Source organism: Macaca thibetana, chromosome 1 (genome assembly GCF_024542745.1).
Source record: "Macaca thibetana thibetana isolate TM-01 chromosome 1, ASM2454274v1, whole genome shotgun sequence".
Classification (NCBI taxonomy): Eukaryota; Metazoa; Chordata; class Mammalia; order Primates; family Cercopithecidae; genus Macaca; species Macaca thibetana.
In genome coordinates this window covers 204,974,419-205,262,776 of record NC_065578.1, presented here as the reverse complement: position 1 = coordinate 205,262,776, position 288,358 = coordinate 204,974,419, and the positions used below count along the sequence as shown (strand labels likewise).

The window sequence follows — 288,358 nt, the reverse complement described above, 5'->3', positions numbered from 1 at the left end:
ACAGATAAACCGTGGTACGTGGAACAATGGAATATTATTCGATGTTAAAAAAGAAATGAGCTATAATCCATGAAAAGACATGGGTGAAATGTAAAGATACATTACTAAATGAAAGAAGCCAATTACTAAATGAAAGAGGCCATATATTACAAGATTCCAAATATATGACATTCTGGAAAAGGTAAAACTATAGAGACAGTAAAAGGATCAGTGGTTTTGCAAGGATTACAGGGGAGAGAAGGATGACTAGGTAGACTCCAGATGATTTTTAGAGCAGTGAAACTACTCTGTATAATACTACAGTTGTGGATACCTATTGATATGATTCGGATGTTTTTACCCTCCAAATCTCATGTTGAAATTTGATCCCCAGTGTTGGAGGTGGGGTCTGGTGGGAGGTGTTTGGATCATAAGGATTCCTCATGAATGATTTGGTGCCTTCCCCATGGTAATTAGTTCTTGCTCTATTAGTTCACACAAGTGTTGGTTGTTTAAAAGAGCCTGGCACCTCCTCCTCCCTCTTTTATTCCCTTCTCTCTTGCTGTCTCTTGCCATGTGATACACCAGCTCCCACTTTGCCTCCTGCCATGAGTAAAATCTTCTTGAGATCCTGACCAGAAGCAGAGCCCAGTGCCATGCTTCTTGTACAGCCTGAAAACAGCAAACCAAATAAGCCTCTTTTCTTTCTAAATTATCCAGTCTCAGATATTCCTTTACAGCAATGCAAAATGGACTAACAAATCTATCATTATACATTTTGCAAAACCAATAGAATATACACCAAGAGTGAGCCCCAATGTAAACTATAAACTTTGGGTGATGATGCATCAATGTAGATTCAGCAATTGCAACAAATGTACCATTCTGGTGGGGGATGTTGATAATAGGGTAGATTATGCATATGTGGGGCAGGGAGTACATGAAACTTCAACCTTCTGTTCAGTATTGCAGGGAATCTAAAGCTGCTCTAAAAATAACATCTCTTTATAAAAAGATATACAAATAAATTTAAAGTGTAAAAGAACAAAAATAAAGAATGATAACTAAAAAGGCAATTTTTTTTTTAAAAAAAACAAGGAATCATGAGGATGAGAAAAATAGAGAGTGAAGATGGATGAGAACAGGAAAAAAAATGTAAAACATAAATCACCAACACAAAGACAAACCCAAAACTGTAAAAGATTTTTTAACAAAAATTCATAGTAAAATAAATAATTATAAAACTCATAAAAATACAAAAATCCTTGGAAATGAGTCTTCAAAATGTTTTCTGAAGCTAGAACTAGTTTACCACAATGGGGATTGTGATGGTTAATATTAAGTGTCAGCTTGATTGGATTGAAGGATACAAAGTATTGTTCCAGAGTGTGTGTCTGTGAGGGTGTTACCAAAGGAGATTAACATTTGACTCAGTGGACTGGGAGAGGCTGACCCACCCTCAGTCTGGGTGGGTACCATCTATTCAGCTGCCAACATGGATAGGATAAAAGCAGGCAGATGAACATGGAAGGACTAGACTAGCTGAGTCTTCTGGCCTCCATCTTTCTCCTGTGCTGGATGTTTTCTGCCCTCAAACATCAGACTCCAAGTTCTTCAGCTTTTGCACCCTTGGACCTACACCAGATGTTTGCCAGGAGCTTTCCAGCCTTCAGCCACAGACTGAAGGCTGCACTGTCGGCTTCACTACTTTCGAGGTTCTGAGACTCAGACTGGCTTCCTTGCCCCTCAGCTTGCAGACGGCCTATTGTGGGACTTCACCTTGTGATCGTGTGAGCCAATACTCCTTAATAAACTCCCCTTCATACATACATCTATCCTGTTAGTTCTGTCCCTTTAGAGAACCCTGACTATTACAGGGATTCTGGAAGTAGAATAACAGAGGAGAGCCTTCAGGATGAAGTTGTATAGCACAATGTCTATACTCATGCCTATACCACGTGGCTAAAGAACACAGACTTTGGAGATAGACTAGCAAGAATCTAGTCCCTAGTTTTCCAGTTAATAGCTATGCTGCCTTGGGCAAATTAGTTAACTCTCTGTGCTTTACTCAAATATAAAGATGCTGGTGCCTTCTTGTACAACTTCTACAACGGTGAGCCAAATAAACCTCTTATCTTATAAATTACCCAGTCTCAGGTATTCGTTTATAGCAATACAAAGTGGACTAACATAGCTGGCATTATACATTTTTCAAAACCCATAGAACGTACACCAAGAGGGAGCCCTAATGTGAACTAAACTTTGGGTGATGACACATCAATGAAGCTTCATCAATTGTACAATGTAAAATGATTACCCAAATATAAAATAAGGATAATAAGAGTATTTATTTCACTGAAGTTCTAGTAAGAATGAAATAGATAGACTGCTTGCGATAATGTTTGGACATCCCATAAGTGCTTTATAAGTTAGTGGTTATTAGTTATGAGTCTCAAACAAAATAGTTGATATAAGTCTCCAAAATGCTCAGGGCTTATACAGGTGCTTGTACAAAGACCAAGTCTTATTCTATTATTATTCCCTTTAGGCCCTAGCATGTAAAGCACATACTCAACAGCATTTGCTAAACTAAAACTAATTGAATTTTTAAATTTTTATTGTTTAACAATTTTTTGGGATCTCACATTATATAATGAGAGGTAGTTCTGTTCCTTTTAAAGTGAAAAATAACCAAAGCTATTTTTTACTAAATGTCAATATATCCTGAGAGGTATACTTCAAGGGAACATTATCAACAACTATACTTTTTCTCATGATTTATTCTGTATAAGAAAGTTTCACTGATATTACCCATTGAATTCTTGACAATAATGTTTCAGTCTGTTTTGTGCTGCTTTAACAGAGTACCAGAGACTAGATAGTTTATAAAGAAAAGAAATGTATTTCTTACAGTTACAGAGACTGAGAAATCCAAGATCAAGTTACCGGCATCTGGTGTTGAACTTTCTTCCTCACATAGCAGAAGGGGGAAGTGCGAGAGAGCACACCCTGGGAGCACTTTTTATAACAGCCTGAATCCACTCTACCCTCATGACCTAGACACCTCCCTTTAGGTCCCACTTCCCAACACTGTTACCCACATGATTCAGTTTCCAATACATGAATTTTGGAGGGAATAAAAACATTCAAACCATAGAAGATATCAAAATTCATCATATGTCCTGTAAGGGAGTTCTTTCTTTTATTTCCTAGTCAAAGACAAATTTCAGTTTTAGAAATGTTACTGTTAACTATACCATATCCTTAAAAGCAATTATTTAAAAAACCAAAGCCAAAACAAAACCAAGTGCATTGGCCTACACATACACATGCAATACATACACATGCCTTCTGGATGTGTATGTATTCATGCATGTATGTATCTATGAACACACAAATGAGAGCACACTATAGGAACTGATGTGTATTCTTTCCTTCATTTTATTGTAAATATTAATTAACATCAGTAAATAATCACCTATAGATTTTTAAAAACATATTATTACCATGACTTTTGAGCTTCTTTTAGTACCAAAGGAAAGATAAGCCAAGTGAAAAACATTGGAAATTCCAGGATTCTGTTCCAAGATGGCTGAATAGGAACAGCTCCGTTTTGCAGCTCCCAGTGTGATCGATGCAGGAGATGGGTGATTTCTCCATTTCCAACTGAGGTACCTGGTTCATCTCATTGGGACTGGTTGGACAGTGGGTGCAGCCCACAGAGGAGCCAAAACAGGGTGGGCCATCGCCTCACCCGGGAAGCTCAAGGGGTCAGGGGATTTCCCTTTCCTAGCCAAGGGAAGCTGTGACAGACTGTACCTGGAAAATCGGGACACTCTTGCCCAAATACTGCGCTTTTCCAATGGTCTCAGCAAACAGCACACCAGGAGATTATATCCCATGCCTGACTCAGCAGGTCCCACACCCACAGAGTCTTGCTCACTGCTAGCACAGCAGTCTGAGATCGACCTGTGAGGCAGCAGCCTGGCATGGGGAGGGGCATCTGCCACTGCTGAGGCTTGAGTAGGTACACAAAGCAGCTGGAGAAGCTCAAAGTGGGTGGATCCCACTGCAGCTCAGCAAGTCCTGTTCCCTCTGTAGATTCCACCTCTGGGAGCAGGGCATAGCTGAACAAAAGGCAGAAGAAACTTCTGCAGACTTAAATGTCCCTGTCTAACAGCTCTGAAGAGAGCAGCGGTTCTCCCAGCATGGTGTTTGAGCTCTGAGAATGGACAGACTGCCTCCTGAAGTGGGTCCCTGACCCCTATGTAGCCTAACTGGGAGACATCTCCCAGTAGGGGCTAACTGACACCTCATACAAGCAGGTGCCCCTCTGGGACGAAGCTTCCAGAGGAAGGATCAGGCAGCAATATTTGCTGTTCTGCAGCCTCCACTGGTGATACCCAGGCAAACAGGGTCTGGAGTGTACCTCTAGCAAACTCCAACAGACCTACACCTGAGGGACCTGACTGTTAGAAGGAAAACTAACAAACAGAAAGGAATAGCGTCAACATCAACAAAAAGGACATCCACACCAAAACCCCATCCATAGGTCACCAACATCAAAGACCAAAGGTAGATAAAAACCACAAAGATGGGGAGAAACCAGAGCAGGAAAGCTGAAAATTCTAAAAACCAGAGCACTTTTTCTTCTCCAAAGGATCACAGCTCCTCGCCAGCAACGGAACAAAGCTGGACAGAGAATGACTTTGACAAACTGACAGAAGTTGGCTTCAGAAGGTTGGTAATAACAAACTTCTCCAAACTAAAGGAGGATGTACGAACCCATCACAAGGAACCTAAAAACCCTGAAAAAAGATGGGATGAGTGGCTAACTAGAATAAACAGTGTAGAGAAGACCTTAAATGACCTGATGGAGCTGAAAACCATGGCATGAGAACTATGAGATGCATGCACAAGCTTCAATAGCTGATTCGATCAAGTGGAAGAAAGGGTATCAGCGACTGAAGATCAAATTAATGAAATAAAGCAAGAAGAGAAGTTTAGAGAAAAAAAGAGTAAAAAGAAACGAACAAAGCCTCCAAGATATGGGACTATGTGAAAAGACCAAATCTACATTTGATTGGTGTACCTGAAAGTGACACGGAGAATGAAACCAAGTTGGAAAACACTCTTCAAGTTGTTATCCAGGAGAACTTCCACAACCTAGCAAGGCAGGCAAACATTCAAATTCAGGAAATACAGAGAAAGCCACAAAGATACTCCTTGAAAAGAGCAACCCCAAGACACATAACTGTCAGATTCACCAAGGTTGAAATGAAGGAAAAGATGTTAAGGGCAGCCAGAGAGAAATGTTGGGTTACTCACAAAGGGAAGCCCATCAGAATAATAGCAGATCTCTTGACGGAAACTCTACAAGCCAGAAAAGAGTGGGGCCAATATCCAACATTCTTAAAGGAAAGAATTTTCAACCCAGAATTTCATGTCCAGCCAAACTAAGCTTCATAAGCGAAGGAGAAATAAAATCCTTTACAGACAAGCAAATGCTGAGAGATTTTGTTACCACTAGACCTGCCTTACAAGAGCTTCAGAAGGAAGCACTAAACATGGAAAGAAATAATCAGCACCACCACTGCAAAAACATGTCAAATTGTAAAGACGGTGGTTGCTAGGAAGAAACTGCATCAACTATTGAGCAAAATAACCAGCTAACACCATAATGACAGGATCAAATTCACACATAACGATATTAACCTTAAATGTAAATGGGCTAAATGCTCCCAATTAAAAGACACAGACTGGCAAATTGGATAAAGAGTCAAGACTCATCAGTGTGCTGTATTTAGGAGACCCATCTCACCTGCAGAGACACACATAGGCTCAAAATAAAGGGATGGAGGAAGATCTACCAAGCAAATGGAAAGCAATAAAAAAAGCAGGGATTGTGATCCTAGTCTCTGATAGAACAGACTTTAAACCAACAAAGATCAAAAGAGACAAAGAAAACCATTACATGATGGTAAATGGATCAATTAAACAAGAAGAGCTAACTATCCTAAATATATATGCACCCAATACAGGGGCACCCAGATTCATAAAGCAAGTCCTTAGAGACCTAGAAAGAGATTTAGACTCCCACACAATAATAATGGGAGACTTTAAACACCCCACTTGCAATATTAGAGAGATCAGTGAGACAGAAGGTTAACAAGGATATCTAGGTCTTGAACTCAGCTCTGCACCAAGCTGACCTACTAGACATCTACAAAACTCTCCATCCCAAATCAACAGAATATACATTCTTCTCAGCACCACATTGCACTTATTCCGAAATTGACCAGATAGTTGGAAGAAAAGCACTCCTCAGCAAATGTAAAGGAACAGAAATCACAACAAACTGTCTGTCAGACCACAGGGCAATCAAATTAGAACTCAGGATTAAGAAACTCACTCAAAACCGCACAACTACATGGAAACTGAACAACCTACTCCTGAATGACTACTGGGTATATAACGAAATGAAGGCAGAAATAAAGATGTTCTTTGAAACCAATGAGAACACAGACACAATGTACCAGAGTCTCTGGGACACATTTAAAGCAGTGTGTAGAGGGAAATTATAGCACTAAATGCCCACAAGAGAAAGCTGGAAAGATCTAAAATCGACACCCTAACATTACAATTAAAAGAACTAGAGAAGCAAGAGCAAATAAATTCAAAAGCTAGCAGAAGACAAGAAATAACTAAGATCAGAGTAGAACTGAAGGAGATAGAGAAACAAAAAACTCAATGAATCCAGGAGCTGTTTTTTTTTTAAAGATCAACAAAATTGATAGACTGCTAGCAAGACTAATAAAGAAGAAAAGAGAGAAGAATCAAATAGATACAATAAAAAATGATAAAGGGGATATCACCACCGATCCTACAGAAATACAAACTACCATCACAGAATACTATAAACATCTCCACACAAATAAACAACAAAATCTAGAAGAAATGAATAAACTCCTGGACACATACACCCTCCCAAGACCAAAGCAGGAAGAAATTGAATCTCTGAATAGAACAATAACAGGCTCTGAAATTGAGGCAATAATTAATAGCCTACCAACCAAAAAAAGTCCAGGACCAGACGGATTCACAACTGAATTCTACCAGAGGTACAAAGAGGAGCTGATACCATTCCTTCTAAAACTATTCCAATCAATAGAAAAAAAAGGAATCCTTCCTAACTCATTTTGTGAGGCCAGCATCATTCTGATACCAAAGTCTGGCACAGACACAACAAAAAAAGAGAATTTTAAACAAATATCACTGATGAATATCGATGTGAAAATCCTCAATAAAATACTGGCAAATCGAATACAGGAACACATCAAAAAGCTTATCCACCACGATCAAGTTGGCTTCATCCCTGGGATGCAAGTCTGTTTCAAGATACACAAATCAATAAACATAATCCATCACTTAAACAGAACTATCAAAAAAACCACATGATTATCTCAATAGATGCAGAAAAGACCTTCAACAAAATTCAACAGCCCTTCATGCTAAAAACTCTTAATAAACTAGGTATTGATGGAATGTATCTCAAAATAATAAGAGCTATGTATGACAAACCCACAGCCAATAATATACTGAATGGACAAAAACTGGAAGCATTCTTTTTGAAAACTGGCACAAGACAGGAATGGCCTCTCTCACTACTATTCAACATAGAGTTGGAAGTTCTGGCCAGGGCAATCAGGCAAGAGAAAGAAATAAAGGGTATTCAATTAGGAGAAGAGGAAGTCAAATTGTCCCTGTTTGCAGATGACATGATTGTGTATTTAGAAAACCCCATCTTCTCAGCCCAAAATCTCCTTAAGCTAATAAGCAACTTCAGCAAAGTCTCAAGATACAAAGTCAATGTGCAAAAATCACAGGCATTGCTATATACCAATAACAGACAAACAAAGAGCCAAATCATGAGTGAACTCCCATTCACAATTGCTTCAAAGAGAATAAAATACCTAGGAATCCAGGCTTACAAGGGATGTGAAGGACCTCTTTAAGGAGAACTATAAACCACTGCTCAATGAAATCAAAGAGGACACAAACAAATGGAAGAACATTCCATGCTTATGGATAGGAAGAATCAATATCGTGAAAATGGCCATACTGCCCAAGGTAATTTATAGATTCAATGCCATCCCCATCAAGCTACCAATGAGTTTCTTCACAGAATTGGAAAAACTACTTTAAAGTTCATATGGAACCAAAAAAGAGCCTGCATTGCCAAGTTAATCCTAAGCCAGAAGAACAAAGCTGGAGGCATCATGCTACATGACTTCAAACTATACTACAAGGCTACAGTTACCAAAACAGCATGGTACGGGTACCAAAACACAGATATAGACCAATGGAACAGAACAGAGGCCTCAGAAATAACACCACACATCTACAACCATCTGATCTTTGACAAACCTGACAACAACAATAAATGGGGAAAGGATTCCCTATTTAATAAATGGTGCTGGGAAAACTGGCTAGTCATATGTAGAAAACTGAAACTGCATCCCTTCCTTACACCTTATACAAAAATTAATTAAAGATGGATTAAAGATTTAAATGTTAGGCCTAAAACCATAAAAACCCTAGAAGAAAGCCTAGGCAATACCATTCAGGACATAGGCATGGACAAGGACTTCATGACTAAAACACCAAACACAATGGCAACAGAAGCTGAAATAGACAAATGGGATCTAATTAAACCAAGGAGCTTCTGCACAGCAAAATAAACTAACATCAGAGGGAACAGGCAACCTACAGAATGAGAGAAAATTTTTGCAATCTACCCATCTGACAAAGGGCTAACATCCAGCATCTACAAAGAACTTAAACAAATTTACAAGAAAAAAACAAACAACCTCATCAAAAAGTGGGCAAAGGATATGAACAGACACTTCTCAAAGGAAGACATTTATACAGCCAACAGACACATGAAAAAATGCTCATCATCACTGGTCATCAGAGAAATGCAATTAAAACCACAATGAGATATCGTCTCATACCAGTTAGAATGGCGATCATTAAAAAGTCAGGAAACAACAGATGCTGAAGAGGATGTGGAGAAATAGGAACGCTGTTACACTGTTGGTGGGAGTGTAAAGTAGTTCAACCATTGTGGAAGACAGTGTGGTGATTCCTCAAGGATCTAGAGCTAGAAATACCATTTGACCCAATGATCCCATTACTGGGTATATACTCAAAGGATTATAAATCATGCTACTATAAAGACACATGCACATGTATGTTTATTGTGGCACTATTCACAATAGCAAAGACTTGGAACCAACCCAAATGTCCAGCAATGATAGACTGAATAAAGAAAATGTGGCACATGGAATACTATGCAGTCATAAAAATGGATGAGTTCACATCCTTTGCAGTGATGTGGATGAAGCTGGAAACCATTATTCTCAGCAAACTGTCACAAGGACAGAAAACCAAACATCGCATGTTCTCACTTGTAGGTGGGAATTGAACAATGAGAACACTTGGACACAGGGTGGGGAACATCACACACCAGGGCCTGTCATGGGGTTGGGGGTGGGGGGAGGGAGAGCATTGGAAGAAATACCTAAGGTACATGATAGGTTAATGGGTGCAGCGGGCCAGCATGGCACATGTGTACCTATGTAATGAGCCTGCATGTTGTGCACATGTACCCTAGAACTTAAAGCATAATTTAAAAAAAATGAAAATTCCATAGCATCTTTCAGGGTGCAGCCTACAAATGTCAGGCTTTCACTTCTACTTGGCTAAAATAGATTATTACGAGTGACTGACGTTTTGTTAAAGAATGACGGTAGTCTTGTCAGACCCAAATGAAACGATTGTTCAGCTCTTTTGACAACAGCTTGTGTCTTCTAAGCATATACACACGTAAATGTGCCTTCACAGACATCAATAGTTTGTAAACCATCTAGGCTTACATTTTAAAGAACAGATGCCAATAAATTCAAGGCCTTGAGTTACTTTATTTTGTCTTCTTCTACAGCTGAAGGCTTCTCCAAAGTTAAGACTGTCATCTGTTAAGTCACAGCAGAGATGAAGTGGAAGAGAGTGATTGGGCTAAAGCAATTGGAAAAATGAAGAGTATACTTTTATTTTGAGTGTTTAGAGAAGAATAATTTAAGTACCTGCTCCAAAAATAAAAAATAAAAATAAAAAAATAACTGGCCTGGCGCCATGGCTCACGCCTGTAATCCCGGCACTTTGGGAGGCCGGAGCAGGTGGATCACGAAGTCAGGAGATCGAGACCATCCTGGCTAACACGGTGAAACCCCGTCTCTACTAAAAATACAAAAAATTACCCAGGTATGGTGGCGGGTGCCTGTAGTCCCAGCTACTCCGGAGGCTAAGGCAGGAGAATGGTGTGAACCCAGGAGGCGGAGCTTGCAATAAGCCCAGATCGCACCACTGCATTCCAGCCTGGGCGACAGAGCAAGAGTCTGTCTCAAAAAACAACAACAACAACAACAACAACAAAAACCTCAGTGTGGTATTGGACAAATGTGTTTTTTGATTAATTAAACAATGAAGTTGTTTAATAGCTAGAATTTGTCCTATTTGTTAGGAATATATTCTAGGGGTGACATTTTAGGGCAGAGTTTTTTGTTTTTGTTTTTTTTTTTTAAAGAAAACTTTGTGTTTTAAAATAGCATTAGAGCCAAATTTTTACTAAATCTAACTTTTATTTTACATTAACTCTGTCTTTATGATTCTTTACTTACTATTTATAGCATAATTTGAAGAATTAATCTGTTAATGCCTAAAAAGTACTTTTTCTATTCCAAAATACCGTGATAGGCAAAATAATCTAACTTGGATTTTTTTTCTTTTAATTGTAAATTCACTAAAAAGAAATCTACTGCAACAACTTTGTGAAATAAGTGCAGAAACCAAAATCAAAAAGAGATTTTTCAGAATGTTCTCAAGTCATCTGTCCTAGATAATAAATCAGATTATTGGTAAAACGGCATAATTATAGACATACTGAGAACTGAAATTGTTTTGGTTCAATTGTTAAAGGAGTTAAACAGTCTGAGTTTATGAAAGCTCTTTCAGGGTCCTTACATATAATGGGAGGACTTACTTCTATCACTTACATCATGCAAGGCTTTTACCTTGCATTCTGCAATTATCATAATCATCTTCTCACAGGCAACATAATTCAACTGCATTTTGAAATTCTTAAAGATAAATTAGCTTTGGAGAAAAATAAATGAGGATGGCTGTAACTTATGCCAATTATATCAAACTGGAAATGACAGTGTTTGTTATATAATCTGTTCATGCAATTGTTCTTTCTCATAGAAAATAATGTTGGTAAAGAAAATGTAGAATATAAGTAAAAACTAAAATTATCTATAATCTCATCATTTAGAAAAATGTAAAAATGTAATCTCATTATTCAGAAAAATGTAATGTATTTTGGTGCATTTCTTGAAAAATAAAGATAGATCAGCAAAATTGAGATCATACTGTATTTGCAGTTTTGTATCTAATTTTTTGTATTTACATTATATTGGAAAATTTTCTCACCATTGGATTTGTTCTTTAACAGCTTATTTTTTTAATTGCTAGTGACATAACATCATAAATATATACTATAATTTATTTAAAACATCTATTTTTGAATATGCAGGTTATTTCCATTTTTGATTTTACAAATGATAAAATTGATGTTTGTACATTAAAATCAATGACTAAATCTTGTCAATGGTAACTGTTAATTATCTCTCAAATCCATCCATTTTTCTCCATTTTCACTGTTATTTCCATATTTACCTCATTTGTAGTATATGACTCTTAATAGTTTCTTTGCTCTGAGAATTCTTTGCCCTTGAGTTCATTTTCCAAAATTCAGTCAAAGTAATCTTTATCTTTAATATTTCTTTACCTTATAAGGTTTGAGAACACACCATGTGTAGCAAGGATATGGGAAAACTGGTACTCTCATTTATTGTCAGTGGGAGTCTAAATTGGTACATTGTCTGTGGGAGGGAAATTTGTCATATCTATAGAAATTTTAAATTATAAATTATAAATACTATAGCTTTTGCTATAGTATAAGTGAGAGCAATCCCGCTATTAGAAATTTATCCTGAAAATATGCACATATACATATACAGGGATAGAATGAAATTAGTTTGTATAAAGGTTTTTTTGGTAACTTTTTTTTTGTAATACCAAAGATTGGAACCAACCAAAATGCTCATCAAGAAATAAAGTAAATATTGATGCATCCATCCAATGGATTACTATGCCACTAATAAAAAGGATAAGGAAGTGCCGTATATTCAAGTACAAATTTATATGGAAAGAACTCCAAAGTATATTTTTCAATGAAAAAAAGAAAATGCAAAATAATATTCATAATATGCTACAAATTTTGTAAATTATAAAATAAGAAAAAACACAGACCTTTATTGAATATGCATAGAAAAACACAGGAAAGATACATAAGAAACTGGTAAAACTGGTTGCCTTCAGGGAAGGAAATGGCTTCCCAGGGGATAGGGTTGGAAGACAGAATTTTAACCACATAACTTATCATGACCTTATGAGTTTTGTGCCATGTGAATATATTATTAATCAGTAAAATTAAGTGTTTAGAATTTTAAATCAAGAATATTTAAACATGGTGAAAGAGAATATTATAAACAACATTCATGTATTGAATGAACAACACTTATTGTTGACAGATCTGAACATTTTTCTATGGATGTGGTTGAATTGCCCACCTTCCTTCCTTGATCACCCTTCCTAGCTTACCAGAGGTAGTTATGTTCTTGAACTAATATTTATCATTCCTTAGATATATTTTAATTATATATGTATATAGTTTTGTATATATACATAAACAACATTATAATAGTTCTTTACAATTTATCCAAATGTTAGTTTTGTTCTGCAATTTGCTTTCCCCCTCAACTTTATATCTTTAAGATTTATTTTTGTTTTGATAATATAGCTCTTGTTCACTCATTTTAACTGCTAGAGACTATACTAAACCACAATTTACGTAATAATTCTCCTGTCACTTTCAAGTTTTTGCTATCAAGCAAAAGTGCAATAAACATTCATTTACTCATTTGTCCCATTCCATTATTGAGCAACTACTATATGCTAGGCACTGTTTCAAGAGCCAGGGATACAGCTGAGAAGGAAACAGATAAAGAGCTCTGCCCAAAGTAGAGTTGACCTTTGGAAGAGACAATAAACTTTATTTTAAGATATTTCATGTTAAAAAAATGTTAAATCTGTAGAAAACACAGAGAATAGTAAGGATTATTGGAAATTATAGATGTAAGAGCACAATTTAAAATAGTTGGTCAGGGAGGGTACACAACTGACTTATTTCCCTGATAATGCTACATAGAAAATAATCCACAAATCTCAATTGTTTACAATAATCTTTGGTCAGTGGGTCAACTGGACTTGGACTATGCTGTGGGTCGAGTTCAGGTCTGTCTCATGTATGTCCTCATTCCTCTTGAACAAAGATGTATTTTTCTCATGGTCAATGCCAAATCACCTAAACATATTCAAGACCTCTGTTTGTGTCTTGTTTGCTAGCATTCTAATGCACAAGCAAGTCCCATGAAATAAGCCCAGGTAGGAAGAAAGCATGCCACCCCCTACTCTAATGAGATTTGATCACCTAGATGTCAATGTATAATTCTACAGGTGAGAGGTAGTGAAGAGTTGCAAACTATATTCCAATCTGCTTCAAAGAACCTAATTGTGCAGGTAAAATCTGAGCAAGTACTTGAATAAGGCTATGAGGTCAGTCTTGAAAATATCTAGGAGAAGAACATCCAGGGAAAGTAATTAAGACAGTGCAAAGTCCCTGAACCTGGAACACGGCTGCAACATTCAAAGAACAATAAAGAGTCCAGAGTGATTGAAGTGGCATAAGTAATAGGAAGAAAGTAAGAAATTGGCATAGAGGCAAAATGAGGGGCCAGACCTTGGATAACCTTATCTGATATTGTAGAATTTTACATTGAGATGGGAATCATTACAGGATTTTGAGTAGAGGAGTGATATAATCTGGCTTCTGTTTTGAAAGGGCTAAGGAGGATGGATTGTAGCGGGGCAAGGAAAGAAAGAGAGCACCCTGTTCAGAGGCTATTGGAACTAATGCAGAGAAGTGTTGGTGACTTGGACTAGGGTTATAGCATAGAAGTGGCGAGAAGTAATCAGGTTCTGGAGATGTACTGTGGAAAAATTTAAACATATACAAAAGTATGCATAATAGTACACATAGATGTACCTTTCATCCATCTCAACAATTTACCCAGTGAATGACTCACTAAACCTGAACGTATTTGTAGTAGATACTTGAAAGTCCTGGTTGCTAATTCCAACAGATGTGTTATCTCTGTATCTGTTCCTATTGTTTATTTTCCCTGGTTATTAGTCAATTTTTTTTTTTTTTTTTTTTTTTTTTGCTTAACACTAGTAATTTTTTAGTGTATGCTGGACATTGTGAATACTGCTTTGTTGAGAGTTTGAATGTTGTTATTTTCTTGTACAAAGTGTTGAGTTTTTTTGGCAGGAAGTTAATTGGCAAATGGGCTGGATCCTTTAGAGTTTTTTTTTTTTTCCAGATGGAGTCTTGCTCTGTTGCCCAGGCTGGAGTGCAGTAGTGCGAACTCAGTTCACTGAAACCTCCTCCTCCTGGGTTCAAGCAATCCTCCTACTTCAGCCTCCTGAGTAGCTGGGATTACAGGCACCCGCTACCACACCTGGCAAATTTTTGTATTTTTATTAGAGACAGGGTTTTACCATGCTGGTCTCAAATTCCTGACCTCGTGATCTGCCCTCCTCGGCCTCCCAAAGTGCTGGGATTACAGGCATGAGCCACTGTGCCCGGCCTCTTTTTAAGTGGTGGTTTAGCCTGTATTTCTAAGGCATACCCTTTTTTTTTTTTTTTTTTTTTTTTTGAGACGGAGTCTCGTTGTGTCGCCCAGGCTGGAGTGCAGTGGCGCGATCTCGGCTCACTGCAAGCTCCGCCTCCCGGGTTCACGCCATTCTCCCGCCTCAGCCTCCGAGTAGCTGGGACTACAGGCGCCCGCCACCACGCCCGGCTAGTTTTTTGTATTTTTAGTAGAGACGGGGTTTCACCATGTTAGCCAGGATGGTCTCGATCTCCTGACCTCGTGATCCACCCGCCTCGGCCTCCCAAAGTGCTGGGATTACAGGCTTGAGCCACCGCGCCCGGCTTTTTTTTTTTTTTTTTTTTTTTTTTTGAGATGGAGTCTTGCCCTGTTGCCCAGGCTGGAGTACACTGGCAGGGTCTCAGCTCACTGCAACCTCCACTTCCTGGGTTCAAGTGATTCTCTTGCCTCAGCCTCCCAAGTAGCTGGGATTACAGGCGCCTGCTACCATGCCCGGATAATTTTTGTATTTTTAATAGAGATGGGGTTTCACCATGTTGGCCAGGCTGGTCTGGAACTCCTGACCTCAGGTGATCCACCCACCTCAGTCTCCCAAAGTGCTGGGATTACAGGTGTGAGCCACCACGCCCAGCCAGGCATACCCAATGTTTAAATTCAAACATAATTTGGTTGTATATTGCCTTATCTTTTTTCAGACACAATTCATTTAGTCCCTGCCTTCTCTGCAATTTCCAACATGCTCTATAGTGAAAAAACAAAGAGGCAAATTACAGGAGATATTTATAACATGGAAAATGATTAAATTTTTACTCTATAACAATTTGTTCTTTCCTTTAAATTAGGCTTTCTTTTCTTTGACCAGAAAGTACAGTTTGAAAATTCAATGGTGATTTAACTAATTCTCCTCAGAGTTAAACCAACATTACTCTTCCTGAGTTACAAATGGAAAAATTAAGGCACAGCCCACATGCTAAGGACATTTTGTCAATCTTGTGATTATTCAGGCATAGTAACCCTATTACATCAGTATTTTATTCCAGTAAATAAATTATTAGAGGATAAGTTCACATACCCTAGTTAACATTAGTAACATACACAATAAAGAAAAACCCAACTCAATACCAGTAGCATACAATTGGAGTTTAGATGTTTATAAAAAGCTCTGCAAATGCACATTATAAAAAGTCATAACAGGAGAACACAAATGAAGTTCAGACTCTTTGATTGCTAGGACTACACCTGATTACAAGCTGTCATGTATTTCCTGGCCGAACTTTTGCATAATTGCTCTTGATTTCCCTTAATGAAACCTTGGAAGTAGGAGATCATGTTGTGAAATCCAAAAAATAAAACCTTGCAAATGATTACCTTGCAATTCAATCCATTGGGTCATCAGTTTTCCTAGGGACAAGACGTCAGGACTGTTTGACAATTGGGAACCAGAATAAAGGTTTAGCTGGCTACTAGCTAGGCAGGCTGCCATGCTGAGTACATCTTGATCTGGGGCTTCAAAGGAACTCCCAGGGGTCCACATATGATCTTCCGCAATTGTCTTCAAAATGTGACATCTATGAAGGCAAGTTTAACTTTCATCAAACTCTCACCTGATTCATGTACTCCTGGGTGCAGATACCCAACAATAGTACCTGCTAGCAGTGGTCAAGTCAGTAGTGGAGGTGAGGGGCTGGAAGATTGTGAAGACAGAAGACCAGCTTAGACCCTCATCAGAACAGGGGTGCATCGTGCATTTCCTTGCCCTCACTATCACTGCCTGGAGCCTGGAGTGCTTTCCAGTAGTGATACCTGAGGAGCACAGCCATCAAGCCCCATCTGTGCCCTGCCCTTGGCCTTTAGGCTGTGCTGCTTTTGTGCACTCCAGCCAACATTTGGCCCCCAGATTCATGTATCCATGCCCTCTTCTAAAACCATGAGAGGCAGCTCTGTCTCCCTGCATGCCAAGCTCAAAGTACTAAGGAGGGCATCTTGCCCTGGGAGCCTCCCTTAACCAGTGACACTTGGAAGCTGGTGTGTCAGTACTCCAGCCTCCTCACCTCTCAGATGAGGCAATTCTGAAATGTGTGTTTCATACTACCTCTCAGAGTTCCCCCACAAGACTAAGCCCCCACAGCCCACTGTGGTAGCTGACTTACTAATGCACATTGGGAAATACAATCAATTTTTCATCCCTGTATCACTTCCCCACACCTTTGCCTTCCCTGCACCTTCCAGGCAAACTATTTGTACTTGAACCCATGTGTTAGGAGTCCACTTCTGGGGAAAACAGGACTAAGACCAGCCAACCTCTGATCTTGGCCCTTCAGCACTAGCAATTCTTTAACAACCATCATAATTTCTGGACAGTCGTCTTGAATTTACCACAGGAGTTTCCAAAGGTCTCAAGAGGAGCAGAGTGAAAACCAAAGCTCCTACAAGAAGCCAGAGGCAGACTCTTTTTTTCCTAGGGTTTCTCCATTATGAACATCATCGGAGTCCAGCCTTCTCCTATACTCTAAGTTCTGGAAAGTGCACAGTCCCTTTTGGCCTCTTTGCTTCCTGGGAAGGGTCCTTTCCTGAAGCGCCTTGACCCTCTAAGAATCACTTGTTGCTCTCTGGATACTGCAGGATTAGCCTTCTGACTCATGCAAATGAATGCCAAGTTTGAGTTCTCCTTGGGCTAAGAATTGCAAAGCTACACAGTCCTCTAGACCTCACAGGCTTCCTGCAACCACCTGAGCCACAGCCATTTTCACCCACAGGAGGCAACTGTGGGCTTGTGGAAAGAGAACAGTCTTCAGCAACAGAACGCCTGAGTCTGTGCTCTAGTTCTATTCGTGTGACCTTCTGCAAATCATTCAAGCTCTTAAGAGTTTCTCGTCAGGAAAATGGCCAAAATTATGTGTATTTGACAGGGTAATGATGTACATTAAGAGAGATGGATGGCTTTGATGGTATTTTTGTAAATTCAAATTAAGCCAATTGAGATAGCATTTTCCACCTATCAAATTAGCAAAGATAAAAATGTTTGATAGTACGTTGTGCTGGTGACCATGGGGGAAATCAGAACTCTCATAATTTTCCTGTGGGAATGTTAACTGTTATTACTTCCCTGGAGAAATACCTGGCAAAAGCTGTCAAAATTACGAAGGTACATCCCCTTTAACTTAGCAATTCCACATACCAGAACGTGATCTTCACAGATACTCACATGTGCAAAATGACATACACACACACACACATATATATATACACTCATACACAGAAATTTGAATACCAATCGCAGCAAAATTTATGATAGGAAAACCCTTGAGACAACCTAAATAGTTATCAAAAAATGAAGGGGTTATGAGTCATAGTTCAGCAGCCCAGTGCGATTCCATCAACTGTTAGAAAGAGCAAACCAAGTTTATATATTTTGATATAAGATAATCTTTGAGGCCGGGCGCGGTGGCTCACGCCTGTAATCCCAGCACTTTGGGAGGCCGAGACGGGCGGATCACGAGGTCAGGAGATCGAGACCATCCTGGCTAACACGGTGAAACCCCGTCTCTACTAAAAAATACAAAAAAAAAAAAAAAAAAAACTAGCCGGGCGAGGTGGCGGGCGCCTGTAGTCCCAGCTACTCGGGAGGCTGAGGCAGGAGAATGGCGTGAACCCGGGAGGTGGAGCTTGCAGTGAGCTGAGATCCGGCCACCGCACTCCAGCCTGGGTGACAGAGCGAGACTTCGTCTCAAAAAAAAAAAAAAAAAAAAAAAAGATAATCTTTGAAATAATACATTGTTAAGTGAAAAAAGCAATGTGCACAACAGTGTGAATAGTGTACAATGACTTGTGTAAAAGCAATTACACATCCAATACACAAAACGCTATTGGCATGTGTTAGCATCCAAAGGGAAGAATCACTTAGCAGGAGGACAAGAAAGATGAGGGGGGACTTATCTTTCATATACCTTTTGTACCTTTTGCATCTCATACTATATACAATTATTACCTATCCAAAAAATATTAATAAAAACACCTAGAAAATGTCCATGCAATCTACAGTATTGTAAGATCTAATAATCAATGTGAGTAAAAACTGATAATCTTTTTTGAAAAGCAAACTTCTGCACAATTTATGCAAAAGGCTGCCTGGTGCCAGGGGCAACTCAGCCTCCACCCCAGACTGGCATCATAATGCTCCAAGTTCCTGAGATTTGCTTCAGCCTCATCCCACTGGGTTACAGCTTTGAGGTAGGAGCAACCTGGTTTTCTCTCATGATGTGAAACTTGGCAGGTGGCCAGCTGATTGGCATAATCACATCAAAGCTTTTCTGCATTTTCTTATCCTGAAATCCCTCAACACACTTGCCTATGGCTTGGAGGGATCGGCAGCGATATGGTGACAAGCTCCATAACCACATGTGTGTTTATTTGCTCCTGCTCCACATTTGCCTATGCTCGTTTTGCTCACAGTTGGTCTCATTAGGCTGTCTGGGACTCGCATGCATATGCAGAACAAGTATCTTCTTGCCTTTCTTACAGTGGGTCCGAGATCTCTAAGGGATATTGAATGGTGCTGAAATGCACCTGGCTGGGCTTCCTTTTACAGCAAGTGCACTTGTGGAAGTTGCCACAGAGGTGTCACTGGATATTAGCCCAGCCACCAGTCCAGCAAAGAGCCCAAACGAATCCCCAGAGAAAGGTCAGCAGTAAAGTAAGCATTACTTTGGGTATGTTAACTTATGAAGCAATGGCTTCCAGAGCAAGACTGTGTAGTGTGCTTCCACTGCAGGGGCAATGAAGTCTAGGGAAGTTCACACTGGAGTTTCTCAGTCCCATCAGACCAATATTCTCTTCCTATAACAAATAAATTGTAACATCTGCATTACTATTCTGAAATGAGATTTGTAAATAATATTACCACCTATGCAATTTCAATCAAATAAATCACTTAAATTATGGTATAAATTAAACCAAAAGAAAAATCATTTGTAATAAAATGATGTGCATTTCCATACAAATACTCAGGTCTGACTACACTTAAGAGCAGAGTATATTGCTTGCATATTTGTAGCTATATGTTGAGTGACCTGGAATGCAACAGCTACAAGAAGAATGATGGAGGTGTGTTACATGAGTAAGTCACATGCCACCAGGGCAATGACAGAGGCAATGGAATTTTCTGAAACCATAAATTATTCCTGATTTATGTTCTAGGCAAAACAAAGTATATTCTTGTGGTATAAGTATATCGTATCTAAGCGTTGACTTAGATAAATATCAATCATGCTTTCACTGGCATAGAGGTCCAATGGGATACTTGAAAATCAGGCAGAATGGGTGGTACAATTCTTCACTGGGGATGACTGCCTCAAGGGTGGAAGATTATACAGCATTCTCAACCCCTGTTTAAATGCCATATCAACCCTACTCCCAATTATTGTGACAATCAAGAAATGCTTATACACATTTCCAAAATCCACTGATATAGACTGAGAAAGCTTAATCTGGGGTCTGCCTGCCCTAAATGACTCTCCAGCTGGCTCCCAAGATCCCTTAAGTTTCCACCTGTAGAGTCATTGGTTTGGGTTAATACATCTTTTTCAGAGCATTATTACAAAACACATGTTACCTGGAAGAGGACGTAGAGCCAATGCTTGCAACAATTCACATATTGACTACATTAATTGTTATATTAGAGAATTCATCTTTGCACTAATAGAAAGTGGGCAGAAGGCCAGGTGTGGTGGCTCACACCTGTAATCCCAGGGCTTTGGGAGGCTGAGGTGAGCAGATCACCTGAAGTCAGGAGTTCAAGACCAGCCTAACCAACATGGAGAAACCCCATCTCTATTAAAAATACAAAATTAGCCTGGCATGGTGGCACATGTGTGTAATCCCAACTACTCAGGAGGCTGAGGCAGGAGAATCACTTGAACCTGGGAGGAAGAGTTTGCAGTGAGCCGAGATTGCACCATTGCACTCTAGCCTAGACAACAAGAGTGAAATTCCGTCTCAAAAAAAAGAAGTGGGCCAAAATGTTCAGATGTGGGCTGAAATTCGGGAGGGGATGGGAAACGCCCTAACTAAGAAATTCTGTGAGAGGAAGCAAGTCTAGATGTCATGCTCAATGCACATGACTGGCTTCAGGTGAGTATTAGTGCATCTGTCTTCAAACTTCTTTCTCTGTGAAACCTGAAAGATTTGTAAAATCTATCACCGAGAATGTTAGGTTGACACCCCAAATTTTTATCATAGGTTTATATAGTTGCAAGGGATATAACTTCTACAGTATTGTACATAGTGTCAACAAAATAAGAAAACTTTGTAAAATACTTAAAGAGGCTTATTCTGAGCTAGTATAAGTGACCACGGCCAAGAGAACAGTCTCAGGAAGTCCTGAGAAAGTGTCCCTGAGGTGATCAGGTTGGTTTTATACATTTTAGATAGACAGAAGTTACAGGCAGATATAAATTAATACATGTAAGGTATACATTGATCCAGCCCAGAAAAGTGAGACATCTTGAAATGGAGGTTTACAGCTCATAGGTAGATTCAAATACTTTCGGATTGGCAATTGGTTGAAAGAGATGAGCTAAAGATTTGAAGTCAGTAGAAAGAAATGCTTAAGATAAGGGAGGTTGTGGAAACCAAACTTCTTCTTATGTAGATGAAGCCTCCAAGTACCAGGCTTCAGAGGGAATAGATGGTATTCTGTTCTCTTAAGAGGTGTCAGTTTCTTAGTCAATCTCTGTTAGATTGGGGAAAACCCTAGCTGCGTTAGTGGAAACTCTCTACAGATGCAAAATATCAGCCACAAAAGATGGCTTTGCAAGGTAATTTCAAAATATGTCAAAGAAATATATTTTGGATAAAATATTCTGATTTCCTTCATGATCATGTGATGCTATACAAGAGTCAGGTTGGAATTTGTTCTTATTGCCAAAGAGTCTGTTTCGGCAGTCTTCAGGTCTCTATTTTAACATTAATGGTGGTTAGTTTTGTCTAAACTCCAAAAGGGAGGGAAGATCCATTCAGTTGGTTGGAGAGTTTAGGATTTTATTTTTTGTTTACAATATTGTGATTTCAAAACGTAACTTTTACATTTATCTTCTATATCCTATGTAAACTAAATACTAAATGGTTTGATATCATCATTCAATTCCTTCCATTTTATTATGAAACATTTCATACACACAAAAAAGTCAAAATAATTTTACATTAAGCACCTATATACTCTCCACCTTGGTTCAACAATTAAAATTTCTCTACTTGATTTATTATGTATCTATCCATCTCTCCATTCCTCTACCCAGCCATCAAGCCATCTTAGTTTTTATGCATTTCAAAGTAAATAAAACCATCAAGCTCTCTTCCTCAAAAATTTCAGCATATGCATCATTACCAAGAATCAATATTTGCTTATATATTTTTTTATTTTGAGAAAACGCAGAAATCTTTTAAGCATGTTACTTGAACCTCAAACCTTTATCAAGTAGACTATATTGTCTTTATCTTAGAAAGTAACTCTCCATCCCCATTCCCTCAAAGTTCTGATTTTTTTTCTTATACATTAGTTTTACCTATTATAGAACTTCATAAAAATGAAATCAGACAGCACGTACTCTTTCACCAAGCATAACATTTCTGACATTCATCCATAAGGTTTTGTGTTAGTAGTCCATTCTATTTTAGAATGACTGAGTAGTATTTCGTAGCTGAGTAGTATTTCATAGCTTGACTTTACAACAATTCTCTTATTGGTGGATACTGGAGTGTTTCCAGTTGGGGCAATTATAAATAAAGCTGCTATGAACATTCTTGTATAAGACTTTTGGTGGATACATGTTTTTACTTCTTTTGAGTAAATACCTAGAAGTAGAATTTGGACTACGTTGAGTTTTATAAGAACCCAAAGAGTTTGTCCCACTTTACACTCTCAACAATAATATATGAGAGTTCTATGTGATATTGTTAGGTTTCTTTGTTGTTGTTTTATGTTAACCATTCTGGTGGATGCATTGTGTTATCTCATTGTTGTTGTTTTATTTTGCATTTCTCTAATGACAAAGAATGTTGAGCACACTATCTTAATTGCTGAAACTTTGTAGTAAGTTTTGAAATCAGGTGATGCCATTTCTTTGTTTGTTTTCAAAACTGTTTTGCTACTTTAAATCTTTTGCATTTTATATAAATTTTAGAATTCAGTTGGCAAATTTTTCCAAAAAAAATCTATGGGATTTTTATTGGGATTGCACTGAATCTATAGATTATATTGATAATAATTGACATTTATTATGATGTTAACAGCATTAAGTCTTCTAACTCATAAACATGGCATACTTCTTCATTAGTTTAGTTTTTTTTTATTTCTCTCAACAATTCTTTGGAGTCTTCAATGCAATGACTTTTGTTAAATTTATTCCTAAGTAATTTTTTAGTGTTCTTAAAAATAAAGTTTTATCAAATTTTATTTTTCAGCTGTTTTCTGTTAGTATATAAAAATACATTTAACCTTGTATCCTGCAACCTGATTTGCAAAGCACTTACATCATGAAAGATACTGAATTTTGCTAATTATTTTTACTACCACTATTGAAATAATCATATAATTTTCTTTTATTCTATTAATATGACAAATTAAATGACTAATTTTGAATTTTAAACTAAGATCCTATTCCTGAGATACACCTTATATGATCACAATGTATTATTCTTTTAATGCACAACTAGATTTGATTTGCTAATTTTTTTTGTTAGGGAATTTTGTATCTTTGTTCATAGTGATATTGGTCTGTATTTGTTTTTTTTCTATTTATTTCTGTCAAGTTTTGTTACTGGATTATGCTATTCTCATAAAATTAGTTAAAAAGTGTTCCTTGTGTTCTTTCCTTTATTTGCTGAAATTAGTTTCATAAGATTGGTATTATTCTCTCCTTGAATATTTGAAAAAATTTACTATTGAAAGTTTCTTTGCCGAAGTTTTCTTTGTGGTAAGGTTTTTGATAATTCAGTTTCTCCAGTAGACATAATGCAATTTTGACATTCTCTCTCATCTTGTAAATTTTAGTTTTCAAAGAATTTGCCTCTTTCATCTAATTTGGCAAACTGTCAACTTCAAACAGTTATTTCTTAAACATTGTTTTAATGTTTGTGGGGTCTGTAATGATAAGTCTTTTTTCATTTCTGGTATTAGTGATTTGTGTTCACCTTTCTTTTTATTTCTTTTGTTAAATCAATCTTGCTTTGGGTTTATCAGTTTTGTTGATCTTTTTAAAAGACATTCTTTGGCTTTGTTAATTTTTTATTTTCTATTACTTTGATTTGTGTAATCTTTTTTATTGCTTTCCTCCTACATACTTTGGTTTTTAATTGCTTTTATTTTCGTAGCTTCTTAAGATAGAATTTGAAGTCATTGATTTGATGCATGTCTCTATATTAAATAAAAAAGAAATCGTTGTATTTTGAGAATATTTTTACATACAGAATACTTCCTTCTGTATTGTCATCAAATAAAAAAAAAAAATGTTTTCTAACTGAAGAGTAGTCTCCCTTTAACAAACATAGAAATGTATAAAAGGGTTTGGGTGAAAAAATTATTCAGTCTACGCTTAACCTATAATATAAATTGCTATATGAAGAAATAAATTAACATTGGTTCTCTTTAATTTTAAAAAATCAGCTGGACATGATGGTCCACCTGATTTTTTAAATTAGTACTTGTAGTCCCAGCTACTCCAGAAGCTAAAGTGGGAGGATTGCTTGAGCCCAGGAGTTTGAGGCTGTAGTGAGCTAAGAAGTTGGCACTTTACTCCTGCCTGAGTGACAGAGAGAGACCCATTTCTAAAAAAAAAAAATTATTTACATGCACATATGAACAAATAAAATGATAATGAATGAAAAGATATAAATATCTCTCTCATTCACACATTTATCTTTGATGTAATACATGCTCAGTATGAATATATTATGTACAATGTACTCTAGATACTTCAGGATAAGGGCTAAGTAGTGAAGGAAATAGGAATGACTGAAGAGTGAGGGCATTTCACTCACCAAATGTCAGTGCATTTATGAAATGAGTGCAATGGCAAATAAAGATTTAATGAGAACATTGTAGAGGCCCTTGGAGCTTGGACTGAAGAAAAGCTTGAGTAAATTATGGGTTGAACAAAACTTCAAGGCATTACAAAAATGTCCAGTAATCACAAGGCACTACAGCTGTCTTCTAACCCATTGTAAAGATGCAGCATGCACAAAAAGTATTATCTAGCAACCATCAATTTTCTCAGTCACTTTCTGGAGAGTTCACCTTTACATCAACCAAAGATGTCATTCAATTTGCCAACTTTGGTACTTACACTTAGCACGTTTATGGTTTAGTGAGATTAAACTTCGCAATTTCCTAGCTAAAACTAGTTTTACAATATCAATAAATAATACTGTTTGCTGTCTGTGTAGCATATTAGCTTGGATAATTAAGCACTGACTGTATTTTTAAATAAGAATACTTTCGAATTCCAAAAGTAAGGTTCTTGTCTCCATTTTTTTTTTTTAGGCAATTAGAGAACTTCTTCACTTTGATTATCTTATTTTAATTTTAGGCATCACATATATGTTACCCTTTAGTGGGTGTCTTTATGGGTATCATCACTAAATCTCATAATAGGATTATGAAGTAGACATTTTTATTTCTAATTCATAAGTGATAAAACTGACACCCAGAGAGGTTAGCTGACTTCTCTGAGGCTCAACAACTGTGTTAGTAAAAAGTATGCTGCTTAAAGGAGATTTAAATAAATGGAAATGCAATCCATGTTCATGCATGAAAGGACAATATTAAGATGGCAATACTCCTCACACTTATCTACAAATTTTATGTAAGTATTATTTTTAAAAACTCAGCTGCCTTTTTGGAAGAAATTGACAAGCTAATCCTAAAATTCATGTAGAAATTCAAGAAATTCATAAAAATCAAAACTATTTTTAAAGAAGAACAAAGTTGAAGGATTCACACTTATTTCAAAATTTCCTACAAAGCCACAGTAAACAAGATTTTGTAGTGTACCATAAAGACAGACATATATATATCAATGGAATAGAACTGACAGTTCAGGAATGAACCCCTACACTTATGGTTGATTGATTTTTGACAAGAGTGCCAAGAAAATTCAGTGGAGGAAAGAATAAACAAATGTGCTGCGACAAGTGAATATCCACATGTAAAAGAACGAAGGTGGACCCTTTCCTCACACCATAAACAAAAATTGACTCAAAATGCATTACAGACTTAAATGTAAGTGTCTAAAACTATAAAACTCTTAGGAGAAAATGTAAGAGTGAATCTTCATAAACTTCGGTCAGGCAAAAGCACAAGAAACCAAATGCAGAAGTAACAAAAGAAAAGATAGATAAACTGAACTTTATAAAAATTAAAAACGTTTGTGATGCAAATAATTATCAAGAAAGTGAAAGACAACATACAGAATGAGAGAAAATATTTATAAACTATATATCTGGTAAGAGACCTGTAGCCAGAAAATGTAAAAACTTACACAATCCAATAATAAAAAAAGAAACCCAATTTAAAAATGGATAAAGGATCGCAATAGACATTTCTCCAAAGATGATATACAAATTGTCAATGACTACACAAGTCCAACATCATTAATCATTAGAGAAACTAAAAATCAAAAGCACAGTTAGGTATCATTTTACTCTCATTAGGATGGCTATAATAAAAAAGATAGACAATAAAATTGTCAAGGATAGGGAGAAATTGGAATCCTCAAACACTACTGGTGAAACGTAAAATGGTACAGCTGTTGTGGAAAACAATTTGGCAGTTCCTCAGAATGTTAGCCATGGAGGAGCCACATGAACCAACAATTCTACTTTTAGGTATATACCCAAGGGAATTAAAAACAGATGTTCACACAAATATTTGCATGAAAATATTCATGGTGGCATTTATTTATAGTAGCCAAAAAGTGAACACAGCCCAGATGTACATCAACTGATAAATGGACAAATAAAATGTGATAAAGCCATATAATGAAAGATTATTCAGCCATGAAAAGAATAAAGCTCTGATTTATACTATCACCTGTATGAACTTTGAATACATTATGTTAAGTGAAAGAAGCCAGTCACAAATGACCACATGTGGTATAACTGAATTTATATGAAATGTCCCAAATAGGCAAATCTATAAGAGACAGAAAGTAGTAGCTTCCTAGGACTGGGGTAGGGTAACTTGGGAGGGGAATGTAGAGTGACTGTTAATGAGTATGGGATTTCTTTTTGGGGTGACAACAATGTTCTAAAATTAGATTGTAGTAATGGTTACACAACTCTGAATATACTAAACATTATCAAATTGTATATTTTAAAAGGGTGAATTGTATAATATGTGAATTACATTTCAATATAGTTGTTAAAATTTAAGATAGTATTGTCTGATATTATAATCATAATAAATTTAACTTTTATTTATTCCCATTATTAGGAACAAATTATTAGGGGTAGGTAATCTGTGACAAATAATTCATGTGCAAAAACTTCAGAAGCCAGACAACATTAGAATGAGAACATATGTGTAAACACAAGTCTATTCTACAAATGTGAACTTTGACTGGATTTGGCTGTGATGTGCATAGAACTCATCAAAAGAAGTATATTTGAAATAATAACACTGGGTTTCATTTCTTCATATGGCTTTTGATGGTTTTAAATCTATTGTATACCTTCTACATGGACACATTGATCCTCTAGCATGCATAAACACAGTTGAGCTTCACTCTTACATTTTTCTTGAGGCTATTGTCATTTATTATTTTACAGAGTCAACAACATCACAATATTTCTGTTTTAGGAGAATTTGCCCTTCTTACAGAGCTATAATCAGATGGCTGCTGCTATTTCTTCTAATTCCTAAAACTATTACAGAGTGATTTACATTTTATTTTCAGCTCTTCTCCACTTGGACTAGATGCAAAGTTGAAGCAATTTAAAACGCAGTCAATGAAAAACAGATCAGCAGGGTGTCTCAGTTTTGCATCCCGATGCAGGTTCCTTCTTAAAGCACTGTGCCAGGCTTGGGCCTAACTCTCTTTTGGAAACAGCCAATTTCATTTGGCTAAGTGAAGGATGAAGTGAGGTCATAACAAGGATTGCTGCAAAATGGCGACCAGAGGCCAGAAATATGAAGTATCTGATGGAGTTTGATATTTCCTTCCTTAACTGAGTCTATTCTGTGAAGGATCTATTATTTTCCCATATTGCAGGGCTTTGTTGCACATGACATAATACATTGCCAGTCATTCAAGAATCTCCTTTTGTCAGTGTTTCTGAATCTCTTACAGGGACAAATTCCACAGAGGCACAATTTGGGTCACATTTTATGAAACTGTTGAGTCATATTCTTTATTCTAGATTCCAGAGGTGAATCTAAATTTTCTATGGAGACTTAAAGGAAGAACAAATAAGAAGCTTAGAGAGTGATTTCTAGGATGTCATTATAAAAAGAACTAGGCAATTCTTGATATTATAGAAAATTAATTTCTAATGACTTCATCTTAAAGTAAATCCTTATAAGCATAGTTTCTACCAACCCATGCAAGTTCAGTGCAGCACAGAGAATGCCTGGGATCATGGCTTCTGTGTTTCTCCCAGTTTGGATTCCAGTTAAATAACACGTGGCCAGCTCTCTGATGATGCTCCACTACTGCTCATATGTGCCCCTCACCACTCCACAAAGAGTAGGCTAGGGTAGGAGGAAGGAGGTGGTGGGATCTGAAAAATGTCTGAGTATATGGCTTGTCCTTATTGGGGTGTGTGTGTGTGTGTGTGTGTGTGTGTGTGTGTGTGATTTCCTAGCACCCTCAATACTCTCCCTCTAACTTTGAGGTCAGCACAATATTGTTGCTGTCTATTTAATCTCAGTCTCCTTTCACTATAGCATCCCTTCCAGGATTGGCCTCACGATGGTGCACCTTTACATTGCATGTTATGACAACAATCTCATTAAATTCTGTTATTACACTATCATTAAAATATAGCTCTTTTTAAACCTTATGACTCTTGAATTCCTGTCCCTTCTTATTCATTTGTGTTAAGCAGTTCTTGACCTGAGGCTGGGTAATTTATAAGAAAAGAAGTTTAACTGACTCATGGTTCTGTGAGCTATACAAGCATGACACCAACATGGCTCAGCTTCTGGGTGGCCTCAGGGAGCTTTTACTCACGGTGGAAGGCGAAGTGGGAGCAGGCATGTCACATAGTAAAAGCAGGAACAAGAGAGAGAGGTGCCACACTCTTTTAAACAAGAGCCGGTGAGAATTCACTCACTATCACAGGGACAGCACCAAACGGATGGTGCTAAACCATTCATGAGAAATCTGCCCCCATGATTTAATCACCTTCCACCAGGCCCACCTCCAACACTGGAGATTACATTTTCTCTTCTTTTTTTTTTTTTTTTGAGACAGAGTCTCACTCAGGCTGGAGTGCAGAGTCTCGCTCAGGCTGGGTCACAGTTTCATAAAATGTCTCGCCCAGGCTGGAGTGCAGTGGTGTGACCTTGGCTCACAGCAACCTCCGCCTCCTGGGTTCACACCATTCTCCTGCCTCAGCCTCCCGAGTAGCTGGGACCACAGGCGCCCGCCACCACTCCCAGCTAATTTTTTTGTATTTTCAGTAGAGACGAGGTTTCACTGTGTTAGCCAGGATGGTCTCGAGCTCTTGACTTCGTGATCCGCCTGCCTCAGCCTCCCAAAGTGCTGGAATTACAGGCATGAGTCACTGCAGTGATTTCTTTAGTTCACAAGTCTGAGTGGTGATTGGGCCAGGCTTGGCGGGTCTCAGCTGAACTTATTCATGTATCCATGGTCAGCTCCCGGTTCAGCTAAAAGGGGCTTGTCAAATGAAGCCTCAGTTGAAAAAAACTCTTCTGTGATCCATGTGGTCTCATCCTCTAGCACACCAGCCCAGACTTAACAAAGAACAGCTGGACAGACTTATGAAACAGACATGCAGAAGCACCCAAAGCTTTTGAGATCAAACTCTGAATTGGACCTTCAATTCTGCAGCATTTGTATTGGTCAAAGCAAGAGAAAATTCTAGCCCAGAGTTAGGGGGTGGAAAATAGGCTCTTGACAGAATAGGCTGTGAAGTCACATGGCAATGGGATATGGAGACAGAGAAAGAAACAATGGCAACTATTGTAAGGGGTGAGGAGACAGTAAATTATTTCCTGATTTTTCCAGAGACAGAGCTTATTCCAAGGAGATTTTTTGAAATATCTTCCATTTCCAAATATTTGGAATGATAGCAAGTTAATTCCTGACATCTTGGAGTCAGTGGAGCTTAAGGAAAAGCAGAAGCACATCCTCATTAAATTCAGACGGTTGGAGGCTGTGTTCGGTGGCTCACATCTGTAATCACAGCACTTTGGGAAGCTGAGGTGGGTGAATCACCTAAGGTCAGGTGTTCAAGATCAGCCTGGCCAACATGGTGAAACTCTGTCACTACTAAAAATACAAAAAAAATTAGCCAGGTGTGATGGCGCAAGCCTGTAATCCCAGCTATTCAGGAGGCTGAGGCAGGAGAATCACTTGAACCTGGGAGGTGGAGGTTGCAGTGAGCCGAGACGGCAACACTGTACTCCAGCCTGGGCAATAGAGTGAGACTCTGTCTGAAAAAAAAAAAACCAAAGAAACAAAAACAAAAAAAAACAGACGGTTGGAAATGAGAGACTGGAGCCGCAAGCACATGCTCTAGAGAGAACCCAGAGCTCAGTGATTCTGCCCTCAGCTTCCTTGGCCCCTTTCAAAGACCATCTCTTTCAACCTTGTGCAGACATGCGTCATTTCACTATATAAATACAATATTAGTAATTTTCATTTATGAAAAAGAATTTTTCACTAGACTCTAATTACTGGATTGTAGAATAACAATGTCTGTGCCAGATTCTGTCAAGTACATTTTATTTTATGCAAACATTAAACTCTCTATATGTGCAGTCTTCATAATTTGTTATTATCATAGCTTGATTGTCCTTTTCCAACTTAAGATATTATGGTAAATACTGGCTGTAAGACAAAATTCAGCCTGCTCCTGTGCTGGGTCTTGACTGTCTAAGTCCTGGTCCTTCATCTGTTCAGCATCAGCAAAGCTTCTAAATTAGGGTTGCTAGATTAAGAAAGGAAAACACAGGATGAAACTTTGCATGGCATCTACTTACACTAAACACTTATTCATTGCTTATCTGAATTTCAGATTCAACTGAGCTTCCTGTATTGTATCAACGACTCTATTCTACATGACCAGGAAAGACAGAGAGGCAAAATATAGGCGTTGGGACAGTAGCCCCTGATAAAGAGAGTGACACATTTAATGCAGCAATAATAAGGGACTGACCTGAATTTCCATTATAATAATAATATCATTAGAAGGACAGAACATTGTGAAAAAAAGAATTATATTTCCATATGGCCCCTGTAGTCCCAGGTACTGGTGAGGCTGAGGCAGGAAAATCACTTGAACTCAGGAGGCAGAGGTTGTATTGAGCCAAGATCACACCACTGCACTCCAGCTTGGGCAACAGAGTGAGACTTTGTCTCAAAAAATAGATATAGATATATAGATACATGTATATCTAAAAAGCAAACAACCTAATATAAATTGAGCAAAAAACTTAAAATGAACACATTGCAAAAGACAATATGAAATGTTTGTAAGCACAGGACAAGATGCTTAGAGTTATTAGTTATTATGAGGATGCTTGGTAAAACCCCCATGAGATACCACTATCCACCAGTATAATGACAAAACAAAAAGAAACAAAAATCTGACTACCTCAAACGTTAGTAGGATAGAGAGTGCATGGAATTCTCATACATTGCTAGTCAGAGTGTAAATTAACATGACCACTTTGGAAATGTTGACAATTTACCCAAGAAAGTTAAACATATATCTATTCTATGCCTTAGCAATTCCGCTCTTACATATTTCTTCAAAAATTAAAAAGTGAAAAGATATGACTCTGAAAAGCTTTGTAAAAGAAAAGGTTCATAGCAGCTTTATTCATAATAGCCAAAAATTAGAAACTACTAAAAGGGCACGTGAATGGCTTTCATTTGGAATCATACTCAGCAATAAAAAAGCAAAAACCTATCAATACAACATGAATGCATCTTAAAAAGCATTATGTTATGTGAAAGAAACCAGGCCCCCAAAAAAGTGTGTAATGTTTGATTCAATTTTTAGAAAGTTCTAGCTCTGGCAAAACTAAGCAATATTGTTAGGAAACAGAATAGTAATTGACTCTAATGAGAGGATTGACCAAAAGAACAGGTGAGGAAACTTTCCGGGGTAGTGGAAATGTTTTAACATATCTATGGGTGGTGGTTGCATGGGTGTACATGTGTGTCAAAATTCACTAGGTAGTATACTTAAATGGGTGTATTTTATTTTATCCCAATGAAATACTTAAAAGTTACATAATAATTAAATTATGAATGGCTGATGCTTCTGCCATATCCTCTCCCTTGAAGCATAAATGCATTCTTTTTTTTTTTTTTTTTTTTTGAGACAGAGTGTCACCCTTGTTGCCTAGGCTGGAGTACAGTGGCAGGATCTTGGCTCATTGCAACTTCCATCTCTCGAGTTCAAGTGATTCTCCCGCCTCAGCCTCCCACATAGCTGGGATTACAGGCACATGCCACCATGCCTAGCTTTTTTTTTTTTTTTTTGTATTTTTAGTAGAGACAGGGTTTCACCATGTTGGCCAGGCTGGTCTTGAACTCCTGACCTCAGGTGATCCACCTGCCTCGGCCTCCCAAAGTGCTGGGATTACAGGTGTGAGCCACCATGCCTGGCCTGAAGCATAAGTGCATTCTATGGCTTGAGAAAGCAGGTGCCACGCCCCTGAAGAGCACAGATATTCTGGTGTAGTGAAGAGGGCAGTGTCCTCAGGACAACTACATGCGCTGCATCCACCATGGCCACAGCATTTGTCAGTCTGCAGTTCAGCTCCACAATCCCTCAGATTTACCACACTTATCATCCCTTTTCCAAGAGGGGCAGCTCTCTGCTTGGAACGGTTTCCCCAGTGTCCCCAAAATTGAGTTGAAGCCTAAAACGCACATCTGATGATCCCTCTTCCTTCAGCCTTTTTCTTTCCTGTACAAGTTATGAGTTAGGCCTTTCAACTCTGGACTCTGGATAGTGAATGTTGTCATTCTAGGCGACTCTAAGGAAGCTTCAGGTATTTGTCTACTAACTCCGCATTCCGTGACATGTTCATCTTGTAAAGTAATTTTTAAAATAAGCAAATAAACAAATAATAACCTCTCTCAAACCCAAGAACATAGCTTTACAAATCTTTACTACTAGGCATGATCTCTTATTGGTAATGACTTAATTCTAGAATCAAATAATCCCCAAACATCCTTCTTACAACCAAGTATCAATTGCTCAGGAAATGTAGCAGAACTTTCTTCTTAGTTCAGCTAAAACTAAGCTCTTGTCACACGACCAGGAAAGATTAGGCTCACGGACACATAGAAAATGTGAGGAAAATGGAATTACTGTACAAAAAAAAAAAGGAAAAATAATTCTCAGCAAAATGAGAGAGTCCTGTTAGCAGGTTTCCCACCTTACAGATTGAATCCCAGGTCACCAGGCAGGAACACCAGACGCCAGGCTCCTCCCCTGGGCAAAGGTTGCTAACTTCCCGAGGCTCCACCCCATCCTCCCAGCCCGTGGGTGGGCATTATTCGGAAAGAATCAGACGGGAAAGGTCATCCGGACCAGCAGTGCGGCTTTTCTGCCTTCAGGCTGTTTTAGGCTTGGAGGCACGGGTTTCGCCAGGGACTCTTGGCTGCCTTTTGTCTCTATCAGAAACAGTCAAACCATGACGATTTTCCAGTTTTAAGTTTTGATCATTAACATTTGCTGTGAATAACCAAGTTTCTGATACAAACTTCCTGGTTAATTTTCTTATATTTAATTAATTTCTATTCAAAACATTTTTTCCTATGAATTATTATGTCCATTCTTATTTTAAAGGTCATTCGCTCAGCATTTACAGTAAATACGGCCTTAGCAGCTATTCTCACGTGAGTAGTTGGACCTAGGAGAATGCATACAGGGCTGGCAATCTGGAAATCTGGATTCTAGTGTTGACTGTGTCATAAGGTATGGATTTTTGGCGACTTCCAACCTGTTTGGATCTCAGTGTCTACAAATGTAATACAAAGGAATTGGACTAAGCGTCCTCTGAATTTTCCCTTCTGTTGAAACCTTTGGTGACAGCGTAAACCCTAAACGGGAATTATTTTATTTCTATTTTTCCGGCTAGGTTACCATACAAGGATTCGGACGAGATGAGGCGGCTGTAATGTTCAGGGACTTTAGCAGGGAAAGAAATGCTGCCTTTTCCATGAGGCTTTCTTCACTTAAAAGTATCACTCAAGGAGCAGAGGGGTCTATTTTGCTCACAGCTGTGTCCCCAGCACTTAAACCTGTGCCTGGCCCTCTGTAGACACTCAGTACACATTTGAGTGAACTGTAATTAAACATTTGCATAGGTAGTAAGGAAGCTTGTCTGTAGGTGCAAGCATCCTATCTGTCTTGCTCACTGCTGTACCCTGATGCCTGGAATGTGCTTGGTATATAGCATATATGCAATTACTATCCATGGGAAAAATAAATGAAAGAAAAATAGTCATTCTCACAAAAGTGTTACTCACAGAGCAAGTGTTGAAATTCAAAATATCTGTATCTTCCTTGAATGGTTTTAATATCCAGATCAAGTGCAATGCCAACTATAGCCAACTCCCCTGAGGAGGCCTGGAAAGCCATTTGTAACTTCTCCTTTGGTGGAATCCTAGTGGGTATATCTGAGATAAGGAGGGAAGGGGCAGTGAGGAGTACAGCAAAACATAAGCAGCACCAAAAACTCTTTAGAGGTTCTGGACGTGGCTTGATCTTTGCTTTACATATACACTGGGTCTAGAAAATGCAAAAGTTAAGAAATAGAAGTAGAAGCCAGTGGTGAAGATTTCTGTCCTAAACGCTGGAAACAAAAGTGATTGGCAACATTTTTCCTAATGGCAGTAACCTCCTTTGAAATCTTTACCATTGGTTTTTACCTATTAACTTTCGCTTTATAGGGTCCTGGCACCTTATCTTTTGTAACAACTACGTGGTTGGGAAAGACAAAAGAGCAACTGGGGTATTTCCAGCCCCGGGGATCTCGTCTTAGCTTCACTGAGCTACACACAAGTTATTCAGCAAACCCGTTAATTGCCTATGCTTCAGTCTTCTCCTCAAGTAAAGAAGTAAAAGTGCAAGCTCTTATAACAATTTAATGTAAAAGAGCTATTAATCCTCATCATTGTTATCATGTTCCCAAAAAGCAAGACCCAACTCTATGGTGTCTGAGGGATACCCACTTAAATACTAAGGCATATTTAAAAGGAGTACAACTTACAAGTAGTTAAAAGTAAAAGAATGCAAAGTACAAAACTCAAGCAAAAGCAGAAATTTGTGGGGGACCTGACATAGCCCCTGGAAAGTCAGGGGTGAGGCTTGCCTCAGGGAGCAGCTAACCCAGGGATACAGGGTGGTGGGAAGGCATTGCTATCTATTTTTGTCTGTCTCTGGCCTCTTACTTTTTCCACTGTGCTTTTTCTTAGCTCTGATAATCTTCTTCCAATGGGTAGGGAACAGAGATGGGAAATGGCAGCTACCATTTCTCACAAAATGTACTGAACGTTTATTGTGTGCTGAATATTGTTCTAAGTTTTTTAGATGTGTTCACTAAAATTTCACCACTTTATCAGGTTAAGTGCTATTATTATCCCTATTTTACAGAGGGAAACTAAGAGACAGAGAGTCAAAGTAACTTGACCTTGGGCAAGTGGTGAAACTGGGATTCCTAGGTTTAGCCCCAGAGAGACACTGTATTTTTTCTCTGACTTTGGTTAGGAAATCCTTCAAGCAAGACTCTGAGTTGGTGACGGCCACCAGCCCTCTTCCCTCTTCTTCCCTTTGCCCAGGTGTACTCTCTAACGACAAAGCAGCTCCCTCCCACTAAACCCATATGCTTGGAACAGGTGCATTTCCCAGAGGAGAAAGGAGAGCTGGATTCTAAAATCAGTATGCATTCACGCAGAGTCACCGGGAAATGAACCAGTCAGAGGATGCCTTTGAGATGTGCAGGTTCAAAGGGGTAAATGACACCAGTCTCCTTGCAAGTTGCTTCTCTTTCTCCTCAACAGTAACTTCCACTATACTTTGGAGATTTACCTTCTGCATATGTGAGAAAAGAAAGAAGAATGTGTGTGTGTGTACACATGTATGTACATATACACAGATATGTATACCATTATATATATATATGTATACATGGATATATATACATCCATGTGTACTAAACTTTAAAATTCTCATTGCTTCAGTTTTTATACCATGCTAATGTTTCAGTAAAACAGGGCTCTGCTGAGATGGTACCACACACGCAAGCCTGGCGACAGAGCAAGACTCCGTCTCAAAACACAAAAAACAAACAAACAAAAACAGAGCCCTGCTTTTTATAAACTAGCCATCATCAGATAGGCCTGTAGCATTTTATTGTATTTTGTCACCACATATTTGCTTAATATTCATAGCTGACAGAGGCACTTAACTGCTTCCAGTCAGTGTGGTTCAGAAAAGATAAGACATATGTTAATAACCTGTTAGAGAAATTATGCCTGGAGGCTTTGTTATAGAAAGGGAACTGCTCCCGTATCTAACTTAGCAATCTTATTTAGACATTCATTTCTCAACTGAACATATAATTCTCTGTTTCTCAAATATTCTCCTAAGCAGCTCTTTTGTCTTTCTGTTGGTTCAGTCAATTAAACTTGGGTACTTTCTATCAAATCTGTTTGAATGTTGCCTTAACATACGGAAGGCACATGTATTTTCTGGCCTAGATAAAAGCTATGATGTTGGCGCTATAATACCCCTTCCCCTCTTCTGATGGAAGAAATGCTGCTGAGTACTGGACTGGGCATCTTGACACCATCAGCCACCTCCCCCTTTCATGAAGGGTCTTCCTGTGGTGAGGGAGCCTTAGATGAGGAGGCAAGGGTATGGGAACAAAAGGTAGGGGTCAGCCGGCCATGGGTGAGGAACGTCCAGTCTGAGAGCTGCTATTCTGAAGTACAACCTTAGAGCATTTTCTATTCCTGGCATTTTTGCTGTCCTGAGGCTGTCCTGACATTGAGGCGAGTTATGCTCTTTGCTTCAAAGGCAAGATAAAATCTAAACAAGAGCCAGGGAATTAAATGGCCCCCTTTTGGCATTCAAAGCACTCCTGAAGCCCTTTTCAGAGACAATAGTTGCAAAAAGCTAGAGCTAGACTTCTCTTGAGAGAAAGAGATTTTCAAGTCCCAGTGAGCCAAGGCTTCTTGGAGTCTAGGTTTATAAACTAAACAGAGGTAGGAAAGATGAGATGTCACGTTCGAACATTTCTCTGGCTCAAAGTGTTACCGGAAAGGGGTCTCAGTCAGGACCTCAAGAGAGGGTTCTTGGACCCCACACAGGAAAGGATTTGAGGTGAGTCCATAGAGTAAAGTGAAAGCAAGTTTATTTGTTAAGAAAGTAAAGGAATAAGGAATGGCTACTCCACAGGCCCTCAGGACTTCTGGTTGTCTATTTTATGATTATTTCCTGATTATATGCTAAACAACGCGTGGATTTTTCATGAGTTTTCTGGGAAAGGGGTGGGCAATTTCCGGAACTGAGAGTTCTCCCCTTCTTAGACCATATAAGGTAACTTCCTGATGTTGACCAGGCATTGGTAAGCTGTCATGGCTATGCTCGGACTGCTTTTTAGCATGCCAATGCAATATAATTAGCATATAATGAGCAGTGAAGATCACCAGAGGTCACGAAGTGAAGACGACCAGAGCAGTGAAGATGACCAGAGGTCACTTTCATCATCATCTTGGTGGGCTTTCTCTGACTTCTTTACCACATGCTGTTTTACCTACCCCGTTGCTAATTCTAGGTCACTGTCCCAACCTGTCATAAGTGTGGGGAACACACTCTTGTATTGACCTCCTCTCTCATCCTGTGACTTAGAATGCAGCCCAGTAAGTCTCAGCCTTATATTACCCAGACCCTATTCAAGATGGAGTCACTCTGGTTCAAACACCTCTGACAAAAGGAAGGCATGGAAACTTTTTCTGACCTGCACAAGGATGCAGGAGATATTTGAAGCTAAGGAGCAGATGGCGGACTGAGTAGGGATCCAGTGGCCCACACACCCTGGCCCTTGTGTGTATATGTGTAGGTGTATGTATGAGGGATGGGACAGCAGATGATAGATTAAAGAATTGATAGGGCTTGTCTTTTATTTTTGTTTGGAACTCTTGGAAGGAAACCAGCTCAAAATGTTCCCCATATTTATGAAGGGTTGGGACAGTGACTTAGGATTGGCAGTTGGTAGGCTGGAGAGAAAAAAAGCCCAAAATAGTACCTCTCTGGCCTGCCTGAATGAGGAGAGAGGCAGGTGTTTCCGCAAGTCTAGTGAGGGTCGAAGGAATGTAGAGGGGATTGGTGGATTGGAAGAGGCCTGGGGCTGGCAAGAGAATGTTGCAGAGTGTGCAGACTTTGTGGTCCCACACCTGACAGAAAAAAAATGGTATCAGCAATAGGTGCATTGTCCCCTCTGGAAGACTAGGTGGGACCAAGGAGATCTGTAGTAGGTGCAGAAGGACTAGAGACCGCCTTACAAAGATGTAGGGTTTATGCAGATCAAAGCTGGTAGGACCCAGAGGACAGCACCAGGACGTGAACCCTGCTGTCCACAGATGCCATCCTAGGAGACAGGCAAGACACAACAGAACTGATAGAGAATCTGAACTTTAAGTTTAAAGCTTGGATTGAGTGAGTAATTACCCCCAAACGGGATGTACTTCTAAACCAAAGAAACCAAATCTTCCTAGGCAGAATTAAGTGCGAACTTTGGAGCTAAGAAAAGTTCATTTTCCGAAAAAAGTCCCATCTCTATGAGAACTAAACTCTGTCCTTTTCTTCTCTTTTGCCCAACTTTCTATCTAAGTGGCCTGGGAGTCATGCTCTACACACCATAAAATCTTGCCAGATGGGTTTCATTTAACCCTATATAATATTTACTTTTCAACCTGACTCTGGCATAACATCACATGGAAAAAAAGAAGGAAATCAAACTATTTTAACACAAAATATGTTTCTTTGCCATATTTTGAAATGATTCTGTGGAGTGGTCTTTTGTTGGAGGGAGATTTGCATCCTGTAAAGAATCTCTTAACACAATGAAATATTTTCCCTTCCAGACCCTCCCAATCCTCAAGAGATTAACTAAGAGTCTAGCACTTTTTACAGGTGTGAATAGGAAACCATTTGCCACTTATTATCTCTAAGAGTGACCACTTCTGAGACTTGATCTACATAATAAGTACCTTGGTTTCCACAACCCCTTCTCTTAACAGACACTTCTTTCTGTTGATTCCAGGCTTTTAGATCATAACTTAATTCTTTCAACCAATTGACAATCAGAAATTTTGTGTGTGTGTGTTTGATTATTTTTTTGAGACAGTCTTGCTCTGTTGCCCAGGCTCGAGTGCAAAGGTGCCATCTTGGCCCACTGTAACCTCTGCCTCCTGGGTTTCAAGTGATTTTTCATGCCTTAGCCTCCAGAGTAGCTGGAATTACAGGCAAGTGCCTTGCTGAGCTAATTTTTTGTATTTTTAGTAAAGATCAGGTTTCATCAGGTTGGCCAAGCTGGTCTCAAACTCCTGGTCTCAAGGGAGCTGCCCACCTTGGCCTCCCAAAGTATTGGGATTACAGGCATGAGCCACAATGCCTGGTTGCGGATCAGAAAATCTTTGAATCTACCTATGACCTGTAAGTCTCCACTTCAAATTGTTCTGCCATTCTGGACCAAACCATGTATTAATGATTGACGTTTTATGTCTTTCTAAAAGGTATAAAACCAAGCTGTAACCCAACCACCCTGGGCACATGTCCCAGGACCTCTTGAGACTGTGCCTTGGGCCATGGCCACTAATATTTGGCTCAGAATAAATATCTTCAAATGTTTTACAGAGTTTGGCTCTTTTTGTCGACATCTACATGTATCAGCATTCACACAAAATTCTCTCATAGAATCATAAGATAATCATAAGATACAGGAGACTTCAGCCCCAGATCAGTTTTACCAACATCAGATCTAACCTATGACTGTGTACAAATAAACTAAAAGATTTAATTTTTAAGAGAGCTTTTTACCGGCAAACCCTCTTATTAAAAGCCTTTCTTAGGATAAACAAAGCTTGCTTTCTCTTTTCTTTTCTTTCTTTCCCTCCCTCCCTTCCTTCCTTCCTTCTTTCCTTCCATCTCTCCCTCCCTCCCTCCTTTTCTTTTTTTCTTTTCTTTTTCTTTCCTCCTTCCTTCCTTTCTTTCTTTCTCTCTTTCTTTCTTTTTTTCCTCCCTCCCTCCCTCCCTCCCTCCCTCCCTCCCTCCCTTCCCTCTTTCTTCTTTTCTTTTCTTTGACAGGGTCTCACTTTCTCACCCAGGCTGAGTACACTGGCAAAACCTTGGCTCACTGCAACCTCCACCTCCCCAGCTCAAGCGAGTCTCCCACCTCAGCCTCCTGAGTAACTGGGATTAGAGGTGCATGACACCATACCCAGCTAATTTTTGTATTTTTTGCTAGAGATGGGTTTTCACCCTGTTGGCTAGGCTGGTCTCGAATTTCTGGTCTCTGGTGATCCACCCACCTCAACTTCCCAAAGTGCTGGGATTACAGGTGTGAGCCACTGCGCCTGGCCCAAAGCTTATTTTGTACTAGATATCTCAATTCACTTGCACAGCAGTGTCTTGTTGGGTTTTGTCTGTTTGTTTTTGTTTTTGTTTTTGAGACAGAGTCTCACTCTGTTGCCCAGGCTAGAATGCAGAGGCATGATCTCAGTTCACTGGCTCACTGCAACCTCCACCTCCCAGGTTCAAGCAATTCTCATGCCTTAGCACCCTGAGTAGCTGGGATTACAGTCATGTGCCACCATGCCCTACTAATTTTGTATTTTTAGTGATGACAGGATTTCACCATGTTGGCCAGGCTGGTCTCAAACTCCTGGTGATAGATACAGGAGGAAGATAAGGGGGCCTGGAGAATCTTCCACTGGCCTGCCCACTGGGTGGATGGGGTGGAGCCTTGGGAAGTTCCTGCCATTTGCAGGGGCAGGAGCAATTTGTGAGATCTCAATTTGTGAGATGGGGGCCTGTTAACAGGAACCCCTCTCACTTTGCTGAGAGTTTATCTTCCTTTTCACCAAATAAATTCCATTCTCCTTACCCTTAAAAGTGTCTGCGTGTCTAACTTTTCCTGGTCGTGTGACAAGAACGCAGGTTTTTTTTTCTACAATATTTTTGGCATCTAGACAAAGGGTGTGAGGGAGGGGTGAGTATCATGCAAACCAAAAAATCTTTTTTTCTTTTGCTTCTAAGCCTTTTTGTCCTCATACCTCTTCTGAGGACAGAAGAAACTGTACACCACCCCACCCCAACAGCTGTAGGTGCACATGGGATGGATCAGTGAATGGTGCCTCTCCTGCTTCCCTCCTGGCCAGGGCTGGAATGCATGGCCCAAGGGTGCCCAATGGCAGGCTGGCCAGCTCCCCGCCACACAGCCACAGAGCCTTCCCCTCCACCAGCCAAGGGGTCCCACTCCATTGGAGAGCAATTAAGTTACTCTTCTTGGTGGAAGAACCCATTTGCATAAGAATAAAACGTTCTTCCCCAGGCATCTTTTTTCTTTTCCCTACCCTGTCAGCAGTTGACTTTTAAGTGAGGTATTTTTCTCTTTTGAAAGACATTTTGCTGTGCCAAAAATAATAGAGATCACTGTTTATATTCTCTGTAAAGTTTTAATTATGAAAAAGGATTTGTGAGATTGGTCTTGAGTTGTAGCCAATCTGGTGTGCTTTGCATGTCTTTCTGTATAGTCTGTAGCAAACTCTGTGGCCGGCCTCCATCTTGTTTCACATCTTTGGGAGTGCGGCCTGTAACCACGTGACAATGCTTTTGTTGTGGCCTCTGCCATTTTACAATGGTGGCCTGGGGTTCAATCCTGGTGTAGGGAATGAGTCCTTTCTGGTTTGGTATCTATACAACCTTTGCTATCTGTTCTCTTCCCCTCCACAAACAGCCTTGGATTTTCCTTTCTCTGAGCCTTTACTACAGATCGAAAGCCAGAAATATTGGCCCCCTGGCGTGGTTAAACTAAGGTTATAAGAGAGTTAAAAAGATTTTCTTAAAGAGAGTCCAAGTTAATTGTAAGTGGATATAAGTCATAAGTATATTTAAAAGCCCTTTACGTTTTTCTTGTCTTGGATCTTGTTTTGCTGGAAAGAGGTTTTTTTTCTCAGTCGACCGAATTATTTTTCTCTATTTTGCCTTGCCACTCTCAATGCATACATGAGAGAAGAGAGACCTCTGTTTTCCTTATGGAAGCCCAGGAATTAAAAGTGGATAGATACCTCTCAAAATCTGTTTTTTTTTTTTTCCCCATTTATGCCTGTTTATTAGGCCTTAGAAGCTGCATGTTTTCCTAGCCCTGTTTCTTAAAGGGCTCCACCTGGAGGCCAATAATCCAATTAGGAGATTGGCCAATGAAAGATCTTATGGTGACTGGGTTTTCTTCTGCCTGTCTCTGTAGCTATATATGTGTTGTGTGTGTGATGCCTATACAAAGACCTCTAATTAATTGACCTAAAGGAAGATAAGTGGTTGGATCAAATTTCTTTAAAGGGAAGATAAAAACTGTGGTACCTTTCAGTTCATTTGACTTTAATCTTTGAGAAATAAAAACAGTATAAAAGATTACTGGCAAAAAGCAGATGTTGTCAAAATATAAATAGATTGGCTAAATTATGCAGGTCAGGTGCCAGGTGTGCTAAATGTTTTAAGGTTATAAACTGCTTTTGGATTTTGAGAACTGTTTGACTTGCCTTCTCCACATTTGGTAAGGCCTGAGGACATATAGAACTAATCACACAATTAATTATGCTGGAAGGAGTCAAACCTTGGCTGCACCTAGCACATAATCAAAACAACTTGCCAAGTTTTACACTAAAGTTAAAAATTGCTAGGAGTTACCATTATAACATGTAATTGAAACTACTGGAAATAAATTTACATGCTAGGTGTGCAGGAACACTAAAATGTGTTTTTAGTGAAAGATTATAAGAAGGCATGGAAATGTAAATTCTTGCCTAGGGTTAAAGGATTGTTTTGAATTAGATAGAATAAAGTTAAAAGTTTGAACAAGTGGTGGAAATATTGACAAAATTAATCTTGCAAAAATTCTGTGTGTGAACATATTGACGAAATTCAAAAAGGTATTATATGGCTTTTCTGTAAATTGAACACTGAAATAAAGGCACTAATCTGCACTAGCAAAATTTTTAAAGGATTATAAAAAGTTCTTGCTTTTTATAAATTTGAGTCATCATTTTGGCAAAATAAATAATTTGTGATAATCTGGAATTCTATTTCATTACATCAAGTATTTTAAATCTCTAACACTTAACAGGCTTCCCAAAATCAAACCTCAGTTTCAAAACTGTCTTTCCTCACCCCTGGCTTTTGGATGCTTCAGAGGGCCCTGGGAGTATCCAAAAGAGAGGTAAACAGGATTATTTGACATGTTTAGGTACATGGGATTGCCAAAATGGTGTTCAGTTATCTTTAGGTTAAATTTTGGTGAATAATACTAATGTATGCTCCAAAATTTTATGGGATTTCTAAAATTCTAATGTCTAAAATACATGCTATTAATCATGATTAAGGTTATGTTAATTTATTGTAAACTACGGAGATAACCAACCTTCCTTTTCAATTGTGTTTCCAACTGTAACTACCCTGGACATTTTGTTATTCACAGAAAATTGTTGTCTTGTTTTAATGCTTTTCAAAAGGTGGTTTATAGTAAGCTATAGGACTCTGACAGGTGCTCTCAAATACAGGTTTCTGATACCTTAGGAGATTGTGACAATGCAATAAAAGAAAAATGTACAGGACTCATGAAGAGCTAAAATCTTGATGGTATCAAGCAAAACAAGAGTTAACTAAATGATAGACTGAACTCAGAATGCTGAACCAATCTTTTTAACTTTTGTTTGGAATATTGCTGATCCTTATTTTGTTTTTCAGAGTCAAGGAAACTTATTTTGAACTATTTATGACCTTTAATAATTGAGTAAACTATACTCCTGTGGACAAAATTTGGAGTATGTTTATTTCTCTTTGCCTGGTTCCTCTAGAATTTGGAAACTATCGTGAGTATTCTTAATTTATGGCAATATAGTTGTTTGCATCAGTGCAATTAAGAATCCATTTTCTTTTGCAAGACAATGCATTTAGAGAAACTGGTTGTTCTATCAAGGCTTTGACTGGAAGAGTATGCTTCCCTTTAAGGAGTCAAGCTCAACTTGCAGAGCCAATAAAAGGCCCTTGGGAGAAATGGCCTCATACCCTTGTCTACACAGTCCCTGCACAGGGTTCTTGGCCTGTGGTCAGTAAAACATGTCATTTTCTGACAGGCCCAGAAGCTCCAAGTTTATTTTGGGACTTTAGAGGAGAGGATCATCCAACTCACAGGTATTTGAGGATGCAAACCTGTGGCTGGCCTTGGCTTCAAAAGTCATATAAACCCATGGCTGGGCTCAGCTTAAAAGGTCTTATCTGAGAATCCTTATGGAACAGAGTTCCATCAAAGCCAATCTAAAAGGCCTATGTAGAAATAGTCATTCTTGCTGCACTTTATGCAAATAATCAGGCCAAGTATAAGACTAAAATTTATTCTGCAAACAACTCAGTCCTATCACGATTTTTTAAAACAAAAATGAGGACCTGAGAGATAGAAATTATGTTTCAAACCTTATCATATATTTGTCATTAAATTCTAAACTCATTAGTTATTTTTAAGATTTTGCTTGCATTTTAGACTAACCCTACTTGTTTCTGTAAACCAACCAGCAATCTCTGGCTGCAGCTCAGAAAGAAAAAAAGGGATGCGTAATGTAGAAATATGGATCAATATTCTAGTTCTAAACAATTATCTTGCAAATCCTGCCAGGTGATGGGAATAAATAGGATGCCCATCCCTAGAGGTTTTTTTTTTGGGGGGGGTGGGGAGTAAGACCAGGGGCATTAACCAAAGCCAAGCACTATGTACCCAAATCTTAGAAAGCATAACTATAGCCACCAGTTATCTGGGCATGTCACAAGACATCCTTTTTTTCTCCTTGTTGGAGGAGGACTCAATTCCCCAGCTTAACCTTAGCATTTGGCTTATGATAAGGTGTCCATGCAAACCCCCTGAGACTAATTTTTGTCCCAAACTCAATGCCAAGCTTTGAACCAAAGCTCTAGGAAAGAAAACTGGATCTGAAGCATCCAGAGGCAGATAATAACAGAAATTAAAATGCACAGCACAGGTGAATGTGGTTGATTCCTGCCAATTAAGCCAAGCTTCCCATTTCATGGATAAAGGTCACACTCGTATCCATGGCATACATGAAGACTAGGGAATTCAAGGCTATTGACCACAGAGGATATAGGGCATACATGGGAAAGAGCAGATATTCCCACCTACTAGGCCCCACTGTTAATATGGGTGAAAGCTGCTTTAACACTTATGTGTGGCACCCTGTCACAGTCACCAGGACTCAGGGATACAAGGTCAGAACAAAGAAAGAGGAAGGCCTCACTTTCCCTCCCTCACATACCTCAGGTATTTGCTAGAAAGAGAAAGAAACCAGGGTCACCTGCTCTGCTCTTTCTAGATGAGTAGCCATTCATCTTCAGTCTGTACCACTTTCAAATGCATCCTGAACCCCTGGGACTCCTTTGAAAACGAATGTTTTTTTTTTTTTTTTTTTTTTTTCCCTTCCTCCTTTTCTGTCCCCTCTTTTCTGATAGGTAATTGTGTCTGCATACTACAGGACACTCCCCTCAGATGCATCCTCCAAACTGGAAATTGTTAATTTCCCAAACCTTAAACTGGTTGCCTTAGGATTGGGCTCAGGGGAAGAGAACCCAGAAACTTGACATGCTCCCACATGGGCTTCTGGCCTCCCTTTCCCTGTGAAGACTGGTAAAAGGCCTTGGGATTTTTGAGCTGTTCTTACCCACCCCCAGCCCACACCTTGTTTCGTTTTGATACGTGTTTTCTAATAACCCGGTTTGTCTCTTCTCACCTTCAGGCCATCCCACTCCAAATGGTCATGCAACTGAAGCCTCAGATGCTGGCCGCTTCTGCCAGGGACCCTTAGATATGCCTCTGAGGGAGCTCTGACGGCCATTTCCTCAAAACAGCGCCCCCTGTCAGCAGGAAGGAGTTTAGATTGGTCTTCATCCTTATCCTTACTCTAATGGCAGGTAGATGTATTTCTTTAGAGGGAGGAATGATAGATGCAGGAGAAAGATAAGGGCGAACATCCCCAGAGAACCTCCCACCGGCATGCGCAATGGAAGGATGGGGTGGAGTCTCAGGAAATTTGCGCTGTTTTCATGCGGGGAGCCCGGCCCCTTCTGTTCCTGGGAGGAACCTGGGATTCAAACTGTGAAATGGGGGCCTGTTAACAGGAACTTCTCTTACTTTTCTGAGAGGTTATCTTCCTTTTCACACAATAAATTCCATTCCCCCTCACCCTTCAAAGTGTCTGTGTGCCTAACTTTTTCTGGCAGTGTGATAAGAACCTGGCTTTTTTTCCTACAATACTGGCCTCAAGTGACCCACCCCCCTCAGCATCTGAAAGTGCTAGGTGTGAGCCACCACTCCCAGCCTACTGCAGTTATCTGACTTATTGCAACCACCAGACACACCATTCACTCCCAACACTCTTATTCCTTGAGAATGTAAATAATTTTAGAGCAGGGCATGGTGGCTCACACCTGTAATCCCAGCACTTTGGGAGGCTGAAGCAGGTGGATCACCTGAGGTCAGGAGTTCGAGACCAGCCTGGCCAACATAGTGAAACCCTGTCTCTACTAAAAATACAAAACGTTAGCTGGGTATAGTGGCAGGTTCATGTAATCCAACTACTGTGTCTAGAATTGGTGGGTTCTTGGTCTCACTGACTTCAAGGATGAAGCCATGGTGAGTCTTACAGTTCTTAAAGATGGTATGTCCAGAGTTTGTTCCTTCTGATGTTCAGACATGTCTGGAGTTTCTTCCTAATAGTGGGTTCATGGTCTCTCTGACTTCAGGAGTGAAGCTGCAGACCTTCGTGGTGAGTGTTACAGTTCATAAAGCTGGCATGTCCGGAATTGTTCATCCCTCCTGGTGGGTTCGTGCTCGCGCTGGCTTCAGGAGTGAAGCTGCAGACCTTTGCAGTGAGTCTTACACCTCACAAAGGTGGCGCAGACCCAAAAAGTGAGCACCAGCAAGATTTATTTCCAACAGGGAAAGAACAAAGCCTCCACAGCCCAGAAGGGAACCTGTGGCCCCTGCTGGCTCAGGTGGCCTGCTTTTATTCCCTTATTTGGCCCCACCCACATCCTGCTGATTGGTCCATTTTGGAGAGAGCTGATTGGTCCATTTTACAGAGTGCTAATTGGTCCATTTTACAGAGTGCTGATTGGTTCGTTTTGACAGAGTGCTGACTGGTACATTATAAACCTTTAGCTAGACACAGAGTGCTGATTGGTGCATTTACAATCGAAGAAGACCTTGTGAACCCTATAACCACAGGCCAGAGGAGTGAGAATGCCAAAGGTGAAAGGAGGCTAAGGTGGTGAATGAGACAGGAGCTGGATGCAGAGCTCGGCAGGCTGAAGTGCAGCTGACATGGTTTTCTTATTTGCCCTGCAAGCTTAAAAGAGGAGGAATAAGGGGCATGCCCTTCCGGGGGCCAGCTCTTATCTGGTGGGATGAAGAGTAACACAGCTCCATGTTATCCTAACTGGGCAGCCTTCCCTGGCACCTCTCAGGCTAGCTGAATGTCTTTTCTCCTTCTTTGTCATCCTAATATGACACTGTATTATGATGGCCCGTTTGTTTGTCCAGTCCTCTAATAGGTGAGCTCTTTTAAGTCAGTGATTTTTATTAATAATCTTAATAATCCTGATGCCTTGCACACTGCTCAAAATTTAATAACGTAACTGTGGGACCAGTCCAAACTAGGCCTACTCTGATGATAACAACATGTCAAGTTACCTTGTAGGTATAACAGAGTGAAATAACTGCAAGTCATGTAGCCCAGGGATGCTCAAGAGAAAAAGCCTTGACCTCTAATAATGTCTGTAACCAGCCAATTTTCTCAGAACCAACACTAGGATATGACCAGAACCTGAATACTAGAACTCTTTCAGAAGCAAAAGCTTCACTGGCCTGGAAGATCTTGTGCTAAAATCTGTCTCAACACACTTCCAGTCAGATCCTATCAAGTCAACATTCCTAAATTCTATCCCTAGCCCTCTGATCCCTTAAAATTTGTCCCAGATCCCAAATCAGGGAGCCAGATTTGAACCTACTTCCTGTCTTCTTGCTTGATGATTTTGCAATAAAACCTTCCTTTTCTCAAAAGCTAGTGCTGTGGTTCTTGGTTTCTGTCTACATCAGGCAGAGAGCCCATTTGCTCAAAAACAGTAAAAGCTTATTAATTGAGAACTGAGTAGAATAAAACTAGGGAGGAAGAAGAAAGAAAGAAAAGAAGGGAGAAAAAAGGAAGGAAGGAAGGAAAAGGAAGAACAAAAGAGGGGAAAATATATAAAAGGGAAAAAGAGGAGATAGAAAAGTTGGAGTGGGAGCTTCAGGGCATTGTGCCAAACCTCTGATCCCAAGGCATCATCTTGGCCTGACATGAACTTGGAATTCTCTGGACACGGGAAGCCAGGACCTCTGTGCACTAACCTTGCTAAAATTCTCTCCTGCCTCTGCACTTTGCCAAAATTGAATTCAGTAGCATCTATTCTTTTCCGTTTCCACCCTAGAGCAACATTTTCAGTAGTAGAGTTATTCTGGGTTCCACAGGCCACAGAAATCAATGTCGGCCCAGTCTCTTTGACCTTGCATGTGAAGGGGAGCTTTTTTAGGTGATGCAAGTACAAAGGGAGAGTGAAGCCATAGGCAATTTGGAATGCTAAATATAGAGTGGCGATTTTTAAAATGCTGTCTTGGCTGCTCTGAGTGTCTGGAAAGACCTGCCGGTCACTGGCAAGGACAAAGGATCAGCTTTGACTGGACTATCTGAGGATTCAAGGACCTATATGGAATTGAGAAAGATTATTTGTAGCGTATCTTTGGAAATTGCCGTGGCTAATTATGTGCATCTTGCCTCCTGGCATAATTTCCCTGCAGGTGACCAATATAACTGTTTTTATCCCTGTTTCACAGCAGCCCTGAAAGCAGGCTGGAGTGACTAACCTGGTTTTATAAAAAAGTGTTGGGGCTCAGGAAATGACTTCCCAAAATATGGAACTAAACAAAAAGCCAAGGTGCCTCTAACCTTCTCCCGACCCCCATCGCTCACACCTTTGTCTCTCCCAAAGCAGAGGACGAGGCTATTCTCTGAAGTTTCCTTATCTACCCAGAAACCGGACTCCCAAAGAGAAATCCAATTGCCCGCGATCCCTTCCTTGAAATTTCATTAACCAGAAAAGATTAAAACTCATCACAGAGAAAAAGACTAAAAATTAAACACCAAACCTAGAGCTCAAACTCTGAACTGTGTTTGTTCTCCAGTCCCATTCAGTTCCCTAAGAGAATTATTTAGTTATCACCATCTGAATATTGGGTGCATTCATTCTCCCTAAAAGTTATTTAGTCCTGCCCCTTCTCCTATGAAGAAAGGTTTATAAGCACCTGGACCCCATTGGATTATTGAATAATCATTCTGCTGCAATTCTCCCGTGCTATACAAGTTAAAATAGACGTGTATGCCTTTTTCTCCTATTAATCTGCCTTTTTTTAGTTCATTTTCAATGAACCTTCAGACGATGAAGGGGGAAGCTTTCCTTGCTCACCCCTGCGCAGAGAAAACAGCAACTGTGATCTAGTGTCATTGCCCTGGGCATAGCTGCCGTATAATGGTAATAAATTGCCTAGAAGCCAGTAAAGTGCACTCTTCAGCTAAAGCCACTCTAGGCCACACAGTGTCACTCAGCCAGGTCCCTTTTAGGTAATGGCAGAAACTGGAAATTGACAAGGAGTTATTTCTCTATGATACAGCTTTTACCTCCTAGCCTGTCATGTGACTCATACTCCAAAGCCAGGAAAACTGGTTGCTGAATCAAAGACAATGAGCTGAGATTCCTCGGAGGTCTCCACAGGTGAGTTGGGCATATGGATAAAGAGAACAGCCTGATTTGGAATTGCATCAGATCCAAACACCTTTAACAAGATAGACAAAGCTTGCTTTTCATCAAAATAAAACTGCCACATGCTTCTATCCTTGTGTCATTGTACTAAATTATGTACAAAGAAATATGCACAGGCATATTCTTGCTTTCTTTTTTTAATCTTTCTTTTTTTTCTTTTTTTGAGACAGGCTCTCTGTCACCCAGGCTGGAGTTCAGTGGCATGATCTTGGCTCACTGCAACATCTACCTCCCAGGTTCAAGTGATTCTCCTGCCTCAGTCTCCCAAGTAGCTGAGATTACAGGCGTCCACCACCGCGCCCAGCTAATTTTTATATTTTTAGTAGAGACGGGGTTTCACCATATGGGCCAGGCTAGTCTCGAACTCCTGACCTCAGGTGATCTGCCCGCCTCGACCTCCGAAAGTGCTGGGATTACAGGTGTGAGCCACTGCGCCTGGCCCATATTTTTGCTTTCTAAGATAACTGAGATACAAAATATGAGAGGCAAGATTTTATTATGACATGAGTTGTGGTGCCTGAACAGATTCAAATTCATTTCCATTTCTCATTTTCAAGGTGGCATTGGACAAGTTACTTAAGTTCTATGCCTCATCTGAAAAAGGGAGTCAAAAAGAATGCTCGTTCACAGATAGGGTTGCCCTGAAGATTAAGTCAGGTAATAATGTGCAAAGCGTTCAGAAATGTATCTGGCATGTGGTAAATCATGGATAAACAGCTGTTATTCTAAATGCACAGAGCATAGGGCAATTTGAAGACCTTAGTTGTGCAGAGTTGCACAGACAGGGGCAGGCACAGAAAGAATTCACCGATGATCTGCATTCACTCATGAATTCCAGCACTGTCTCATGACCAGAGGCCAGAGCCAGCTGTCCGGGAGAGCCCTGTCATCCCTCAGGCAAGCACCACCAGATTCTGTGGGGTGCAGGTGTACTGGGTGTACGTGGCAAAATGTTGCTCTTATTTGTGTGAACAGAACAGGCTGTCTCATACACTGAACCATAACTTGCTATTGCCTTGTTCATCTGTCCTAGAGAACTTCAAGGAGATTGTGGTGGGCAAACCAGATGATGCCAAAGCTCAGATGTCTAGGGCCTAATGAATGAACAGAAGGAATAGGGGTTGGCGCTTGCCAGGTTTCTGTCTTTGAACCAAGTGCCAAATGTTTGAACAGTTTTCATGTCCCAAGTGCTTCCCTGGATGTGTTAGACAGTTTGGTGACAGCAGTGTTGAGAGTCAGAAGAGCCCTCAGGAGGTGCAGTGAGGTTGTGCAGATGAGTCCTTGGATTGAGCACAGTGTGGCTGGCATGTGACTGTAGGCACTTCGGGGCAGACAGAATTAAAGGTATCCAAGTCTTATGCAGAGGGAGCTGTAGGTTTTGTCCTTAGCTCTGGGCCTTCCAGAACAAAGATCAGATCAAGTAAGGTAGTTAATGATCCTTCCTGGCAGGGGGTTCCTTTAACTCATTGAAACAGTGTCTGGAAAGGTAGGATAAGGAACCTAGATACAGCATCCTGAATAGGATTACGATTGCATGAACCCATGGGACATCCATTCATTCCGCCAACAAATACTTATTCGGTGCTAACTATTCAAAAGGCACTGAGGTAGATACTCAGGTGGTTCAAATTTTCTTTGGCAAGATATTGAGCCTCTAAAAACAGTCACCAATAAAGGCGCAGCCAGCAGCCAAGCAGTCCTGAAGTAGTGACTCCTATCCCCTAATGGAAGGGACCACCCACATTCTATGGTGATTGGTATCTCTGGGGAAAGGTTGCTTGAAAGTGATTCTTAGGGACACAAAATCTCCATTTAATAGTCTTATTTACTTGGAAATAAATACATACACTGAAGCACAGCAGGCATCCCAGCCAGTATTGAGAGATTCACAGAAAGAACTCCAAAGTTTAAGCTGTTGATACTGTTGATTAGATGATTTCTCTTACCATATCTCTAAAGTTAGCTGAGATTCTCTTTGGAAGAGGATCATAAATAAGAGGGAGGGATTGTTAACATTGTTTAGGAGCTGAATTATCATCAATTTTCATCAAGAATCTTGACTCTTCAGAGGACTCAATGATTAAGGCAAATTGAAATGCTTTCTTCTTCATCCCTCCAAGAAGCTGAGTGTTCTTTCTTTATTCTTTTAGTTGGTAAAAGAGTTTTATTTTCATTTAACCTCTAAAAAGATGGAAATGCCATTTTAAAGCCTCGACATCAAAAGGGGACAGAGTCTCAGTGATGGGATGTGAGAAATATACTCTACCTGAGATCTATACAGAACTTTGCTCAAATCTTTATGCATGTAAATCCTCAAGTGCTCCATACTTCATATATTTTTTTAAAAGCACTAGAGGTAGAAATTTGTAAATTTAGTTACTTGGAAATTGAAAAAAATTGTCTCTAAAAATTGATAATCAAGTTGTTAGTCCTCAAAAGTATATTTAAAGGAAACAGAATCATTCTAAGAAAACCTAATCCCTATTTATGAGATAATAATAGGGGAAGAGGTGGGGCGCAGTGACTCACGCCTGTAATCCCAGAACTTTGGGAGGCCGAGGTGGGCGGATCACCTGAGGTCGGGAGTTTGAGACCAGCCTGACCAACATGGGGAAACCCCTCTACCAAAAATGCAAAATTACCCGGGCATGGTGGCATACGTCTGTAATCCCAGCTATTCAGGAGTATGAGTCAGGAGAATAGGTTGAACCTGGGAAGCAGAGGTTGCAGTGAGCCAAGATTGCGCCATTGCTGTCTAGCCTGGACAACAAGAGCGAAACTCCATCTCCAAAAAAAAAACAAAGAAAGAAAGTAGGGGAAGAGATCAATGGTTATCATGATAGAGAGCCTTTAAAAGGACTCCCAGTGATCCCTGGCTCTGGACATTTATGCCTTTAAGCAAGACCCTCTCCTTGAGTGTGGGCAGGAAGCTAGGGACTCTCTTGTAATAAACAGAATATGACAAAAGTGCTGAGTATTCAAAAGGCTTATGGGATGTCCTTTCTTAATTAGGTTACAAAAAGACTGTGGCTTCCATATTGTCACCTCCCTGCTTGCCTCATGTATCTCTTTGATCCTCACTCTATGGAAACCAAGGTGCTATGTTGGGAGTAGTTCCACTGAGAGACCTGCATATCAAGGAATCGATGTCGCCAGCCAATCGCCAGTGAGGAACTGAAGCCTACCTGCTGGCTATTGGCTGGCGACATCAATTCTTTGATATGCAGGTCTCTCAACAGAACTACTCACAATATAATGCGTGAGTTAGAAGCACATCCTCACAATACATGTGTGAGTTAGAAGCACATCTTTCCCCAGGCAAGCTTTCAGATGAGACCACAGCTTCAGCCCACAGCCTTGTGAGAAACCTGGAGCAGAGGACCCAGCTAAGCTGCACTCAGATATCCAACCCACAAAAACTGTAGATAATAAATGTTTTTGTTGTTTTAAGCCACTAAGTTTTTGGGTAATTTGTGACAGAGCAATAGATAATTAATACAATTATCAAGTCCCTAGAAATGTTTTTAGCATCATACTCATGCTTTCTTGATAGAGTAGTTTGGTTAAGAATATAGTTTCTGAAACCTGTTTGTCTGGAATTAATTTTCACCCCTAAATCTTGTCATTTGTACAACCCAGGAAACTTTACTTAGCTTTTGAGTGCCTCAATTTTTAAATCTGTAAAATGAAGATAATAACTGATAGGGTTATTGTGAGAATGAAATGAGTCACTATATGTGAAATATTTACTGCCCAGCATATTCTAATAACTCAAACTCAGTAACTATGAGCTACAATTATTTTGATCTTCACAATAATTTTGTAAAGTAGATAATGTTATTCTTCTTTAGTAGACAAGAAAATTGAGACCTAACCAGAAAATTGTATGCAAAATAGAGCCTCATCACTTACCTGAATATACAAAAATCAACTTGAAATTGATCACAGACCAAAATGCAAGAGCTAAGACAATAAATCTTATAGAAAAAATTTAGGAGAAAATCTTTGTGACCTTGTATTAGGCAAAGATATCTAGGTTTTTTTCTCCCTATTGGCTATTCTGAATAATGCTGCTATGAGGATGGATGTACAAATATCTCTTTGAGATCCTGCTTTTAGTTCTATGGGGTATATATCCAGACATCAGATTGCTGGAACATGAGGTAGTTCTATGTTTAGTTTTTTGAGGAACCTCCATACTGTTTTCCAATATTTTACGTTCCCCAAGAGCTATTTACATTCCCCACTATTTACATTTCACTATTTTACAAGGGTTCCGATTCCCCAGCAGTGCACAAGGGTTCCAATTTCTCTCCAACCTTGCCAACAAGGCAACATAGCAAGACCTTGTCCCTACAAAAACATTTTTTTAGTTAGCTGGGTGGAGTGGTGTGCACCTGTAGTCCCAGTTGCTCAGGAAGCTTGAGCCCAGCAGATCAAGGCTGTAGTGAGCTATGATCATGCCGCTGTATTCCAACCCGAGCAATAAACTCTGTCTCCAAAAAAAAAAAAAAAGTACAGCAAAAATATGGTATTGTAATCTAATGAGACCATCATTGTATATGCTATCTGTCATTACCCAAAAATCATTACATCATTCATGACTGTAGTTGATAAAAAATATTTGTCCTATAAATGAGTGAAAGCAATGATCACCTATTAATATTCATTATTGCCAGTACATTTCTAACACATTTACTAATGAGGGGGGCTTCTGGCTGAAGAGACGGGGAGATATGGGGTTTGGGACAGAAGATCCAGACAGTCTGGGACTCACATAGACCCAGAGCCTAGTGGTTATTGCTAAGTCTTTGCATAGAGGAACCCATCATTTTACTTGTAGTGGATGTTACTATTCTTTTGGGGGCCTTCTCCTGAGCTAAACTTTGGTTAAGCTTCAGTTCATTTTCATGTGACTTTGTTGCTGCTCAGTTTGTATGTGTCCTGTTAAAATATAATAAAATAAGTGGCTCTGGAACATTGGAGTAGTGAGACTAGCTTTTCAGCTGCAAGTGGAGAGATGGAGCACTTGGTAGAGAAACGTTCTTTGATAAATACCCAGAGTAATTGCCAGCAGCAGAAGGTGGAGAAAAGCAAATATGTATGATAAGCATACCCCACCCCCTTTATTTTCCCCAGGTGACTTTGAAGAGTTTTTTGCCCAAGTATAGGATATAAGGACTAAAGTGCATTTGTATTTAAAATAGGTGCAGAATCAAACTTTCTAGCAACTAACAATGGTGAAAGCGATAGTTATCGGCCATCTGCTGAATGTGAGCACACATGGATAATGGAGAGCTGAAGTGATTAATTGGGGTGGGCAGAGGTATTCTTAGAATCTGAAGAGTACTTAAAGGAACTGTGTACAGTTATTAAAAGAAGTATTATTAAAGTGTATCCATTTAGTTGTTAAACTATTAAAATGTATCCATATAGAGTTGGTGAATGATATCAGCATTCAATACATAAATAAAATTATAATACCTGTGCAAATTCACAAAGCTTTTTCTCTCACCTCCAGTATCATTTCCCTACCCAATTATGTTGTGACCATTCCCCAACAGTGCTCCTATTACATTGTCAGTGTGGTAACTTACTTTAAAAATTCTTTAGAATAAACATGTGATGTGTGTGCTAATTAGTTTTAATCTAAACACGAAAGGTGCTTAGTTAGCAGGCAAAGTTTCTTAACCATCCATTGACATGTACTTATTCATTCATTCAACTGTCAAATATGTACCAACAGCATAAAGTTGTTGAGGCACTATTCTAGGAGTCAGAACAGGTTAAAGCACCCGCCTCAGTTAAGTTCATGGTCTGGTCACAACTGATCATGACTTGAAGTGCTTACTTAGGACTTCCCAATATGGCTATAGAAATCATATCCAGGGATTTGATAATTAGAAGGGATTTTAGAAATAATTATTATATTGATAAATAGGTGGTGCTGAAAATATTCAGTGGACTAAAAGGATTCTCCAGCCCCTACTTATACATGAAGACCAAGGTCTAAACAAGGGACAGACCCAGCAGCCTTGTGTGTTCAAAGCAGGGCTGAAGTGTAAGTTCCTGGTGCTCCCATTGGTCAGAGTCCTCCAAGAAGTGGAGGACTGATCTGTCACCTGATCTGATTTTGTGGCTGGCTGACCTTGCCTTCAGAGTATTATTGCCTCGACTTTGGAGCAAACAATTTATTCCAGGTGCCTTTGGAGTGCCTGAAAACAGAGTAGAGCTTTGCTGAGCTTCCAAGAAAGGTTGTCTGAGGTTTCTGCAACTGCTTGCTGAAAGTGTACACTTGGCATAATTTGATAAAATATTTGCTTTCATTGTAATCTACTGTCTGAAAACAACATTATCAGGGAAGGGCTATTTAAACCCTACCTTCCTCTCATTGCTAGAGGATACCCATATTTACCAGAAACACATGCCAACTCAATTAGCCAAATGAACTGGATCAGTTCCTGAAAGCCCAATACTTTCTTCCTCACCAGACCTTTAGTCTTCAAAATGGTCATGCCTGTGATCTCAGTTCCTTCTTTCTGCTGGACTCTAAGGGGTTAGTTAGATTTGTCAATTATTATTAACTATGCAGAACACTCACACTTTAATAGTTTAGGTCAGTTAGAACTGAACTCAATAGGGTAGATTTCAGGCACTGAGAATTGCTTAATCAGAGCTTGAAGTGATTAGGCAGCTGGGTCTTTTGATTTCTCTCAAAATATTCAACTCAGGAAGCTGTTCACTCTCCTAGGGTCATCCCAAAACATCGTCCAATGCCATGGCACTAAATTCATGGAAAATGACTCTTAATTCAGCCATTTTCCACAGAACTGCTTAATTTCCCATTAGGAGCATTTATAGAGTATTTTTATTTCTTGGGCATGGAATACCTTATTAAATGTTGCAATAAATCATCATTAATGATGACAACAAATAATTACTGAGTGTCACCTGTGGTCTCTTGAGAGTAGGGGTGAGAGTGGGCAACAGTGAGGTGCCTGAAGTACTTAGAAATAAACCCTCTGTATCACAGCAGGGATACACAAGCTTCTGTTAAGGAGACACAGAGCTCTGAAATCCATGGCTGATGAACCTATTAAAAGTGAAATGCACATCCTGACATAAGCATTGAGAAGTGGGAATGTGGTCCTGGAAGTAGAAAACTTAACTACCTAGTGCTAAACAGACTCGCGATACACATTAACAAATCTTGTGAATCTACAATATTTACAGCATTTTGTTATATGCAATATAAATGCCATTAAAGGTTTATTGGCTGATTTCTACATCTTCTCTGCATTCTTCAGAATTGTTTTAGTGATTCTCTTAATCTGGGCAGGGTGCTATAACAAAGCACCATAGACTGGGTGGCTCACAAATAAGGGGAATTTATTTCTCACAGTTCTGGAGGCTGGGAAGTCCAAGATCAAGGTAACAGCAGATTCAGTGTCTGGTGATGGCTTTTCCTGGTTCATAGATGACTATCTTCTCACTGTGTCATCACATGGTGGAAGGGATGAGGGAGTCTCCAGGGTCCCTTTTATTAGGGGCACTAATCCCAGGGACCGAGTCAACTACAAGAGGTTCCATCTCCTAATTCCATCTCCTTGAGGGTTAGAATTTCAACATATTAATTTTGAAGGACACAAGCATTCAGTCCATAGCTGTGATGGATCTACTTAATTCTAGAACATGACCCATATCTCCCTAACTGCTTAATGTGACCACAGTGTTGGCAGGGCCGGGCAAGGGGGTCCTTGCCAAGGAGGAAGAGATGGGCATGGAACTAGTACTTGCTTTAGAGTGAGGCTGATGACCTCTATCCTGATCAATGCTGCAGGCAGCCTACTAAACATGGCAGGCCTGAGTTACACACACACACACACACACACACACACACACACACACAAATGCCTGGGTCAGAAGGAGTTGGGCAGCAAGGATGCAGAGAAAAAGGAGAGTCTCACAGTTGGCAGTAGCCATCGGTATTAATCCGTTTTCACATTGCTGATAAAAGACATACCCAAGACTGAGTAAGTTATAAAGAAAAGGAGGCATGGTGGCAGGGAAGACAGAATGAGAGCCAAGTGAAAGGGGAAACCCCAACATCAGATATTGTGAGACTTATGCACTACCACGAGAACAGTATGGAGGAAACTTCCCCATGATTCAGTTGTCTCCCACCGGATCCCTCCCCCAACATGTGGGAATTATGGGAACTACAATTCGTAATGAGATTCGGGTGGGGACACATCCAAACCATATCACCATCCAACTAATGTCTGCTTATTAGTCAGAGAAAGAGAAACCAATAGGATATGTCTAGATACATAAGAGGAGACTATAAGAATTGGCTCACATGATTGTGGAGACTGAAAAGTCCCGTAATATGCTGTCTATAAGCTGGAGAACAAGGAAAGCCAGGAGGTCATTCAGTCTGAGTGCAGGAGAAGATGGATATCCCAGCTAAGAAAAGAGAGAATTTACCCTTTCTTTACCTTTTTGTTTGTATGGGCAATCAATGCATTACGCTCACTGACTCTGGGCAGTGGGGAGGATCTTTATTCAATCTATTGTTTCAAATGCTTATTTTGAAACACCCTTCCAGAAATATCCCTGCAGACACACCCAGAAATAATGTTTCACTAGCTATCTGGGCATCCCTTAATTCCATCAAGTTGACACATAAAATTAACCATCACAGTTACAAAGAAGATTCACTCTACCTTTATACATCCCTGCTGTGGAGGTGAACATAACAGGCTTTCAGAGCCTGATGACATTGAATATTCATATTACATAAATAACATCCCTTGTTTTCCTTCTTTTCTCTGTAAGCCATCTGCTGATTATTCAAGTTCTATTGATGTTAAGACAAATTTTAATATTCTTTAAAATACTATTGTGTTCTGTTGGAAATGAAATACTTTACAGCCTTACATGAGAGTGGAGTCACAAAATGGAATGAGCCTGGATCTTGAATCACTATGTGAAAAGCCACCCACTCAACACACATTGGACTGCTACATCTTAAACTTCCATTGTGTAAACCTCTGAATTTTTAGATTTATTTGCACAGAAGCTTTCATTACCTTAACTAGCAAGGTTAGTTAAGGTTCGAAATTGCCCTAGCAAATCCCTCATCTTCTTAAACTTAATGACTTTTAACTTCTCTTTTCTGCTTCTGATAATTGTGGTGGGAAGATTGGTGGCCCAGAAGAATAGAAAAGGATTATATTATTTCAAATGACACTGCTACAATGCAAATACTGTGAATGTGGATCTACTGAGTGTACCACAGCACCTCTCCCCAGCATATTGTATGCTCAGCCAGCATCTGGAAACTGTAATGCTCTCTCAAAATTGGCCTATTACGTTTGAAAGTGTATTGACATATAGAAGCCAAAAAATGTTTATGATGAACAGTTTCGTCCCATATAATTTCCTTCACAAATCAAGGGTAATTTCTAAGATCACATAGGTATAGGATTTATAGATTTTATTTTGCTGGTAGCATAGGAATTACTAAGTAAATGATAGACTTTCTGTTTAATACAGGGTATTCCATGAAAATAACAGATTAGCCTCTGCAGAGGAATTCAGATATAGTAGGAGATAATGAACTATTATGTAATCTGTGCAATGAATTAAAATGAGTGCAATCAAGTATAATTTTGATGCTTTGAGAAAAAGGTATTTGGTATCCAAAATGGTTAATAATGCCTCTTAAGGAAAAGCTCCTTAGAAATAAGCTTCCAAGTTCTTAAACAAAGCAAAACAACAACATATTATGAATAATAGATTATTGCTAGGACAAATATGAAAATGAAGAACATCAGGAAAGCATGATTGACAACCAGCTTGTTTTTCTCTGTCTTCTTTGAGCATTTACAAGAGCAGAGATCTGGTGTGTTAGAACATCAGCTGAAAGGTGTAGAGGACTGTGTCCAAGTATAAGGGCTCTGGAGGCAGACAACCTTGGTTTCCATCACACCCTGGTTACATATTCTTGAGAAATTGACTTTTCTCTGTGGTAAACTTCATTTTTCTCTTCTGTAAAATGAGAACATTAAGAGTGTCTATTTTTTAGATCAGTTGTGAAATGTAAGACAAAATTACAAAAGAAATCCCACAGCAAATTACCTAGCAAAAACTAATCACTCACTAACACTAGCTAGATGTACATTCAGAAAAAGATTAATACAAATACAAATAATAGAGAGTTGTCATGTCCTGAGATCCATCAAAATGAGCCAACACTAGGTTAATCTGAGTACTGAAGATGATGGAGATGTTTTAATATTTCAAAGCACTCTTCACACTCTTTCATTTTATTCCTCAGTTTTCACTGTACAACCCCACCCTTTATTATGAATGACAAAACTAAGGCATAGGCAAATTACGTAAGTTATATAGATTACACACTTTGTTAATAGCAAAAGACTAGAATCTAGGTCTGCTAGTTCCCATTATACTTTTTAACACTAACAGGAAGCATAATTTTGTGTAGTTAGTCACACAGAGACTGTGTTATTGCAGAAAATTAATAAAGCACCCATATTAAACCCCCCAGAAATAAGAGAGTTTACATACACAGGGTTTTGGGGTCTGTGCTGGAGATGAAATGGGGGTAAAGGGCCCCAATGACCAGAGTTTTTACTGGGGTTTCATTACTGAGACAGGAATGAATAAATCAATCAAGCTGGTCCAAAGAGTCAATCTTCTAATAACGTGGCTGATCTTTCTGGAGACCAGCCCCCATCCTGAAGCAATGTAGGGGGCCCATGAGGAGTTCCTTCAATAGCATAGGAAGAGCACTCCTGTCAATCAGGAAAGCTCAAGGGTTTTTGAAGCTCAAGTTGATAACCAGGCACAAAGACCAGATACATTTTTTGTTATATCACACAGTATTACTTTGAAAAACCCAAGCCACCACCTCAAGTACTGTGGAGGGAATTTATTACTGATTAAACCAAAAGAATACTCAATCCCCTGATATGCCTTTTAATGATTTCTTTTGACATCTGTCACTCATACAGTTTGTACTGATTTCAGAGGTGGAACGGTATTTTAGAGGCCCATCTGAGCCCCTGAGATGAGTTCTTATCAACAACTCTCTCTCGAGGACTGGACAATGGGTCTTCTTAGAGACAGTTTTCCATTGGGCAGCCTTATGAGGTAGTCCTAAAGTGTAATACCATCATGGATGCGTTTTACTCTATAATTCTTGCCTGTGTTTACCAGGTTTTCAATGATGAACATAAGTGACTTGTTAACAGGAATTTTTTTTAAAAAAAGGAGTAGCAGCCTATAATATGGTATATCCATAAAATGGCACTATGCAGCAATTATGAAGAATGGAAAGAAGTCCAAAATATAGCTTTAGATAAAAGCATCAATGCTATATAAAAATCATTATTAAATTTAAAATATATATCTACCCTTACATATACATACACATATACATATATCTAACCATAATATAGCTTTAGATAAAAATGTCAGTGCTATATAATAATCATTAACTTTAAAATATATATCTACCCTTATATGTACACACACATACATAAATGTATCCTTACATACACATATAAACACACAAATATGTATCTCTATCTTTACATTATACATATATGTACATATAAATACATACATATTTAACATACACATATTAAAAGTATGTATATGTATACATATATTTTATATATACATATACATATATGTATGTATATGTAATAGGTATATATACACACATATATGTATAATATGTTAGGATATATATTTTTTAAAGTTAATAATGGTTATCTCTGGTAAGCGATATTGGGAGAGTCAGTAAACATGGAGGAAAATTGGCTTCTTCCCACTGGATACTCTTCTATAGGTTTGGTTTTTAATATATAGGTAAATGCAAATATGCCTTATTGTCAAATTTTCTTCTTTATGTTTTTTTTCTTTTGAGATGTGGTCTTATTCTGTCACCCATGCTAGTGTGCAGTGGCTCGATCTTGGCTCACTGCATGCTTGAACTCCTGGCCTCGAGCAGTCCTCCCACCTCAGCCTCCCAAAGTGCTGGGATTACAGGTGTGAGCCACTGTGAATAGCCTGTGCCAAGTTTTCTCTTTGTCAATGGCAGGGAGTGGCCACAATTATGAAGTGGAAAAAAGGTATCTTCCCTACTTAGAGGAACTTACAAGCACTTAGTAAAGTCATATTTTGTAATAAAAAGTAAGATAGAAAAAAGAATCAAGCAAGGAAGAGAAGATAGGAAAAGGAGAGGAATGGAGGGAGGGAGAAAGAGAAGGGGCTGGCATGAGTTCCATGACTGTGTACCGCATCTTGTGTAGAATTTGACAAATAGCAACTATAACTAGTTCCTTTACAGAAACATAGCAAACTCAGTCATCATCCCTGATGTTATTATGTAGGTATCTAAGATAAGTTTTTGCAACAACTGTTCTTTTCTCTCTCTCTCTCCTTTTTTTTTAAATACAGGATCTTCCCCTATTGCCCAGGCTGGAACGCAGTGACACGAACTCAGTTCATGGAAGTTTCCACCTCCCAGGCTTAAGTGATCCTCCCTCCACAGCCTCCCAAATAGTTGGGACCACAGGCGTATGCCACCATGCCTGGTTAATTTTGTTTTTCTTTTGTAGAGACAGGGTCTCCACATCTTGTCCAGGCTGATCTGAAACTCCTGGGCTCAAGTGATCCTCCTGACTCAGCCTCCCAAAATGCTGGGATTACAGGCATGAGCCAACATGCCCAGCCAACTACTGTTTTTGTAGTCCGGAAATTATCCCCATAAATTGTGTAGCCAAGGTGACAAAGACGTTATTAATAATTTTATGACACATTTCCCTTTTCTTCTATGCCCCTTCTAAAATGTTTGATTTTATTAGCATAGTAATATGGATTTAATGACAACACAATGGAGAAATCTGGAATTGCAGAATGAGTGGTAATGTTACACTGCTTTCTGGGCAGAGAATTTTATCTTGATTAAAAGTTAGTGATTTAGGGGTACTCTTAAGATTATAAGCCTCCTTTTATAGAGCTTTGGAACAAATAAATGTTCTTAATAAACAGCAGGAAGTGAGGAGGGGCTGGACTCAGAGGGGTGACCTGTTAGGAGGCATTGTCTAGTCTTGGCACAGCAGGCAGAGTAATTGCTAACTGAAGGAAGCTTTCAGGGATAACTCTGGGAGTCCTCATCTGGGCTGAAGACAGGACTACTACCAGAGGGGCAGAGGGATCAGTGGGACTCCAAGTGTGTGCATGTCACAGAAGCCCTGGCCCTGGTCTCCCAAGGCAGGGATGCCTCAGTGCTAGTTGTCATGTGTCTCTCTGGCTGACCACAGCTGGCTGTCAGGCCCTGCAAACATCTCTGCAGCTCTTTCTGGGGCAAAACGCCTCCCCTTCCAGACATCCAATGTCTTAATTCTTCTGACCTTAGAGCCCATCTTAAAACAAAATGAAAAACAAACCAGGGGATCAAGTTGCTGGATGACGCGTTGCAGAGTTTCTCCTTCTTTCCCAATTACACGGGGTATCTAAGATGAGATTAGCCAAGGCCAACAGTGCAGACTATTGTGCACCTGGCTAGCAGAGTCTTCCTTAGGCATTAAAGTAAAAACACTTGATCACATAATACCACCTACCAACATTCAGCCTACTCTGCCCATCAGCCTTGCTGACACAGGGAGTGGTGAGTTGTGTAGAGAAATGACTCATTCAGATATGACTTAATCTAAACCATAAGTGTGTGATTTATTAATGCGTCACCAGTCCTTACACCACGAGAGCCATTCCAGAGAAAAGTCCTTTTTCTCCTGAGAACAGTGCCAATGGCTGGCTTTGTGACATTCTGGAAGCCCCATGCAATGCCTTCAGGAGCATAAGGGTTTTACTTTATCTTCCTTGCTTATGTTCCACATAACTGAAATCACTGGAAGCTGCAGCAGTGCTGGCTCCTTGCACAGCAATATGTGACCACTGCAGAACAATCAGCTGGAGAGACAGTATGGACTACATGGAGAATGGAGATAAGGACAAAGTGAAGAATACACAGGAACCAGTGCTTCCTACTGGAACTAAGCAACTCCAAGCTGCTTCCATCAGCAGCTAGGTCCACTAGGGAGGCACCTACTGGGAGGTGATTGGATTAGGGGGGCGGTTTCCCCCATGCTGTTCTCATGATAGTGAGTGAGTTCTCATTTGATCTGATGGCTTCATGAAAGGCTCTTTCCCCTTTGCTTTCTCTTCTCTCTCCTGCTGCCATGTGAAGAAGGCACCTGCTTCCCTTTCCGCCATGATTGTAAGTTTCCTGAGGCCTCCCCAGCCATGTGGAACTGTGAGTCAATGAAACCTGTTTCCTTTATAAATTACTCCGTCTCTGGTATTCCTTTATAGCAGTGTGAAAATGGACTAATATACTTGCCCTTCATCCCAACGATGGGTTTAAGACTAGAGACTTTTCAAATAGTAAGTTTTTTGCCAAATGCCTCTAGCTGTAGAAATTCTATTCATGGTCTTTGTCCATTACACTGGAAGTCCCGCCACTTCTTAGATGGTGGAGATTAAAACAGCGATTGCTTGTGCTGGTGATGGGGCTGGGGGTGGGAACTTTGAGGATAAGGTAGGAGCTGCTCAGCTCAGACACTACTGAGATAGTGGGTATGGGCCACATAAACTTCTGTGGAAGAGGCGCCCTTGCCGTACAATTCCTTCAACAAATAGGCATTGATCACGCACCATATCTGGGGATGTAGCTGAGAACAAAACAAAGCTCCTGTTTTGAGGAGCTTAGTAGAGAAAATAGGAAATAAGCAAACAAATTGATGTTTTTAAGTGGCAAAAGTGCTATAAAGGAAACAAGTAGTGGGATGAGATGAGGGGAGGAGAACTTCAGGTAAGGTGGCATCAGAGCATGAAGCTGAAGTGAGGGTGAGTGAGCTGAGCTCAACAGTAAGGCTAGGACTGAGCCAGCCACACAGAGATCTGGAGAGGGGAGAGGGCACTACCATTTTGTTTTTGTTTTTGTATTGGATTTAAGACACCACTATTGTACCTCTAAAAGAAAAAAAACACCTGTAATTCTAATTGCAAATTGTAAATGACAAAATTGATTGTAAAACACATTTTGATAACAATGATATTAAAATATGTTAAAATACATGCCTTAGCATCAATATATTAGTTCAAAAGCCCAGAAGTGTTAAACAATAAAAAAAAAGGGCTTATCTAAGCAACCAAAACGAATTTGATATGTTTATAGTTGGTGAATGACAGAGAAAAAGGTATAAGGTTTCAGGGGGGCAAAAGGATAAATCTGGAGGTCTTAGTTTAATTAAAAACAGGTGATGATACCATTTACTGAGATAGGAGAGACTTTCAGGTTGCCAAGATGTCAATTTTGGACATATTTTATATATCTTAAGTGACAATTAAGAGAAGGAGGGTTAAAAGGAGACTTAAGATTCAGTGAAAACTCAAGACTTATGAAGACTTTTGCTCCATATCCATCAGGAAACCAGAAATCCCTGAAATTAATAGCTGAATGAATAGAATAAGGTCAACATTTTTAATATATATTTTTATGTCATATGCATACTATGTCACCATAATCTGTAAACTGTTAAAGTGCCAGAAAATGCTTCTACATCATTTTCATTCTGACAGGAAGTAGATAGAAATGGCATGTTATCTACAAAGCCAAGTTCTTTCAAAATTTACAGCTTAATTTCACCAGTTGTTTAGAGTGATAAATTTTTCATTGAGGCCATTGACCAGCACAATAATTGTGTCTACACAGCATGTTTATACAAATACCATTGCATCTGTTATGTCCTGTTCATGCTGTGACCTTCCCAGAAGGCAGTTAGGGATTGAAACTAGTACCCACAATAGTGTAGATCAGAAAACTGATATCAGGCTCTAGTGACATGTATAGGTAGTGGCAGAACTAGAATTAGAACCGGATTTCTACAGTTGCACCCCTGGTTCTTTTCTCCAAATGCTAAAGCCCTTGCTTATTTGATTTTCCTGTTGTCTTTATCCTATCCCCAGGCTCTATTTGTGTTTCTGTAGTGAAATTAAGGATCACCGCATCTGCATGCTGTACTTTCTTAAATAGATTTTTCGAATCTCCCATACTCCCACAATCATAAATGACAAAATACAAGCATGCTCAAGATCATTGTGCCCCACAGTAAAAAAGGCTGTTGCTATGTTGTGGAAACAGATCAGTCTTGGTATTTAAGCGTTGTTTGAACAAAGATTAACTGAGCCTGTTCTCCTCCCCCAGGTACTCAGACCCAGAACATATTGTTTTCACTCCAAGAAAGAGTCTGAATGTCTCTTTTCCGAGAAAGATGAAGAAAAAGTACTTTTTTCATGAATTTAATGCTCATTAAAGTCAATAGTTGGAAAGCCTGGCTAATTAGCAGACTTCTTCAGAGCACCTTTAAATAATATAGTTACTGTATTTTTATTATATTGAAATCTCCAAATACATAAAGTTAGAATCTTCAAGGTGGGAGGAAGAGGAGAAGTTGGATTTCTCTAAGCTCCCTAGTGACTCTGATGATGACTCATTTGGGGAAATGCAGCGTTGAATGGCCCTCCTAAAATGAGGACAGCTATTTTCTTGACTAAGTAGCATTATCCCTCCCGACTCTCCCCATTCCTCATCCTCTCAGAAACTTCTCTCTCTCAGATTGCCCCATCTTTCTCGTGTATTATAATCACTTCCCTTCTACTGGTTTCTTCTCATACATTTAACTTATTCAAGTACCTTTCATCTTTAAAAACAGTCAAGGCACAGCCCTTGATTTAACCATAGGAAGTCCACTCCCCACCACCCTGCCCACAGCTCTCTTCTTCCTGTGTAGCCAGCACTGCTTCTTTGAGCTTCTGAAAGCTGTAGTCACTGCCTCTTGCTGGTAACTGAAAGCACACTTCTTAGCTTGCATATTCCCTGACTTCTTGACAGCACTCATGACTCGCCATCTCCTTTTCTGGAACACTGTTTGCTTGGCATTCACAATATCACCCTTTTCTAGTTCTTTTTCCTTTTCCGGACACCACTTTACAGAGAATTAACATTCCTCCTTTTCCCGCTGACCCTGAATGAAGAAATAATCATGTTTCTTTCTTTATTTTTTATATCTTAACTGTTGAGTGGTGGATTTTCAAGCATATATAAAAATGAAGAAAACAGTATAATGAACTAGGTGTACACATGACTGCATCTTAGCAATTATCAGTGCAATACACACCCATATTACTTTTTCTATACTTCAACCATTTCCTCCCCACTCCCTGACTTGAATCAAATCCCAGACATTATATTATTTAACCTGCAAATATTTCATCCTATATATGTGAGAATATATAGATCTCTCTTACTATATATACTGAGAATTTCTTTCAAAGAAAAGATAATCACAATATCATAATCTCATCAATTGTAGTTGTTATAATTCCTTAATATCAGTCTAATAACAATCCTGTTTTCACAGTTTCTTCTCTCATAGGTTTTTAAAAATTAATTTCATTGAATTGAAATCTAATAAGATAAAAAGATAAAGATTCATTGGCACGTCCCTTAAGAATTTTAATTTATAGGCTCTCCTACTATATTCCCTGCCTCTCCTTGCATTTTATCTTGATTCAGTTGAAAACTCTGGGTCATTTGTCTTATAAAGTTTCATGGGGTCTGCAATTTGGCAAAGGTGTCCTTTTGCCATCATTTAACATGCATCCCTGATTCTTGTATCTTCTAGAAATTATTGGTTATATCTAGAGGTTTGGTCAGATTCAGGTGGAATTATAAAAAGATTCCTTCATAGGTGATTGTATGGAGTTCCATCAGAAGGTATCCATCTGGTTTTCTCTCCTTTCATGATGCTAACAGTCACTGAATATGGTAATCTACTCCAATCATTCAATCAATTTCTTCTCTGGAATTATTCCAAAAGAGAAACTTTTTTCATCATGTATTTGGTTGTCTGAGTTATGATTGTATAGGAAAAATAGGATAACCTACTGATACTTTCTCTTTAAATTAGTATTCAAAATAATAAAATTAGTTCCCTAGTATTATCTAAAGATTTCAAAACACTTTAAAAAAATTATTAATGATTTTATGAGCTCAGGGATTAAACATAGTCAATCTGTTTCAATCCCTTGCAGTTATTCCAATTAATAATCAAATTTTCCTCCCTTTGGCTTGCGGCAGAGTATTCATGTTGATTTCTGGGTCACTTTGACATGGTTCTAGTTGTCTTCGATGGTATCCTTTTTGTGACAAACTGTTCCAGGATTATAATTTCCTGTCCCATACTGGGAAACAGCCAGTTCTCCAAAGAGCTCTGGAACCATTCAGTGAGAAATTTATTTAGAAGCAACATTCTGGGTGCTAAGCATGCCCATTAACCTGATCAGTCTTACGTCTTTCCTTTCTTTCAGCATTGCCAGAAGACTCATTTCTCAGTGACACCATTGCAATTACTCATTTGATTATCCCACAATACACATATAAGAGTCTCAGAAAAACAGTACCATCAGCATTATATGGTAATATCTACAAGCACTTTAATATTTTCTTATTGGGGGTATACTTTTTTCCATAGATAATATTTTACTAGGTAAGAACAATAATATTGATATGTTTTAAATTTTCTTGGAGTGGTTCTTCTTTATGAGGTTATATCACCCAGTAGATACACAGTTATAATGTGATTGTTACGCATTGCTTTTCTTAAAATTTAATTTTGTTTTAAAGCTATTAAAATCAGGTTTGTTAAAGAAAAATTCTCATTCTATCTGGATCAAAATCACTTTCAGGGCTAACTAAAAATGTAGCTTCCTGGATTCACGAAGCCAGAATTGCTGAGGAGATAGCCCGAGAATCTGAATTTTTAGCAGACATTTTTTTTAGGTAAGAATGTCCCAGTTATTTTACCACAAATGAATTAAACAAGATGTAGACACCCTCAGCTTTCTAGTGGCTTGTGGCAAAGAAAGCCACAGGCCCTGGGCTGATTGCCTTCCTGCATGAGCGGCCTCATTCATTTCTCTCAGGCACCTTACCCGCGGGATCATTTCAGTGAATATCATGAGGTGGAAAAAGACAAGGAAACACTGTCCTGGGTAACTTTTTCAAAAAGTTTATTTCATTTATATATATATATATATATATTTTTTTTTTTTTAGAAATGGAGTCTTGCTTTGTCACCCAGGCTGGAGTGCACTGACATGATCACAGCATACTGCAGCCTCAGAGTGCTGGGCCTCAAGCAATCCTTCTGTCTCAGCCTCTTGAGTTGCTGGGACTCTAGGCACGAGCCACTGTGCCAGGCTCTAGGCAGTGCTATGCATACTGAAATTTGAGGACCACCGCCTTGAATATCCGTGTGCTTGGGTTCTTCTGTCTGGGCCAGATTCCTTACTCACTACTCTGCAACCCTGTCTGAGACAATTTCATCACACCCTCGCTTCAATTCCCATAACCACAGATTTGCAGGGTCTCATACCTGGAGTCTACAGCCACACCCCTCATTGTCTTTTGGCCATCAACTTTTACATGTGTCCCAAAGGCTCCACATCAATATGCATCAGCCCCAAGGTGGCAGACAAATCTCCCATGTGTCCTAAATCAACTCACCAGGACTGTATCCCACCTTTCTGCAGGCTAGCAAATCATTTTAATTATAACAGTTGGGATGAAATGTTTCACCCCCACTAGACTATATTGTTATTAATGGCAAGAACTTTATATTCTGCAATTCAAATATTTCTCAGTAGTGTTAATATTACATTTTATATAAAGGATACTCAATAAACAATAACTTCCAACTGAACTCATTTCTGAGCTAGCAGCGGAATTGGAAAGGAGTGAGTTTAAATTCACCTCTGCTGCTTAGTAGCTGTGTGACTTTACACAAGTTATTCTACTATTCTGATAATTAGGTTTTTCACCTGAAAATTGAGAGGAGATAATTCATTTCATAGGGCTGATGTGGAAAAGCTTATAAAACACCTGGGGAAAACTGCTAGGCTACGGTAGGTGCTCAACAATCATCAGTGTCTTCTGACATTTATCTTATGAGGGAGGCATTGGCTGCCAATCACAGATGATAAAGTGAAGACTCAAACAGGCAACAAAAGAGGTTCTCAATGTTATCTGGGGGTGGCACCCACCTTATAGGGTTCATGTAAGGATTTAATCAGAAAACTCATGTACATTATCTAAGCTGAGCCTAGCATGTAGTATGTATCCCCTTAAACGTAAGCTTCCTAAGAAAAAGAATTTTGTCTCTTCTCTTCATTACTGGGTCCCAAGCACCTAAAACTGTGTTTGCTGCATTGTAGAAACTCAATACATATTTGTTGATAACACAAATATTAATTCCCAATCCCCATTTTCAGTATTTCATTCATTGTGAACCTAACATTGAGAAGCTTCTGCTCACCATGTATCCTGCCTGTGTTGGTGTACATTCAGCTCACTTTTGCTGGACACAAGAAATAAGGAGAAAGGGCTCCTGTTTAGTGGCTTGACGGATCATGTAATAGGAAAACATTAAAATCCACCTGGGCAAAGCAAAAAAGAAAGACATAGTGTGAGATGTAGCCAATCCCTGTGGGAGAAGGGGTTAAGAGAGAATATTGGAGTTGAACAGCATGACTCAAGGGAGCAGCTTTGAAACAATGAAATAATCTAGAAATGATTATGATGTGGGTACATAGCAGGTGGTGGGGTAGAAAGGAGGCGGGGGGAAGAGAAAATTAGAAACAGCAGGGACAGGGCTGGCATTAGCACAGGCAGCGAGGTGAAAGCTGGCACTGGAATAGGATTAGGCTATTAGAACAGCAGCTGATTGCAGTCAGGACAAATAGACACTGTGCTGGTGCCAATAATGGCAGAAAATAAAGGAGAAAGCAAATAGAACCTGAAGTGGCAGTAAATTTAAAATTAGACAGATGACCATGTAGTCTAAGACCCATTTATTAATCCCTGCTTTCACTCTTCTGTAGTAATATATAGTCCTTACAGGCCTGCTTCCCTCCCCCTCCAATAACATTTCCCCCAAATATCTTGAAGGAATAAACGAAAGAATAAATTATAAATTATGGCTTTTTTGAGCACTAAGCAATTTCTAAAGGAATGCAAGGATCCCCTAATCAAATAGCTCTGTATCAATAATAGGACTTTTTAAAGGAGCAGATCTGTTGTGTGGGATAAATCAGAGATTAGTGTGCCAATGCTCCAAAGAAACGAGAGGAAGGTAGAAGAAGGTCTGCAGTAAGTAGATTTCAGTTTGTGCATAAATCAAAGAGAACCTGCAACCTGGTAGAGAAGTTTAACAGGCACTCTCAACCTTTGAAATGTTAAAAAATAGGATTGCTGTCAGAAACCAAGACTTGTCTTACAAGATAAGTTTTTATCTCTATCTTTATTCAGAAAGGAAATACGAAGTGTCTGGATCAAAGAACAGACTATTGCTCACAGATCACCTTCATAGCATTGTTCTTCATGCCCCAGTTGCCCCAGGGAATGGCAGGTTGAGGACCAGATGTACTTGCATGTTCAGGGGATGCGGCACAGAAGAGGAACACCAAAATTGTTATTATTATTATTATTATTATTATTATTATTATTATTAGAGACAGTCTCGCTCTGTTGCCCAGGCTGGAGTGTAGGGGTGCGATCTCGGCTCACTGCAAGCTCCGCCTCCTGGGTTCACGCCATTCTCCTGCCTCAGCCTCCCGAGTAGCTGGGACTACAGGCGCCAGCTACCACACTTGGCTAATTTTTTTTTTTGTATTTTTTTTAAGTAGAGACGGGGTTTCACCATGTTAGTCAGGATGGTCTTGATCTTCTGACCTCGTGATCCACCCGCCTCGGCCTCCCAAAGTGCTGGGATTACAGGTGTGAGCCACCGCGCCTGACCGAACTCCAAAATTATTAAACTCTGAACTTCTGTAAGTGACTGACATATCTGCCCTTCCTTTCCTCCAGGGTGTGGGGAAGAGTGAGAAAAAGATTTCTGCTCTGGAAGGTAAACATTTTGAGTCCATGTGTAAGATTTAGATTAAGGTCAAGATTTATCTGTTTTTGTTGTTTTCCCTATAAATGTCAATTTCTCCAACACTATTTGTTTAAAAGCCTATCTTTCCTCTGCTGAGTTCTTCCTATAAGTTTGTCAAAAGTCAATTTGGCATCTTTGTATGAGTTTATTTCTGGATTCTCTATTCTGTTTTATCGATCAGTGTATCTATCCCTCTTGATTAGCTAGATAGTAAATCCTACAGTAAGGTAGAATTCTTCCCACTTCATTCATATTCATAATATTTTAAAGTTATTCTAGTTGCTTTTTATTTCCATATGTGTTTTAGGATAATCTTATCTATATTTACAAAATATGTTACTAGGATTTTGATAGAATTTGTTTTAAATTTGTGTATCAATGTAGGGAAGACCTGACATCTTTACTATTATGTTGATCTTCCAATCAATGAATATGGTATATCTCTCAGTTTATAGCTATTGTATTTTAATTTATTTTATCACGGTTTTTAGTTTTCAGCATAGAAGTCATATACATATTTTGTTAGATTTACACTTACATTTTATATTTTGAAGAATTGTAAATGGTATTGTTTAAAAATTTTGTTGTTTTCTGTGTGTTTACTCTTAGTATATAGAAATAAAATTGATTTTTGTGTATTTATCTTGTAACCTATGAGTTTGCTGAGCTTGCTCATTAGTTTTTTATTGTGATGAAATATACATGAGATAAATTTCCTCATTATCATCATTAAGTTTACAAATCAGTTGCATTAAGTACCTAAATACCTTATGCAATCATCATCTCTATCTATCTCCAGAACTTTCTCATCACCCTAAAATGAAACTCTGTGCTTATTAAACAATAACTCCCAATTCTGCCCTCACCCCAGCCCTTGGTAACTACCATTCTACTTTTTATCTCTATAAATTTGACCATCCCAGGTACCTCATATAAGTGGAACCATACAGTGGTTATCCTTTTGTAACTGGTTTCTTTCACTTAGTGTGATGTTTCCAAGGTTCATCTATGTTGTAGCATGTGTCAGAATTTCATCCATTTTTAAACTTAAATAATATTCCACTGTAGGGATAGACCACATTTTGTTTACTCATTCATCTGTTGATGGACATTTGGGTGGTTTCCACCTTTTGGCTACTGTGAATAATGCTGCTATGATTATGGGTATGCAACTATCTCCTGGAGTCCCTGCTATCAATTCTTGTGGGTATATACCCAGAAGTGGAATTGTTGCAACATATGGTAATTCTATGTTTAATTTTTTGAGGACCTGCCATAATGTTTTCCACAGTAGCTACATTGTCTTACATTCCCATTAAGAGTTTCAATTTCCTCACGTCTTCACCAATACTTATTGTTTTCTGTCTTTTAAATAATAGCCATCATAATAAAAGTAACATAGTATCTCATTGTGGTTTTTTTTTTTTTTTTTTTTTTTTTTTAGACGGAGTCTCGCTCTGTCGCCCAGGCTGGAGTGCAGTGGCTGGATCTCAGCTCACTGCAAGCTCCGCCTCCCGGGTTCACGCCATTCTCCTGCCTCAGCCTCCCGAGTAGCCGGGACTACAGGTGCCCGCCACCTTGCCCAGATAGTGTTTTGTATTTTTTTTTAGTAGAGATGGGGTTTCACCGTGTTCGCCAGGATGGTCTCGATCTCCTGACCTCGTGATCCGCCCGTCTCGGCCTCCCAAAGTGCTGGGATTACAGGCTTGAGCCACCGCGCCCGGCCTTCATTGTGGTTTTAACTGCATTTCCCTTTTTACTGGATTGTTGGTGATATTTTTGTAATTGAGTTATAGGAGTTTTAAAATATATTCTGAATAATTAATTTCTTATCAGATATGTCATTTGCAAATATTTTCTGCCATTCTCTGGGTTGTCTTTTCACTCTCTTGATAGTGTACTTGATGCACAGAAGTTTTGAAATTTTGATAAAGTTTAATTTACCTATGGATTTATTTTGTTGCTTATGCTTTTGGTGTCATATCCAAAAAATTATTGCCAAATACAATGTCATGAAGATTTTCCCCTATGTTTTCCTCTAAGAGTTTTATAGCTTTAACTGTGACACTTAGATTGATCCACTTGGAGTTAATTTTAGTATATGGTATAAGACAAGGGCTCAAATTTGTTCTTTTGTTTGAAGATTCTAGGTCATTTGTGATCTTTAGGATTTTCTATATAGACAATCATGTCATCTTCAAATATGAACAGTTTATTTCTTCCTTTTGTATATGTGTGAATTGACTTTCCTTTTCTTGCCTTATTGCACTGGCTAGAGCTTTCAGCACTATGATAAATAAAAACAGTGAGAGCAGACATCCTTGCTTTGTTTCCAATCTTAGGAGGAAAGCTTTCAGTCTTTCGTCATTAGGTACACTGTTAGTTGTAGGTTTATTATAGATAGATATTATTTATTATCAGGTTGAGGCAGTTTCCTCCTTGGTTAAGACTTTCTATTTTTCATTTTCAGTTATGACCAGGCACGTTCATAACTGCTCATCAAAACTTTGAATTAGTGGCTTCTTTAACATCCTTCTCAGACAATTTTAATATCTGTTTTGTTGGTGTTGGCATCTATTGATTGTCTTTTCCATTCAGTTTGAGATCTTCCTGGCGTTTGGTATGAAAGTTTTTTAATATTATATCATGAAACTGCATCTTATTTAAACCTTCTGTTTTAGTCGGCTGTGTCTGACATCACTTCTTCAGGGGAAGGTGTTGTTACTGCTAGTGGAGGGTGAGAATTATGGCTCCCCACAGACATTGTGGTGGGATTGGTCCCATTACCACTGGGCAGTATTGAAAGTCCTGACTCTCTACTAGGCCTTATCTGACCTCATCTCAGCAGGAGGAAAAGATGCTTCTGGAGTTGAACTCAGGTTGCACCGACACTGTGTGTGTATGGAGGTAGGCTGGGGTGGAAGTGGAGACTCATTACCATATGGTGAGTAGTTTCTAGCTCTCTATTTGGCCTTCTCTGATACCACCCAGACAGGGACATTGGGGCACCTCATTACAGCCTAGTGAGGGTCAAAGTTGAGGCTTTACACTTAGTCTTTGCTATCACGGACAGTGTAGGACCACAGTTTTTTCTGTGGCGTTTTCTTGGTGTGCCTTCCTTGGACCCGGAGTTCCATAGCTGGCCTGCATTCCTCTCTCCACCTCTCAGATGTTTTATTATGTTTATTTCATATTTAACATCCAGGGTAGTAATTAAAGGGAAGAATATGGAAAAGTACAGTTGCTTTTTGAACATTAGTTTTGAACTGCACAGACCCACTTCTCTGAGTTTACCCAGGGATGACTGTACTTCTATAACTTTTATCTCCCTGGATGCAGAATTCTAAATGGACTGTGAAAGTTCATAACAAAGAAAACAGTGGGGAAGACAAATCTGGAAATGAAGAAAATAAAAATTAAATAGCGAGACCACCCATGGAGCTTGTGGCAAAGCCTGGATTGAATCTGCTGTATCTTAAGATTGTGCCTCATTCTAAATTTAAGTCACCCTTCTCATTATGAAAGTGTCAGAACTTCTCAGTAGGTGAGGAGACAGTGTAAATTTGAGAAAAGAAAAGTACGACAAAGGTTTTGAGGAAGCAAGCTGCTAAGTGGATTTATTCATGTTTGAGAAATCAAACATATGGTTAATGCACTCTTTAACTAGAAGCCAACACTAGGGAGGAGTAGACAGAAATCACGGGGAGGGAGCCCCCTGACATTTCAAAAGACTTTGCCCTGCAACATCTCCACATTTAAGCTTTTAGTTAAATGTAGCCACATCACAAGCATGTTCCATACCCAGATATTGTCTGCACATTATTCCCAAAATGTTCCCTGGGTCTTGATAATATTAATGTGATTCTCCCCCACATTAGACCCCTTTGGCTTGAGTCAGGAACAGAGTTAATCAGGGGGACAATCCAGTAGCACCCATCTCTGGGTTGCAGAAATATCTGAGGTGACCAGGCAGTATTTGGAGTCCCCTCAGTTAGCTAGCAAAGTGAGCTGACAGCTTCCAAGACCCCAGACTTTCCAGGCTAGTAAGGAGCTGAGGTTATAGGCTCCCTTATCAAATGCTCTTTGGCAGCTGCCATAGCCAGTCCAAGTGTAGTCCTAGAATAGAAATGACGCAGTTTCAGGAGCTGACAGATGGAACTTGAAGCCTTCCTTCCTGCCACATCCGAAGTTCTGTTTTAAAAAAATAGAAAACCGTGACAATAAACACTCCTTGAATGCCCTGTGGGAAAGTGTACCCCCTCAGAATTCACTAAAGTGGGGTGAAGCAGTGGGTTGTGGTGTTGAGAAAACATCCCTTCCCCTTGGCAGGATGTTGGAATCTCACAGAAGTTTCTGTGGCTGGGAAGCAAACATGCTCTCTGCCCCATTGCTCTTATTCATCTTTAGACCTGATAATACAGTTTGAACTTCAAGTTGCACTTTAAAAGGCATGCATTTTTGGCTGGGTGCGGTGGTTCATGCCTGTAATCCCAGCACTTTGGGAGGCCGAGGCAGGCGGATCACCAGGTCAGGAGATCGATACCATCTTGGCCAACATGGTGACACCTCGTCTCTACTAAAATACAAAAAATTAGCTGGGCGTGGTGGCGCATTCCTGTAATCCTAGCTACTTGGGAGACTGAGGCAGGGGAATTGCTTGAATTCGAGAGGCAGAGGTTGCAGTGAGCTGAGATCACGCCACTGCACTCCAGCCTGGCGACAAAGCAAGACTCCGTCTCAAAAAATAAATCAATCAATAAAAGGCATGCATTTTTAACTTTTACCTAAGGAAAGCATCCATTTAAAGAGTCTGAGAGACCTACTATAGGAGCACTCAGTGATGTTTTAATTGTATTTTATTGCAAAGTATATAGTTGTAAAGAAGTATGAAGGGTAATGAGGTCAGAGAGCTGCTCAGAGAAATAAAATAATGCCTCGCTTGAAGAGAAAAGAAGGCGACAGCTTTTTCATGCAGTTGGTTTGAAGTAGCTGAATGGAGGAGCTAAGAAGTCAGGTTCTGTTTCTTCAGCCTGGAGACGGCCACATGGTCAAGGATGCCGAAGAAAAGCAGCTCTCAAGAAAAATGTTGCTTACTCTAAACACATTGGAATAAGCCAGTACCACACAAACATTTATCTCTATGGATAAAAATAAATATATATTGTGTTTTTTGGAACATTTTTACCTTTACCCCTGAGATAATGACACTGACTTAGCTCATGGAAAGATTGTGGGCATTAATTAATTAATTTTGAGGCAGAGTCTCACTCTGTCACCCAGGCTGGAGTGCAGTGGCACCATCTTGGCTCACTGCAACCTCTGCCTCGCGAGTTCCAGAGATTCTCCTGCCTCAGCCTCCTGAGTGGCTGGGATTATAGGCATGTGCCACTATGCCCAGCTAATCTTTGTATTTTTAGTAGAGACAGGGTTTCACCATGTCGGCCAGGCTGATCTCAAACCCCTGACCTCAGGTGATCCGCCTGTCTGGTCCTCCCAAAGTGCTAGGATTACAGGTGTGAGCCATCGCACCCAGCCTGTGGGCATTAATTTAAATAAAGTGTATGTGAAGCACTTACTTACCATCCACAAGGAGACCTAGATCTGAGGTTGTTTTTCATATTCTCATATAATAAAGGTTGCATTCTGTGATGTAATATGGCTTTAGTTTCAATTGTAATTTTGGCAACAAATAATTCTTCATCTGCACATGATTTTTATCAGCCAGGTGACAAGTCAAGTGCTATATAGAGGATGACCAGATGTCAATCAGAAAACTTGGTTCTGCTTATTGATGTCACTAATTGTATTTCAGACAACATATTTTCTTGCTTTATTGTTTGTTTGTTTTTGTCCTGGTTTCCTAAGTTGCAATTGTTTCATACCTGAAAATCGAATACTTGTGAGTTGCTTTGAGATCCCCTGGTGATGGCTAGAAAAAAATCATAGAAACAAATGCAACATCAGAATGAGAACAGTTAAATACTGACAGGGTTGGGTCCAGAAAAACATTCCTACTTATTTTTTAACCACACCATCCTTTGCTCCTGCATTTCTTTCTACAATTTTGTCTCTCTGACATCTACGTGCCCCAGTCTGACACACCTGTCTTCTCTCAGGAGGACTAAGATCTTTCCAGACCCAAAAGGGTAAAAGTTCCCAGCTCTTTCCCTTCAGAAACAGAAAGTCAAATTCACTGATCTCTGTGGAAAGCACTCTTAATGACAAACGTTCAATGACGTTCAATGACAAACTTACTTTACCTTTCTTCTCACTTAATAGCCCTCTCGACCGGGTGCAGTGGCTCATGACTGTAATCCCAGCACTTTAGGAGACTGAGAGGGGAGGACCACCTGAGGTCAGGAGTTTGAGACCAGCCTGGCCAACACGGTGAAACCCCCTCTCTATTAACAATACAAAAATTAGCCGAGCATGGGGGCGGGAACCTGTAATTCCGGTTACTTGGGAGGCATGAGAATTGCTTGAACCTGGGAGGTGGAGGTTGCAGTGAGCTGATACCGTGCTACTGCTCTCTGGCCTGGGAGACAGAGCAAGACTCTGTCACTCACACACACACACACACACACACACACACACACACACACACACACACGCATGCGCACGCACGCACACACACACACACAGCCCTCTCTTTACAGCAAGGCTCTCTGGTTTCCTGGGTAAGGGATCTCAGCACGGTTTTTTGACACAGGGAGGGTTTGGAGAAGGTCCCAAACATCTATGTGCCCGCAAAGTGATGGGCTCTAGAGGCAATGTCTCAGGGATCACATTATGAGTTTTCAAGCTCAAGATGATTTAACAGACCTTGTACCCACCCTCAGTGCACTCTGCTCCCTTTCCCATTCAAAATTCACTGGAACCGGTAGTGATGTCCACTCGTACTGCAGGTGCCTGAGCACCATCCTGAAGAGGAAGATGTTTTGTGAGGCTCCAAGCCCTGAGGCTGCAGAGAAACCATGGAAGACCTGCTCATGAGCTCTGCAGTGGCCCTACATGGGGTGTCAGGGGAATAGGCAAAGCAGCTTCATGCTACGAAGGGTAGGGCCTCACAGGCTCATCACCCCATAATTGGCATATAACATTCACACAAAAAAATTATTAGTTGAAGAAATGAAGGGTGAGAGGGAATAGCAAAGCAAAAGAGACAGGTGACAAGAGAAGGGCTACTGGAGGTGACAATTTATATCAAAGAATAGAGAATTCCCCTACCCCCATCTGTTTTCTTTACCTTAAAAACAGAACACATTGTTTGGGTATGATGGTATAAAATGTAAAATCCTCTGCTTTCCTGTAATTATCATGCTGGCTCTTTCCTCCCAGGCTCTAATTGATTCAGCTGAAGCTCTTTGACGCCCTGCTTATAGGCTTAGCCATGTTCCAAACTGGGATGATACTGGCCCTAGGTGTGGGGGGAGTCGCTGTGGGGAACTCGTAAGACCTGGGCCAGTGTCCAGCATTCTATCATCCTTGCTTGCTACTGGCTCTAAAGTAACTGTGGCATCTTGCAAATTTCATCCCCTACACTTAGGGATCTGTAGGGTCCTGTTACTCCCCTGCCTAAAAGCCTCCACTGGCTTCTCATTGCTCTTAGGATATAGACAATCCTCCATCCCTTGACCGGGTGGGCTGCCTCTGTGGCCTTAGCTTTTAGCCTGCCTGCTCCTCTTACTGTCAATGCTTGGGTTACATTCGGTCCCTCCTCATCGCCATAATGGTCTTCTCCACTACAGGGCCATTGTTCATGCCATTGGCTGTGGCTAGAACACTTTGTGTGGCATGAACACTTTCCCTTTCTTGTTTGCCTAGTTAATTCCTGTTCACTCTTGATCTGCTCATTAGGTCAGATCTTTCTCTCTTAGCGTCCCACAGTGCTAGTCACCTTTCCCTCTGAGCGCCTGGCACCGTTGCAATGTTAGACATTGGTCATAGCTTGGCTTCCCTGGGGACTGACTCTGGGACTCTGAAGTTTGTTTGTAAGAGGTATGTTGGTGAGGAATCCTGGGAACAATCAATGTGTAAGAGAGAGAGGGAGAGGCATAAGGAGGAGTTGAACTGTGATGCAGTTGAAACAGATATCTCAGATGAGTCAATAGGGTGCACTGGAGCTAGAACAGCCCTTGAAGTTGCCTGGAATGGAACAGAAGGGCTGGACCTTTGCAACTCACATTGGCCATCACTGCATCAAGACTCTCCAGGGAGGAGGTGCAACCTTGAGCAGGAAAGCTTTCTTCAGCAGAGGGTGATTACTAGAACAGACTCAATGGTGAGCCATTAGTAGGCAACACTCCCACCAGCTAGGAAAGGGAGGGCCTGGGTCCTGAAGGGGTCCACTGCAGGGTGCACTACAGCATTTGTATTATTTAATCAGTGCCTTACTCAACCACCATATTGCAAGCTTCTCGAGGAACTTTTTGTTTCATAAAGGCTTAGTGTAGTACTTGGCACAGTGTAGGATCTTGGTAAGTATTCGTCGGAAAAAAAAAAAAAAAAGAATCCAGTCTTGCTGTGACCCCTAATTAGGGCAACCAACTATTCAAGTTTGCCCAGAACTATCCTGATTTTAGCACTGAAAGTCCTACATTTGAGGAAACCTTCAGTTCAGGGAAAACTGGGGCAGTTGGTCACTCTACCTTTAATATTCTTAAGTACTGTTTACTGACCCAGAACAGAACTCACCAAAACTGTTGGCATGTTCTGCTAATAATCTGTTTTCCAGGGATTGGCTGGAATTACTTCACTAGCTTAAATGCTCACCATTAAATGGGCCAGTATCAGCCCAATCTGGAACATGGCTAAGCCTGTAAGAGGCAGTCAGATACTGACTTTAGTTTGGCTTTTCTACTTTCTATAAATAGGTCCTATCATCCCTTTCTTTTTCGACATCAAGCCTCTGGTTTCTGACCTACTTAGCCCTTTATGCTAACCTTGCAAGTCTGTTCAGATTCCTGATCTGAGGACTCTCTACTGAACTTATCCTGTTATCTCTGGCACACCTCTCATGCTCTTCCCACTCTTTTCCCATTCACGTGAAAACATGGAGATGGTGTGATGTGTTGACACCTGTTATGTGTTGGAACGACTGTCTATCTTTTCAAAACTGTAGACTCAGTGGGAATTGCAGGCTTCCTGGATCAGAAGCAAGGTCAACAGTATAGACAGGACAGTGTGATCTGTGTCATCATTGTGAGTCTGAGCCATTCAGAGATAGGAAGATAGAAAACCTGAGGAATTCTGATACTGACAGCAAATCAGTCTTCCTAATTTGCTTTTGACGAAGTGCTGGGTGATCACTTACTCATTCAATAAATATTTCTGATCTCAGTAATCACTCTCAATATAAGATTCTAAGATGAAATATGACATACAAAGAACTTAATTTCCTGGTAACTATGATTTTTTACTTCATTGGCACATTTCATTCTTACACTAAAAATCAAAACAATGAAAATAAAAATACCCCTTTTTTCCCTCCATGTAGCTCATTGCATGCTATAGTTCCATACTTCCTAAATGCAACAGCCCTTCAATAATCTCCTTCATCTCTCTCCTTTACCAAAAACCAGTTTTATTTTTCTATCTCTTCTCAATCTTTATGAATATGTCTAAAATGGCTACTTAATTTTGTTCAATGTTGCCCCGATGAATGCAGAGATTATTGGTATTTGTTCCATTCAAAGGAAGAATAAATTAAACTGATGAAGAAACAGGCAGCCAGTCTGGCATCACTCAGCACACAGACCTAGTATTATTGAGAGAACAGGTGGAAATCTCCTGAGCTCTGGGCATATCTGCAGATGAAAACACACTGCCTTCATTTTAGAGTGGTGCAAGAGAGAAGGGCTATTGGAGGTGTAAATTTATATCAAAGAACAGAGAATCCCCCCCTCTTTTTTTCCTTACCTTAAAAACAAAACAAATTCTTTGGATATGATAGTATAAAAATATAATCCTCTGCTTTCCTGTAATTATAATGCTGGCTCTTTCCTCCCAGGTCCTAATAGCAATGTTCCCACAGATATCCAACAAAAGAAAAAAAAAATCAGAGACATTGCAGTTCTTAAGCACTATTAGGCAACTTTAAGGAATATTCACGAGTACATATGTATACATTATTTTATGTAGACATGGCTAAGGAATAGTGTATGCATTTTGCAGAGTAACCCAAACTATCCATTATCAAAGAATCTGTGTGCATTGAGGTCCCTGCAAGACTATAACTCTACTGGCTTTCTTCCTTTGGTGCTTCAGAAGGTACTGCCATCTTCTGCGTGGTCCCAGGGTCACCTGTGAGCACTAATTATCAGTACGCAGCAAGAACCAGTTAAAATAAATTCCGAGTTGGTGGCTTGTTTGTTATTACCCGGACATACAGCTCATACACTACAGGATTTAAATACTGATGAGGCACAAAGAAATGTTTTAGAATTATGTGGGGAAATCTTTCCATTGAGATAACTGATTTTTTTTTTTTTTTTTTTTTTTTTTTTTTTTTGAGACGGAGTCTCACGCTGTTGCCCAGGCTGGAGTGCAGTGGCGCGATCTCGGCTCACTGCAAGCTCCGCCTCCCGGGTTCCCGCCATTCTCCTGCCTCAGCCTCCTGAGTAGCTGGGACTACAGGCGCCCGCCACCGCGCCCGGCTAATTTTTTGTATTTTTAGTAGAGACGGGGTTTCACTGTGGTCTCGATATCCTGACCTTGTGATCCGCCCGCCTCGGCCTCCCAAAGTGCTGGGATTACAGGCTTGAGCCACCGCGCCCGGCCAGAGATAACTGATTTTTAAAGTGAGCTTCACTCTGATCAGGGACTGAAGAGGTAGCTCTCACTGCAGGCCCTGGGGGTGACTTCTGTAGTGTGAACTCATATTAAGGCCACCTCATGTCAAATGCTCAGTCTGCAGGGCGTCTTGGATAGACAAATAATTTTGGAAATGGATACATTTGACAAATAACCTTCACCGGTTAAATGAGGTGAAATAAAAATAAAATATGTTGCATAATAATTACTATAAAAGTATCTATAGATGCAATTGGTTCTGTAAGTAGCTAAGAACATTTTACCAAATTAGCCTTTTGAAATTAACACCATAACCACATAAGAATGAAATAGAATGGTATTAGATGTTATATTTGTGTGTGTGTGTGGTGTGTGTGGGGGGGGGGGTGCAAAACTGGGATTTTATGCAGGACACAAACACAATGTTTGAATCATTGCTAAAAATTTCAGAAAGTACAAGTAAGCATTAAATTCTACTATTTGAAATGTTTATCAGAACTATTATCTTGTAGGCAATTATTATGGTCGCTATCCCTTCAATTTGGGTATCTACACAGCTTCTCCTAGTCTTTTCATTCAAATTCTGCTGTCAGAAGTCACCAAGCCCACCTTGTAGTTAAATCCAATGTCCTTTTCATCAACTCATTTGGACATTTTTCAGCAGTTGACACTTTGACCATTTTCTGAGTCTTAATATCTTCCTTCCAAATGTCAGACATTGTAGCCAGGCCTAGCGGTGCATGCCTGTGCTTCCACCTACTTGGGAGGCTGAAGCAGGATGATCCCTTGAGCCCAGGTGTTCAAAGCCAGCCTGGGCAACATAGCAAGACTTCATCACTAAAAAAAAGAAAAAAGTCAGGTCAGACATCGTGATAGGTATTTTGCACAGGTAATCTGATTTAATCTGTGCGAACATTTCCATTATACCAAACCCAACATTACCATGAAACAAACTCACTTTCCCTTCCCTACTCTTTTTGTTAAAGCACCATTATCTTAGTTTCAGGTTGGAAACTTCAGTATGTTTCTGCATCATAATCATTACGGGTTAGGAAGACATGTTAATTATGCATTAAAACTGCCCTCAGCATTATTTCCCCCTTCTATCCCCTCTCCTTTGCTTCCCTTTCGGACTTTAATTACCAGAACTGGGCCCCAGCTATACTTGCCAGCTCCAGTTCCCCTCTCAATGATCTAGCCTGTGCATCCCTGGGTGGGCCAGTCTTCCTAACGCCATGCCTTCAGTATTCGTTTTCTCCCGACTAATGACAGTCTCACTTGACTGCACTCTGGACTCAGGTCAGTCCTCAGGTCAAAGTACTCAGGAACTTCCGTCAAGTCTTCAAAAGCCCACATCTCTCACTCTCCTGAACTGATGCAATCTCTCACTACTCCTGAACACACTTTAGTTGCCAATATTATTATTATTTAATAAACAGGCTGAATGAAAAAATTCAGAATGGTCATTCAATAACACTGGCAATTAAATTGTATTATGATACATAATGGACCAGGCACTTCGGTAAGCGCTTTCCAAGAAATCACTATGATCTTTTTATCCCCCAATGGCGTGGCTAGTAGATGAGGAAGCTGAGATTGAGAAGCTTGCCCAGGGTGCCACATCTGGAGACTGGCACAGGTGTGCCTGGTGGCGGCATCTCCGCCTTGAGCCACTATGCTGTATCCCAAGTGACCATCCTACTGCTGGTCCCTGGCTGGGGCCTTCACTTTGGCTTGTACTGGCCTCCTCAAATGCCCTCACCCTCAATCTCCAAGGACCAGGTGTCCCACAAAACCTTTCCTAATGCTGGAATCAGAAAACAATACCCCAAATGAAGGCCTCAGAAGCAAAAGTTATTCTCTGACCTTCTTCTACCCTACTGTCTCTCAGTCCCAATCTCCCCCAAGGCTAGTCATAGAAACTAGAATCCCTCTTCCCCAAGGCAGGTCATAGAAACCAGAACTCCTTTTCCCTACGGCCATCCATAAAACCAAAAAATATGACTAAGTGTCCGCCTCCAATCTTTCTGTGTAAAAATTTATTTAAACATAAATAAATGTCCTGACCTACCTCGTTTGATTGTATATCGTAAGACCCCCATTCCGGGGAGGGTGCTGCCTCACACCTACAGGAGTGTGTGCTCAGAGAGGCTGAGAAGAATCTGGACAGACAGGCCTTGCTGGGTTTCCCCTCTTAGTCTGTTAGCATTCAATCATTCCCTTTTGGTCCAATTATATTTCTATATAGCTATCCATACTTCTTTGAACTAAAGCATAAGAACTGACAATTTCACCTGTATCTTTGGGTCTCCATTCCGAAGGCTCCTTTGTCACATACAACTATGATCAAATAATTGTGTATGCCTTTTCTCCTATTAACCTGCTTTTATCAGCTGATTTTCAACAAACCTTTGGAAGGAGAAGAAGTTTTCCTTTAGCCTTGACCTTATCCACCGGAACCCTCAGGGACCTCTCTTCCCTTGAGTTTATTGTTTCGCTGACTACTTGCAGGACACCAGCTAGCACTGGAATTTCATGACCCTGTGTTGCTAATTGGTGTGTGTTTATACTCCAAATAAAAAATGAGCAATTTCCTTGAAGATCTGTGCCACATTTCACTTCCACAGCAGCAGGTATCATTTTGTGTTTTAGAAAAATGACTAAAATTGGTTTTAATAGTAGCAGCTAACGATTGTGAAAAGTGTTTGCTAAGCACCAGTTAGCAAACTAATTGCTTTGCATTCATTATTACAATCTGCCTCCAGAAAAGCTCTCTTAACACTTGAGCTCTAATACTTCTAGACAACCCTTGGATTTACCTCTTTCCAGAAGAACTAAGCTCCCTTTAGAAACCATTTAATTCCATTGTTGTAGAACAGACAGGGGTATAGCGCTTAACGTGGACCCCTTCACAGCCTCCACCATCTGACTAGGGGCTCCATGTCTGATCTGAGGGGTCTGGAAATATATAGCCACATGCAAAGGAACTGGAAGTGACAGCCCATAACTTAAGTGTGCAAATGGTGTAAAATTACATTGAATTGTTTGCACAGAGATTCTATTTACCCATAAAGATAATGATTCACTGTTACGTTATTTATAGTTGTCTCAGAATACTGATTTTTAGTCATTGCTTAGAATTTAAACAATTTAATAAGCCCAGGCTTTTAAATGAATGTAGTAGCTTAAATTGAATTTTTAAAAGTGTTCCTTAAAAAGTGTTCACTTATTCAGTGAACTCTACATTCTTTCTCTAGCATCATTGATTGCATCTTTTTCTTTTTCCTTGGTTCACAGGTATAATTGTCAGGAAAATCATATTCATATCCATCTCTTCTAAGTGGGTTGTTCATTTTAATTCTTTATTTTCAGAGATGGGGTCTTGCCTTGTTGTCCAAGCTGGAGTACAGTGGCATGATCATAGCTCATTTCCACGTTAAATTCCTGGGCTTATGTGATCTTCCTGCCTCAGCCTCCCGAGTAGCTGGGACTACTGGCACATGTCACTATGCTGGGCCAATTTTTTTTTTTAATTTGTGGGGTTATTTTATTGTTGTTTGAGACAAGGTCTTGCCCTGTTGCTCAGGCTGGAGTTCCAGGGCACCATTACGGCTGACTGTAGACTTGACCTTCTGGGTTCAAGTGGTCCTCTCACCTCAGCCTCCTGAGTGTGCACCACCGCAGCCAGCTATTTTTAAAATTGTTCATAAAGATGGGGTCTTGCCATTCTCAGTGGATTTGGCTGGGTCTGAGTGGGATCTTGCAACTGGACTTTTTACATATTATGTATGAAGGGAAATAAATACACAAGACGTTCTCGTTTTGCAACTTGGGTAAAAAGCTATTTCACAATCACTTGGCCAGATATTCTGCATAACACTCATAAAATACTTCTCCTCTTTTTGTCTTATATATAGCCATGGAACCTTGAAATCTACAGACGTAAGTAACACAGATGATCAGCTGGAAAGAAAACAAATGTGAGTGCAGTGATTAGGCTCTTTCAGACCCTCCACAGTGACCCGAGAAGTGTTCCAGGTGGCACAGCTAGGTTTCCACACTGACCCACTGTGCTTGTCGTCCTTCTCCAGCCAGTGCCCCTCTTAGAGGGAGTCGCCAACGGAAATATGTGGTGTCAATGTCTGGCTCTGCCCATGCCCTGGCTCTGCTTCACTCGCCAAGACAGGGGTCCCTGGGGCAGCCTGATCTCCTTCTCAGCTCCCCAAATTCTGAGGGAAAAATGATAGACTGTGACAAAAAGGCAGTCTATTATTTTACTTTTTAATAGAGTTCTGCCAGCTATAGCACGTGCCATAAATTACAGTGACCTTTAAAACCTAGCTTGGTCACTGCTGAATGGGTGAGAATAGGCTTGGTTCCAGTTTTTAAGGTCACACTGTCCTAAATTGCAATGCATCACACCATGTACTAAGTTGGTAACAACCGCTTAGAGGAAAGCTTTCGTTATGCAAGGGAGAACATAAAAAAGGGCACTTATCCCAAATGAATGCAGCAATTTAAACCAAAGATGTTTACACAGGGAAAGAACAAAGTAAGGCAGGAGTTTGGGGTCAACTAGGCTGTCTTTGAACACCCGTGGACTCATTGGAAGGCCTGAATATCTGGTGACTGATGGACTCGCGGTGTCTCGTCATTGCTTAGAAGTGAAAATTAAATGCTGAGTTATGTGGGTGAAAATATTTATGTTTGCATTTACACGTGGAATTTAAACCAAAGATACAATTCTAAGCCCCCCAACCACTGAAGGGATCCCTCCTCTCAGTCAAGGGCATTCCAAAGTTAACCTGAAACACCAGTTCAGGCTGTGATGGAAATGAGTGGTTGGACATGCCTCCACGGAAGGAATTCAGACACAACTGACCAGCATGAACATTCAATTTAGACCTTAAGTCTAACAAAACAGACTCTTTGTAGCTTTAAATAAAATGCTGACATGACAGCAGGCCCTGACAGCAATAGAAATATTTTACCCCGAAATATATTTCTTTGATATATTTCGAAATGGCCCTGCAAAGCTGTTTCTTGTGGGAAAAATCTACATTCTATAGAGAATCCTCTTCCCTTTCCGGGTATTTTTTTCTGATCTAGGAGAGAATTAACTAAGTCTGGAACCTTTTAAAGTCTGATAGGAAACCATTTATAATCTATTCTCTTGGAAACCTGCTACCTGGAGACTTTATCTGCAAAATAAGAACCCTGGTCTCCTTCACCCCTTATTTTAAACCAAACACACCCTTCTATTGATTCTGAGTCTTTAGATAAACTCTTTCAACTAATTGCCAGTCAGAAAATCTTTGAATCCACCTATGACCTGGGAGCCTGCCCATCTTGAGTTGTCCTGCCTTCCCAGAACAAACCAGTGTATACCTTACACATATTGGTTGATGTCTTATGTCTCCCTAAAACATGTAAAAGCAAGCTGCAGCCCAACCAACTGGGACACATGTTGTCAGGACTTCCTGAGGCTATGTCACAGGCATGTCCTTAACCTTGACAAAATAAACTTCTATATTCATTGAACCTGTGTCAGATACTTTTTGGCTTACAGTCATTTAAGTAAATAATAAAACCAAGAGGATGAGAAAGACTCTCAAAACTTAGCTAATTTCTTCACCTAAAATAAATAATATAGACATTTATTTATGTAAAATTTTAGCAGCAGTGTCATCTTCATATGTAGACAGTAAGTTACTTCATGGTAGAAGATAAGATGCTTAGCCTGAGGGAATTTTCTATACAAAGAGAATAATCACTTAAAAAGGAAACATCTTAAAACAAATTTTAATCATTTTGTCTGGAAATACTATTCACTTACTTTATGTCTGTAAACATAGTTTAATGTCTTGAAAATTGTGTTAATGAAATAACATTTCATGATGAAAATAATGAAACTCTTATGAAAATAATGAAAATCATTACAAAAATAATGAAAATCCATTTTTTCCACAAGTATTCATACTTTGTAATCATATTTACCCGAGTACACTCTGTCATAGGCTTAAAATGTGGCTTTTCCACATTGGTAAAAATTTGCTAGGCCACCTGTATGTGGTTTGTGGCTCTGACTACACTGTGGTGCCCGCTTTAAGAGCAGCATGTGAGCTGCCATGCTACCATTTAAGTGAGGCTCCAGGCTTAGGTAAAAGTTGCTTTCAGTAAGATAGGTTGGCATGTCTCTAGAGGATGTGACCATTTCTCCTTCTCAGTATGAAAAAGAGTGGTCAGACTGTTCTGCTCAGATGCTGAGTGCCACAGGATGCTAAGGGAATGGTGCAAGTACTGTGGATGCTTTTACAGAAATGAAGAGACTGACTACTATTTTAAGGCCGCCTAAGTGATTGCACAGTGATTATTGCCAAGACTTTCATATTTTTTATTGTGTCATCAAAAATTGTAATGTCATCTATGCTGACACAAAATTTGGGTAGCAATTGTTAAAATACTTGAGAGGCCATTAGGCTGAGATGGCCCCAGAGCCCTTTGTTTCCTAGGTAAACAAATCCAACCAAGCCCAATTCAACATAAACAGTAGAATAAAAATTAAAAACACACACACACACAAAAAAACGTTTACCAGTCAGAAACCACCAACTAGCCCAGGGACTTTCCAGTAGATCATACTCAATTAAGACAAATACATAGCTGTAGCCAATCAAGTAATTGTGTTGCTTTGCTTGCATGTTCAGCCTATAAAACCCCGCATCTCTTGCTGCTAGATGGAAATTCTCTGAACCTCTTCAGGCTTTGAATGCTATCCAATTCATGAATCCTTTAATGTTCAAATACATTCTGTTGAATTAATTTTGTCTTAAATTTTCCTTTTTATACAACTCTCTCCTTTATTTTCTGTGGGTTGGAAAAACAGAGTAATAATTTTATTAGAACTGTGTGCAAAGTAAGTCTGTGTATGCCCTGAGTGAAGCAAAGAGAGGGCTTACTTTTTTTTTTTTTTTTTTTTTTTTTTTTTTTGAGACGGAGTATCGCTCTGTCGCCCGGGCTGGAGTGCAGTGGCCGGATCTCAGTTCACTGCAAGCTCCGCCTCCCGGGTTTACGCCATTCTCCTGCCTCAGCCTCCCGAATAGCTGGGACTACAGGCGCCCGCCACCTCGCCCGGCTAGTTTTTTGTATTTTTTTTAGTAGAGACGGGGTTTCACCGTGTTAGCCAGGATGGTCTCGATCTCCTGACCTCGTGATCCGCCCGCCTCGGCCTCCCAGAGTGCTGGGATTAGAGGCTTGAGCCACCGCGCCCGGCCGAGAGGGCTTACTTCTTATTAAAAGTGCTTTCCTACCAAGGCATGAAAAATACTTTAAAAAGCATTTTCATTTACTTCTGGGTCCTTTACTAAACTCCAAAAAGCTGAGTTTGCATGACAGTACATATTAGATAAAAGAGATGTTAGGAAAATTGACTTCAGCAGTTTTACATCTTGCCTCACACAAAAGGCTTGGATGCACCAAATTTCCACAATGTAAAACCCTTGCAGGCCGGGCGCGGTGGCTCAAGCCTGTAATCCCAGCACTTTGGGAGGCCGAGACGGGCGGATCACAAGGTCAGGAGATCGAGACCATCCTGGCTAACACGGTGAAACCCCGTCTCTACTAAAAAATACAAAAAACTAGCCGGGCGAGGTGGCGGGCGCCTGTAGTCCCAGCTACTCCCGAGGCTGAGGCAGGAGAATGGCGTGAACCCGGGAGGCGGAGCTTGCGGTGAGCTGAGATCCGGCCACTGCACTCCAGCCTGGGCGACAGAGCGAGACTCCGTCTCAAAAAAAACAACAACAAAAAAAAACCCTTGCAAAAAAAAAAAAAAAAAAGTCACCATAGGAAAATCTTAAACGTGCTACAGAGACAGATTTAAAACATTACTGGGCATAGTCAAATAAAGTAAATGGTATACTGTCTCATTTCAATTTCAGCTATAAGTTACAGAGAAACTTTTGTTTCTAAATTTGCCATATATACATTTCTGAAATTACATCCTATAGGGACTGCCTTCCTAAGTTGAGGATATCAGTATTTATCACAGCTCTTCCCGGCATGGAGGCTTTGACAACAAAAAATACCAAAATAAATGTATTATGCCACACAATCAGGAGGCTCTGCTCTCACTGAATTCTGAATAAGAGACAGATAATCCTGTTCTAATTCTCCAACATGTGCTTCTGCCAATTTCAAACTTTTCTTCTTTGAGACAAATAGCTGTTTTTAGTAAGAGGTCAGTGTACTAATGATAACTTTAAAGAGTTAAGAAGATTTTGCATTGACTATTTCAGTTATCTTGAGGTCTCCAGATTTGTAGATATCTCCTCATTCATTTTCCAAAAGGCCCATAAAGCTGGTTTGGAGGAAGTATCAGTGTGATTTTTTTCTCAGGTAGAAAAAAAAAAAAAAAAGGTGACCCCATATCAGTAATCTAAATATTACTTGATTTTTTTTTTTGAAGTCATACCAAATTTCTGTCTTCAGAAAATGTTTCTTTTTTCTCCCACTTGTCTTCTTCAACTTTTGAACAAATACTTAAAAAATATCTTGGTGGCATGATTACTGTAGAAAGAAACCAGTGTCATAAATGGAGTGATCTGGGCTAACCTTTATCCGTCCTGGGAACCTCTTTTACATGATTTATTTAGAGACTACTCCCATCCTTTAGTCTCTCCTCCCTCGGATTTCTGAGAGCTTAGGAACTCCCACTCTGAGATACTCTCTGTTCTCTCCTCACATGGAGCATATCTGCTACTTTGAAATCAACATCCCTACCAGACACGTGTCACATTTAAGGTCACACACAGTACCATGTCCTGGAATAATAAGGCTTTCTGCTGCTGTTCTACCCTGAGGGCGTTCCGTAGGCATTTTAGGAACTCAATCTTGAAGGCTCAAGCTAAGCAAGTGAGTTCAGCTTGTACTCATCACCCAGAATCCTCTAGTATTCACTTTCACCTCCAACTTCCCACTCTCTCGCCTCCAACTAAAGGGTTCCCAAGGTCAGTTCTGGCTTAGCTACATCATTCATCTTCTACCTCCTTGTCATGCCTGCAGCAAGCCGTGTTTCTCTTCTCTGAGAGGCTGACCCAGAGCTCCTGGTTGACCAAGCTCGCTTCTCCCTGAGGACCAAAGGGCAGCATCATCGGCCAGAGACAAAAAGAACCCTGGGGAAGACATCCTCCCTTGCTTTCCTGCCTGTTGGAGTGGGGGCCAAGGCAAAACTTGCTCCTACTTTTCTACTTTGCCCTTTACATTAACAACAACAATTTGAAGGGTGTTAAGGTTTAATGTGTTCTCCGCGGATTCAGACAAGTTCCTAAAATTAAGTACTACACTCTATTACTTATTAATGACACCTGATTCAGAAGTTTTTCTTCACGTACTTCCTCATTTTCCGGTCTTTGAACTTCCCTCTCATGTTAGAGCCAAGCAGCTGTAGCAAACTAGCCATTATTTTTTCCTGCATTGCAGAAAATAGAATAACACTCTCCAAGTGTAATCCAGCTTCTGTGATTTATATTCATCAGCACCTCAGGACTCTGCACCACACCAAGCCTTGTGACCATCTGGAATGTTGCAGACCCAGTTATGGCCATGATGCACGCCTCTATTCTCCAAGGATTCTCTATTCTACCCTCAGCCAACGATCTGCCCTCATGACAGCAGTCTTCATTGCAGGGATATGGTCAGCAGGGAGGAAATATGCTTACAGGACAGCACACCTGGATTCCTCTAAAAATCATATACTATCCCTCTAAAATCACCTACCTTTTTCCATCTCCCTGTCCCCTAGTCGGTAAGATATTTAAGTATCAGAACCCCCATTGAGATATTGGACAATCACTCTATAATTCTTTCTGTGTGCACGGTAGTAATAAATGTGTATGCCTTTTCTCATTAATCTGCCTCTTTGTGAGTTGATTTTTCAGCAAACCTTCCGAAGGGAAAAGGGAAGCTTTCCCTTTGCCCTGCAGCTGGTAATAATTTGCTCATGGCAGCACATGGTACAAAAGGTAGAAAGTTACTGAGTGAGCGACCCACTGTCAAGAGACTGGCCCAGGATCAGAGTGCTTACCCGGCTCACCAGGGGGCGCTGATTTTGTACTGATTTTTACCAACCCCTCAACCACCGACTCCTGGGCAGCTACCCATGGGAGGTAAGGCTCCATTGCCGGGGGTGGGGGTCAGTGGGCATTCATTATCACACAGGGGCGTTCTCATTTTCTTTTCTAAAATCCTTAATAGTATCCTGTGTACATCATCTAAATGTGACCTTTATGTTTTCTATGAAGGAGTATATATATATGTGTGTGTATATATACATAGTATACACTATATATGTGTGTGTATATATACTATATGTATACTATATATATAGTGTGTGTATATAGTGTACATATAGTGTATATATCCATATATACTATATATACATGGTATATACACTATATATATACTATATATACACTATATATACACACTATATATATACACACACATATATATATTCTACATAGAGGCACACTTCTGATATATGAAAGCATAGGATTACAACCAGCTGTGATTTGTATTTTATTTTAGCTTCTGAACTTAAAATTCTCTGATTAATGTAACGTAATCTGTTCATTTAGGGATTTGTGTTTAAGCTCTGTGCTTTAGTGCTAGGTGGCTGCAAATCACAATGTACTTTCAAAACAGAGTATCTTAACCTTTTAATAAATCCTATTCATAACTTGTTCAATTCAAAAAAACTGTTTATAAACATGTTAGACATCTGACACCATTCTATTGCAAGAGGGTAGAAACATTTATTGCAGCAGAATACTATGGTTATTCACTCTCGAGTTTATTATTCCCCTTATTTTATTGTAGCAACTCTGGATTCTTTAGTATAAAGAGAAATCAAAAGAAACAAAATATCTGTAGTCTTGGTTTGAGAAGTACACTGGGATCTGGTGGCCTAAACCATATATACAGAATATAAACATATGTATACTTTATATGTACATAGTTAATGGTTACCTATGCATTATAAATAGTAAGTTTAACTTAGATTCTACAAAAATAATCATTTTGGATGGGTACATGCAAACCAGTACACATAAACCTATTTATAAAACACATCTCTAGGATTTTCTTTTTTTGCTTCTAAATATAAATTTTGCTATTTAGCCATCAGCTAAATGATTTAAATGCAAACCCCAAAGTTTCCAGGTAAAAGTATAAAATCTGCTTCTAACCACAGCAGCATACTGCTTCAAGTATTCTCCTCCTATGTAAGGTGTAGATAATTTTGTCACATGTGAATTTTAAGTGCACATCCCATTTCCTCACATATTAGACATCCTGCCAGGGTCACAGCTTCTTTGTTCCATTTTTTTAAAATAAGACATTGCAAACAGTAGCTATTTCTTAAAGTGACATCATTTTTGCTTTTGCATTCTGATAAAAATGAACATACTTAAGCCTCTTCCTTGCACCCCGACCCTGGTGCCCTAGGATAATGCAAACAAATTCTACGCTCAATGGTTTGCAGGGCCATCCGCGCAGGCAGATGACTGAGTGGCCACAAAAGGCTCATTTTGCTTCTGGTCCTCTTTCATGCCAGCTGCCTGGTCTGTGATCGAGGAGAAGGACAGCTGGTCATGCTCTATGATGTGCACTTGATCCTCGTCCTTGTCCTTCTTCACATAGAACATTTTTCTGAATTTTTTCAGCTCATGGAGTTCACAGAAGGTTTCCAGAACTACCAACATGGCAATAAGGCCAAGTAGCAGGTAACCTGTGTGAGAAACAGGACAGTGTCTCAGTGTGATCTCAACATGGATAAATCAAGTAGCAAGTGATTTACCTCCCCACCTCATGCCAACACAGTATTTGTTAAGGAATAAACTCATTGCAAGGTTCTTAATTTTTAGAAGTGTTTTTAAGTTCATGGCTCAAAGAGGAACTACCCATTATTAAAGAGTGAAAGATAATGAAGAATGATTTAACCTCCTATGAACTTGGATTAGTCAGAATCACAGGCTGCAATTTTTGAGAAAAAAAAAAATACTTGGGGCTGACGTGGCATTATTAAAGACACATAACATACTGCACTTACCCAAGTGTGATATTTCATGCAAGGAGGGCTTGTCACCTCTGCTTTATAATCAGTGGCTCACAAAATGCCAGTGATGTTTTAGAAAAGGTTTTGTTTTATCATGGGGTGCTCGGAGGAAAGCTTCATGCCTTTTTAAGCACTCAAAACTCTTACAATTTCTACTACAGAATAAGAGTTTAGTAATAGAAATTGCAGTCTAAATGCTATGGTTTGGCTGTGTCCCCACCCAAATCTCATCTTGAATTCCCACGTGTTGTTGGAGGGACCTGGTGGGAGGTAGTTGAATCATGGGGACAAGTCTTTCCCCTGCTCTTCTCATGATAGTGAATATGTCTCAGGAGATCTGATGGTTTTAAAAAGAGGAGTTCCCCTGCACATGCTCTCTCTCTTTTTGCCTGCTGCCAGCCATGTAAGACGTGACTTGCCCCTCCTTGCCTTCAACCATGATTGTGAGGCTTCCCTAGCCACGTGGAACTGTAAGTCCAATTAAACCTCCTTCTTTTGTAACCTGTCCAGTCTTGGGTATGTATTTATCAGCAGTGTGAAAAAGGACTAATACACTAAACTAAATCAAAATTTAAGAATGGATGTTGATATTAAATAGGTCCTTGTGCATGGCTATCTACACTTGCACCTAAATTCAGCAGCAAAGTCAAGCTCTCCATTATCTCCCAGTTGTTTTTGGACATGTGGACTATTCACTGGCCAACACTACCAGTTTCTTACTGGGAAAATAAAGGATAACTGTTGACTCAAGTAAAATGCGTTGCTTGGAATCTGTGATGGGAAATGGTGATTTACAATTCCTTCCATCATTTTAAAAATGAGTTTTCAGAAAAAAATGTCATCATAAAAAGGAACAGAAATGTGAAGATGAAAACTCCAAGAATAACAAAAATTCTGATTTTATGTCCCAGTGGTAAAACATTTGAGAAGGATTTTCAAAAATGTATGAAGTAGGGAAGCTAAAATTGGCAGCATAACAGGAATAAGAAGGCTGATTAGCCCAAGAATACAAAGTTTTAGTATCTTCAGAATCTGACTATAGGTTTTGAAAACAATATCGTGCATTCAATGTGCTCTCCTGTACTTTAAAAATAGTAACGACATTGTTAGACGAATTGATGGATCAGTGTCTTTTCCTTTATTATTATTATTATTATTACTATTTTGTGAGACACAGCCTCATTCTGTCACCTAAGCTGGAGTACAGTGGCATGATGTCGGCTTACTGCAACCTCCGCCTCCCAGGTTCAAGTGATTTACGGCTGATTTTTGTATTTTTAGTAGAGACAGAATTTCACCATATTGGCCAGGCTGGTCTCGAACTCCTGGCCTCAAGTGATCTGCCTGCCTTAGCCTCCCAAAGTACTATGATTACAGGCATGAGCCACCGTGCCCAGCCTCCTTTATCAAATTTTTGAATGCTGACAAAAATACCCACGGGGTTTCAGACAAAAACTGTGGTATTTTATCCTGCCCACATCTAATATATCTTCGGAACATTCATTTGTTAGATACTCAGGTTCTTGACGCTCAAAACCTAAACTAATTCTATGTACACTGCTTTTTTAAAAAAAGATGCATGTTGTAAGAAGTGATAAAATGTTATGCAAGGATTTAGTATTATATGAAACACTGAGGAAGTAAAGTGGTTGGGCAAAATTTATGAGAAGAATTTATATAAGAGAAAATTATTGCAGCTAGCAAGCATAATTACAGAAACATTCTACTTTCCAAGTCACAGAATAAAATAAAATAAAGTAAAACAATCACCTATTATATGAAAAGAAAGTTAAGATAATGTTTATTTGGCTATCAAACTCACATATACGAAAAACATCTCTAATGCTACTGGCCATCACCACCCCACTGTCACACTCAGATAATGCTGGTGACGTGTCAACTCATAACATTTGGAAAGCACCAGGTCATTATGTTCTATGAGTCACAAAAAGGCGTATTCACTTTGAACCAGCAATCTCATTTCTTGGAAGAATATCAGAGGAAATGTGTACACATACAAAAGTATTCTTGGCCTGGCACAGTGGCTCACGCCTGTAATCCCAGCACTTTGGGAGGCTGAGACAGGCATATCACGAGGTCAGGAGTTCGCGACCAGCCTGGCCAACATGGTGAAACCTCGTCCCTACTAAAAATACAAAAAATTAGCCAGGTGTGGTGGTGGGTGCCTGTAATCCCAGCTACTCGAGAGGCTGAGGCAGGAGAATGGCTTGAACCCAAGAGGCGGAGGTTGCAGTGAGCCAAGATCGTGCCATTGCACTCCAGCCTGGGCAACAAGAATGAAGCTCCATCTCAAAAAAAAAAAAAAAAAAGAAAAAAGAAAAAAAAAAAAAAAAAGAAAAAAGAAAAAAAAAATTATCTGCAGTGTCATTTATAATACCCCTGAATTAGAAGAAAGCTAACTAGTGAGCAATAGAGGCATGACTGGATTATGGTATGGCCACCTGGTGAATATCATATGGGTTCTAAAAATAATACCTATGGTAGCTACAGGAAATACAAAATCATCCTAAGTAATCATTTAGCCAAAAAAAAAAAAAAAAAAAAAAAACTATCGAACTTGTATGGTAGCCAGGTACTGTTCAAAGCGTTCCCCAATGATTTATGAGTGAAGTCTTTGTTTTGGCTGAGCCCACGGTTTAATGGAAATGTCAAAATACACACAATTCAACTAAGCATTTTGTAGGGTTAAGAATCACAAGATAGAGCCAAGACCGAGCATCTGGCTGCTTGAGTATCTACTATGATTTCCTAGAAAACATGACGTGAGCCGAGTCATAAATTGAAAAATTCTTAAGAAGGCAAGACACAAATGAAAACAGCAGGTACATTACACCTGCAATTCTGTGCATCCTGAAAAGGGCAGGAAGGCTCACACAGAAATGAATGGTTTCTCGAAAATAGATGGTTAAGTTTTCTATGATATTATATTTAATTTAAAATGAAAACTGTTAAAAAATTATCAGTCCCTGGCCATCTGAATTTGAATGCCCATTTTATTTTCCACATACAAAATTCTGGAAACAGTTAATAGAGGCTAACTTCTTCTAAAGAGAACCAGATGGACAAATGAGGTAAGCAGCTCTTTTAAGACTTTTCTGGTAAATTAAAGAGCATGACTGATAACACGCTCTATCCGAGGCCTAGTTTTCTTGGCCTTAAAATATTTAATAAAGTAGAGCAATCTTTTTTTTTATATTAACAGTTGGTTATCAAGTACATTCTGTATGAGGTATTTTTACACTGTCATTTATAATGCCTACATTATTAGTAAGAAATTGATTTGCAATTTTAAGGTGCTTGTGAAAAATAACTCAGTAATAAGATTTTTGCATAAAGAGTTTTGAAGGAAATCACGAAATGGTTGAGAAGGTGGTAAATTCGGAAAACTTCTCAGTGAGAAGAAAGCAATCAGTGTTTCTATGAATAACTCCTCATTGGGAGGTGAGGTGGAGCTTGGAGTGGCAAAATAGAGACAGAAGCCTGTAGTCCCAGCTACTTGGAAGGCTGAGGCAGAGAATTGCTTGAACCTGGGAGGCGGAGGTTGCAGTGAGCTGAGCCGAGATTGCACCACTGTACTCCCAGCCTGGGCGACAGAGTGAGACTCGGGCTCAAAAAAAAAAAAAAAAAAAAAAAGAAAAAGAAATAGAGACAGAAGGAGCAGCCAGGGAGCCATAATACTCACATGTGATCCCAATCTTGTAGAGCTCTCTGAATTTTTGATTGTAGCCTTCCCCAGGCACATAATCTCCCAGGCCAATGGTGCTCAGGGAAATAAAACAAAAATAAAAGGATTCCAGGAAGTTCCAGTCATCCTCCAGGACTGAGAAGACAGCAGCCGGGATGAAGAAGAAGCAGGACACAGTGACAAACCCAAGGAGCACGGCATGGACGATGGCCACCACCTGCTTGGAGAAGCCCCAGCGGATGTGGAAGTAGAGGACTGGCCTGCGAGTGACGTGCACGGTGATGCGCTGGACCACAGCCGTCAGGAACAGGAGGGTGAAGGGAATGCCAATGACGGAGTAGATGATGCAGAAGGCCTTACCCCCATCTGACAAGGGCACGGTGTGGCCATAACCTGCAAGGAGAACAAGGTCACTGAGGCGAAGAGGAAGAGACTAAGTGGCAAACACATTTTTAAAAAATATATGCCTACCGTCTGCATTTATTCCCCTCAAACTAAAGAGAAGAGCGAGACTTCAGGTCTGCCACTTTAGAGGCTCTAGCATAATTGTCACGTCCCAGTAAAATTCAACAGTGGTCACCATAAGTTTGGAAGTCCACCATTCTTTGTAAAATCCAACCAGCAATTCCAATACATCAGGGTCTCTGGTCTTGAATTCACCATCAGGCTCAAACACTAGTTCTGTGTGCTAAGGAGCTAAGGCCCACACCATCTTAGACCATCAGGAAAAACTCATCTGAGGCCACCCACGTCACCAGGGCCAGTCTATCCCCTCCACCCCTACACTTTCCCCAAGGATCCTCATTAGTGTCTAAACCTCAGTCTACACTCACCTCCCAAACAAACTACTCAGAATGTTCTAACAGTAACGACTGACAAATAAAGGTGTGTGAACAGAACCAAGATAATATGAGTCCAGTAAGAGGGTGGAGTAGAATCAATGAAGATAGAGGTATCAAAAAGAGGAAGAAAAATGAAGATTAAAGCACGCCATGTCACAGGATGGAGCACTGGTATACAGCACCCTTGACATGAGTAACTCCATCTTAGAAAAAGACTCCATCTTACATTTCATAGGGCTCTTTGCCAACAGGGACAAGATGTTATGCTTAATAAATAAAGTCTGCATCCAACCAGATAAGGGCAAAAACAAGCACATTGTTTCACTATCAGTCCTTGCCAGAGGACTCCGTGGCCATAAAAAGAGCAGGACATCAGTAGCTCAAAATGGCCACCTCAACTGACACTGCCTTGCTGTCAATTGTGATTAGCACTTGGCATTTGCTGGGAAGGCTCTGCCCCCACTGAAGACTCTTCGTTGCAAAACCTGTGGACCACTTGCCTGGCCCGACCAGGGGATCCTTTGTGTCTTTGTTGCTCTCCCAGTCTCCCTGGACTGGTTTGTTAACCCTTCTTCTTGTCCCTTTTCTCTTGATGTTATCTGTTACTTTGTTTGTTGTGAAATGTTTGACCTGTAACACCTATCTATTGATTAAGTATACTATTATGTATGGTTTGCAATACAATTGACTTGTGAGTGGCTTATGTGCCTATGGCTCTGACTACCGAGTAAGCAGGAGGTACTAGGGAAAATTCCCTCCTTGGAATTCCATGCAACTCCCGGCTTTTGTGACTGAAATAGCATCAGTAAAAGTCTGACACTATGGAAAGACACAAACGTGTGTGGACGTGGTTATCTGTGACTCTGTACAGCTCATGAGAATACTTCTTGTCAAATATTTTGCCCAATTATCTGGTTAAATGGCACATTCATAAACTGACACATTTCCCCTACCCCACCCCTTGTCACTTCTGTATTTTCAAAGATATCATAAAGTCCACAAACAAACATTGAAAAAAGTACATTAGGACCAGTGGTTGAAACACGTGTCTGTTTTACTTTCTACCAGGTTGAGGTTATTCCCAAATCAAGCCAATCAGGGGACTCTTCATCCAACCAACGCCAACAGAGAATCCAGCTGGGCATGGGGCCTGGTGGCTATTTTTAAAATCTCATGAGCACTTCATCTTAGAAGGACTAACATGTCTGAACAAGTCAATTCAGGAAAAAGCCAGCTAAATACATTTTTTTATGAAATTGGATTCTGAGAAAAATCTACATAGGTGATTATAATTGAAAAGTAGTTTCAAAATCTGATCTGTAAAATACACTCAGCTTAAAAATAAACAGACTCCTCAGTTGCAAATCCACCAAATTCTCTGCCTTACACCTAAGGCTTATACAAGTGTATGTGGGTATTAAAAAGCTTCCTCGATTATTCCCATGTACAGCCTCACCACAGCAGAGGCAGGGTTCTTGTCCCACTGTCCCAGAAAGTACACAGTTTATGAATGAACTACAGCACAGTCCAGGAATCCTCTGAGATTGTACATCCACTTTCCCATGGAGAGATTCCAGGGCTTCAATTCTCAAAAGGGGTACGCATCCTCAAATGGTTAAGAACCACTCTTGTTCTGAGTGTCGGTTCCTGAATCCATCTGGTCCCTGCACACCCAACTGCTCCTGGAATGCGATGACTAATTTTGGGCATGATATTGAAAGAGGGAAGTGGGCAAGTTGGAGAGTGCCTTGAGAATAACATGAAGGATGGTGCCAAATAATGTTCATGCTACACATGGAAGCAGGAGCCTTTGAATGTTTCATTTTGAGAAAAAAATATGTGAAGGAAGAATGAGACTTGTTCTGAGGAAAGCAGCTGATATCACAGAAGCACCTGAACTAATGGGAGCTTCGACTTCAGTGAGGCACCAAAGAGGGATGTTCCCATGCTTGCAGAGATCCGGAAATAGAATCTGAAAATGCAACTTTATTTAACCATAAAAAAGCAAACTGGAGGCTGGGCGCGGTGGCTCGTCCCTGTGATCCCAGGACTTTGGGAGGCCAAGGTGGTCGGATCACGAGGTCAGGAGTTCAAGAACAGCTTGGCCAACATGGTGAAACCCTGTCTCTACTAAAAATACAAAAATTAGCCGGGCATGGTGGCGGGTGCCCGTAATTCCAGATACTTGGGAGCCTGAGGCAGGAGAATCGTTTGAATCCAAGAGGCGGAGGTTGCAGTGAGCAGAGATGGCACCAATGCACTCCAGCCTGGGTGACAGAGCAAGACTCTGTCTCAAGGAAAAAAAAAAAAAAGCCAACTCAACTGGAAAGCGTTTCACAAATGTAGTCACCAGCTTGTGACTGAAAGTGCTAGATATTAATAATAGTACTCACACGACCAGAGGGTCAAGCAGAAACTGCAAGAGATGAATTTAGCTTTGGCACTGATTTTGTCGAGAAAACATAAGTTCAGCTGAGTCAGTTGGAATCCACGAAGGCCTTTAAGTCTATGATTTTATTACTTTTTTTGGTAGCCTTTTTATAAATTAGCTTTACTAAAAGTGTAACACACAATCCAAATTTTCCATACCATCTGTTCCAATAAATTACATGATTTAGGTTCTAGTAGAGAAAAAAAAGTAAACAAACTTCTAGCTTAAAAATATTTTAGCTTAGGAATTTTCTCTCAAATTGTGATAGCTCTTTTCATTAGAATGTTAACTAAATCTCATTTACTAAAATGTTATCTTCAAGCAATAAAGATAATCATTATAAGACTCTAAGACCTTGCTCTGCAGTGATGGCATTTTTATGCTAGTACTATAAAAATATTATATATTCCCACTAAGAGATTAAAAACCATCACCATGCAGATCCTTACTGAAAGTAATTTTCCTCTCCTGATGTGTACATCAATAATTTTTTGGTAATGGAAAGTAAAATTTAAAATTTACATCTCATTTGCATTCCACACACTTAGCGCAGGCCATATTGAGTAAACCACCCTCTGCACCAACTACAACACAGCGCTTCGTTTGCAGTAGACGGCTTAATGCATCTGACGGAAACTTTCAGTCCTATTGAATTTTAATGAAGTGGTGAATAATTTACTCAAGTCCAGTCAACTGAATCTTCAGCTAAACCATGAAGCAAAACTCATATTTTTAAATGTTATAATCATATTTAACTCCATTACAAACCACAAAGAATTTAGCAAAATGTTAATAGACCTGGATTACTTGGGTTAAATTTTTCTAAGGCCGGTCATCACATAATTTTTGGAACCAAAAGATTGAACATAACAGACTGCTGAAAAAACTGACCTCAAAATTAGTTACAATCCTGAGACAAAGCTCTCACTCACTAATATTCTTGTATTCTAGCCTCCTACTCCACAACTGCTGGGTTTCCTGTTATGAACTTGCACCTGTGAGGCATGTATGAGTATATGTATAATGGGTGGTTGTAATGATGACAGTCTCCTACTAAATTTGCCTTCCCATCTGGCTACTCTAATTACAACAGCCCCGACACTATGCTGGCTAATACCCAATCAGGGGCTATGCGACACTAGATTTTTCTGGTATTTAAATGCTCTCTAATGAAGGCCAAGACAGAGAACCTTTGTGGGCTCCTATTGAGTACATCGGAGCAAGTCAGTGATATGCAGCTTCTTCACATATACCAGATGCTTTTGAGAAAGGTGTACCTTACAACGGCCCCACGTTATGACCCTGAGCCTGTAACAGTATCACTTATTTGCATTATTTAGTATCATATGGAACAATGTATACATTCTCCATTAAGTTAGCTTGATATATGGAAGAAAGAAGAAGCAGGAGGAGGAGGAGGGGGGGAGGAGGAGGGGGGGAGGAGGGGGGGGGAGGAGGAGGAGGGGGGGGAGGAGGAGGAGGAGGGGGAGGAAGGCAGAGGAAGGGGATGAGGAGGAGGGGGAGGAAGGCAGAGGAGGGGGAGGAGGAGGTGGAGGGGGAGAAGAGGCGGGGAAGAGGAGGAAGAGGGGGAGGAGGAGGAGGGGGAGGAGGAGGAGGGGGAGGAGGAGGGGGAGGAGGAGGGGGAGGAGGGAGGGGGGAGGGGGAGGGGAGGAGGAGGGGGGGGGGAGGAGGGGGGGGGGGGAGGGGGGGGGGGGGAGGGGGGGGAGGGGGAGGGGGCAGGGGGGGGGGGAGGAGGAGGGGGAGGAGGGGGAGGGGGAGGGGGAGGGGGAGGAGGAGGGGGAGGAGGGGGGGAGGAGGGGGGGGGGAGGGGGGAGGGAGGGGGGGGGGGGGGAGGAGGAGGGGGAGGAGGAGGAGGGGGAGGAGGACGTGGAGGAGGAGGGGGAGGACGAGGAGGAGGGAGAGGGGGAGGGGGAGGGGGAGGCAGCTACAGAAGAAGAACCTCAGCCTCTCCACCTCAGCAGAGATACTGACATCAGTCACAGTGTTTCCCGTTCTGTAAAACAGAATTTACTTTGCAATCCTGGACTTCAGCTTATTAATTATCTCTTTCCCACTGGACTGTGTGGCCCTGGAGGGTAGACCACATCCTCTCCTACTTTACATTTCTCCAGGATCCCCAAACACAGCGCTGTCCAATCTACAGTGAACCATAATACCGTTGTTGTTAGTGACTTCAGTGTCACGTGGGTCAGAAACTCACTGTATGGTGAAACTCATTGCACAGTGATGAATAAGCTTCAGGTCAGGTTGACTTTTTCTGTGATTTTCATTTTGCACTTTGCTGGAAATAAGTTGTTTCATATTTTTAAAAAAGTTAACTTCAAGATATCTTGCACACAACAGGTCTTCATAATTCCATTTTTTGATGGCAATACTTTTTCATGGATAAACTCTGTTCATCCTTCCTATCCCTGCCATGCACACAACAGGGAATGTACATCTTCCGTTATTTTGCTTATGTTATAAAAGGAAGTTTGCCAGAGAGAGAAGGCTCAAGGGAGCTCTAAATAGACTGAAGAGAAGTGCTGACAGAATGAAAGTGGGCTACAGTCAATACACGTGACCAAGGAGGCACAGATGGTAAGAGGTCACAGAGGTAACAAGTCATGGCAGGTGCGAGTGGTCTAGGATTTTCTTGGATCACTTTTTACTGCCTCATTCATTTAATACTTTTCTAAACACTTATTGTTATTTCTACTCAATCATGAATGGTTTCTTGTTAAGCAAAGATAGAGAGGCAATGGCATTCCTAGTTGGGACATGGCATCAATTTTTTACCTTACAGTGGACATCTGAGAGAGGGACTAAATTAATACACTGCACTTAAAAGCTAGAGGAGCCAGCAAACAGCTCAAGTGCCACAGGCGAGAGCCTTGCACTTTTTGCAATGAAGTTTCCACTATAAATGGCAGCACAGTGAAAGAACAATCAGAAATAATAACTTAGGCAAGGGGAACTCATCATGCATCCATCAATCTGAGGAGATACGTTCGGGAAAGGAGGAAAATGGGCTCAAAACAGCCATACATTGTGGCTTGCCACATGTGTACAAGCTCTAGTGTATGCAGAATTGTGAACCTTCTTAACAATTTCCAAATCCTAGCGTTGCTATTTCTACTTCATAAATACAAAGACTGAGTTTTTGAGAGTTTAACCAACTTGCTCAAAGGCATATGAATAACAAATTGAGCCCATAATCTTTGCACTCTACCACTCCAGATATATTTTTTTTTTTTTTTTTTTTTTTTTTTTGATAGTCTCGCTCTGTCGCCCAGGCTGGAGTGCAGTGGCCGGATCTCAGCTCACTGCAAGCTCCGCCTCCCGGGTTTTGCCATTCTCCTGCCTCAGCCTCCCGAGTAGCTGGGACTACAGGCGCCTGCCACCTCGCCCGGCTATTTTTTTGTATTTTTAGTAGAGAGACGGGGTTTCACCATGTTAGCCAGGATGGTCTCATCTCCTGACCTTGTGATCCGCCCGTCTCGGCCTCCCAAAGTGCTGGGATTACAGGCTTGAGCCACCACTCCAGATATATTATATGACACAAAGGACATGGATGCATCAAAAGTCAACTCAAGTCCTAACATTATTTCTTAGGTGCTCTCAGTGAGAGGGTGGTGTTACTGGCTACCTGCAAAAGAAGAACAATGACGTCTTTCCTGTGGTTCCATGTAGCTGATTGTAAGATAGTGAGACTGAAATGAGAGGACATGAGAGAGTAAAAACAATGTTTAGTAATGAACAAAGGACTGTGTAATTCACACACAGAACTGGCTGGTGGAAGGTGGAGCCTAGGGTAACTCTACAGATATCCGGAGGTGGGTCAGCAAAACATCTATCAAGGGTCAGAGAATGTAGGCATAACCTACATGCCTTTCATATTCTTGAAATAGAGTTTGGAGCCACATAGATGAACTTCTATGGTAAATAGTAGAGTCATCAATGAAGAAGATAGAGAAATGTCCCTAAATTGTGACAAACAAACATGAAACATAACAAATTAGTGGTGACCTTGAAAAGTAGAGTTTCTGTGGCAATAATTAATATCAGTGATATAAGCATAAACTAAATTCTAATAAACTACTTATCTTCCTATTTAACTACTTAATTTAAATAACTCTGAAGGAATCTCTGTCTATAAATAAATATCTAATTGCAGAGATACCAGCTAAGTAAGATAGGATGTCCAATAGCCCAAAGAATGAGTTATATTCTAAAGACATTAATATAAATATCAGGTAAAAGTAGAAATCAAAATTGTACATTATGATTATAAATTACTCAATACATAAGTACATTTTCATTGTAAAAAATTCAAACAACACTGATGCAGCAAATGTCCCCTTGACTACTCATGTCCTCTTCAATTCTAGTTCTCTCCGGAGATTACTGTTAGGAGTTTTCTTTGAATAGCACATCCTGGAGATGGCTCCATTTTGAAACATGAAAAGCTCCCTGTTCTTTAAACACAATATTCTACTCTATACAAGCACTGTAACTTATTTTATCCACCCCTCAACGGAAGGATATTTAGAGTATTTCCAATTCTTCACTATTAGAAGCAAGTCAAAGACAGTGTAGCCAGGTCCTCTGAGTCACTGGTAAGAAGAGTGTAACAGAATGGGCCATACAAGCGCTGATATTCTTTATGAGTAGCCTTATGCACTACACAAATTTTTGGCTCGAAATACAGCTTATTAGCAGAAAGTTAAAAATAACTCCCCTAAAGCTCTAACAACCCTCTAGCTCCTGGCAGACGCCATTCCCAGGGGTAGGTACACACACAGTGCCTGGGTGGTGTGTGTTCAAATGGCAATCATCTGGCTGAAGTGTGCAGTACTGTGTCTTCCAGGTGAGAACTGGCCCCTTGCCCTGATGTAGCTTCCTTTTCCTAAGGAGATTCTCTTATCTTCCTTGGCCTTTCTTCTGGACTTCTCATGTTTGTCTGTGTTTATGATGTTTGTTTACTTAAATAGGAGCTTGCCGGCAGTATAGTGAATGTATCACATAATGACGCTTGAGTCAACAATGGGCCACATATATGACAGTGGTCCCATCAGATTAGACTGGACCTGAAAAACTCCCATCACCTAGCAATGTCGTAGCCATGGTAACTCCATAAGGCAATGCATTACCCAAGTGTCTGTGGTGATGCTGGTGTAAACAAACCTCCTGAGCTGCTATTTGCATAAAAGTATGGCACATACGATTATAGTGTATGTATATATATCGATAATGATAATAAATGACTGTTACTGGTTTAGATAGTGACAATTTTTTACTAATTTTTATCATTATTTTAGATTGTATTCCTTTCCTTCTACAGGACTTGCCTGAAGCTGGTTTACATTTAACATTTTTTAAAACAAAAAATATTTAAAATAACAAAATGTCCAATGTAAACCAGCTTCGGGAAAGTCCTTCAGGAGGAATTCAGAAGAAAACACTGTTATCATAGGAAATGACAGCTCCATGCGTGTTACTGCCCCCTGAAGACCTTCCAGTGGGGCAGATGTGCAGGTGGACGATCCTGATCCTGTGTAGGCCTAGGCTAGTGTGTGTGTGTGTGTGTCTTAGCTTTTAACAAAAAAATTTAAAAAGTAAAAAAACCCTGAAAATTTAAAAAATAAAGCTTACCAAATAAGAATATAAAGGAAGTATTTTTGTACAGCAGTATAACGTGTTCGTGTTTTAAGTTAAACGTTATCACGAAAGAATCAAACTTAAAAACGTTAAAAAGTTTATAAAGTAAACAAGTGACAAACGCTAAGATTAATTTATTACTGAAGAAAGAAAACAATTTTAAATAATTGAACTTAGCCTAAGTGTCCAGTGTCTACGAAGTCTACAGTGGTGAATAGTAACGTCCGAGGCTGTCACATTCACTCACCACTTAACTCACCCAGAGCAACTTCAGTTCCTGCAAGCCCCATTCATGCTAAGTGTCTCATACAGGTGTCCCATTAAAAAAAATCTTTTATACTGTATTTTTACTGTATCATTTCTAGGTTTGGATATATTTAGATACACAAATACGATGTGCTACACTTGCCTACAGTCTTCAGTACGGTAACATGATATACAAGTTTGTAACCTAGAACGATATGCTATAGCATTCAGGTTTGTACACTGTGTGTTGTTCACACAATGACAAAAACACCTAAGGATGCATTTCTCAGAACGTATCTCAGTCATTAGGTGACGCTTGACTGTAGTCTCATTTTCTCTCTTGGCATCTAGGAGTTAGCATATAGTCTTTTATATATAAGGAACTGTTTTTGTTAGATGATTCTTGCTTAATATGCAGTTTTTCTTTTTAATCTACCTGCTTATTAAGTATGTGTCCAAAATTATACAATCAAATATTCGAATTTTCTAATGTTAAAGTAAGCAATTTGGCCAAATTAAAGTTTCCATAATAAATGCTTTCTTTTCTAAGCATTAAACATTTTCAGGTTCATTCTCTATGATTTTAAAACACGTATAATTATTTCTTTTGCCCCTCAAACTAGTAAATGAATGATATCCAACTCTAATGGATCCCTGTTGTCCCATTTCTATATGCTTTCTTTTCCCTAGCACTGTTTACTATTTAACTTTTAAATGTGTTGAACCTTTCTTAGCTTGAGAATTTAAATTATGATTATTTGTCCTTATTTTTTCATATTTTTAGAACTGTTTTTCCATCCATTTTAAAAGTATGGATCTCTGCCATGTCTTTTCACACCACCCTCTGCATACTCTCACAGATGAAGATCATCTCATCAAGCCTTGCTTCCTAAAACTGAAATTTTGAAAGAAACATGTATGTTACATACAATTACTCAAATTCTTTATACTCCTTTTCTCCATTATCTCTAAGCTGGTGAGTACCTGGTTGACAGTCCAACTTTTGACCCATCACCTTCTGCTGTAGGAGCCTAAGTTTGTCAAAGTGCTAAAAAACAAACAAAAAAAAAACTTGACGTTTTTAAGTTATAACTTACTAAAATTTGCAGTAAGATATTAAATGCTATAGTAGGACAGCATAGGAAACAGACCAGGCTCTCTCCTCTATTTCTCTGTCTCTCTCTCTTCTTTCTTTCTTTTCTTTTCTTTCTTTCTTTCTCTTTCTTTCTTTCTTTCCTTCTTTCTTTTCTTTCTTTCTCTTTCTTTCTTCTTTCTTTTTTTCTTTCTTTCTCTCTTTCTTTCTTTCTTCTTTCTTTTGCTAATCATTGTTATCAGGCAGTTCCTTATGAAAATAAATTCTGTAATAATCTCTTTATCACCCAGATTCCTGCAGACAATATGGCTTGCCTTGTTCAACGGTACCATCTACCGTGCACTGTGATTTTATGTCTTGCTAGGTTACTGTGGGCAGGTAAATGTAGCACAGGAACATGACCCACTACTGGATATGGGTAATAACCACATTGCTTCACGATTTTAGTACAGCTTTCCCCCAATTCCAAGCAGTCACATTTCAAAAACATAAGAATCCCACCTACGGCTTTTCCATCCCAAAATGTACTGACACTGCCTTGGTTGCGGGGGTTGCAGAAGAAGGGGGACAAAAAGCGATGAGAAAGCAGCTCTTGTGAAAAGGTGGATTTGTCCCCCTCTCACCAAAGCTAAAATAAACTCATCCTCACTCATCCTCACTGCTCATCCTCCCAGACTCAAACCAAATGGGCTTCTTACTCAGTACTGGACATCTCTCAGGCAAGATTCCCCTTTAACATTTTCTAACTAAATTACATGAACAGGTTAATTAGAAAATATTTAAAAAACAACATGCTATCTAATTCACTAACGGAGTATACTTACAATGTGTTATGACTAGGACCAAAAAAAGGAAATAAAAGAGACTGAAAATGAAGTTTTGGGCTGGGCATGGTGACTCACACATGTAATCCCAGCACTTTGGGAGACTGAGGTGAGAGGGTTTCTTGAGGTCAGGAGTTCAAGACCACCCCAGTCAACACAGTGAGCTCTGTCTATACAAAAACTAAATCAATGAGCTGGGCATAGTGGCATGTGCCAGCAGTCGCAGCTATTTGGGAGGCTGAGGTGGGAGGATCACTTGAGGCTGGGAGGTTGAGGCTGCAGTGAGCCATGATCGTGCACCACTGCACTCCAGCCTAGATGAAAAAAGAGGCTCTGTCTCAAATTAAATAAATAAATAATAAATTTATAAATAAATAAATGAAGCTTTGTCACCCTTGTGTGAAAGCTGATCACATGAACGGGGTCATTTTTGTCATACCCAACGAAGACAGAATCAATAAGCCAAGGGGAAAAGCACTCAGGGTAAAGAATATTGCTCCAAAAAACATAATTCTCTGCAGGCCTAGCAGCTGACACTGCTTGCAGTAACCTGAAACCAGTTTTGTCTAATGACTAGTGAGACGACCTGCTGTAACTCTCAGACTGGGTTTGCGCACCGCCCTCACTTACCAATTGGAGCTTGCCAGCTCCTCAAAACCTCACTGGTGCCAATGAAACTTCTCAAAGAGCAACTTGCAACATTTCTCCTTTTTATAAAACCTCTAACCTTCTCTTTGTTGTTCAGAGATAGCATTTTCAGTTCATACCGGAGACTCTCTCTTCCAGGTTTGTAAACCAGCATTGCCAGTGAAATTCTCTTTTCTGTTATCTAGCCATCCTGGCGGTCCTTTGGATGATACTTGTTTAATCCTGCAACCCAGTTGAAAGCAGAGATGTCAATATTACAATTGCTGATGGTCTCACAAACCTCTTGTTTCCTTCAGCATCCTTTCCTAGGGACTTGGAATCCACAAAAGTAGAATACTTTATGATTAACTAAAAATGACAAGAAGAACTACCAAGCATAAGTTAAAGAACTGTCTAGTATGCCCTTGGCATTGGAGCAGTTTTTTGTTTGTTTGTTTGTTTGTTTTTGTTTTTTCCCCCACGTTATCTCGGTTGCTCCTCATCCAAGGGTGTCTTAGTCTGTTGAGGCTGCTACAAAAGAATGCCACAGGCTGGGTGGCTTGTAAACAACAGAAATGTACTTCTCACAGTTTTAGAGGCTGGGAGGTCTCAGATCAAGGCACCAGCAGATTCAGTGTCTGGTGAGGGCTGCATCCTCATAGCCTTCTCACTCTAATCTCACAAGGCAGAAGGAGGAAGGAGTCCCTCCTATGTCTCTTTTAGAAAGGCATGAGTCTCATTCACGAGGCCTCCACCCTCATAACCTAATCAAATGCTCTACCCAAATGCTCTACCTCCTGATACCATCACCTTGAGAGGGTGGGGGTTAGGATTTCAACGTATTAATTTGGGACAGACACAAACACTCAGACCATAACATTCTACCCCTGGCATCCCAAAATTTCATGTCCTTCTCACATGCAAAATGTGTTCAGTCCATTCCAATGGTTCCAAAAGTCTTAACTCATTCCAGTATCTACTTGAAGGTCTGTAGTCCAAAATCTCATTTAAACAGCACCTATATCATACACGGGTGAGACACAAGGTATGATTCATTCTGAGGCAATTTTCCTCCATCTGTGAGCCTGTGAAATTAAACAAGTTAAGGGGCTTCCAAAATACAATGGTGGGACAGGCATAGAATAGACATTCCCATTTCAAAAGACAGAAAAGAATAGAAGGAAAGAAAAGAAGAAAGGACAGGTCCCAAGTGAAGTCCAAAATTTTGTCTCGAGAATAATCTTTGGCTCAATGCTCTGTCCCCCAGGTCCCCTGGGGTTGTGGTCCTGCCTTCCCAACTCATTGGGTTGGTGGCCCTCCCCAAAGGCTGCTCTGTGCCCTTGTGGCTCCCAGAGCTAGAATCCTGTCTATGGCTCTACAGGTCTAGGGCTGCTGGGGTGGTCCTACCACTCGGCTATCCTGGATGTTGCTCCAGTAAGGGCTCTCTGTGGAAGTCCCATGCTTGCCTGCACAAGCTTCTGCACATTGGAGCTGTGATGGAGGTGGCAGCCCCAATTACTTCTGAGTCACCTTGAGCAATAGGTTCCACTTGGTTGACTAATCTCCTTATCAGACGGTCATTTGGTCGCAACCTTGGTGTCCTTTCCCAATGTGCCTTCTCATTCATTTACTTATTTTTTTAAGAGATGGATTCTCACTATGTTACTCAGACAAGTCTCAAACTCCTGGGTTTAAGGGATCCTCCGGCCTCAGCTTCTCTAATAGTTAGGACTACAGGCATGAACCACTGTGCCCAATATCTCATTCTTTATAATATGGCTGGGGTGAGAATTTTCCAAATCTTTAAATGCTGCTTCCCTTTGATTAACAATTCTGTCCTTAAATCTTTTCTCTCTTTTCACATTTTAATGTAGGCTGTCAAAAGAAGCCAAGCCACAACTTTCACATTTTGCTTAGAAATTTCCTTATCCAAATATATAACTTCAGTGTTCACCACTTTACCTTCTGCAAGACACTAGACTACAGGCACGATTCAGCCAAGTTCTCTGACACTTCTTAAAAAAAATTTTTTTTTCTTTTACTTTAAGTTCTGGGATACATGTGCTGAACGTGTAGGTTTGTTACACAGGTATACATGTGCCATGGTGGTTTGCTGCATCTATCAACCCGTCATCTAGGTTTTAAGCCCTGCATACACTAGGTATTTGTTCTGATGCTCTCCCTTCCCTTGCCCCAACCCCTGATGGCCTTTTCTCCATTGTCCAATAACATGGTCCTCATTTCCCTCTGAGACCTCATCAGACTGGCCTTTATTACCCATATTTCTGTCAACGTTCTGTTCATGATCACTTAGGTATTTTCTAAGAGGATTAAGGCTTTCTTTATAGCTCTCCTCTTTTCTTTCTGAGCCTTCATCAGAATCACCTTTAAAGGTCAATTCACAGCAATGTAGGCTTTTTCTAGTGTGCACCTCCAAACTCTTTCCAGTTTCTACCTATTACCCATTTCCAAGGCCGCTTCCACATTTTTTGGTATTTGTTAGAAGCACTTCCACTTCTTGGTGCCAATCTTTATATTTGTCAGGACTCTCTGGAGAAACAGAAGCAATAGGATATATATATAGATACATAAGAAGAGATTTATTATGGGAATTGGCTTATCCAATTATGGAAGCCAGCAAGTCCCCTGGCATGCCATCTGCAAGCAGAAGAACCAGGAAAGCCAGTGGTGTAATTCTGCCCAAGTTTGAAGACCTGAGAACCATAGAGGCCAAGGTCATAACTCCCAGTTCAAGGTCACGAGAGAGAGATGTCTCAACTCAAAAAAAGACAAATAGCCCTTTCTCTCCCTTTTTGTTCTATTCAGGCCCTTCATGAATTAGATAACGGCTCTCCACATTGGTGAGGATGGATGTTCTCTACTCAGTCTACTGATTCAAATGCTAATCTCTTCCAGAAACACCCTCACAAATGCACCCAGAGGTAATGTTTTACCAGCTATCTGGGCATCCTCTAGCACAGTCAAGTTGACACAACTAACCATCCGTCAGGCAAGGTGTTTTGAAATGTAAGTTTTATTATTATTCAGGTATAGTGAGGCCAACTAGACCAGGGGATATTTGCAATGGAAAAGATAGCTTGTTCAGGTTTCAAAAGTGGTTAATGCCATGCCATGCCATGCTGTGGGGGCACCTAGGGAAACATCAGTTGGTCAGGACACAAAGGAATCGGGGGGAAACTTTACTCTGGTTTCTGCAGGAATAAATCGGTGAAGCAGCGTAAGCAGGTTTAGGGTTGGCTAGTTGGAATCATTTCAGCAAGCTTCGGAATATAGGAGTTGTCCCGTTGTCTGGTACCAGGCTCCGGGGTGACTGAGGCAGAGCACTAGTGGCTCAGAATGTGAAAGCCTTATAAAGAACGTAGCTGGGGATGGGGCTCCAGAGTGTTCAGTTTGCATAGGAAAAGCATGCTCACAGGTGAGTCCTTTACTATCCTTAGAAACTGGCCAGCCCTGGGAAGGGCAGTTCCTTCAGGGTCAGCAAAGCCCAAGATGTCAAAGCATCAGAATAAAAAAGATAATACAGAAGGAGTGTGTGACCAGAGCCAAGATCTGCCAAAGAATGTCCACCAGCATGGCCTAGAAACAGTCCCAACCCAACCCAGAGGAGCTTGTTCTAGTAACCAAACCAGGAAGCATTCAGGGTACTGGATAGTTATAGGGGAGACGTGCTTGAAAGCATTTAAGAAAAAGTCAGGGAATGTGGTCTATGGAGAGTTATGGTACCAACAGCATGAACTCCTGAAACCTTTAAATCACCCCACGTTTGTTACTTGTTAACTCTTGTTCCCCCTCACCCCAGACCTGTGAAGAGCATTCCAGTGAGAAAATGAAAGGAAAGCATTTGGTATGTTATGCTTTAAAGGTACAACCTCCTTTAATCTTCACATCAGCTCTTTCAGATAAGCATGCATATCCCTATTTTACAAATAAAGAGACTAAGGGATTAAATAGTTTTCCAAAGATCTGAAAGCAAGTGCGTGATGGGGGCAGGATTTGAGCCATGGGTTTATCAATCTTTTATGTCTGGCCTCAGGGATAGTGGTAAGGAAGAATGAGGAAAAATCAAAGAGGGGTGATGACCAATGTAGAAAATAAAAGCTGGAGAAAGAAATCCCTGGATATTTCCAGAATAAAGGGTTACTCTGAGATAGAATGGACCTAAGACAACAACCATAGACCTAACCCACCCAAGCAGGAGCTCCCAGGAAAAACAGGTCTCAGCCCCCATGATTCAGTGGCCTTCAGTGAGAGCTAGGCTCCAGCTTCAGAACACTTGTCCAATCCTTCCTGGATCTCAGCCTGATTGTTGCTTGGCCCTCTTCGCTTTTAACTCATGGCAGCCTTTGCCGTGGGGTTACTCTCAGGTAAAGGCTACCTTTGTTGCCTTATCACTTCTGTTCACCTTTGGCCTCATTTAGGTGAAATGTCCAGGTCATCCCTTGTCTTCCTGTTCCCAGTTCCATGAGAATAAGAATAAGAGGGTTTATACATCCTCATGGTGAATGTGATCCACACAAATGTCTTGTAGGAGAGAGCAGCCTGTCAGAAACGAGGCAGTGTCATCAATGTGCCCTGGCGTTCTCATGCCAGCTGCTGCTGCTATACCCTTGACAGCACCTTCTGTGTAGGAGTCAGCACACTGCACACGCCCTGCTTCCATCTGCGTGTCTATCAAACATAGGCCCACCTTTCTACCTGGGACATTTGAAGAGACAGTTAGAAAGCTGACCCTGATTATTTCATAAAACAGAATAGCAAAGGGAGAATCATATAGTATATTCTAGTGTGACTCTTTTTCTTTCTTGTTGATATTTTCCCCTCTCGCTTTCTTTACCATTTCTTAGAAATGTTAACAACAGGACAACACAGTGAAGATAAGATAAAGAAGCTCACAGAGAGGATGCGTCCAGTTTTTCCTAAAGCCGCAATATTTTAAATGAGGTTGCAAATCTATTAACCAAAGCGGTATTTCTTTCACATGCCACCTCCTCTGGGTTTGCCTTCAGGTTTGACATAATTATCCTGCAGCCATCACTACCCTTAGGTTTGAAAGTTATTATACTGTAAAGCCTTTTCAGTAATGCACTTTTAGAATGAGGTTTTTAAATTCGTGCTGTAGGCATTTTTCCCCAGGGCGTAGATGCTGTGCAGGCAACTCAGGATTTAGATTTCTTTTCCTTCAAGAACAGTTGGGCACTTTGCCCAATGGAAGACAGACTGCAAAGGTAACGGGGAAAATGCTGGATGACAAGAAGACACACCATTTACTTGATGCTGAATTCCCACACTCCAAACCTGCAGATAATCAATACAGCTCCCGCTTAGTCCCAAAGCTTAACTGAGACTAGAAAGCAAAGTAGTCCTAAATTCTCATATTATGTAAAGGGATGCAGGAACCCTAGATTCTCTGTAGAATCAAAGCAAACCTCTGCTCCTTCATTCCCTTCATTCACAGGAACTCAGAACAGCCACTTGCTAAGGCTTCTGGTGCCCCTGGGAGGAAAACATTGTGTCCATTTTGCCTTGGAGTGGATCTCCATACCTTTTGGAGGAGGACATTCTTGAAATAAAGTCAACAGTTTTTTTTTTTTTTTTCTATTGTTTGAAAGACTTTATTTAGGGGAACAGGTTGAGGAATCACATTTGCTAAATTTGAATCCTAGTTCTGCTTCTCATTAGCTATGTTTCCCTGAAAAATGTGATGCCTTAGTTTCCTAATCTGCCAAATGTGAAGACTATTTCCTATCTCATGCAGGTGTTATGAGGATTAAATTAAACAATCCATGTGAAACATTTAGTACAGATGCTGCACATATGAAGTACCATGAAGGCAAACTCTTCTATTGCTGTGGAAAGAAAAAACCAATTGAATTATCTCCACAATAGGTACACTCTTTCATATTAGCCACACTCTTCCTAGCTATACTAGTTACAAATAACCTATATGCTCCCCTCTGTTCTCTGCACACATTTTAATATTCCCCAAGTCCTTCAAGAGACCTTCTTCCAACTAACAGTTAGATGTTATTAAAGCGGTCCCTGACAATAACTAAAGACTTAACAATAGTGCTTGGGACTACAGGCGCCCACCACCACACCGGGCTAATTTTTTTGTATTTTTAGTAGAGACAGGGTTTCACCATGTTGGCCAGGATGGTCTTGATCTCCTGACCTCGTGATCCACCTGCCTTGGCCTCCCAAAGTGCTGGGATTACAGACGTGAGCCACCGCACCCAGCCTACTTCTTAAATTAAAATCCTCCAAAGATTTCCCATTGCAAATATTGGAAATAGAATGTAATCTTTGATTTCTTGAAATGGTTTACAGAACTCTACAAGATCTGGCCCCTGGCGACCTCTCTGACCAAATGTCCTACCATTGTTCCTCTTACCACATCCCTCTGGATAGAAGGGCCTTCTGTCTACTCTTCAAAAAGCTTGAGATCCTAGCTCAGGGCCTTTGCACTCACTGTTCCCCTGGTTTGATGCCTTCTGCACTCAGTCTCACAAGACTGGCACCTTCTCTTCACTCAGACCTCAGACCAGTATCACTGTCCCAAGAGAAGGCTTTCTCGTTACCCTTCCTAAAATAGCCTCACTCCCTTCCCAGTCATGCTCAAGCTCAGAATCCTGTTTCAATTTGTTGTAGCACCCACTCCTATCTAATTGAATTATGTACCGATTGCCTTCCCAACTAAAATGGGGACAGGGAACTTGTTTGTCTTGTTTATCATTGTATGCCTAAGTGCTAAGAGCTGCTTAGTCAGAAGTATGTGCTTAAAGAATATTTGTTGAATATATGAATTAGTAGGTACTATGGTTTGACCGTGTCCCCCACAATTCATGTGCTGGAAACGGAATCCCCAGTGCAACAGTGTTGGGAGGTAGGGCCTTCTGGGTGGTGTGTAAGCCATGAGGGCTCTTTCCTCATTAATAGGTTAAAGCTGCTATAAAAAGGGCTTGTGGGAGTGGGTTTATTCTAGCGCTCTTCTCTTCTGCCATGTGAGGATGCAGGAAGAAAGCCGTCATCAGAGGCTGGTGCTTCGATCTTGGACTTCCCAGCCTCCAGAACTTTGAGAAATAAATTTCTGTTCCTTATAAATAACCCAGTGGTATTCTCTTACAGCAACCTCGAATGGACCAGGACAGTAAGTGGTCTGTTTAAAAAGCACCATGAACCCCCCTGAAATAGGTGGCAGTTTTATTGCAAAGAAATGTGAACTGCAACAGTTGTCTCAGAATTGTGGCACCCTAGGTAATTTTTGTCTTGTTATACTGTTTTTGTTTTTGTTTTCATATTCTAAATATTATTTGTTGACTGTGAGGCTGGGTTTGGGGTCAGGTAGAGGGGTGGACAGGAATTAGGTGAATTTAAATGTTGCCCTGTCTGGAGATGCTGCTAGCAGTGGTATAAGTGAATCCAACCCTACCACATTCATGTGCTAAGTAAGGAGAAGTGAAGCAGTTTTGGCTCCTCCTGCCAAGTCCACACCCATTTATGAGGTCCAAGTCTCCATCTCTCTTCTTCTAACTTCTGTAAACAGGTAACAACAGGAAACAGTCTGAGGATAAGATAAAGAGAAGCACTGTCCGGGAGGAGGTACAGTGTTTAAAGAGAACTGACCATAGGGAAAGTGCTGCACTCACAACAGAAGCTCAACACAGAAAATGTTTTATTTTGGAAGAAAATGCAAAACTGTGAGCTCATACATAGACCTGGATTCCAGTGAGTGTGTAGTGAGTGGACCAGCTGCTCACCCGGAACATGCCCACTGGCCATTTTATTTCAGCCAGTACCCACAGCCTCCCCATTCTCTGCTCAAAGTCCCTTACGTATATTCTAAGTCCCTACTTCTCTCACCAAATCCAATCCTCTATTCCTAACCACCTGAGGATGTGCCATAGTCACCTATAACCCCACATATCTACGACTGAACTAGCAAGCTCCCCTCAAACCTGCTGTGGCTCAGAGATCAGCTCTACTTCTCTGACTCCTCCTTCCTTACCACTGACATTAAAATGGCACCAAGAGGCCAGGCATGGCAGCTCACTCCAGTAATACCAGCACTTTGGGAGGCCAAGGCAGGTGGATCACCTGAGGTCAAAAGTTCAAGACCAGCCTGGCCACCATGGTGAAACCCCATGTCTACTAAAAATACAAAAAAAAAAAAAAAAAAAAAAAAAAAAAATTAGCCTGGTGCAGTGGCACATGCCTGTAGTCCCGGCTTCTCAGGAGGCTGAAGTAGAATTGTTCAAACCCAGGAGGCAGTGGGTGTAGTGATTCGAGATCATGCCACTGCACTCCAGCCTGGGTGACAGAGTGAGACTCTGTCTCAAAAGAAAAAAAAATGGCACCAAGAGCCATTGACTTTGGAATGATTTCCCAAATCCATTGTTTTTTCTCTATTACCACTGCTGTGTCTCAGTTTGGGTTGTTCTACACTGTCCATCTCCCACACCATCACTTCCCATGGCCACAGGCTAAAGGGCAGATTTCACAGGTCCTCTCAGTGTCCCTCATAAACAAGCCCTGCCCATCTGTCCAGCCTTACTGCTTGCCTGCGCCTGCATCAGAGAACCAGGACGTGGTCTCAGAACATCCCCTGCCCTTTCACACTTGCATGATTTTGCACATGCTGCTCCCTTTCATCTCTCTGACCTGTCTTCAAGCCCCTCAGGGCCAGTCTCCACTCACGTCTGTCTGTCCTTACCATGGAGCAGAGGAAAGCTACACAGTTCCTTTTCTCACCTCTCCAGAAGCTTGCAGTGACCACATGACAGAGCTCTGGCTAATGAGATCAAAGTGGAAACCTGGAGGGAAGCTGGTTTGGGGGAATCTTTGTTCCTTCTTGCCTTTATCACAAACAACACATCTGCAGCTAAGCAGGCATCTCATGAGGTAGAGTGACTAGCATGAGGTCAAAGCTAGAGTGAGAGACCAGAACATGATGCCCCAAAAGCAGGAAAAATTGCTGAGCTGACGACAATGAAGAAGATGATGCAGGGGAGCTCTCTGCCTCCCTCTGTTTGCCTAAAAGCAGGAGACAGATGACTGGCAAACACACAAGGTATCCTGCCCACCTCTCCACCAAAGGCTAACCACTGAAGACAGCTTTGACCCTCATCAAACATGAGATGACACCAGAAGAACTGATATCGACAAGTTTTATTAACTAATCTTTATCTGCCCTGCCATTTGTTTGTCTTCTGCCCAAGCTGCTCCCCTAGACACTCAAAGTCCTTTTCTTTTGTCTTGTCACTTGCCTTGAATTTATTGTTCTTTGTTGAAGATGCTATCTAAGCCACTGCTTTGAGTTACCATTCATGAGGTTTCTCTCATGGGACATGCACTGCTTGTGTTAATAAACTTGCTTGTTTTTTTTCTTGTTAATCTATCTTTTGTTACAGGGATCTGTCTCAACTACTTATGAACTTAGGAGGGTTGAGGAGAAATTCCATTTCCTCCTTGACACCAGCACAGGAGGAAGGAATGGCAAGCCAGGAAGTGCCAACGGGACCCCGCCGTGTTAAGTGGGGATATAACACCCCATCTGCTTACTTCCAGACCTTACAGTGTGAGAACATTTACATGTCCCTCCTACAAATTTAAGCCACTATAAATTGGGATTTTTGTTTACTGCAGCTGCAAGCAATCTTAATCGGTACATCACTTGTATTACAATCATCAGTTTAGATGTTTCTCTAAGATATGAGCTGCTTGCTTACTGAGTCTATTTGTCTCTCTAACCCTGAAACCCTGACATAGGGCTCCGCGTGGAGCAAGCTTGTAGAAGCCTATGAAACTTGAGAGGACTCAAAACACAGAGGAAAGGAGCATTTTAATCAGGAGGTGGTGTGCTCTGGCTGAAGATTCTTCATCGTGACTCAGCCCTCCGACAGGCAGAAAGTAGAGTGAAAACACCTGGTGAGAGCCATACTCTAAGCAACTACAGAGTGTCCTACATAAAAAGTCTTCCGGCTTGTCTGTGCTTCCATTTATTTGCTGATGAAACTTATCATTTCAGAATAAACTCACTAGATTTTAAAAGAGATGCCAATTTAGACCAACACCCTCAGGCGTCGCCTATGAGAAAAGTAGAGCCAGTTGGCCGGAGATGGTGTGGCTCATTCCTATAATCCCAGCACTCTGGGAGGCCGAGGTAGGTGGATCACCTGAGGTCAGGAGTTCAAGAGCAGCCCGGCCAACATGGCAAAACCCCATCTCTACTAAAAACACAAAAATTAGCCAGGTGTGATGACACAAGGCTTTAATCTTAGCTACATGGGAGGCTGAGGCCTAAGAATCACTTGAACCTGGGAGGTGGAGGTTGCAGTGAGCTGAGACTGAGCCACTGCACTCCAGCCTGGCGACACAATGAGACCCTGTCTCAAAAAAAAAAAAAAAAAAAAAAAAAAAGAGAGAGAGAAAAGCAGAACCATAGCACAAGAGCCAGACCTGACCCTCATTCTCTACACTATCCCAGAAAACCACTTCTTTTGGAGCAATTTACAGTACTCACTTAAGAGATTAAAAATACACATGTAAAATGTTACCAAAGTTCCATCACAGGGAAATCAGTTCACATGAAAATGACTTTTGAAGTCAATTCACTTGATCATTAATATCTAACTATAATTAATTACTTCCAAGTCTGTTTTATCTTTCAGTGGAGATAAAATTAGAATATAATGAGTCTGCTGAATTCAAGCTAATCAGTAGGTCAAAAGCAAGGTTAGATTTCCTGAGAGTCCTTTAGAGTTCAGCAATAAGAATTCCAATTATTTCTTTATTACTTCACCTGCCCACCTGGCAATAAGTCAGTCTCAGCAGTTAAGTCCACACTGACACCAACACTACATAATTGATTATTTCTTATAAGTGTTTCCACGCCTTTTAGAAACTATCTATGGTGCAACAAAAAATAAAAAATTCTCAGAGGAATATGTTTCCAATTTATTCAAATGTTACCAAGAACATTTAACTCTTCAAACCAGGATTATTTGGTTTTCTCCCTGCAGCTTCCCACATGCCTAGTAGGATTCCAGTCTTTCTCAGTTGGAGAAAAGAAATCTTACCTCGGATCTCTCTTCGGATAGAAAGCTTACAGTCCCCTTTGTGAATCCTCATTTGAAAAATGAGAAGATTGAAGTAATAGTAACAACACCTTTCCTACTCAACTTCTTTTCTATTCATCCCAATGCCCCAGACCACCAACTGCCCAGAGCAGGAAACAGGCAGGGGAAGAGTCCCACAGAGGAGTCCCACCAGGTGTGTTCTGAACCTGGCTCATGTGTGAGAAGGAACCAGCATTCAGGCGCTCTGCAGGAGGGAGCTCTCCGGATAAATCCCAGGAGTACAAAAGCAAAAATACGCAAACATGCAAACCACAATGCCACGTTCATGAGATGACCAATTGCCTCACGGTTGTGTGATTTTTGTTGTTGTTGTTGTTGTTGTTTGTAATTGAACAGCTTAAGAAGCATCGTCTCTCTCTCTTATGATATTACCGAGAAAGAGAATCAAGTATTTGATACCAATACAGAAAGAATGTTCAATGCTTTGTCAGACGTTAGGATTCTTCTACTTTAAATACTCTTGCCAAATAAATGAGAAGGACGCTTAGAAGTGAAAAAGAAGGTATTGCTTATGGGAAAAATGGATTCAACTAGGCAACATAAAAGTCAGAAAATTGACCCTTCTCATATCTAATCAAAATACACAGGAATACATTTTGGTTCTGATATTCACATTCTTAAGACATATCTACAATTTATCAAACAATTTGAAATGTTGCAGATTCTTCAAAGAAACACAGGACTAGATCCGTGCTCTTGTCTTATGAAAAATATACTTGTGGAATCAAAAAGCAAAGAATATTTAAAAATGCAAAACAAGATATTAGGGGCCAAAAGAGTGGTTAAAAATATGCTATATAAGAAAAAGGAGAGCAAGCACTGTGTGAGGTCAGTTAGCCCTTTCTTTGGACTTTGTCCTGATTCAGGATCATATGAGCGAAAAACTCAAGCCCTGTATAGCCATCTGTTCTTTGGGTGCATTAGGACTGGAGCCCATCAGCCAGGGCAAACCCTCACATGGGTGCACAAATGTGGAGAGAAGACTTCCAAAGACTTGGATCAGAGGAAACTAATCATCCCTAGGCTTATTTTTTAATTTTCCCAAACAGTGAGTGTTATTTGTTTTGTGGACATTTACCCCGAGGTAGCGGGAAACATGTATCTGCCACTTCCAGACATACACACTACCCCACAGAGCCAAACGTAGGAAGAACAAGCTGCTCAGTAGAATCACATGAGTTCCTCCCTTTCCAAAAATATTACTCTCTGGCATAAAACATTTTCCTGCACATGGATGGCCTCACTTAGTCATTGAGCCAATCCATGGATGCAAAGCTGGAGTGTTCATCACATGCTGTGGGTCCTCGGTTGGCTCCCCACAGCCCTGCACCTGTGCAATATGGCCACTCAGCCCCAAAAGGACAGCCCGGGGAGCTCAAGGGGAGGCCCTGAGGCTGGTGTCACCATGGCCATCACTGCTGTGCAGCCTACAAAAATTGGTCAACGCTTTGCTTCACAAAACTGCTGCAGAGCAGAGTTTACTCTGCAGTGCTCCAGTCCAATCAGGCCTGGGGAAGAAAAGCATTCTCCCTTCTGCAAAACCCTCATTTCTCGAGTTGACAATTGCATTCTTTTTTTTTTTTTTTTTTTTAGGTATTGGTTATCAAACAACAAGAGAAACAAGGAAAAGAGCCATTTTAAAATTTCAATTAATTAAATTATTTTTACATTTAAAATTTTAAAAAAAATTTTTCCTGATAAAACCATCAGACCCTTCTTTGTGGGACCTCCGGAAAGAGCATCAGGTGGGCTCACTGTCCAGGACAGGAATACTGGAGTCGGGAGAAGAAGGAGCTCCCCGGTCCTCCCAGTTTTAAAGATCTCACATCAGACACTTATTTGGCTTTGTTTTTAACCACTTAGGATATATAAGCTAACAAAGGTGAATATCCACACCAGTTTTTTACTAACGTTATAATCAATGCTCCCTTTGGATAAACAACATAACAAAAATAAATATACCAGAAGCAGGAGAGGATAACTCTGCATTTTTTTTTTCATTTTTCCATAGCCCAGGACATTGTCAAGCATTCATTTCTGTAAATTGCATGATAAATATTAAATATTAAATATAATACTAAGTCTTCAAGCTGTCTATCCCTCTCCCTCCACAACCCATTGAGAATCACTGGTCTTAAGGGTTTTAAATACTGAATCTATTCAGCCCAGTGAATAGAACTATTTCAAATGTAAAATGAGTTTCTTGCTCCTCCAATGATTGAATTGGGTTTGCTCTCAACCCTGAGGTTCCCAAAACGACATTACATTCTAACATTCCATTGCACCAGAAAGCAGAATTCCAATTTGTAGGTTTTACACAGATGGCAACCTCATCACTGGTCACGTCCTTGGGAAGACACCAGAGCCATAAAAGGGCTTCCATCAAAAGGCTGGTAATTCTGTCCTTAAGAAAAGATAAACTTGCACTGCTAAATAGAAAGTTTTAATTTGAAGGAGCTGAGAATCTAGCTTGAGAGAAAGGATGGTGAAAACTGAGAGACAGGCAGAAAAATTGGTATGTATATTGGTGAGTTTTTAAAAGTCCTTTGTTTCTAATTTTCCTTAGATTCTCACCTTACTGAGGAAATGGATGCCAACTGACATGAGCTCTTATAGAAACCCACCAGCACATCTCCCATCCATAAAAATGATCTCAGTCTTCTCCTGTTTCTGATGCCAGCTCTCTTCCTGGATATGGGGTCTTAGCCCCATTCACCTGCTCAAAAACACAGCCCAGTGAGCCTGCCTTCTTTCCATAACCTTACCGCTCTTCCATCTCACCATCTTTTTTGTTTGTTTGTTTTTGAGACGGAGTCTTGCTCTGTCACCCAGGCTGGAGTGCAGTGGCGTGACCTCTGCTCACTGCAAGCTCCGCCCCCCAGGTTCAAGCCATTCTCCTGCCTCACTCAGTCTCCTGAGTAGCTGGGACTACAGGTGCCTGGCCCCACGCTGGGCCAATTTTTTGTATTTTTAGTAGAGACGGAGTTTTACCATGTTAGTCAGGATGGTCTCAATCTCCTGACCTCATGATCCTCCCTCCCTCCTTGGCTTCCCAAAGTGCTGGGATTACAGGCATTAGCCACCGCGCCTGGCCCCATCTCACCACCTTAAACACCATCTCTTGATCCTCCACTTCCCTGCCACCTACTGCCCATTCTCCTGTGCCCCTTTGCAGGACAACATGTAGAAACCATGATCCCCCTGTTGCCTTCAGTTCCTCCCACCTCTCTCGTGATCCCTTGACCTCCAGGACACCGCAATCACCTGTTTTTCCTATGACATCACTAACCACCCCCCAGTCCTCTGATTCGATTTCTCCCTATTCAGATATCTAATGTGAGGGAGCCCAATCCCACACACTCAACTACTTCTTCTGTATCTCCACTTGGCCGTCACACAGGCATCTAAACTTAACACGTCCACAGCTGAGTGCCTGGATTTTTTTCACTACCTCCCAACTTGCTTCTACTGGGGTTTAGCTCCTCTCAGTCAGTGGCACCTTCATCTCACTGTTGCTCAAGCCAAAACCCTGCAGCCTCACTTATCTCTTGTTCTCTCTCTTTCCCTCATTTCCAATCCACCAGCAAATCTTACTAGCTCTACCATTAGATGACATGCAGAATCCACCAATTCTCACTCTCCTGCTGTAGCCCAAGCTGCCGAGATCGCTCTGAGGATTACAGTAACAGCTTCCCAGCTGGTCTCCCTGATCGGCCCCCAGCCTCCCATAAACAGCAGCCACAGCAACCCTAAGAAAACAAGGATATCATGTTCACTCGCTTCAACTTCACTCGCTTAAAACAAAACCTAACGTCCTTATCAGGGCCCATAAGGTCCTACATGATCTGACTTCACTACTTCTGTAACCTCATCTGCTACGACTCCCCACTGTTTATTCAGCTCCAGCCACACTGGCCTCTTAGCTCCATACTAGGTATACTCCTGGCTCAGGGCCTTTGCACGTGGCTGCCGCCACGGCCTGAATGGTCTTTCCCCTATTATGCATAGAGCTGGCTTACTCACCAACTACATACAGGTCGCCTACTCAGAGAAGCCTACCCAAGACACTGTGTGTAACATATCAACGTTCTCTTCGATGCAAACCTTATATCACCTTTCACTGCTTTATTTTCTCTTAACACTTATTTTATGTAAAATACCTTATGCTTTATTTATTTATATTATGGTCATTCCTGCCTTCTGGAATAGATATTATATGGCAGGAATTTTAGTCTATGTTGTTCCCTGATGTTCCTCCGCATCTAAAAACCTGCCTGGCACACAGTAGGTGCCCCCAAAATATTTTGCCCAAGTGTGAATAAATGAATCAACAAATGATTGAATAAATTTCATTTGGCAAAAACAAATTCATAGCTTCGTTTTCAACAACAACAACAAAAAACCACATTATTGGCTTATGACTTATTAACATGTTATTAACTAAATCATATGTAAAGAAGTATTACAATTTCAAATAAAAAATATGTATAGCTGTGCTGTCCTACTGGCTTAAAGCTTCCACTTTTATTCAACAATTCAAAAACATGAAAAGCAACAAAAATGTGATGGTCTTGGAGGCAGATTCTAAGTTGCCTTTAGGCAAAGACTATCTGCTGTTGATTATCATATTTCAAGCCTAGCAGAGATAGGCTCAGAGTGGAATTCAAAATATATGTGTGACCTGAATAAACACTAAATATGGCTTTTATTTTCTAGTTAAATATCATTATTTATTGTGCTGTTCTGGGGCGACTATACCCTCAAGGGATATTCTCCATCCAACCGAGTACATACATAAAACATTTCTATGAAAAAGATGATAATTTTTCCATTCACAAATTGCTTTTAACAGAATCTTAACGTAGTTTCTAAAATAAAATTTAAAAAAAAACCACTTGGATATTTACCTGTTTTAGCTATTAGGAGAATTCTATTTTAAAGAATTGGCCTAAGCAGTCCATAGGTGGGACTAGAGAACTATTTACAAGTAAACACTCTTCTTTCTTTTGGAGTTGGGCCAAGGAGTAGAACAAGACTTGAGTACAAGTGAGGGTTATAATATATATCAATTTAGCTTTGAAAAGAAACAATTATTTCTTTGATGAAGTGTTCTGTCTGGACATAATGACCACTTCATACTCATATGCCTCAGCAGGACATACTGGCCAATTGAAAAACTTAATCAGGCTTCTGTCTGCTCCCAAGAGATGATCTTGCTTTTCCTTCAGCTTTTCATTAAGTGATTCTAAGGAAGTGTAAGTGCATGATCATTAGCAACAGAAGTTTCCCTAGCGACCCCTATTACTAAAGAATAACCAGAGCACTTAATAAAGCTACAGTCACTGTTGCGGGGCATGTGGTGGGCATAACAATCCCATGAGCCCTGCTTAGAAAAAAACCTCTGCCCTCAGCCTCGCTGACGTTCTCCAACAGCTGCCCTCCGGGACCGTCTGAGCGCTTGGGTTTGAGTACCTGTACTGCCACTTCCAGCCGCCGCACATTACACAGTCATTTATTAATGCATTATCTGGCCTCAGATTTCACATGTGTAAAGCAGGGATCATTAGTGTCTGCCCTGTTGTCCACACATAAACGTTTTAACTACCAAGAGAAGTGATGTTTGTGAGAGCAGTTTAAGAACCTGAAAAGCTATACCAAAATGTAATTTTTTTTTTTTTTTTTTTTTTTTTTTTTTTTTTTTTGAGACAGAGTAGCTCTGTTGCCCAGGCTGGAGTGCAGTGGTGACACCTTGGCTCACTTCAACCTCCACTTCCTGGGTTCAAGTAATTCTCCTGCCTCAGCCTCCCAAGTAGCTGGGATTACAGGCACCCACCACCACACCCAGTTAATTTTTGTATTCTTAGTAGGCACAGGGTTTCACTGTGTTGGCCAGGCTGGTCTCAAACTCCTGACCTTGTGATCCACCCGCTTCGGCCTCCCAAAGTGCTGGGATTACAACCGTGAGCCACCACGCCCGGCCCCAAATGTAAATATTCTTATTGTGTGTGTCTATTTCTCATAGTCCCCTTCTCATCGTAGCCATTGCGAAGCATATGTCTTCATAATTTTTTGTACCCAGCTATTAATAAATGAATAAATACACTACTGCTATGTTGTGGATGTGTGACTATGTTAATTTCACTCCCTCCTTATACTAAAGGCTAATCTACCATTAGTGAGGCATAATGTTTTCTTCTTAAATCATGTGCTGTTTGTATCTCTTCCTTTAAAATCTTCTCCTCCAACCCCAAACAACCACCAAAAACTATCCCTCCTAAAATGAAACAAAACATGGAATTTTAGACATTGGAAACTGCAATACCAAAGTTTGTGTCCCTAAACACTAAATAAATTTAGTATTTTATAGGGCATTAATCAAGATTTTAGACATATTAGCACCACAACTTTATTTTTCTAGAGAGATAGGCCTATTTGATAACAGGACTTCAAATTTCACCTTACAAAATTGGTGGTTTAGAAATGTGATGAAATCACATATTCTCAGATTCAAGAATATTCCTTGAATCCTTCAGAAAAACAAACATTAAGTTCATCGGGCTATCAACATTTCCCAAGAACATTATGTTAATCTAGCTTATTTTGACATGCTAACCTACATGAAAATGCTCTGCAGAAGAATGCTGTAATACATACTCTAATGGGGCTTTCTTCTAAAAGTGTGGTGTGTTCTTTTTTTGTTTTCTTTACATACTTTGACAATTTCATACCTGTCAGAAGAAGGCAAATGGCAAATCCATCTAGTATGGGATAGATTTCTCAGGGTCACAAAAGAAACCAGTATCACTTGTAACCTCCTCTTCTCCACCCATGTTTCTCCAGGCTCTCGTTGCTATTTTCATATGATTCACTCACTAAAAATCAACACAGTTATCATTGAAATGGCAGGCAGAAGCAAACCCAAGTCAACAAAAATGAACCTCGTCTTTGTAAAGGCCAAAGAGGAAGATGTGGTCTGGAGCTGCAGGCAGACACAAGACACTGAGGAAACAGGTTTCAAAACATTTCTGAGAACAGAAAGGATGCTCTCCTTCCAAATGTCTTTACATGAAAAGACTGCCTAAGAGATGGGATGCCCCAAAAAACTAAGTCCTGAGAGCTGAACTGCTAATGAACCTGATGAGGGAGAACAATGGAAGGACAAAGAAAGCAGAGTTGCCAGTCAGGGCACACTGGGCTCCTTCTGAAAAGAGGCACAAACCCACGATCCTCAGGAAGAACAGCCAGGACCTCTAAGACCAGGGAGTGGACAGCAGAAGCACCAATGAAGGGAAGGACAAAGAAGTCACATCCAGTGTGCGGCACACACTATGTGGTCACCAAGTGGTAGCAATTACTGGAATCACTGAACCAGAGCTCCCTGTGAAGCCCCCACAACAGAGGTCAAACCACTGCCAGCACAGCCAGCAGCAGCACCTACACTGAATCCTGACAAGAACTGTTGGCAGCTTGTGAAAAAAAGAAAGAAAGAAATCCAGTACTGGTAGGGTTGTGAAAAAATGAACCTTGAGGTTCATTAGTTCATTAATTGACCTTACCATCCTATCTGGTCAAAATTACTAACAAAATATTCTCCCTGCTCTATCCAGTAATTTGGTTGCTTGCATGTCAAAACTTATTAGCTTCAAATTAGAGCTCATAGTTTTAGGGAGAAAAAAAGAGTAGAAAACAGGGCAACGATGTTAAAGTGAATTCATGCAGAACCTGTCATCAAAGAAATCATTAACTTAAGCAGCAGCTTGTGGGAATAAAATGAGAGAGCTCCCTGAGCTGAGTGGACAGAGCATATATTAGCCCATGCTAAGAAGCCTTTTAGCCAAATGTCCTATTCCCACTTAGCAGAAGACAACGCAATGTTCTCCTGTTCCAATAAGCACAGCAGCACGCATGTGGAACAGGGGACAGGATGGGTAAATTTTGTCATGGCATCTTGGGCAACTGCTGTCCAACTGACTTTCAGGGCTACAGCCAGGTTGAACTATGAGACCTCTGTCAAGCCTAGCAGTGGTTCCCTCTGATCGAGCCAAAGAGGACCAACCTAGAAGTCAGTCTCAGTCAGGGACATTTCTGGATGAAACACCTCCCCCTACCTCTGCATTTAATGGGAAAAGGAGAATTACTTGCTTAGAAAAAAAGCAGAATCTATCAGCATGTAATGAGATCCAGCATTACATAGGAACAAGGCTAATGTGTGAAAAGAGTGAGCACATTTCTTTAGGAACACACAGCTAAATTCTAGCTCAGCCTCACTGCACAGATGAGCAAATGAGTGGAGAATGGAAACACTTGAAAATAAATGAATGGTCTCACTGTGTACCCTGACACACGCCACCTTTTTAGACTTGCAGAGTAGAGATGATGAGTGAGGGTAACTTTAGTGCACTCTTAGAAGGCTGCTTTCAAAACCATCATGTCTACAAGCAGGGAGAAATTCAGTTAGATTAACGGCGAGCTCACCTACTGCACATTCTTCAAGATACCAGGACACAAACGAGAATGAACATTTTTTGAGCTGATAACCGTTGAGCTTAAAATCCTATCATGAAAGAGAAACATAAAGAAGCAGGCCTAATTAAACTCCGTGTCTCAGGGCAGTGATTCTCATTCTTCCCCAACAGTTAAACAGGAATTAGGGGTTCAGTGAGTGACAACCTTTCATGGGCATATCCTGATGTTGTCAGAACCCTGCACCTGGTGGCAAAGGGAAACACAATAATAATCGGTCACCATCACGCCTACTTGAGTTAGCAATTACCACGTAGGTATAAATAAAATAGACCGTGGATGATGCACACTTTTGAGAGCCAGAGGTGAGGCATGGTCTTTTCCTTGTCAGAACATGTAAGAACAGAAGTAAAGGTGACATTATTATAGGGCTCATACTCAACCTACTATAATTGTTTTAAGTAGCTCTTTTGGAAATGCTAATATCTACCTCTCTCTTTTGCTGCAAATGAGCTATGTATCAAGTTTCTACGGTGCTCTCACTGCTCTGAGAGTGCACTTGACCAACGTGACCTGGAGAGGGAGCATTTCTGACATTGACATTTACCAGAGTGGACCCTCAGAGGTTAGATGACAGGTTATTAAGAGATTGAAAGTCTCATCAACCTGGCTTTGCTTTTCAAACGTTTCCACATACCTGTGTATCTCCAGACTTGGGCGTGAGTGTGGAAGTGCTTTGGCTAAAAGAATCACCTGCACACATGTAGGTTCAATATGGGACCTACTTCTTGAGTTCACAGCTTCTAAATAAAGTAACAAGAAGGAGAAGAAGACTTTGCAAGACTGATTCTGTGTGTAGTTAAAAAAAATCCTATCTGATGAGGAAGAAAACAGAATCAAAGGTCTGCACTTCTGAGCATTTCTGAGTTTTCATACAGTAGTTCTGTCATCCCAACTTCCTTGTCAAGAATGGACCTGTAATATTAGGTGCCCTAGAGCAAAAATGAAAATATTAAGAGATTAAAGAGAAGCCAGACATCCTTAATCTAAGGCCAATGTACTAAGAAGTTACCTTGAACAATTACAAAATGCAAAGAATTGTGCAAAATGTAAAGAACTGTGCAAAATGCAAAGAATTGTACAAAACGCAAAGAATGCCTATTTCTTTTAAAGATTAGAGTAAACTAAAGCTTAGTTAAGTTACAACTCAGTGACTTAGGAACTGAACTGAAGTTGGGGTTTTGCTCTGAACAAAATAATTTATTTAAAGCCAATTAACAGTATAAACACGATTGGCGCGACTACTCAAATGCTTTCAAAACTGTTTAGAAGTACCCATTTGTAACTAACTGACACAGTAATTACAAGCAGCATCCTACAGGTACTCTACCCTTGAGAGCTTACTCATCATTTTATGGCTGAATCCATGAGAATTCAGATGGTGGAACCAGCTCCCATTGCCCACCTCTCAGAAGAACACCCAATGTCTGGGGTCAGGCCGGCCCACACAGGTGTCGGGAGGTGAAGAGGCACAGAACTGGGGTTGTTCCCTTCTATATCCCCTGCCGCATACACACCCAGAAAAAACTTACACTCCTACATACAGCAACAACTTTGCTACTCACCCAGGCTTTCTAGTCGGGTTTGGGTTGTGAAATTCTTGGTGCGGCCATCCAGGGCCATCTCCCTCTTCCCGCCATGCCCCAGGACCAATGAGTTTCCATTTCTGTCCACCTAGGAGCTGTCCATGACAAGCTCTGCCCACGGCTTTCCTTCATCCCTGCGACTACAGAGCAACATACCCTGGGGATCCTCTGGTCAGTGCTATCTCTTCTTCCGTGCTTGTGTTTGAATGATGGAGAAAGCTCGGCACTCTGTTGCCTAACTCCGGCTTTCCCTGTTTTAAGCCAGGCTGCAGGACAGGCTATTTATCACGGTGCAGGACCAGGAGCCTACAGTGGCTCCCCATTTTCTACCGACTCAAGTGCCAGATCTGCTTCCCACGTCTCACCTCCACCTTCAGTGCCTGTCACCCGCTGCTGTGTGCCAGCAGGGAGCTTCGGCTCTGAGAGGCTGGCACCTTCACGGTCTCTCTAAGGCGAGGCTGCGTTCCACTTCTGGATGCGTGTGTTGAGCATATGTCTCTTTCCTTAACAGCCCTCTTCCCCGGCACCACTCTACCTAACCTTACCCATGCTGCCTGTTTATCTCAATGGACCTCCTCCATAAAGCTTCCCCGACCACCTCAGCCATCTCCGTGTAAAAGTCCCACAGATGTTACCAGGGGTCCCATACAATTCAACAGTTAGGTCTCCACACCCTATGCAGTTTTCTGGGACTTTCACATTTCAGTCGAGTCTCCCCAGCTGGCTGTGGGCTTTTTTATTTCAGTGGTTATCCCTTTACAGTATTTTTTAATGCATCCCCGCATGTTGGGATGTACTCAGTAAATACTCCAAAGACCTAGAATCATAAAATGTTAGAGCTAGAAGGGGGTCTTACTTAGCCTTTTCATTGTATAGATGAAGCAACTGAAATCTGCAGAAATTCACAATGAATTTTTGTCTGAAGAGAACCCAGGCCACCAATCCCCAGTTCAATGCTTTCACACTTCCAATCCACACATTCACTTCAGTCTGTGTAAGGTCATTTAGTATCTCTGAACATAAACATTTTCCCTAAAAATAATTCATGATTCTCACTTTTCACTACATTAGTTTGGGCTTTTAAAATTTATTATCATTATTATTATTATTATTTGAGACAGAGTCTTGCTCTGTTGCCCAGGCTGGAGTGCAATGGTGCAATCTCAGCTCATTGCAAACTCCGCCTCCCAAATTCAAGCGATTCTCTGCCTCAGCCTCCCGAGTAGCTAGGATTACAGGCACCCACCATCACGCCTAGCTAATTTTTGAATTTTAGTAGAGATGGGGGTTTCACCATGTTGGCTAGACCGGTCTCTAACTCCTGAGCTCAGGTGACCTGCCCGCCTTGGCCTCCCAAAGTGCTGGGATTATAGGCATGAACCACCATATCTAGCCAACTTTTTAAATTTTTAAAATTCTTTTGTACTTTAGGTTCAGGGGTACGTGTGCAGGTGTGTTACTTGGGTATGTTGCGTTATGGTGAGGTCTGGGCTTCTCATGAACTCACCACTCAAATAGTTAACATAGTACCTGATGGGTAGTTTCTCGACCCTGGCCCTCCTTCCACCCTTCCCTCTTTTGGATTCTCCAATACCTACTGTTCCATCTTCGAGGGTTGGGCTTTTCAATAGTATTAATTCAGTCTGATATCACTGATGACAATTTGATTTGCCAGCTCCATTCCCCAAGCCAGTGATGGTTATGAGGAAATGCTCCTGTGAAATGGCACTGCCCTTAGCTGGGTTTGTGTAGAGACCGGGACACTGAAGACAGACAGAACAAATTCCAAGGACACACACACTCCATCGTCACTGGGTCAATGCAACACAGCCCAGACATCTGAGTATAGATGACTGACACAAGTCAACGCACAAAACATAGTTCTGAGTGAAGCGAAAGAGAAAATCTAGACAGGCAAGTTCAGGTGCCAAACATGTCTTTTTAGCCTCATTCAGATTACAAATAACAGGTGTTCCTCCAGAGTTGCTGAAAGAGCAAATATCGCTTTAGGTCATGTCCCATCAACTACTAACAGAAATTTGCTTTTTTGTGCTCCCCAACTTTCTTAAAATTTTAGGTTTTTTTCTTTCTCCCATCTGGGTTGGTTGGATTTTCAAACATCAGCTGCTCTGCGGCAGAGGGGAGGGTGAGATGGGAGTAGCAGTGGATGACAGATTGTGGATCCACACAGCAGCGCTCTTCCCTGCTGTTTGGGGGTGAGAAACGGCTCCGCTCATCCGCACCCGCCCACCCTCCCACTGTGAGGTGCATCTGCTGGAACTGGCCCGTGGGCGACAGACTGTTTTTCTGAGATGGCTCGTGTCAGAGCACTGGGTGGCAGGTAGGTAGCGACATGGGCGCTTTGCTACTCAGAATTTCTGAGTCAGAATTTCTGAGTCAGTCTGACACGTAGGCAGCTGCGGAACAGGCTCTCCAGGTTCTTTAATTAACTTAATCCATCTAACCATGGTCTTTAAATAATTAAGTGCCTTGGTAACCCGTGTTCAAATATTTGAAGAATGTTAGTTCCCACCATGTTTCAACCTTTCAATTCTAGTTTAAAACACCTTATTTTTCTTCTTGTTATTTATAAGCTGTGACTTCTTAAAAAATACAGTATTTGAGGGAAAAAAAAGAAGATGTTTAGATGACCAATAATGAGCACGGAGCCAGCCCTATTATACTCATGGGATCATTTCAAACAGTAAAGCAACAATGCAGTAAAAATGTAAATCACTCAGGTGTTTTTCTGAGAGTCACACGAAAATCCTCCCATCATTACAAACTGTAAAAATCATCAATGTGTTTATTTGAACCTGACATACTCCTAAAATGTTTAGATTGTTTGTGGGAAAAAAAATCATGTTTTACTTACTTCCTAAAAACAGAAACCACCTAGATTCATTCTTTGGTGCCTTTATTTCATATTAGCTACTCCTTAAAAGTGATATTTATTTATTCTTTGAATTATATAAAATATAATTTTTATTAAACTATTATATCAAATACTAAATATCATACTGTTAATTTTAAGAAAATATGAAGCAAATACTTCTTTTTGGGGCTTTTTTTTTTTTCAGTTTCCCAAACAACCTTTTGTAATATTAAATCAGAAAACAATATTACAGTTTAGGTACTCTTTCTTAGCCTGGAAGTATTTAACACTGTTGTTAAATGTATTCATTAAATGGCAGATCAGCCCGGGGAATTCACATTCTCAATGTGAATGACTTCTTCTTTCTTTTCTACTTACTGACATTCTATTTCTCCTTCAAGGTCAAAATCAGATATCACCCCCAAAAGCCTTCTTCAGCCTCTGCAGTGAGTTAATCGATGTGTGTGATCCAGCATGACACCATGGCATGCTGTACCAACAGAAGGCACTGTCACCTACACTCCAAGTGTGGCCCTCATCACGCCCCATTAGGGTTTACTGTGTGCCTCATGTAGACATATCCTCCTGGACACCCAAAAGGGATCTCAAGTTCAGCAGGTTCCGGACCCTGCTCCAGATTCTTTATCCAGTACCTTCTCCTTCCATGGCCTTCCTTTGGTCTATAAAGAAGAACCACATTGCCAGAGGCTCAGGCCAGAAACCCTGGGGTCATTTTTCACTCTTCTTTTTTTTACCCCTCACATCCAATCTATCAGCAAAGCCAGATGGTTTGGCCAACAATATGAATCCAGAATCTGACCACTTCTCATTACCACTTTTCTCAGCCACCAACAGGCATCGGTGGTCCGATGACCCCCTGGGTCATCGGAAGAGCCTCCTTTTACGTCTCAGCCTCAGCCTTGCCCTCCTACACCAGCCAGAGTGAACACATTGGAAGAGTCAGTCAGATTGTGTCAACCCTTTGCTCAAAATCTCCCGGTGCTTTTCCCCTAGCTCAGATAAAAGCCAGATGCTTTGCAGTGGCCTGGGACATCCTACAACATCTGCCCCCTCCCCTTCTTCCTGACCTCATCACTCCCCTCTTACTCAGCTCCAGCCACAGTCACTTTCTAGCTGCACCTCCAATAGGAGCCTTTGTTCTGGAACACAGCTTCCCAGAAAACTGCATAATGCACTTCCTGCCTCCTCTAACTCTTTATGTAAGTGCCATCTTCTCGGTAAGGCCTTCATGGACAACTTTATGGAAGACTGCAATCCTGGACTCCGCCCCCTTCACCATAGACTAATCACACACTCCCCATCTCCTTTGCTCTGCTGTGTTGCTCCCGAGCACCTATCACCACCTAACACCCTGGGCATTTCCCTTAGTTATCTCCTTGTTCATGCTGGAGCTCAGAAAATGATAACCCAAAATGAAGGTCCCAGAAGCAAAAGTTTTTCTCTGATCTTCCCCCGCCCTCCTATCTCTCACCCCTCATCCTTCCCCAAGGCTAGCCATAAATTCTGGAATACCTCTTCCCCAAGGTGGATCCTAGAAACCAGAACTGTTTTCCCCAAAGCCAGCCATAAAACCAAAAAATACTCCTCTCTAACTTTTCCTCCACCTTTCTATGTAAAACTGGCCAATGAAATTATATGACCCACCTTGTTTGACTGTAGGTCATAAGAATCCTCATTCCAGAGAGGGTGCTGCCCCACACCCAGGAGGAAGGAATGCTGCTCGGAGAGACCGAGAAGATTCTAGTTAGGCCTTGCTGGGCCTCCCCACTCAGTCTTGGAAGAATTAGATCATTCCCTTTCGGTCCAATCACATTTTTTACACACCTGTTTATCCTTTGCTGAACTTAAGCATAAAAGTAAATGGTTTCCCCTGTATTTTTGGGTCTTTATTCTGAAGGCTCCCATGTCACATAAACTATGATCAAGCAACTGTATATGCCTTTTCTCCTATTAATCTGCCTTTTATCAGTTGATTTTCACTGAACTTTCAGAGGGTGAAGGAAAAGTTTTCTCTTGGCCACTACAATTGTATCTCCCACCCCGACCCAGACTGACACATCCAGGAGGACAAAAGTGATTTTTCTTTTTGTTCCCTGCCATATCCCTAAGTGCCTGTAGAAGTACCTGGTCAACCTAAGTGCTCCACAAACACTCACTGAAGAATGAATGCTTCTCTTCTCTTTAGATCACTTAGGGCCTTTTGCGGTGCATTGAGTACACATGAGGCCCCTCAGATATCACTGCTTTTATATGAATAGCTTCAGAACCCATTTGGCAATGCAGGCCTCTGTTTCCTCATCTAAGAATAAAGTTGTATCTAAGGTCTCTTGAATAGAAGTAACATCTTGAGAACCTTCTTCATTTTTGAGAAAAGGACACAGATTCAGACACATGAAGAAATGTGCCTTAAGATGCTCCTTCTGAGCACCTGTTGAGTGCTAGGGATGCCAAGTGAGGCCAAGACAGGTGCCATGGCAACTAGGTGCCAGGTGAGGCCAGGTGAAGACAAATGTTATGGGAACCAGCAGGTAGAAAGCTAAGTGCTGTGGAGAAAGAGCAGGAAGGGGTCTGGGACAACAGAACCTGAAAAGAACTTGCTTCTCAGTAGCCCCAAGTCCTTTGTGTGCCTGGCTCAGCATGTGCTGGGGAGCACACTCTGCTGGGATAAGGCACTTCTGCCACCTCCCTCCTCAGTGCATACTTCCACTAAAGACTCTTCAGACTCTATTCAGATGAAATGATGAAATGATGAAACCGGTGACCGAATAAGCCCCAAGAGGCTTCAGTGAAGCAGAGTGAATAGGGGACTGGGGCATCAACTTGAGTAAATAGCTTAACTCAGGTCACAGAATCCCCCACATAACAAGGGATGACCATAACAACTGGAGCCTCCAACTCCAACTCCAACTCTATTGATCATACTCAGAGATATGAAAACTAACATGTTTTACTCTCTCTAAATCCCTTAGAAACATTCTACCTGCTTTTGTTACGTTTTTTGATTCGAATAGTTTTAGGTTTACTTTCTTTTTTTGAAAGAAAGCTTTTTTGGCAGGGGCGGTGGCTCACACCTGTAATCCCAGCACTTTGGGAGGCTGAGGTGGACCACTTGAGGTCAGGAGTTCAAGACCAGCATGGCCAACATGGCAAAACCCTGTCCCTACTAAAAATACAAAAGTTAGCCGGGCGTGGAGGCGTGCACCTGTGGTCCCAGCTACTCAGGAGGCTGAGGCAGGAGAATCGCTCAAACCCGGGAGGTGGAGGTTGCAGTGAGCTGAGATTGCGCCAGTGCACTCCAGCCTGGGTGACAGAGTGAGACTCCATCTCAATAACAAAAAACAAAAGGTTTCTTTCTTCTTTTTAAAACTGACACATAATTTTACACAGTGATACCTCAATACATATAATATACAGTGATCAGATCAGGGTAATTACTATATCCATCATCTCAAATGTTTATCATTTCTTTGTGTTGGGAACATTTAATATCTTCCTTTTAGCAACTTGAAACTATATATTACTGCTAACTATAGTCATTCTACAGTGGTACAGACAACCAGAACTTATTCTGCCTATCTAGCTGTAGTTTCGTATCCTGTAACAAATCTCTCCCCATCCCCCGTCTCTGTACCCTTCCCAGATGCTAGTATGCTCGGTTTACTTTTTACTTCATAAAGCCAACCTTTTTTTTTTTCTTGCTAAGCATTTCCATTTGTTTTTGTTATCTTCCATTATTTCTTTTTGAAAAGATAATCCCAGAAGTTAGTACATTAGAAAAACTGTTTGAGATTAACTTTTTTTTTAGCTTCCACATGAGTGAGAACATGTTGTATTTAACACTCTGTGCCTGACTTTCTTTCCTCTGAATGCACCAGCCATGATTTCACCAACTCTCTCTGAGTCCCCTGGGGGCTTTCTGTCTAAAAGCCCTTCCATGGGTACTAACACGTGAGTCTCAGAGGCAGCAGCGGGCAGGCTTTTAAGTATGTCAACCCCAGTCAGAGGAGCTAATGTAAAAAGTTAGACTCTGATTTGGGATCAAGCAGATGGTAAGAAATTAAAAACACTATCAATGTCTAACCTAAGCCAATTAATCTCGTCAACATAACAATCAACTGTTTCATAAATTGAAGAAGGCAAACATGACACCAGTAGAAAGTCACAGATAAGCCCTTCTGGTCTGATTCAAGTTCAGGGAGATAATCCCACAGTCCTTTCAGGTGCACAAACTCTACACCTCCAACTCCGCATTCTCTCTCTTCCTCCATTCAGCCTCAGATCAGGGTCATCACCTTGCAGTATGCTGCTGACAGAGAGTGGACCACCAACTTTGAGGATCGGACAAAAAATAAGGGATCTACGCAGAAGAAGCAAAGAAAGTTGGAGTACAAACTGAGTCTAGGAGATAGAAGGATCATGGGAGACAATAAAACACCCCAAAAGCTGCCTGCTTTCCAATAAAGGGACAACCTTTATCTCCTGCCATGAATAAGCCACCTGGGCATGACACAGTCAGTGGAGAACTTCAGCACCTTAGTATTTCACAGATTTGTCAATAGTACAATTGGAAGGTGTCTTTGGAGAATAAAACCCAGCACAGTGCAACTCTGAGTATGTCAGAGTGTTTGAGGCAGATGAGATTTCTGTCCCTGAAACCGACCTTGTAGTAAGCTGAACCATGTGGAATTGCCATTTTTATGGGTCAAAACAATTGAGGGTCGGCAATTCACATGCTCCAAAGACAACAGACACTCACACACAGCAACGGTCCAATGAGCAAGGTCATAAAACAACTTGTTCTGAAAGCATCAGAGTTCCCATTAGGGTACTGGTTCAATCAAAGATTCTGTTTTTGATAGGACTTATGGTTATGTCATAAAAGCAAAGACATCATTTCTTCCAAGTTATTGATAATAGTAGCAGTATCTTTCAGGGGCTATAAAATGACACTCACACACAGCAACAGTCCAATGAGCAATGTCATAAAACAACTTGTTCTGAAAGCACCGGAGTTCCCATTAGGTTACTGGTTCAATCAAAGATTCTCTCCTTGATAGGTCTTACAGTTATGTCATAAAAGATCATTTCTTCCAAGTTAATGATAATAGTAGCAGTATCTTCCAGGGGCTATAAAATAGGCATAGATAACAACAAATTTGTAATTTAAAAAAAAATCCAAACCTTCAAAATACTAAAAACTGATATGTTTTATAGACAGGTATGAGTTCACAGATTTAAACACTAAGTATCTGTTCTCTTTGACCACTATTGGGTGGAAATGTTTCTAGAATTTATTATATACTTCCCTGCCGCCTTAGGTAGAAGCATGCTGAGATATTTTTCTTGATGATATAAGGATGTCGATTACTATATTATGCCCTAAAACCATGATGCCCCATTCGGGTATATAAAATTGTTGCAAGACTAAAGACTTACAGATTCGTCTCTTGTCCTCCACTATTTGCGTCGTCTTTGTGCAACTAAATAAAACCTATTATGTACCTCTATATTAGTTTGGTAGGGCTGCCTTAACAAAATACCACAAGCGGGTGGCTTAAACAACAGAAATTTATTTTCTCAAAGTTACGGAGGCTTCATGTTCAATATCAATGTGTCTATAGGCTTCATTTCTTTTGAGGCCTCTCTCTTGGCTTGCAGATGGCCACCTTCTCACTGTGGCCTCATTTTAACTTAATCACCCCCTTAAAGATGTTGCCTATAAATACAGTCACATTTTGAAATATTGAGGTTAGAACTTCGACATAAGAACTTGAGGGAGATGATCCGGCCCATAACAAGCTCCTATGCCCAGATGTTTTATCAAAGCTCAGGTTCTTAGATATACCTGCGTTCGAATCAAGACCAAGTCACTTCCAGCTTTGGGACCTAGGTACAGAAGTTGTTCAACCTAAATTTCCGTTTCATCCTCTGTAAAGTAAGGCAATGATACCTACATCTCATCAGTTTATTGCAATGCATGGAAAAGAATGTGTATAAACAATTGCCTGGCACATATAAAGGGTTCAATAAATATGTTATTTTAAAATAAAATTTTAGTTTGTAATTTTTAAACTATCTTTTTATAACCTGCCAAGTATACTTCCCCATAGCTGTGCCTTTCCCTCTGTAATCTATTATATTACAGGCTGGAAAACCAGATGATTAAACTTCTAGAATTAAATGTGAAGGCTCAAAATCAAGACCTGTGAATACAGAGCACAAACATCAGAATATGGGATTTTGGATCTCTCTTCTGGTGGATACAGAGTTTGCTTGTTTAATTTTATGTAAATTCTATAGTAGAGATAATATAGTATTTATTGCACATTTTAGATAAGATAATCACAATGTGAAGTGTAGCTTGTCATCATTAAAGGGAAAAAAAAAGCAGTGACATAAATTGGACCATAAGTAAGTGACATCTGAAATAAACATTTGTTTTGAAAGTGGTCGGTGGTGATACATAATTTATTGAATGTTGCATACCACTTAAAACAACAGCATAAAGAAGTCTGAGAAGCTGAACTTTCTTATACAAAGTTTCCCAAAAGGAAGTGAAATACTCAGAACACTCTTAGCATACCTTTCAAGTATCATTCTGAAGCCCATGTCAGCAAACTTTTTTTGTCAGACAGTAAATATTTTAGGTTTTGTGGCCACATTGTTTCTGTTCAACTATTCAACTCTGCCACCTCAGCCGGAAAGCAGTCAAATGATACAGAAACAAACAGGTGTGGCTGCACACCAATAAAACTGTGTTTATGGACAATGAAATTTGATTTTCATAAAACTTGACTGTGTCAGAAAATATTATTTTTCTTTTTTTTTTTTTTGACCCAATCATTTGAAAATATAAAGTCATTCTTAGCTCAGGCAGCACAAAAACACGTGGTGGGTTAGATTAGGTCCAGGGGCCCTAGTTTACCTACTTCGTTCTATTCTTTCTCCTCCCCCGCCCCACCGAGATGGAGTCTCGCTCTGTTGCCCAGGTTGGTGTGCAGTGGTGTGATCTTGGCTCACTGCAACCTCCACCTCCTGGGTTCAAGCAATTCTCCTGCCTCAGCCTCCCGAGTAGCTGGGGTTAAGGCATGCAACACCACACTCAGCTAATTTTGGTATTTTTAGTACAGATGGGGTTTCACTATGTTGGCCAGGCTGGTCTTGAACTCCTGACCTCATGATCCACCTGCCTCAGCTTCCCAAAGTGCTGGAATTACAAGCATAAGCCACCATGTCTGGCCCACTTCATTCTATTCTAAAAACTCAACAAATATTTGTTGATGGTAACACATTTGTACTACTGAAAATAATTTGAAAACTAAGGATCAGTCCAGCATCCCCCATTTCCTCTTCCCATCTTCTTTATTTGAAAACTACCTATTTATTTGAAAACTACCTATGTTGTAGTAGCTCCCTACCCGCCTTAATCAAAAACCACTGTACACCAAGCCCAATTAAGTTCACTTACTGAACACTTTCAATAGAGTTTCAATGCATCTCTTCATAAATAGGAATAAAGAATTGTCCTGACTAAAGGCACCAGGGCTACCAATGACAGGAACAGGGGCCAGGCGTGGTGGCTCACGCCTGTAATACCACACTTTGAGAGGCTGAGGTGGGAGATGGCTTAAGGCAACAAGTTTGAGACCAACCCAGGCAACAAAGCAAGACCACCCTCTCTAAAGAAAAATAAAAAAATTGGCCAGGTGCGGTGGTGCGCGCCTGTAGTCCCAGCTCCTCAGGAGGCTGAAGTGGGAGGATCAACTGAGCCTGGGAGTTAGAGGCTGAAGTGACCCATGATGGTGCCACTGCATTCCAGACTGAGTGAGAGAGCAAGACTATATCTCCAAAAGTAAAAAGGAACAGGCACTGAGCTGTCATGTGGATCCCATATTTACAAAGCAGCAAAAGGTACTAAAAGTTTGTATACTGCATGAATACAAAAATTGTACTTCTTCTTTTTTTTTTTTTTTAAGATGAAGTCTTGCTCTGTTGTCAAGCTGGAGTACAGTGGTGCGATGTCGGCTCACTGCAACCTCCGCCTCCCGGGTTCAAGCCATTATCCTCCTTCAGCCTCCTGAGTAGCTGGAACTACTGGCATGTACCACCACGCCCAGCTAATTTTTGTAATTTCAATAGAGACCATGTTGGCCAGGATGGTCTCCATCTCTTGACCTCGTGATCTGCCCGCCTCAGCCTCCGAAAGTGCTGGGATTACAGGTGTGAGCCACCGCGCCCGGCCAAAAACTGTATTTTTACCAAACAGTTGTCACAACATGGCCTTGCTTTGGGGAATGAATAAAGAAGTAAACTTTAGTAAATCAACATCACAAGTTGTTCTTAAGGATGAATGACACTGTCCAACGTTTTAGACGGTTACCAAAGTTTAATAATTATTTCTTACTCCCCAGATACCACCTGGACAGTATTTTCTCAATCCTTGAAAAAAGAAAAAAAAAAAAAAAAACCCACAGTATAAAAGTTCTGTGGGAAATTGTGCAGTCTATAATACCTCCTTTTTTTTTTTTTTTTTTTTTTTTTTTTTTTGGTATACAACTCTTCTTTCGGAAAAGCTCAAAACTGTATTGCACTCTTTCCCTTGTTCTCATGTGATTCCTATGCAGACGTTGCTGTATCTTTTAGAATGAAGGGTGATGGAGTTCAGGGCATGTGACCCCCAAACAGGGCACCTCAGCATTTGAGAAAACAGCAGAAGCAGGAAGGTTGTTCTCGCCTTCCTCTCAACCTTCTCCCTTAAAGCTCTGCTCTTCCTTTGAAGAAGACCCTCATTACAAGGGTCTATACCTTGAGAAAGGAATACCCTATCCTTGAAGACACAGAGATGCCAAGGAAAATCTGAACAAATAAGCCTTACTAAATTCCTCCAGTTTATTAGCTTTTTAGATCATATCTTCCTTTTTTTTTTTTTTTTCCTCCAAGACAGACTCTTGTTCTGTTCCCCAGGCTGGAGCACAGTGGCTCAATGACAGCTCACTGCAGCCTCAAACTCCTGGGCTCAAGCAATCCTTCTGCCTCGGCCTTCTAAGTAGCTGGGACTACAGGCACACGCCATCATTCTGGGCTAATTTTTTAAACAAGGTATCACTCTTATTGCCCAGGCTAGAGTGCAATGGTGCAATTACAGCTCACTGCAGTCTTGAACTCCTGAGCTCGAGCAATCCTCCTGCCTTGGCCTCTCAAAATGCTGGGAGTACCTGTGTGAGCCACCGTGCTCAGCCAGATCATATCCTTTTGTTCTTCAAGCATTCACCTACACAACTGTCCCTAAAAATACATAAGCTTCCCTGTTTCTTTGGGTCTTCATTTCTAAAGGCGTCTATGTCATCTAAAACTTACATTAACTAAATGTGTGTGCTTTCATCCTGTTAATTTGTATTTTATTATAAGTTCCCCGGCCATGAACCTTATGATGAGTGAGAAATCTTTTCTTCCCTACAAAGGGAAATAAAGAGATGTTAAATTGTTTGCTAGAAATAATTCAGAGTCTTTGGCAAAGCCCAGAATGAGAAGAATATTGCTGAATTACCAACGTAAGCCTTCTTCCAAATAGACCATGAAGACTTTACTCAGTTACTTCCAGAAATGGAAGTCAGTACATTCTGGGGTGAGAAGATTCTGACATAAATGCACTCATGGGCCTGTGTTACAATGATGACTACCAATAACAGCATCTTCATAATGCTCATTGTTAGCATTCTGGATAAGTCAAAGATTGACTGTACTGATTAATTGGGTGACAATTATTTCAGTGAGTTGCCATCAAAAGAACTAGAAGTGTTAAGAAAAGAAAAGAAAAAAAAAGCACAACATGTCTAATACCCACCCAGAAAAAGAAAAGGGATTGCAATTCATTTTATTTCGTTGGCGCTTTTCCAGAAAATATTTTCCTAGTAATGAAGCACACCAGCTTTACTCTAAAAAATTGTCTGTTTCCAGCAAGCAATTTAAAATACTGTTTGTTTCCAGCAAACAATTAAACATCTCTTTATTTCCCCTTATAGGGAAGAAAAGATTTCTCACCCATTATAAGATTCATGGCCAGGGCACCTATGATAATTTGAAGACTTTAAAAAACATCCAATGAATCAAATAATGGGTAATTATAATTTTGAAACCTTAAGAAATATCAAATGTGTCAGATAATGGGACAGTACAAAGCCAACAGAACAGTATTTTTTATTTAGAATAGTTGTATTCATCTAGCAAGAATTCATTGATCTGCTAACTTTACAAACCAAGAGGCACCTTGTTCATTTAGTTTATCCTTAAATGCCCCTTGCACTGATTTCCTAAATGAACACTTGTTTTGCATGAATACAGACTTTCTTAGGAAATACAAAGCAATCTGAACACCAATAATAAGACGTCTATTCCCACCCCACCCCTTTCTTAAACAGAAACTACAACTTTTTCTAATTCTCTCCTGGGTAGAATATCTCATCTATACAAGATTATAAACAATTTTTAGTATTTAGTTAGGCAATACGATGTTAAGACTATGCATGAGTCATGAAAAATCCCACCCAGAAAAAAGCAAAGCTTTTTCCTCGAAACTGTTCTTATTCTTGTTCTATCCTCACAATATCATTAGTAAGAAAACACCACACACTATAATCATCCTTTGAAATGTTTACCCAACATTGTGACCCAGTTGTAAACTCTGTAGCCCCGTGGAAACACTTACTTCTGGGAAGAATGAATGACTCTTAATATAGCACAAATATACTCCAAAGGAAAGGCATGGTGACTTCTAAATGATCTGAAGAACAGAGAGCTAGGTAAAGACAATGGAGGCAGAGTTACGGAAAGAAAAATTAAATTGTATTGGCAAGGGAAAAGGCATTCTTTGGAAAGTGAGATAACAGGTCTGTCTTGTCGAGCGCTACATTTAACACAGTTTTTCAGATCTCACAATACAAGCTAGAATTCCACTTCTGTTTATTTCAGGGTAGATTTACATGGGTTTACTAACTCACCCCAGACCTCTGAATAATTGTTTCATGTGAGCTACATGAATAGTGTATTATTACTCATTACCAAGTCATTACCAAGACAATCAACAAGATATAGCCCAAAGGGAATTATACACAATAATTTGGATGGTGGAGAGGGGGTGGGGAGGAAAGAAGAGTTGGGAGTCACACAAAGGGACGTGATTCACCTGTAAACGTTGAGGGTAGGGGGTTACAAAGTGTTCCTGGCAGAGAAACCACAAGGCCCAGGTTCCAGGACGACACTGGTAAGTAGGAAGTGTGTGACCTTGTGCATGACGAGATGGATTGTTTCAAAGATTGGATCTCATAGATCAAAAGAAGGGACTGTGCTGAACGCTCTTTGAGATTCCTCCCACTGTCCAAATACCAAATGATATCTCCACTCAGGGTATGCGCCTTACTAGGTCCGGCTGGGAAAATTCGGCCTTCATTCATCTAATCTGGCACAGTGACCGAGCCCTGGGGCATGCGCCCGGCCTCATCCTTCTCCAGAGGACGCTCCTCCATGGCCGGGCGCCCCGCGGGTGAGTCGTGCGGGGACGTGGCGCTTTAAAGTTTATGAGAAGCCTCGCACACCTCAAGTTGAAGGAACTGCTGAATCAGGGTGCCCTCATTTAGTCAGATCTTAGGCAATCCTATGGTTCCTTTACTCTCCCTCACCCTTCCTCCTACTCTGAAAAGAAACCGGATCGGCCTGTCCGCCCAGAGGTCACCTGGGAAGAGCAGAGTGATGTCACTCGGCTACCCCCAAAACTGCCTCCAAGGTACAAAAGAGCTGGAATATCTGTGCACGGTGCAAAGGGACGGCAGACTCAGGAAGGTGACCCTTTAGAAGGTATTATTACTAGACTGCACACTCGGCCTCGGGGATGGGGTCAGGAGGAAGGTGGTGAGTTCCATCATCCCGCTGCCTTTGCCCGGCGGCCAGGTGCTGCTACACATTCCAACCCGACCGTTTGGCTTAGGGGACTGCGAAAAAAGAACTCAAGCGGAGGAAGCACCTGCAGCCACCCAGGCCGGAGTTAGGGACCACTTCCCCAGAGTTACGTACTGCACCAACCAAGCCACGTCTGGAGCCACCTCTCTGGCTTCCGGCTCCGCAGGGCTTGCCCTCCCCGAGTCACCGCGGCAGGGGCCGGGGGCGCCGAGATGAAAGGGGAAGGTCGGAGGGTCGGAAGCACAGTGAGGGGAGGCGGGTTGGAGGCGCCGGGATGGCGAAAGGTGGGGGGTGGATTGGGAGGGTCAGAGGGGCCCGGGGCGCCAGGGCCGGGGTGTGTGAGGTGTGGGCGAGGTGGCCAGGGGGCGCGCAGGATACCCTACCTGTGGTGGAGAGCACGGTGCTGGCGAAGAAGAGCGCGGAGGTGAAGTCCCAGTTCCAGTTTCCCGAGGCGTTGCTGAGCACCGACACGCCGTAGTTGCTGGCCTCCAGCACCCGGCCCAGGAACTGCTCGAGCTGCTGCTCGGACAGGCACTCGTGCTCCTCCAAGAAGCGCCGCTTCAGCTTGCGCAGCTCCTGGCGCAGCAGGTCCTCGTAGGGCAGCTCCACTGAGGAGAAGACCACGGCACCGAAGACCAGGTACAGCAGGTAGCCGAGCACCAGGAAGCCGAAGCACCAGGCCGAGCGGTGCCGCTCCACCAGGCGCACGCACGAGCTGCCCGCCAGGGACTGCAGCATCTTCTCCACCGCCGCCGCCGCCGCCGCCGCCAAAGCCAAGGCCAACGCCGCAGACCGGCCGGAGCGCGGCCCACCGCCCCCTCCGGCCCCGCCGCCCCCCCCCCCGCCCCCGCCCGGGCCTGGCTCCCGCCCGCCGCCCGCTCCCCCGCGCGCCTGGCGGCTCCGCTCCTCCGGGCAGCGCCGTCTCCCTGCGATTGGCTTTCTCGGGAGATGTTTTTCTTCCTTCTTTTCCTGTTTCCTTGCAATATAAAAAGCCCAGATGATGTGGCGCTGACGTGGTTGCCGGCTCAGGTAACCCGAGAGTCAGCGGAGACCGCGCGCAAACTTGGCCAGAGCGCCAGGGCTGGGCCGCCGGGGCCCGGGACGCACCGCCCACGGCGCGTTTTCCAGAGGTGGGGCGGGCGCTCGGTGGCGCCCAGACCCCGACCCGACCCCCACCACCTCCTCCCGCTCCCTCCCTCCTTGGGTCCGGGAGCCAACCTCGAGCGGAGAGCGCGCGGCGTGTGTGTGTGTGTGTGTGTGTGTGTGTGTGTGTGTGTGTGTGTGTGATCGCGCGCGTGTAGTGGGGGCCGCTTTTGGGCAATGCGCTGCCAGTCCAAGCCCCCTGTCCGAGCTACTCCTGTTTCCCACTTATTTTCTCCTAATCGAAGCCACTATTACAAAACAGCAAGCGCTGAAATACTTTCCTTCTTTGTCTTATTGGCCTAAGGATTGAGCGATCTGGTGCCAGTAATGATGGTGAAAATACCAGAACCTCGGAGTTGGAAGGCACCTTGAATCAGTCTCCTCTCTCCCACCCATCCCCCTCACAAAGAGGACTTGAGGGAAAAGGAGAGTCTCAGAGAAGTCCTATTTCTGAGTTCAAATTTTCTAAAACGTGACCTTAGGTTTTATGGTGAAAAAACATCCCAAATGTGTCAACTACCAGAAGAAACTGAGCTTTCCCAAGTGTCACTTCTTTTTAAAGTGACAAAAATGTGGACAAGGGTCGGCGAGCTGCCTGATTGTGGATGAACATAAAATTGGTACACCCTTTCTGGAAAGGCAGTTTAGCAATACGTCTCAAGAACCTTGAAAGGGTTTATTTGTTCGGATTCAGTGACACGTCCTAAGAAAAAACAATCAGAGAGACACTTACTTACAAAGACTGCTCATAGACGATATCTATATATACATGCATGTAGTTGTATAACATAGTGCGTACACATGTGAGACACACACACACACACACACTGTAGAGATGAAATAATGAAGACTCAGAACAATCTAAATATTCCAAAATAGAGAATGGTTAAATAAGTTATGTCATCTCTACAACATGGATACCACATAGACATTAAACACATTAAAGATGTGTCTAAAGACTATTGAAGCAAAACTGTGTAGAGTCTCAGATATGTAAAATATTTGTATTTTGTTACAAAATAAAACGACAGCTGCATTATTAATCAACTAATTCCTAGTTAAAAAACTAATTCCTGGCAGTTGTCTTTGGGTAATAGTGGAGTATATAGATGACTTTCCTTTCTTGTAGCTTTTAGTATTTTTCAGATTTTCTACAGTGGATACATATTATTTTGTAATCAGGAAAAACATTTAAAACAAACAAACTGAATTGTACAATTAATCATTCCAACACCTACCTGAACATTTGTCTACTTTACTGAAGTTCTCTAAACAAGTCATATTTTGTATTTTCATAGAAACTCATGCACATGTCTAACATATGTATCAGTGATTTTTCACTTTTAGTCAATAGCCTTACCTCCTACATTACTCAAAAGATTGAAGCCAGCCCTCCACTTTACTTCTCTGTACTTCAGAATTTACTCATCACTAAGCCATTTCTTCCCTTTGCTCTTACCCCCAAGGAAAAATGCACCTCCTTATTTTCAAGGTGAAAGGAAGCACTCACCACTCACAGTCCTTCCGCCTCTGGGAATCCTCCCCCATCAGCAAGGGCCCTACTCTTTCAGGACTTGGATTCCTCCTTCTCCCTCAAGTCTCCATCCTACAACGCCCTTCCCTGTCCTGCTCCGTAACCCTTGCTTGCCCTCTCCTATTCTTGATCTTTGCCTATCTGCCCTGTTCAAAGACCTCTTCATTCCTGAGGCTACCCCCCGATGCAGCAGACCCTCAGAATTCTCCTCCTGCCTCTCATGAGCATTTTTCACCCTATGTCTCTGCTCACCTGATTCCTGCTGCTTGGACAGTTCCTCCTCCATCTTCATCTGTAACATAGTTTATATCCTTCAGGACCTGGCTCACTCATGAAACGTCTGATGCCCCCACAGGATGTGAGTTCCTCTTCCCAAGCCATACAACCCTTTGAATGCCAGATTGTGTGGGGTACTTGTGATGAACTGCAGGTGTAGGTGTGGTTATATCATCACACTCAAATATACATACATGTGTGTGGCCGCTTTGAAATATGGTTGCAAATTCTTTGACAGTCCCTCACCAAAAGGTAGGGTTTGTGTCCCCTATCCTTGAAACTTGTGACTACTTCAACCAACAGAGTATATCAGAGATGATACTAGGCAATTTCCAAGGCTAGATGATAAAAGGCCAGCAGCCTCCAACTTTGTTCACTGGAACACTCCTCTCTTGGAGCCCTGAGCCATCACATAAGATGTCTGATTAACTTGAGGCTGCCATGCTGGAGAGGCCACATGTAGGTGTTTCAACTGACAGCCTAGTGGAGCCCAGCTTCCTTATCATTCTCACCAAGACACCAGATAGATGAGTGCAGCCATCTTCAACTCTCAAACCAGGGCATCCACCTGCTGAATACCACCGGGTGTCTTACCTCTGTCTATCTACCCAGGAACAGAACTCCCAGCTGAGCTCTGCCTGAATCCTGAGGTATCATCAGATGGCTGTCTTAAGCCATTGAGATTTTGGCTAGCTTGTTATACAATAATAGATAACTGGAACAACATGCATCTTGACTACATGGAATTTTAACAATTATTATTAGAAGTTTTCTTCAGAGAAATTTGCCATTTTCTTCATAGTTCACTTCTCTGGCTGAGACTCTGCCCCAGTTCTACATCACAACTAGGCCAAGGATACCAAATATTTTTAAATCATGTGATCCTCAGACTACAAGTAGAAACTGGAAATATCATGGAAGTGGTCTGATGGGGGCATAGATCCGATCCTGCAGGGCGAGATAGGTTGAGTGGAGCCTGGATGTGGGGCTGGGAAATGCAAAGACTTCTGTGGTTCTGGCTCTCTGAGTTGACAGGAATCCCGATAATACAGGTTGGCTGCCTGCCTTCCTCGTCCTGGGCCACTGCCCTAGACAGATGCTCCTGTCTTCAAAGAAGTTAGCAATCTCAGAAATGTTAGATTTTTTTTCTTTTAAAGTTTGAAATCTTTACCCCACATGATTTGTGTGTACCTCACTGCTGACTAGCTACTTCTCTCTGGACCTCCCAACACAGATTAAAGGTACCATACAGGCTGACATTTCTGCTGACTCACCCCCACCTAGCATGCCACACGCTATCTCCAAGCATGTTTTAGAAGAGAATGGGAATATGGAAGAAAACTCAGTGAAGAGTACAGAGATACAAAAGCGGGGAGCAAGGGGAGTAGGAGTAGGGGAGTGAAGAGAGTGGGGGAAGAGGCCATGGCTCCTTTCTGCTTCCTGCATCAGTGTTCCCTCTAACCGACATAATTTGTGGACTGGTGACCACGCTTTCTGAGAAACAAACTTTGAGCTTGGCACAGAGTCTTGCAAGTTAATCGGATGTAGAGCTAATGATGTAAATGATCACTACTGTGTTGTATGATACTTGAGCATCAATGGGCTTCATGAGCTCAACAGGTTGAGATGATGCGAACAATTTGTAGAGACAGTGGTTCTATAGGAACGTGGGATCAAAAAGTGAAATTCACAAATACAGGGTTGGGAAAATCCCGTCAATCAGCAACAAGCACAAAAGGTTAGCATTTGCAATTCCACCTCTGGGTATGTAACCAAAATAATTGGAAGCAGGGACTTGAACAGATATGTGTATACCCATGTTCACAGCAGCATGATTCACCATAAGTAAAAGGTGGAAGCAACCCAAGTGTCCATCCACAGATAAATGGATAAAAATTATGGTACATCCATACAGTTCTACAGTATTCAGTCTTAAGAAGGAAGGAAACTCTGACACCTGCTCTACACTGGATGAACCTTGAGGACATTATGCTAAGTGAAATAAGTCACTCACAAAAAGACGAATATTGTGCGATTCCACTTGTATGAGGTCCCTAGAGTAGTCAAATTCATAGAAACAGAAAGTGAATTGCCAGGTGGTTGCCAGGGACTGGGAGAAAAGCGAAGGGGGAATCGATTGTTTAATGGGTGTGGAATTTCAGTTGTCCAAAATGAAAAAAGTTCTGAAAGTAAATGGTGGCCATGATTGCATAACAATGTGAATGTACTTAATGCCACTGAACTGTACACTTAAAATGGTTAAAATGCTAATTTTTATGTTATGTGTATTTTATGGAAATTCTAAAAAAAGAAAAGTGAACATTCAGATGGACAGAGGCGCCACATGCATTAATAGCGAGCTGAAGCTGTCCCACCAGCCATTGAGCTCCCAGGCTCTATCTGTGACATGGGGCCCTTGAAGAAGCAGACAGCCACCATTTCAAGAGAGTGCTGGATGGTTCAGGTGGGGCACAGCACAAGGAACCTGAAAGACCTGGCACAGACCCAGATGCAGGGCACATGGCTGGTGATGGGTCTGGAAATTCTGCTTAGAGAAGTGGCTGGAGGATTCCAAGTGCTTTCCCTGAGAAGAGAAAACTTAGGAGGATCTGGTAGCTACACAGGGAAAAAAAAATGTGAGTTTATTTTGCATGTCTTCAAAGGGCAGTGCTAAGATTAATGGGTGGAAGATACAGAGTGTAATATTTAAAATTCACCATACGAGAGAACATTCTATTCATCTGAGTTGACTATCGATGGAATGAGCTGCCTTTAGAAACAGTGAGCTCCCTGTCATGAGTGTTCAAGCCAAAGGCAAACAACGACAAATTAAAGAGGTAGAACGAAGAGCATGTAGCCGATGTCATTTAAGATTCGTTCCAAGTCTGAGATTTTACGGTTCCAGCATCTACAAGGTCAAGGGGAGGGAGAGGGAAATAATGAACCAAGTGAAGTAAAAAGTCACCCTGAGATGCCTCTGAAAATTTTTGGATTCACAAGCAGGGATGCCCAGAATGTTCTAGCCCTGAGCCTCTAACTCCCCAATGGTGCTACGTCCAAGTGTCAGGGAACACAGATGGAGCAGGCGCTCAGCTTCTCTGTAACCTTTGGCTAAGGGTGTTGCCAACTCCTCTTATTGTGGTAAGATGGCTATGCTCTGAGGCGTGCAGATCAGGGCTCAGCCTCTAGACAGGGCCTGCCTGGAGGCAGCAGTGACAGATGATGCCCTTCCATGTCCTCTTCCTGCCCACACAGGCCCGGGGTGGCCTGTCCACTGGTGGCCTGAGTGATGGTCCTGCCTTCATCACTGTCTCTTACCCATGCCTTCCAATCACACTTTGCCTGTGAGTATTAAATCATAATTGGTCCCTGCTCCTCTCTCATTCAACACATACTCCATGGGTATGAGAGGTAAGGAGCGGAAGGAAAAGAAGAAAGGGCTCTCCTAGAAGCAAGTGAAGAAAGATGGATGAGAAACAGATCAAATGACGGGGGGAGGAGCTGAGGGTATTCCAATGCCATCCACTGCTCTGTCCTGTCATGCATATTTGGAAGGTGTCCCCAGCCCAGCCATGCACTCCCCCACCCTCCCTGGCCTCAGAGTATTTCCGTGCTGAAGTGAGATGGTCATCTCAGTATTCACTCAGCTGCCTCATTGCTTTCTCGCAAACAGACCATATGTGTCAGCAGCTTGGAATGGGCTCACCCACGCTTGTTTGCTCCCATGATTTCAGACCATGACTATGTCGGGGGTGGTGGCCTTGATGCTGAAAAAGAGAAAGAACACAAAAGGTGGATGATCCTTTTTGCCTACTGGAGCAGTCTAGCCCTGGCTGCTGGTTATTATCCGTGCACTGAGTCTTATGGGCACTGGGCTGACACCTGGATGACAGCACTTGAGCTGTAAGCTCTTTGACAACACTGGACAATACACTTCGTAAACCACTGTGTTTGCATGTGATTTGTGTCAGCAGTAAAAACACAGGGCACTGTGTAGCCTCAGGAAGCTTTCCAGCAGAGAGTAGTTTGATGCTGAAGGTCAGCTTTTTATCTTTTCAAGAACCTGTATACTCAGAACAAAAATTTTCAGATCTGGGGACACTGGAATTGACCACTTCATCCTGCTGAACTCTAGGGCCTGAATGAGATCTGCAAACAGTCACTCCATACGGTTTTGAGTTTGCTACATTAGCACCTCCCTTAGATCCTAAAACAGTTCTGTTCCTTCCCTCTCAGTGCCAGTTTCACTGGAACTTGCCCTTACTTCAAGATCCCATTTGAATTGGCACTTCAGTTACCTTTAACTATGTAAACATGCAAAAACCCATCTCTCCTCCATCTGAATTCAGCTACACATGCTCTCTGTTTGAGTCACTAGGTCCCTAACATGCACCTCCTTATTATTATTGTTATTGTTGTTATTATTATTATTATTATTATTATTTTGAGACAGAGTCTCACTCTGTCACCCAGGCTGGAGTGCAGTGGCATGATCTCGGCTCACTGCAACCTTCCCCTCCTGGGTTCAAGTGATTCTTCTGCCTCAACCTCCCAAATAGCTGGGACTACAGGCACGCGCCACCACTCCTGGCTAATTTTGGTATTTTTAGTAGAGACGGGGTTTCACCATGTTGGCCAGGCTGGTCTCGAACTCCTGACCTCGTGATCTGCCCGCCTCGGCCTCAGCCACCGCGCCTAGCCTATTATTTTTATGAGCACATGTATTGTCTCTCCACTAGATTGTACACTCTTAGGAGGAAACACATTAAAGATGTGTCTAAAGACTATTGAAGCAAAACTGTAGAATCTCAAATATGTAAAATATTTGTATTTGGTTATTACAAAATTAAACGATATCTGCATTATTAATCAACTGCATAGGAATAAAACTAGCTCCTAGCAGTTGTGTTTGGGTAATAGTAGAGTATATAGATGACTTTCCTTTCGTGTACCTTTGAATATTTTTCAAATTTTCTGCAGTGGATATATATTATTTTTGTCATCAGGAAAAACATTAAAAATAAAACTGAATTGTACAATTAATTACTGCATCTCTTAGTTCTTTTTATTTTCTATAATATTCTTTCCTGTGCTATGTATGGAGTAATTATTTTTCATTTTTTAATTAATAATTATTCACAATAATTACACTTCCCTCAGGCAGCAGTACATTGTTCAGTGGGAAATATCTGTAGAACCATGGTCAACCACCCTGTCCTTATGCCTAAATATCTGTTATTGTATTTAATGTGAGGAAATTGCCTCTTAGCACAGGACATGACCAAGGAGTTCTAGACAGGGAATGATTTATTTGCAGAGTAATTCTGCTCTATTGGATTCTAGGATTCTCCATATACAGTTGACCCTTGAGCAACACGAGTTTGAACTGTGCAGGTCCACTTATATATAGATATTTTTCAATAAGTATATTGGAAAAATTATCAGAGAACTACAACAGTTTGAAAATCTCACTGATGAGGTGCATAGTCTAGAAATATTTTTCAGTTAAGAAAAATGTAGGTATGCTATTAATGCATAACATACATGTAGATACTAGTCTATTTTATCACTTACTACCATAAAATATATGCAAACTATTATATTAAAAGTTAAAAATTATTAAAAGTTGCACACACAGACACTTAGACCATATATGGCATCATTTGCAATTGGGAGAAATGTAAACAAATGTAAAGATGCAATATTAAATCATAATTTCATAAAATTCACTGTAGTACTCACTAGAGTGAATTCTATGCAATTAAAAATTTTGTAATTTAAATTTTAAATTTATGCAGTTAAAAATCGTGTAGCCACCTCCTGTTGCTATTGCAGTGAGCTCAAGTGTTGGGAGTATCAAACACTGAAAATGCCATATGATGCTAGTCATCTCTGCGTGAGCAGTTCATCTCTCCAGTAAATGGCATATTGCAGTAAAAAGTGATCTCACAGTCTCACATATTTTTCATCATGTGTAGTGCAATATAATAAACCTTGATTAGCACCATGGGGCCCATAAAAAGTGCCACTAGTGATGCTGGGAGTGCTCACAAGAAGCAGAGAAAACTCATGATATTACCAGAAAAAGCTGAATTGCTTAATACGTATCATAGATTGAGATCTGCAGCTGTGTTTGCCCACCATTTCAAGATAAAAGAATCAAGCATGAGGACCATTGTAAAAAAAGAGAAGGAAATTTATAAAGCCATTTCTGCAGTTAAACTGGCACGTGTGAAAATCTTGCATTTTATGTAAACTATGATTTTATCTTATATTGAAAATGTAGCAGCTGAGTGCAGTGGCTGATGCTTGTAATCCTGGCACTTTGGGAGGCCAAGGCATATGGATCCCTTGAGTCCAGGAGTTCAAGACCAGCCTAGGCAACATGGTGAAACTCAGTCTTCATACAAAAAAACACAAAAATTAGTAGAGCATGGTGCTGAGCCTGTAGTCCCAGCTACTCCAGAGGCTGAGGTGAAAGAATAGCTTGAGCCTGGAAGGCAGAGGTTGCAGTGAGCTGAGATCATGCCACTGCATTCCAGCCTGGGTGACAGAGTAAGACCTTGTTTCAGAAGGAAGGAAGGAAGGAAGGAAGGAAGGAAGGAAGGAAGGAAGGAAGGAAGGAAGGAAGGAAGGAAGGGAAGGAAAAACAAGGAAGGAAGGAAAGAAGGGGAAAGAGAAAGAGAGAGAGAAAGAAGGAAAGACAGAGAGAGGAAGGAAGGGAAGGGGGAGGGAGGGAGGAAGGAAGAAAGGAAGATGCAGCTTTTATGTGGGTGCAGGATTGCAATAAGAAAGGCATTCCTATAGGGTCTAATATGACTTAATAAAAAGTAAAGTTATTATATGACAACTTAAAGAAAAAGGAAGGTGAAGGTCTAAAGCTGGAGAATTTAATGCCAGCAAAGGATGGTTTGATAATTTTGGAAAGAGTTTCTGTTTAAAACAGGTCAGGATAGCAGGAGAAGCAGCTTCTATCAGCCAAGAGACAGCAGACAAGTTCCCAGACATAAGTAAAGAAATCATGGAGGAGAAAGGATATCTGCCTAAACAGGACCTTCATTAAATAAAAGTGTCTTATTCTGGAAAAAAAATGCCACAAAGGATGAACATTTATTAGTAAGGAAGAGAAGCAGGCACCAGGATTTAAGTCAGGAAGGGATAGGATAACCCTACTGTTTTGTGCAAATACAGTTGTATTTATGATCAGGACTGCCCTTATCTATAAAGGCACTAGCCCCTGAGCCTTGAAGGGAAAAGATAAACACCAGCTACTGGTCTTTTCGTTATATAACAAGAAGGCCTGAAAAGTGGGAATGCTTTTTCTGGATTGGTTTTATCAGTTTTGTCCCTGAACCCAGGAAATACCTTGCCAGTAAGGGACTGCATTTTAAAGCTCTTTTGATATTGGACAGTGTTCCTGGGCACCCAGAATCCCCTGAATTCAACATGGTAGACATCAAAATGGTCTAATTGCCCCCAAACACAATGTCTCTAATTCAGTCCCTAGATTAGGGGGTCATAAGGACCCCTAAGGCTCATTATACACAGTACTCTGTGGAAGGATTGTCAATGCTGTGGAAAAGAACCCTGATAGACAGAACATCATCTATTCTGTCTGGAAGGATTATACCATTGGAGATGCCATTGTTATTACAGGAAAACCATGAAAGCCATCAAGTCTGAAACAATACATTTATGCTGGGGAAAACTGTCCAGATGTTGAACATGACTTGCCAGGATTTATGATAGAGCCAATCAAAATAATCATAAAAGAGATTGTGGAGATGGCAAAAAGGTGGGGGGGGGGGGCAGGGGTGAAGGGTTTCCAGATGTGAATCTTGGAGGAATTCAAGAGCTAATAGACACCCCACCAGAGGAATTAACAGACGATGGCTTGATGCAGATGAATGCTTCCAAACCAGTGCCAGATGATGAGAAACAAGGCTTAGAAAAAACAGTGCAGTGCCAGAAAACAAATTGACGTTAGATCATCTGGCAGGCGTATTCTGATTATTCAAGACCATTTTTGGCTTCTGGTATGACATGGACTATCTATGATATAGGCACTGAAACTAAAGCAAATGGCAGAAGAAGGACTGGTACCATACAGTTTTTTTTTTTTTTTTTTTTTTTTTTTTTTTTTTTACATGGACTCTCGCTCTGTCACCCAGGCTGGAGGGCAGTGGCACAATCTTGGCTCACTGCAACCTCACCCTCCCAGGTTCGAGCAAGAGAATCACTTTTTGAGAAATGGAAAAGCAAAAGACAGACAGAAATTATGAGACATGTCCATAAAGTTGCACCAAGTGTGCCCACCTCTCCTGCCTCCCCTTCCACCTCCTTCATCTCTTCCACCTCTGCCACCCCTAAGACAGCAAGACCAACCCTTCCTTGTTCTCCCTCCAAGGAAGGCATTACTTCTCCTGTAGCCTTCTCAGGTCAAAGTTCTTTTCTCAAAGTCCTCACAGCGTTGCCCCTACAGGTGGGAATGTCCTCCTTTCCTCTTCATTTTTGTTTCCAAACCACTCTTCCTTTCTCTTCCCTAAAAGCCTCCCCCACCTCAGCTGTGAAGTGCATGCTTTCAGACTAGATCCTTTTGCTCCTCCACCTGTTGGTCATCTCCAGATCTCTTTCTACCTCATCGACGTTCACCACTCAGACTTTGAAGATTTTAGCTTCTTCCTTCCTGTCATCCAGTGTAGCCACTCATTTGCTGATTCTTCAGTGATCCTAATATTGATCTCGGTGATCCTCCCAATATTCCAGTTTGTCAGTTCATGATTCTCATTCCTCCAATCACCTTGTTTTCATCATTTGCCATCACCCATTGCTTACAATGGTCATATTATACTCCTTGCAATGACAAGTAACTGCAACTCCTCCAAAATTTTAGTTTCAATTATCTGACTCTGCAAGTACTACTTATTACCACCTCGCTTTCTCCAGTCCTGTATGCCACACATTCTTTAGCCCCTGGAGGAACATGAAAATGATCCACTTCCACTTAATAAATAGTAAATACATGTTCTCTGCCTTATGATTTTCTTAATAACATTTTTTCTGTATCTTATTTTGTTGTAAAAATTCAGTGTATAATACATATAAAACACCAAATATGTGCTAATTGACTGTGTCATTGGTAAGGCTTCTGGTCAACAATAGGATATTAATAGTTAAGTTTTGGGGGAGTCAAAAGTTATATATAGATTTTTGACTACATAAAGGGTCAGTGCCCCTAATTCCTACGTTGTTCAAGGGTCAGCTGTATAAAAAAAGATATTTTGGGTTCTATTTAACGCAGTGGAAGGCAAAATTCTTCCATTAGATGTTTAATTCTCAATGCCTGCTGTGTCCTTAACAAATAATAAAGGTCGGAGAATATAAACAGACAATTGATAATGGCAAAACTGAGTAGACAAATAACAGGCTAATACGAAAACTGAGAGCTTGGCATTCTAAGCCGGATCATCTAGGCTCAGCGACCACTTGCAGCCACCTACTCTTAGCGCAGCCTTTGTAGAATGAAACAACCTTTCTTTTTTTTTTTTTTTTTGAGATGGAGTCTCGCTCTGTGGCTCAGGCTGGAGTGCAGTGGCTGGATCTCAGCTCACTGCAAGCTCCGCCTCCCGGGTTCCCGCCATTCTCCTGCCTCAGCCTCCCGAGTAGCTGGGACTACAGGCGCCCACCACCTCGCCCGGCTAGTTTTTTTTTTTTTTTTTTTTTTTTTAGTAGAGACGGGGTTTCACCGTGTTCGCCAGGATGGTCTTGATCTCCTGACCTCGTGATCCGCCCGTCTCGGCCTCCCAAAGTGCCGGGATTACAGGCTTGAGCCATCGCGCCCGGCCTGAAACAACCTTTCTGAGCTTCCGTTTCTCTTTCTGTAAAAACTGCAATGATAATCATACCAACCTCTTAGGATTGTGAAGATAAAGGAGGTATGCTTGTAAAGTACTTAGCACAATGTTGGACACAGAATAAGTACTCTACAAATTTTTCCCTTATAAAGTTACAAAACAGGAAGGGCTGTTTTGTTTTGCCAGTGTGGAATCCCAGCACTGTATGTGGTGCCTGTCACAGAGTAGGCATGAAATAAATATGTGTGGGATGAATACATGGAGGGATTAGGAGGAGGCCAAGAGTAGGAAGAGGCCAAGTGGGCGGTTGTTCAGTGTGAATTCAGTGGGAGCAGCCGGGCGTGGTGGCTCATGCCTGTAATCTCAGCACTTTCGGAGGCTGAAGTGGGCAGATCACTCGAGATGAGGAGTTCAAGAGCAGCCTGGCCAACATGGGGAAACCCTGTCTCTACCAAAAATACAAAAGTTAGCTGGGCGTGGTGGCAGGCACCTGTAGTCCCAGCTACTTGGGCTCAGGAGGCTGAGGCAGGAGAATCGCTTGACCCCAAGAGGCAGAGGTTGCAGTGAGCCAAGATCATGCCATTGCACTCCAGCCTGGGCGACAGTGTCTGGAAAAAAAAAAAAAAAGAATTCAGTGGGAGCAAAGCTGGCTTTGCTTTGTTTTCGCCTCTGCCTTTGCTGTCTTTCATCCTCTGGCCAAGCACTTCTTAGCGATGGCCTCTGTATCTTCAAGAGCTCCATGTACATTCCCACTCTTCCTCGTGCTGAGGCATCTCTCTGCCTGCAATGACTGTCCTTCTCTCCTCTGGTAATCCCCAGTCCGAGTTCCCTGTCTCCTCCAGGAAAGGTTCCCTACATGTCTTTCACTTCTGACCTCAACTCCTGCAATGCTTAGGGTGGTCATTCATTTGGCATCATGACTCTTGCTTGTAAGGCACCTTTTTAATCTCTGCATCTCTTCTCCTTGGCTGAAAATCTCTTGCAGGATGCTCTCATAAAAAGAATAAGAAAGAAATGTAGGCAACATAAGCAAGCCATGTCTACCACAGAGAACAAGTGGGAAGTGGAAACTGGAATTTGCCCAGTAGCTTCCATTTTATCTATGAAACAGGAGGTAGATCATTGCTAACAGTGATTAAAAAGAGGTTAAACAGAGAGCTTGAGGAAAGATAAATGGGAGAGAAAACTGACAAGAAACAAAAGAGAATGCTGAGATGTGTTGAGAACACCGCTGAGTCAGAGACTGCATGTGTGTAGTGGTAATCATCAGTTCTGCCACTTTCTTTTTTGCCTTTTTGTTTGTTTGTTTGTTTGTTTGTGTTTGGTTTGTTTGTTTGTTTGTTTTTTGAGATGGAGTCTCGCTCTGTGGCCCAGGCTGGAGTGCAGTGGCGGGATCTCGGCTCACTGCAAGCTCCGCCTCCCGGGTTCACACCATTCTCCTGCCTCAGCCTCCCGAGTAGCTGGGACTACAGGCGCCCACCACCTCGCCCGGCTAGTTTTTTTTTTTTTTTTTTTTTTTTTTTTTGTATTTTTTAGTAGAGACGGGTTTCACCGTGTTCGCCAGGATGGTCTCGATCTCCTGACCTCGTGATCCGCCCGTCTCGGCCTCCCAAAGTGCTGGGATTACAGGCTTGAGCCACCATGCCCAGCCTGTTTTTGTTTTTTGAGATGAAGTATCACTCTGTCGCCCAGGCTGGAGTGCAGTGGTGCGATCTCCACTCACTGCAACCTCTGCCTCCCGGGTTCAAGCGATTCTCTTGCCTCAGCCTCGCGAGTAGCTGGGACTACAGGCGCCCGCCATCACGCCCGACTAATTTTTGTATTTTTTAGTAGATACGAGGTTTCACCATATTGGCCAGGCTGGTCTGAAACTCCTAACTTTGTGATCTGCCCACCTCAGCCTCCCAAAGTGCTGGGATTACAGGTGTGAGCCACCACGCTCGGCCCAGTTTTGCCATTTTCTGCAGCAGTTGTCAGTTCTTTGAGTGACGTGAAGATAGAGATTTGTTAGGTGAGGGGAAGAGTAAAGGAACTAGTGAATTGATAGGCATCTTTAAAAGGAGATTAGTTAAAATAATGGACTACAATGTCTACACTGCATAGAGAAGGAAATAAAGGCAGTGAAGAGCTACTAAATCAGAAGGAAACGGAAGAATTACACAGCTGCTGGTTTCCATGTGGTGGGAGACTGGTTATAGTTGGCAGATGGGAATGAAAGATGAAAGGTTAGGAAGCTGTAGTCGTAGGGGAGAATACTTAGTTCAGAAGAGTGGAGTGAGTCCTGGGTGATGGCCGTCTCTAGCAGTGAGCTATTGCCAAAGTGGAGGGAAGAAAGTCACCAGAGAGGCTGCAAGTCTAGTGTTCTGTTTACCCACGTTGAAGATGCATGACAATGCCTGGACTGGGAGAGGGGAAGTCAACTTGCCAAGAGCGGAAATCTTCAGGGTCTCAGGAGTGAGTGGGAGGTTAGTGGATGATGGAGAAAGTAGCTGAAAGAAGAAATATTGTGGTCAGGAGTGCCTGGCCAATTGAGGGTCTTTTTACTGAAGAAAGGAAGGGCAATTGTTTGAAAATTGATTCAAGGACTTGAGGAGCGTGCGAATCCCATCTGCAGCCCTAAGGGGTAGTCAAATGAGCATCCTCCTCCACGGGATGCCAGGACTATTCCAGGACAACCAAGCTACAGGAAGGAAAGAGGTAGAAGGTATTCTGTGTAGGCATAGGTGCAGAAGTAGGTGAAATGGATTTGACTAAAGAGTCCCAGAGGGTACATAAAAAACTTTTCACAGGAGGAGAGCCATGGAAACTCTAGTTACAGGAGAGGAAGCCCAGAAGAAACTCCAAGTGGGAGCAGAGGAAAGGAGGGATATACAGAGAGCTTCATTTTGCAAGGTGAGCAAGACAGAAAAATGCTGCCACCCAGAATGAACTGGTCTTGAGGTTTCAAAGTCAACTGTGGTAGCTTGAATGAAGTATAGCTGAGGGTCAAGGTTGAGTGGCCCTGGCCACGGTCCACCTGGCTAGCAGGCTGTGTCTTCTGCTCACTGATCCAGTGTCCTCTACTCCCTCACCTAGTCTTTCCCCAGGCCCTACTGGATGCAAGAACAGGGTCACTTTCAACTTCAGAAATAATGTCACTATAAACCAAACACCAACCTTGGCTGGTCTTTGCTACTATATTCCCTTAATGCGTGGTGCACACTAGAAATTTTCATTCTAGATGTCCCAGTCACTTAATTTCAGAGCACTTATTTTTCTTTTAAATGCTTCACTTTTCTCTTTGCTTTTTTTCTTAAATAACTTCATTTTTATTTCCTGCTTTAAAGCTTGTAGATCATTTCCATGAAATAATTCATTAGATAAATTCATTATTATAATTTCATTACAATAACTAAGCAGGCCAGGCAGCATTATTCAATTTCTACACATGAGTAAACTCAGACTTTGGAAATCATTTTTCAAGGGCACCTTTAGTTCAATGCTCTTTCGTTGTCACGAAGGGCCTGTCCTTTGAACTGCAAAGTCACAGCACATATTGACAGAGTTACTGTGAAACACGTAAAATGATTATGATGCCGTAGGGTGATATATTTAAAAATGAAACCTAAGAGTTTAGTAATAATAGCTTCCTGTCACTATTACTTTGTCATCTTTCAAGGACTTTTAAATCACCGAGAAATATATTTGTTCTTTTCTGAAAACCATGTGAACGCAGATGACAGCGACAGATAATCAATCACGAGAGTGATAAAGGGTGGTGGCTGCACTGGAAACAATGAGCACACTTAAAGTCTGTTTAAGGCGACAGTCGTCTCTGAAAAATAGGAGCTGATGGGCCTCCGTCAGGGCTTCTAAGATTTTTGCCATTCTGAGAGAGTAACTGCCTTTTCAATCCAGATTTTACAAAGTCAGAAACTTCCTGAATGAGCAACTCTTAGAATGAACTTGGCACTTAACGTGTTTGGAGACCCGGGAAGAAGGAAGGTTTTTATAGTTGTTTTCAATCTCATCTAAACATACTTGGCCAGAATTATAAGAAGTAAAACCATCCAAAGTGTTCATCCCTTAAAGCAAAACAGATGTCGATTAGGGACTCAGCATATACATCATGATCAACTTGTAATGACCCCAAATCTTTATTGAGCTTTTTAGTAAGTATTTTGTATTTTACAATATTCACGTGACTCATATGCTATTGTTGTTTTTGTAGGTAGAATGGTGTTCTACCTGCAATTACATGGGTCAAAGTAATGTTCATCTAAAATATGACAATTAAAGCTCATTCTTTGATACACACTCCTCTGTGCTGCCTGAAAAATATCTCCAGTTCTCCTTCTTAATTTTTTATCCTTTTTTCAAAATAGGTAACCTGTAAGGCTCATACAAACACACATCAAAAATCTGGACTTGTACTCTTTTTTTTTTTTTTGAGACAGAGTTTCTCTCTTATCTCCCAGGCCGGAGTGCAATAGTGTGATCTAGGCTCACTGCAACCTCAACCTCCTAGGTTCAAGAGATTCTCCCACCTCAGCCTTCCCAGGAGCTAGGATTATGGGTGCATCACCACATCCGGCTAATTTTTGTATTTTTAGTAGAGACAGGGGTTTGCCATGTTGGCCAGGCTGGTCTCGAACTCCTGACCTCAGGTGATGTGCCTGCCTCGGCCTCCCAAAGTGCTGGGATTACAGGTGTGAGCCAACATGCCCAGCCTGCACCTGGACTCTTGATTCTTTGGCTGACACTCCTCTCCACGTCTAGATCATGCTCCACAGCTCGTTTCCTAGAGGAAACCTGTCATCCAGAGAGAAGGGAGAAAAACAACTAAGAGACCTGAAAACCTGCCCAAGAAATTCTTAAATCCAGCTATAATCAACTAATGCATTATTGCTGTATATTTATTCATCAGCCATAGTCATTTAAGTGTTAAATAAACAATGCAAACTCTGTCCTCTCCTTTAGTTGCTTTTTCTAGAGTTAAAGGTAAACAAGAATAAAGTACTCCTCTCCTCCCACCACCTCCGCCCCAGCGTCATATCATACCCAGTTTGAGGGATTTCTTTCCACAATCTGAAATGCTATAAATATATACTGTGGTCAGCTGGTTCACATAACAACAAAAAAAAAATGATTAAACATGTGTTATGCATCAGGAGACTGATGAAATATCACCATGGAAACTTTGATGCTGAATTTATATGTGTAAAATTTTCACTTGCGAAATTACTGTTGCAAGTATCTTTGTCCAGAAAATTGGGCCTCTTCATCAGAAGCAAGAAATCACCTTCCCATTTTACTAACCATCTATGTTGAACATTAGTCTAAACTATCAGTATAATTTGTCATTTATTTCATTGCTGAAGTGACAATGACGATCGTCCTCACATCTGTATTTCTCTGTAAAGTTAACAGAGATAATTCATACGAAAGCATGAACATTCGGCCAATATGCATCACCTCAATGCGTGCTTATAGTGTTCCTAATCGTGGTTTTATCTATGTATCTATCTATCTATCATCTATCTATCTATCTATCTCCATTTTTCACCTCAAAATAGTGTACATTCAAGATTTCTAGCAGGTTTTGGCATTCCACCTTTCACAATCGATTGATGATTTTCTTTTAAAGAATTTAAGTGATGATATGAGGAAATGAAGAGAGGGGTCCTAAAGTCAAAATCTCATCAGCCCATGATCAACAAACTCATCTAGTACAGACATTTCCATGGGTTGTGCTTTAAAACCAACCGAGATTACAACCTTTCTGTCATGAGAAACTTACAAAGAATGCATTATAAAAGTGATATCATTTTCTCCAAATGTTTTAGAAATATTAACAATAAACAGAAATACAATCAATAGGATTTGTAGCTTTTCATGTAAGATAATAGCATATTTATGTATGTACAAATATCCTGTATTAAGGGTTAATAAAGTCCTTTATATAACTTAGATATGTGTATATATGCACACCTACCTATATCTGTGCTCTTTAATTACAGTAATATTAGCCAGAATTCTTTTACTAGGTATTTAATTCCAACCAACCACAATCTATTGCATAAAAGTGCATTTGTCCTAAACATGATTTTAATTCATTCTGCAATAATAGTCACATCACTCTTATCTATAAACTCCTGTCTGAATTTGTCAAGTCCACAGAAATTTTAAGATAAAGATTATATAGGAACTGGATTTAGACAATCCATGATTATTATGTGTAAACGTCCTGTTGTGGAAATCCGATAGAAATATGAACAGTGAAGAAGAATGAAATGATAGCTACGTCACTACCAAACTGAGTTGATATTCAGCCAGGCATTTTACTAAATTCAGTCTGATTTTTATTATTGTCCTCTTGCTGTCCATTTCAACTTGAATAAATATTTCTTTGAATCCTATACAAATTTTCATTAAAGATATAGTCATAAATTAAAAAGCTTACTAATATCTGCTCAGTTTCCAAGATTCAGCCAGCATTCCACCCTCCCACAAAAGTCTGTTATAGAAAGCTTCTAAAACACAAGACAAGCCAGGCATGGTGGGTTGCACCTGTCACCCCAGCACTTTGGGAGGCTTAGGAGGGAGTATCACTTGAGGCCAGGAGTTCAAGATCAGTCTGGGAAACAAAGCAAGACCTTGTCTCTGAAACAAATAAATTTTGAAAACACAAAATAAAACACAAGACACATAAATATAGAACTGATTAAGGAGTACAAAAATATTTCAATTACATCAAAGAACAGAATGGAGAACCAGGTAAAGATTGTCACTTATATAGTTATTTGCTTTTTGACAAAGGAGCCAAAGCAATTAAATGTAAAAAGAAAGTATTTTAAAACAAATGGTATTGCAATATCCAGATATCTTTTTTTTTTATTTTAATGAGACAGAGTCTTGCTCTGTTGCCCAGGCTGGAGTGCAGTGGCGTGATCTTGGCTCACTGCAACCTCCGCCTCCCAGGTTCAAGCGATTCTCCCGACTTAGCCTCCTGAGTAGCTGAGATTACAGGTGCGTGCCACCACGCCTGGGTAATTTTTTTTTTTATTTTTAGTAGAGACAAGATTTCAACACGTGGGCCAGGCTGGTCTCAAACTCCTGACCTCGTGATCCATCCACCTCGGCCTGCCAAAGTGCTAGGATTAGAGGTGTGAGCCACTATGCCTGGCCAATATCCATATTTTTTAAAATGAAGCTCAGGCCAGGTGCAGTGGCTCACGCTTGTAATCCCAGCACTTTGGGAGGCCAAGGCAGGTAGATCATGAGGTCAGGAGATCGAGACCATCCTGGCTAACACGGGGAAACCCCATCTCTACTAAAAATACAAAAAAATTAGCCAGGCGTGGTGGCGGGCGCCTGTATTTCCAGTTACTCAGGAGACTGAAGCAGGAGAATGGCGTGAACCCAGGAAGCGGAGCTTGCAGTGAGCTGAGATCATGCCACTGCACTCCAACCTGGGCGACAGAGTAAGACTCTGTCTCAAAAAAAAGAAAAAAAAGAAAAGAAGAAACTCAATCTCTATCTCTCACAATATACAAAAATAGATTTGAGGTAGATGATATGCCTAAATATAAAAGCTAAAGTCATAATGCTTTTAAAGGAAAACAGGAGAATCGAGAATCTCTTCATCACTTGGTATGATCTTTAATGGTATGGATCCACTTGACTAGGCCACAGTACCTTACCCAGATATTTGGTCAAACACTAGTCTAGATGTTGTTGTGAAGGTATTTTGAGATAAGGTTAAGACTGAAAGCAGCAGACTTTGAGTAAAGCAGATACCCTCCATAGTGTGGTAGACCTCATTCAATCAGTTAAAGGTCTTAGAATAAAAGATTGAGGTCCACTGAAGAAGAAATAATTCTGCCTCCAGACTATCTCTGCCATTGGACTTGAGCTGTATCAACTCTTCCCTGGTCTCCAGCCTGCTGGTCTACCTTGCAGATTTTGTACTTGTCAACCTCTACAATCATGAAAGCCAATCCCATAAAATCTCTCTCTCTCCCCCATATATATATATATATATATATGAAGAAAGATTTATATATGTATGTAAAATGTATATAATATAATGTGTGTGTGTGTATGTGTGTGTGTGTATATATATATAAAATGTGTCCCACTAGGGCATAGAGAGCTAAGAAGTCGTAACATGTGTTTGTTGCATTTCATGAATGAATGAAAGAGTAAATGAATTCTGAGTAAGAGAGATTTATTTATAAACACAGTACCATTTACATTAGAACCAACAAAAATGAAGTACTTAGAAAAAAATTAAACTATATATATATATATATATGGACACACACACACACACACACACATATGCATATATGCACATACACACCCTATTGGTTCTGTTTCTCTGGAGAATCTAGACAATACACTTGGGGATAGGCAAAAGTTTCCTAGGTCATAGAAAGCAATAACCATAAAATAAAAGTAAAAACTAAAAAATTTTAAAATTATACTTTATAAAAATTAAAACTTTTCTTCATCAAAAGCCACTGTTAAGAAACTAGGAAAGCTACCACTGTTGAGAAGCTAGGCAAGCTACAGATAAGGGTAAAATGTTCACGAAGTGTAATATCTGTCAAAGAACCGACATCTAAAACACATAAAGAAAGCCCACAAATCAATAATAAAACAACCCAATAAAAACATCCAAATGATTGTAGCAGACATTTCACAAAAGAAGATGTACAAATAGCCAATAAGCACAGAAAAAATGCTGATTATCATTAGTTATCAAGAAAATGCAAATTACAATGATAATGAGCTATCACTTGACACCCACCAGAATAGCTAAAATTAAGAAGACCCACATGTTGGCAAGAACCTAAAGCAACCATTGTTGGTGGAACTGTAAAATGTCACAACCACTTTGGAAAAAGGTCTGGAAGTCTTCTATAAAACTAAACTCACACCTAACCTATAGGCATAAGCCATTTCATCCCAGGAGAAATGAAAATATATGTCCCCCCAAAGACTTTGGCAAGAATATTCTTATATAACAGCTAAAATTGGGAACCACACAAGTATCCATTAATAAGAGAATGAATAAATAAACTGAATTGCCCACACACTGGAACACTACTCAGCAATGTAAAGGAAAAGAGAGATGGCTGAGACACACGACAGCATGGGAAGATGAAAGGAAAATTGACAGGGAAGGGGAATGAGAGAATTTTCTGGGGTGATGATAATCTCCTATATCATCACAGGGATTTAGATTACACACATGTATAAGGTTGTCAAAACCCAGCAAAGCAGGCTAGGCAAGGTGGGTCATGAAAAAAGAACAAATAAACTCCCCATTACACTTTATTGGAAAATATTATCTGTTTTTCCTAATTCTCTCTTAATCCTCACTAGCCCATTAATTAAACATTGCTTTTAGTTTTTAAACGTGAATTTGGGAATGTTGAGAATTTTCCTAATTTAGGTTAAATTGGAGAAAATACAGAGTTTTGCTTTAGTGAATACACTATTTTGTGTTTTCTAATGTGTCCCATCAAGGCATAGAAAGAGAGCTAAGAAATCATAACATGTGTTTGTTGCATTTCATGAATGAATGAATGAAAGAGTAAATGAATTCTGACTAAGAAAGATTTATTTATAAACACAGTACCATTTACATTAGAACCAACAAGAATGAAGTACTTAGAAACAAATTAAACACAATATGTATACACTGTGTATAAGGAAAACTATAAAACTGATAAAAGGAATCAAATTTCTAAGAAATTGAATAAATGGTATTCTATGTTCATGGCTAGGAAGACTCAATATTATTAAGGGTAAAATAGTCTCTGACACAGGGGGCAAAGTCATCTTCAGTGGTGAGATCTTGTGTTGGGACGATGTTTTCTAAGGTGATCTCCATCATCTCCAGTGGTGAGATTTTGGGCCAAGAGGATGCTGTCTGAGATGTGGGACTGGGGTTGTGTGCTTACTCAGTTAATTATTTCTTTTGCCCTGCAGAAGATACATAGATCAATGAAATAGAATAGAGAATCCAAAAATAAAATCACACACCTACAACCAACTTATCTTTGACAAAGTCAACAAAAATAAACAATGGAGAAAGCACACCCTATTCAATAAATGGTGCTGAGGATCATTTGAGCCCAGGAGTTCACAGTTAAAGCGACCTATGATTGCACTTCCGCATTCCAGCCTGGGCAGCAGAACAAGACCCCATGTCTATAAAATAATAATAATAGTGAACAAAATTCTGTATTCCAGCACAAGAGATGGGGAAGGAGTGAGAAGGTCCAAGCCTGAAAGCAACATCTTCATTTTCACTCCCCTGCCACTGGTGAACTTATAGTAACAGGTGCACTAACCTAGCTATCAACCTACCACTATGGAGAAAAGAAAGACTGAATGTGGACAAACAACTGGCAGTCTCTACTAAGTAGTGAGACTGAACTGGAAGTTTTAAATGTTTTTGATTTTTTTAAAAGTAAATTGTCTTCATTAAATATTAAGTAAAAAGCATTTACGTGTGTAAGATATAAAGAAAAACAGTAGAATGGAAACTGATATAGTTATCACCTGAGTTTAACAAAAAGGATTACTCCCACTTTCTTTGAAGTGCCTTCTGAAGCCATCTTCACTTCTCTTCACTTTGATTTCTGTTCCTCCTACATGCAAAACACATTCACACTCTCCCAAGATTCCTCAGGGTCTCATCCCATTATAGCATTACCTCAAAGTCCACAAATTCATTCAAACCATCTAACCCAGCTGTGAATGAGTCCCCTGGGTATAATCCATCCACTGACCTGTGAACTAAAGAGACAAGTTATCTGGCTCTAACACACCAAAAATAATATGATGGGATTTGTGTAGGATAATTATAGACATTCTAGCACAAATAGTGAAAAAATGGGAGGTAAAAAGCAGTCACTAGCTTATAAAAGTTCTGAAGTAGAGCAAAACAAATGCCGAATTTTGCCGAATTTTTTTTTCAAGGCTTATGATGTGGTTTGGATGTGTGTCCGCTCCAAATCTCATGTCGAAATACAATCCCCAATGTTGGAGGTGGGACCTGGTGGGAGGTGTTGGATCCTGGGGGTGGTTCCCTTCAGCACCCCTTTGGTGATGAGTGAGTTCTCATTCTATCCGTTCACATGAGAGCTGGCTGTTTAGAAAAGCCTGGCATGGCTCTTCCTCCCTCTTTTGCCATATGATATCCCCTGTTCCCCCTTTGCTCTCCTCCATGATTGTAAGCGTCCTGAGGCCCTCACCAAAAGCAGATGCCAGCACCACATTTCCTGTAAAGCTTGTGGAACTGCCAGCCAAAAAAGCCCCCTTTCTTTATAAATTACCCAGTCTCAGGTGTTATTTTATAGCAACACAAATGGACTAACACAGCCTGAGAACAATCATTTGTCGTGTTTGGCTCCACACCCCAGGTTCTTAGCTCTGCCTTCTTGGTGATTGAGTCCACCCTGTAGGCTCTTAACCCTGCCCTCTAAGTGCTTGGCTCCACCCTTTAGGCTCTGTGCACACCTTCTCACTCTTTCTCCGTCCCTTGTGCTGGAATACTAATTTTTTTTTCATTTTTATTTTATAGAGATGGGGTCTCATTCTGTCACTCAGGCTGGAATGCAGTGGCGCAATCATAGCTCCACCCTCTGAATCATCCTTAATTACTCATAAAATGTAGCTGGTGTTTGCAGTTATTTACCAGCCTGCTTCCTGCTAGTAGAATTTGGGGGGATCCAACATCCCCTTTCATTTTACGTTTTCTCTTTTCCTTTTTGTCTAAGATGGTAGTGTTTCTGCTGAAGCAATTTTCTCAAGAGCATTGTGGATCCTGAATTTATTTCACAGGGATTCGTTTCATTCGACAAAACCTGCACTCCCAATGTTTTTTTTATATGAGCCCTTCTTTACCTTTGGCCTCTGCTGAGATAGCTGAGGGATAGCCCTGTAAGTTTGCTAGAGGCCCTCTGTGTTGATTAAGAGGATCTCAGGGGCACACCCTTCATCTCTTGATGGGGCCTTTTGTGTGATCTCTTGATATTTCTGTGGTTTTAGAAAAAGTTGTGTTGTCAATCACACACCCAGCCTTTTCTCTACACCACACTTTTAGCAGTCTTTTCTGACACTTAGCACCTAATGCCATCTGGAAAGGCTGAACATTTTCAAAATCTCCTAGTCTTGTTTAATTATTGTTGTTGAACTGTTCTCTCCTCAATTTATCTCCCTCCTCTTGCATATTACAAGTGCCAAAAAGAAGCCAGGCAGCACCTTCAAATCTTTGCTTTGAAATTTCCTGAGTTATATATTCAGCATGACACATTCTGTTTCCCACAAAAATTCTGCTAAACTTTCTGCCTTTACAGAATAGGGATTCCTTTTCCTACAGTGGATGGGAAAATGGTGAAGAAAATCACCATCAGAAATACACCAAAGTAATAGCGTGCAACATCCTCCTAAGTATGCTCGAATCAGTGAGTGAAAATCTGAGGAAAAACAGGAAAAACAGGCTATTAAGATGGTTTCAAAGTTTCTTTCTCATATGTTTATCAATTACAAAAGGAAAAAATGGTAACTCTACAGTAACAAAATCTGATGGACACCACTTAACCACGTTATCTAGGACAACACTACAGTAATGAGACATATTGAGATCATGTACACCAAAGAACACAACATCACTTCTGTATTATTTTTGCCCAAAACGCATAATGTCATTATAATCATGAGGAAACTTCAGAAAAATGTGAATTAAGAGATATTCTCCAAAACAGCTGACCAGTGCTTGTCAGAAGTGTTACGGTCGTGAAAGACAAGAACAGACTGAAGAAGGGTCCTAGATTAGAGGGAACGAAGAAGATACAGCCATCAAATGCAGTGGGAGATCCTGGATTAGCTGCTGGAAAAGAAAAAGGACAAAAGGAGAAACTGGTGTCACTCAAATAATGTCTATAGTTTACTTATTAGGGTCATATCAATTGGTAATTTCCTGGTTTTTATCATTGTATGATGGCTAAGTTGTTAACATTAGGGGAAGCCAGGTGAAAGGGTTTACATGAGCTCTCTATACTATTTTTGCAACTTTTCCAATTTAAAAATAAAAGCTGAAAAAAGCAAACAGAACCCGGAAAAATGTAACAATAACAATACATCATGGTCAAATGCAGCCTACTCTAGGCATATAAGCTTGATTTAATATGTGAAAATTAAGTAAAGAAATAGGCAGCAGTTGTGCTATCTATTTGCCCTCTCTAGGGGTATGTCCAAGGAAGAAGGGGTTCACCTACTCACATTCCCCTTATAAACTTGATAATAACAGAACTCCCAGGAAACATGCAAACAGTATTTATTAGCAGGAGAATCCTTATCTGTTTTTAGCAATGCCAGATCTGTACTAATCATTTGTTATGAATAAAACACAGGATTAATGTATACATGGGGCATGATTTTTGGAAAATATTACATAGACTGTGTACCTATCTGATATGGTTTGGCTCTGTGTCCCCACCCAAATCTCATGTGGATTTAATCTCCATGTGTCAGGGGAGGGGTCTAGTGGGAGGGGACAGCAGGAGATTTCCCCATGCTGTTCTTGTGATAAGAGTGAGATCTCTCAATTTCTGGTGGTTTTAAAATGTGGCACTTCCTCCCTCATGCTCTCTGTCTCCTGCTGCCATGAAAGACCTGCCTTAATTCCCTTTTGCCTTCTGCCATGATTGTAAGTTTCCTGAGGCCTCCCCAGCCGTGCAGAACTGTGAGTCAATTAAATCTTTTTTCTTCATAATGTACCCAGTCTCAGGCAGTTCTTTATAGCCATGTGAAGACAAACTGATACAGTATCTAAATATAAAATGGAGATTTTAATTACCAAAATCACTTCTGTTTATGTAGGTGATATTCCAAATGCATTGCTCTCTAAAACTCATGTGTTAAAATTGTGCCCATTGTGTTAAGATTTTTGGGGTGGTCTTGGTGATTGTAGATGTCTCCATGCTTAGCCTGTGCAAAGATTAAGAAAAAAAAATATAATAACATATTTTAGGATACCAGGAATACAATGTGACTTTCTTAAAATATTGAAAACTTTCCCTCTGATAGTCTGAATGAGATAGGGCATTATACTAGAGGTCTTATGAATGCAATAAGACAAGAAAAATAAATAAAAGGTATGACAATTAGAAAGAAAGACGTATAAAAGTAAAAACTGGGCAGTGCCTCTTACTATTAAACAATTACATGACTGTATATAAATTCCAAAATACCTAAAGATAAGACTTTTGATTCTAGGTAAGATGTGTTCAGTCTTGGAAGGCCAACATTTTCTCTATCTCTAAGAACTAACTAAAAATGAATGAATTACAAGAATTAATTGTTAAATACAACAGGCAATGTTGGAAGTAACAAGTACAGATTAACTAACATTCTGGGGAGAGAAGAGCCCATTCTAGGTGAGCTGATGGCCACCAGCTGTTTTCTTCCCTGGTGGCATTTGCCAATTCGGGCCTGGGCTAAGGGTCAGATTTAGCCCATGCAGCAACACAACACACAGGGAAAGAAAAACCAGAAAAGCTCTTGGCAGTTGCTTCTGGATGGTGTGACAGATTGGACACTAGAGGAAATAAAAATGCTTGGCTATTTTTCCTACATGAAGTCTCAAGGTGTACAGGAAGCTAGGAGCCTGATGTGGAAAGGCTGAGTAAAATATCCCCCATTTGGACTTGAGAAACAATGTCCTATTGTGGATAAAAACAAAACCAACCCCTACTCCACCCTTTTAAGACATTTGCCTGATTTCGATTCTGTACTACATGAGGTAAGAGACTAAAGAGTCAGCTCTTAACCTTTGAAATGAAGGATTCTCATGAAATAGAACTACCAGGATTTCAATTAAAATTCTGTAAGGTTCATGCCTGAGAAAGGAGTGAGGGCCAGGCATGAAGGTTCATGCCTGTAATCCCAGTACTTTGGGAGGCCAAAGCAAGAGGATTGCTTGAGAGAAGGAATTCAAGACCAGCCTGGGCAACATAGTGAGACTCTATCTCTATTATTTTTTTTTTAATACCTTTTTAAGGCCAGGCACAGTGGCCTCAGCCACTCAGGAGGCTGAGGTGAAAGGATCGCTTGCAGCTGAGTAGTTGATGAGTAGGTGAAAGGATCAGCTTGCAGTTGAGAAGCTGAACTCCACCATGTGGATGGTGGAGTTCAAGGCTGTAGTAAGCCATGGCGCTGAACTCTAGGCTGGGCAATAGAGTGAGATCCCAACTCTAAAAAAAGAAAGAAAGAAAAGGAATAGAAGTGAAACTAATGTGGATTGAGCCTCACTAAAACTGTGCCCAATCCTGAACCCGCTCAAGCTCTAATTGGAATGAGGTGATATTCGTCAGCCTATCTGTCTCAGGGAGAATTCAGAATGAAGGAACGCTTACCAACTCATGTTATAAAGACTAGTATAACTCTGACACAAAAGTAGAAAAGACAGGACAATAAAGAAAAATTATAATGTCAATATTCCTCGGGAACACAGATGCAAAATAATAGCAAATCAAATACAGCAATGTGTAATGTCTTATGATCAAGATGCATTCATTCCAGGAATTCATAAGAAATATTAAGAAAATCATAATTTCTTATTATCAAGATGCATTCATTCCAGGAATTCATAAGGAAATCAATCTTATTGACTATGTTAATAAGATAAAGAAAAATTTATATGATCATTTAATACACACGGAAAGTATTTCACAAAATCAACACCCTTTCCTGATGAAGATTTAAAGTAAACTAGGAATAGCAGGACATAGCCAGAAAGAACCTCTGGTGGAGATTATAAAATACTCATCACTAATTTTATAAGTAATAGTAAGACATTAAATGCTTTCCTCTTGAGTTAAGCAACAAAGATGTTCATTATTAACCACTTCTATTTAACATTATACTAGAGTTTCTAGCTAGCATAGTAAGCAAAGAAAAATATATATAAATTATAAATGCCATAAACTTTAAAACTGTGATGCATAGATTATATAATTATATACATAGAATATACAAAAGTCCAACATATATTTGAAGTAATAAATGAATTTAGAAAGATCATTAGATACCAGGTTAATATGCAGGCATCAACTGAATTTCTATTTCCTAGAGACAAACAATTGAAAATTAAAATTATAAAAACATTTCCAGTAGCATCAAAGAAAATCAAATGCCTAACAAAAATTTAATGAGAGATGTTATGATAGAAAGAACAATGGCCCCCTAAAGATGTTCATGTCAGAATCCCTGGAACCTGTGAGTTAATGCCTTACATGGGAAAAGGGGCTTTGCAGATGTGATAAAGTTACAGAATTCTGGATGGAAAGACTACTCTTATCCAGAAGGTCCCAGTCTAGTCACAAGAGTCCTTAAAATCAGAGAACCTGGTTACTGAAAGAGATATGAGGATAGAAGTAGGGTCAGGAAGATACTACATTGTTGGCTTTTAAGATGGAAGAAGGAGATCATGAACCAAAGCATTCAGGTGGCTGCTAGAAGCCATAAAAGGCACTGAAATAAACTGTTGCCTAGAACTTCCAAAAAGAATGCAACTCAGCTGCTACCTTGAGTTTAGCTTTGTAAGACCGATTTTGGACTCCTGACCTCTAAACCTGTAAAATAACAAATGTTTGTGGTTCTAAGCCACTATGCTTGTGGTAATTTGTTACAGCAGCAATAGGAAACTAATATAGATCTTGGTACCAATACTGTATACTTTTGGTACCAATACTTTGTACTGTATACTTTTGTTGCTGCTGTAACAACTATTTAAAATTATGGAGAGATCTTTGGACTTGGGCAGTGGGTAGAGGATGAAGGAATTTTAAGGGACATTATAGACAAAGCCTAGAGTACCTTTACCAGGCTGTTAGGAAACTATTCCTAGTTTATTCTGAAACTTCATCATGAAAAGGTGTTGAATTGGTGAAATACCTTTTCTGTATCTATTAAAATGATCACATAATTTTTTTCTTTATCTTACTAACATAATCAATAGCATTGATTGATTCTTTTATGTTATGAATTCCTGGAATAAATGCATCTTGATCATAAGAAATCATCCTCTTATGCATTGCTGGATTTGATTTACTGTTATTTTGCATCTGTGTGTTTGAGGAATATTAGCATTATAATTTTTCTTTATTGTAATGTCCTTTTCTAGTTTTGTGTCAGAGTCACACTAGACTGATAATATACATTCATAAGTATTTCTTCATTCTGAATATTAATGTAATGACGGCTAGTGAGGACTCAAAGAAGTGAGCAGGACGGTGGAGAAAACCTATGATGTCTTATAGAATATATAAATTGTCATAAACAGGCTGTTGGTGGAAATATGGATGCTAAAGCATTGCTAATAAGGGTTCAGGAAGAAGTGAACATATTGAGACTGGAGGAAATGACAACCTTGTCATACAGTGGTAGAATGTTAAGCTGAATTATATTCTACAGTTGTGTGGAAAACAGAATTTGTTACAAATTTGGATATTTAGCTGAGGATATTCCCAAGCAAAGTGTTGAATATGCAGCCTCATTTCTCTCTGCTTTTCATTATAAAATGTGAGAGGAAAAAGAACTGTTAACCAGAAAGAAATCAGCACTTGATGATTTGGAAAATTCCCGGTCATTCTAGGTTACGGAAGATGCTAAACTTCAAAGAGTCACAGGAAAGCTTGCTCTGGAGGGCAAATCAGGGGAGTAGCTCGGCAACATCTCCCTAGTGGTTTGGAAGGAACAAAACATCTTTGAAGGAAGTCGGCATGTGATTCATGGATTTCCTTAGCTATCTCAGCAGAAGCCAAAAATAGATATGGGGTTATCTAGAAAAGACCTGTGGATGAGCCTCTTGTCTAATGAGTAAGTCTCCATGACATATGCCAGTGACTTACATTGTCCTTGAGAATTTTATACCAGCAAAAACACTGCCAACTTAGGCTGAAGGACTGAAGGAGACAACATGAAATGAAAGGTTATTGGATTCCTGAAAGTCTACAGGTAGAAAGAAGGCCATAAAACTACTCAGCTGCAAACGCGTGCTAGCCTTCATTGCAAAGGATAATTCAGAGGGCAGAGTTGACAGTACAGAGGGTAAAACCTTAAGCCCAGAGGGCAGGCTTGTGATCCAAAGAGGTTTATCTGAAGGACTTAAACCTAGTGTTGTTTTCCCAGCTTGATTTTGAAATTTCTTGGGACTGATGATTCCTTTTTTCCTTCCATTTTCCCCCTTTTTGAACAGGAATGCTTGTAACTGGTATTCATACCTGTACCACTTTGTATTTTGGAAAAAAAAAAAAAACATATTTTCTAGTGTCACAGCCCCACAAATGGAGAAAATTTTGCCTTAGGATGGATCATATCCAGAGTCTCACCCATATCTGACTTAAATAATTTAGATGAGATTTGGGGCTTTAAGTTGATGCTGTAATAGGCTGCATTAACACAAATCAGGGATTTTGTGTTAAAGGAAACATATTTTGCACGTGGAACAAATGTAAACATGTAAGGATCAAGAGGTGGAGTATGGTAGGTCATGTGGGGAGTTACTGAAGCCCCTGTCTAACCACCAGCAAGGAACTGAGATCTGGCAACAGCCATGTGAGTGGTCTTCATGATGACTTCTTCAGAGGACTGCAGCTCCAGGTGACAACTTGACCGAACCCACATGAGTGACCCTAAGCCAGAACCACTTAGCTAAGATTTATGACCCTCAGAGAACTATGTGAGATAATTAATATTTGTTGTTTAAAGTTGCTAAGTTTGGGGGCAATTTGCTATGAGCCAACAGATAACTAATATAATTTAGTAATTTCATTTATAAATGAATGCAAGTACAATCCAAATGTCCATCCATTGATGCATGATAAGTAAAATATTCTTATAATAGGACATTATTTAATCATAAAAAGGAACGAGATAGTGATACAAGATGCATGATAGGTTAACTTTGAAAGTATTAGGCTGTTCTCTAGCTTGTAAGTGGGAACTGAACAATGGGAACACATGGACACATAGAGGGAAACAGTGTACACCGGGGCATACTGGAGGGTAGAGGGTAGGAGGAAGGAGAGGATCAGGAAAAAGAACTCATGGGTACTAGGCTTAATGCCTGTGTGATGAAATAATCTAAACAACAAACCCCCATGACATACGTTTACCTATGTAACAAACCTGCACATTCTGCACATGTGAGATGTAAAAGTTAAAAAAAAAGAAAGAAAAGAAAAGAGAACCTTATGCAGAATGAAATAAGACAGGCGTGAACTGTTTTTGATTCAGTTCAATTTATATAAACTGTCCAGAATAGGCATATGCACAGAGACAGAAAGTAGAATCACGGTTGCCAGGGACTAGAGGAGGGAAAATGCAGGGTGACTGCTAATAGGCGCAAGACTACTTTTTGGGGTAATGAAAGTGTCCTGGAATTAGATAATGGTGATAGTTGCACAACTTTGTGAATATACTAAAACCTGCTAAATTGTATACTTTTTAAAAGGGTAGGTTTTATGGTTATGTGAATCTTATTTCAACTTTGAAAAGGAAGGCGAAAAAAGGAAGATAAGAAAAGTCTTCTGACATACGTATGCAAAAGTTAGAATTGAGTTAAAATTAAGAATTGTGTTTGATTGTCTTTTATTTAAGAGACGCAGAAATTGTAGCGATGTGGGATGGCAGGGATGGGAGGGAAAGAAAAGCAACGTTAAAAAAATGGCTGAAGACTGTATTTCCTTCACGGTATTTAATCAATAGAGGCAAAAGACAAGTTAATTGAAAATACTTTCTGTGGCCGGCTCATGCCTCTAATCCCAGCACTTTGGGAGGCTGAGGTGGGCAGATCACTTGAGGTCAGGAGTTTGAGACCAGCCTGGCCAACATGGTGAAACCCTGTCGCCATTCAAAATACAAAATTAGCTGGGTGTGGCGGTGTGCGCTTGTAATCCCAGCTACTTGGGAGGCTGAGGTGTGAGAATCGCTTGAACCCAGGAGGTGGAGATTGCAGTGAACCAAGATGGTGCCATTGCATACTACCCTGGGCAACAGAGTGAGACTCAGTCAAAAGGAAAGGGAAGGGAACACGAAGGGAGGGGACAGGAAGGGAGGGGAGAGGAGAGGAGGGAAAGGAAAGGGAGAAAAGAGAAGACTTTTTGTGTGTATATGGACTTTGCACAACAACCTTCAAGTCTAACACTTTCTGAGACTGAAGCACAAAAGCCATGCTTTTATAAATATTGCAGAAGTATAAGACATGGTCTCTGAAATCAGGGCATTTAAAATTTATTTGGGGAGAACAAATAAGAAACAGGTAATACAATGTGATACAGAACTGAGCGCTAAGTTTCAAATACAAACTAAATCTGTAGGACCTTAGAGAGAAAGATCCAAGAGGGCAATTTGAGTCATTTCATCTTGAGTTGTTATTTGAATAAGTTTTATCTTTTATAAGAATCCAAGGGACAGAGGTCTCAACTGTGCAAAATGGCTGTTCTACCAACCACCTCTAATGCTGATTAAGTTTTCAAATATTAAAATAGTACCAAAAGCAGGTTTAATTTTTTAAGTAATACATGTTTATACAGTGTACACAATTTTAGACAGTACATAAGTTCCTCATATGTGGATATAAGCTCCTTGAAGCCTCTGGGTTTTGTGTCCCTCAATTTCCACCTGTACCTTGCACACAGTAAGTAGCCCATACATCAGTTATCGAGTACTGAAACCCAAGCCTTTCTGGAACTCACCCTCTAACAACCCTTTGCGGGAATTAAGCATTCCAATTCTTTCACTAAATGCATTCCACTGAAACGCCTAAAACAGTGTGTATCTTTAGTGAAGCATTTCACTGAAATGCCTAAAACAGTGTGTATCTTTAGTGAAGCATTTCACTGAAACGCCTAAAACAGTGTGTATCTTTAGTGAAGCATTTCACTGAAATGCCCAAAACAGTGTTTGTCTGGTGTGAAAAAGTATGTCCTGTGAATACCCCAGATTATATTTAGCGGCGCCCTTACACACTAGAATGGTCAAGATATAAAGATCCTAGGGAATCCTAGAGAAATAGGTTTTCCTCCGAGAATATACTCCTGATTGTCCTCTCTGGGTGTTCTCCTCAACTTTCCTCCTAAATATTTATATACACTGCTCATACCTCCACATTTCCTTGACCGGTAAAGAGAGATCACTGTCAGAGCCTCATGCTGTGCAAAGCCAAATCACTGTGGAAATTCTTAAATGAATATAAGTCAAATTTCTCATGATCGATTTTGCTTTTCAGACCTCTTTGAGTTCTCTTATGTTTGTTTATCATACTTGTATTCTGGATCCAATACTACAATAATGGGACCCAAAGCTGGGGGCTGCCTGTCAAACAAACCTTCTTTTATTTATTTATTTTGTTCGTTTGTTTTTTAATTTTAATTTTAATTTTTGGAGACGAGGTCTCACCATGTTGCCCAGGCTGGTCTCAAACTCTTGAGCTCAAGCCGTCCTCCCGCCTCAGCCTCCCAAAGTGCTGGGACAAACCTTGAGAGTGAGTGTAGCACTGTGGTTCAGAGGAAGGATACTGGTGCAGGACCCCCAACTCTGCTACTTACTACTTAACCTTAATTGTTCTGTGCTTTGCTTCCTTATCTATGAAATGGGTATGCTACTGGTACACCTATCTCTCAGGCTTAAGTATTAACAGACACAATACATTGCAAGCTATTAGAAGAGGACTTGGACACAGTAAGAGTTAGACAGGTATTAGCCATTATTATGACTATACCTGGAAACTGCATCATCTAATGGAACAGTTTGAAAAATTTCTACTCCATTTATTATGTAGCTCTATATTGCAAGCCTGGGACAGGGGTTAGGGGAATGTTTGCCACTATATTTATATCATATAACTTATGCTTGATTCCTGATTGTGGAGAAACAATAGAGAAATAAATATTAATCAAGGTACACTATTAATGGGAGGCATTAAGCTGAGTGATGCAACCTATAAATTCCTCATTCGCATTTCTTTATTTTTTTCTCCTCCTTAATTTCTCACCCCATTTCCCCTCTTCTGTTCCTTTTGCATTTCTTTGATTAAAATCTCTTAAATCTACACTAAATTGTTTTTCTATGCTAGAACTGAGAAATGAGGAACCTCTAAAAAGGTAATATTAAAAGCACAGTTAGTCTGATGTTATAACCAGGAAATTAAACTTTTAATTTGTTGTTCTATCTTGAAATTATTTTCCTTATTCTTAACTATAAAAAAAGAATGATTGACTTCAAATATAGCTGCATTTTACTGCAGAGGAAATTGCTTTGCCTTTGAAGTTTGCAAATCTGAATTCATTTATATTAAAACATGTCAACCCATCTTAGTTTCTTACAGGCTGCCATCCAAGAAGGACGCATACTCCATTTGTTCTCTTTTAGGAGAATCCCCTTCAGCACGTACTATCATCCAGGCTTGCCCCTATTTTGGAGTTTTAAAAGGAACATAATGATTGAGGGTGCAAGAGAAGAGTGAGGACATACTGTTGGAAACAAATGGCGCCAATAGACTTGCTCAATGCAGGGTAGCCACAAACCTTCAATTTGAGAAAACACACACACACACACACACACACACACACACACACACACAAAAATGCAGTATCTGTGAAGCACAATAAAAGACGGTATGCCTGTGTGTTAAATTATGGATGAAAACGAACTTTGGGGATTAAAACAGATTATAAAGACATGGCATCACAATTTCAAATGTTATTTCCTAGTTTTAAAATCGTGCTGGGGTTTGAATAGTGGCCTGTTATTGTATTTCCAGCTCTTTTTCCACATATGGAACACAGAAGTAGTTATATTGAAGCTAGAAAACAAAATAACAGGAAGGCAGTGATAAGTTATAATCGCCATGGTAACCCAGCAGAGTGCATATATAAAAAATCTAGTAGTACCATCCCAGAACCCTGTGTGCATAAAGATAGGGTTTAGCAATCTAGCTGTAAGAAAAAAATAACAGAAAAATCCCAGCTCATTCACTCCATCAGTATTTTTGAGAGCTCTCTGGAGTATTAGGCAAGTTTCATGTGAGATGAACAGTTAGAAAAAAAGAAAAAGAAAAATGTGGTATGCCTTTAGGGGCTTTCCCTGTAATTCACTTAATGGCAAATTTATGACAATTTTTGCCTATCAATTAATTATCCCAACTATTCTGTAAGCCCAAAATTATTCTGAGAACTAGTAGAAAAGATGCAAGACATGGACACCACCCTTTATTAGAAAATTAAAATATAGTACGAGGACACTGTAACCATTAAGTCCTAAAGGTGTTCTGTTCCTTCTATTCTTGTTTTCAATGTGTTCAAATTCAACTTCCTCAAGGGAGAAGAAAGTGTCTAGTTTATTGTTTTACTTCCAATATCAAATTCTGTGCTTGGCATGTGGTAAAGATTCAGGAAGTGCATGTTGAAGGAATGAACACATTTCTTGGAAAAGCTAAGGCTACCTCTGAGCAAACAGCTCATTCTCCAGGCACTATGCCAACCTTATGCAGAACTGGAATTTTCTTCTGACTTTTAAAGTAGCTATTCTTAATAATAAGTTGGGAACAACTATTACCCAATATTAGCAAATCTTTGTGATAATCATTGTTTATTATCTGAAAAGTATCATTCACTTAGGAAGAGTTATTGAAGTCTGGAAATCATAGAAATCAGAAGAAATAGGATTACAGCTCTAATTTAATCTCATAGCTGTCCTCGTGTGATAGCTTAATACTATGTTAATCATTTTTGCTTTGGTCACATACTGCCAGGTTCAAGAAAATATACACCATGTCTCTGCACATGAGTAAATCTATACAAAGATTTTTGCTTCTAGGGCCTGTACTGAAATCATATTGATTTTTAAATGTATAAGGTTGCTTTTAATGCAGTTAGCACACTATTCGTTCTATGAATTTAATGGAGCACTGTTAATGAAGCACGCAAGACCTAAAGTAAGTCCCTAGCCATGTGAATACTTAGAAAGGTGCTTTTCCCCCCTTTTTGCAAGTATGGAGCATATCCCAGAAAGCAAGCACAGTTTTGTAGGAATTGCAAACCCACATGACTGCCTGATATGCTGGAGCCCCTTCCACCAGGGCAGGGCCTGGGGACTCAGCGAAAACTGAGAGAGTTGGAGCTGGGCCTGGCGTGCTGTATCATGCCTGTAATTCCAGCATTTTGGGAGGCTGAAACGGGTGGATCGCCTGAGGTCAGGAGTTTGAGACCAGCCTGGCCAACATAGTGAAATCCCATCTGTACTAAAAATACAAAAAATTAGCTAGGCGTGGTGGTGCGTGCCTGTAATCCCAGCTACTCGGGAGGCTGAGGCAGGAGAATTGCTGGAACCTGGGAGGCGGAGGTTGCAGTGAGCTGAGATAGCACCATTGCACTCCAACCTGGGCAACAAGAGTGAAACTCTGTCTCAAAAACAAAAAAAAAAAAAAAAAATTGGAACTGACCATTGGCTCCCAGGGACTAAAACACTCAGGATTTCACAAACTAAGTTTCACTTCTCAACACATTTTGCATTGTCTGATTGGCAAGCAAACTCACTCTGAAGAGTAAAAGACAAAGATGCAGCCAGGGGACATTGATAGCAGATCACATAGTCTAGGGTGGACATGAATCTTCTGGTCAAAGGTCTTACTTTACATTCCCACAGGGTCAATTCCTTCCATGCTGCTTTCTCTAAAATGTGTGCATATACTTCTCTCACTCGCAGCAATGCCTGATTCAACACACTGAAATCAAACACATTCATATGTAATATTCACACCAACTGGAATAAAGATTACAAGTAGCCTCATATTACTTTAAGTCAGTTTTTGCTGCCAAATGAGTTCAGGTGAGGTGAGATTTTGCTGCCCAGTGAATCTCAAAAAAAAAAAAAAAAAAATCTGTCTTCATATCATTTTGGATTCTGGATTTGCAAGCGAGGGATTATAAAGCACTCAACCACTCCCCACCATGTCTTGTTACCCAGCCCTACCTCTGCCTTATGCCTGCTATGACTGAGAAGTTTACCAAAATAATGAAGGAGTCACATTCCCATTTCATGGCGGCTATATCCAGGAAGTGCTCACATGGGATTCAGTTCTCCAGGGTCAGTAGCTTGTTGAAGGGCACCATTTCCCCCTCACACAAAAAAGCAGGATGATTTTCTTGAGCATTCAAGTGTATTCTACAACTGAGGGTCTGTGATGAGATAGTGGTTACTCAGCGAAAGAACAGGAAAGAGCTTCCAGACAGAGGCTCCAGCATGTGCCAGGGCTGAGGGGCCCAAATAGAGGGTAGTTGTGAGGAATTGCAAGTGATGACACTAAGGACAGACATAGGGACAAGACTGGAGCAAAGAATGGAAGTAGTGATGGGACTCGAGTTAGGGATAGACATAGACAATCTAGAGAAGATGGCCTTGGATATCGTATGTCTCTATTCTGAAGGGTGTCAGGGACGCATGGACAGAATTGAAGCAGGAGAGGGACATGCTGAGATTTGTGCTCTTTTGAATATCCTGTGTTACATCATACAGGATTTGCCATCAGATGCATCACAGGGAGGGACTCTATTATTGTTGCCTTTATTTGAATTGTAACAAGGAAAGGCCATGAGGGTGTAGGTATAAAAAACACTAGTGGTTATTTCCCAGGGTTAGTCTTCTCTTTCTTCTTTAGTAATAGAATCTATGGACAGAGGGAATAATGACTATATTTCTTAATAATGCATGGGTCTAGGTATTGTGGTGAAGAAAGATATAAAAATCAGATTTTAAATTAAGATTTGTATTAGTTCCTGAATATATAAAAATGCCAGGCTTTCTTTTATGCAGAAGTTTAATTTAAGAACCATTCTAGGAATTGCTCATGATGACCAAGGGATGGAAGTCCCTGTGTTCAATAGCAGAAAGCAAAAAAGGCTTGGTTCTGCTTACCAGGGAAGGAAAAGGTGGAGGTTGTAGTCACAAGTCTGGAAGCTTCAAAAAGATTTTTGGGAAAAGGTGTTGACAACTTACACACACTGGCCAGGGGTTGTCCAGTAAACTATTAGAGGTTTATCACATCGTTGAACCTTTTCTAACTACTGACATATGTCACTGTTCTATTATGGAGGGTCATGGGGCTAAACTCTGGCCAAGGGGTTGTAAGTAGCCGTGGTGTCTTCAGGGAAGGGACTTGTATTTCTCTTTCTTTCCTCCTTGCTGGGAGGCAGATGGTGAACAGCAAGAAAGAGGAAGCCTGGGCTCTCAGCCCTGTGGAGATGCAACACCGTTCCCAGAATAGCTATTTCTGGACTTCTGTTATATAAGAGAATAGTACATGTTATCATGGTTAAGCCAGTATTTTGTACTATCACATACAGTCAAATTTAATTCTAATCAATGTGAGGTTACTGATAATTTGAGGTTTTAGTGGTAAATATATCATCTCCTTTGTTGCAAACACTATTAGTTTGGAAATTTTGTCTTCTTTTTTTTTTTTTTTAACAGTGCTTTGAGTTGCTATTGTATTGTTCGGAAATTTTCAAAAAAGGCTTTAAAAGTTTTTTTTTAATTCATATGTAATAATTGTACATATTTATGGGGCACAGTGTGATATTTCAATACTTGTATGCAATGTGTAATGATCAAATCAGGGTAATTAGCTTATCTTCCACCTCAAACATTTGTCATTTCTTTGTGTTGAGAACATTTAAAATCTTCTCTTCTAGATATTTAAAAATATACCATAAATTATTCTTAACTATCGTCACCCTACAGTGCTATATAGAACACTACTAGAAATTATTTTCCTCATATCTAGCTGTAATTCTGTATACATTAACCAATGTCTTCCTATCCTCACCTGCCTACAACCCTTTGCAGCCTCTGGTAACCACTATTCTATTCTTTACTTCTATGAGATCAACTTAGATCAACTTTTTTAGTTTTCACATGTGAGCAAGAATATGCAGTATTTATCTTTTTTTGCCTGGCTTATTTCATTTAACATAATGTTCATCAGGCTCATTCATGTCGCTGCAAACAATGGGATTTCATTTTTTGTGGCTGAATAGTATTCCATTGTGCATATATATCACATTTTCTTTATTCATTTATCTTGATGGACAGTTAGATTGATTTCATATCTTGACTATTGTGAAGAGTGCTGCAATAAACATGGGAAAGCAGATGTCACTTTGACATACTGGTTTCCTTTCTTTTGAATATATACCCAGTAGTAGGATTGCTGGATTACATAGTAGTTCTATTTTCAGGTTTTGTGGAACCACCATTACCATTTTTCATAATCATACAAATTTACATTCAGACCAAAAGTGTATAAAAGAGTTCCCTTTTCTCCACATCATTGGCCACATTTATTTTTTGTCTTTTAGATAATAGTCATTCTAACCAGATTGAGAAGATATCTCAATGTGGCTTTGATTTGCATTTCTGAGATGATTAATAATGTTGGGCATTTTTCATATACCCGTTCTTCATTTGTATATGTTCTTTTGAGAAACGTCTATTCAGATCATTTTCCTCTTTCTAAATTAGATTATTTAGGGTGTTTTTCTTTGTTTTTTTTTTTTTTTTGTTGTTGTTGTTGTTTGCTTGTTTTTTTGCTTATGAGTTGTTTGAGTTCCTTGTATATTCTGCATATTAATTCATTGTTAGATGAATAGTTTGGAAATTTTTCGCTCATTCCTCAGGTTGTTTCTTCACTCTGTTGATTGTTTCCTTTGCTGTACAGGAGCTGTTTAATTTGATATAATCCTATTTGTCTGTTTTAACCTTTGTATCTTTTGCCTTTGGGGCTTTGTCCATAAAATCTTTGCCTAGACCAATTCCTGAAGCATTTTCCCTATGTTTTCTTCTAGTACTTCTTATGTTTAATCCATTTTACATTTTTTAAAAAATATGGTGCTAGATCAGGATCTAATTTAATCTTCTGCATATGGATATCTAATTTTCCCAGCAGCGTTATTGAAAGACTGCAGTGTGATGCCTGCCACGTTGTTCTTTTTGCCCAAAATTGCTTAGGCTATTTGAGGTCTTTTGTGGTTTTACACAAATTTTCGCATTGTTTTTCTGTTTCTGTGAAGAATGTTATTGGATTTTGATAGAAATTACATTGAATCTGTAGATTACTTTAGATAGTATGATCATTTTAATGATATTAATTCCTCCAATCCATGAACATGGGATGTCTTTCCATTTGTGTGTGTGTCCTCTTCAAATTATTTTATCAGTATTACATATATATTATACAGATTTTTTTAATCTCCATTGTTAAATTTATTCTTAAGGTTTTTTTGTAGCTGTTGTAAATGGGATTTTTTTTAAAATTTCTTTTTCAGCTCATTTGTTATTGGTATATAGAAACACTACTGATTTTTGTGTGTCGATTAGGTATCCTGCAACTCTACTGAATTTATTTATAAATTCTAAGAGTTTTTAAATGGAGGCTTTAGGTTTTTCTATATATAAGATCATATTATCTACAAACAGAGAAAATTTTACTTTCTCCTACTGAGTTTGGATGCCCTTTCTTTGTTACTCTTGCCTAATTGCTCTTGCTAGGACGTCCAGTACTATGTTGAAAAGCAGTGCTGAAAGTGAACATCCTTGTCTTCTTCTAGCTCCTAGCAAACGCTTTCAACTTTTGCCCATTCATTATAATGTTGACTGTGGGTTTGTCATGTGTGGCCTTTATTGTGTTGAGGTAGATTCCTTCTATACCTAATTTGTTAAGATATTTTATCATAAAGAAATAGTTATCAAATACATTTTCTGCATCTATTAAAATGATTATATGGTTTGTTTCTTTTATCCTATTGATCTGATATGTTTACTGTTTGCAAAGTTTGAACCATCCTTCTATTCTTGAAATAATACTATTTGATCATAGTATAAAATTTTTTTATGTGTTTTAAGATTTGTTTGGCTAGTATTTTTGTTGAGGATTTTTGCATTTCTATTCACCAGGAATATTGGACTTCAGTTTTCCTTCTGTTGTTGTGTTCTTGTCTAATTTTGGTATCAGGGTTATGCTGGCTTTGTAGAATGAGTTTGAAGGATTTTCTCTCATTCAAATTTTTGGAATAGTTTAGAAGAATTTATGTTAGTTTTTCTTTAAATGTTTGGTAGAATTCAGCAGTGAAGCCATGTGGTTCTGGGCTTCACTTTATTGGGAAACTTTCTGTTACTGATTCAATCTTGTTACTCACTGTTGGTCTACTTAGGTTTTCTATTTATTTTTGGTTTAATATTGATAGGTTCTATGTGTCCAGGAATGCATCCATTTCCTCTAAGTTTTTGAAATTGTTAATATATAGCTCTTCATAACCATATCTAATGATTTTTTAAAATATTTCTGTGGTACTAGTTGTAATGTCTCCTTTTTATTTCTGATTTTATTTCAGCCTTCTAATTTTTTTGTTTAGTTAATAGTTTTTGGATATTGCTTATCTTTTCAAGAAAGCAACTTTTTCTTTTATTGATCTTTTGTACTTTTCGTTGATACTTTGTTTACTTTTGCTCTGATCTTTATTATTTCATTCCTTCTACTAATTTTGGATTTGACTTGTTCTTGGTTTTTTGGTTTCCTGAGGTGCATCATTACATCATTAACTTAAAATCTTTCTATCTACTTCTTTGATGCAGATGTTTATTGCTATAAACTATTCTCTTAAGTACTGCTTTTGTTGTACCCCATAGGTTTCGGTATGTTTGTTTCTGTTTTCTCTTGTTTAAAAGAATTTTAATGTCTTTCTTACTTTTTAAATTGGCCGGTTGGTCATTCAGAAGCATGTTGTTTAATTTCCATATGTGTGTATGGTTTTGAAAGGTCCCCATGTGGCTGGTTGTTTTTTGGTTTTATTCTTCTGTGGTCAGAAAAGACATTTCATAAAACTGAGACTTGTTTTGTAGCCTAACACATAGTCTATGCTGGAAAATGTTCCATGTGCTGATGAGAAGAATATGTAGCTGTTGCATGTAGCTGTTGCATGAAATGTTCTGTAAATGTCTTGTTAGGTCCATTTGGCCTTGAGTGCAATTTAAATCCAATGTTTCTGTGTTGATTTTTCTGTCTGGATGAACTGTCCATTGCTAAACGTGGGGTGTAGAAGTTCCCAACTGTTACTGTATTGAGATTGATCTTTCCCTTTAGATCTAAAAATATTTACTTTATATATTTGGGTGCCACAGTGTTGGATGCATATAAACACGTAGATACAATTATTATGTCCTCTTGCTAAATTTATACCTTTATCTTTATGTAATGATCTTCTTTGTGTCTTCATACAGATTTTGATTTACAGTCTATTTTATCTGAGATAAGTGTAGTTACTCCTACTTGTTTTGGTTTCTGTTTGTGTGGAATATATTTTTCTAATTCTTTATTTTCAGTCTATATATTTTAACAGGCAAAGTCCAGTTTCTTGTAGACAGCATACAGTTGGGTCTTGTTTTTGTTTAATCAGCTAGTCTATATTTTTTAATTGGATAACTCAATCTGTTTACATTCAAGTTTATTTCTGTTGGTGAGAAATTACTCCTACCATTTTATTAATTGTTTTATGGTTATTATGGTTATTTTGCACATTTTTATTTCTTCCTTTGTAGGAATTTCATAGATTTTTTTCCTTAGAGTCTGTTAATTTTTATATTCCTTTGGAGGTATCTTTTTTACTTGCTTTTTCATGCTTCTTGTGTACCTACATTGATATCTGCCCATCTGGAGAAATAGTCACCTCTTTCAATTTTATGAAGTAGCTTTAGTAGGGAAAAATTTGTTCTTATAGGTGTTTCCTATAGTGTCAGTTGGGTAAGGTGCTTTGATTTTGATTCTGGGTATTTGTAGAAGCAGTGGTGTGGATACACTGGGGGTTAAGGCCCCAAGGCAGGTCAGTTTTCAAGCCCTGGTAGAGGGGTGTGCGCCAGGTGCAATGGCTCTGCTTATTGTGAGGGCTGGGTTGCCAGTGGCAGCTGGCACCAGGTATGCCACCTCCTGGTCCCTGGGGAGCACATGTGGTGTGTAGCAGCCACACTGGCTAAAGAAACAGAGTCACCGATGGCCTGAAACATCAGGCACTGGAGAGCACACACATAGGCTTCACTGGTCTTGGGGGTGGCCTCCCTGCTGTACTGGACTGCCTATTCCTTGGGGTATGTAATACTGCATGGACTTGCATGCTGGTGCCATGGCTGCACCTCTGAATCTATCTGGGATTTTAGCATTGCAGCCTTTTGTGAGGGCACAGTAGTACAATGGCAGAGCCTCAAGGATGTGAGGATGCAGAGACTGTTGGGCTCCAGGGCAAGACACACTCCAGCAGTAGTTCTGTTCTTAAAATGTTGTGATGCCATAGCAGTTTGAGTCCTGGTAAGGTGTGTGTTGGGGGGAACTAAACATGAGTTCTTTCTCTGGAGTAATACACCTGCATGGATCCAGAGAGATCCCTATACTGAGCTCAGGGCCTGCACAGACTGTAAAGCCCTTCCATAGCTAAAATTGTAGTCATCCACATTGGTGATGGGGACTGATGGAGCTTTCACACTTACCTTTTCCCTCCAGTGGGGAGTCTCTCTTGATTCTAAGCCAACCTCAAATAGGTGCTTTACTTCCCTCTTTGTACTGCTATCCCAAATTTCTGTGTTTCAGAGGGTTTTTGTCTCTCCCTTGCTGAAGTTCAGTGGTCTCCCTTAGACATTCTACTTAAAGTGCAGTTATTTAAAAAAAAAAAAATTGTAAAGATGGGGTCTCGCCATAATGCCCAGGCTGGTCTTGAACTCCCAGACTCAAGTAATTATCCTGCCTCAGCCTCCCATAGTGCTGGGATTACAGGTGTGAGCCACTGTGCCTGGCCAGAAATAAAATTATTTCTTTGTTGTGCTTGTTCTTCTTTGCATCTCTAGTTTGCCATCATCTCTAAGATCAAGTCAGGCTTTTTAGTTGCACAAATGTAAGACAAGTATACACTCCCCATTGGAAGGGAAACCCATGTTGCCACCTCTTTGTGTTGCAGTAAGATTAAATGAGGTAACAGTACCTTTAACACAATAGAAACTCAATAATTTTTCTTCCTTTTTGTATTTTTGATATTTAAAAGGAAATTTAGGTGATTCAGTAAGATAAGTGATCATTACTGATTTGCCATTTGTGGAAATCCAAATTTTCATTGAGTCTGGTTAAAGATAATTACATCTGTACCTGAATGAATTTTTAAACGGTGTTATTCACCTTGATGAGTCTTGTATTTGTGTGACATAAAAAGACAAAGAAACTGCCGGAAAAAAAAAGACATCCATTGAACAAACTTGAACAATTTTTAAAAATACTCTGTTCCTTGGCATTAGGGAAATTCAATAAATAATTTTAAGAAAGTTAAGAACATGAAGAAAATAAACCTCCGCATATATGATCAAATGATTTTCAACAAGGGTACCAGAATACTCATTGGAGATAAGGACAGTCTTTTCAACAAATGGTGCTGGGAAAACTGGATATCCACATGCATAAGAATGAAATTGGACCCTTACCCTACAACATAAAAAAAGAAACAACCTCAAAATGGATTTAAAAGATCAAGTAAGACATACCCCTATAAAACTCAGGAAAAAACATAGGGAAAATCTTCATAACATTGTATTTGGCAATGATTTACTGGAAATGATACCAAAAGCACAGGCGGCAAAGGCAAAAATGAACACATGGGACTGTATGAAACTTAAAAACTTCTGTGCATCAAAGAACACAATCAATAGAGTGAATAGGCAGTCTATGAATTGTAAGAAAATATTTACAAATAATATGTTTGATAAGTAGTTAACATCCAAAAACATATAAAGAACTGTCACAACTTGAGACCAAAAATTAGGCTGGGAATGGTGGCTCATGCCCATTATCCAGCACTTTGGAAGGCCTGGGTGAGAGAATTGCTTGTGTTCAGGGATTTGAGGAAAACCTGACCCGCACTGACTCACATTCAGTGAGATCCCATTTCTGGAAAAAAAATGTTTTAAATAGCCAAGTGTATTAGCCCATTTTCACACTGCTATGAAGACATACCTGTGACTACTTTATAAAGAAAAGAGGTTTAATTGACTCAGTTTTTCATGGCTAAGGAGGCCTCAGGAAACTTACAATTATGGTGGAAGGCAAAACAGGCACATATTACATGGTGGCAGGTGAGAGAAGTGAGAGCCAAGCAAAGGGGTAAGCCCCTTGTGAAACCATCAGATCTCGTGAGAACTCACTCACTATCACTAGAACAGTATGGGGGAAACTGCCCCCATGGTTCAACTATCTCGAGCTGGTCCTGCCCTTGATACATGGAATTATTAAAACTCAAGGTGAGATTTGGGTGGGGTAACAAAGCCAAACCATACCACTAGTTGTGGTGGCATGCACCTCTAGTCTCAGCCACTCGGGAGGCTGAAGTGGGAGGATCACCTGAACCTGGGAGGTTGAGGCTGCAGTGAGCCATGATCATGCCACTGCACTGCATCCTGAGTGGCAGAATGAGATCCTGTTTGTTTATTTGTTTTTAATAAAGAACAACAACAACAAAAAACCCCAAATAGAACCATTAAAATGAGCAAAGGATTTAAATAGACATTTCTCCAAAGATGTTACACAAATTTCCCACAAGCATATAAAAAATGCTCAGCATCACTAATCATTAAAGAAATGTGAATTAAAACCACAATGAGTTATCAGTTCGTATCCATTATGACGGCTGCTATCAAAAGCCAAACAAAACAAAAAAACCCACAACTGTTGGCAAGTATATGGAGAAACTGGAACCCTTGCCCCACTGCTAGTGGGAATATAAAATGGCGCAACCACTATGGAAAACATATACCTTCAAGAAATTAAAGGTACAATTATCATGTAATCCAGCAATCCTACTTCTGGGTATATAACCAAAAGAATTAATAGCAAAATCTGGAAGAAATATTTGCACACCCATGTTCATAGCTGCCTTCGTCACAGTATCTGAATGGTGGAAGCAACCCAAGCATCCATCTACAAATGAATAAATGACAAAATGTGATATATAAATATAATGGAATACTAGTCAGCCAGAAAAAAGAAGGAAATTCTGACACATGCTACAATATGGATGAACTTTGAGGATATTATGCTGAGTGAGATAAGTCAATCACCGAAGGACAATACTATATTATTCCAATCATATGAGGTATCTAGAGTGGCCAAATTCATACAAAGAAAAGGTAGAATACTGCTTGCCTGGGGCTGGAGAGTAGGAGAGAGGGAGCAATTGTTTAATGGGCAGAAAGTTTCAGTTTTGCAAGATGAAACAGATCTGGAGATCTGTTGCACAGCAATGGAAATACACTTAACACGACTGAACTGTGCACTTAGAAATGGTTACGATGGCAAATTTTGTGGGGTTTTTTGCCACAATTAAAAATAATAATAACTTTTAAATGGCCTCCAACTCTACCCTCTAAAAAATAACATGAATATTTTTACACATATTTTGCCTTGATATAGAACCATTTGGAGCTAGGATAGTTATCCTGAAATTGAATTCACAGGTAAAACAATTGGTCTTAAGTGGTTAGGAATCGGTCCAGTTTTCTGTATTGATGTGCTTCCTGGTGCCTCTGTGAATGTGAATAGTTTCATTTGTATTTCCCATCCCCTTTTCTCTGGTTTAACTGAGCTCAGTGTCTTAGCACAAACAAGTTACTGACTATATCCACAGAAAAATAATTCTTAGTAATAAAAGAATTTCACAAAATTTAAAGATTTCATTTATTTGTGAAATTCTCCAAAGGGAGGGCAAGGTTTGAAGCAGGCTATCATTCTTTAATAAATTCAGTTCTCCTGTGTGCCACAGAATATAGGATGTTCATTTTGACCTCTTGAGCCTGCAAATAAAGGGATTCACTACATAATTCTGACTTCTTAGAAATAATTGGTAGAAATGCGTTGTCCAAATCTTACCACCCTCAAGATCAAATCACTCTTTGTCTCTGCTCTTTCTCCAGTCACTTCAGGTCCTAGTGTTCTCTTTTGTTTCTTTACCCAATAGAACTCATAAATGAATGGTAAAATTGGTAGAATGCTATGGAGATCTTGATTAAAAGATCTTGATTGAAAGATCTTTGAGAGCAGTGACCATACCCTGTATCTCTTCTGTGACTCTGGTGCCAGCACGCTGTTTGTCATATGATCATACTGTTGTTCCTGCATTAACATGACTAGAGCCCCCTTTAATCTTCAAGTGCTACAGTTTACTCATGAGCTACATTACACGAGAGGGATAATAGCCTGACTCTGTAGAGTGGGAAATGGGATCTGGGGATTGTTCCTTCCCAAAGACATTAGTCAGCTCTCCTAGTTTTCATATCCACCACGTGCCCATGCTTTCAGCTTTACCTGGTGCCTCCACTCATGACCTTTCCAGAGTTCTATGTTTCCAACCAGCTTGCTTCTTGTCGGCTTCCACACACAAATTCTCCACAGGCTGAGGATTCATCTTTGCTTGACTGTCACTCAGTTACCACTTGTCCATCACCTTTCCATCTTCCCAAAGTTGGTAAGTGTGTTGACTTTTTTTTTCCTTGTGCATTTATGCCTTTGCTTTTTAAATTCATTATTTTATTTAAAACTATTAGGCCAGGTATGGTGGCTCACGCCTATAATTCTAGCACTTTGTGGGGCTGAGGCTGATAGATCACTTGAGGTTAGGAGCTTGAGAGCAGCCTGGCCAACATGGTGAAACCCCGTCTCTACTAAAAATACAAAAATTAGCTGGGCGTGGTGGCACGTGCCTGTAGTGTCAGCTTCTCAGGAGGCTGAGGGAGGAGAATTGCTTGAAACTGGGAGGAGGAGGTTGCAGTGAGCCGAGATCGCACCACCGCACTCCAGCATGGGCGACAGAGCGAGACTCTGTATCAAAACGAACAAACAAACAAAAAATATTCTGTTTCCTGTCATATTAGTATGATTCAAGAATTGATGAGACAAATTTATGTTTTTAATCTATCATGTTTAGCTGACCACCTCACTGTACCTTTATTGTCAAAGCAAAGTTTAATCCTGAGAATGTTCTATTCAGAGAAAAGTGGCTTGGCTGTCGAATTTGGAAATGAGGAGGGGCAAGAGATAAGATTTCAAGGGGATTCTTTTGCACTGACAAGGATTTCACACTAAATTTAGAAAGCAATGCAGAACTTCTGGAGAAATTTAATTCAAAATCTAAGACACTTTTATATGGTTTGGTTACTCTCATCTTTAAACTCCCATTGGATTTTTGGTCTCCAGGCCAGCACAATCCAAAGAACTATCTGAAATGATACAAACATTCTCCATCTACACTATCCACTATGGTAGCAACTAGCCTCAACATATGATTATTGAGACTTGAAATGTGGCTAGTAAAACTGAGGAACTAAATTTCAAATTTTATGCAATTTAATAACAAACTTAAATATACACATGTAATTAGCATCTCTTAAATTGGACACCACAGCTCTCGCTTTTGAGATTTGGTATCATAATTTCCTAATTATTTCATTTGTGTCCACCGTGTAACCCCAAGAGTCTAAGACTCTAAAGACAGTAAGCTGTTCTAATAATAACCTTGACTCACAGTTCAATAGCACATAGCAGGCCAGGCACAGTGGCTCACGCCTATAATTCCAGCACTTTGGGAGGCCAAGGTGGGTAGATCACCTGAAGTCAGGAGTTTGAAACCAGCCTGGCCAATATGGTGAAACCCCATCTCTACTAAAAATATATAAATTAGCTGGGCATGGTGGCATGTGCCTGTAATCCCAGCTACTTGGGAGGCTGAAGCACAAAAGGCAGAGGTTGCAGTGAACCGAAATCATGCCACTGTACTCCAGCCTGGGTGACAGAGGAAGACTCTACCTCAATAAATAAATAAATAATAAAAAGAAATCAATAGCACATAGCACAAAGCTATACATTGGACTTCTCCCTGATTATGATGCCCAGGGAAGAATTCTGAACTGAGAGTCAGGAGTTCTAGTTTGGTCCTGCCACTAACAAGATAGGTGACCTTGGGAAAATGTATTAATTTCTTGAGTCACAATCATGCCAAAAAAATGATTAACAGCTGGGTCCCAAATTGTTTGTTACCAATAGTAGTTGAAATGTTTTTGCTTTTATCAATAAATGAGAGGAGCTGTACAACCCTCTGAGTTTTGCATTTCCAGTGCAATTGAAGGGAAAACTAGAATGCTTGGAATTCCCTTGGGAGAACATGCTAGAAAAAGTTTGGGGCCGGGTGCGGTGGCTCACACCTGTAATCTTGGCACTTTGGGAGGCCGAGGCAGGCAGATCATTTGAGGTCAGGAGTTTGAGACCAGCCTGGCCAATGTGGTGAAACCTGGTCTCTAAGAAAAATACAAAAATTAGCTGGGCACGGTGGAGTGCACCTGTAGTTCCAGCTACTTGGGAGGCTGAGGCAGGAGGATCGCTTGAACCCAGGAGGTAGAGGTTGCAGTGAGCCAAGTTTGCACCATTGCACTCCAGCAGAAAAAAAGAAAACGTTTGGATCTAGTATTAGGAAGGTTAAACAAGGAATCTGCACCTTGTACTGTCCCCTTCAGGGAGTCTTAGCACCTGTGTGCCTCAGTCCTCTTCGGAATAATTTCTGACAAATTGGCCAATATTCTGTATACCAAAGAGCCTCAGTACTTTGAAAATGTGGATTTGCCTGAGCTGGCATCCTTCGATGGGTAAAGGATGAGCATCCATGTAGTGTGCTAACTTCCTGAAGCCATCAGACTTTTGGGGGTGGTGGAGGAGTTTGAATTTGATTTGTAGAAAGATCATAACCACTAATAGTATGGACAGATGCTGAAAGATATCTAGAAAGACAGTGGAAGCCCGAGAGCAGTTGAAACTATAACTAAGTAAACAACCAGCAGAGAAAGAGAAGGGCAGTAGAGAAAAATGATTAGACACAGTAGAGCAACTGAGTCACTGTAATAATAAGTAATGGGGTAGTGAGTAGAGACCAGCGGTGATTAAAGAGACTTCAGGATGACCTGATCACTAATTACCTCCTGATGACCTAATTATATCCAGCGTCTCTGAAGCCCAGCTTTGCCACTCTATTTCTCACTTCCCATGTCCTTACCTTGAGGTGACCCACAGACTCCAACTTTGAAGTAACCTAAGTACCCTAAGTTCCCTTGCATGCTAAGAAAAACCTAAATGCGGAAATAAATGCTGACTTAATCAGTCTCTCTGGGCTCACTCACCTCAGTGCAACACTTTGGGGTTGAGCCAGATGACCTTCAAAGCTCTTTTCAGCTGTAATTTTTATTTCAACACAAGATTATACTGGGGCAAAGTAGACGGTTTGCACAGCAGTGCTCTAAGAATATGAAAGAAAAAGAGGTCACACAGTCTGGAGCTGTCAAAAAGGCTTTGTGGAGGGGTCACTGGCATAAGAATGCTGCCTAGACCTCTAACTGATTCTAAATTTGACAGAAGCTCAGGTGAAGCGCACCACAGTGTGAGCTAGTTCAATCCTTTTGTGTGCCTGTCTCTGCATACTAACTCTATTTTAAAATGTGGGCTTTTTCTCAATTATAAATGTATATTTATTGGAGAGGGAAATAAGAGAACAAAAGTAAAATCATAATTACCTCCATTACCTAAAGATGGTGATTATTAATAAATTCAACTATTTATCTCCTTTTCATGCTGTTTTCTTCTCTCTCTCTCTGTCTCTCTGTGTGTGTCTCTCTCTCTCTCTGTTTAAAGTGATAGACAGAGTGTTGTTCTGTCACCCAGGCTAGAGTGCAGTGGTGTGATCACCCATCACTCACTGCAGCCTCAACCTCCTGGGTTCAAGTTGTCCTCCCACCTTAGCCTCCCAAGTTGCTGGGACTACAGGCATATGCCATCATGCCTGGCTAATTTTTTCATTTTTTGTAGGCACAGGATCTCACTCTGTTGCCCAGGCTGGTCTTGAACTCCTGGGCTCAAGCAATCCTCCCCTCTTTGACCTCCCAAAAGTGCTGGGATTACAGGTGTGAGCCACTGTTCCCAGACTTCATGCCCTTTTCACCCAACATGCATTGTAAATATTTTTTGGTCATTAAGCTTTTTATGAAAATTAGACTTTAATAGCACACAGAATTATGTCATATGGATATACCAAAATTTAACTAAAGTTTCTCTCGTTTTTCAATATTTTAAAGAATGCCTTGAAGAATATACTTACACATGAATCTTCATGTACATTTTTGGTACTTTTCTTGGACAAGCCACTGAACACAGATGTCTCCCTCTGTTCAGGGCTGCTATCCCAGCATACCACACATTGGATGGCGTATCAAAAACAGAAATGTCTTTCTCATAGTTCTGGAGGCTGGAAAGTCCAGGGTCAAAGTGTTGATAGATTTGGTGCCTGGTGAGGGCCTGCACCCTGGTTCAGAGATGGCATCTTCTCACTGTGTCTTCACACGGTGGAAGGGGCCAGGGAGCCCTCCAGGGCTTCTTCTGTAGTGGCACTAATCCTATTCGTGGGGCCTCCACCCTCCTGATTTAATCACCTCCCAAACCCTCCCCCCATTCCTACTACCATTACCTTGGGAGTTAGGATTTCAACACAAAAATTTCAGGGTGAGGACACAAACATTTAGCCCGTAATGACAGAATTTTGAACATTCATAGAATGTTTCTGAGACTCCCTGCTAAAGTGTCCACCAGAACAGTGGTGCCAATTTATGCTCCTACCAGAAAAGACTATAAAAGTTTTACACCTGGGTCAGTATTAAGTATTATTTTTTTCTCCAAAACTTTTGTCAGATTGCCATGTGATTATAAAATCTTATTCTGTTGTCCACTTCTTTGATAATTGATGCAATAATCTGCCTTCATATATTTGATGGACATTTAAATTTCTCCTCTTGTGAGTCATCTCTTCAAACCATTCACCTATTTTTCTATTGTGCTTATCTCTTTCTTACTGATTTGTAAGAACTCCCTATATGTAAAGGATATTCTCATTTGTCTATGTAAGAGTGAAAACATTGACATTTCCCTATGGCTAAAAGGGAAAATGACTCCCTGTCTCTTTATTTTTTTCAGAACATTTTCTAGAAAAAAAAATTAGTATTTATAAATCCTACCCCTGTCCCTTTAATATACATGTAAATCTTTTTAAAGGCTAAACAAATTTCTTGTGGGCCTTATAACCCATAAATGTTTTTCTTAAGGGCCTGAGAAGCATTTCTTGGAAATATAAACATTAAGGAAGATAGTGCCCCATTTTCTGGTTCCCATGGGAGCTTGTTATAAGCTTTGACTGATACTTGTCATAGAGATAAGAGAAATTTTATTTTCTTTCAAATAAAGGCAATTAACCATCACAGATGTCTACTCCAATTACCAGGTGAATATTAAGCAAATGGCTGTCGTCAAGTTATGTTACATAAGGACAGTTTATCATTATTCCTGGGAATATGTATGTGATAGATTGCATCTGCTTGGCTATATTAACAAGGCAGATTACTTTCTGGTTTGTAATCTCATTAGCACCCAGGAATTCACAATGAGCCTGACCATAGTAGGAGACCCCGTCTCCACAAAAGTTTTTTAAAACTTAACCAGGTGGGGTGGTGTGTACCTGTAGTCCCAGCTACTGAGGAGGCTGAGGCAGGAAGATTGCTTAAGCCTTGCTGATCAAGGCTGCAATGAGCCGTGACCATGCCACTGCACTCCAGCCTAGGTTATAGAGCAAGACTCTGTCTCAAAAAAAAAAAATGCCCAGAAAACATGTAAAGCACTTAGAACAATGCCTGATACCAGTAGGCACTCAAAATTATTAATTAATACTATCATAAAATCTCATTATTGCTAGTATATTTAATATGGGATTTTTTTTTTTTTTTTTTTTTTTTTTTTTTTTTTTTTTTTTTTTTGAGATGGAGTCTCACACTGTTGCCGGGGCTGGAGTCCAGTGGCATGATTTTGGCTCACTGCAACCTCCGCCTGCTGGGTTCAAGCAATTCTCCTGCCTCAGCCTCCCGAGTAGCTAGGATTACAGGCATCTGCCACCACACCCAGCTAATTGTTTTGTACTTTTAGTAGAGATGGCGTTTCACCATGTTGGCCAGGCTGGTCTCGAACTCCTGATCTTGTGATTTTCCCACCTTGGCCTCCCAAAGTGCTGGGATTATAGGCATGAGCCACTGCACCCAGCTGGGAATATTTTTTTTCTCCTGGAATAGCTGTTCTTAAACCAATGTCAGCATTATAATTGTTAGCATGTTAGAACAAAGAAATGGTGCTTATTTTGTGAACCTGTGAGCCTCAGTTTCTTCATCTGTTAATTCCTCACAGACTTATTATGTGAATGTGAACATTGAGGTACATGGTATATTAGTTTGCTGCGGTTGGTTTAATGATGTACCACAAGCTAGGCTGTTGATGGCTGTTGTGAGACTTCAGCTCTTGTCCTCTTAGTTTAAAGGAATGTAAACAGAGACACACGGCAAAAGAAGTACAGCATAAAGTAGTTAATTGGAAAGGAAAAAGAATATTCCGAAAGTTAGGTGCAGAATAGACAGCACACCCTGTGAGAGAAAGAATTCAGAGCAGTCCGCTCATAAAGATGAGAGAACAAAGACTGGCTCTAGGGAGACAGTCCTTTATGGATTATTCACAAGGAGATGGAAACAGGTGTAACTTGTAAGCATGTTCTGGGTGGTCCTTGGGGTGCACATTCGCAGTGACTGTACATGCTTGTTAATACATTGCATGTCTCATCAACATCTTAAATATCCATGCAAGGATGTGTTTTTTACTATTATAATGAGCAAAGGGTCAGTTTGAGGACAAATAATATCAAAATGTTCATGCTTTCCAGAAGGGAAAGTCCCTACTGAAGATAGCTTTGCTTGAATGAGCTCGATTACAGTGCAAATGATGAGGCTTATTGTGTTGACTGTACGGTCACTACATGCCAAGGACACAGTCACTTCTTTGACTACCTGTCCTGCCTCAGGATGACTTACACAAGAAAAAATTATTGTCTCCTAGTTCTGGAGGATGGAAGTCTCAGATCAAGGTGTCAGCAGGGTTAATTCTTTCTGAGGGCTGTGAGGGTAGGATCTGTCATTGATTTGTAGGTGGCAGTCTTCATGTACACATGGAGTTCTCCTTTATGGCTGTCTGTGTCCAAATTTTCCCCTTTTATAAGGACCCCAAAACTTGATCATCTCTTTAAAAGCCCTATTTTCAAATAAGACCCCATTTTGAGGTACTGTGGGTTGGGACTTCAACATATGAATGTGGAGGTTGTATACACAGTTCAGTTCATAACACACAGCAAAGTCCTCTGCTTGTGGATGATGACAGCTGTACCCAAGTGGAGTCATTTCCAGAGGACAATCCTCATGTCCTATAAACAGAAGACTTGGAAATATTCCCAATTCAATTTTAAAAAGGTTTCATTTTGACTAGAGGAAATGGCCTTTGCTAGAGAAACAGTCATTTAAATTAAGTTCCTTTCTTCACCTTGTCTTTCTGCATCTGTTAACTAAGAATAAAATACCACACATGTGAACACTACATAAAATTTAGAGGAATTTGGACATCTTTTAGGTTAACACTCTTATTAAACCTTTATGTATCCAGGAAAATTGTCTAGTTTTTAGCATGATTAATGTTAAATCTACATGTCTGTGTAGATTTTTCTCATTTTGATAACAGACTGTGCTTGAATTCAAATTACCAACACCAGAGCAAGGATGAATGGGGAAACAATACAATCAATAGATTTTTTTCTTCTAAAGACAGCTGTAAATCACATAAAGGTCTTCATGGTAATTATGCCCTGTGGTAATGGAACTCTACAAAAATCCCATCAATTTTACAGCTTTCTGGTGTCTGCCCCATGGCTTAACATATGAATTATTGGGGAGCTTGTGTGGAGAATTAGTCATGAGCATGGATAGAAAAAGAAAAATCTGTAGGTAGGCAGGGGAAATCTGCAAAACATTTTGTTTACTTGTACAAGGGAGGGTGTTGGTGGGACCACTCCTAATCCTCCTTTTCATCCTCCTGTTCTACCTGCCCTTCCTCCCAAGATTAATTTGGGATGTGTACTCACAACATAAAAGAAAGCAAATGAAAAGTTCACAGGGTCAGGGAAAAAAGTGAAAAATAGCCAAGGGACACAATGGAATGCAATGAAAAGTCTGAGTGTCAGAGGAGATGTGGGTTCATATTTCTTCACTTTGAAGGACCTGAGCTCAAGATCATACTGTTGTTTCATCTGAAGTCAGATAAACCTAGGTTTCAATTCTATTCCTTTCACTAATAGACTTTGAAGAGTCACTTGAATAGTCACTGAGCCCAGGGACGAGTAATGCCCACCCTGCAGATATACTATGATGACTGACACATTCAGAGAGATGTGACAGCAACCAATAAATGTCCAATCTGAATGTCTGATTCATTATCGGGCAAGTAAGGGATACTAATAACAAAGGCAAAATAGTAGCCAATGATGATGGCCAACAACTCCAACACAGGAGCTGGCTTAAGGCCTCATGATCTGCTCAATAATTTGCAACTAAAAGTCTCAGCTGGCCACAGAGCAGGGCTTTGCTACATGGTTGGACTTCTGCGTTTTCCCTGCCTCCCTACTTGGCCAATGCTTGGTAAGAAACAAATGAATCAATAAAATAATGTCATAAACTACGGCAAGAAAACTGTGCTGTGCTTCTTTTAGTTGGTAGATACAGGGTTTGGTTTCTTTCAAGGGTGATGGAATGGAAGCAAATGTCAAGAACCTGAAAGGAAATAGCAGAGTTAGAAAGTGAGTCTATCCACAGAAGCTAGAATAAGGACTTTCAACAGCAATTTGCAAAGACATTTTCCCCTGTTTAGATTTGCCAGGAAGCAGATTAATAGAAAAAGCTCTCAAGTAATGGATCAACAGTTAATTCATTATTTGAATGTTATCCACACAGGCAAAAAGCTATAATATAACTTTAATCACTAACTACCCTGTGGTTTCTTTAAAGAAAGTTCTTGTTTTGCTGGTTCCACAGCCGCCTGGGAAAAAGGACTGTGAGTGTAGGAGGTGACTATTTCACCATACACTTAATTCTGTGCGGATACAGAAAGTGGGTAGGCTGGAAATGAAAATTCTGTCACTGTCATCTTCTTAAAGACTAAGCTAAGTGGAGGGGGTAGAAGTCATTTGGATGGCTGCTGATACAGAAAATGCAATCTCTAAAATAATATAACATTAAACACGTTAAATAAACAATGCACTTTCTTCAACACATTTTATTTCATCTTTGATTATTTGCATTCCAGTTTATTCTGCATGATATAACCTTTATTTCTCAGTTTTTTTTTTTCTTGTAGGCAATTTATACTTGACTCTGCTAGTTATTGCACTGGCAGTTATTCATCCTGGAAACCAGCACCCTGGAGGTGCTATTAACATTTTTGTCTTAAATATATCCATTTCAAAAACATGGGATGAGTTTGTATCATGTTCAGAAGACTATGCCATAATGAAAGCAGTAGAGATGGCTGAGACACAGTTCATATCCACTAGGATATCAAGCATCATTCCAGGGGTAGATAAGACTACTCACAATGGTGCAGGGAGAGGGTGTCTGGAATGGTTCTTGAAGAAACGGTGCTTGCATTGAAGTTTGGAGGATGGATAAAGCTGAGTGAGTCGTTCTAGACAGAAGAAGCAGATTGAACAAAAACTAAGAAGTGAGAAGGGCTGATAGATGAAACAATTTAAGCCATCTTGCTAATGAATCAGCATCACCTTTTGAGATCTTCGGTGAAACTGCTGTAATAAGACAATCAACAAGAAAAAAACAAACAAGTTATTAACATGTATATCTCATATGTATATAGGAGACAGGGAATGAGTGGTTCTCAAACAGGTGGCTTAGAACCCTGGCTTATATAACATCTTCACAAAGAACAATACATTTTTGAAGAAATTAGAGGACAAAAGAAAAGGATCTTGAAACTTTTAAGGCAGCAAATTGTGCAAAGGCAAATATGGTGGATAAAGGTTAGTTAGTAAAGTTTGTTTTGTAAATTCCTCTGGTACTGGTTTTCAGGCTAAGAACCTAAGTCATCTCCATTGAGAAACCTTTGTCCTTCTTGGTAAAGGGGAAAGGAGGATACCTTTACAAATTTAGGTCCTGTTTTTTTAGGCAAATAAGAGCAGAGCAAAGAGCTTTTCTTGTATCTACTTCTCAATTGCCTTCAGCTCAAAATAATCCTCACACCAAAGTGGCATATTCTGCTTTCAAGTGCTATCATATTATTTTGATTAAAACACACACACACACACACACACACACACACACACACACACATACCTTAAACAACCATATACAAAATATAACAAAAACTTCAACTGGGGTGAGTGACTGCCCATACTGGTCAAATAACTACATGCAGTCAACATGATATATACAATTACAAGGTCATATGCAAATGTAAAGCATTTTCATTATCTTTAATCTGTTCTCACATAGGGCTACTCCTGACATCTTTTTTTTTTTTCTTGAGATGGAGTCTCGCTCTGTCGCCCAGGCTAGAGTGTAGTGGCATGATCTTGGCTCACTGCAACCTCCACCTCCCGGGTTCAAGCAATTCTCTGTCTCAGCCTCCCAAGTAGCTGGGATTACAGGTGCCCACCATCACACCTGGCTAATTTTTTGTATTTTTTATAGAGACAGGGTTTCATGATCTTGGCTAGGCTGGTCTTGAACTCCCAAACTCGTGATCCACCCGCCTGACATCTTTTAGAGAGATTTCTACACTGGGCTGGCTCTGAAACAAACTACATACAAAAAATGTTGACACTGCCTACTTCCGGTTTTAGGTTTCTGGAATTCCTCCTCACTTACAAAGTTTTACCCTTTTAGACCTCTGGGATTTCTCCCCACTTTTACAAGGATGGTGTATGTAAGAGTTAGCAAAATGTTCCCTATTCAGGTTCCAAAGGTAAAGGCTCTTTTGCCCCAGGACAGAAGCGAGAGAATCCGAAGAGTATCCTGGGGGTACTGGCTGGAAAACAGCTAGTTTAGCCAGTGGAATGGGATAGGGAAGAAGAGGAAAGACATACTATTAGACTTGTTCTTGTAGAACCAAAATCTTCACCATTCTACATAACATAGGAATTATGTATTTTTCTAGCCTATAATTCTCAAACATAAATTTGATATGTTACTTTCACTAAGAACCAGCTTATTTCCTGGTGATTGTCAGCTATATTTACATACATATGAGAAGAATTAGAAAAATATAAAATAATTTGAGACTCAACTAAGAATAAGATAGCCCATTTTCTCTTATTTGGTCTATAGACAATATACACTATTACCATTTTCTTTTTATTGCCTTAAATTCAGCTGTAACAGGCCAATAGATCAATAAATGTCATTTTCTTATTTGGCTAAAATCACAAAGTGAATACAAATTTCAGCCTTCCAGGCACAGAAGTGTACTAAATATCAAAGCATTAGGCATCCCATAGTATTAACAGCCAGATAAGATAGTATTACATTCCATTACAAGAAATGATGCTCATTTTTCTTTTCTTATGAACAATTTTCTTTAGAATTTTTTTTACTTTAAAATTTTAATGTAAGTGAGAATTACTATAAATGAAGCAATGAGATTAACAGCAGAAACAACTCTTACCATGTTCATCTGTCTTAGACACAACTGAAAGGGGCATTAAAGATTGTCGGTCCAGGGCAGGGCGTGGTGGCTCACACCCATAATCCCAGCACTTTGGGAGGCAGAGGCTGGCAGATTATCTGAGGTCAGGAGTTCGAGACAAGCCTGGTCAACATGGTGAAACCCGTCTCTACTAAAAATACAAAAATTATCCAGGTGTGGCCATCCATGCCTGTAATTCCAGCGACTTGGGAGGCTGAGGCTAGAGAATCACTTGAATCCAGGAGGCAGAGGTTGCAGTGAGCTGAGATTATGCCACTGCACTCCAGCCTGGGTGACAGAGCAAAAGCTTGTCTCAAAAAAAATAAATAAATAAAAGAATTTTGGTCCAATCCCTTCCCATCATCTGTCAGAGTATCTGATATCCAAAGACAGGGGTATGTCACAAGGTTACACAGGATATTTTTTAGTGGAGCCCAACTAGAGGTGGGCAAGTGTGAGCTGAGTGTGAAAGGAAAGGCAACCAGAGAGACACAGGTTCAGACAAGTATTTTCAGTGTGTTGCCAATGAAGGGGATGAGTGGTAAGGGAGAGTCAGAGAAGATGTGTTATTATTTTTCATCTATGGGAGACATTGGTCTACTTAATCGCTGAGAAAAGATGACACAGGGAGGAACTGAAGATTCCAAGCAGTGGCACAGGGAGAAGGAACCAGGAAAACTTGGAGGATGTGAATCAGGAGCAGAGGGAAGGAGTTTGCACCAAAAGTCAGACAGAAGTACCTCTTCCCTAGAACAAAGAGACAAGTACCTTGCTGAGCAGACTAGAACAAAAGTGAAACCTGAGGGCGCACGAAGTCAATACTAAAAATAAAAAATCAGCAGCCAGGTCTACAGCTGTGGTCCAAAATCAGAGTCACAAGGTATCAGGAGGAGGGTGGGAGCTGCTAGGTGATGCCAAGAGCCCAAAGTACTCGAAGTCACAGTTTGCATAAGGACATAAATGAGAGAAAGTCAAAGGTATTGAGGAGTTAGGGACTGGGAAGATAGAAACTTGAACACGGCAAAAGATGAAAGAATGGTCTAACCAACACTGCTAAATAGTGTGTTCCTTGCATGGGACTAGAGTTTGTTGGGGGAGGACCACATTTATGGAGCACTTGTCATATGCCAGAGCAAACCTGTGAAGTAAGGACTATGATTATCCCATTTGTACAAATGAGGAAAGTTAAGCACAGGGGGTGTTAAGGCGCTTGTCCCAGCTGATGTTGATAGGCAATGCTGGAAATGAGATCCAAACCTGGTCTGACTCCAGAGTCTCAACTGTGCCAGGATACTGCCTCCCTGGTTCCACTAAGGTCAACTAAGGGGCAGAAGATACCACCTGGCACATGAGAAAAAAAAAGTCTCTGTGGTATACATATAGTGCCAAGCAGATAGGTGATCAAATCAGGGTTATTTAATGGAAAGGATTTGCAACAGGAAGACAGTACTAGGGATGACTAGAGCAACATATGAGTTATCCTTGCTTCCAGAGGCTGAACAAGCCAGGGTGTGGAGAGTCAAGGACTGTCAAGCCTGATCGCAGAGAATGTTAATGGAGGGATGTGTCATCCCTACTCCCACGTGGATGGAGCTCCATCAGCAAAACACTCCCAGCCTCACCCAGGGAAAGTGAGAGTCTTCCCTGATTGAGAGTTTGGAAGAAAAGTAAGGCATTATTTCCATCCTTGTATTCTTTCCTTTTTGAAAAGGAACCTGACTGCAGAGAGAACGTATTGTTGATTACTGTCAGCCCTGCAGAAGTTTACACACAGAAGCCTTGCCTGGTGGTGGAGGGCAGAGTGACCCAGCACTGCCTTGCAGGGGCCCAGGCCCTTGGCCTCCTGAAGGTTCACTGAAAAATCAACTCACAAAAGGCTGATTAAGAAGATAAAAGGTATACACATTTATCTAATGTATATACACGGGAAGCTTCAGAATGAAGATCCAGCCCCGCAGTGGGTACAGAAGCTTATATAGCACCTTGAGGTGACAAAAGAATGGGGGCTTGGATCCTGACAAAATAAGGACGGGAAAGGGGGAGGAGAGGAACCCTGTTGAGGGACAATATGTGATTACTAGGGAGAATGAAGGGAGGGGGAACTGAGATTAGCTGGTAAATAGTTCTCTTTGGAATTTGAGTCAGAGAGACAGACATTGTCTTATAAAGAATCTGTTCAGGTGTGGTCACATCTGGGTCTGCTTTCCTGCAGTAGATAATGAGATAACAGGAAAGAGGAGAAAAATCAGTTGTTCTCCTTGGTGGTTCTGGAGTTTGGGCAGATAAAGGAACTTCAGAGAACAGCTTTATCCTATGTTTTGGGAGAAACTGTGGAGGCTGGGGGAGGTCTGAGGGACCTTGAGGCTGCTTTAGTTCAGCTTGTCAAAATGCCGTATCTTGGAGTATTGGTTTCTGAGCCCCAACAGCCTCTAACTGGATCAGGAAATACATCCAATTTTGCAGCTAAGTATTTGGAAGCCTACTTGCCTGCAGATCTAAGCTGCATTCACTAATGCCACTTACTCAATAAAAATTCACCTGATATTTTATGCCATTTCTCTGTTGGCTCATAATACTGGTGAAGAATAGAAGTATGATATTATTGTGCCTTCCTCAAGACCTTAAAAGAATAACAAGAGAAAACAGTAGGGAAATAGTGTTTGACCCCGAATACCCTGTAAAATGGCTGAGACCCTAAGGATCCTTCTCACCAGGCAAAGAAAACTGAATGGCTCAGAGAATCTTGGCTGTCATTTAGCTTTGTCTACTGAAGTTTTCTTGTAGTGCTTTTTCTTTATGAACACATGATGTGTCTCCCTGGGGATACAGAGCATCACATTCCAAAACTGCTCTTTTTGTCACTTGTCAGTTAATTTTGACAGAATTCCATTATCTTGTGCATTAAGGTAAACACACAATAGATTGAGTTTCTTAGTCATCCAAGACAGCAATTACCTGGATCTTCTAACATTCAAGAATCTCAATCCAGTGACCAATGTGTATCCTGGGGTCTTGTATATTCCCTCCAGGAAGGCTATTGTGTCTTCTGAAGTTGAACTGAAGTTGGCATTCCCCGATATGCCAGAGCTGCCAAGATGGTAGATTTCTTAACTCAGGTGAAAAAGATAAAAGGTAGAAGAGAGGGGAATGGCAGTTAGCCGGTGTGTTCATGAGATTTTGTTTGCCATAAGGCAACAAATTAACCCAGCGTTTGAATCATGATTTACATACAATAAAATACAAATCTAAGGCTGGGCGCAGTGGCTCACGTTTGTAACCCCAGCACTTTGGGAGGCCGAGTTGGATGGATCACCTGAGGTCAGGAGTTCAAGACAAGCCTGGACAACATGGTGAAACCCTGCCTCAACTAAAAACACAAAAGGTAGTGGGCATGGTGGCAGGCACCTGTAATCCCAACTACTTGGGAGGCTGACTCAGGAGAATCACTTGAACTCAGGAGGCGGAGGTTGCAGTGAGCTGAGATTGCACCATTCCACTCCAGTCTGGGCAACAAGAGAAAAACTCCGTCTCAAAAACAAAACAAAACAAAAACCAAACAAATCTAAGTGTACATTTTGATGAACACAAATTTAACCACATACAAAACAAGATATAGAATATGTCATCATCCTTTACAGTCAATTTCCACTCCTATTCCCACACACAGAGACCACTACTATACTGATTTCTGTGTTTTAATTTTTCTATCACGTCAAGCATTTATCATTTCTTCGCTAGAAACATTCCAGTTCTACTCTTTTTGTTATTTGAAAATATACAATAAATTATTGTTGACTATAGTCACCCTTTTGTGCTATCAGCTACTAGGTCATATTTACTCTAGCTAACTATATTTTTGCACTCACTAACCATCCTTACTTTTTCCTCTCTCCCCAATACCCTTCCCAGCCTCTGGTAATCATCATTCTACTGTCCATTTCCATGAGTTCAATTGTTTCAGTTTTTATGTCCCACACATGAATGAGAACATGTGAAATTTGTCTTTCTGCCACCATAGTTTAGTTTTGCTTGTTCTAGAACTTCAGAGAAATAAAACAAAATAGTACGTACTCCTGTAAAGGAAAATAGAATCTTGGGACTCCAAACTTACTACGCCAACTGGAAAGTTAAGCTTGGAAACAGACTGAAGCAAAAATTGCCTTCCTTTTGTTCCCAAATAGATAGCTGTAATTTCACAACCGTATGTCACAGTCTCGCATATATAAACCAGGTTCTCACAACAGTATAAGGTTGCATATCTCCCTAGATGTTCTCCCTTACAAATTGCTCACGAGGAAATTTCTTGTGGGGCCCCAAATCTTTCAAAATACATAATCCCCCTATAAACTAGCCCGGAAACAGAGTTCTGTTAAATCTCACCCTGACAATTTCAATTACCAGCTTATCTTCACAGTCATGGAACAAGGACCAGGGTAAAAATCATCCCTCTGCCCACCCCCAGATGAATACACGTCTCAGCTTATCATGTGTTTACTTTATCTCATGTAAAATGTAGATTTACAGAGCAGGAGATGAATGCACAATTGACTTTTTACTCCCACTTTTCACAAGTAAAATGTAGATTTACTGATTGTTAATCAAAGCCTCTCAAGACTGTAACCACTTGCCTCATTGCCTACTGATTTCGTTTGGATGTTTGTCCCCTCCAAGTCTCGTGTTGAAATGTGATCCTCAGTGTTGGAGGTGGGGCCAGATGAGAGGGTTTTGGGTCATGGGGATAGATCCCTCATGAATGGCTTGGTGCCCTCCCCAGGGTAATGAGGGAGTGCTCGCTGTATTAGTTACCATGAGATCTGATTGATAAAATATCTAGTGTCTTTCTCACTCCCTTTCTCACCATGTGACATACCTGCTCTCTCTTCACCTTCAGCCATGAGTAAAAGCTTCCTGAGGTCTTACTGGAAGCAGCTGCAAGTGCCATGCTTGTATGGCCTGCAGAACCTTGAGCCAAATAAACCGCTTTTCCTTATAAATTAACCAGGTATTCCTCATAGCAATGCAAGACAGACTAATACATCTAACCCTCCTTCCTTTTGTTTTTTTCTCCCTCCCCTCCTGCTTGCCCTTTTCCCTTTATGTACTGAAGTTCTCAAAACCCTCTGAAAAAAGCATGGATCACAGATGCTCTTGTGATTTGTGGTTTTTCCAGGCATGTCTTCAACTTTGGCAAATTAACATCTCTAATGGATTAAGACTCACCTCAGACATTTGTTGGTTTACACTTTTTTGTGTGACACATCTTCGTACATTGTTTAGATTGATTTATGTTGTGTATATCAGCAATGAATTCTTTTTTATTGCTAATTTTCATTTCATTGTATGGCTATGTCATAAATGTTTATCCATCTTCCTGTTGAGGAACATGTGAGTGCTGTCCCCTTTTGACTATTATGAATAAAATTACTATGACTATTCATGTACAATATTTTTGTGGGCATAATATTAATTTCTCTTGGGAAAGGAGTCAAATTGATGTGTCATAGGGCAGATGTATGTTAACTTTATAAGTCTTTGTCAAAGTATTTTAAAAAGTGGTTGTAATATTTTATACACCTGTTAGTAACCTAGGATCCTTCCAGTTACTCCATATTTTAGCCAAAATTTGGTTTTGTCAGTCTTTTAAATTTTGGTCATTTTAATTGTACAAAGTGACATGTACTGATATTAATTTGCATTTTCCAGAAAAGTAATGATGTTAGTTTAGAACATCATATTAGAACATAGTTAGAACATATTTTCCTATGCTTATTAGATATTTTTATATCATCCTTTTAAAGTTGCCTGATCAAGTTTTCTGCTTATTTTTAAAACATTTGTTTCTTGCCTTTTTTATTATTGAAGTATATGAGTCATTTATATGTTCTCCATATGAGTCCTTTGTTAGACATATGTATTAATAATATTTTATTCTAGTCCCTAATTTGCCTTTCTACTTTCTTAACAGTGTTTTAAAAAGAGTTTAAGTCCTTGTTTTATCATGAGGTAGAAATAAAGTAGAATTTTTTGTGTGATTAGTGTTATTTGTGTACTAAGAGTTTGTCTACTTTAAGCTCACAATATTTTTCTATGTTTCCTTCTAGGAGCTTTATAATTCTAGCTTTTATATTTAGAGCTGTGATTTCGCTTTCTGTGTGTAGAATGAGCTAGGACTCATTCTTTTGCCCTCTGAATATCCAACTAATATAGCACAATTGACATGATTGGGAACCTTGGTTGAAAACAATCTCTATATATATATGTATGTATTTCTGGGTTCTATAGGTGTTTTCAAACAATCAGTTTGTCTATTTTTACCAATATTATAAAATCTTGATATCTGTGACCTTATAGTAATAAAATAATAGCTTTTAATGATACCTTTTGTTTTTAAGATTGTTTTGCCTAGTCTCAATATTTTTTGTGATTCCATATAAATTTTAGAATCAGCTTGTCAATTTCTACCAAAAAGCCTGCTGAGTTTTTGATTGAGTAGTGTCAAATTTATAAATTAATTCATGAAATATTTATATCTTAATATTAGAGTCTTCTAATTTGTGAAATATAACACATTTTCTTCTATGTGTGTTGTAAACCCTTAATATATTTGTATTACTTTTACTTTAAATAGCCAATTAACTTTTAATTTAAAAGAAAACTATAAATAACATACTATATTTACCCACATGTTCACAGTTTGCAATAAATTCAATTTTTCATCAGTATCATTTCCCTTCAGCTTTAAGAACTTGGCTTTAACATTTCTTTGAGTGCATGTCTGTTTGTGACACATTATCTCAGCTTTTGTTTATCTGAAAATATGTCATTTTGCCAGACATGTATAAATCTAGGTTAAACTTTTTTCCTATCACTTCAATATACCATTCCAACAACATCCAGTTTCCACTATTTCCCATGAGAAGTTAACCACATTCTTACTGTTGTTCCTCTTTAGGTAATGTGTCTTTTTTACTCTGATGCTTTTAAGGTTTGCTTTTGTATGTTTGGCTTTCAGGAGTATGATTATGATGAATCTAGCTGTGGTGCTCTTTGTCCTTATTCTGCCTAGGATTCCTTAATCTATGGGTCAGCATTTCTGCCAAATTTGGAAAAAAGAAAAGCATTTAGCCAATAACTCTTGAAATATTTTTTCTGTCTTATTCTCTCTCTCATTGTCTTAGTTTGTTTGGGATATTATTACAAAAATACCATGGACTGGACAGCTTATAAATAACAGAAATTTACTTCTCACTGTTCTAGAGACCGAAAGTCAAACACAAAAGTGCCAGGAGATTTGGTGGCTGGTGAGGATCCAATTTCTGATTTATACACAACCATCCTCTTGCTGTGACCTCACATGGCAGAAGAGACAAGAGAACTTTCTGGGTCTCCTTTATGAAGGCACTGATCCCGTTGCTAGTCACCGAATCACCTCCAAATGGCCCCATCTCTAAATACCATCACAGTATGCATTAGGATTCAACATATGACCTTGGGGGGTATATAAACATTCTGTTTAGCCCTTGTTTCCTTTTGGGACTACCCATACTCATAAATTAGACTTCTTAATATTGTTCCACTAGTCGCTAACGCTCTATTCAACTTTCCCCAATCTTTCTCTCTCTGTGCTTCACTTTAAATTATTCTATTGACCTGTCTTCAAGTTCACTAGTCCTTTCCTCTGTTTTGTTTAATCTGCCAATGAATTACTGATTTCAGATGTGTTTTCCAATTATAATTTTTGTTATCTTTGTCACTGTTCAAACATCTCCTGCCATTCTCAGCTTTTCACTCACTCTGTCAATATTTTCCTATAGACTTTTACATATATTTAGCATAAAGTCCTTAGCTGCTGATTGCAAAATCTGAGGCATTTATGGGTCTGTTTATTTTGCCTTTTTTTTTTTTCTTTTGCCCATTGGACACATTTTCCTGTTCCTTTATGTTGGTAGTATTTTTTTTATTGTGTGATAGAAATTCTGAATCATGTGTTGTAGAGACTCTGGATTCTTTTACTTTCTTATGAAAAGCGTTGAATTTTGTTTTAGCAGGCATTTAAATTACTCATGGATCATCCTAAACTTGCAGAGGTTTTGTTGGGGCAAATTAGCTTCGGTTCTGCCCCTAGTCCTAGGACATATTCCCTAGCCCTTGGATGCTGTCTTCACTATTAAGGCATGGTTTAATGGTAAATTAAAAGTGATACCAAGTCCCTTTACCCTAGCCCTCCCAAACTGTATCTCCCCTATGATAGGCATCAGCTGAAATCTCTTAGATACTTTCAGACTTCTGGCTCTTGATTCTCCCATGGCTCCTTGAGTTATTGCATATGGACTCAGCCAAGTGGGCTGTCTTTGGCCCCTTGTCTTGAGCCCTCTGTCTTGAGCCCACTGCCCTGAGCCCCCTTTCCTGAAACCCCTGTCTTGAGCTCCCTGTCTTTAGACCCCTTGTCTTAAGCCTTCTGTCTTGAGCCCGCTGTCCTGAGCCCCCTTTCCTGAATCTCCTGTCTTGAGCCCCCTTTCCTGAACTTCTTGTCTTGAGCTCCCTGTCTTGAGTCCTGTGCTTCAAGTGACCATGCACCTCAGAGTGCTTTCCTTGAAATGTTCGAAATCTCCCTTCAGTGCCTGGGACTGGCTGGGACCAGCAGTGCTGTCTTGGAGAACTATCACAAGCTTGGACTGAGATCTGCATGGAACCAGGTTTTAATTTCTCTTTTGGAGGAATTCTGTAACTCCCTGTCATACAATGGGATTGACCAGATGGCAGAAGAAAGTTTGGGGCTCGTACCTATGGGGACATGCTGGTCCCTGTGGCCAGCCTTAGTTCTCTGACAACATCCTAGAGAGTAGATCACGTCCACTAACTGGTGCAGTATTTCTTTTATGAGACTGCATGAGATCGAGCTGTCAGAATGGTGCTGACACACCTGGAGTCACGTGCACCATGGGGAAGCCCTTAAATTCTTGCCCATGTAATTTCATTGTACATCCTTGAGAAAATAAGTGGCCTTGCTCTGCATCAGTGTCATCAGCATCATCAGTGAAGAGAACACTACTTCTGCTCCCTCCATCTTTCAGGGTGCGTCTGTAAGCTCCTGTACTTTCATCTTTCTCTACACTCTTTTTTTGGCTGACCCCACCCCCACCCCACTTCAAACACATTCACCACAAGAGAAGGAATTTCTATTCTGATTGTCTAGTGTCTAAGGCATTCCGTGAGCAGCACTTTACTATGCACAGAGTTATAGGACCTTAGAAAGACTAATGAGAGGTACAGTCCCTCTGGTGCTTCTAAAGTAAGCAGAGCCTCAGCAGACCTGGCCAAAGCCCCTTTCCCTACCCTAACTCTGATACAAGTCCTCTAAATCTACAATTAAGAGGGTAAGGCAATGGTCATCTTAGATTATGGAGTGGGTGAGGAAGAAAATGACTTCACCTTGGTTTCAAACGTAAGCCAGAACTTTCAACTTAGAAGATAAAAAAACTTGATTGATAAACTTACTGATATTGATCAAGTGACACTTCGTTTCTCATTTGGCAGTTATTTCCTGTTCATGTGTTCTCTCTGGCAAAAAGTGCAGAAGAAAAAGGGATAAATATACATAGGATTCTGGTCCCCATAATCTCTGTATCCCTAACAATAATACAGGAGTTAATAAGAAATCATTTAGGCAGACAGTAACGTAGGTATGGGAGTCCTCAGTAAGGCTTTTCTCTTGAATAAAAAGCAGCCTCAATATTTTTATTTATTTATTTATTTTTTTTGAGATGGCGTCTCGTTCTGTCACCCAGGCTGGAGTGCAAGTGGCATGATCTCAGCTCACTGCAAACTCCACCTCCTGGGTTCAAGCAATTCTCTGCCTCAACCTCCCAAGTAGCTGGGACTACAGGTGGCCACCACCATGCCCAGCTAATTTTTGTATTTTTAGTAGAGACGGGGTTTCACCATCTTGGCCAGGCTGGTCTTGAACTTGTGACCTTGTGATCCACCTTCAGCCTCCCAAAGTGCTGGGATTATAGGTGTGAGCCACCGCACCTGGCCCCCAAATCATTTTCTAACAAAAAGTATCCTGTAAAGTTGAGCTGCAGTCAAAGACAAGCAAACTGAGAGCTTGCACGGGGGAATGCTGGCAGGAACTAGGGCCTAGGCATGTTCAGGAAGGCCGCTCTATCTTCCCTTCTCTTTGTGAGCCATGTGTACGGTAAAGAAGAGCAGACAAGATGGCAGGGATCAACTGGAAAGCCTATTTGCATAATAAGATTAGTGTGGGGCCACCAGCCTTCCCAATCCCATGTAAACATCATACCTGATCAAACCAATCTATGAGCCCTATGTAAATCAGACATTGCCTCCTCAAACCTGACTATAAAGCTGAGCCCATCCACCACCCACCGGTCCTTTACACTCAGAGACCCCTTTCTCTATAGAGAAAGCTGTTTCTCTTTCTCTTCTGTTCTGCCTATTAAACATCTGCTCCTAAATTCCTCACGTGTGTCTGCGTCCTCAATTTTCCTGGTGTGTGATGAAGAACCCCAGGTTATATACCCCAGACAACATAGGCACTTCAACAATTGTTATCATTCAATATTCAGTAATATCCATTTATTTTAGTTATTTGAAAAAGTTAAATAAACAGTTCTTAACTGTGGCTGATTTTGTTCCTCAAGGGACATTTGGTAATATCTGGAGACATGTTCAATTGTCATGCCTGGAGGCTGCTACTAGTAAGCATCTAGTGAATAGGAGCCAGGGATGCTGCTAAACATTCTATAATCAATGGGACAGTCCCCCACAGCAAGTACTAGGCTCAAAATGTCAGTAATGCTGACACTGAGAAACTCAAGAGTTAAATGAATCAAAACAAGGCTGTCATTTTGAATGTGTTTTCCCTTCTGTATTTTACAAAAGAAAAATTTTAAATTATTTTATTCTAAAACATTTGCAAAGAGAATTTCAGTGGCAATGAAATAAAGTTTAAAAAAGATGGAAAAAAATAAGATAAAATCTACAATGTGTTTAGTACATAAAATATATGCTGGACCCTTTGGTATACTTTCTATGATTAGGTTACCTAATCGTCTTTTATTTTTGTAGCATTATTTATGACAGTAACATCATTCTCACAGCCCAATCTCAAATCAGGTAACTTAAATCAGGGAATATTATGACATTTTATGACATCATATAAACAACAGTGAACACTACTTTTGGAGGTTCTAATTTGTAAAACAAATTAATTTAGGTATGCAAAACAAAATTATTGAAATTATTGAAATTCAGCACAGATCGTTAATTTGTCAAAAGATCATTTATTCCATTTGAAATTTCAAAATATCAACTGGAGAGTAAGTAATAAAATAGTGGAGTTTCTTCACTCTTTTATTACTGTTCTCACCACTGTTATATTAAATAATGAATTTGACCTTTGATTGTTTAACTAGTACTCTAAAGCATCATACTTTGTACGTACTATTTGGTTAAATTGTCTTCAGCATAAGAAGAAACCATGAAAGGTTCCTTTTACCATTCTGTGTTTAAAGTGAACTTAAATTGGCAACCCCCTTAACACATTCAATAGCTTTCTTTAAATTGTATTTCTTAGGTTTGAGAGAAAGATGTGGAGGAGGGAATCAATAGAAACTACACTGGAAACATTAGTAATTCCACAATAAATCTCCAGTTGTTCAGCAGCCTACTAATTACAGGGCCAGAAATAAATCAACCTCTGAAAATATTCATGAACATCTAAAAGTCCAAGGTTCTGTGTCTTTCCATTGTACCCCATGTATTGCTTTGTCAGTAAAGCTCTGCATAAACTATGCAGTGAGTTACTCCCTGAGGCTCTGCTGTGGGGTCAGGGCTGGGCCTGAGAAGAGTGTGGTGGCTGGCTGGCTGTCTTGGGGGCTCCCAACATCTTCAGCTGCTTCCCCTGACCATGCAGTTCATAATCCATGGGATTCCAACTGAGTTCTTTGGACAGAATTTTAAATCCTTATTCCCCTTCCCCCATAGGAAAAGCATTAAAAAACAACAAAAATAGTGCATCTGACTTTTTTACCTAGGGAATGCCTAGAGGAGAGAATGATTTAATGAATCAAAACTCTGGTTACCAGTGGGGCAGGATCCAGAACAATGAGGTCATCCATGTTTGCCTTTGGGGCTCCCACTTTCTCCTCCTCCTCCTGTGTTTGTGCACCCCTGTGCTCTCTAGAATCGTACCCCACAGCTCTCAGAGCACCCCACCTCACAGTCTAAACATCCTCTTCCTCTTCCCTCCTGACTACAGGTGATGGTTATGAGGGCCACGTTCATTGTGCTGCATATAAAATAATCAGGTAATCAGTTTTAGAAGACTGAATTTTAACAGGTGTTCTCCTCTGGAATGACAGACACCTGACTCATAGAAATGACTTGTAATCATGGCCGGGGTTAGGAACAAGGATTTGGAGAAAGAAAGTGCCTTCAAGTCACCCTACAAATAGTGTTGTCTACCCAACCACAGGAAGAGAAGCCCTGGGGATACATTCAGCAGGCAGCAGGTCCTGCGGGTTCTACAGCTTCAAATTACTCGAAGCAAATGAGGTTTTTTAGGTAACACTATACTGAGTTCTAAAACATAATTAAAATGGATTTTGTACCAAATTCTATAAAATGTCAAAATATCTTGCCTAAGTAGCTTTACCAAATCACTCATAATAAGTGTCCCCAGGAATGGGACCCAAATTTGCAGAGAACAAGTTCTAAGAAGGTGTGGTAGATACAGTCATGGCCTTGAAAACTGTACACGTCCTAATTCCCAGAACCTGGGAATTTATCACATTACATGGCAAAGAGGAGTTAAGGTTGCTGATGCAATTAACGTTGCTAATTGGCTGGTCTTAACATAGATTTATTATAGGTTATCCAGGTGAGGTGAACATAATGATAAGGATCCCTATAACTGGAAAAAGGAGGCAGAAGAGGTTGGAGTGATGTACTATGAGAAAGACTCAGTTTACCATTGCTGGCTGTGAAGACGGCAAAAGGGGATCATGGCTCAAGAAATATGAGAAGACCTGAGAGAAGGGGCTCATGTCTCTCATCCCAACATTTTTGGAGGCCGAGACAGGTGGATCACTTAACTTCAGGAGTTGGGGACCAGCCTGGGTAACATGGAGAAACCTGTCCACCAAAAAATACAAAACTTAGCCAGGCATCATTGCTCATACATGTAATCCAACTACTTGAGTGGCTGAGGCAGGAGGATTGCTTGAGCCCAGGAGCTTGTGACCAGTCTGGGCAACATGGCAAGACCTCATCTCTACAAAAATAAATGAAAAGTTAACTGGGCATGGTGCACACCTGAAGCCCCACTTACTCAGGAGGTTGAGGCAGAAGGATCACTTGAGACCAAAGAGGTCAAAGCTGTAATGCACCATGATAGCACCACCACACATCAGCCTGGGTGACAGAGTGAGACCATTTCTGAAACAAAACAAAACAAAAGAAATGTGAGAAGCTTCTAGGAACTGGAAAAGGCAAAAAAAAAAAACCAAAAATGGATTTTCCCATAGAACCTAGAAAGGAATGTAGCTTTGCCAACACCTTAATGTTAGCTCAGCAAGACCTATGTGAGACTTCTGGCCTCCAGAACTACAAGATAATAAGTTTATGTTGTTTTAAGTAATTAAAATCACAAGAATTTAGTGAGAATCACTAAATTCCTACAGCAGCCCTGGGAAACTGAAACAGATAGATATTGGAGCAAACAGTTCTGCATAGGAACCATTGTGTCTGAAACACAGGCCTTGAGAAAGACACCCACCAGCAACTTGTTGCTATGGTCTGCAAGCTTAGCCCTTGGTGCCTACCTATGGGATAGAGGAAACACCTTTTCTACCACTCCTAAAGAGTCCTGCAGATTCTGCCTCTCCATTTCCACTGTCACCATCTCAGTTTAAGTCTTCGTCATCTTTGGTGTAAATTTGTGGGGGTTCAGTCAGGCTGGTGGGAAAAATTTTAGTTATAGAGAATATACACAAATACTATTGGAAAGCCTAGAGGTTTTTGCATATAGTACTTGCCTGAAGGCAGCCTTGTCCCCTTAGTTAAATAAATTAGAGTAGAAACAAAGGAATGTGGGGAGTTTATCTAACTAGCTTGTTTATTCATATTGGCCTAAGACTAACCTTTGATTTACCACAGGTGATTAATTACTTTTTACGCAGGAAGTCCGCAATGTCAATTACACTCTAGTGGTGTTGACTCAAGCCTTTGTCAATTAATCTTTACTGAATAAATGCGAGTCTCGCTGGCTAGCTGAGGCCTTGGTCACAACTCTTTACAGCACTCCCCTGGGAGTCTGTAAGTGGCCTAGACACTCAGTCGAACTGGCAAAGCAGAATATCTGTGTCAGTGTACTTTATTCATCCATCATTGGGTCAGGGTCTGTGGGACAGACCCCTGCATAAATTATTTCAACAGCTCCTTGATTGGCTTCCCTTTTTCCAGCTTTGCCTGCTCAATGCCAAGCTCCATACTTTAGAAGGGGTTCCTTGTGTACCTGACTTACCACCTGAAGGAAATGTCTTCAGAGATGTTCACTGCCCCAGGTAGGGCCCATGCTCCATGTAAGGCCATCGTCTCCAGGTGTAATCATGCCAGGCTCCATTGCCCAATATGTGGCAAGTCAATACATGGAGACATTGAGAATTGCAGCAGAGAAAGAAGTTCAATCATCAGGGATTCAAACAAGGAGATAGAGGAAACCTCACATCTGTCTTCCCAAGGAGTTTGGGGATAGGGATCTTAAGGGGTTTAGGATGGGTTGTGGACCTGGGATCATGGATTAATCGAAGAGTAAAAGGTGAAGTCAAGGGACAGGGAGATGAAGAAACTGTATTTTTGTGTTGACTTAGTTTTGGGTTCTTCAGACTATTTGGCGTCAGCCATTTTGCTGGTACTCAGGATCTGAAAAACATCTTAAGTAATTTTTAAGCAAAAAGGTCCTAAGATTTTAATGTTAGAGATTCTATCTATAGAAACAATGGGGAAGCAAATGGTCAGTATCTAATGCTAGAATGGCTATAGGGAGATAGGCCAGAAGGCTATCTGACTAATGCTTAACTGTACTTTTGCCTGAAGTCTGGCATATAATTTTCCTTACCCTATGGGGACAGTTTCATGGGCTCACCTTAAAGAATAGTAGGGCCAAGAATGAAATTAAGGCCCACATAAAATGTGTTATAAATCACATTAACAAACTGAGAAATAAAATATGTTATATTCTCCTACCTTAGAAATCCACATCCAAATTTAGAATTCTCAGACTTCTCAGAGTTTCAGGCCAGAACATTCCTACATGAGGAAAGCTGGTACCCAGGCCCTCCATGTTCATGTACCAAGTCCTAAGTCCCTGATCTGCATCTGATCCCCTTCTCTCTTTATCCCTGACCTGTTTCATATCATAAGGGATCATGCCTACCCCAACTTCAAACTCCATTCCAACCCATCACCAACAGCCACCCCTTGGCTACTCACCATGTCTACAAATACATGTTGGTAGAATGTCCTGACCTTGGAGGATGAACCCAGGGAATAGGCTGCCCAAGACACAGGTGCAGATGCAGGGCCATTGTGGAAGGAATTCTGAGGACACAGGGACCCAGAGCATGACCTAGAAGGTAGGATAATGGGTTCCAGGTGGACACGTGTTCTTGGTCCTGCAGAGCATACTCCCCATGGGGAAGAACAACAAGAAGAGCACGTCCTAATACATGAGCACCAGGGCACAAGCTCTTTGTCAATGGTACTGCTTCTCCACCTATCCGGCCTTACCACTGATCACCTCATAGCTGTGCTTAGTAAGAACAAAGAGCATCTCACATCCTGGATGCCTTTCACCTCTGTGCTCTTGCTGGGGCAACACCCATGTATGTGTTATAAATCACATTAACAAACTGAGAAATAAAATATGTTATATTCTCCTACCTTAGAAATCTTTTAAAACTGTATTTTCTATTCATCTTTTTAAACTGTATTTTCTATTTTCTTCTGCCCCTAAACTTTTGAGCACAGCAAGCTGTTAATTAATTACTGGTAATTGATTAACTGACCTGATTTTGTGACATGAACATGGAGAGCATTAATTAAATTAAAGAATTGAAAGGCATCATGTTGTATTCATTAACAATAGGTAGAAAATATCAGACAGTCATGAGAAATATAATTCACTCAAGGATCAGCTGTTTTCCCATCAGGTATGAGGGCATTAGAAAGTGACAATAATAAAGACATGTCATTCTGGAACTAGAAGAGATATTCAGATCAGTGAAGTAAAATTACATGGAACAAAAAGGTGTTATGGGAAGTCAGGGACCCCAAACGGAGGGACCAGCTGAAGCCATGGCAGAAGAACATACATTGTGAAGATTTCATGGACATTTATTAGTTCCCCAAAGTAATACATTTATGATTTCTTACGCCTGTCTTTACTGCAATCTCTGAACATAAATTGTGAAGATTTCATGGACATTTATCACTTCCCCAATCAATATTCTTGTGATTTCATATGCCTGTCTTTAATCTTTTAATCCCATCATCTTCATAAGCTGAGGATGTATGTTGCCTCAGGACCCTGTGATGATTGTGTTAACTGCACAAATTGTTCAAACAATATGAAATCTGGGCACCTTGAAAAAAGAACAGGATAACAGAGATGTTCAGGGAACAAGGGAGATAACCTTTAGGTCTGGCTGCCGGAGAGACGGGTGGAACAGAGTCATATTTCTCTTCTTTCAAAAGCAAATAGGAGAAATATCACTGAATTCTTTTTCTCAGCAAGGAGCAGCCCTGAGAAAGAGAATGCATTCCTAGGGGGAGGTCTCTGAAATGGCTGCTCTGGGAACGTCTGTCTTTTACGGTTGCAGATAAGGGATGAAATAAGCCTTGGTCTCCCATAGCGCTCCCAGGCCTATTAGGACAAGGAAATTCCTGCCTAATAAATTTTGGTCAGACTGGTTGTCTGCTCTCAAACCCTGTCTCCTGATAAGATGTTATCAATGACAATGCGTGCCTGAAACTTCATTAGCAATTCTAATTTCACCCCGGTCCTGTGATCTCACCCTGCCTCCATTTGCCTTGTAATATTTTATTACCTTGTGAAGCATGTGATCTCTGTGACCCACACCCTGTTTGTACACTCCCTCCCCTTTTGAAAACCATTAATAAAAACTTGCTGGTTTTGCAGCTTGGGGGGCATCACGGAACCTGCCAACATGTGATGTCTCCCCCCAACACCCAGCTTTAAAATTTCTCTCTTTTGTACTCTTTCCCTTTATTTCTCAGACCAGCCGACACTTAGGGAAAATAGAAAAGGACTCATGTTGAATTATCGGGGGTGGGTTCCCCAGATACAAAGGTCTCTGCTAGCCTCATGATCTCATCACAGTGAGCAGGACAATGTTAAAGGTGCTCTCACTCTCTGCCTGAGCGCGTCCTGAAAGTGTTAACGATATAATTACTAGACACTGAATCTTGGGGAAGTAGTTGGAGTCTAGATGCCCATTCTGACCAAGGAATCTGTTAACAGTGCTCACCTTGGTTTACCTTCACAAAGGCATCATTTCCTTACTTTCAAGAAGCTTGATGTCTAACCTGGCCTCTTCACCACGGCTAAAACACACACAAAAAGAGAACTCAGTAGAACAGTGGCAACCCTACTCATTTTTAAAGGATGTGGATTTCAACAAAGGATCTACCCCGTTCTTCTGTAGAAGAGCCCAGTGTGTGGAATGATGCCCCTCGCTCAAGGTGAGGGCAGAGCTTGTAAGAGAACTGATTATTAAGTCCTGAAAAAGGCAGTGGGAACTTACAAGTGCATAGTATGTTTTGTAAGATCTCACAAAAGACCGGGGTCACTGAAAACTGGAAGATACATTTGCAGTGTAGAAAGCATTTAAGCTGGGTGAAACTGCACTAATTAAGATGCGTCATGGTTAGAGGAGAAATCAAAGAAGTAGAAAAGAAATAACTACTGTTTTAGAGACATGAGTGTCTGGGTTCAAATACCAACTCTACCATGTATCATGTATATTAACTTTGGATGACTTTGAGAATTTTTTTGGTCTCAGGATTCTTATCTTTTAAAATGTAGAGGCTATTTGGTATCAGCATCATAATGGGATGCAAAATGAAACAGAATAATAATTTTTAAAAAGTTTAGGACAATTTATGAAGAATTTGCATGTACTTCTTCTCATGTGGGATGCTGTTGCAGTGTCCATTTTGTTTAAGGTAGATTGATCAATTCAAAGCATAAAATAAACTGATAAAAGTGGATAGTACTGGTGCAACTGTAGATAATCACTAACTTGCAAAAAATAACCAGGAAAGAAGAGGTATTTTGTCCAACTTACACATGTTATAAGTTTCCTCTAATCTGGCAACTTTCTTTTCCCCAACATCTATGGAATAAGTTAAATTCACATATTAAGCAGACTCAGAGAATCTCAAAGGTGAAAGAAAAAAATTTTGGGCAAAATTGGCTCATTACTTTTTTGAATTTTCTACTCTCCTCTCTCTCTGCTTTATATTTTGCTTCCTTTGGCAGTAGAATATGGCTTATATAAATGTAAATAATTCCTCATTATACCCCGAGGGCATAGAATGCATCCAAGGCTGCCAATCTAACTCATGCAACCATATGTTGATGATCTGAGAGAGGAAAGCTTATAAGCATTGCAAATTGCTACCAGGCTATTGCAGTTTCAATGACAACGCTGAGAATTATTCTTCCCACATTTGTTCCCTAAAGCAGAGTATATTTCAAACTTTTGAATCTTTCATTTCCATTTCTCTACCACAAGAAGATATAAAGCTGCTGAGACACTGGCTGGCTGAAGTACTTGAGCTCCAGGATAAATACTTAGGAATAGAGTCAGTCAGATTTCTCTCCCAGCTTTCATCTCTTTTCCTCTTCTAGTAAGGAAATTGCACCTCATTAGCTTTGTGACTTTAGAAAGTCACTTCACCTTTCTAAATCTCAGTTTCTTCACTTGTAAAGTAGTAATGATATTTAAAACACATCACTGCTATCAGGGTTGCACGGAAAAACCCTTAGCTTTTAAATAACTTCCATAGTGCCTGGCACATAAATAGAAGCCATAACTATTACTATGCCCTTTGCTCTTCACACTGTATTGTTTAACTTCCTTGTTTTATACATTGTGGCATTGTTTATATAAAAATAAAATGCATAGCTGTTCAAGTTAATGAGTTCTGACAAATGTATAAACCTTTATAACCCCTTCATACAACAAGATACTGTTTGCATCATTCCTGAAAGTTTTCTCGTGTACCTTTCCAGTAAGTTTCCCCACCTCCCAGTGATAATCATTTCTAAACTCTAGCAGATTGGTAGCATAATCTAGCATTGATTACTTTTCCCTGTCATGGGCGTCTATGTAATATGTCAATGTGACTTAATCCATAGATGTTGGGAATAATAAAGTTGCCAGATTAGAGGAAACTTATAACATGTGCAAGGTGGAAAAAATAGTTCTTCTTTCCATTGATACTTACATCAATGAAATTATATGACATCTCATCCTTTGCATCTGCCCTGTTCACTCAATTTCATGTTTTTGAGATTCATCATCCATATTGTTGCATATATTAATGCTAGTAGATTTCTGATTGCTAAGCATGAATATATTACAATGCATTTAACTATTTTCTTGTTGATTGACCTGTGGGTTATTGCTAATTTCAGGCTATTATTAATAAAACTGCTAACATTCATTTCTTGCACAAGTTGTTTCGTTAACATACATTTCCTATTTTTCTTTTTCTTTCTTTCTTTTTTTTTTTTTTTTTCAGAGAAAGGGTCTCTGTTACCAAGACTGGAGTGCAGTGGTGCAATCATAGCTCACTGCAACCTCAACGTCCTGGCCTCAAAGTGATCCTCCAGCCTTAGGCTTCTGAGTAGCTTGGATTATAGGTACTCACCACCCCACCTGGCTAATTTTAAAAAATTTTTTGCACAGACAGAATCTCACTGTCTTGCCCAAGCTGGTCTCAAACATCCGGCCTCAAGTGATCATCTGTCTTGGCCTCCAAACTGCTGGGATTATAGGTATGAGCCACTGTGTCCAGCCTGAATATATGTTTTTATTATTATTCAGGGTAAATATTATTATTAAATTAAATTAAATATTATTCAGGGTAAATGCCTAAGTATTGAATTTCTGTATCATAGACTACTCTATGATATACGTATTTAACATTATATATGCTAAACCGTTCTCTGAGGTATTATTTTTCACTTCTGACAACAACGTACAGAAAGCTCAGTTGCTGCACATCTTTGCCAGCCTGTGCTATTCCCAGTCTTTCTGTTATAGCTGTCCTAGTGTATGGAGAGTGGTATTTCATTATTGCTTATTTTGAATTTCCCTGACAACCAATGATTTTGAGTGCCTTTTCTTGTGCTTACTGGTCATTGAGCTAGCGCCTTCTCACTAGGGTCTTTTTGAGACCTTGTCAATTTTTTTCCCCCCCAAAACTGGGCCGTTCTTTTAATTATTGATTTACAGGAAATTTTTAAAATATGTTATTAATAAGAGTATTGTGTTAGGTATATACATTATGAATATTTTCAGAGTATGATTTACCTTCTTATTATCTTAAAGATATGTTTTTAAGAGAAAAAAATTTTAATTTTGACAAAATTCAATTTATATATATTTTTTCTTTCATAATTAAGGCTTCTTTTGTTCTAAGAAATCTGGCTAAACTAAGTGTATAAAGATATTCCTTTATGTTTCCTTATGGAAGTTTTTTTTTTAATTCAAGCTTTTACACAAATGGCTCTGATCCATCCTGAATTAATTGTTATATATGGAATGAGTAGGGTACATTGTTCGGCTTCTTCCCAACAGAATATTCGGTTGTTCCAATACATTTTGTCTATAAAGCCCCTTTTTGTTTTTGTTGCTTCCTAAAAATTTAAGGGGTATAAATGTAGTTTTGCTGCATGGATATATTGTGTGGTGGTGAAGTCTGGGCTTTGGTATAACCATCACCTGGATGATGTACATTGTACCCATTAAGTAATTTCTATCCCTTGCCCCTCCTACCTTCCTATCCTTCTGAATCTCCAGTGTCTGCTATTCTACATTCTGTGTCCCCATGCAGGTGTTATTTAGCTTCCACTTATAAGTGAGAACAGGAGGTATTTGGCTTTCTGTTTCTGAGTTGTTTCATTTAAAACAATGGCCTCTAGTTCTACCCATGTTGCTGCAAAAGACATGATTTAATTTTTTAATAGCTGAATAGTATTCCATTGTATACATTTATCACACTTTCTTTATCTAATCACTTAGATTGATTCCATGATTTTGCTGTTGTGAATAGAGCTGTGATAAGCATATGAGTGCAGGTATCTTTTTTACATGATTTCTTTTCCTTTGGGTAGATATTCAGAAGTGGAATTGCTGGATCAAATGGCAGTTGCAGTTTTAGTTCTCTGAGAAAACTCTATACCATTTTCCAGAGAGGTTGTACTAATTTACATTCCTACCAACAGTGTATAAGCATTCCCTCTTCTCTGCATCCTCACCAATATCCATTGTTTTTTGACTTTTTAGTAGTAACCATTCTAACTGGTGTAAGATGATATCTCATTATGATTTTGATTCACATTTCCCTGATGATTAGTGATGTTGAATATTTTTTTCATATGCCTGTTAACTGTTTGTGTGGAAAAGACTCCTTGGCAACCTGGACATAAAATAATTATTGGTAAATTTGCAGGTCTATTTCTGGACCCTATTCTTTTTCATTGATTTATTTGGTTTGTCCTTATACAAATACTACATTTCCCTGATTGCTGTAGTTTTGTAGTAAATCTTGTCTAAGATCACTAAAACAGGCCTAGCTCTTCTTTCCAATCGATGTGGCTTTCTTTTCTTGCCTTATTCTACTACCCATGACTATCAACATGATGTTGAACAAAAGCAATGGGAGTTGGTGTCATCGCTGTTTTCTGGTTTCATGTAAAATATATCCAAAGTTTTACCATAAGTTATGATGTTAACTGTTTGTTTTTCATAGGTATTATGATAGATTAAAGAAGTTGCTTTTATTCCTAGTTTTCTGACAGTTTTAAAAAATCATGACTAGGTATCAAGTTTTGTCATATGACTTTTCTGTATCTATCAAGTTACTCATAAGGTTTTTTATTCAGTTAATGTAGTAAAATATGTTGATTTGGATTGTAAGGAAGCCTTACATTCTTGAAATAAGTCTCATGCAAATGATATGTTATCCTTTTTATGTAAGGCTGGATTTGATTTACCAATATTTTGTTAAAGACTTACACATCTATGTTCATGACCGATATGGTCTATAATTTACCTCTTTGATGTCTCAAGTTTGGAGTCAGGGTATTGCTAGGCTCATAAAATAAATTGGTACATGTTCCCTTTTTTATTAACAATTTGTGTAAGATTGCTATAATTTCTTCTTTAAATGTTTGATACAATTTACTGGTGAAGCCATTTGAGGATGAAGCTTTCATTGCAGGGAGAATTTGATTATGCATTACATTTCTTTAATCAATATCTGGCCATTTAGACTTTCTATTTCTCATTGTATGAATTTGTCATGTTAAGTGCTTTGAAAAATATGTCAATCTCATTTAAGTTTCAAAATTCATTGACATTAAATCTTTCATTAAAAAACCCTTATTCTCCTTTTAACATCTGTAGTGTGTTTCCTCTCTCATTTTTGATATTAATATTTTGTGTTTTTTCTTTTTCTTTTTATCTACATTGCAAGAGGTTTATTAATTTTATTTGTTGTTTTAAAGAATGAACTTTGACTTTGTTAGTTTTCTCTATTATTTAACTCTTCTTATTGATTCTGTTCTTGTTTTTATTATTTCATATTCTTCTCCTTCTTTTTTGGTTTAATTTTCTCTTTCTAGTTTCTTAGGGTGAAAGTTTAGATCACTGATTTTACATTTTATGTCTTTTCTAATATGTGCATTTAAAGCTAAAAATATTCCTTAAAAGACTGTTTAAGCTGCGTGTCACAAGCTTTGATACGTGAAATGCAACTAAAATTGATACACTTCAGTTTGAAAGATTTTGTAATTTCCCTTATGATTTCTTCTTTAACAAATGAGTTTTTAAAAATAATTTGTCAGAAATGTGAAAATACAGTCATTAAATTTTATTTAAAGTATGACTGACTTCAGTTATGGTTGACTTTACCACCAATTTAGCCAAGTTTCTCTTTTTTCGGCCAATGTTCCAGGGATATGCGGAATGAAGGATTTCTTCTCTCCTAATAAGAACCTGACACAAAGAATTAGGTTTCTTTGTGTTCTTAACTTTCTGATGTGTTTTAAAAACTATAATGCTGTAGTTTATTCAGCCTTTTCTTCTTTTTAGGGTATGAACAAATAACATTTGTAACTTTCTGTGTATAACCAGAAGAGGAGGCCCTTGATATTTACATTTTTAAAGCCTGTTTAATTAACAGGAATTGGAGATAATTTAGAAACTATAGACAGAAGGTAGGGATGGCATAGTGGAGAGAGTAGCAAATGGCTACGAGCCATGATCTGGAAGCAGATTACCTGGGATTGAACTCTAGCATCACCATTTAGTACCTGTGAAACCTATGACAATTTACTTAATCCATTTATGCCACAATGTTCACCTGTGTAAAATATAGATAATAGTGATACCTCTTTATTAGCCTGTAGCAAAAATTAACTTTGTTGATATGTGTAAAGCACTGACACAGAGTAAGTGCTCTATGCTAAATAATTTAGTAAGGCATTTTATTAAGCCCCTGACCATATACAAGTATGTTACTTGGAAGAACAGAGATCAAAGCAGGGCCTAGGTGTCTCAGAAAATAAAACCAAATTGTATGGACTAAGGGACATAATGAGAGAGTTTATGCTCTACTGGAAATGGAAGCTATTCATGTGACAATGTCCTTCAGAAATTTGATCAAGCAGTTTAGGGAATCTAATACAAAAAACGAAGACTTCACTTGCTTTGGAAAAGTGATGGAAATTCAGAATAGCAAGGCCTAACGTAAAAAACAAAAACAAATAAACAAGCAAGCAAAAGCTCACGTTTATAGTGCTGCTTATTTCACAAATGAGTACAACCATTGTACCTGCAAGTAAAAAAAAAAAAGTTTGAAAAAATATATGGTGAATAAAATATTTCTAGAAATAAAACTTCTTTATTTTAAAAATAGTTTTTTCAACATAAAAGTAGTAAATGTGTCATTTTAACACATTTAACCAGCCAGTCTGTAATGACATATCACCTTTGTTGTATTTTAGATAGTCTTATCTTAGAAATTGATGAGTAAGATAAAGATAAGAAAAATTTAGGAGACATGAAACTATCTCAATATTCTACTCTTACGACAAGAAAATAAAGTTTGCTTGATTCAAATAATTTCTTTTGAGAAACAATAACCCAAAAAATGAGAAAAAAGAAAGAAGAAAGAAAGAAAAAAGGAAGAAGAAAGAAAGAAAGGAAGGAAAGAAGGAGGAGAAATGGAAGGGAGATTCAAAGAAGTAAGTAATTTCTTTTGAGAAATAAATTACTAAATCTCTATACTATGAAAATATAATTTTATTGTAGTGAAATTTTTGGATTCATTATTTGAAAGAATGTAAAAAGGTAGAAACAATCTTCCTCTGATTTCTTGAAAAAGTACAATTAAATAAAAATAAATTTTATTACTTGTATCTTGAGTTCCATTTCCTTCATTCTAAAGTCATTGATGATTTTAAAGTTGGTGTGAGGAGTTTGGAAACATTCTCTACACTTCTTCACTTCTGCCGCTTATCCTCTGTTACCAAGTTTTTACGAGAAAAGTAAAATAGGAGATTGAGAAAAAGGTCTAGATAATCCAGAGAAGAATAATGATATAACACTGATAGGTGGATTGATGAAGAAGCAATAAGCTTTGTTTTCATTTCATTTGAACTCATATGGGGGAAAAGGATTAGTTTGGTTTTAAGCAGACAGAAAGTAGACAGTGTTTTAAACTGTAGTTTTTTAGAAGACTAGAATTAGGAAAATATAAAATGCCGTAAGTAAGGATGCTTTGAAATGTGTAAAGGGGAAGTCTTAGCTAGAGCAATCAGGCAAGAGGAAAAAAAATAAAGGGCACCCAAGTCAGAAAGAAATAAGTCAAATTATCTTTGTTTTGCAGATGATGTAACCTTATATCTGGAAAAAACTAAAGACTCCACCAAAAAACTATTAGAATTGATAAATTCAGTAAAGTTGCAGGATACAAAGTAAACATACAAAAATCAGTGTCATTTGTATATGCCAAAAGAGAACAATCTGAAAAAGAAGTCAAGAAAGCAATTCCATTTGTAATAGCTACAAATAAAACAGCTAGGAATGAACCAAAGAAGTGGAAAATTTATACAATAAAAACTATAAAACATTGATGAAAGAAGTTGAAGAGGACACCAAAAAAAATGGAAAGATAATTCTATATTCATGGATTGGAAGAATCAATATTGTTAAAATATCCATCAATCCAGTCTAGAGAATCAATGCAATTCCTATCAAAATACCAATGATATTCTTCACAGAAATAGACAAAACAATACTAAAATGTATATGGAACCACAAGAGACCTAGAATAGCCAAAGCTATTCTGAGCAAAACAAAAAAAAAAAAAAACTGGAGAAATCACATTACCTGACTTCAAATTATACTACAGAGCTATAGAAACCAAAATAGCATGGAACTGGCATAAAAACAGAGAACCCAGAAACAAATCCATACATCTACAGTGAACTCTTATTTGACAAAGGTGCCAAGAACATACATTGGGGAGGTGACAATCTCTTCAACAAATGGTACTAATAAGAGTGGGCGCTCATACGCAGAATAATGAAACTAGACTCCCATCTCTCATTTTATACAAAAATCAAGTCAAAGTGGATTAAAGGCTAAAATCTAAAACCTCAAACTATGATGCTACTAAAAGAAAATATTGGGGACAGTCTCCAGAACATTGGACTGGACAAAGATTTCTTGAGTAATACTCTCACAAGCACAGGCAACCAAAGCAAAAATGCACAAATGGAATCACTCACACCAGGTTAAAAAGCTTCTGCACAGCAAAGGAAACATTCAACAAAATGAATAGACAACTCACAGAACAGGAGACAATATCTGCAAACTACTCGTCTGACAAGGGATTAACCAGAACATATAACGAGCTCAAACAACTCTATAGGAAAGAAATCTAATAATCTGATATTAAAATGGGCAAAATATTTGAATGGATGTATCTCAAAAGAAGACATACAAATGGCAAACAGGTATATGAAAAGGTGCTCAACATCATGGATCATCAGAGAAATGCAAATCAAAACTACAATGAGATATAATCTCACCCTAGTCAAAATGGCTTTTATACAAAAGACAGGCAATAACAAATGCTGGCGAGAGATTGGAAAAAAGGAAATGCTTGCACACTGTTGGTGGGAATGTAAATTAGTACAATCACTATGGAGAACAGTTTGGAGGTTCTAAAAAAAGTAAAAATAGAGCTACCACATGATCCAGTGATCTCACTCCTAGGTATATACCCAAAATAAGGAAATCAGTATATTGAAGAGCTATCTCCACTTCTATGTTTACTGAAGCACTATTCACAATAGTCAAGATTTGGAAGCATACTAAATGTCATCAACAGATGATTAAATAAGTAAAATGTGGCCAGACGTGTTGATTCACACCTGTGATCCCAGCACTTTGGGAGGCTGAGGCAGGCAGATCACTTGAGCCCAGGAATTTGAAACCAACGTGGGTGACATCGTGAAACCCTGTCTATACCAAAAAATCTAAAAATTAGCTGGGCATGGTGGTGCATGGCTGTGATCCCAGCTACTCCGATAGCTGAGGTGGTGAGATCCCTTGAGCCTCAGGAGGCAGAAGTTGCAGTGAGCCGAGATTGCACTTCACTCCAGCCTATGTGACAGAGTGAGATGCTGTCTCAAAAAAAAAAAAAAAAAAAAAAAAGTGGTATATACACACACATGGAGTATAATTCAACCATATAAAAGAATGAGATTGTGTCACTTGCAACAAAATGGATGGAACTGGCGGTCATTATATAAGGTGAAATAAGCCATGCACAGAAAGACACACTTTGCATGTTTTCACTTAATTGTGGGACTTTAAAATTAACACAATTTAACTCAAGGAGATAGAGAGTAGAAAGATGATTACCAGAAACTGGAAAGAGTAGTAGGGGGATGAAGGAGATGTGGGGATGATTAATGGATACAAAAAATAGAAAGAATGAATGAGATCTAGTATTTACTGGTACAACAAAGTGATGATAATAAAAAATAAACATACTTTTAAAAATAACTAAAAGAGTATAATTGGATTGTTTATAACACAAAGGATAAATGCTCGAGGTGATTAATACCTCATTTATCCTTATGTGATTATTATGCATTGCATGCCTGTATCAAAATATCCCATGTAACACATAAATATATATGCTTACTACGTACCCACAAAAATAAAAAATAAATAAAAGAATAAAAACTCACCTCAGACTAGGTGACTTTTTTGTTTCCAGATAAATCATACTTCTTATACCAGCTAACCCAGCAGGAAATTATACAAAACTTGGCAACTGTTTTTCCTTGTGCAAAACTCTAAAGCTTCAGGGTAGAACAAATGGTTCTCATTAAAAGCCACAGTGGTGACTATGTCAACATACTGATCTGAGTTGTGCCCTGCCGTCCAGGAGGGATACACGCAGGAAGCTCAGGAGGCACAGTATTTTCATTTTATTTTCTTCATTCTCAAAGGAGGTGAAGGAGGCACAGTTTTAACATGCACAGCTTACATCCAGTGAAGGGGATGCTGGCTGTCACTTTGACAGTTCTGGGTAACAAAACCAAGAGAGCGGCATCACCAATCATTCAGCTTTCAGGCCTACTTGAAACCACCTTTGCAAGAATTGTGTCACTGAGAAAGTTACGGCCATGGTACTTTCTGATCTGATCTAGCCAACTCCTCTCTTGCCTTTAGCCTTTGATATGGTTTGGATTTGTTTCCCCACTCAAATCACATGTTGAATTGTAATCCCAAATGTTGGAGATTTGATGGGAGGTGATTGGATCATGGAGGCAGACTTCCCCTGTGCTGTTCTCATGACAGTAAGTTCTCATAAGATCTGGTTGTTTAAAAGTGTGTGGCACCTCTCCACTCTCCCTTCCTTCTGCTCTGGCCATATAAGATGTTCCTGTTTCCTCTTCACATTCCACCATAATTATAACTTTCCTGAACCATGCTTCCTGTACAGCCTGTGGAATCATGAGCCAATTAAGCCTCTTTTCTTTTTCTGAGACAAGGTCTCACTTTGTCACCCAGGCTGGAGTGCAGTGGCTCAATCTCAGCTCAACTTCTGCCTCCTGGGTTCAAGCAATTCTCCTGCCTCAGCCTCCCAAGTAGCTGGGATCACCGGCAATGTGTCATCATGCCCAGCTAATTTTTGTATTTTTAGTAGAGACAGGGTTTCGACATATTGGCCAGGTTGGTCTTGAACTCCTGACCTCAGGTGATCCACTAGCTTTGGCCTCCCAAAATGCTGGGATTACAGGCATGACCCACCATGCCCGGCCCAATTAAACCTCCTTTCTTTATAAATTACTCAGTTTCAGGTATTTCTTTATAGCTGTATGAGAACGAACTAATACACCCTTCAAGCTATGTTTAATTATTCCTGGACTTAAGCCAAGACAACTTAGGAAAACACTTAGTTTATAGTTTAAATGATAATAGTCTTTCTCCAAAACTCAACCACCTTTGTAAAACTAATGAGGGACCACCAGGATGGGAGGATAGAGGAGCCTTAATTCTGCTAAGGTTTAGACATACACAATTGCCAGCCATGATTATGGAGGTTACTAGATATGCAACTTCCCCAATCACTCCTGCAGATAACATCACTATTGTAGAACCTAAGATTGGCCTTCTGGAATATTTTTCAGGTTTTTTACATGTCTGACCACTGATGGCTTCACCTGGATTCACCAAGGCTCCTGTGGCCCTACCGGGAAGTGACTCAGTGAAAGAGGACAACTTCAACTTCCTATGATTGTATTTCCTACTCAACAAATCAGCACTTCCCATACCCTAGGCCCTTCTTGCCCACCAAGCTACCTTTGAAGAACCCCTAACCTATGGGACTTTGATAAGATTGATTTGAGTAGTAACTCTATCTCCCACGTGGTGTGGCCTGCCTCATGTTGGTTAAACTCTTTCTTTGCTGCAATGCTATGCTCTCCATGCATTGATTTTGTTTGTGCAGTGGGCAGGAAGAACCTGTTGGGTGGTTATATACTTGTTTGACAGCTTCCACAGGAGCTAACTAGTTTTTACCACATTGGAGAAATTACATGATAGAACATGAAGAAGAGAATGATAATGGACTGTGGGTGGAAGATATTCAGCATTTGCCATGTGTCAGGCACTGCACTCAAGTTCTAACATGGGATTTAATACTCATAGCAATCTTACAAGGTGTTAGTATTGGTAATAGTCATATCCCCATTTTAAAGAGAAATAAACTAAGGTTCAGAGAGGTTTAGTGACTTTTTGAAAGTCACACAGTTAATGAGTAGAGGAAGTAGAATTAGGATCCAGGTTTATCTGAATCCAAAGCTCTTATGGTATTCATTGTTACCTCCACTGCCTCCCATATTTAGTTCAAGATCACCCCAACCTCATTCATTACTTTGTCAACTAATCTGAAACCCAATAGTCTCCAAAAAGGGACTATCCTCTTTAATATGCAAGGGATCGCATGAAAACTGAGTCCCTGGACACAGAAGTGGAATTCTAGAATTATACTGAATGAGGTGGTAATGGCACAATAGAATAAAATAATGTCTCTAAAGCACTTCTAATGCTCAGAGGCTGTGATATGCAACTATGCAAGTCCCTGGTAAAAAGAGTCCTTTCATCACCTTTATGGGCTTTCAGAAACTCAGGGTTTGATTTTTCTTCCTTTAAAGAACATATTATGAATTATGATCAGTTTGCTCAGATAGGTTTAACAAGTTGAGTGCTTTCCTAAGCAAATGTAATGTCTGGGAAAATGTTAAATGTAGAAACACTATTACTAAAGTTTCCAATGACAACACTCTTCATGATAGTAACCAGCTAGTACTGACCACATTTGCCATGAGTAAGTACTGAGGAGTCAGATGATTTCCCTCTTCCTGTCTTATATGGTTTGGCTCTGTGTCCCCACCCAAATCTCACCTTGTAGCTCCCATAATTCCCACGTGTTATGGGAGGGACCCAATGGGAGATGAATTATGGGGGCAGGTCTTTCCCATGCGGTTCTTGTGATAGTGAATGTGTCTCATGAGATCTGATAGTTTTTAAAACAGGAGTTTCGCTGCACAAGCTCTCTTTTTGCCTGCTGCCATTTATGTAAGATGTGGCTTGCTCCTCCTTGCCTTCGCCTTCCACCATGATCGTGAGGTCTCCCCAGCCATGTGGAACTGTAAGTCCAATTAAGCCTCTTTCTTTTGTAAATTTCCCAGTCTTGGGTATGTCTTTATCAGCAGTGTGAAAACGGACTAATACACTGTCCAACCTCAGTGAGGATGGATGATAAGTACTTGCATCTAAAGTTACCAAAGGAGATAGGACAGTTTAGTAGGGAACTTTAGACTCACATGGAGGTGGATTTGAGCTCTGCCATTTACTAACTATATTAACTTTGAGCACATTTTTTAACTTCTCCAAATCTCAGTTTCTTCATCTGTGAAATATAGATAATCATACTTCATGGGGTTGTTAGAATGAAATAATTGATTGTAGGTAAAGTGGATGGTGTATTTAAAAGTGTTCAATAAACATTAACAACAATACCAGAAAAAAAGAAGTTTGTAAAGGTCAAACCAAGTTTTAATATTATCAAAGAGTATTGATTGAGTTGAAGCCACATCGTTGTCTAGGGTAAATACCCGGGGTTTGTCATCTCCAGCCAAGAAAATTTAGGACAAGGACACACACAAGGAGTTTAGGAGCAGAGGTTTAATAGGCAGAAGAAAGAAAAAAGAGAACATCTCTCTCTTTAGTGAGAGAGAGGGGCTTCTGAGGCGAAAAGGCTGGCTGGCAGTGGAGTTTGCCGCGTTTTATAGTCCGGTTTGAGGAGGTGGTGTCTGATATATGTAGGGCCCACAGATGGGTTCTATCAGTTGTGACGTTTATATAGCGTGCGGGAAGGCTGGTCATTCCACCCTAATCTTATTATGCAAATGGGCTTTACCCTTAGTGGGCGCCATCTTGTCTGCTCCTTACTGTACATGTGGCTGACAAAGAGAAGGGAAGATGGAGCTGCCATTTTGAACATGATTGGCACAACTGCCGGCTATGCATGCAGCTCCATTTTACAGGCTGCTCTTTGTTAGAAAGGAAAATGATTTGGGGTTGCTTTCCATTAACAGGAAAGCCTTACCGAGGACTTCTGTACCTTCACTATCTGCTTAAGTAATTTATCTTTAACTCCTATATCTGAATGGCTATTATATTTGCAGCATTAGTACAGACTATAAAAGGTATTACATTTGCCCATAACTCAGGCTAAACCTTGACTAACATATTTAAGTTGAGACTAGTATAAGAAGGGAATATACGAGTAGATTCATATAACTTATGGCAAGGACTCTAAGAATTGAAAGAATGAAAATACATTGACATAATCAAGCAGAAACCTAAGTATCTGAATGTAGATAGTATAAACCAAAAAGTACCTGAGACAGGTCTCAATCAATTTAGAAGTTTATTTTGCCAAGATTAAGGACATGCCTGTGACACAGGCTCAAGAGGGCTTGACAACATGTGCCCAAGGTGATCAGGCTATAGCTTGATTTTATATATTTTAGAGAAAAATAAGACATCAATACATGTAAGATGTACACTGGTTTAGTCCAGAAAGGTGGGACAACTTGAAATGGGAGGCTCATAGGTCAAAGGGGGATTCAACGACTTTCTAATTGGCAGTTAGTTGAAAGTGTTTAAAGACCTGGAATCAATAGAAAGAAATGTCTGAGTTAAGGCATTGTAGAAACCAAAAATCTTATTATACCAATGAAGCATCCAGGTTACAGGCTTCAGAAAGAATAGCTCATAAATATTTCTTATTAGACTTAAAAGAGTCTGTTCTGTCAGTCTTAGGTCTCTGTTTTAATGTTAATACTGGTCAGCTGTGCCTGAATTCCAAAGGGAGGAAGGTATAATGAGGCATGTCTGACCACCCATTCCCTTGATGACCTGAACTAGTGTTTCAGGGTTACTTTAGAATGCCCTTGACTGAGAAGAGAGGTACATTCAGTTGGTTACAGGACTTAAACATTTATCTTTGGTTGACAACAACAATAGCATTCACTGTTTGTAATTTTGTGAAATACATATTTGGTCCTTGCCCCTGGTTTTCCCGGAATACAACTACTAAAATCCTTGGAATCCCCAAAGTGCTGTCTTTTTGAATGCTAATGTTGACTTTTATCTTCAAGGTGGAGATGGTCACAGAAAGACTAAGGCATGATTAGAGAGTTGAGACTTTCAGTCCTACCCACCAACCTCCAGGGAGGGGAGAGGGGTTAAAGGTTACATTAATCACCAATGGCCAGTGGTTTCATCAATCATGCCTATGTAATGAAGCCTTCATAAAAACCCAAGAAGACAGGGTTCAGACAGCTTCTGGATAGCTGAACGCGTGGAGGTTCCTAGAAGGTGGCATACTCATGGGAGGGCACCGAAGCTCCACACGCCTTTCCTCATACCATTCCCTACACATTCTTCATCTGTATCCTTAGTAATACCCTTTATAATAAACTAGTAAATGTGTTTCTGTTAGTTCTGTGAGCCACTCTAGCAAATTAATGGAACCCAAGGCAGGGATCGTGGGAATCCCAATTGAAGTCAGTAGGTGAGAAGTTCTGGAGGCCTAGATTTGTGACTAGTGTCTGTGAAGGTGGGGAATGCAGTCTTGGAGACTGAGCTCTTAACCTGTGAGATCTGAGACTAACTCCAGGTAGATAGTGTAGGAACAGAATTGCAGGGCACCCAACTGGTGTCTGCTGCAGACTTGATTGCTTGTTTGCAGAAAGGGAGAAATCACATATTTTGGGGTCACAGAAGTCTTCTGTGTCGATTGTTGTGTTGGCATGAAGGCAAAGGAAAAACATGGTTTGAGAGTATTTTTCAAACACATATCTTGAGAAGAATTGTTATTTCTAGTTTGTATTCTGTTTTGTGTGAGATTTTATTTTAAGGCATTGACTTGACAAGAGAAGAGCTTTAATTTTGGTTCTTCATTTTTTGTTGTTCTTGAGGAAAGTATATGAAATATTTACTATAACCTTTGGATTTCACACATGATTTGTGTAATAAGACCTGCACACTGAGAACTGTGAACCACCTCCTGTATATTTCTATTTGAATTTTATTAGGTATTAATCTAGTAATATGGGAAAAATATCAACAAGGGAATCTAACAGGCTAAGACTTGCTCTTTCTGTATGAGAATAAATTACTATGTCTCCTGACTCCCCCCTTTCCCTCATCAGGCCAGGAATTATAATCCATGGACTTTCCCTTAAGTTATGATAAGGATTTCAAAGTCCTTTATATGTGCAAAAATTAAACATCATGGCCCCAATATTTGATTGATGAGAGTCCTCCACATATATGTGGGTCACAATTGCATAGCCAGCATAATTTTGCATGGTTGTGATAAAAATATTCTGTTGACTTATTGCTTCAAATCCCATTTTACAGATAATTTTTGTTTATTCTGAACCAAGAATTGCTTGTGAGACAGTCAAGTATAAAGGGCTCCCGGAGAACCTCTGACCGGCATGCACAACTGGGAGAACAGAGTGGAGCCACAGAAGTTCTCCCCATTTGCAGTGGGAGGAGCCCAGCTTCTTGAGTTCCTGTGTGGTGGGGTGGGAGCCGGTTAACAGGCTTCCCTCTCATTGTGCTGAAAGTTTTTCCCTTTTTCCTTTTTTGCCCAATAAATTTCATTTTTCTTCACTCTTCTATGGGTCCATGAGCCTCATCTTTCATGGTCGCGTGACAGGAACAGAGTTTTTTGCTGAACTGAGGAGAAAGTCCTACAACAATTGCGATTAAATATATTCAGCATACCTTCACTTAGGACTTCCTTTGGGTAAAGCTCTGTCCTAAGTGCTATGTTGACTGAAAGATCAATACATCATGTACACTGGCCTCTAAGAACTCTAGCTTGGCACAGGTAGAAACCCTATTATTTCTGCTTAGCCTGTGATTGAAGAATTATGTCAGGTTCATTTTTACAAATTAAACCTTTTATTTTAAAATAATTATAGGTTCATAGGCAATTGTAAAAAATAATCCAAGGAGATCTCATGTACTAACCTTTAACCAATTCCTCCTAAGGCAACATCTTGCAAAACTGTGGTACGATATCACAACCAGGATATTGACACGGATATAGCCAAAATAGAGAACAGTTCCGTGACTACAAGAATCCCTAACATTGCACTTTTATGGCCACACCTACTACAACCCCCTCCTCAGCCCCTGGCCATCACTGATGTGTTCTCTGATTCTATAACGTTGTCATTTCAGGAATGTAATATATATATATATATATATATATATATAAAATCACATACAATATATAACCTTCTGAGGATTTTTTCCCCTCAGTATAATTCTCTGGATTCATCCAGGTTGTTTTATGCATAAATAAGTTTTTCCTTTTTATTACTGAGTAGTTTTCCATGTTACAGAAACTGTTTACGCATTCACCTATGGAGGGACTTTTTTTATTCCAGCTTTTGACTATTGAACATAAAGTTACCATAAATATTTGCATTCCGATTTTTATGTGAACATAAGTTCTCTGAAATAAATATCCAGAAGTGCAACTGCTGGGATGTATGGTAGTTGCCTGTTTAGTATTGTAGGAGTGGAGAGGTTTGATACCTTGCCTTACCCATCAGAAGGTCATGGCCGACAGCCTTATTACAAAAGACAGGTTAGCAAGAGAAAAGCATAACAAATTTATTTAATTAGTGTTTTATATGACATGGAAGCTTCCAGAAATGAAAACCGAAAGACCCAGGAAAAACTGTCTATTTTTAAGCTCAGGTTGGATGAAGAATAGACAGTCATGTAGAAATGTGATTGGACAAAAGGAGTAGGATCTAATGGTAATGTGGGGTTGGGAGTGGTGCGGCAGGGACCCTGCAGGGTCTGTCTGTTCACATTCTTCTTTGCCTCTCGGTGTAGCATTCCTTCCAGGACAGGACTCCTCTGAAGTGAGGATCTTCCAGGTAGAAGTGGAAGAGATAGAGTGAACTTCCTAAGTTTTGTAATTTGCTTTGGGGCACAGGAGTCCTAATTTCTTTCTTTCTTTCTTTCTTTCTTTCTTTCTTTCTTTCTTTCTTTCTTTCTTTCTTTCTTTCTTTCTTTCTTTCTTTCTTTCTTTCTTTCTTTCTTTCTTTCTTTCTTTCTTTCTTTCTTTCTTTCTTTCTTTCTTTCTTTCTTTTCTTTCCTTTCTTTCTTTCTTTCTTTCTTTCTTTCTTTCTTTCTTTCTTTCTTTCTTTCTTTCTTTCTTTCTTTCTTTCTTTCTTTCTTTCTTTCTTTCTTTCTTTCTTTCTTTCTTTCTTTCTTTCTTTTGGGGGGGGTTGTCTTTGTTTTGTTTTGAGATAGAGTCTTACTCTGTCACCCAGTCTAGAGTGCAGTGGTGCAATCTCGGCTTGCTGCAACCTCCACCTCCCAGGTTCAAGTGATTCACCTGCCTCAGCCTCCCAAGTACCTGGGATTACAGGCACCTGCCACCACACCAGATTAATTTTTGTATTTTTGTAGAGACAGGGTTTCACCGTGTTAGCCAGGCTGGTCTTGAACTCCTGACCTCAGGTGATCTGCCCGCCTCGGCCTCCCAAAGTGCTGGGATTACAGGCATGAGCCACCATGCCTGGCTGAGTCCTAATTTCAATGACTTGCCTTGGGGAAGAGGAATTCTGGTTTCTGTGACTTCCTTTGGGGGAGAAACAAGGGAAGGAGAGAGGAGGGCAAAAGAAGGTCAGAGAGACTTGTTTCTGAGGCCTTCCAATCCCTTTCAGTTCAAGGCACTCAGTACACCAAAGGACCATACTTTGAGGTATCGTGTTCTGAGACCCAATAGTACAGTGGTTTCCTGTTTGCAATTTAGAAACTGCACAACTATTTTCCAGATTGGCCATACACTGGAAAGATGTAAGTGATCTGTTTCTCCCCTTTCTCACCAGCATTTAGTGTTGTCCCTATTTTTTTTATTTTAGTCATTCTGATAGGTGTATAGTGCTATCCCATTTTGGGTTGAATTTGCATTTTCTTACTGGCTAATGATATTGAACATCTTTTTATTAGTTTATTTGCCATCTGTAAATTATCTTCAGTGAAATATTTGTTCATGTCTTTTCTCCATTTTCTTTCTTTTTTTTTAAACTATTGGGTTTTAAGAGACGTTCATACATTCTAGATAGTAGTCCTGTGGCTTGCAAACATTTTCTCCATGTCCATAGCACATTATTTCATCATTGTGTAAGGGTCATTTTTAGAGTAAAAGTTATTAGTTTTGGTGAAGTCAAATTTATCAGATTTTCCTTTCATGGATCACGTTTTTTGTGTCAAGTCTTAGAATTCTTTGTCTAGCTCTAGATCTTCAAAATATTCTTCTGGGTTTTTTTTTTTTTTAAAGTAAAAGTTTTAGAGTTTTTTATTTTACATTTAAATCAATTATTCATTTCGAATTGGCTTTTGCAAAAGTTGTGAGACTCAAGTCAAGCTTTGTTGGTTCGTTTCTTGTGAATGTCCAATTACTCCACCATCATTTGTTGCAAAAGCAAACTTTCCTCCAACGAGTTTCTTTTGAGTTGCGTTCATCCACTGGGTTTTAATTTTAATTATTGCATTTTTTTCAGTTCTAAAATATTCATTTGGTTCTTCATATTTTCTGTTTCTTTGCAAAGACTTTTGTTTGTTTGTTTTTAAGCATGTTTTTAAATTGCTTCTTTTTAATTTGAAAAAGAATTGAGACAGAGTCTTCGCTCCGTCACCCAGGGTGGAGTGCAGTGGCACGATCTTGGCCTACTGTGATCTCCACCTCCTGGGTTGAAGCAATTCTCATGCCTCAGCCTCATGAGTAGCTGGGACTACAGGCATGCACCACCACACCCAGTTAAATTTTGTATTTTTAACAGAGATGGGGTTTTGCCAGGTTGGCCAGTCTGGTCTCGAACTCCTGGCCTCAAGCAATCCACCTGCCTTGGCCTCCCAAAGTGCTGGGATTACAGATGTGAGCCACTGCTCTCGACCTGTAACTGCTTATTGAATTCTTTTTATGATGGATTCATTAAAATCTTTGTCAGGTAATTCTAACAACTCTTGTCATCTTGGTGTTGGTACAGACTCTATTGATTGTCTTTTTCAATCAATTTGAGATCTTTCTGGTTCTTGGTATGACAAATTATTTTCAATTGAAAATGTGACATTTTGGGCATTATAAGACTGGATTTTATGTATACCTTCTGTTTTAGCTGGCTTCCCCTATCACTGCTCTGGTAAGAGAAGAGGGTAGGGTGCTGCTCATTACTGTGAGATTGGGTAGAAGTCCAGGTTCCCACTCCTTCGTTCCATTGGCTCTTGGTAGGGGAATACTCCTTGATACTGTTGGGCGGGGGTGAAAGAGCAGGCTCCCAGGCTCCCCATGTGGTCTCTATCAATGCTGCGGGGGAGGGGCGCTTCCTTACCACCCAGACGGGATGAAAGTTCCAGCTCCCTACTTGGCCTTCCATGACACCAGTTCAGCATGGCTTTGCAGTGACTTGTTACAGCCTGGCAATGGGTGGAAGTCTACATACCCCACTCGACTTTTGCTGGCATGTGTGGGGATGGGGCCACAGATTTGTGTGTGTGTTATTGGGGGAGGGGAGATTGTTGCAGGAGTGTGGCTATTTCTAAAAGGTTTTTATCTTCCAAGGCTGCTTCTTTCCTTGTCCTTTAGTTACAGGCATCAGTCATTTGGGGGGGCTTTGAAAAAAATCTGTACCTGTTGGTGTTTCTGTGTTGCTGGCTTCACCACTCTGAGATATGTGAGGCAAAACCCAGAAAACGCATCATCATCAGCTTGTTCTTCATGCCCCAAAGTCTCTAGACAGTCTGCCTCCTCTCCACCTTTCAGAGTCTACTTCTGTTTATTTATCTATAATATCCAAGTTTTAAAACAGTAATTATTGGAATAAATATGGGAAAGTATATCTATTCCACCTTCTTAGGAGCAGAAGCCAATTTTTTAAAATTATTTTTCTCTTTCCAGTACATTACCACAATGATGCCCTCTTTAAAATTTATTGATATACTGTCATGCTGAAATGTTCAACCCATCTAAGAGGTGTTAACGTAACCCCAGTCTGCTTTTACTTCACCTGGTGGAGCAGGGTAGGAATTGGTCGGGGGCAGGGTCATAAATTTGCATTAGAATCTCTAGAGCTCTTAAAATCGATTTCAATTTTGAAGGAGAAAGGAAAAGAAAATAAATCACTTCCTCTCTGCAGTGGATTCATGCTGACATGCCGTGTGATACTGCAATAGTTCTGGGAAAGGAGGCCTCTGCCGGGCAGCCAGGGTCACAGTCAGCCATGTTGAAGCTCTCCTCCAAAGTCCTGCTTGCCTCAGGTGTGTCCCTTATGGGGTAGATTACACTGATGCAAGGCGTTCTTACATTTTCTCCATCTTTGTATTAGGCACATCACTCTAGGGATCTGGGAATCTCTCGCTGAAATCATCGCCTTCCTGTCTCCTCTCCTGTACCTATCCTGAAGGGACCAGCTCCATCCCAACCCTCAGTGCCTACTTGAAGATTGGCTATTTCAAAAACTTTTATTGGCTTTTTCTGTAAAAACCCATCCTGACTTTTTCTTCTCGAATTTCTTTTGCAATGTATTGTCCATCCTGCACTGTTAACTGCTGTCACATCCCCCCTTTTCCTTCTCACTAAATGGCAGCATAGCAACAACAAAGTGTGGACTACCAGGGTTGCACTTCCAGCTGGGCCACTTTCTGGCTGTGTGACTGTGGCCCATTTATTCAACCCCTATGTGCCTCAGTTTTATCATCTGTGAAAATGAAGCTAATAATAGTACTTCTTCAAAAGGTCATTGTGATGATTGAATGAATTCATGTACTGTTCATGCCCACCAGACAAAGACCATGAGGATCACATCAGAGTGGGTTTATGACTTGCTGCAGAAGAGGAGACGAAACCTTAGAGAGCATGGGGACACAGGGAGGCATCTCAGGAGTATGTGACAAGAGGTTTGGTAACGGTAAGGCTACCATGAGTGGAGGAACACCAGAGTTCTTCATCTCACGCTGAATTGCCTAAAACGACATGGACACACGTGGAGTGGTTTTAAGGAGCAGAGAGTTTAATAGGCAAAAAAGAAGAAAGAAGCTCCCCCAGTACAGAGACAGAAGGAGGGGGGCTCCAAAGCCGAGAGAGGAAACCCCGCATGGGGCAAAAAAGTGGCTCTTATGTGAGGAGGCTGGAGGAGGTGATGTCTGATTTGCACAGGACTTAGGGGATTGGTTTGAACAGGCATGTCACTCACGCAGCTGTGAAAAAACTGGCCCTCCCAACCTAGTCTTTTAATATGCAAATGCAGGGCGCCATGATGTTCTACCCACCATGGGGATATGTGGGGACCGCCATGCTGCCACGCACATGTCCCGGGAAGGAAGAAGAGGGTAGGAATCGCCATGTTTGGGTGGACCTAGTTTCTAATGGCTGGCATTTGCCTATCAAAGCTTGTGCGCCCGGCTCTAAGAGCTAGGTCTTTCCTGCTAGACAAGAAGTTTCTGCAGCTGCTTTAAAAGAAATAAGACTTCCCAAAGACTCCTTTTCCTGTCTGTCTGCCTAAAATAATTTCTTAATAACTCCTATAACAGTAAGGGATTCAGTTTAGTTGTGTTGGGTGATTTGGGGAGGGCTTAAGGGAGTGGGTGATTGCTCAGGACTGGATGCTGTCAGAAAGCAGGAACAATTTTGAGTGGGTAGCTTGCATGTTTTATCTAGAAGGTAGGTTGAACAAGACTCAACTGGAGACGAAAGAGGTTAAAAAGCAGGAGTCACTCCTCTCAGTTGGGAGGAAAGAATGTTCGGTCATTTTCACCGTTTGCATTGTGTTCTTGTTTCTGTCTTTGCGGGGGTATAATTATGCAGGACTCTTGTCTCACAGCATCATGGCCATGGAGTGACTTTGATGTTAGTTAGTGCTCTGTGAAATTGTTTATATTATTAACAGGAGAACACCAGGGTCTAGCTGTGATTACCAGGCCAGCTACCAGCTATCAGAACTGCTTTCTTTTTATTTCTTAAAATGTAAGTTTTTAGCATAGGATTTGGCTTGCTATGGCTAGTGCTCTAGCTCTCCACATAGTTTGGCATGTATATGCTTTATCTTCCCAGACGCATTATAGGTGCCTGGTAGACAGAGAAGCATCCATGTCCACCATTACACTTGGTCTTACACGCAGCTCATGGTAGAAGCAATCTTTCTTTCCAGAGGAGATAGCATGATTTAGCCTACATCTTAGCTATCCTCAAGCCACTACCTTCTTCATTATCATTTCTACGACAGGTCCTTTATTAAATATCAAATTACAGAGTATTAAGGTAGGCATTGACTAAATATTATTAGACATACCTCATCTTTGCACATCATGGCAAAAATGAGTCAGATATAATCTACTGTGATACAATTTTACCTTTCTCTGTATTTCCTACACTATTTACACAGCATCTGATACATAATTTATACAAGCCCAATAAAAATACTAAATAAAAATAAGATAAAATTATAATTTTAATTATATCCAATAGAATATGGATATCATATATCCAATGAATTCTAAATATCGGGGCAATTTGATATCCTTCAACATACAAAAAATATACATATGTGTGTGTATTTTTTAAAACACTGGTGACCATAGGCTCTAACTTAAAAAAAAAAATTCTTCTGGATTCATTTGTATTAATAGTACAATATCAGTCAAAATAATATAATGTACATTTTGATAATTACTAAATAGAAAATATAAATATTAGTGTCAAAAGACAAAATTATAACAAATTTAGTTACATATTGAATTGCTGTTTGTTCATGATTTACAAACGGGGCAGCATCCGGTCTATAAAATGGAATGAGAGCTCCCACTGGGCAAACATGGGGTTTTGTAAGGTGGGATTCCAGAACACTGGATCTTGTAGGGTTAGAACAAGGAAACAGAACAATAGGGAAAAAAAGCTGATGGGGGCTGGGTACGGTGGCTTACGCCTGTAATCCCAGCTCTTTGGCAGGCTGAGGCACACAGATTGCTTGAGCTCAGGAGTTCGAGACCAGCCTGGTCAACATGGTGAAACCCCGTCTCTACTAAAAATACAAAAATTAGCTGGGTGTGGTGGTGGTGACTCTGGAGGCTGAGGTGGGAAGATCGCTTGAACCTGGGAGGCACAGGTTACAGTGAGCCGAGATCATACCACTGTACTCCAACCTGAGCAACAGAGCCAGACCCTGCCTCAAAAAAAAAAAAAAAAAAAAATAGCTGATTGGTTAACATTAGGACACTTTTTTCGTACAGATTAGTCCAGAGAAGACTTCCTTATTATGGTGACTCAAGTAGACTTGAGTCTCCTGTTTTCAGGGAAGAAAACAGTCTGTTTGGAGGTCTGCCTATTTCCTTAAAATTTCAGTTTGATTATGTGGCATTTAGCATGAGTGACTCCATTTTGGTTTGGTCTGGTCTGGCGAGAGCTCAGTATAAAACAATGGTCTTCCATAATTTTGGTTTAACATTAGAAATCCCTTTTTAAATGAAATGAGTGGTACAACTGGGATGGAGATGGAGGCCATTATTCTAAGTGAAGTAACACAGGAGTAGAAAACCAGAAGCCATACGTTCTCACTTGTAAGTGGGAGCTAAGCTGTGAGTACGCAAAGGCATACGGAAGAATATAATGGACTTTAGAGACTCCAAAAGGGGGGAATGGGAGGGGAGCTTGGTATAGAATACTACACATTAGGTACGATGTACACTACTAAGGTGATAGGTGCACTAAAATCTCAGAATTCTCCACTATATAATTAATCCATGTAACAAAAAAAAAACACTTGTACCTCAAAAGCTATTGAAATAAAAATAAATAAATGAGATGAGTGGGGCTTTTTAAAGAGTAGTTTATATTTCCAGGGGAGAATATTATCTATTGTTAGTGTGAAACAGCATTCACCATCAGTTCTATTCCAATTTTTAATGCTTCTTATGCAAATACTAAGAAACACAGATATAAGTAGGTGGGAATAGAAGGAGCTTTCTAAAATACAACAATATCAGTCTTTTTAAAAAATACATCCTTCTGATTTGAATACCGGAAGTAACAAAGTGATCAACCTTTTTATTTATTCTTTTAATGATTAGCTGTCATGTTAATTCATTGCACCTATAATTTTCTTGTAAACCAAGTACTAGAAATCACCAGACTCATCAAAGCGTTTAACTGTAGTCTTTGGAGTCATTCACTTTCTTACTCTTTGGTACTACACCAAATAGGACTTACCTTGCCTTATCAATTGATTACTAATTGATTAGAAATGTTATTCTTTTACTTAGAGACACTTACTGAACTTACTACATACAGAAAGTTTGGGAAAGTTGAAATTTTGTTCATCTCAAAACATCACTGTAAATATTTTCAAATAAAATATTTACAATGTATTTTTAAAATATTGTCTTTAAAACCCTGGAGCTTCAGACTGACCTAACTGGAAACGTGGAAAATGTTCACTATATAATCTAATTGCCAAATCCAATCCCCATTGTCAAATGAATGAGCAAAAGGCAGAACAACTTTTGTCAGAAAAATATTCCTTTATTTTCAATTCAAATAAACATTATTAATATGCACTCCTTTGATAACCATCTTACTTCTAAATTATAATTCTAAGATAGATAGGTAAATAAATAATTTAGATGAAGACACACACCTTTGTTGCTATAAAAGTCACATACTCTTGCCTTCAATATTCCTTATATTCTCTTTCCTTTACCCTCAAAGACTCATCCTCAATAGCAGTACATTCTTTGACAAAGACCAAAAGAGGGAAGACGTAAGGACACATGCAAATAAAAGTTGTTAAAATTCTGCTATTCCATTCAACAATATAGCTGTACTCCAAGCATTGACAATATTTTAAGCCTAAACCCCTCATTTCTAATACCACAACTTGCTCTTAACAGAAATATGCATAATATGTGGAAAGTCTAGAAGTCCAAACAGGATGATTCAACTTCAAATAAAGAAGGCTACTGAGGCTATTAATATCATTATTTTGTCCTACCTCTTGGACTTTATCCTGGAGGTTTTTATATCCCCTGGGAAATACACCCCAGTAAAATTCAGGGTGATGATAGGCATGCAGTTCCTTTGCAAGGTGGGAAGAGGGCTGCTTAAAAAGTGGGGACAGTAAAATAGGATTGGTATTACGCCTTCACCTCAGATGCTTTGGTAGATAGATCACTTTTAGAACACACCATATCCATGGAAGTTGAAAAACTGGAAAATGATTTCCAAGATTTCCTTGGAAAATCTTCACGTGCCCCACAGCTATGCTTACAAGTGGGTGAAACCTTTTGGCTCCCCCCCCCAATATCTTTTCTTTTCATTGTTATTAACAGAATACCAGTTTTCTTTGGGGCGTTGTACACAGCTAAAATATTCACCTTGCAAGACTAACTTGTATTATGACCGTTATTGCTGATGAAATCTAAACTGAGTTGCTGAGGAGGGCGTGGAGGGCCTGTCTTTTGAAGCAATTGTGTTTCTGATAAAATGGAACCAATTCAGCTGGCACATCCCCGGTCTTTCACTTTCCCTCCTTTGTCTCCCTGGAATGCAAACAATCTCTGGAGGTGTAACAGTCATCTTCGACTAGCAAAACAAAAACCACATGTTCATAATGGAAGAATAGATAAATCCAAGGAGACTGGGTCTTTGTTGATCACCTTAGGAGCCTGGACTAGCCTCAAGCTGGTACATCCAGATTTTTAATGCATGAGAAAAATAAGCCCCATTGTTTAAGGCTTTGTTGTCAGAGTTTTTATTTATTGGCTCCAAATCCTAACTGAAACAAAGGATGCTTTTCTTATCCATGCCTTGAGGAATACATGATTTATATTTCTGGCCTGAAAGATTTTGCTAAATGCTATAGGGAATGCTAATGAACTGCTATACAATTATATTTACATATTATTCTAGATGATAGTTTCTCTAATATAAATAAGACAAATTTATAAAATAAATGTTCTGAACATCAACTGAAATATTACAAGGTTTTTGTAGGCATCACACTCTTATCATTTTTGTTCTTGGAAATAGTAAGCAGTCAGTAAATATTTTCCCAGCAACTGACACTAAGGAGTAAAAAGGCCAATTTGAACATTATTTTTTTACTTAATAATAAGCACTATAATTAATGTTTGAGAGTAACTTGGGAAAAAAACTATAAATTCAATTCTACTGTTCATACAGTAGTTATAAATCACAATATCTGGGGGACTGGAAATAAGATACAATATAATTTAATACTTGAGTAATGAGGAAAACATCACCTGAAATGAGAATGATGATTTAAAAGTTGCAGCGTAATACATTTGTGAAAATTTATTAGTGAATTTCATCTAGTGAGATCCAAGATGTTAGATTGCCTGAAAATTTGAAATGAATCACAATTATTATTCATTGAGGAAACAGCTAAATGTATTAGGAGAAATCTCAAAAATGGCATAAAAATAACATTCTCAGATATTCAGTAATAATTTTCCCAAGCATTTTATATGAATTATGCATATAATTCTTCCCATAACCCTAAATATGGATAATATTTTTTTCCATTTTATAAATAAGGAAACTAAGACATGGCCAAATTAAGTAAATTGGCTAAGTTCACACAGGTAATAAGTGATACAGCATAATTAAAACCAAAGCAGTCAGCTCCACTCATGGTCTGGAAGTTACTTCCTATGTTTAAAGATGGCAATTATCAACACCAGATGCAACATAAAAATAACAACTGGCCAGGCGCAGTGACTCAGGTCTGTAATCCCAGCACTTTGGGAAGCCAAGGAGGGTGGATCACGAGGTCAGGCATTCGAGACCAGCTTGGTCAATATGGTGAAACCCCATCTCTAATAAAAATACAAAAATTAGCTGGGCATGGTGGCAGGTGCCTGTAGTTCCAGCTACTCAAGAGGCTGAGGCAGGAGAATTGCTTGAACCTGGGAGGTGGAGGTTGCAGAGCTGAGATTGCACCACTGCACTCCAGCCTGGGTGACAGAGCGAGACTCCATCTCAAAAAAAAAACAATAAAATAAAATAACGACCTGAGTACTTTGGAGAGTAAATAAAATCAGGCAGCTTCTGAAGAGAAGCCAATAGTTGAAAGAAGGAAATGGCATGGGGTCAGTTTCTCATTTTGAAATGGCTCTTAGCCTAATGTCAGGCTACAGCTGGTGCTGCATAGGGCAACTAACACCCAGAAAAAAGCCCACAGTCTTTGTGGCTTAAGAAACCAGGGACCACAGTTTAGGACACTCATATCCACTATAAAGTGAGGAGAAAACTCTGGAGAGCAAAGGGCAGAGAGGGAGACACCAAGTATATGAAATTTTTCTAAGCCTCTGGTTGACTCCTGAATACACATGACAGCAAGAGGCTTCCCGTTCCTTAGTTAAGGACTAAAGAGTTGAACTAAGAGTTGAGCTGCTACCTAATTTACAACTTGAGTCCAACACAGTTAGTTGTCTATTCAAACAACAACAATGACAACAACAACATTCTTTAAAGGAATGTAACAGAATACAGGCCTTCACAACACAGCATTCATTACATCTAGGATACAATTGAAAAGTACTCCAGGCTGGGTGCAGTGGCTCATGCCTATAACCTCAACACTTTGGGAGGTCAATGAAGGAGGACCACTTAAGGTCAGAAGTTAAAGACCAGCCTGGCCAACATAGGGAGAGCCTATCTCTACAAAAACTAAGGAAAAATTTAGTCAAGTATAGTGGTACACACTTGTAGTCACAGCTACGTGGGTAGCTGAGGTGGGAGGATCACTTACGCCCAGGAATTTGAGCCTGTGGTAAGCCATGACTGTGACACTGTACTCCAGCCTTGGCAACAGAGTGAGATTCCATCTCTTAATTTAAAAAAGAAGAAGAAGAAAAAAAGCACTCCATATAAAAGTCTCAATGAACTGGAAGCTGAGAATGCCATCTCAATAAAAGTTCTTAATATCTTAATATGACTAAGAGAATCAGAAAAAAAAAATGTTACTGGTTTGATGGGATGTTGGCCTTTGACTATCAGTCATTAAAGTCAGCATTGGAGATGAAGCCACACTGGGAAGTACAGTTGAAACTTGAAGTGGGCTGGACTCAGTGGCTCATGCCTACAATCCCAGCACTTTGATTTGCCTAGGTGGGAGGATTGCTTGAGCCATGAGTTCAAGAGCAGTCTGGGCAACATGGCAATTCCCTTTCACTACAAAATTTAAGAGGTGGGAGGATTGCTTGAGTCCAGGAGTTGAAGGATCATAACTGCAGTGAGCTATGATCAACCCACTGCACTCCACCCTGGGTGACAGAGTGAGATTCTGTCCCTAAAAACAAAAAATAAAGAAACTTGAAGTGATCCTTGTATTTCATGTCACATTAGTAGAAAACCACTCTACACACACAGGCAGAATCATCAAATGCTCAGATATCTTGGGTATAAAGTTTTGTGTTAATTCCATTGGCAGAAAAGGCTGACTAATTAGATACGAGTTAAGTTGAAGCCCACTAAGGTTAGAACTATCCATAGGAAGCTCTTTTATGAATATAAGTGGAAAACTCACAGGCCTCTGCTTTGGAGCAGATAAGGGGAGAATGTCCTAGTGTTATATATTTACATCATATGATATTTTATTTCACATTGAACTAAAAATCACTTTGGTTGCTGATATATGACCACGAGTATAAAGGCATTGAGCTTACCATCTAACATGGCTAACTTTCCTTCTATATTCACCATCTAGACCGCCAAATTTCAGTGAGACCTCCATGAGAGTAATAAAGAGGCAAAGGAGAGCCTTGATTTCCCACTTGATTCCTCATCTCATGCATATTCTTGCATTGCATTAGGAGTAAATCAAAGGAAAAGTAAATGTGAACCTAGTCCAAGTTGTTGTTCTGTCAATCCTTGATTCTGGATCAGAGGTATTGGCAACATGGACCAGAGAGTAGAGGAGGGAAATTGTAAACACCTGCTATGACCTCATGGCCCATTCAAGAAATGACTGCTTGGCCGGGCACGGTGCCTCACACCTGTAATCCCAGCACTTTGGGAGGCTGAGGCGGGGGGACCACAAGGTCAGGAGATCAAGACCATCCTGGCTAACACGGTGAAACCCCGTCTCTACTAAAAATACAAAAAATTCGCCGGGGGTGGTGGCAGGCACCTGTAGTCCCAGCTACTCGGGAGGCTGAGGCAGGAGAATGGCATGAACCCGGGAGGCAGAGCTTGCAGTGAGTGGAGGTGGTGCCACAGCACGCCAACCTGGGCAACAGAGCAAGACTCTATCTCAAAAAAAAAAAAAAAAAAAAAAAAAAGAAATGACTGCTTTCTGGCCTCCCCTACTATTCCTTTGCTTGTTCATGCAGTCTCTGAGGCATGAACAATTACTACCTCCATTGTATTTTATTTTTAAAATTAATTATTTATTTTTTGAGACAGGGTCTCCCTCTGTTGCCCAGGCTGGAGTGCAGTGGCATGATCTCTGCTCACTGCGACCTCCACCTCCCAGGGTCAAGCAATTCTCTTGCCTCAGCCTCCCAGGTTGGGATTACAGGCGCTCACCACCATGCCCAGCTAATTTTTGTAATTTTAGTTGAGATGGGGTTTTGCCATGTTGGTCAGGCTGGTCTTAAACTCCTGACCTCAAGTGATCCATCAGCCTTGACCTCCCAAAGTGCTGGGATTACAGGCGTGAGCCACCACGCCCAGCCACTACCTCCATTATATTAAGCAGAAATTATCATGATTTTTTTTCTTTCATCTTCATCTCTTTCTCTCGTTTACTGTTAAATGTACTCTTTATTCCAGAGTTATAGTGATTTTAAACAGAATCATAATGGAACTAGCAGAGTTCATATCCAATTGAGATCCTGGCCTAGGAGCACAGGAGTCTAGTGACATTGATGCACCTGGAGGCAACAGCTGGTTGTGACTTTGAGTTGTCTCAGGTTGAGGAAATGATGTGCAACTTGTGATTTTATGTGCAATAACTAGATTATGTTAGGCAAAGACATCTTTGGATATACGAGAAGAAAGGTTTATGTGGAGTCGGTGGCCCGACTGTTTGATTATGGTCTGAATCAAACCATAAGTTGGTATGATTTCAGAGAGGCATTTTGAAATAATTCTCCCTATTGGAAACTTCTCCTGGCATTCATGAGTGGCCCTGCATGAGCCATGGCTTCTGTATCAGTCAAAGTTCTCCAGAGAGACAGAATATGTATATATATGAAAGGGAGTGTATTAGGGAGAATTGGCTCACATGATTACAAGGGCAAAGTCCCATGATAGGCCACCTGCAAGCTGGAGAATGAGAGAAGTTGGTCGTTTCACTCCTAGGTAAGGCAGTAGGTAGTTCAGCCCCAATTTGAAAGCCTCAAAACCAGGGAAGCCAGCAGTGCAGGCCCCAGTCTGAGGCCAAAAGCCTGAGCCCCCAGGAGGCTTCCAGAGGTTGTTAATGCAAGTCTCAGGTCCAAAGGCTGAAGAATGGAGAGTCTGATGTCCAAGGGCAGGAGGGGAAAAGTTGTCTTGCTCCAGAAGGGAGAGAGAGAGAGAGAGGAAGCTAAGCAAACTGCTTGTCCTCCTTCTGCTTGCTTTTTTTTAACCAAGCTCCCATTCAATTGAACAACATGGGCAGATCTTCTTCTCCCTTTCCACTGACTTGCATGCCAGTCTCCTCTGGAAACGCCCTCACAGACACATCCAGAAACAATGCTTCACCAGCCATCCAGGCATCCCTCAATCCAGTCAAGCTGACACTTAATATTAACCATCACAGCTTCCTATGTCACTTTGGATCTCTGGTCCTAGTGAAACAGGTTCTATCAGATTCTCTCTCCTAGAAAATTGGAAATTCATGAAAAAGCACATAAAGATTGGGGTCTCTGGGGTTGAATCATGCAAATAGCAATGCTACAGAGGAAAAGTCCACAAACTGGCTGACTTCCTGGGAAGAACCTGCTTTTACCCTTCCCAACACGGTTGAGTTGCTCACTTCTTTCCTGAATTCAGTGAATATGCCACTATTCTGTCAAAGAATATATGTATACATTTTGTCCCTTAGACTACTAGTAGTCAGCTTCTGTTACTTGTAATCAAATGAGCCACACTTTGATTATTTAGAGCCCAGAACTAATGAGGAATAGCCCTCAATGCTATGAATTTGAGAGTGTTCAAATGGTCACAACCATTGACATTCATCACCATGGTACTGCTGGAAGTCTTTTATTTCCACCATTAGAATAACTTTGGGGATTAAAAGTATTATCTCTAAAATGTCTTTTTTAAAGAATTAATATTAATAATAATGTTGCAAGCAGAACCCACTAATGTATACGTGATACAACTCAAACTCATTTATCAGGGCGAGTGTTCTGAGACAGGAAAGTTTTGCCCCTGAAGGGCAGGAAAAATGCAGCACAAGAAGCAGAGAGGCCAGCATACAGAGGGGGCAACCGAGGGAGGGGGGGCTTTGGAAGTCAACTCTCTCAGCCTTACCTAGGAGGCAGCATAATGACTCTGCTATAAAGCCATTATGTGATGTCCAGAAGATGAGGTCAGAGAGAGTGTCAGGGCCAGATCACTTAAGACCTTGCAGGCCTGGGCAGAGAGTTTGGATTTTTTTTTAAGTGTAATGGTAAGTCATTGAGAGCTGAGTTTAGAAGAGTAACATCATCAGATTTAAGTATTCAACAGATCACTCCCTCTGACACATACACAATCAGGGGTAAGGGCAGATTCAGAAAATCAGGTAGGGGCTACAACAATAATCCAGGTAAGGAATAATGGCATCTTAGATGAAGGTGGTAGAAAAGGAGGTGACAAGAAGTGCTCAAGTGCAAGATGTACTCCGGAGGTAGATCTTTAAGGATTTGCTAATGGATTGACAGTGTGGTATAAGAGAAAGATAAATCAAAGATGATTTCTAAATATTTGGCATGAGCAAATGGGTGGATGATGGTTTGTTTCACCAAGATGGGGACTGTATCAGTCAGGATTCAGTTAGGAGGAAGAAACCATACCTGTTACTTTAACAGAGATTATTTAATATAAAATTTAGTATTAAAAAATAACTTAGGCAAAGTGAACACCATGGTATCACTGAGGTAGCAACTGCAGGAAGCAACCACCACTCCCAGGGATGGGAAAACAAACAGAAGGGGTTGGAATTATGAATACTCAGAAGCGTGGAAGTGGGTCCAATGTAGCTGAAAGTAAGATGAGAAGGGGGCACTGCTCAGCTGGTGCTATTGTCTCTCAGCTTAGAAGAAAAGCCTTGCAGAGCCGCGACCAAGACCTCTGAGAAGGAGGTGCCAGGTGACTGGTGATGTTGGCTTCTCCAAGAATGCATAATAAAAGCTGGGAAAAGCTGTGATCACTACTGGTATCAGGATGAACCACTACTGCCAGGTGGAAAAGCATTGCCAGGGTCAGATTGACAGGAACAGGAAGTTAAAACAAGAAGAGAAAGTAAACCAGGAAGAAACTCAAAAGGAAGGAGGAGCAAGTTCCTTCTGTCTTCTCCAGAGTTAAAGTTTTTTCTCTAGCGCCCCCTCCTGGCAAAGCCTAACAGGGACCCGCTGGCTAAACAAATGTGAGGAGATAGAGTTCAAACTGAGAGATAGCTTAACAGGTGATAGAATTTGGATTCTTGGGCATGTTTTGGTAGGCAGAATCAAGACTTCTATTTGTGGGATCTATTGTGATGCCGAATGGAGATGCTGGGGAGAGAACAGGTTATACAACCAAGAGATGAAGGAGAGGTTGAAAGTGGGGTAGAAATTTGAGATTCAATAATTGCCATGCTTGATTTGTTTCCATAAACAAAGGAAACCAAAATAAGAATTAAAAACTAAATTATCAACACTGAGTACTTTCCTTACTAAGCTGTGTAAAAGCATGCTATGATTGTGTTTTTACATAGGCTATGTACAGATAATTTTTCTTTTTGCTCAAAATTTTGATAATGAAAGATTTAGAAAGAAATGGGACGATCCAGATAAAATGTTTCAATGTGGCAAGATAAATTTAGGGTTTGGTATAATGAGGGGAAGAATCTCTAAATGTCCTCTGTCCCATGTGTTTTCTTTCAGTAAGCACTATATAGAAATAATCCCGGAAATATAATAGTTCTCTTTATTCCTCTTGATTTAAAAAGAGAATGTTTGTTTTCATGGCATTTTAATAAAATGTGACATTACACAAAATATTGAGACATTCACAAATTTCTTTAACGGGACAAAAATAATATGATATATAGTAATTAGATATTTCCTACTTACATCATCCCCATTTGAAATAACCTTGAAACACTTTACAAAAGCTCTGAGCAATTAATAGTAACAAGAACCCTAGACATTGATAGATATTATAATTCTTCCCATTATAATTATGGAAAAAGCAAGATATTACACATCTTCCACCATCCTAAGAAGTACTCATTTTAGGATTTAGACACACTGAGCATGTTTGTTTATAAGGCTGGTGTTGGGATGGCTACCATGGGTTTACGGGGTGGAAGATGAAAGAATCTCCTGAGAAAGAATACATCCAGAAAAAGAGTTGGTACACAGCAATGTCTAATATTAGAGTCTTGGTCACAGTACGGGACAGGAGACTCAGTAGAGTCAGCTACCAAACTGTTCTTTTGACCTACCTCCATGGATTCATCTTTGAGTTTTAGAGAGAGATGAGCAGCAAATAAAAACTTACAATTTTTCTCACCAAAAGCTCTGTAAGACATTTATTTTTTTTAACTGAGCATTTATTGCTTTTTTTCTGCCTGGCATCCCTTACTTTCATCTTCTGATAGCAGTACCTGTCCTTCTTTGTGGAATTTTTCTTACCCTCTCTTTTGTGAGGGTTTAATGGTGCTTTCCATTTCAATATCTTATCCTTGGGCCACTATGATTGATGCAAGCAAAAGCACCTGACCCAAACTGTATCAAACAGTATCTTTGATGAGATTTTACATATTGTTACAGGTTCTTTGGGGTGTGGCTTTTCTGGCCGCAAACCTCTGTGGCTGGTGGCACCTTTGCCTGAGTTTTGCTCGGGCCCACTGAGCTCATTCGACCCACTTGGCCTGGCAGGCCACACTCAGCTCAGGCCACCAGCCTGGACCCCACGACTCCAAGCGGGAGTCAGGCATGGAACAGCGAGGGGTGTGTGAGTGAGTGTGGGATCCAGCCACTGCACACAGTCAGACATGCCAGCTGCTGCCACGGGGCAGGCAGCTCCAGGTGCTGGGATGGGTGCCCACCCTCTGTGAGACTGCAGCTGGACCAGGCGTACCACAAGCAGCTTCCCTGGCTAGCACCAGGGAATGCAGTGGTGCCCGGAAACTTGGAGACAACAGGAACCACAGGGCCCCAAAGAGGGAGTTACAGACCTGGCTTTGGGAGCTCCCAGGGCTGGGATCCCTGAAGGGCTGCATCATTTCTCTCCTTCTCTTCACCTGCAACAGAGCAAGCAAGGGGCATGTTTCAGCCCTGTTTGTGTTACAGCTGTTTTAGCCTCACCATTTGGCAATTCCCAAGTTCTTGTCCCTTGACCAGAAAGAATAAGGTATGCAAACAAGTGGAGAGTGGGCAAAATGAAGAGGAGCTATATTGAGCAATAGAACAGCTCAGAGGAGACTGATAGTGGGCAGCTTCTCCCCCTAGCCAGGGTGTCCCAACAAGTGTTCAACTCTCAGGAGAAAGGGGAGCTCCTCTCTGCAGCTGGTCTGCCAGTCATCTCCCTGTTGTCTCTCCATCCTCTGCTTGGGTCTGGCTGAGTCTAGGGGATTTTATGGGCCTCAGAGGGGAGGAAGTGCATGCTGATTTGTCCATGGGCAGCCATGAGTGGGCACAGGGAAAAGCACCATAAGATCCCCCTCTGGTCCACCAGACTGGTGGCCTGGCTCCCAGGCTTCAGGTCCTCCCTTCTTGAAGGTGGGGCCTCTCTGGAGACCAGCCCATTCTGCCCAGGAGCCTGTCTGCCTCCTGCTGCGGTTCATGGCACCCAGGCTGTTGATGCCAACGGGTGCCTGAAGGCCAGTGTGGGGCTGTCCCCAGGGCCCCCTTGGCCTCCCTCCCATGCTTGTCAGTGCCTGAAGTCCATAGGGGCTGAGGTGGCAGGGGACTGGCATGGCAGCACTGCCCCGAGTGTGTGAACCCAGCTGGGCTGCAATAGTGCACAGGCTCAGCTCCCAACTTTGCTCGGAGATCACGGCAATCACGGCAGGCACCAAGAACTGGGCCAGGCAGTGGGAGCAGCCACTTCTGAGCCCGTTGAAGGCAAGGGGGCCTTCCCAAGCCCCCAAGAGCACAGAGATGCCCGGGTCTGGAGCCATGGCAGGGTGGCTGTAGCAGCACCCAGGGAGTTCCCACCCCACCAACTGGAAAGGGACAGGGCTCCCCCTTGTCCCCCGCTCTGCCAGCTCCCTGGAGCGTGCAGACCTGGCCACACCTTTATGCAGCCTGGGGTGGGAGCTCGAGGTCACCCCTGGGCCTGAGCTGGCATCTGGGGGAGGGGTGATGTCACTGTGAGTTCTTCCTGTGTCCTGGGCTTAGAGGAGGCCTGGGGATCCCCCTCACCCGGCTCGCAACTCTGCCTGGGGGGTGCCTCTGGGAGCCCATCGTGGGCACCAGTCTGGCCTTTGGAAGCTTCAGGCTCGGTAGTCACCCCAATGTGGGGCAGACCCTGAGGACTTGGCCCTGGGTTGCCCCGCCAGAGCTTTCTCCCAAGGCTCAGGACCGTTTGTGGGTGCGGTAGCTGGCGGCTCCCTGGTTCCCGAAGTGGGAGCCCCTCCCACTTCCAACTCCTAGCCCCTGAAACGTGGCCCCAGCTCCACCTCCTGCCGGCCCCCACGCTCCGTGTGCAAGGGTGGCACCACTCCGGGCCCAGCTCTGCCTCAGGGCCCCTCTCTGCCTGCCCCTTCCATACCCGACTGCTCTGCTCCCCCACCAGCAGGAGACTCAGCCCGGCCCCATCACAGTGGCCCGCAGGGCGCAGGGCTCCAGGGACTGTCCGCCTCCTCCCCATGCTCTCCCTGCAGCAGCAGCGGGTGACAGCAGTGACGAGGGGCCAGAGTCTGGAGCGGTGGAGGCTCCGGACCTGGAAGTGGTCCTGCCTGGTTGCGTGAGGGTGAGGGTGGCACAGTCGGCTGCCCCGGGACTCGAGGCACAGGGGACCCGGGGCACAGGGATCCCACCCACAATATGGCGGCACCCACATGGCTTTGAAAGACAAAAAGCAGTATCCCGCCTCTGAGGTTGCTAGGCTACGATGATGATGTAAGCCTGGGTCAATAGCAGGCCATTTCTCAACAAACTCCTCACATTCCCCATGAAGGAAATACCTTCATAGCAAGTGGGAATGAAAGCAATAGAAAGAGAGAGATGTGGGGCTTTGAAATGGGTGGAAATAAATATTGACACCAAGGAGGGAGGGAGGGAGGGAGGAAAGAAGAAAATGAAAACGCAAGAGTGAGTCTAACATTGTTGAGTCTCTGAAGATTCTAAACCCATAGTGTAGATTTTCTGATTGTACGTGATTCAAGAACTTCCCAGTTTCTGAAGTCCAGAGAGTTAACAGAGATCAGCATAAAAGTGGAGGAAAGGCCAGGTGTGCACTGGCTCACACCTGTAATCCCAGCACTTTGGGAGGCCGAGGCAGGCGGATCATTTGAGGTCAGGAGTTGGAGACCAGCTTGACCAATATGGTGAAACCCCGTCTTCATTAAAAATACAAAAAAATTAGCCAGGCGTGGTGACTCATGCCTGTAGTCCCAGCTACCCGGGAGGCTGAGGCAGGAAAATTGCTTGAACCCGGAAGGCAGAGGTTGCAGTGAGCCTAGATGGCACCACTGCACTCCAGCCTGGGCAACAGAGCCAGACTCCATCTCAAAAAAAAAAAAAAAAAAAAAAGGAAGAAGAAGATTTTCCTGTTATACCAGAAAATAGCTGGCCCCACGGAGCCTTTATAGGATACGGCCACTAGCACCTCGAGTGCCTCAGCACATTGAAAGCAGCATCCCTGCAGGGACATATCCACAGCACACGACTGTCATAGGTCAGAGCCTGCAAACAGGAATCTGGAAAAACAGCTTCAGTAGTAGTAAGACGCAGCAAATGTAGTTAAAATTGCTATGGTCTGAATGTTTGTGTCACCCCCAAGTTCATATATTGAAGCCTAATCCCCAATACAATAGTTTTAAGAGATGGGGACTTTTAAATCATGTGGATAGAGTGCTCATTAATAGGATGAATGCCCTCATCAAAGAGGCCTGAGAGAGCTTATTTGCCCCTTCTTCCACATGAGGACACAGAGAGAAAGCACCATCTATGAATCAGGAAATGAACCCTCACTAGACACCAAATCTGCTATAACTTTGATCTTGGACTTCCTAGCCTCCAGAACTGTGAGAAACAAACTTCATTGCTTGTCATTACTCAATCTTACCCAATCTAAAGCATGTTGAAATAGCAGCTGAGCATTCTATGACAGAAGTGGTAAAAAGAAGCTTTGAAAGAAGTTGGGGTGGTGGTGAGAGTGTCTTTGACATATATAATAGCACCCTTGATGTTGACCAGACATGGCCATTCTCACAAAGTATATAATCTTTGATATACCCAGCTGTAGACATATTAAAACAGGGGCAGGCAGAGTATAGAAAAGGAGAGGAAAAAAATTAACAGATGTCATATGGAAGCTTAAGTGAGACACCCTCTGAGGCCTCCTACAAATAGATCCAAATAGGAGCAGGTCTTTGCAAGGAAGGCAGTCTTTTTGGTGGTTACAACTGTAATTGGGACTCTGTTTTGACTCTCAGACTGAAAAGATCTGAGAAAAATGAATTACACAAAGCTTCATATTCCCAACTGGCAAAAAACAAAAAAGTAAATATGCCCATGATAAAAGGAAGAGTAAGGTGCTTTTTTTGAGTCATGTAGAGAAGCAAAAATCACTGAGCAATAAGATTGACACAGGAATGTCAATAGTACTAAAAACAGGTACTGACTAAGATTGCATCCTTGGGAGGATCATCTAAAACTGAGCTGAGGCCAAGGTCAGGATCAGAGCCAACACCTAGAGGAAGCAAGGCAATCAGACTGTGAGGACTGATCCAAGGATAGAGCTCACAGGGGCTGGCAGAAGAAGCAAAGACAAATTTACTGCAGCAGGAAATTGAAAGGAAACGTCTTTCAATTCCTTGAATGGAAGATGGAATTCTTCCATTCAAGAATGTAAGGGCAAGGGTAAGGGCAAGATTCTCAAGATTCTTAGTCCAGAATCTGAGACACATGTTTATTTCCAAGGCCTCTTACAGAGGAAGAAGGTATTTGACTTGAGAATTAAAAGACACCTTTATAATCTCACCCTTCCAGTCTACTACTTAATCTATAAAGTAAGAATATTGCTATATTTGACTTAAAGGATAAAATGAGATAGGATGAAAGCACCATGAAGAGCTAAACGCATCAAAAATATGGAAATCATTGTAATGAACAAAGAGTGGCAATGCCCTGTAGCCTGTGCAGCTCCAGACTTGGCTGGACGCCATCTCCCTCACCTTTTCATCTCTTTCCTCTCTCCTCTTGGCCTATGCTAACTCCATTTAACATAGAAAGGAATCTCATTCCTTTCTGAAATCACACAGACAATAGATGTTGGCACACACACGCACCCTGGTATGTCATGGATGATACTTGTCTTAACAAATGGGAGTAGCTGCTGGTGGCTGATGTCTGTTCTGATTGACAATGTCTTGCAGTACCCATCATGAAAGATTTTTAAGGTCATCCCTGTTTGCATGCATAGTGGTTTCTTTTCGCACTATTTTATATATTTTTTAAATTTTACTTGGAAAAGAGATGGACTATTGAATTTGCCCCTATTTCCAATATACTCCCTGCCCTCCCACAATGCCTTTTTGATTGGAGTTGAGGGGCATTTTACTGCTCAACTTGTACTAGGATATTCTAAAGAGAACAAATCTCTAAATAAATAACGGGGCTGCAAATAGACATGGTATGATTTTACATTTTACTAACTGTAGACAGGAGGCCGGGCACAGTGGCTCACACCTGTAATCCCAGCACTATAGGAGGACGAGGTGGGCAGATCATCTGAAGTCACGAGTTTGAGACCAGCCTGGCCAACATGGTGAAACCCCATCTCTACTGAAAACGCAAAAATTAGCCAGGCGTGGTGGCATACACCTGTAATCCCAACTACTTAGGAGGCTGAGGCAGGAGAACTGCTTGAACCCAAGAGGTGGAGGTTGCAGTGAGCCAAGATAGCACCAGTGCACTCCAGCCTGGGTGACAGAATGAGACTCTGTCTCAAAAAAAAAAAAAAAAAAAAAAAAAAAAAAATTTGTAAGCAAGCATTTAGGCAGTCGACAGCAGTGCATATAGAGAGTCTGGTCACTAGTGGGCAATATTTTCGCCCCCTCCTCCCGCGCCTTGGCTGTCCTTTACGTGGAAGTGAAAGTTCCTAGGAAATTTATTGTTTAACATTTATAGGAAATTGCTCTTCTCGTGTTACTATAACAACTTTAGTGAGAGGTAAGAATGAGAATTTTGTATCTCTGCCAACAGTTAATGTTGATAAAGGTTTTAATTTGAGGAGTTTTGCTAATTAAATCATTAGCTGATGTGAGAAAACCCTTAATGAGTCAAATATTTTGGATCAGGGAATTCCACGGCATTTTACAATGCTTTTAATTAGAGCAGAAGTGGGAAACGTGTTTCCGTTTACAACCACCATCATATTCAATACAATAAAATAGATGCAGGTCACAAGAGCAAGTGCCCCCATGTTGTTGTGAAAAAGACGCTGGTGCCAAAGAGCCCATTAGTTGCAGCACTTACTCTTTAAATAACCACCAGTCATCATTTTCCTTCTGAAACCTCCTTTTTCTGAAATATAAATGAGTAACTGATGAGCCAGTGAAGGAGAGAGATTTCCATCATTCCAGAAATTCAGGTGTAAATGAATGGGGCTTCTGCTGGTGAAACGTACTCACAGGGAAAACATTAACATGTTAACAAAAGTGTAGGTAACTTTCTTTTATTTTGGAGAGAAATGGAGTTAACAGTGAGGCATGTTGGATTTGAAAAACTGGTGATAATAGAAAGAAAAATATAATACATTAATACAGAATTTCTGCCTGCAAGAAGACTGAAAAAAAAAAAGAGAAAAAGCTCTTTCCCTTCTCCCAACATCTGCCTCTAGGCTAAGAACAAATTATCTGTAACCATCAGAAAAGGGGCGGCCTTCTCTCTAGTGTCAGTCAAGATGTAAGGATGAAAGAGCACATCCAAGGGGCATCACTGAGGAGAGTTTTAATGAAGGGGCTGCTTCAAAACTATGTGAAGGTCGATGAAAACCAACAGGGGGTTTATTGTACTTTGTAGGGCTATTGCCACCCCTAGACCCAAGGGACAAGCAGAGGGAGGCCACAGAGGAGCTCAGAGGACACCTGAGGTTGGAGAAAGGGTCAGTTGATGGGATTATGACCTTTGATGAAGGTGTGTACTCGCTCAGGGTATCCTGGCAGAGAGGGATCCAGAAAATGCACGTGACCTTGCCTTTCTACCACTCTGACCTCTTGTCAGTGCTTCCAATGGTCCAACTCTAAAAGAAACCAAAGAGCAAGGAAGCTATTGATGCAGCGCAAATGAATCAGCCTCCCAGGAACAAAGCAAACTCGAGAAATGCACAGAGCGCACGCAGGGAGGTAAGCTGTAAACCTCCAGCACGAGTCTGCGGGGTGCTTGATGCTTTCTAAGGTTGCAGTAATGTATGCAAGAGATGCACGTTCTCCCTCTCACTCTCTTGCTCTCTCTCTCTCTACACACACACACACACACACACACACACACACACGCTGACTTTTACCCTCTCCCCTAATTCTGCTATCCGTGCCCCTATTTATTCTGAAACTAATACTGCCTCCCAAACAGCTAAGGAAAAGAAAGGCAGAGGGAGAGTTCTTTAATCACAATGAAATTAAGTTGAAAATCACTTTGTGTGTGTGTGTGTGTGTGTGTGTATGTATTCATATGGAAAATCACTCAATCAGTAATCAATACACACATACATTTAAGCTAAATGAAAATAAAAATACAAATATCAAAATTTCTGGAATGTAAGTAACCCAGTGCTTACAGGGAAATTTGTAGCATAAAATACATATATTAAGGAAGAAGAAAACTCAAATATCTAAGCTTCCTCCTTAAGGATTGAGACGAAAAGAGCAAATCAAGCTTTAGAAAAGTGGAAAGAAATAGAATAACAAAGATAAGAGAAATAATCAGTGAAATAAAAAGCACATGATAGATAAAACTAATACAAACAACAGCTGGTTCTTTGTTCTAATTAAACAAAATTAATAAAATTCTATTTAGACTGATAAAAAAGAAGGAGGACATGTTTTCCAATATCGGAAATTTAAAGTGATGAGAGGACATCACCATAGATAGTACGGCTATTAAAGAGAATGGAATAGTACAAATAACTTTGTATCAATAAATTCAATAGCTTAGATGAAATGGAACAATGCATTAACAGACACAAATTTCTAAAACTGACTCAACCAGCAAAAGAAAATTTGAATAGCCTTATGTCTATTTTTAAAAATTGTATTCGTAATCTAAAACTTTTCAAAAAAAGAAAATTCCAGATCTCTACAGCATCACTGATGAATGCTCTCTAACATTAAAACAAAAAAGAGAGGGGGCCAGGCGCGATGGCTCACACCTGTAATCCCAGCACTTTGGGAGGTCGAGGAGGGCAGATCATGAGGTTAAGAGTTCAAGACCAGCCTGGCCAACATGGTGAACCCCGTCTGTACTAAGAAAACAAAAATCAGCCATGCATAGTTGGTGCATGTCTGTAATCCCAGCTACTCGGGAGGCTGAGACAGGAGAATCGTTTGAACCCGGGAGGCGGAGCTTGCAGTGAACCGAGATTGCACCACTGCACTCCAGCCTGGGCTACAGAGCAAGACTGTCTCGAAAAAAATAAAAAGAGAGAGAGAGAATTCATCCTACACAAACTCTTTCAAAAAATAGAGGAGGCAATACTTTCTCGATTTATTTAATGTTACCAAGGCTACCATGGTTATAAAATCAGAGAAAGACATTATTAAAAAAAAAAAAAAAAAGGAAGACAACCATAACTCACTCTCCCTCTTGAACATAGACACAAAATTCCCTAGCAAAATATCAACCAATTGAAACCAGCAATTTATAAAAACAACAGCACTGACATTAGAGGCTCTGGAACTCTCAGTGAAGCCAAGGTAATGGGAGAAGGCACAAGAGGAAGCATCATCCCCACAGCACCTATGCAGGTCTGGGGCTCAGCTGCTGAGGCCCAGCGAGGATGACAGTGTTGAGTCTCCACTCTGGTTTCTTGCCTCCCACTTCCCCACTCTGCCTATAGATTTCTGTGGCAGCAACCGTGTTGATGCACTCAGAGGAGGATTCTACCTCTGTAAAAACATTTACTTTGAGGACATGGCCATGTATTTCTCCCAAGAGGAGGGAGGGTTCCTTGGTGATGCTCAGAGACTCCTACACCGTGATGTGATGCTAGAGAAATTTGCACCATGGCCTCACTGGGACTTGCACCTTCTAAGTCTCATGTAGTTGCCCAAGTTGAATATGAGGAAGAGCTCATCCTCCAGCCTCAGAGAAAGGGTCTGGGACAGGACCCACTCCTGTGCTCTCAAACACTGGCCTACACTGAATGTCTCTGGAGGTATGCACATATGCCTTTAACAGTCCTTAGACACCAGCTTCTCAGTTGCAGTCAGATTTTCCTGAGTCTAGGCACGTCCTCTGCACTGTGTTCAGCACCCCCAGCACTGGTAAAACCCATTTGCAGAGGACTATGTTGGAGATCAGCCTCTCCCTCTGTGCTATAGCTCAGCCGTGTGTACGCTCTCTGGTTGTTGGTATGAAACGGAGGCTGAGGAGACACCTTCAGCAGAGGAATTCTGTGGAAGGAGAGTCACAATGAGCCCCAAGGCCAGCTCATCCACCCAGAAGGCCCGCTGTGTGAAATGTGGGACGTGGTCTTGAAAGATATTTGGCCGTGTGCCAGGGAAGGCATCCCAGAAATGGTACACCTATGGGGCATGAGGAAGATGGTTATGAGTCACTGCAAGCCTTCACCAGCATCAGGAGTGGTACAGTGGGGAGAAACCCTCGAGAAATTTTAAAAACATCTGCTCTTCTAAAGATACCATTGACCCCGGCTCTACTAAAATACAAAAAATTAGCCGGGCGCGGTTGTGGGCGCCTGTAGTCCCAGCTACTCGGGAGGCTGAGGCAGGAGAATGGCGCGAACCCGGGAGGCGGAGCTTGCAGTGAGCCGAGATGGTGCCACTGCACTCCAGCCTGGGCGACAGAGTGAAGACTCCGCCTCAAAAAAAAAAAAAAAAAAAAAAAAAAAAAGATACCATTGAGATAAAAAGCAAGCTACATATTGGGAAAATTATTCTTAATGCAGATATCTGATCCTAAACGTGGATCCAGAATATATAAAGAGCTCATAAAACTCAATAGCAAAAAACCAAACAATTTATTTAATGAAGGGCAAAATATTAGAAGACACTTCCCAGAAAGGTATGTAGAAATAAACAACAGGCCCATGAAAATATGCTGAACATCGTTCGTCATGAGGGGAATACCATTTTTCTCATCATGGGTTCTTTCACTCAAGAAACATTCATAAGGCATCTATTATGTTCCAAACACTCTAGGCACTGAGAAGTGATGAAAAAGATAAATGACTCCTCTCATAACATACACAAAAATTAACTTAAAATAAATAATAGGTTTAAATGAAAAGGCTACAACTATAAAACTTAGAAAAAAGTATAAGAGTAAATCGTCATGCCCTCGGGTTAACCAAGCCTTCTTATATATAACACCAAAAGCACAAGTGACCAAATAAAATGTAGATAAATTTAACTTCATCAAAGTTAAAAATTGTTGTGCTTCAAAGAACATCATCAAGAAAGAGAAAACAACCTACAGGATGGGAGAACATTTCCATAATCTGTCCATCTGACAAAGGTCTAGTATCCAGAGTTGACAAAGAACCTAAACAAATTTACAAGTAAAAAACAAACAAACCCATTAAAAAGTAGGCAAAACACATGAACAGACACTTCTCAAAAGAAGACATTCATGCAGCCAAAAAACATATGAAAAAAAAGAGCTCAACAACACTGATCATTAGAGAATTGCAAATTGAAACCCCAGTGAGATACTATCTTACACCAGTCAGAATAGCAATTATTAAGAAGTCAAGAAGCAACAGATGCTGGTGAGGTTGCAGAGAAAAAGGAACATTTGTACACTGTTGGTGGGAGTGTAAATTAATTCAACTGTTGTGGAAGATCTAGAGGTAGAAATAACATTTGACCCAGCAATCCCATTACTGGGTATATGCCCAAAGGAATATAAATTACTCTATTATAAAGATACATGCATGCATATGTTCATTGCAGCATTAGTCACAACAGCAAAGACACAGAATCAACCCAAATGCCCATCAATGATAGAAAAGAAAATGTGGTAAATATACACCATGGAATACTATGCAGCTATAAAAAGGAATGAGATCATGTCCTTTGCAGAGACATGGATGGAGCTGGAAGTCATGATCCTCAGCAAACTAACGTGGGAAGAGAAAACTAGACACCACACGTTCTCACTTATAAGTGGGGACTGAACAATAAGAACACATGAACATGTGACAGGGAACAACACACACTGGGACCTGTCAGGGGGCAGGGGGAGGCTGAGCATCAGGAAGAATAGCTAATGAATGCTGGGCTTAATACAGATGGGTTGATCTGTGCAGCAAATCACCATGGCACATGTTTACCTGTGTAACAAACCTGCACATCCTGCACATGTACCCAAGAACTTAAAATAAAAGTTGAAGAAAAAAAAAAAAAGAAAAGAAACTTCACAAAATGGGAGAACATATTTCCAAATTATAAGTCTGGCAAAGGACTTATATCTTGATATATAAAGAATTCTTATAACATATAAATTGGACTGTTACAAGGTAAATAATCTAATTTTAAAATGTCCAAAGGATCTGACAGATAGTTCTGCAAAGAAAACATAAAAATGGCCAATAAACACATGATGAAATACTCAATCTCATTAACCATCAGAGAAATGCAAGTTAAAACTACAATAGGATACTCCTTCACATACTTGAGGATGGCTATAATGAAAAAGACAGATAATAATAAGTGTTGGTAAGGAGGCAGGGAAATTGAAACATGGTGCAGCCACTTTCTAAAGCAATCGCAGTTCCTTAAAGGGTTAAATATGGAGTTGCTATATAACCCAGCAGTTTCATTCTTAGGTGTATACCCAAGAGAAATGAAAGCATATGTCAACACAAAAATTGTACATGAAAGTTCATAGCACATTATTCATAACAGCCAAAAAGTGGATATAATCCAAGTGTCATTGACTGATCACTGAATAAATAAAGTAGGACACAGTCATGCAGTGGAATGAAGTATGATCAGCTCTCCCTTTCTGTGGGTTCCACATCGCAGATTCAACCAACTGCAGATTGAAAATATTTTTTAAAAACAATAAAAAAAATAGCAAACAACAATAAAAATAATACAAATTTTAAAAATATGATATAACTACTTACATAGCATTTACATTGTATTAGGCATTATAAGTAATCTAGAGATGACTTAAAGTATATAGGAGAATAGGAGGATGTGCATAGGTTATATGCAAATATTATACCATTTTATATAACAGACTTGAGCATCTGTGGATTTTGGTACTCACAAGGTGTCCAAGAACTAATCCCCCATGGATACCTAGGGACCAGGGATGACTGTACTGATATCATGTTAGGATGTTGAAACACTGTACTAAATAAAAGAAGCCAGACACAGAAGACCCCATATTGTGGACTCCATTTATGTGAGATATCCAGAATAGGTCAATCTAAAGAGACCGTAAGTAGATGAGGAGTTGGCTAGAAATTAGGGGGAGGAGTTGGAAGACTGAGGAGAGAGAGCTGATGTGTGAGTTTTCTTTTCGAATGATGAAAATGTTCTAAAATTGATTGTGGTGACGATTGCATAACTCTGAATATACCAAAGACCATCCAAGTGTCCACTTTAAATGGATGAATTGTATGAAATGTGAATTATTTCTCAATAAAGCTGTTACATTTTTTAAAAGATACATAAGTTCTCTCTTCATACTAGGGACTTCATAGCTAAAATGTCTGAATGTAGTGGGATTGTAATGGAGAAAACAAAAAGCAAACAAATAAGTATTCCATGAAATTTTGGATAGTGATAAATACCACTGAGACAACAGAGCAGGGTGATGCCATAGCATGGACTGCAGAATGGTGTAATTTAAAGTGGATGGTCAGGAAGTACCTCTTAAGGCAGGAGTGGTGTGATAAAAGGGGCAAGCCGTACAAATGTCTAGATTGAATGAGTGCAGATTCACAAAGCCCACTTCATTATAACTCTTCAGAAAAATATGATGTCCCTATTGACACAATGTACATCATTGAAACTCAATGTGGGTAAGAGAAATAAAGATCTGGGACTTTGATTACTAATTCCCTGAGCCTCTTACATATTCAGTTAGTGGATGAGAGATGGTATAACTAATTCTAAACAGTAGATAATCTCAGACTTTGGAAAGAAGCAGAAATGCACCCCCTCCCAACATCCACACAAAAAGCACCTGCCATTCTCACACAGAAGTCACTTTCCTTTTGGTTCTGTCTCTGTGGCAGGCTGCCAAAGCCCCCATTGAATGATGATGGTGGTGGGAAACGTTATAAATATTTCATGAAATAAAATTCATGTCATGGCTGCCACCATGGTGTAAGGTCCAGAGAGCCTATGTGTCAAGCTTAGTCACAGGCAGCTCTGCCAGTGCTGGGAATATGGTATTTACAGAGATTGGTGATGTGGGTGCCAAAATGATGAAATTTATTTATACATTTGGTCAAAATGTAATTAGAAAGAATTGAGCTATTTCAGCAAAGCCCAGTTTCAAGCGGATCTGCCCCCGCTTGGAATCTCAGCATCACGTGCTGCTCACACAGCCCTTGACCTGGAGCGGCACTGAGCACAGATGGCTCCAGAATGCAGAAGCCATGGAAAGTCAGGGAAATCGCTCTGGGAAGTCCAACCTGCATGCAGAAAGCCAGGTTCTCATAGAGGAGTTTTATCTTTAATTTGTACTTCATGTCCTAGTTCTGACTTCATGGACCAGGACACAATGTTATTAGAGACAGAGTAATACATTATGCTTTCTTTGAAGCTCAATTTGTCTGTGAATTGGCTAAAATAATTTATTCACTGACATGCTATCAAAAAACTTTTTAAAAATAGTTTACAAACAGAAGTTAAAAGATAGGAGATTGTGTTAAAACAGAGAAACACAGGATTTTATGCCAAGCTTCAAAGATTCCTTTGAAGAAAGGCATTTAATGTGCTATGCTTCATTACTTTCAAATTACCCCTTGTCACAGGCATAGAAAACAATTCACCTGGGTGCCCTACTACATTCATGAAGATAAAGAGGTACTGTTCAAAGAAATGTTTAGAATGAAAATGTGTGGGCCGGGCACAGTGGCTCATGCCTGTACTCCCAGCACTTTGGGAGGCCGAGGCAGGTGGATCGCCTGAGGTCAAGAGTTCAAGACTAGCTTGGCCAACATAGTGAAACCCCATCTCTACTAAAAATACAAAAAAAAAAAAAAAAAAAAAAAAAAAAAAAAATTAGCCGGGTGTGGTGGTACGCACTTGTAATCCCAGCTACTTGGGAGGCTGAGGCAGGACGACCGCTTGAACCTGGGAGGTGGAGGTTGCAGTGAGCCTTGCACTCCAGCCTGGGCTACATGAGCAAAACTCCATCTCAAAAAAAAGAAAAAAAAGAAAGAAAGAATAAAATGTGTGTATGCTGCTTTTATTGAACTGGGTGCTGCTTTCAGCAAGATCTAACATAAGAGTCTACATTTTCAAAATATGTGTATTGAGGATGATTATTATTGCAGGACAAGAGTGGGACCTAGAGGAGAAATAGAAATGAAGGCATGTTGCATACCTAAATATTTGAAAATGATTAGTGAAACCCTTAAACCATTAAGTGAAATGTGTTCTACCTTGACATAGTGTCCTGGAAAGCTAGATTTAAATGTAAAATTCTTGGGCTGATGGAGTCTTGCACCAGGATGTGAAGGCACGAGGCCCCTGGCCCACCTCCCTTCTGTGCTGTCCAGAATCAGAGGGCCCTTGCACCCTTGTGTGGTAGCACAGCTCATTTGTCCAAGTTCTGGTTCCATCAAAAGCTGCCTCTCGGCTACTCTTCAAACACTTGGATAGAAGGGCCTAGAAAGAGTCCTGTGTAGGTTGAAGAAGTGCACCTGGATTGGTGGCAGGGAATTCCAGTATTCTGATTCTTGGAGTGTGACCTCGAGGGGGATAGCAGCCGTTGGGGTTCTGTCCTTGGCTCTGCTGACTCCTGGAACCATGGAGAGGAGTTGTCACTGGAGGATAGCAGGAGTGGGTCCCTTTTAAGCATAAGTACAGAGGCGGGAGCCTCTCATACCCAGGTCTAAAGGCAGGACTGTTCACTCGCAAAGGATCAACTTTTTAAGGAAATTTCCCAATGTTTTCTTAAAAATATAAAAGTTTTGGCTGGGAGACATGTTTCATGCCTGTAATCCCAACACTTTCGGAGATCGAGGCAAGGAGAATCGCTTTAGCCCAGGAATTCTAAATCAGCCTGGGCAACACAGGGAGATAGGTCTCCACAAAAAAAAAAAAAAAAAAAAATATATATATATATATATATACACACACACACACACACACACATATATATATATATACACACACACATAAAATTCGCCAGATGCGGTGGCACATGCTTGTATTCTCATCTACTAAGGGAGGCTGAGGCAGGAGGATCCCTTGAGCCCAGAAGGTTGAGTCTACAGTGAACTGTGATCATGCCAATGCACTCCAGCCTGGGCAACACAGTGAGATCCTGCCTTAAAAACAAAACCCAAAAATAACAGGAAGAGTTTTGTATTGAATTTAAAAGACCTCAATTTTTTAAAAAAGAGAAAAGACAGATAATACGTTTCATCAGTATGCCCAGTGCATAAAGGAATTTTCACATAGTGTAGATTTTTATATTTATAAGCTAATGCTTGAAGACTTTATTTGGACAATTTAGTCCAAAGCACTGTTACACTGATCAGGCAGAAATCAGGTTTGAGTATGAATTATAAAGATAACTGATCTTGTTTTCTTTGCTTTGGAAGACCTGGCCAATTAGTGTTGAAATTAGAATTCTGAAGAAATGTTGCTGTCTGAAAAGCCATCTGTTGGTGTTTGTTAAATTTATTCCCATATAACTAAAAGAGAAGTTATTTCTAATTGCTATGCAGAAACAGCCACTGTCTAAAAGCTACTAAGTCTCTTAAGAATGTATAGTCCTTACCTCGCTGGGCTGTAAGCCTGGAGAATATAGCAAATATTGTATGGAAAACAATTTTTCATTCAAGATGTTCACTCAAAGCATTAACTATCTCCTTTAGTCAATGAGCTCCAATGAGATTGCAAAACGTTACTCTTCATTGAGGTGGCTCACTAGAACTGGGCTGTCCTGGATGACCCATAATCCTCTTAGCCTTGTCCAAGGGCAATTACTCAGTGTCCTTAACCCTTGCTTTGCTTTCAGTTGGCTGTGACTTGCGTGTGTACTTGTGTCTCTTGCAATTCAGATCAGTGATGTCACAGAAAAGGACAATCTACAAAAGAAATAGTACTGTTTACAGTCGTCAAAACAACTCAACTTAGAGCAACTTTATTTGGCTAGAAAATTTGTATTGCACTTCTCCTTCCCTTCTATTTTCCCTTGAAAGCCTTTCTATCTTCTTCAACTGAGACTTTCCTAGGATAAAGAGAATACAATTCTCCTACGTGGCAGATATTCTGGCTGGCAATCCAATTTCCACATACTTTCTAAGAGAAAAGAGAACCATATTTCACTGGGAGTGTCAGTGCGCTGAAATAAAAATACTATTTGCTCAAATCTCCTTCCAGCTAGGGGTTGCCATGTCGCACAGTTTGGGTCCATAAGGTATGGGCAGATTTACCGGGAGGGCGTGCTCTTTCCTGAGTAATATTTGATTTGGAGAAAGCACGTTGGCCTTTAACTTTCACCTTTATTTCTGCGAGGAATCTGAATGTAAAGCATTTATCTTGCAATTAGGACAAATGCCACATATTAGGAAGAGCAGAGTAGAAGCTGGAAAGAACCTATGCCTTTGATGACAACCTTGAGGAGCTGCTGTAGTAGCCTAAACTTCCTACACCCAGACTTTGAACCAAAACAATCTAACGCTGATAGACTTTCTGTTAATCTCAGCCAAGTGCATTCCTAAGTCATACATCCTTCCTGAATCAAAAGCCTATTTGGCTCCAAATAAACACAGAGTCCTGCCAAAAGAACAAAACAGAAGAGAAAATTCTACTATAGACCTGGTGTATTATTCAAGAGTTGAAATGGTGTACAGGGAGGTTTTGTTTTGTTTTGTTTTTTGAGATGGAGTCTTGCTCTGTCGCCCAAGCTGGAGTGCAATGGTGCGATCTTGGCTCACTGCAACCTCTGCCTCCCGGGTTCAAACAATTCTCCTGTCTCAGCCTCCTGCATAGCTGGAACTCCAGTCGCATGCCACCATGCCCAGCTAATTTAGGGGAGCTTTTTATGGTCAATGTACTTTACTGTTTTTTAAGTCTTCGAAAATGGGTAATTAAAGAACAAAACAAATGACAACTCTTAGTTAAACAGAATGCAACCAAAATGGGGTATCCTTCTCATGTTAAAAAGCAGAATTTATACTGAAGAAAAATATACCCTCACAATGATACATTTGAAGGAATAGTTACATCTCTATGTGAATCATAGAAAGTATCTGGACTTTTGGAAATGAACTGTGTTATACTTTTCTTCTTTTTTTCTTTTTAATTTTGCCACACCTCACCCGGATGCTTCATAATTTTCTATAGCTCAGAAATTGTTAGCAAACAACTTGGCTTATCAGGTTGAATCTGCTCACCACAATACAAATAACATTCAGGGTTTGCAGAGAGTTTGTACCTTTAATAAAGAAAATGAATATATCTTTTTAAATTGGTCTTAATTGCTACTGGCAGACAATGGGGGAAAAGGCAGCTAACACAAGAAGGCTAAAATTCCTTCCACACAAAAGAAGTCTACGGCAGGAGATACAGGGAGGGTATGAAGATTCAGAGCTTTGGGGACCCAGGTTCCTTCTACCTTTCTGTTTCATTCTTCTTAGCTTATCTTCTGTTCTCAGTATCCTTCAGAAACGTGGGAGCGAGCATTGCAGTCAGGTCAGTATTCCATATAGGAGGTAAGAGAAATGAAGAAGCACACACAAAAAAGAGCCCAACTAGTTTTCTGCAGCTCTTTTTTTTTTTTTTTTTTTTTGAGACGGAGTCTGGCTCTGTAGCCCAGGCTGGAGTGCAGTGGCACGATCTCGGCTCACTGCAAGCTCTGCCTCCCAGGTTCACGCCATTCTCCTGGCTCAGCCTCCGGAGTAGCTGGGACTACAGGCGCCTGCCACCATGCCCGGCTAATTTTTTGTATTTTTTTTTAGTAGAGACAGGGTTTCACGGTGTTAGACAGGATGGTCTCGATCTCCTGACCTCATGATCCACCCGTCTCGGCCTCCCAAAGTGCTGGGATTACAGGCTTGAGCCACCACGCCCTGCCCTGCAACTCTTTTAAGAGCGCTCATTTCAAAAAAAATTTCACCCAACAGTTTCTATGTATGTGTTATCGGCCATTCCTGTGTTCCAGACCACACTCATGATAAAGGAAGATGGAATACATAGCCCTTTGCCTGGATGCATTGTTGCCCTGAATAAGTTAGGGTTTTTGAAGGAAGAGGGAAAATAGGTATATTGGGTAGACCAGCCAGAGTCTCTTCACTTCTTGGATATTTAGTACCTTTGAGCATCATTCTCTGCAGCTTCTCATTTCCCTCTGTGTGGTCCTTCCTCAGCATAACCCTCTTCCATCTTCCTCCATGTCTGTATCCAAGGCAAGCACTGGAGAGTCCTCTCTTCTCAAGGCTTCAAGATTTGCAGCACATTTTGTGCCAGGGGAGGAGAGGGAGGGGCAGGGCAAATTCATTGCTGTGATTATCAACAGACTATTAATGCTTTAATAGATAAGAGAAACCCAAAGAAAAGTGTTTTTTCTTTTTTTATACACACTCCTGACACCAAATATAGGCTAGAGGAAAAATTGAACTATATTTTTCTACTCTATACTCTCACATAGTCACTTAATACAACACGTTTGAAACAGATGTATGGGGGGTTTTCCCTACACACCAGAAAAAAAAAAATCCTGCAGATTCTGTAGTGGATTCTGCAGTAGACACAAGCTGGGTGTCCTCTAATTCAATTCAATTCTGACACGATCTACCTGGAGATGGCATCAGATCCCATAGGTCAGAGGCTCAGTCCCATAAGAATGCTCCCTACTTAGACTCAGTCACAGGTAGTAGGTTGTCAACTGCTCTTCTGACTGGCTATGAATCAGGGTCCCAACAACTCCTTCCTGGAATTGGATGCATTTGCTAGCGTATTATATTATGTGACGTATTATATAATCATATATGTAATACATAATATATATAATACGTATATATGCGTATATAATACATATATAAGCGTACTATAATACACTTATCAGCTTATTATAAAGAATGTTATAAAGGATACAGATGACAAGATGCACAAGGTAAGGTATGGAGAAAGGGGCACAAAGCTTCCGTGCTCTCCCTGCGTACACCACCTTCCAAAACTCTCCCTGTGTTCTGCTACCTAGGAGCTCCTGAACCTTGTCTTTTGGGGTTTTTATAGAGACTTCATTACACAGATGAGACAGAGTAGATATGAGACTCGCCTCCCACCCACTACACCCCACCAAGGACGTCTAATGTAAGCTGGTGGGGAGGGGGGCCATGGTCAGCAAGGACCATCCAAATCTTGTACCATTAATCTTGCTCAACGTGCCGTGCCCACTGATCGAGGAGCCTTAAGGAGACTAAGATAAGCAATGGCCCACTGTAAATCTTACTCAAGGTGCCTTACTCACTGACTGTGGGACCTTGAGGGAACCTAAACAAGCAGCTCCCACTTTAAAACTTATTCAAGGGTGTTAACCCTATCTCCGGCATGCGTACAAGACCAAAAGAATGACCAATCCTTTACCTTAGCTTCATTATAACACTAAAAAGTCACATCCGGGGGGTGGAGATTTAACTTGTGAATGAGATCTGCAATGCATGAAGAAGCATATCATCAAACTGTGCAGGTACCAGAAGTTTCCAGCCTCTATATGCTTAAACATCACTCCCAGCCCACTTTAGCTTCTTTAAAATTACTCTCCTTACTCCCTTCAGGGAGCCGGTCAGATAATTATCTCGCTTGTGCTGCCTCCCTTGTGTTCAAACATAAGACCAAATAAAAGCCTTGTCTGGGAAACTTGCTAGATCTCATGTCAATTTCTGTAACACAAGAGCCAAGTACCTGTCGTCAGTTACATAGGCATGAATGATTAATGACCAGTGATAATCATTGGTGATCAGTGATCAACTCAATCTTCAGCCCCTCTTCCTGCTGTGGAGGTTAGAGGTGAGAATGAAAGTCTCAACCTTCTAATCCTGAAGTTGTCTAGGGGCACCTAATCATTTCATTAGCATTCAAAAGACATTCTTATTACTCCTGAGATTCCAAGGGTTTTAGGAGCTATACATCAAGAAACTGGGATGAAGAACAAATATATACAGTCATGCGTCTCATATAAGAAGGTGGTCCCATAAGATTATAATACCATATTTTGACTGTACCTTTTCTATCCCTAGATACACAAATACTTACCATTGTGTTGCAGTTGCCTACAGTATTCAGTACAGTAACATGCTGTGCAGGTTTGTAGCCTGGGAGCCGTAGACTGTCTACCATAGAGCCTGGTATGTAGTAGGCTATGCGATCCAGGTTTGAGTAAGTATTCTGTGATGTTCACACAATGATAAAATCACTTAATGATGCATTTCTCAGAATGTATCCCTGTCATTAAGCAACACTTGACTGTGTTTCACAGTGTCACGAGACAGACCTGGGTTTCTCTGGAAATACTGTTTCCTCAAAAACTGAATCAGCTTCCAGTAATTTTGCTTTCAGTCGAGTTTTTTGCCTAAGTCGTCACAGTGAAAAACTTTGCCTAGAAACATTTTAAATAATAGAGCTGGTTATCTTAATACATACCAAACTTTTCTGATTCGCTATTTATTTTTCTTTCCATTTTGTTAAGGTATGTCTTTTGAGAATCGATGCTGCCTCCCACCCCCCAAATATAACAAGCATGCCTCAGGCTCCAAGGAGAATTTAAATTCTGCTTGCCAAAAAAGGTTTAAGCAACCATCACCAAAGTCAGTAGGGAAGGCTGGCAGGGAGATTCCAGAGGAAAAAAAATAATAATCCAAAAGTGCTCAGAAAAACAATACAATGGAGTAAAAGCATTATAGACCACAGAAATTTAAGCCAGTTTTCTTCAGAACACGGAGAACTGCAAAACCTTCTAAAAAGGTTGCTTGTGAGTGACAGAATAAGAGACCCCCCAAAGAGATCCATGTCTTAATCCCGAGAACCTGTGAATATGTATGTTGCATGGAAAAGAGGAGTTCAGGTTGCAGGTGGAACTACATTTGCTAATCAACTGGCCTTGGACTGGAGAGATGATTTTGTACTATGCTGCTGGGCTCAATGTAATTTCAAAGTCCTTAAATGGTAAAGAGAGAGGCAGAAATGTCAGAAACAGAGATGGCAACATGAAAATCACCTTATGGGCCATTGTTTGCTTTGAAGATGAGAGAAAGAACATGAGCCAAGAAATGCAGACAGACACTAGAAGCTGGAAGAGTCAAGAGAACAGATTCTACCCCAAGAGCCCCCAGAAAGAAACCTAGAACTGCCTATACCAGCAAGGCATGATGACTCTCTCTTGTAATCCCAGCACTTTGGAAGTCTGAAGCAGGAGGATCACCTGAGCCCAGCAGTCTGAGACCAGTCTGGGCAACATAGTGAGACTGTGTCTCTACAAAAAATGAAAAAAATTAGCCAGGCATGGTGGTGCACACCTGTAATCCCAGCTACTTGGAAGGCTGAGGCAGGAGGATCACCTGACCTGGGGAGGCCAAGGCTGCAGTGAGCTGTGATAGCACCACTGCACTCCAGCCTGGGCAGCAGAGCCAGACTCTGTCTCAAAATAAAAAAGAAAAAGAGAAAGAAAAAGACAGAGAGATCTGCCTACACCTTGATTTTTAGCCCAGTGAGACCCATCCTGAACTTCTGACTTCCAGAACCATAGATAATAAATTTCTGTTGCTTTAAGCCACATTTTGTGACTATTTGTTACAGTGGCAAATGGAAACTAATACATTGATCTGTAAAGATCAGTTGGGATAATTTTTGACTATTTGCCGATTTAAGGCAAGAAGCAGACTTCCCAGCAGAGAAAGAGTGGAATAAAGTAGTGTAGCATGCATCAACAGAAATAAATGTAAGGCTGGGCATGGTGGCTCATGCCTGTAATCTTGGCACTTTGGGAGGTTGAGGTGGTAGAATCACTTGGCTGAGGAGTTCAAGACCAGCCCAGGCAACATAGTGAGACCACCATCTCTACAAAACATAAAAATAAAAAACAAAAATTAGCCAGGTGTGGTGGTGCCTGCCTACAGTCCCAGCTATTCAGGAGGATGAGGTGGAAGGATCACTTGAGCCCAGGAGGAAGAGGTTGCAGTGAGTTGAAATTGCACCACTGCCCTTCAGCTTGGGTGACAGAGTGAGACTCTGTCTAAAAACCAACCAACCAAACAAATATATATATGTGTGTAAGACCAGAGCAGAGGGCACTCTATAATCCTCATATGTATAGTAGGGTTGCTATCAGATTCTTAGGGGAGTTTGGTGACTTGCATCCTTTAAGGTTTTTAATATGTATGCATAATGTTGATAGTTTTTACATTTTAAATTACATAATTAATGAACCAATACTGATATATTATTAGGAACTAGTAATCATATTTCTTTGGCTTCTACCTAATGTCATTTTTTGTTGTTGTTCAACAGTCCCATGCAGATGCCACCTTCTATTTAGCTGGCATGACTTTTTCGGACCTTCTTTGTGACAGTTTCTAAGAATTTGCATGTTTTCAATGACCTGACAGTGTGAAGAAGTACTGGCCAGGTATACTGTAGAATGCCCTGTATTAGAATGTATCTGATGTTTTTGTCATGATTAGTATGGACTCATAGGTGCTTATTTCATACTTTGGGTTATAATCAAGTACTACTTTAAGCAAGAGATAAACTTTAATTGCAAAGAGTTAGTGAAGCACGTTCCTTGGAGTGAAAAAGTGTTTCATTTATTTTTGGCTCCATGTTGTAAATCACTTCCTCTTTTTCTAGTGGAGAAGCCAAAGATACTGCATATTAACCACCCAGAAAACCAAACAAAAAACAAGGCTTCTAAGTAATTGGGTTGAAACACATTTCCAATAAGGGTAAAATTCAACTCTGATTATAGGAGGCAGATTTTCTGTGTTGTTTTTCGTCTCCTTCAATGCAAAACACAAATCAGATTGCTGTTACTGTTGAATTGCTTTATTATTCATCCAAAATGTGAACATGGTTAGACAATTGTGAGATGTAATAAAATATGGCAGGGACAGAAGGCAATGATTGTTCTTACTATTAACTATTTTCCAATGTAGCTAAACTTTAATAAACATAATGGGGTGTTAAAAAAATAATTTCTCACTTAATATCTTGTCATTTTCCCCCGACACTATAAAAATCTCAGTATGATTTTTAATATTCAATGAGGCAACTTGACAGTTGCCTCCCTATAGCAACGTTAAAAGTAAGTTTAAATATTTTTCTAATATATTTAGAACCAAAGCATAACGAATAATATTGTTTATACAAATTAAGTGTATGGCAAATTACAGACAAGTTAATGAGGAACTAGTAAAGAAGATGGTGGTAAATAAGGAGAAAAGATACACATGAAAGAAATTCAGAGAAACAGACAGACAAATGTGATTCTTATTTTCTAAATGGGGAGAATGACCAGATTTCAGGTACTAAAGGCTTTTGAGATTGACATTCATCTTTGGGAAAAATTTAGAATAAATTATTAAATAAACAGATTGTGATCCATTTTTTAAAAAAATGGGCTGTTCCTGGAGTCCAATATGGATTTACTAAGAACAAGATATTTAAGATAATGATTTGTTTGTCATTAGGCTTAGGAGAGATTAGAGGTATACCAAGGCTACTATATGACTTGAGTTCAACATACCGTTCAACTGAAAGCCCTGTGATATCCCTTTGGTTAAGGAGTTGCTGGGAGGTCAGGAGGACAGCAGTTTTCATTAGTTGCATCATGTTAAAGAAAGCTACTGGCAGAGACATTATCTGATGGCTTTTTTTCAACCTGTAAAAGGTCTCTAGCAAAGCATCTCCAGACTCTTTTTTTTTTTTGAGACAGAGTCTTACTCTGTCGCCCAGGCTGGAGTACAGTGGCAAGATCTCAGCTCACTGCAACCTCTGCCTCCCAGGCCCAAGCGATTCTCCTGCCTTAGCCTCCCTAGTAGCTGGGATTACAGGTATCCTCCACCATGCCTGGCTAATTTTTTTGTATTTTTAGTAGAGATGGGGTTTCACCATGTTGGTCAAGCTGGTCTCAAACTCCTGACCTCAGGTGATCCGCCTGCCTCGGCTTCCCAAAGTTCTGGGATTACAGGCATGAGCCACCGCGCCTGACCTAGACTTAATTCTTGGACCTAGACCCTTTGCCATTTTTATTTTTGATTGACGACAAAGCAAAGTCGATAAATGTAGATGTGCGTCATCATTTGGATGGATATCTCCTGCGGTAAACTCTGAATACAAAAGTCAAAATCATCATACTGAACAGATGGAAACCAATGAAAGGATACTCAATGGAAATGAAAACATAATCTGGCATTTAATATAAAAAAATTAGAATCACAAATACCAAATGAGAAAGATCTGACTTTGTGGCAATACATTTCAAAAGAAATCTGATTTTTTGGGGCCACAATTTAAAAATGGGTCAATTGTATGAGGTAATTAATTCACCCCCACCTCCCTATTCCCTGCCCCTCCCCACAAAAAAAAGCCAACATTGTCATCATCTGTGTCCAAGGGATAGAAAGTAAGATTATAGATCAAAATTCTATGTCCATCTATCTTAACTATAATATTACCTGTTCCATTTTAATGTCTGTGTTTTAAGAGAAACATTGCTCACTATAATATGCTCAGAGAAGGTGTATTTAGAGATCTAGGAAGCAGAAGTAGCTTGTTTACCCCCAACAAGAGACAACTAAAGGCATATAGGATCATTGTCTTCTAACGTTTGAAGAGTTGTCTGGTAGAAACAACAGATTTGTCTGCTGTTAGAGACAGCATTTGCTTTAGAAAGCTAAGAGAAGTGAGATTTTGTTTCAACATGTGGTAGTAATTAGAATTGCAGTGTGGGGATGGGGATGCCAGAGAGGGTATTGCCACGCCAAATGGGAAGCAGGTCTGAGGTTTGATTTCTGAATTTTCTCCCATAAAGATATTCAGTATAGCTAAAGTAATCTGCTTCTTTCCACACCTGCCTCACTCCTGTCCCACAAAAGAAGGATTGTAAGGCTGAATGATTTCAAAAAGAGAAAACAGGTGATCTCTTGCCGGGTCAACATTCCACAGATGGTTACCAGATGCGTACAGGTGCCATGTCCCGTGTGAGCTGCTGGTTACCTGAGCACAGGGAACTTAGGCTCTTACGGGGTGAGCTCGGGGTAGAATCCTTTCCCCTAAAAGCAGCTATGTTACTAATGGGAGTAATGTCAAAGTCAACTCACTCTGAGCTCAGAAGACTTTATCAGTGGTTCTCTTAAGACTTCAACTGCAAAGCTTCCTTTCTCTCTGTTTTTAATTGATAAATAATATTGTTACATATTTATGGGGTAATGTGGTATTTTGATACATGCATACAATGTGTAATGATCAAATCAGAGTAATTAGTATTATATAATCCATCACTTCAAATATTTGTCATTTCTTTGTGTTGGGAACATTTTAATTTTTCTCCTTTAGTTATTTTGAAATATATAACATATTGCTGTTAACTATAAAATCAAACAATAGAACTTATTCCTTCTAACTCTATGTTTATACTCATTAACCAACCTTTCTTCATCCCCACTTCTAGGAACTGACAAATTGTATTAATCAATTGTATTTTGTATCCTGTCTAGGATACAAAATCAACATACCAAAATCAGTAGTGTTCCTATACACCAATAACGAAGTAGCTGAAAAAGAAACCAAGAAAACAATTTCATTTGCAATAGCTACAAAAATAAAACATGGCCAGGCACAGTGGCTCATGCCTGTAATCCTAGCACTTTGAGAGGCCCAGGCAGGAGGATTGCTTGAGCTCAGGAGTTCAAGACAAGCCTGGGCAACATAGCAAGACCTCTTCTCTATTAAAAATTAAAATAATTAACCAGGCAAGGTGGTATATGCCTGTAGTCCCAACTACTCGGGAGGCTGAGGTGGGAGTATAGCTTGAACCTGGAAGATCAAGGCTATGTGAGCCATGATCGCTGTTGGGGTGTGAAGCAGCTTCCTAAATTTAGCAGTACTAAATTCTGGATACATATGCCTTTCCTGCCCTTGATTTATTCTCTCCTCAAAGAGCACTTATCCTCTTCACCATGATTTTTATTCTTAACAATCCATCTTAATTATTATATCTTCATGGAAATTATATTTGAAAAGGCTGAAGGGGTATTCCATTTAAAAGTGTTTTGTGTTTGTTGTGTGTGTAAAGGATAAGAAACATACACCCTGGAAAATCAATCTCTTTTTCTTCCCCCTTACTTCTGGGCATCTTGGGATTTAAAGATGCACAGTGAGAGGCTGTATTGGTCTTTCTAGCCTGCCCATCATGTTAATGTTCAGCTCAATACTTTTGTCTCTGTCCAAAAAGTCATATTGCTTTGGTATAGAGAGCTTAATCTTTTCAGCTTTATCCTAAAACCTCTTTTTCATTTAGATTCATTTTTGCAACTGGCTGGCAAACCCCACAGGCTCTGTCCTTGAGAAGCACATGGCCATCTGCTGCTTATCTGCTCCTGGGAAGGGGGTGTGGGCTGCCACCCTCTGTGCCTGGTGCAGTGGCCGAGAAAAAACCACCTGGTCTATGCAGGAAAAGCCCTGTCTCCATGGGAACAGACCCAAGCACTGACTATCTGATCTCCCTTAGCTTCAGGCACCTTGCTAAGCACACCCCAGGGCTACAGTGGTACAGATGGGAGGAAGAGCAAAGGAGAAGACAACCATTCCTCTCCACTGCTACTTTCAAACAAATGTATGTGAGTCCAGAGAGGGTGCCCCATGTCGGCTCATTATTATTACTGCAAGTGTAGCTAAAAGCAGACGCCATGTCCTCCAGCCAGCAGCTCAGGGCCATAAGTACCAAACTAACTAGTAACTGTTGAGTTATTCTTTAAAAACATTATTCCTTTTCTAAATATCCTCCATACTTGTTCCTATACCTCCAGAGTTTAAAATCTCTATGAAACCAGGAAACTTCAACACAGAGTTCACAGAAGAAACCTAGTAACTGCCTAGTTGGGAGTCCTCCTCAGAACAAAGGTCTTCTGAATTCTTGCATTTGCATGTGAACCTCATTATTTTATTCTCTCTGCAATGGCACCCTCTACTCTCAAATGAGGCCACAAGTTTCTGCATTCCTCTGATTTCTGAAATGCAGTCACCACTGATTTGTAAGGGATGCTTTCGTAATCTTAAAATAAAGTAAAGAAATATACAAACAATTGCTTTTTTAATTCATATGTTTTTCTCACCCTAAATATTGAAAGTATGTTTATTGAATACCTCGCATGGACTAGTTTCTGGCTAAATAGTTGTTTCTAATAACACTCTGTAATCACCCAATGGGTTCTTCTTGCCTGCTGCACAGGCAAAATCAATCCACTGAGACCACAGCATTGCAGCGGAGAAAGAGTTTAACTGACACAAGGCCAGCCCACACAGAACTGGAGTTACCACACAAATCAGTCTCCCTAAAGACTCAGAGACTAGAGTCTTTATGGAAAATTTGGTGGGCAGGGGGCTAGGGAATAAGCGTTGCTAATTAGTTGGAGATAAAATCATGGGGGTGTGGAAAACAATACTTCTCTGCTAAGTCCACTTCTGAATGGAAGTCACAGGTGCAGTGGAGTGGTGAGTCATGAGTCTGGGTGGGGTCAGTCTGAAAGATACCTCAAAAAACCAATCCTAGGTTCTAAAATAGTGGTGTTATCTGTAGGAGTAATTGAGGAAGTTATAAATCTTGTGACCTCTGGCCACACGATTCCTGAGCAGTAAAGGATTATAGAAACTATGCCTACATCTTAGCAGAGTTCAGGCTTTTCCCATGATCCTATTCTTGTGGCCTTTCATTAATCTTACAAAGCTAGTTTCAGTCCCCAAGCAAGGAGGGGGTTCATTTTAGGGAGAGACTATTATCATCTTTACCTTCAAATTAAACTATAAACTAAATTCCTCCCAAATTTAGTAGCTTGGTCTACACCCAGGAATAACCAAGGACAGCTTGGAGGTCAGAAGCAAGATGGAGTCAACGATGTCATATTTCTCTTACTGTCATAATTTTGCAAAGGTGTTTTCAAATCCCATCTTGTGCTTCAGCACACCTCAATCCAGAGATGTGAGCTATGGAGATGAGAAAAGGCCAAAAATGTCTCTAACTTCTTCCTGTTGACAGAAGGCATAGCTGGGGTATGGGTCACCCCCAGGGTAAGAGGAGTGAAACCGTCTTGCAGTTGTCTGTATGTATTCACAGGTGGCTGGTTGGAGTCCCAAGTTCTGCATGACAAAATCATTGGTGCTCTTAGGACAGCACTCACATGAACAGTAGGCTATAAGACAAATAATGAGCCCTAACATAAAGACTGAAAACCCTAGCTTCAGGAATTCCTATAGAACTGGCATGAAGCCTTAAGGGATCCAGGTGAATGACCCCAAGAACCAGCCAGGCATGGGGTCATCAGCAGAGACTCAAAAACAGGACAAAGCTGGAATTTAATAACGGGTATACTATAGTTTTTCTTGAAACAGAATTTTTCTCTCTCCAGTCACCCATTTTTATCAAGGACAAATCACAGTAGGACAAATCAATTTGCAAAATAAGTTCCAATCCCATTGTATGTGGCCTGATTACTTGCATAAAGTACAATAAAAATAATTATTTGCTGTGTAGGATCTTTTCTTTTTTTAGAGAAATGGCTTTTTTTTGGAATTGTTTTAATAAAGAATCTCAAATTAGGCCTTTTAAAAGCCTGTTGATCCCAGACAAGGATTTATTTGTGCCTCCAAATACCTATATGAATTGGGTGAGTTTCTCTCTTCTTGAGGTCTCAAAATAGCGTGGGGTTTCTGAGTCTGTCAAAAAGTGACATGCTACAGTTGTCACAGGTCAGGAACTCTGTACAGGATAAGGTATGAGGCCAATTTTTTCAAAGGGCTTTTGCTGGCTCTATAGGTCAACCTCAATTCCTCAAAGCAATCTGAAGACATATCATTCCAGTCAGAGCCTTGGTAAAATAACCAGTCTCTCCAATTGTGTCCTGCTACAGAAGAAAACTGATTCTTATTGAACTTCTGTAAGTCACTATATTGCCATAAGTTAAGAATATTTACATACAGTTTCCAAATTCTGGAGAAGTTTTTAATGGCTGATGTGATACCTCAGTTCTTGTCTTCTTGGTTTAAAAGAATTTAAGCAAGAGACACACAACAAAAGAAATTTATTGCCAAAGAAAAGGAATATTCTGAAAGTTAGGTGCAGAATAGACAGTACACCCTTCAGAACCCTTCTGAAGATCGCTTTGCTTGAATGAGCTCGATCGCAACACGAATGATGAGGCTTATTGTGTTAATTGTATGGTTACCATGGTTGCTGTGTCCTGAGGACATGGTCACTTCTTTGACTACCTATCCTGCCTCAAAATCAGGTAGAGAGAAAAAAATATGCTTCAAATTTTGCTCACGGGAGTATTTACTCAATTGTCAAAAACTGTAAATTACTCAAAAGAAGCTTGCTTGACGCTGAAAAAAACAAAACAAAACAAAAGAATCAGCAACATTTGTTTTTTTTGTTTTTTGTTTGATTTTTTT

At 40.3% G+C, this 288,358-nt stretch overlaps 1 protein-coding gene across 1 annotated transcript; it reads right to left on the bottom strand.

Moving 5' to 3' along the window:
* Nucleotides 1-93,971: 93,971 nt before the first annotated feature.
* Nucleotides 93,972-249,987, bottom strand: KCNK1 (potassium two pore domain channel subfamily K member 1). Its single transcript, XM_050770205.1, has 4 exons — nt 249,984-249,987; nt 147,221-147,585; nt 98,998-99,393; nt 93,972-94,967 (listed from the first exon to the last, which is right to left on the bottom strand). The coding sequence occupies exons 2-4, from the start codon at nt 147,573-147,575 to the stop codon at nt 94,708-94,710; spliced, it is 1,011 nt and encodes a 336-aa protein (XP_050626162.1). The 5' UTR covers nt 147,576-147,585; nt 249,984-249,987; the 3' UTR covers nt 93,972-94,707.
* Nucleotides 249,988-288,358: the final 38,371 nt, after the last annotated feature.

Excerpts from the sequence above, each read along its gene's own strand:
- KCNK1 (XM_050770205.1), bottom strand. The coding sequence starts at position 147,575 with ATGCTGCAGTCCCTGGCGGGCAGCTCGTGCGTGCGCCTGGTGGAGCGG. Across the intron at positions 99,394-147,220 it reads CACCGTGCTCTCCACCACAG|GTTATGGCCACACCGTGCCC; the intron begins GTAGGGTATCCT and ends TTCTCCTTGCAG. Across the intron at positions 94,968-98,997 it reads CTACAAGATTGGGATCACAT|GTTACCTGCTACTTGGCCTT; the intron begins GTGAGTATTATG and ends TTTCTCACACAG.